Source organism: Lagenorhynchus albirostris, chromosome 1, assembly GCF_949774975.1.
Source record: "Lagenorhynchus albirostris chromosome 1, mLagAlb1.1, whole genome shotgun sequence".
Classification (NCBI taxonomy): domain Eukaryota; kingdom Metazoa; phylum Chordata; class Mammalia; order Artiodactyla; family Delphinidae; genus Lagenorhynchus; species Lagenorhynchus albirostris.
In genome coordinates this window covers 50,409,910-50,623,320 of record NC_083095.1, presented here as the reverse complement: position 1 = coordinate 50,623,320, position 213,411 = coordinate 50,409,910, and the positions used below count along the sequence as shown (strand labels likewise).

The 213,411-nt window shown below is 38.9% G+C and overlaps 4 protein-coding genes, 2 non-coding genes and 1 pseudogene across 8 annotated transcripts; 4 read left to right on the top strand and 3 right to left on the bottom strand.

Moving 5' to 3' along the window:
- Positions 1-6,271: 6,271 nt before the first annotated feature.
- KLHDC1 (kelch domain containing 1) lies at positions 6,272-53,302 on the top strand. Of its 2 annotated transcripts, XM_060142885.1 has the most exons (15): positions 6,272-6,439; positions 17,629-17,699; positions 18,179-18,296; positions 18,734-18,852; positions 20,914-20,964; positions 28,263-28,341; positions 29,980-30,063; positions 33,876-33,959; positions 34,436-34,494; positions 37,662-37,774; positions 39,514-39,586; positions 44,184-44,268; positions 45,963-46,015; positions 50,059-52,507; positions 53,173-53,302. In XM_060142885.1, the coding sequence occupies exons 1-14, from the start codon at positions 6,344-6,346 to the stop codon at positions 50,243-50,245; spliced, it is 1,272 nt and encodes a 423-aa protein (XP_059998868.1). In that variant the 5' UTR covers positions 6,272-6,343; the 3' UTR covers positions 50,246-52,507; positions 53,173-53,302. The 2 variants fall into 2 exon arrangements, with proteins under 2 accessions (XP_059998868.1, XP_059998869.1); XM_060142886.1 differs by lacking the exon at positions 20,914-20,964.
- Positions 53,303-56,888: 3,586 nt separating this feature from the next.
- On the top strand, positions 56,889-70,277 carry KLHDC2 (kelch domain containing 2). Its single transcript, XM_060142884.1, has 13 exons — positions 56,889-57,392; positions 60,666-60,745; positions 62,456-62,573; positions 65,721-65,836; positions 66,136-66,217; positions 66,382-66,465; positions 66,986-67,066; positions 67,143-67,201; positions 67,620-67,729; positions 68,319-68,391; positions 69,496-69,583; positions 69,679-69,731; positions 69,971-70,277. The coding sequence occupies exons 1-13, from the start codon at positions 57,240-57,242 to the stop codon at positions 70,092-70,094; spliced, it is 1,221 nt and encodes a 406-aa protein (XP_059998867.1). The 5' UTR covers positions 56,889-57,239; the 3' UTR covers positions 70,095-70,277.
- Positions 64,322-64,446, bottom strand: LOC132506350 (small nucleolar RNA SNORA11). Its single transcript, XR_009535795.1, has one exon. It is a non-coding gene; the product is annotated as a small nucleolar RNA SNORA11 (small nucleolar RNA).
- A 1,176-nt stretch (positions 70,278-71,453) lies between the features above and the next one.
- Positions 71,454-123,744, bottom strand: NEMF (nuclear export mediator factor). Of its 2 annotated transcripts, XM_060142883.1 has the most exons (33): positions 123,622-123,744; positions 122,707-122,775; positions 122,488-122,590; positions 119,504-119,629; positions 109,686-109,834; positions 108,362-108,429; positions 107,308-107,394; positions 106,013-106,086; positions 104,892-104,962; positions 104,368-104,443; positions 103,918-103,980; positions 102,197-102,274; positions 101,905-102,113; positions 101,465-101,656; positions 101,028-101,091; positions 99,162-99,250; positions 93,963-94,066; positions 92,271-92,333; positions 87,033-87,145; positions 85,659-85,716; positions 85,135-85,193; positions 84,927-85,047; positions 83,508-83,784; positions 82,725-82,767; positions 82,531-82,580; positions 80,249-80,402; positions 75,060-75,137; positions 74,728-74,925; positions 73,110-73,142; positions 72,187-72,287; positions 72,045-72,088; positions 71,885-71,964; positions 71,454-71,631 (listed from the first exon to the last, which is right to left on the bottom strand). In XM_060142883.1, the coding sequence occupies exons 1-33, from the start codon at positions 123,678-123,680 to the stop codon at positions 71,554-71,556; spliced, it is 3,231 nt and encodes a 1,076-aa protein (XP_059998866.1). In that variant the 5' UTR covers positions 123,681-123,744; the 3' UTR covers positions 71,454-71,553. The 2 variants fall into 2 exon arrangements, with proteins under 2 accessions (XP_059998866.1, XP_059998865.1); XM_060142882.1 differs by lacking the exon at positions 71,454-71,631 and having other exon boundaries at positions 71,638-71,964.
- A 32,234-nt stretch (positions 123,745-155,978) lies between these two features.
- On the top strand, positions 155,979-159,980 carry ARF6 (ADP ribosylation factor 6). Its single transcript, XM_060142879.1, has 2 exons — positions 155,979-156,113; positions 156,212-159,980. The coding sequence occupies exon 2, from the start codon at positions 156,695-156,697 to the stop codon at positions 157,220-157,222; it is 528 nt and encodes a 175-aa protein (XP_059998862.1). The 5' UTR covers positions 155,979-156,113; positions 156,212-156,694; the 3' UTR covers positions 157,223-159,980.
- A 38,036-nt stretch (positions 159,981-198,016) lies between these two features.
- Positions 198,017-198,089, bottom strand: TRNAG-CCC (transfer RNA glycine (anticodon CCC)). The gene has a single exon. It is a non-coding gene; the product is annotated as a tRNA-Gly (tRNA).
- Positions 198,090-208,037: 9,948 nt separating this feature from the next.
- Positions 208,038-209,069, top strand: LOC132530308 (cathepsin Z-like; annotated as a pseudogene).
- Positions 209,070-213,411: the final 4,342 nt, after the last annotated feature.

Below are 213,411 nucleotides of genomic sequence, written 5' to 3'. Positions count from 1 at the left end.
CCTCACCCCTGGAAATGGAGGTCAAGGCCAGTGCTCAGGAGGGGTTATTACTACTGCTACTACCATTTATGAGCACCCACGTTACACCAGAGCTGTCCTATGGGCCATCTGCCTTTATGCCTTCAGTCCTGATCGCCTCCACGCCCCCACCGCCAATCCAAAGTAAAAGTTCTAATAATCAAGTTACATTATTTACTCCCCTGCTTAAGACCCTTTGGCCTTACAGTTAAAGTTCAGACTCTTTAACCTGACAAGGCTGCAAGATGGACTATTCCAGCTTTATCCTTGGCTGCTCCCTGCAAGCATTCTACACTCATAGGGAACTATTTATACAACTTGTATGAAAACAAGTTGTGTCTCCTTTTGTGCGCCCCCGCCGCCCAATGATCGTGTATTTCCTTTCTGCTTTTCTGCTGTATTTTGTTCACGTTTCTACTATGCCACTTTTCATCCCACACTGCATGCATTTCTTTACATCTCTTTCCCTCTAACTGGACTTTGAAGTCCCTGTGGTAGAACTACGTCTTATTCATCTTAAAATTCATTTTGTTTATTCATTCAGTCCACAGATATTTATTATCTACATATTTAGTATTTCTTTGGTATCTACTACTACAAGGCTCTGAGGAATCAATCATACTTGATTCCTTCAGCGTTTGTGTTTAACAGGGCCTCAATACCAACTATCTACAGCAAGCAGGCACTTAATAAATATATACCGAATAAATGAACTTGTTCTGAGTGGTGGGCAGCCACGTTCTCTTCAAAGGGTAACTCTGGACAAGTGCATTTTTAGACGTTGGTATAATTATTTTCTTCCTTCCTGGCCCTAGTTTTACTTCAGTACATCATTTTATAGCAAGGGTTAACCAGCTTTTTCTGGAAGGGGCCAGACAGTAAATATTTTTGGCAGTGGGAGATTTCTGGTCTTTGTTGCATCTACTCAGCTCTGTCTACTCAACTCTGTGGCTTACCTCAGCGGCCATAGACAATACTTAAACGAATGAGGGTGGTTGTGTGGCAATAAAACTTTATGTACAGATGCTGAAATTTGGATTTCTATCATGTTCATGAGTAATATCATTCTTCTTTGAATTTTTTTCAACCATTCAAAAATGTTGAACTCTTCTTAGCTTGTGGGTGCTACAAAAGCAGGCAGCAGAAAGATTTGGCCTGCAGGGCCGTAGTTTGCTGGCATACGTTTTAGAAAATTCTTAATTGTATATATATATATATATATATATGTTGTAGTTTCTTATGTCAGGGCTGAAAGTAAGCTCATCACACGAGATGAATTGTGCAGAAACACAACAGTAGAGGGCTGCTGCTCTCTCAGGCAATAACAGCGCCGTCTCGTCCTGCTGTGGTGACTTTTATTTAAGCATTATCTAAGTTTACATCTTAAGACTTGTTTTCTTAACATTCCAGAAACACCAAAGCAGCCAGATATGCTTTTACTGATTATACAATAAACAATGGGCTTTCTTAAGAACATGCCATGCTTCGTCCTTGAACCGCAAAAGCAGCACAAGGACATTTCCTTGTGTTCCCATTATTCTGATTATACTGAGGACATTTCATGGATCAGTGCCCAAAGCACTCAGGACTGCTTGCAGTTCTGGCTTTTTCGCACGCACCCAGCTTGCCGGGGGGACTCATGGGTCACGTCTCCTTCCACGTCCTCAGTTATTTCTCTACATTTCCCCCTTTTTGTTTTGCAGTTTGTGCAGCATCAAGGAGAACACGGCAGCTTGTTGCGATGTTACATGGCGGGTGGCTTGCAATCGTCGTCGGACTACAATTAAACATATGATTATTATTATAATAATCATTAACAATCCTGCGGTAGAACCAAATAAAGCATGTAATTTAGACATAGGATTTAAATTAAGTCCTTGAATAATTCCAGTCGATACTTTTTGCGAATTAAGTCGTTGTAATCTCTTCTGAAGTTTGTTGAATTTCCCCTTGTAAGTTCACAATTTCTTCTGTCAAATTTTTGTGATGTAATAGATGTTTTTTTAATTTTCTCCCAGGGGAATGCAGACTGATTATACGGAACCGAAGTGACACAAAAGGCACTTTGATTCCAGTCACAACGTAGCTTCATTTGTCTTTGTAAATTCACAAGTTGGTCTCCCAACATAACCACAGCTTGTTGTAAGTCTGCTATTTCCGACTGTATTTCCGAATTAATTTGTCGTTGAGAGGACCAAAGCATTTCAGAATTTTTATGCCAATCAGTTATATAATCAGTGGTCTGAATAGATTGTTCTAAAGCAACTCCAGCTACTGCAGCAGTAGCTGTTATGGCTATAATACCTATGACAGCTGCAATCAACATTCCTACGAATCTTTTACTTCTTTTTAATGCATCAGCTAAATATTGCAAAACAGCCATAGGGAGAGATTCTTGCCATTCCCTTCCAAGATTAACAGGAAGCCAAAGACCTGTCCGAGCTCGTAAAATATACAGACTTTCAGTAGATATGTTAAAAGATATACTAGAGTTAATGCAGGTATACAGAGCGCAATTTTTACATATTATAATACCTAGAGTCTTATTCCATTCAGCTGGTCCTTTTAACAATATATAAGGTAATTTCACACAACCACGAGTATACCGAGTAACATTTTTATGAAAAGTCAAACTATAATGTCCAGATTTGTTAGCCATACGTCCTACCCAAGCATTAATCTTTTCCAAAGCTGCCATAAGCTTCCACAAATCCTTTTGGATAGGAAATCCATTTAAATGAGAACCAGGAGGAGAAAACCCTCCAGCATGCCATGCTATGGTATCATTAATAGTATTGCTATTAATAGTGTTATTCTCTCTATGCCAGTGTAAATTCTTCAGACCCCTTTTTCCTCGGGCAGAGCCAAAAGGGTTCCAATCAATGACGCTTCCACCTTTTCTAAAGGCCAATATGAAGGCCATTCAGACTGTTTTATTATACACACATCAGCTCCCGTATCAAAAAGGCCCGTAAATTTCACATTATTATTAAAGGTAATCGTTAATTGGGGACTTTGATCGTTGATAAAGGATTGCCAAAAAACATTTTTTCCCGTGCTGCCGAACCCCCCAGCACGCTTTACCGGGGCGGCTGCTTGTTTTATATATGGTAACAGTAACAATTGAGCAATTCTTTGTCCCTTGTTAAATTCTATAGGTTTTGTAACAGAAATCATAATAGAAATTTCTCCATTATAATCCTCATCAATAACTCCAGTATGAACTGTTATACCCTGCAGAGTCAAACTACTTCGTCCTAATAATAGTCCCACGGTTCCTGCAGGTATAGGCCCATAAACTCCTGTAGCTAATTTATGAACTCCTCCTGCTGGCGTAAGGATACACTCTCGAGGAGCAATTAAGTCAACGGCAGCACTGCCGCTGGTAGCATGCATGAGATCAGTAACTAAGAGCCGATGTTGAGATTGTCCTGTAGTGTCTGATGAAAGCTGCCATTGCTTACTGGATACTGTTGAGAATTTACTGTCGCTTTTCCCGTATTGTTGTTGTGGCCCCGGGTTGGGCCTAACTTCCCGTTTCCCGAGACATTATCTTGTGGAGGCAAAAGATTTCCTAACTTATCCCTTTTGGAACGGCATTCATTAGTCCAGTGTCGTCCTTTACCACACCGGCGACATACCAGGTGGCTGTTCATTCTTAACCTGTTTTGATATTTGGCCTTGCCCTTTTCGACAATCTCACCTCATATGTCCGTACTTTCCACAATTGTAACATTTAGTACAATTATCTTTCAACTCTCCAGTTATGGCAGCTGCAAGTAAATTGGCATGATAAGTAGGAGATCCAATATCATGGCAAGCTTTTATATACGCTTCAAGTGGAGCGTTTACAGCTCGTAAAGGCCGCAATGCCTTCTGGCATTCAGGATTTGCATTCTCAAAGGCCAAGGATCGTAATAATAAATCTTGCACATCTATTTGTGCTGCATCTCTTTGAATGGCTGCACGCAATCTAGACAAGAAATCAGTGTAAGGCTCACCAGGCCCTTGCATTAACTTAGTAAAAGATTGTGCTGTTTTTCCAGGGGGTTCCACTTGTAGCCATGCTCGCAAACAACACATACGTATTTGAATGATTCGTAAATCGTCAAATTGAGCTTGAGCTTGTAGATTACTAAATGCGCCTGCTCCTATTAATTCATCTAAAAGTGGCCCTGGAGGATTACGGGCCGCATTAGTCCTTGCCATGTTTTCAGCTTCTTTTTTCCACCAACTCTTAAACTGCATATATTGTCCAGGTTCAAGAACAGTCTTGGCAAGTGCCTCCCAATCCTGAGGAATTAATATGTTTTCGGAAGCATACCCAGACAAAAGACCTTGAACATGATTAGAATGCATCCCATATGCATTAACGGCTTCTTTTAGCATTTTAAAAAATTTTAAATCATGAGGGTTATACTCAACGTTCATATATCCATTCGGAAATTGATTGTTAGCCGGCATAGCTTGTCTAACAATAGGGAAAGCAAAAAATGGTTCAGAATATTGCTTTTCTTCCTTATTCATCGCTTCTTCCAATAAAAGTTTATTAAATTCAGGTTTTAGAGGAAATCGAAACTGACAAGAGGCTCCAACAGGATAAGCTGCTAATTCTAAAGGAGGAGCTGAAGGAATAGTAGGACATGTCTCCTGATATGAAGAGGTGGTAGCATTGTTTTTATTTTCTTCCAATTTAGTCATCAAATCTTTCAAATTTGAAAGTATATCAGAAATCTCATTCTGTTGAGAAAGTGGCATCTCATTTTGTTTGCTAGCTTGCTCCCGATCTTTATCATCATCAGAAAAAGCCCCTTCATCACTGGAACCCGAAGAATCCTCTCCTGTCTCAGACATAAGAGGAGGAAGCGGAGGAAGGTCCTCTATAGGAGACTCACGGAATAGAGTACGAAAAGCAGCAGAGTGATCGGGAGCAGAATTCAAACGCTGAGGGCGCGCCCCATTTTCACTTTCAGTCTCAGATTGTAATGATTCCAGGGCAAGGGAAATTAGAATACAGAGAGACCAGATACTAACAGATATAGGGTCTCCATACTGATGAGCTCTTCTTAATGCTCGCATAACCTGTTTCCAAACTTTTAAATTCAACTGGTTATGACCAGTAGGTTGAAACCAGGAACAATGTTTACGAATCCCCGCAAACAATTCATCAAAAGATTCTTGTTTCACTTTCACTCCAGAACTCCGTAGTAACTGTTTTAGGAGTCTAATGTATTGACATTCCACTGAGGGAGAATTCCCCATGACTCTACTCTTCCCGGAGGTTTCGCTTTTCTCTTTTAGCGTACAAAAATCCCCTTCGGTCCTGCGTGACCTCGATGCTTACCTTCAGGTCCCTGTTCGGGCGCCAAATGTTGTAGTTTCTTATGTCAGGGCTGAAAGTAAGCTCATCACACGAGATGAATTGTGCAGAAACACAACAGTAGAGGGCTGCTGCTCTCTCAGGCAATAACAGCGCCGTCTCGTCCTGCTGTGGTGACTTTTATTTAAGCATTATCTAAGTTTACATCTTAAGACTTGTTTTCTTAACATTCCAGAAATACCAAAGCAGCCAGATATGCTTTTACTGATTATACAATAAACAATGGGTTTTCTTAAGAACATGCCGTGCTTCGTCTTTGAACCGCAAAAGCAGCACAAGGACATTTCCTTGTGTTCCCATTTTTCTGATTATACTGAGGACATTTCATGGATCAGTGCCCAAAGCACTCAGGACTGCTTGCAGTTCTGGCTTTTTCGCACGCACCCAGCTTGCCGGGGGGACTCATGGGTCACGTCTCCTTCCATGTCCTCAGTTATTTCTCTACATGTATATACATGTATATATACATATATATTTAAAGTCCTCTCTCTCTCTCTCTCTCTCTGGATAACTATCTCTGCTAGAGGTTGAATGGAAAAGGCAAACCCTCACAAAGCATTAATGTATTAACATATTGATTTAAGTCACAGCAGCATCAAGCCCATGGACCAGAAGTCCACTGAGCCACTGCATAAGGTACACAGGTTGTTCCGCCCACACAACACAATTGCAAGTGACACGAAATCAGCGGGTGGCAGGGTTGCGGAGAAGCCAAGGCACCTCCCTGCCCACTCAGACCTCAAGCATCCCTAACTGGCGACGCCGCCCCAGGCTCGGCTTCCCGGGCGGGCTTCGGCACGGCGCAGCCGCACTGGTGCCGCCTTCCCACCAATCTCGACCCTCGACGCGTTCCGTTCGTGCGTGGAGGAGCCCGGCGGGAGGAAAGGCCGCTCCGTGGGCAGGGGGCTGCCTCGCGCAGAGCGGCTGGACCGAGCGACGGCGCGGATGGCGGACTCCCAGCTGTTCTGCGTGGCCGAGGAGCGCAGCGGCCACTGCGCAGTGGTGGACGGAAACTTCCTCTACGTGTGGGGGGGCTACGTGGTAAGGGGAAGAGGCGGGACGGGGCGGACTCGCGCCGGGAGCCCGCCCGGCTTCTCGGCCAGAGTGGCCGCCGAGCACCCGCCCACACCCGGCCCCTACGCGGGGGCCGGTCCGCGGACCAGGCCGGCGCGCCCGGTGCCCCCCGCGCCCCGCCCGGCCCTCCGCCATCGGCCGCTCTCCCGCCGCGCCAGGGCTTGACGCCGCGCCGCCGTTGCTTCCACTAGGAAACTAGCCTTCAAACCCCAGTCCGGGGCTCTTCCCACTCTCCAGTTCCCCCGGTCCTCGCAGCTGGCCGATAACCCGGCTTACCCAGCACTCAGTCGGTTACTGCGCGATTGATGATCATTTTTAACTGCTTGCGCAGACTCAAAAAAGCCCACCAAGGATGCCGTGCTATATTATTTTGTAAATATTTACTTATGCCCGCGGCGCGATCCGAAATATCGAAATCACTGAAGCATTTAACTGTTTCTAAGTAATTTTTAGTGGCATTCCTTTACAAAGGGGTAATTACGAAATTTTTTCGAGTCTCAAAACAGACTTGTATTAGCAACAATATACTTAAGAGTATTATGCTTTAAAATTCTCACTACAGTGGAGGTTTGAATATGTGTATTTGTTTTGACTCTATAATCGTAGGATAATAGAATCAAGGATTCTAGAGATGGAAAACAACCCCTTTAGTTTACAGATTAAAAAAAAAGAAAAGCGAGCCATCTGGAGTTCTACTGGATGTAGAACCTACATTTTTCTGACTGACTCGATGCTATTATGTGACAGATGTAACATGACTGAATCGCTCACTGAAATAAAGAACATACTGTATATGTTAAATGATTCTCAGATCCAAGTTGGTTTTTGTTGTTGTTTTGTTTGTGTGTTTATTTTTAATTTGATTCAGTATCAGGATGAGAAAATCAGAACTCATATTTGAGTGCCTACTATACGTGGCATGTGCTAGGAAATCTCATATCCCTAATCTCGTATAATCCTTACCGTATCTTGTAAGGTAAGTAATGTCCCCATTTTAAAAATAAGGAAGATGAATCAGTAAGAGTAATTTGAATGACCGTTTGACCTCAAGGGCAGCAGATTCCAACATAGGTATATTGGATTTCCAAAGGCTAGTTTTTCTATGATAAACATAAATTAGGTGACTATGCTCTCTTAAGGTCTAATATTTCCACCATTTGTTCTTGATGAAAAAGTAGTCTATACATAATGATGGTTTTTGCAGAAGAAATATTTTGATTGTTTTTGAGCTCTGCCACTTGAAGATGTACAGGTGTCAAACTTCATTTGCTATATTGGTTCTTAATATTGTAAAAGTTAAATGAAAAAAAATCTCACTTAAAATAGTAATCTGTAATATCTTATATCTTGTGACAGTATAGATTTCTGTTAAGCCCATAACTGAAATGTCTGAATTTTTTATATCTCATTTTAATCTTGAAAATTGTGTAATTGATAAGATTTCAGGTCTTCAGGTGGCAGTCAGTGAATACAAATACTTCCTACTACTGATTGATCCAATGAGTAAATGCTGTATGCGCCACCCTGGAAAGTACCACACAGATTTAGATCAAGTCTACTACTTTTTAAATTCCAGGGATTGTCAGCGCTTAAAATATGTCTGAGGCATAAGCGGAAGGAAAGGGAGAGTAGGAGGCAGAAAAGAAGACATGGCATATTGTGAGAAAAAATAGAATCCTTCCCACAATTGTTTTATTCAGATCCTTCTGAACAGCGAAAGGACTCTGGAATCTGGAGGTAATCCAGTCGTCAGCAGTTAAGAATAATGGTCAGATGATTCCAGATTGTATGTTCCAAGCACAATTTTCCTCCTCATTAACACAATGTGTGTTAAAATGGACAAATGTATATCCTAAAACTTGAATGGCCAATATATATCTGTCTAAATTACTTATTACTCTATCGTTGAGCATTTTCTATAGGACTTTGTATCTGAAAACAGCCCTACCTCTAGAGGTAAGAGCAGCAAAGCTGAAAAAAGTAAGTAGTAAATTATAATTGGTGCCAGAATATTCTCTTGCTCCTAGTTCTTCCATATCCTTTCCACATTACTGAAATTCATACAAACTTTAGTATCGCAACTAGGAGCATTTAAAAGTTGTGAGTAGTTTTTTCCAAATTTTGGAGGAGAAGCACAGGGTTTTAGCATCCTTACAGATGATATGCTTTCTTCTTACTGTTTAATCGTATGAACAGTTTTATTTCCCTAACACAATTGATATTAATACATTTTGCCCTAAACTTTTCCTTATAGAAGCTAGCAGCTGAATCTGTTTAACTATATATTTCTGTTTTGAATAGGACTTAAAGGGAAGAAGAATCAATTTAGAAAATGTCTGAAAAGAATGAAGGTTTATACTACCAGATATTAAAACATATTATGATACTTTTAAATCAGTGGTCCTGATGCACGCTGAGAAAGCATGATGGAATGGAGAAGAAATAACATAAACAGCCAAGCATATAAGAGTATTTTGTATATAAAAGGTAGCATTTCAATTCTGGAAAAACAATTGCTTATTCAATAAATGGTCCTGGGACAGCTGGAGGAAAATGATAGTGGAGTTTTAGGATTGACAAATGTAGAGAAGTTAAGCTATATGATACCAAAGAAAATATGTGACCCTTGTAAAATCTTGAGTTGGGAAAAGAAAAACTGAATTGGGAAAAAACTATAAGGGAAAAGGATTGGTAGACCAAAAATTTTTTTAATGTAAGTGAAAACTGTTTAATCATCTTAGAGCAGTCAAGATCAAAGTTTTAAAAAATTAAAATCTGTGCTTTTTAAACACCATAAAGTAAGAAGGCAAATGACAAACTGGGGGAGGTGTTTGCAACATTTATGATAGACAAAGGTCCTGTAAAATTAAAAATGAATATTTCCCTTGAAAAATGAGCAATGGATATGCACAGCAGTTTACAAAAGGAGAAATCAAAATAGAATATGAATCAAAGAAACCCAGCTGAAAATAATGAATTTTTTCTTTTCCAATTTGCAAATATTAAAAAGAATTTTTGAGAACAGCATGGGGAAATGAATTACTCATGCACTGGTAACCTTTTCTAAAGAGAAATTTAGCAATGTGTATGAAAATCCTTAAGTGTGTATTTCTTTAACTTAATGGTTCGTTTTATATACTCATAGATGGTGACACAGACCATCCATATTATGTGGAAGACATTTATTCTTTTTAGATGCCCAGCATTTGAACCCCCTTCCTCTTGTAGTGTCCCCCACTAAGCGAGTCTTGTTGGAGTATTTATTTTAGTTGTCTGAGTACCTCCTACCTACCTTCATAGAATGTATATTCTATAAAGAAGGGGGTTTTGTTCCCTGTTGTGTCTCCAGTGTCCAGAATTGGGCATAGCTCGTGGTAGGTGCCCAATATAAAAGAACCTGAGTGCCAGGTATTTTTCAGCTTCCCTTGCAGCTAGGTTGTGAGCAAGTAACTTGGATGCTGTTTGTTAGATGTATGTGTGCTAGATTTGGGCTCAGGAATAAACCTGTAAAAGTCAGGACCTGAAGAGGATTCTTAGCGAGCAGTAGAAGTTGTAGGAAGATAAGGTCCCTGGCAAAAGGCAGTGCGACAAGCTGCAGTGTGATGCTCACCAGTGGCTGGGGCAGTTCGTGCATCAGATGGTTCTCTGGAAGGGTTTCAGGCCTTGTTCCTCTCTACATAGATCAGAGGCTGGTTCTCCAGCTTCCCTGATGATTCCGTGAGCTACCTAATATTAATTTCTTAAAGTTTTATTCTTTAATTAAAAAATTTGAAACGTATGTACAAAAGAGTATGTAAAATAACTGTCGGGTTTAACTTCCAGATTAAAAAATCAGCTAGAATCAGTACCTTAGAAGCCTCCTGTTTATCCTTCACTGATTATATTTTTCCTCCCACCCTCACAGGGTACCACTCTCTTGAGTTCTTATTAATTACTATTTTCTTTATAGTTTTATCACACATGCATCTGTCTCTAAACAATATATTATTTGGTTTTTGAATCAGAGCATGTGTTTTCTTTCATGACTTAATTCTTTTAGTTAACATTATGTTTTTTAGATTCACACATTACTTGTATTCAGCTGGTGTGCACTTGCATGGCTGTACCTGTGTTTACTTGGTGTTTATTCTGTTTGGTTAGTTTCTGTGCTGCCCAGTTATTAAATATTTTGAAAATCATCCCTGGATGCATTCATCTGATGTGTGTCCTGTATAATATTCTATTGTGTGAATTGACGGCAATTTCCTTATCTATTCCACTATGGATGAATATTTGAATGCTTCAGGGTTTTTTTGGGTTGTAAGCAATGCTACATTGAGCATTCTTGGTAACATATCTCCTGTTATACACGCAGCAGAACATGTACACTCCCTAGGGCATATACCAAGGAATGGAATGCTGGGTTGCCTGGTGCACACATCTCCACATTTACCTGGGAATGTCAGTGTTGCCAAAATATTTGTATCAATCTACACTACCACCAGCCCCCTCCTTGCTCCACATCCTTGACAACATTTGATGCCACCTGGCCTTAAAGTTTTTGCCAATCCAGTGAGTGTGACATGATATTTCATTGTGGTTTTTGTTTACTTTCCATGATTACAGTGGAATGTATTTTCATAGCCTTATGAACTATTTGTGTTTTCTCTTCTGTAAAAATGCTGGTTCCTGTCTTTTGCTCATTTGTCTATTGAGTTGTCTTTTACTGATTTATAGGAATACTTTAATTATATAGTTGTATGAGTTGAATATGCCTTCTTAGTTTGTAGCTTATCTTTGCACTTTCTTGATGATTATCCTTTGTTTAACAGAAGGTTTTAATTTTAATATAATTTCAGTCTTTTCCTTAATGCTTTGTGCTTTCTGCATCTTAAGAAATCTTTCCCATTATGGAGATCATAAAGTCTCCTGTATTGTCTTCTAAATGATTTTTGGTTTGCCTTCCATGTTTAAATCTTTTTTTCTTAAATCTGAATTTTTTATTTGGTTGGTTTAAGGTAGGGATCCAATTTCATTATATTTTCAGTGTGGATAACCAGTTGTTCTTGTGTCATATATTAAATAGTCCCCTCTTTCCCTACTAACATGCAAACTCAGTCTGTTACACATCAAGTTTCCATGTATGTGTGGTCTGTTTCTAAGTTCTTTATTCTGTGCAGTTTGTCTGTTTATTTATTCTTGTGACAGAACCTCAGTATCTAAATTACAATGGCTTTACTAGAAGTCTAAATGTTGGGTGGTAAAAGCCCGATCCCCACCCTATCTTGTTCTTGTTCTTCAGGAATAGTTTGGTTATTTAGGGCCTTTTGTTCTTTTGTATGAATTTTCTTTACTCTTTTTCAATAATAGTAAAATATATAAAACATTTAATTTGCCGTTTTAACCAGGTGACTGTACAGTTCGGTGGCATTAATTACATTCACAATGTTGTGCAGTGTTACCACTATCTAGTTCCAAAACTCTTCACTACTCCAAACAGAAACTCTCCCTCCTTCCTTACCCCAGTCCCTGCTAACTTCTAATCATTCTGTCTTTATGTATTTGCATTTTCCTAGATATTTCATATAAATGGAATCATACAATATTTGTCTTTTTGAGTCTGGCTTATTTTATTTAGCATAATATTTTCAAGGTTCACTGTGTTGCAGTATGTATCAGAACTTCCTTCCTTTTTATGGTGAATACGATTACACTGTATGCATATACCACATTTTGTTTATCCGTTCATCTGTTGTTGGGACACTTGGGTTGTTGCCACCTTTTGTGTATTGTGAATAGTCCTGATATGAATATTGGCATACAAGTATCTGAGCCCCTATTTTTTATTCTTTTGGGTACCTAGGAGTGGAATTCCTGGGTCAAATGGTTATTCTACATTCAACTTTTAAAACTGCTAAATTGTTTTCCACAGTGCTTCCTCATTTGTATAAACTTTAGAATCAGATTGTCAAATAAAGTACCATATTGAGATTTTATGTTACTGTACTCAATCCTAGATCATTTGAGGGTGATAAACATGTTACGAAATTGAGACTTCAAATCCAGGTGTATGTCTCTCTATGCCGGACTTTTTGATGTCTTTCAATAGAGTTTTATAGTATCTTCATAGGGATCTTGTATATCTTTTGTTGGGTTTATTCTTGGCTTCTTTGTATTTTTTATTGTTTTTTAAAAACTAAATTTCTTTAAAAAAATTAAATTTCTTGATTGTTGCTGGTGTTTTGAAATGCAGTTGACTTGAATATTTTTGATTCTCGCAAGCTTTCTTATATTAATTTTCAAAATTCATCTGTTAATTATATTTTTATTTTCTATATAGAGTCATGTAATCTACAGATGATGACAGTTTTGTTTCTTGCATCTCAATCTTTATTCCTTTTTATTTCCTTTTCTTTACTACACTGGTGGACCTGAAGTACAGTGTTAAATAGAAGCCAATTTTTCTTGGTCCTAATCTCAGAGTGATTGTTTTCAACATTAACCATTAAGTTTGATGATTGCTTTAGGGTTTTGCTTGTTTGTTTGTTTGTAGATGGCCTTTTTCAAATTAATGACATGCCCTTTTACCCGATTTTCAATTTATGAATGTTGAGTTTTCAAGAGTGATTTTTTTGCATCATACTGAGATAATTGTTTTTTCTTCTTTGATCTCTTAATATGATGACTTATACAAAAAATAAGTAATATTTGTAATATTAAACCAATGTTCCATTCCTTGGATTAAGTACAAGTTAGTGTAATATATTACCCTTTTTATACATCACTGGATCCTAGTTACTAATTACTTTTTTAGCAATTTTACATCTATGTTCAAAAGTGGATTGGGTAGTGTTCCTTCTTTTATATTCTGGAATAGATTTTTTGGAAGATTGAATTACTTGTTCTTTGAGTGTTTGTAAGAACTCATCTTTAAAGCCATCTGGGTTTGGTACTTTGTGGAGGAGGTTTTAAATCTCTGATTCAATCTATTTAAAGCTGTGGGATTATTCACATTTTCCATTTTTTCTTGAGTCAAGTTTCCTTACTCCCACCTCCAGCCCCAGGAGTCTATCCATTTCATTTAGGTTTTAAAATTTATTGGCATAAACTCAAGTTGTTCATAATACTATTTATTCTTTGTAGTAGCTATAGATATGGCCCGTTTTTCATTCCTAGAATTGTCAAGTGGTGCCTTCCTTTCCTCCCCGCCATCCACCTTGAATAGTCTTGCCACATGTTTATCAGCCTTCAGAAACACCAATTTTTGGTCTACTTGTTCCTCTCTGTTGTGTTTTTAAATTTTTCATTAATATCTGCTCCTTCTTATTTCTTCCTACTTTCTATGGGTTTATTATGCTGTTATTTCTTGAATTTCTGACATTGGATGCTCAACTCATTCTTTTTGAGCCTTTTTAATTCTTTAATGTAAGTATATAAAGCTATACATTTTCTTCTAAGTACCTCTTTAGCTGTATTCCTCAAGTTTTGATAAGCAGTATTTTGTCATTTTAGTTCTAATATTTTATACTTTCCATGATTATTTATTATTTGACCCATAAGTTGTTTAGGAAAATAATTTAAATTTCTAACAATATGCTATTTTTATAGTTACCTTTCTGTTATTAATGTCTAAATTGTGTTAATATTCAGAGAGTGTGGTCTCTACTTATCTAATACCAGTCCTTTGGAATATGTTGAGGCTTGCTTTAAGGACTAGCATGTAATCAGTTTTCATAAATATACTCTTTGTTCTCATTAAGAATATGTATTCTAATTATATATGTGCATATACATGCATGTATATGTATATATATACACAAACACTTCACGGGAGTGTTTTATATGTGTGCATTTTATTAATCTTGCTAGTTGTGTTCAAATCTCCTGTATCCTTTTTTTTATTATTTTACTTCCTGTTCTATCAATTACTGTAACAGGTATTAAAATTAAAAAACTCCCACTCTAACTGTAGATTTGTTAGTTTCCCCTTATGATCCTGTCAGATTTTACTTTATATATATATCTTTAGGCTACCTTTTTGGGTGTATATGAATTCAGAATTGTTATAGCTTTCTGCTTAATAGAACATTTTATAATTTTGTAATGCTCCTCTATCTGTAGTAATGTTATTTCCCTTAAAATCTATTTTGCTGGTGTTAATATGGCTACACTAGTTTTCTTTTGGTTAGTATTTGCATGGCATATCTTCTGATGGAAACTTGGTGTATCTTTATATTTTAGATATGTCTTATAACCTGAAAATAGCTGGATTTTATTTTTATCTAGTCTGACATATCTAGAGAGTTTAGCCTATTTCTACTGAAAGTAATTCTGATACACTTTTTTCATCAGATGTGTTTTATATTTGCCCCCCTTCATTTCTCCTCTTCCTCCTTCTTTAACTTTGTCATTTTGAAAATGTTTTGGGTTTTTTGTTATCTTTCCATTTTTTTCTCTTTGCTTGTATAGAAATTAGGTGATTTATTTCTAGTCATCTAGTAGATACTCTATTTCAGCACGATGCTTCACAAAGTTCCAAGTTAATAATTTTACTTCTTTCCACAGGGTTCAAATACTTCACAAGCTTTCAAATCTGAGCACCCTCTTCTCTAGTTAGTCCTAACCTGTACCCTGCAGCCCCCGCCTTAAATTAGGCATCAGAAAAAGCTTAGCCTTTTTTATGTTTAACTCTACCCACACACTTTACCAGTATCTTGTCACACTATTGCTTGTTGCATTTCAGATGTTTAATTTTGATCATTTGTCTTTTGCCAGAAGTACAACATCTATTAGAATTTCTTAAAGTGAGGGTCTGTTATTGGCCAGCTGTCTCAGTTTTTGTTTGAAAATGTCTTTATTTTACCTCGGTTCTTAAAAGATATTTTTACTGAGTATAGAATTCTAGGTGGACCGTTACTTTCATTAAGCACATTGGCTAATATGATTTATTCTTGAGTTGTTGCTAATGAGAAGTCAGTCATTAGTTGCCATTCATTTGGAGATGATCTTTCTTTTCTCTGGCAGCTTTTAAGAGTGTATCTTTTTCTTTGATATACAGTTTTACTATGATGTATCTAGGTATGGATTTCTGTTTATTTACCCTGCTTGGAATTTGTTAGGACTTCCTAGATCTCAGGATTGATGACTTTCAACAATTTTGCAAAACTCTCAGGCTTTGTCTCTTCAAATATTGCCTCTTCCTCATTCTCCCTATTACATCCTAATGCAATTCTGATTAGACTTAGTTCTTCTCTCTCTTCCTCCATGTCTCTTCTTTTTTATATATTCCATCTCTCTGGGCTATGTTTCTGAATGAATCAGTTCACTAGTTCTCTTTTTTTAGGGTGACCTTGACAAAAGCAGTTTTAGTGGAATGAGTCTGGATTGATTAGTCTGGACTGATGAAATAATGAGAGGTGAAGCAATGGAGACTTCTACTATAGTTAACTCAGTATGGAAATTTTGTTGTGAAGGGAGCAGAGAAATAAGAGAAAGAGTTATGGGAGAGTTGGGTTGTTTTTTTTTTAAAGATGAGTTATACTAAGGCATGTTTAGGTATTGATAGGAGTGATCTGGTAGAGAAGGAAACTTGATGATGTAGAAGAGAAGGGATAATTTAGGAGTGAAATTGCTGAGAAAGTAAGAAGGAAACTGAAAGAAGACTGGAGCACAATGACTAAAGGCAAGAAGAACTTTGGAGGGATAGCAGGTACCATATAGCACAGAATCATAAGGATTTTAGACTATCCTGAGAGCAGCAGGGAAGCATTGAAGGGACTTAAGCAGAATAGTAACAGGATCCATTTTCATACTATTTCTGTTGTAATGGTGTATGCGTGAGACTTCTAGAGCCTGATGCCATTAAACTTTAGAATCAAGCAATTATAATCTCCCTTTCTTAATAGTTATTTACTTAGCCATGTAATATGGTTTCCTCAGTCAGACATGAGTGGAAGTTTCCTTGGAATTAATATGATGGTTTTCTGCTGTGTGTGTGAGAGAGAGAGAGAGAATGTGCGTGTGAGACAGAGAGTGTGTTTGAGAGAGAGAGAGAGAGAGACAGAGGCGTAGACAGACCTGGTAGCCAAGATACTATTTTAAAAATTTAACTAACATAGCAATGAGGAAATTAGCTAACTCTGTTTAGCATGTTAATAATTTATGCATCATATGGTCTTAGAAATTCTTAAACTGACATCTTTTACAACTAGCTATTTTTGAGTTATTTTATAGATTCTAAGTAATCATGATAGATTTATGTAAGGATTTGTTTTAAACCCTAAGTTTTAAAACTTAACATAAAGAAAATTATTATTCTAATTTTTCTTTTCATCATAAATATCAGAATGTACTATTCTGTTTATGTTATCAGCTTCTTTAGAGATTATTCAGATTCTGAGTTGTCATTTTGACTAGCTAAATTTATCTTGATCCTTAGATTCTATATTTAATGAATATCTAACACTATGCTTGCACATAGTAGGCACTCAAAAAATATGTTTAGTGAATCAAGGTATGTGATACAGTGCTCTTAATTATACTTTAAGTTTCCTTTCTTAACTCCTTCCCTTCACCCAAAGTATATTGCCCTTTTTTGATACTCCTTTTCTTCCTGGCTTCACATTCTTCAGTATTCTGCTGTAATGTTATTGTTTTGCTATTTTCTCTTACTTGAAATTCCTTGTAAGGTTTAACTACCCTGAGTCTTTTCTTGAGACTCACGTACTTGCTATTTTGTATTCTAACCCTTATTGTTTGCCCACTTTCTCTTAGAAAATGTCTCTCTTCCCCTTCTCTCTCTTTTTTTTTTTTTTTTGCGGTACGAGGTCCTCTCACTGTTGTGGCCTCTCCCGTTGCGGAGCACAGGCTCTGGACGCGCAGGCTCAGTGGCCATGGCTCACGGGCCCAGCCGCTCCGCGGCATGTGGGACCTTCCCGGACCGGGGAACGAACCCGTGTCCCCTGCATCGGCAGGCGGACTCTCAACCACTGCGCCACCAGGGAAGCCCCTCCCCTTCTCTTTTGATCTATCTTTATTTCTGTTGAAAAAGTCATCTTTGAGGCTGTTTATGGTTTTGTCTTTTGTACTATTTCCATTGCAGTTTTCCCATCCTGAGGAACTCTTTAGCTGTTACTTTGTAATTAATAAACATAATTTTATGTATTCTGTGTTTTTAGTCTATTGAAGACAATGAAGTATATTTGCCTAATGATGAGATTTGGACCTATGAGATTGATAGTGGGTTGTGGTAAGTAACTTTAAATTGCAGAATGTCCAGTCTTAATATCTGTTATAACTGCTGTCGTAGCCCACAGGGAGTCTGAGACCATACTTAAAACGTGCTGCAACATTATATTGTCTCCCTTTCCTTTTCTTTCAATGCTTTATTCTCTCTGGCTGTTTCTTTCCCCAACTTGCTTCCTCTCTCCATTCTTTGTCCTCTACTATTCCTCTCAAGACTAAGGCTGTTTCTGAAGACTTTGCTTTGTTCTACTAACTAATTCCCAATTCTGGTGACATGTGAAGATTTTGTAACTTTTTTTTCCCCAGTAGGTTGAAAAATCTTTACCATGGATCTTCTTACAGGTTTTACAGTATTGGCTACCATTACATCTTAATTGTAATTGTCAGTGACAGTTTTCATTGAAAAAGTACTCATGGAATTCAAAGGGAATTTTAATTTGCTTTTCTGGAAAGTTATGGAATTCCACGTTATTCTTGCTGCAGGACGATGCACCTCATGGAAGGAGAACTCCCTACCTCCATGTCAGGAAGTTGCGGTGCTTGCCTTAATGGAAAGCTATACGTTTTTGGAGGATATGATGACAAAGGATACAGCAATCGAGTAATTTCTTTTTTCAATTCAGGAGCGCAGAAAAATGTAATGTTTAATGTGTCACTTCATCTCACAAGTTTACGAATGTATTTTACAAAGAAAACATGTAGAAAAGCTTGAGCTTATGATGATAAGGTTTTAAACATAGGGTGAAAATGCAGCATCGTGCTCCTCTCTTCTGCCATGTCTTTCTGCTTCAGAATTTACTACGTATTTAGTTGATATTCATAGGGCAAGAGCATGATGGGAAAAGATCCATTTCAGTAGTTTTCATATTATCATTTTTGCTTCTAAAACATAGTCCCATTTTCATTAACTCTACAATTCAAATTTTTACCTTTTAAAAATCAGAAAGTAATATTATTAATTTTGGATCACATATCCCTGTGACATATGTTTAATTTTCCAACGTCTTGTCTGCTAATGGTGTTCTCCTCTTTTAAAAGCTTTATTTTGTTAATTTGCGAACAAGAGATGGAACCTATGTTTGGGAAAAAATCACCAACTTTGAAGGTCAACCACCCACACCACGTGATAAACTTTCCTGCTGGGTATATAAAGACAGGTAATGCAGCAAGGCCATCTCATTAACTGCACTCAAGTAAGGATTACAGCTTGTGACCAAAATAGAGAAAACTTGAAAGTCTGAAATTTTTTTCAAGATAGTTACAAACTTGTTTTGACACTGATGTTAAAGGCAGTTTTGAACCCTGGATAAGAGCCAGGTCATAAGAGTAAACATGGTGGAAGCAGCTATTTGGTTTTTAAAAACTCGTTACTTTTTAAATTTTCTGAATCGTTAATACAGTTACATGGTTCAAAAATCAAAACCATATTAAAAAGGATACAATGAAAAGTCTGGCTCCCACTCCTGTCCCCATCCATCCTGTTCCCACCCTCCACATGCACAATTAGCTACTTTTATTAATATCTTTTGTATTTTTATAGCAGTGGTTCTCAAACTTGTCTGCCATAGAAATAATCTGGGGATCTTTTAAAAGCTCTGAAGCCCAGGTGATACCCCAGAACTAATCAAATTACAATCACTGGGGGTATGATTTTTTTAAGCTCCTCAGGTGATTCCAAGTGCAGGCAAGTTTGGGAACAACTGTGATCCCTGTGACTTTATGCAGATAGAAGCAAATACATAGGTACGTGCTCTTCTCTTCCTCCTCCTTACACAAATATCGGTGTACTCCGTACACTATTCTGCACCCTGCTGCTTCCTTTTTTTTTTTTTGAGGGGGCCATGCCACACGGCATATGGGAATTGTAGTTCCCCGACCAGGGATCTAACCCACACGCCCTGCATTGGAAGTGCGGTGTCTTAACCACTGGACTTCTTTTAGTCAACAGTATACCATGGGGAACTTTCATCTTTCTGTATCTCTAGTTAGAAAGCTTGATTTTGTTTTTGTTTTTACAGCTGCATAGTATTCTCCTGTGTGGATATACCAAGTTTATTTAACCTTTCCCATATAGATGGCACAACACTTAGATTAAATGAATATCTTTGTGTCTATATACATATGATTGCAGATCTATTTGTTGGATAAAATTCCAGAATTTGATTTCTGGTCAAAGGGTAATACATTTGTAATTGTGATAAATGTTTATTTTGCTAGGGTTGCTGTAACAGAGTTCTATAAACTGAATAATTTAAACAACAGAAATGTATTGTCTCATAGTTCTGGAGGCTAGAAGTCTGAGATCAAGGTGTCAGCAGGGTTGGTTCATTCTCTTGGTTTTGAGAAAGAATCTTTTATGCCTGTCCCCAGCTTCTGGTGATTTGTTGGCAACCTCTGGTGTGTTGAAGCAACACTCTGATCTCTGCCTTCATAGTCACATAGCATTCTCTCTGTGTGCTTGTCTGTCTCCAAATTTTCCCTTTTTGTAAGAATACCAGTCATATTGGATTAGGACCTACCCTCATGACTTCATTTTAACTTGATTGCCTCTATAAGGACCCTGTCTCTAAATAAGGTCACATTCTTTTTTTATTATTCTTATGTTTTTATTTCTAGAAAATATAATTGTTTTGCCTTCTTAATTTCAGTAATTCCTACTCTGCTTTATTCAATATTCAGTTTATTTTTAAAAATCTCTTTAAACTGCAGGGGGCACTTATAATAATTAAGATGGAGGGTGTTAAGTTTTAAAAGGCAATCAGTTTAAATAATACACATTTATATTTTGAATACAAAAGGCAGACATTAACATTTGACAAAATATTTTATAATTCTCAAAAAGCATATCAGAATTCCACAGGGTAAGAAATAAGATTATCTTGGTCATGAAAAGGTACATAGATCAAAATACTCTCTAGAATATGAGAATTTGGAAAGGAAAATCTTAAACCTTTGAATTGTGGATTAATCAGATTTAAATAGAAACCAACTATGATTATGCTGTTGTTGATTTCTCTGACCCTACAAATTGATAACCATTAGTACTCTGCTTTGAGTAGCCAATAATGTCACATTCTAAATACAGGGGATTAGGACTTCTATATATGAATTTTGTGGGGGACACAATTCAATCCATAACATTGGATTTTGCCAGCTTTTTCTCCAATAAAGTTGTGCTGTTTTGTGTTGTCAGTAATGGAGTGCCTCTTTGTCCACAGCCTTGCCAAGAATTTGCAGGCAAACTTAGATGTTTTGGGCCAAATTGATAGGTGAGATGTGATGCCTCAGTCTTATTTTAATTTTCATATATTTAAGGGCAATTTTTATTTCTTTTTCTCTGAACTGAAAAATAAATCCTTTGCTAATTATTTTTTATTCGATTGTTGGCATTTATAATCTTGACTTCTAGGAGTTATTTATTTATAAAGAGATTAGTGTTTGACTGTGACATATGAAAATATTTTTTCCAGGTTGTCATTTATCTTTTGACTTTGCATAAAGTGTGTTTTGCATGTATAAAACAGCTTCTTAAAGCTGTTATTTAGGTAAATTTATCAATAATTTCTTTTCTGGCTTCTTGACTTTGAGTCAATGCAAAGGTTTTTTCCACTCCAAGATTATAAACTAATTCTCACATATTTTCCTCTAGTACTTTTGTTATTTTTAAAAACATGGGAGGGATTCCCTGGAGGTCCAGTGGTTAGGACTCCACACTTTCACTGCTGAGGGCATGGGTTTGATCCCTGGTCGGGGAACTAAGATCCTGCAAACCGTGTGGCACAGCCAAAAAAAAAAGAACCAGTAAAAACCTGTGAATGGTATGAGATATGAATCCAAGTTTATCTTTTATTATTTAGTTTTTAAATTTTATAACTGGTGGTTTGTACCTCTTCATCCCTTCACTATTTCACCCATCCCCCACCCTTCCCCTCTAGCAACCACTAGTTCGTTCTCTGTATCTGTTTTTTCATATTTGTTCTTTGTTTTGATTTTTACATTCTACACATAAGTGAAAACATGCAGTATTTGTTTTTCTCTGATTTATTCCACTTAGCATAATATCCTCTGAGTCCATCCATGTTATCACAAATGGCAAAATTTCATTCCTTTTTATGGCTGAGTAATATTTCTTTGTGTGTGTGTGTGTGTGTGTGTGTGTGTGTGTGTGTGTACATACACACCACATCTTCTTTATCCATTCATCTGTTGGTGGACACAGGTTGCTTCCATATCTTGGCTATTGTAAATAATGCTGCAATGAACATTGGGTGTATATATCTTTTTGAATAAGTGTTTTCATTTCATTTGGTTAAATAGGAGTGGCATTGCTGGATAGTCTGGTAGTTCTATTTTTAATTTTTTGAGGAACATCCATACTGTTTTCTATAGTGGTTGTATCAATTTACATTCCCACCAACAATGCATGAAGGTTTCCTTTTCTCCACATCTGTGCCAACACATGTTATTTCTTGTCCTTTTGATAATAGCCATTCTGACAGGTATAAGGTGACATCTCATTGTGGTTTGGGTTTGCATTTCCCTGACAATTAGTGATACTGAGCATCTTTTCATGTGCCTGTTGGACATCTGTATGTGTTCTTTGGAAAAATGGCTATTTAGGTCTTTTCCCCATTTTTTAACTGGGTTGTTTTTTTTTAACTGATGCTGAGTTGTTTGAGTTCTTTATATATTTTATATATTAGCCCCTAGTGGACATATCTTCTCCCATTCAGTAGGTTGCCTTTTTGTTTTATTGATGGTTTCTTTTGCTGTGCAAAAGCTTTTTAGTTTGTTGTGGTCCCATTTGCTTATTTTTGCTTTTGTTGCCCTTGCCAGAGGAGACAGATCCAAAAAAATATTGCTAAGGCTGATTTCAAAGAGTGTACTGCCTAAGTTTTCTTCTAAGGGTTTTATAGTATCAAGTCTTATGCTTAAGTCTTTAATGCATTTTGAGTTTATTTTTGTATATAGTATGAGAAAATGGTCTACTTTCATTCTTTTATAAGTAGCTGTAAGTTTTCCCAACATCACTTATTGAAGAGACTGTCTTTTCTCTGTTGTATATTCTTATGTTGTAGATTAACTGAGCATACGTGCATGGGTTTACTTCTGGGCTCTCTATTCTGTTTCATTGATCTATGTGTCTATTTTTGTACCAGTACCTTACTGTTTTTTATTACTGTAGCTTTGTAGTATAGTTTGAAACCAGGGACCATGATACATTTAGCTTTGTTCTTCTTTCTCAAGATTATTTTGGCTATTTGGAGTCTTTTGTGGTTCCATAAAAATTTTAGGATTATTTGTTCTAGCTCTGTGAAAAAAATGCCATCAGTATTTTGATAAGGATTGCATTGAATCTGTAGATTGCTTTGGGTAGTATGAACATTTTAACAATATTAATTCTTCCAATCCATGAACATGAAATATCTTTCCACTTATTCATGTCATTGTCAATATCTTTCATCAGTGCCTTATAGTTTTCAGAGTACAGGTCTTTCACCTTTTTGGTTAAATTTATCCCTAGGTATTTTATTCGTTTTGATGCAATTGTAAATGGAATTATTTTCTTGATTTCTGTCTCTGATAGTTCATTATTAGTGTATAGAAATGCAACCGATTTATGTCTATTAATTTTGTGTCCTGTAACTTTATTGAATTCATTTATTAGTTTTTATAGTTTTTTGGTGGACTCTTTAGAGTATTCTATATATACAATCATGTCATCTGCAAATAGTGACAGTTTTATTCCTTCCCTTCCAATTTGGATGCTTTTTATTTCTTTTTCTTCTCTGATTGCTGTGGCTAGGATTTCCAGTATTATGTTAAGTAAAAAAGGGGGCATCCTTGTATTGTTCCTGATCTTAGAGGAAATGCTTTCAGCTTTTCACCATTGACTATGATGTTTGCTGTGTGTTTGTCAAAAATGGCCTTTATTGTTGATGTGTGTTCCTTCTCTACCCACTTCGTTGAGAGTTTTTGTCATGAATCGATGTTGGATTTTGTCAAATGCTTTCTGTAGCTATTGAGTTGATTGCGTGATTTTTATCCTTCATTTTGTTAATGTGGTGTGTCATGTTGATTGATTTGTGGATACTGAACCATTCTTGCATTCCTGGGATAAATCCCACTTGATCATTGTGTATGATCCTTTTAACGTATTGTTGAATTCAGTTTGCTAGTGTTTTGTTGAAGATTTGTGTATCTATGTTCACCAGGGATATTAGCCTGTAAGTTTCTTTTTTTGTAGTGTCTTTTTCTGATTTTGATATCAAGGTAATGCTGGCCTTGTAGAATGGGTTTGGAAACTTTCTCTCCTCTTCAATTTTTTTGGAATAGTTTGAGAAGGATAGGTGTTAAATCTTCTTTGAAGGTATGATAGAATTCATTTGTGAAGCCATCTGGTCCTGGACTTTTGTTTTTTGGGAGTATTTTTGATTACTGATCAATTTTATTGCTAGTAGTCAGTCTGTTCAGATTTTCTATTTCTTCCTCATTCAGTCTTGGGAGATTGTATGTTTGTAGGAGTTTATCCAGTTCTAGGTTGTTCATTTTTTTGGCTTATAATTGTTCATAGTAATCGCTTATGATTTGTATTTCTGTGGTATTGGTTGTAACTTCTCTTTTATTTCTGATTTTATTTATTTGGGTCTTCTCTCTTTCTTTATTGATGAGTCTGACTAAAAATTTTTCAATTTTGTGTATCTTTACAAAGAACCAGCTCTTATTTTCATTGATCTTTTCTATTAGTTTTTTAAATCTCTTATTTATTTCTTCTCTGATCTTTGTTATTTCTTTCCTTCTGCTGACTTTGGGCCTTGTTTGTTCTTCTTTTTCTAATTCTTTTAGGTGGATCATATGGTAATTCTATGGTCAACATTTTTTTTAAGTTAATTTAATTTATTATTTATTTATTTATTTTTGACTGTGTTGGGTCTTCATTGCTGCGTGCGGGCTTTCTCTAGTTGTGGCGAGCGGGGGCTACTCTTCGTTGTGGTGCACGGGGTTCTTGTGGTGGCTTCTCTTGTTGTGGAGCACGGGCTCTAGGCGCGTGGGCTTCAGTAGTTGTGGCCCATGGGCTCTAAAGCGCAGGCTCAGTAGTTGTGGCGCATGGGCTTAGTTGCTCTGACGCATGTGGGATCTTCCTGGACCAGGGCTTGAGCCTGTGTCCCCTGCATTGGCAGGTGGATTCTTAACCACTGCGCCACCAGGGAAGCCCCTACGTTTAATATTTTGAGGAGAACCAAACTGTTTTCCACAGTAACAATGCCATGTTATATTCCCACTATAAAGGTTCCAATTTTCTACATTCTCACTAACTCTTGCTATTTTCTTTTGTTTTTTGTTTGTTTGTTTTATAATTGCCATTGTAATGGGTGTGAAGTGATATCCATTGTGGGTTTTTTTTTTTTTTCCCACCATGAGGGAGTCCTTTAATAGAGACGGGTGGACAGGGGACACAGCTCGGCCCTGCACCTGCAGTGTGGCGGCTCCTCCCCCACCGGGCATGGCCCCAGGGTGGACACGGGAGGGGTGTGGTTTTAAAAAACACAGCGAGACCAATTCTTCACTTTCACAGAGAAGGGGAACTTGGGGGAGCCGAGTCCGAGCCCCGCCTCCAGCAGGAGGGAGCTTGCTGCCGCCCCCCCTCCCCTGTCTGCACACGGCCAGGGCAGGAGCCCCCGGCTGCAGAGGCCCAACCACCCTACATCTGTCAGCGTTTCTACGCTACGTACACTGTTGTGCTGTAGAGGGCCCACCCCCAGCGTCAGCCTGAAGCCTCAGGTGGGAGGAGGGACGCCCCCAGCCCCTGCCACCATTGTGGTTTTGATTTGTGTTTCCCCAGTGACTAATGATGCTGACCATCTTTTCCTGGGCTTGTTGGCCATTTGTATATCTTCTTTGGAGAAATAGCTATTCTAGTCCTTTGCCCATTTTTTAAAAATTGGATTGTTTTATCTTTTTGTTATTGAGTTGTAGGAATTCTTTACATATTCTGGATAGTAAACCCTTATCAGATATATGCAGTTTTCTTGTTGTGTTTTTGTCTGGCTTCAGTTTCAGGATAATGCTGGCCTCATTGAATGAGTTAGGAAGTGTTCCCTCCTTCTCAGTATTTTTAAATGTTTGAGAAGGATTGGTATTAATTCTTCTTGAAATATTTGATAGAATTCACCACTGAAGCCATCTGGTCCTGGGCTTTTCTTTGTTGGGAGGTTTTAGGATTACTGATTCAGTCTCTTTACTTATTATATGTTTATTCAGATTTTTTATTTCTTCATGAGCCCCTTTTGGAAGTGTGTGTCTTTCCAGGAATTTTTCTATTTCATCTAGTTTATACAGTCTGTTGGTATGCAGTTTTTTGGTATTCTCTTATGATACTTTTTATTTCTGTGTGTTATTTTTGGCTATGTTGGGTCTTCGTTGCTGCGTGCGGGCTTTCTCTAGTTGAAACTGGTCTCTAGTTTCAATGTCCCCTCTGTCACTCCTAATTTTAGTAATTTGAGTTTTCTCTACTTTTGTTTTAGTCAACCTAGCTAAAGGTTTGTCAATTTTGTTGATATTTTCAAAGACCCAACTTTTGGTTTTGTTGTTTCTCTCTATTGTTTTTCTATTCACCATTTTGCTTATTTCCCCTTTAATTTTTATTATTTCCTTCTGTTATCTCTGGGTTTAGTTTGCTTCTCTTTCTAGTTCCTTGATGTGTATGGTTATATTATTGATATGAGATCTTTCTTTTTAAATTTGTGGGCATTTATAGCTATAAGATTCCCTCTGAGCACCACCTTCACAGTATTCCATAAGTTTTGTTTTATTCTGTTTGCATTTTCAGTCATTTCAAGGTAATTGCTAATTTCCCTTGTGATGTTTTTCACTCATTGGGTTGACAGATTTTTTTCTTTCTTTCAGCACTTTAATGACTTTATTACATTGCCTTTTGGCCTCCATTTTTCTGGTGAGAAATTCACTTATTTGTATTTATCCAGCTTAGAGTGTGCTGAGCTTCTGGGGTTGGTGGATATATATCTTTCATCAGTTTTAGGAAGTTCTTATTAATTAACAAATATTTCTTCTACCCATTTATTTGTCTCTTTTCCTTCTGGGACTCCTATTATATGCACATTAGATCATATGATATTGTTATACAGAGCTTGGGCTCCCTTCCCCGCCCCCGACTCTTTCATTCTCTTTGTTTTAATTTGGATACTTTTTTTTACCAGTTGACTTATCTTCAAGTTCACTGATCTTTTCCATTGCTATGTCCAGTTTCCTGTTATGACTATGTAATGAATTTCTTTATTTCTGACATCTTATTTTCCAACTTTTTGCATTTTCATTTCACTCTTTTTCATGGTTCCATGTCTCTGCCAAAATTACCTAGTTCTTCCTGCACATTGTCCACCTTTTACAGACTGGTCTGTTACTATTTCTACCATAGTTATTTTAAAGGCCGTGTCTAATAATTCTAATATCTGGGCCACCTTGGAGTCAGCTTATATTGACCCTTTCCTCTCTTGATCATGGGTCACTTTTTTTGCCTTTTCTTATACCTTGTAATTTCTTCATCATTTGACAGACATTCTGTATGAAAGAACAGTAAAGTTGGGAATAAACAATATTTCTTTCCAGAAAAGGACATGCCCTTTTTTTCCTTTTTCAGGTTGCTAGAGTGGGATTTAAGTCAGTCTAATCTATAGTTGATCTGTGTCTGGGCTTTGTTGCAGCTTTAGTTTGATTCAGTTTAACCACTGGCTTCAAATGTTCTCATGCAGGACCAAGACTTTCCTTTGCTACAGCCCCATGTTTGAGCACTAGAGATTGTCTAGAGATTTTGAACAGTGCTTCACAGCTGAGTACCTACTTCTCAGAACTGTGGGAGATCTCTCCTTGTTTCATAGCCTACTTGTGTTGCTAGGGAGTTCTCTTTGCTCTCCAATCCCACTTTATACTTTCTGTACCTTGAGAGATCTCTTTCAGCACTGCCCCTCCCCCCCTGGCCTTTTGAGGGCAGCCACCCTGTATGCTATAACGGCTTGGCATGCCTCTGAGGTGTTTCTGTCAGATCTCCTGCCCAGATCCCAAACTTTAGAGTTGATAGCTCAGATTGCCTCAAGGAGAGTTGCTCAGCTCTTCTCTGCTTCCAGCTGTTGGTGACTGACCCTGAGCCCTCCCTGAAGACTATGTGAAAAAGTTGTTCAGTAGATTCAAGCTCCCTCTGTGGCTGAGTTTCTTAAGATTCTAATTTGCTATGCCAGCCTACATGTGACTGTTAAAATTTTGGGTGGCTTCTTTTACAAACCCAATCTGTGCTGGATTCTTTCTCCTCCTGCTGTTACATCAGGTGTGAAAGCAGCCATGGGCCTCTTCTCTCCTCCTGCGAGCTTATCACTTCCTGGAATTAGTTCATTTAGGTCTCTTTGCTCCCATAGCTCTTGGATTTTTTTTTTTAAACTATGGTTTTGTAGTTTATATGGCTTGTTTAGGTTGTGACGGAAATGATGTCTTCCAACTTTCTGTGAACAGACTGAAAGTAGAACTCCTAAAGTGTGTGCTTTGTTTTGTTTTTCAGATTAATATATTTTGGTGGCTATGGGTGTAGGAGACACAATGAACTCCAAGATTGTTTTGATGTTCATGATGCGTCTTGGGTAAGAGAGTAATCCCTGTTTACATTTTCCTCTAAGTTAGTGCCACGTTACAGTCTTCAGAAATAATGAACGCAGTTTTTCTCATTTTAATTGGCTGTAATTGATATTATGAAAAAAATTGTATTTTCTCTCTTTTGAATTTGGATTCAGTTGCAGGAAGTTCTCTCACCTAATTATATCAGCCTTCATGGCTACTGGCAGAGTAATGTCTTTTCTGATGCCATTAATCACTTATAGCTGCTTCTGTTAGAAAACTAGTGGCTTTAGCACAACTTGGAAAAACTTTGTTCTTAGGTAACTGCAGTGGCTGTTGCTGACATACACCTCCTTTTAGGTACATCCACCAGAACTATTCATAGCTCAGTCTGGCTTCTGTATGAGAGTGAGTAAGTTGGTAGTCATATTACTTTTTCTATTTATTCTTACTGGTTAGAGAATAAATTATTATTAAGGAAAGAACTCATGACTTATAAAAATGAAATCTTTTAAACGATAACTTTAAAAACCATTGATCTCACCACCAAGATACACAGTAACTCTTCAGTTTTACCTTCTAGTAGAATGTATTATTATTATACATTATTAATGTAAAGGTATATGTACAGTTCATGTATATCTCTTTGTATATAGGTATTTAAAAATTCTCCATAGTCTTTATTTAGACTATGTGTGAAATTAATACATGCTAATTAATAAAACTGAATGATTTTTAAGTGTTAAAAATGGTTTACATGGTTTTTGAGTTTTTAAAATGAAATATCTTTAAAGTTTTGCTACTTACAGTATTACTGATAATTTTTAGTAATATAACTTCCCATTAATTATGTCTGCTCATCAGTGAAGTCTCTCATTTTTTCTCCTCTAGTACAGTTAGGCTAATGATCATGTCCTAAAGTTTATGGTGTACAGGGAGATTTTTTCATTTAGATTCTAAACTAAATAAATTATGTAGTTTATTTGGCTTGTTTGACAAGTCCTGACAAAAATGAATGACATATTCCTGACATATAACATAAAACTGGTACAGAGGTAAGCTAGAATAGTGGTAGAGGATTTCAGCAATGCAGAAGATGCTAAATACAGTCTAACTGCTAAATCTTTGCCTTGCCAATAGTTTCGTCTTCCTAGAAGACAAGAGAGTGAGCATAAGTTTGATGCATAAGAACAAGGTGCTTGGTTAAGTAGAATTGATTGGAATTTTTTGGAAAAAGGAATCATTGTTCCCTAAAGTTTCTAACAGCAATGATTAGGAATTCTGAACCTGTACTTTAGGAAAAGAGATTTCCAAATGTAAATATCATTCTGTTCTCTGCAATTTTAAAAGAGATATTCCTTTGAGAGAAGTGGAAGATTGTCAACAAGCAAAGTTATGACTCATGCAAGCAATACTACGAGAAGGAAAGTTGCCAGGTGATGCTGCTATGGCTTAGGGACCACACTTTGTGAACCACTGGTATATGCATTAGCTTTACGATTGTGGTTACACTGGTGTATGCGTTAGCTTTATGACTATGGTCACACTTAACTCTATTTCTGTAAAAGTGCCTATTATTTCACCAGTAAATATGCAGTGAAACTATAATACTAATCTAAAAATTATAAAAGCTTTTAAAAATATTTTTAAAATCTCTTTTTTAGGAAGAGCAGATATTCTGGGGATGGCATAATGATGTTCACATATTTGACACAAAGACACAGAGTTGGCTTCAACCAGAAATTAAAGTAAGTATTGTAAAAAGTCACCTTTATGTTTGTATACTCATTAATACTTTTAAAATCTATTTCTTTTACTGAGTTATTGGATTTCAGTAATTGAGTTTGTTATCATATACAAAGGGGTTCTCTCATGAGAACTGTTATTAGTACTTTTTTTAATCACATATTTTTCTCCAGGCTAACTAAGGTTTTCTAGAAAAATCTAAAGAGGCGCCGTTATCATTCTTTACCCACACGTGTAATGCCCTGATTTAATGAAGTCTCTTTTAAAAAGTCCTTGTGTAACAAAGTCCATGATTTTAAAAAGCCCATGTTTCATAAACCCTCGAAATCTTAATACTCTTTCATCTGCTAGTGAGCAAACACAAATTCACATTAGTTTACGCCATTAAAAAATTCTCACATAGCTGGGAAGTATATTTTGAAGTGGCTCACACAGTGGAAGAGCTACAGGGACCAGGACCTTAGGAACTGGAGCCAGTTATCCAACACCATCACAATATTTGCATCTCTCTGTTGGCTTCTTCCTGCTTCTCTGTGTGCTAGCTTTATTCTGTCTACTGCAGACTGTCCAGCTCATTTAGAAGGGAATATGGCCCTGGCAACACCAGCAGATCTTTCTATTGGTGCTGTATTCTGTCAATGTTTATATCTTTGTCCTAGAAAAGGACTCTGGCTCTACTTAGGCATGTTCCTACTCTATATGAGTCCCTGCTGCCAAGGGGATGACTGGCCAGGTCTGAGTCTCAGGTCTGTCCCTAGGGGAGCAAGGTATTGTGATTGGTCAGCTCAACAGAACTGTGCAGAATAGAATGCTGAACAGGCAAAACCAAATTTCTGTCCACTAACATGCACATATGACTAAATTTCCTTGCAGTTCAGCTTCTGTAGATGGTAGTGAGGGAGGTTCTGTGCAAAATAGCAGGTGTTACAAGGTTTGACCCTTCTCAGCATCCTCTTTTTCCAAGCAGTGCTTTTCAGTGCTCTTCTGTTCTCTTCTAATTTTGGAACTGATCAACTATCAGTCGATCATATTTGTTGATTGAATTTTCCTGCAGTCAGCATTTTAATGTTAAGATTTATGTATTAATGAAATAAAAGCATCTTATCTCTGTTAAAATAATTTCGTATCAGCAAGCAGGTGGAGAGAAATATTATTGAGACTGGATCTACTGAAACTCATCCTGGATCTCTTTCAGGCCTCTTAACGCTCTGCTCCCTTAGAGAATAAGCAAGAGTCTGGAGCTACTGCAGGCATATTTTTAGAATGTACTCCTGGGGATAAGTGAACTGAGGTAGCTTATAATTAGTTCTTTGGACTTCAGGTCTTTCTGTTGTGACTCCTTCTCTCTCTCCTTACGTTAATCCGTACCCCTTCCCCCCTTCTGCACCAACAGCCTAATGGGCACTGACACTCTTTCAGTTAGTGTTAACAGTATTTTCACTGTGATTTCTCTGATTATTTCTTCAAATAAGTTCTTACATTGTTTATATTATATCTGAAGGTTTTTCTGATGTGGTTGCAACTAGAATTTGTTCCCTTTATTTTTTAGAGACATTCTTAAATTAATTAATTGTTCCTAAATATCTGCAGCAAAAGGAAAGGTAACATGGTAGAGTGTTAGAGTTATTGCTGTTGAAGTTGAAGAAACTGGTTGAAAAGAACTGTGTACTTTTAGATAAGCCATATAATGTCATCTGTTAAATGGAAAGTTGACAGTGTTTTCCTACATGGGACTTATAACCCTATGAGAACAGTAGAATATAATAGTGGTCTTTGGGTTATTTTCAGTATTTCAAATGACCTAATAAGCACTGTGCATTATTTATGCAGTTAGCCACACAGGCTAATGCAAATGCCATTACTTTGTTTTTGTTTGGACTGGTATGAACTCAGTTTATTCAGAAGCTTTGGTTGGATATTAAATGTATTTCATAAATAAAAAAGGAGGAAGTCAATATTTATTTCATAATGAATGTGTATATAGTAGAAGAATTTTTCCAGAATTTCAGATCAGGGATGGGACAATAAAACTTTTGTTTTGTTGGAAGTATTGGGAACTGCAACACAAATGGTTCTTTCTCATTTATGGTTCTCTCTCATTTATTTAAGTGTTATATAGGTAATATCTGAATTATTTCTTACCATTTTGACCTCATAATTATTCAAGTAAAAAATTCTAGGAGGTTATGATATTGGATGTAGTGCTTAAATTTCCTGTGCCCACATTTGGTAGCCAATGAGCTGAAAATGTTGGGTTCTTTCAGAACTTGGAATTAAATACATACACAGAAGTACCCACCATGAACACATGGAAATTATGCAGAAAATTCTTCCTTCAAATCTTATTCATTAATCTACCCATTATACCCTCTCTTTTCCCACCAACCCCAAACTTCTCTGAAGAAAAGTTCTGCTATATTTATTCAAAGTAAAGTATAAAGAAGTATTATCAGTTAATGTGAAGAGTTTTAGTAAGAGCTAAACACTGGCTTAAGCCAAGAATGAAGTTCCTATTGTGGAATTTGAAGCATCAAGAGTTTTGGGGGGGCAGATTGATTTTTTTTTTAAGTCTCTGAGATCATCACACAGTGTACTGCTCACTCATATTAATATTAACTCTGTGTGTGTGTGTCTCTCTGTGTGTGTATGAGTGAGAGAGAGAGAGGGAGAGAAAAGAGAGAGGAAAAGGGAGGAAAAGAGGGGGTGGGATGGGCAAGGGAGAGAAAGAAAATGTTTTTAAATATTTATATATATACATATATATATTTTTTTTTTTCCGGTACGCGGGCCTCTCACTGCTGTGGCCTCTCCCGTTGCGGAGCACAGGCTCCGGACGCGCAGGCTCAGCGGCCATGGCTCACAGGCCCAGCTGCTCCGCGGCATGTGGGGATCTTCCCAGACCGGGGCACGAACCTGTGTCCCCTGCATCGGCAGGCGGACTCTCAACCACTGCGCCACCAGGGAAGCCCTAAATATTTATATTTTAAGCTAAAATTTATATGAAAAATTTTTTCTTTTTTTTATACATTTATTTATTTATTTTGGCTGCGTTGGGTCTTCCTTGCTGTGTGCGGGTTTTCTCTAGTTGGGGCGAGCGGGGGCTACTCTTCGTTGCAGTGCACGGGCTCCTCACTGTGGTCTTCTCATTGCGGTGGCTTCTCTTGTTGCGGAGCACGGGCTCTAGGCACCCGGGCTCAGTAGTTGTGGCGCATGGGCTTAGTTGCTCCATGGCATGTGGGATTTTCCCGGACCAGGGCTTGAACCCATGTCCCCTGCATGGGAAGTCCCTATGTGAAATCTTATTTTGCCAAATAGTGTCAGGCATTTAAGAAAAACACTTTAAAAAGTAAAGATCAGGGACTTCCCTGGTGGTCCAGTGGTTAAGAATCTGCCTTCTAATGAAGGGCACGTGGGTTCACTCCCTGGTTTGCTGTGGGGCAGCTAAGCCCTCACACCACAACTACTGAGCCCGCATGCCTCAACTAGAGAGCCCGCGTGCCACAATAAAAGATACTACATGCTGCAAATAAGACCCAACACAGCCAAAAAAAAAAAAAAATTAATTAAAAAAAATAAATCAGTCAATATTGTAAAAAAAAAGTAAAAATCAGGGTGAATAAATGTAATTCCTTAAGAGTAGTATTTGTCTATAATTATTACTATTGAGAACGAACTTTTGCATTAAGGTTTTGAATTAAGTTACATAGGTAATGGTAACTTAGCAGTCAAGTATTTCTCATACTGAGCATAGGAATGTGACTTCATTATAGATGTTTCAAGCCTTTGCTCTCCATTTTCTGATCTCTGCTTGCAGGGTGGTGTTCCACCGCAGCCACGAGCCGCGCATACGTGTGCAGTTCTCGGAAATAAGGGCTATATCTTTGGCGGACGAGTTTTGGTTAGTGTTTTTTATGAAAATGGTCTTTAATCTTTGATGCTGCTTACAAAAATTGATCCTTTGATTTTGTGGAATAGCTGAACATTCAAATAGTCTAGAGATTAAAATGTCATTCAATAATAACTTTTTAAAATCTTCTATTCCCTAAACGGACCATACATGAGTAATCACAGGTGATTATAAATCATATTTTAATGGGGGAGAATCCTTCACTTCAGTGATTTATCAGAAAAGTTTAATTTCTTATTATCTAAATCTTGTTAGTTTAAACTCATTTTTTCCCTTCCCCCTTTACACATTAATTTGGTAGCTCTATGCTAATTTTATTAATGCTTAGCATTGTTTCCCAATATATAAACTTCTGATGTTAAGTAAAATAGAGTTAATCCATTTTTAATCTGAATTTATTTTAAAACCAAAATTTTAGCCCATGAAATATGTAAAACACTGACCAATTTCATACACTTTTATTTTAGCAAACTAGGATGAATGATTTGCACTATCTAAACTTAGATACCTGGACCTGGTCTGGAAGGTAAGTTCAAAATTTAAGTATGTTTTAATCTGTAGGCATTTTTGTGTGTGGGGTGTGTGTGTGTGTGTGTGTGTCTGCCTGCACAGACGTGTGCACACATGCATGGTATAACCCAAACTTGGATCTGTAAAACTGAACTGATATTTTCTTCCCCTTCAGATTTTTTGCTTAAGCAAGGAATATATAGATTTCAATATAGAGTTCGTTCTTTAACTAGACTATATAAAACATGAGAACACTAGCAGTTGAAAATTGATTATGTAAAAGTACTGGTTTTATACTACATATTCTTGAGGACTGGTCAGTAGAACAAATGAAGTTTTAATCGGGTCATCACAGGTCAACAGATAACCAAGTGAGTCAAATTCTGATTTTATTGCTCATAATATATATTTAGCAATAGAATAAATATATTTAGCTATCAATTCAGCTGTTCATGTAATGATTTGGAATCAGACCTATATATTATGCCAAAGTATAAATACTATTAGAAATAAAACCTCAAAAGTGCTAGAAGAAAATATAGCAGATTATCTTTAAAATCTTGGCATGGAAAAAGCTTTTATAAAGATGATATAAACCCAAAATTCATAAATTAAAAGACTGATTGATAAGACCATTTAAGAATTAAATATTTCTGTGTAGAAATATATACCACAAAAAGTTAAAAAGCAAATTGGAAAATGCAAACAAAAAACAAACTAGAAGTAATATTTACTGTATTTCTAACCAAAAGGGCTAAGATTCATAAGAACTCAGAAAATCAGTAAGAAAAAGACAAACAGGCCAATAAAAGTGAACAAAGAACATGAAATGAGCAACTCATAGAAGAAATACAAATATGCAGAAATTATTTTTAAAAGATGTCCAACTTCATAAATTATTAAAGAAATTGAAATAAAAATAATAGTTTTCACTTACCGGATAAAAATAATTACAAATGATTGGTTTTTGCTAGGTTGTAACACAATTAGTGGGAGTTAAATTGGTATAATTTTCTGGAAGGTAGTCTGGTAATATGTTTAAAATATAAAATGGAATTTCTACTTTGATCCAGAATTTCTCCTAAGACAAAAATTGGACAAGTGTTTATATGTGTGTGCATATATGTATGTGTGTGTGCACACACAACAAAGATGTTTATTGCAACATTATTTATAAAAGCAAAAACATGACATCAACCCTCATGTCCGTAAGTGGGGGTTGTTTAAATCATGGTGCATTTGCCCAATGAGCTGCCGTACTTCCATTACCAAAGGACAATATGCTTCATGGAAATATTCTGAAATATATTAGTTGAATGAAAAAAATTGAACAGAGTATATGATCTTATTTGTATATTTTTAATAAATGTCTTTATATGTGCATTAAAGTTAGGAAAGATATATACCAAATTATTAATGTTTCTTATTGCTGGAGGACAGGAATATAGGAGAACTGTCCCTTTTAAAAACTATTTTTGTGGTTGTTGAATGTGTTGTAACCCAAATGTTTTTTATAGTTAACAAAAACAGTAAAAATATTTCCATTTTGGGGCTTCCCTGGTGGCGCAGTGGTTGAGAGTCCGCCTGCCGACGCAGGGGACATGGGTTCGTGCCCCGGTCCGGGAGGATCCCACGTGCCGCGGAGCGGCTGGGCCCGTGAGCCATGGCCGCTGAGCCTGCGCCTCCGGAGCCTGTGCTCCGCAACGGGAGAGGCCACAGCGGTGAGAGGCCCGCGTACAGCAAAAAAAAAAAAAAAAAAAAAAAAAAAAAAAAAAAAAAAATATTTCCATTTTGGAAAAAATAAATTACATCTTCTACCAACGGCCCATGTTATTCTGGAGCATTCCGGAATGTTGGAGAATGGTGTGACCTCACCTCCTAAATTAGTTAAAGTTTTGTGCTTATGGTTTTGTTTTGTTTTGTTTGGCTGCACCACGTGGCATGTGGGATCTTAGTTCCCCGACCAGGGATCAAACCCATGCCCACTGCAGTGGAAGCATGGAGTCTTAACCACTAGATGGCCAGAGAAGTCCCTGTGCTTATGTTTTTATTTCTGTTTTTATTTTAAGAATATGACAGTATTTGTTTGAAATCTTTAGAGGTTTATCCCGGATCTGGAGTGGCTTGCATACTTTTATTGTGAAGTTAGAGTAGCATTTTCGGGAAATTCTACAATAAATAGACCAAAGTAAACAGCAACAGCAACAACAAAATCCCATAATATCCTTAAGGAAGTCAGCTGAAAATACAAAATTAAATGTGAAACAACAGTAAAAAATGACAGACATGAAAATATTTCTGTTAAAAACCTGAGGAAGTCTTACTGATTAACTAACAGTGAAGCCAAATCCAGCCTCTGAACACTGACACAAAATTAAATCTCGGAGACAGAGTTTTGGGTGAAGTAATAAAGAATAGCTTTATTGCTTTGCTAGGCAAAGGGAGCCACAGCAAGCTAATGCCCTCAGAACTGTGTGTCCCAACCAGGGGGAGCCTGTGAGGAGTCTTATAGTCCAGGGGCGGGGTTGCTGATAAGGATCAGGGTACGTGCAGGGCCCACATTCCTTCAATCCAGAGGTCATCTGGCGTCAGGTGGTGATGGGCAAACTGTGACCTTCTCTGGAATGAAACATGATTCATCATGCAGTTAACATCTTGCATTTGGTGGAGGTTTCAGTTCAGCAGAAGAGCTCAAAGATATTATGTGTATCCCTTGAGGCAGAACCAGGACCCTGCCCAAAGGCTGCATTACTGTTTCTTGACTGCTCCTCCCTTGTGTCTGCATCCTCTCCCTTCCCTGATTAGCAGCTGTTTGAACCTACCCTTTGGAACTCAGGGAAGGGGACACGGAAAGGCTCTTGTGCCCAGGAGCCCCACCGGGTCCACCTTGGTTTCAATAGGAATGATGCTCAGTATGCGTTGTGAATAACTAGGAATTGACTTTTTAATTTTCAGGCTTCTGTGTTCTGGCCAAGTGGGATAGACATTAAATGGAAAGAAATTGTGTAAATTCTTCAAGAATTTAAGAATGTTTTAAAAATATTCTTGTAGGTAGGATTAGTAGAATCAAAATTTTTTATACTAGGGAGGGCAGTTTTTTCTTTTGAGATCTGAGATGATCAGAAAAATTTTGTTTTGACTAGCACAGTACTTAGATTCTTCTATTTTTTTCCCTCACCACAGGATTCCAATTAATGGAGAAAACCCCAAACATCGGTCATGGCATACTTTAACACCAATAGCTGATGATACGCTTTTCCTATTTGGTGGACTAAGTGCAGACAATATTCCATTAAGTAAGTTGATTAAAGTTTAACCTACAGTTAAAATTTTATTCTTTTTTTTAACCTGATTGTATTTGATACTTAAGGTATTTTTACTTTTCTGATTTTCTGGTTTACCTTTATCCCCAACTATGTGGTTGCATCATGAATGAGAAGTAGAAGGCCCCTTTCCTTCCGTACCCTTGCTTGTCTAAGTTCTCCTGTTTCCTAGTGTAGGGAAAGGAAAAGTGGTTGAACCTAGAGGAATTAAAGACCCTTTCAACTGTAGTATTTCTGATTTTGTGTCTTCCTAATTTTTGATCCAGATGCTTATATTATAGGCTAGAATGGGGATTAGAAGAGGAACGTTTCCCAGGAAGCTCTAGAAATACAAGGTGGGAAGGCCAGTTGCTTCTCTTTTTGTTCCAGAACTATAAAGGAAAGTGCTTAGCTAGAGTTTTTAAACTCCTGTTACTGCTCATCCCAATGGCTGTGATTTTTGTAATACAGTTTTTCTTTCACTAGTATAATTGTGGCACCAAGAAAGACAAGTGACCAACAATATCCACTTAGTTTGACAAGTGTCTTGTAATTTAACACAGAAGTTTTCTATGGCTAGAGACATTTTTCTTAAGAAACTTTATATACCATTAAAACCATTTATATAATTTTATATAGGATCGAAAAACAACTATTTGTTTTTCAACAAAAATTTATTGAGCATCAACTGTGTATCTGGCAGTCTTCTGGCCAAGAAATGCCAGATGCTGGCTGGAGGAACAGCAGTTCCTCTAGGGGATGTTAGTTACTGTAGATTATTATACTTCTCTAATTTGTGGGGTATTTAATTAAAAAGGATTTGGAATCTAATTTAAAAACTAACATCGGGCTTCCATGGTGGCGCAGTGGTTGAGAGTCTGCCTACCAATGCGGGGGACACGGGTTCGTGCCCCGGTCCAGGAAGATCCCACATGCCGCCGAGCAGCTGGGCCCGTGAGCCATGGCCGCTGAGCCTGAGCGTCCGGAGCCTGTGCTCCGCAATGGGAGAGGCCACAGCAGTGAGAGGCCCGCGTGCCGCAAGCAAGAAAAAAACAAACAACTAACATCTATACATCTTAAATATATACAGTATTGTATGTCAATTATATCTCAATAAAACTGGAAGAAAAAAATCCTAAAATCTATCCATTTCACTAAGAGTTGTTTAATATCGTATCTTCATGAGCTCTACTGATTCAAATTCCTATTTGCTTTTTTTCATCATTGAACTATGGAGAATTAAATGTCCTAACTCCTAGTCTAGTCAGTTTCCTCCCTCAAAGATTCAGCTGAAGAAATGGTCATATGGGTATCAGATGATACTGAGAAATTACTTTTAGTTTTGTTGACTGTGACGGTGGCATTGTGGTTAAGTGATAATAACATGGTGGCTGTGTAAAAAATGTCCAATTTTTTTTAGTGTTGCTCACTGAAATATGTTTGGAGAAAATGATAAGAGCTAGGATTTGTTTTAGAAGAATTCAGCAACAAGAATAACAAAAAGAGATAAATGGAGCACATATGGTAAAATCTTAGTAGTTGTTGAATCTGGGTTATGTGAAGGTTCGTTGTCATGTTCACTTGACTTTCGTACATGTTTGAGAATTTTTATGATAAAATATGCACATGCACAAAAAATAGTCATATAAATGTAGCATGATAAATTTGGGGAAAAAATTAAAATTTTATCCCAAACACCTAATCTTAATTTCTGAACTGTCATAATATTGCAGGTGATGGTTGGATTCATAATGTCTTAACAAATTGTTGGAAACAGCTTACACATTTACCTAAAACAAAACCCAGGTAAGTCTAGAAGTTGACAAATAAGTAAAATAGTTAAGAATTTTAAAGTATTAAATGTAGCACTGAATTTATAGTGTTTGCCGTTAAAACCAGAAACCATCAGGAAGGATATCTTTCAAATAAGCGTGATGTTACCCAAATAATTTAACTATAATTCTAATTATATCTGATTGTAGAAAGGAACTATTCAGTTTCTATCCGTATTTGTATATTTGAAAATTTTATTCTTTTAGGTAAATGTATAATCTTGCCTGATAAATGTGAAAAGGCTAAGAAATTGAAAGTATGATATAATGTTAATATTTTTAATAAGTAGACAAGAATGGGGTTGGCTTTAGTAGTAGTTATTTGGGTTTGGAAGAGATTTAGAGCAATTTAATGAGGAAATTTCTTTCATGTTGATCAAGTAGATGACAGATTATTATTTTTCTTTATTAACTGTACGATGTATTCATTAATGTAAATTTCTTAAAAAAGGAAACAGTTGTTTGTGGTATATTATAGAGTAAAAAACTGTAGAAAATATACTATTATTAGACTGCAAAGAAAATCACATTCATACTGTATTTTTTTCTTATTTGATTGAATAGTATGATATATATTCATAGGAGATTCAAATTCAGTACCTTATAATCATTATGGTTAGTAATTTAATTTTTTTTCATGCCATGTATTTCAGAATATTTTTTACTATAGATTATTTATATTAATGTGAAGTTAGTCAATGATATATTAATGCATAAGGCGATATGCATTTCAGACATTTAATAACAAGTAACTTACTTGAGAAAAAGGCCTGAAAATATTTATATGTAAATATATATACATATATCATTGTGTATATCTATATTAATATGCACAATACATTTAGAGTTTATCATAACTATATGTGTATCATAACTACATTCTTATATTTTCATGTATAAAAATTCAGTGGAATGTATTATTTTAGCAATTCTGGATCTTTTGAAATATATTGTTTAAAGAGTTTTATATTAAATTCAGGAGCCCAGTGTTCTAGTCCTTGCTCAGCTACCACTTAGCTGTTTGGCTTTGGGAAAGTCACTTAAAGAAACTGAGCATCAATTTCTTCATTGTGAAATGAGGGAGTTGGACTAGATGAGCTCTTAGTTCTCTTCCAGTTGTTTGATTGTGTGAATGAATTAATTATAGACCAAAGTGGTGGTAAGAATATGTTTAATTTTCAATTGCTCCTATTTTATATTTCAATCCTTAATGCGTAATCAGAGCCATAGAACTATTATCAGTAATATATAGTTAGAACTGAGCTATGTAAAGCGATTTCTTTGAATTCAGCTAATGTGTCATGTAAATCATATGCTTTATTAGAATGTTTAGAGCCATAGAACTATTATCAGTAATATATAGTTAGAACTGAGCTATGTAAAGAGATTTCTTTGAATTCAGCTAATGTGTCATGTAAATCATATGCTTTATTAGAATGTTTAGGTAATAAGTTTAGAGCAGCTGTGAGAGGACATAAGCTGTCTGTAAAAAAGAACATCAGGTTGCAAGCTAGATGTCACCAAAATCAAGGCAGGAAAGGCTTTCCAGTGTTCCTCGATGATGGAAGTCCAGGCCAGAGTTTTCCTAAGGCAGGTAAGACAGAGGCAGATCTATCTTCAGGTATGAGGTGAGGAGGAGAACAGGTGAGATACAGTTTAGTGTAAGGAGAACATATATATGTGTATATATACTAATTTTTTATGAAAGTAAGAATTTACTTAACATTTAAATGTATATTGTGAAAACTTTTCCAAGTTATAATTTGAAATGTAAGCTGCCCAATTCTCCTCTTGTAATTCTGTGGAAAGTTTCTTAACTTTGGTACTATTGACATTTTGGACCAAATTATTCTTTGCTGTTAGGGGTATCCTGTGCATGTGTAGAAGCATCTCTGGCCTTTACCCAGTAGATGCCTGTAGTACTGCGCCCACTCCCCCCACCCTCCCCCAACACACACCTGGAATTGTGACAATCAGAAATATCTCCAGATATTGTCAAATGTCCCCCTGGGGGCAAAATCATCCCAGGTTGAGAACCACCGTCCTACAGTGTAACACCCTCTTCTCCAGGTGTCATCTTAGATAAAACTGTGCTTGGGTGAATAGCCATCTATGTAGCCATATCTGATCGCCTATATAGGTGGCTATCAGCAAGGTCCCTTTTTTGTGTGTCTGTAAAAATGTCCCATAGGTGTTGATATATAGAGCCTTAGGCATTGTTGGATTCATGAGTATTTCCAAGGTTACACATGGCTTTCTGTCCTGGAAATTAAGCTATTCCTTCCTATGAGGGAATTTGTCATACTCGATCTCCTTCCCTCAGTCCCTCCTCCAATCCCCATCCCCAACCCCACAGCATAATCTGAGTGTTGCTAAAGATCTGTGTCAATTTATGTTCTAACATACAAGTTGGAGAATTGGGCAGAGTATTTCACAAACAAAATTTCTAATGACTCAGTCCTATTCTGGGTCCCAAGTGCATTTGTCCTTGAATGTGTCATGATTGTTTGAGAAAACTATTTAAACAAATTGTGCATAAGCCAATTGTTTGCATTTGTGGAAATTAAAAGGATAAATGTACTAAAAATAAGTTATGTGGTAATAAAAGACATGATAATATGTAATTGTTTGGGGCATCCGATGCTTCAGCAATTTGGTCTATTAAGAAAAGTGGGGGCTTCCCTGGTGGCGCAGTGGTTGAGAGTCCGCCTGCCGATGCAGGGGACACGGGTTCGTGCGCCGGTCCGGGAAGATCCCACATGCCACGGAGTGGCTGGGCCCGTGAGCCATGGCCGCTGGGCCTGCGCGTCCGGAGCCTGTGCTCCGCAACGGGAGAGGCCACAACAGTGAGAGGCCCGCGTACCAAAAAAAAAAAGAAAGAAAGAAAGAAAAGTGGGACTTCCCTGGTGGTCCAATGGTTAAGACTCCACACTCCCAATGCAGGGGGCACGGGTTTGGGGAACTAAGATCCCACATGCTGCACAGTGCGGCCAAAAAAAAAAAAAAAGTAGTCAAGTACTCTCAGAGGTAAAGCGATGATTCTGTAAAACTTATCATTTATTTTCTAAAATTGAGAAATTTATGTGTACTTTTTTCTCAGTCAGACCCACAGAAACATTAAATTTTATAAAACTGTAACATTAGTTTTGGTAAATAATGTGAAATTAGAGATGGATATGAGCTATCAGACCATTTCCAAAACAGCATTAGATGCTCTGCTTCTTTATGAAATAATTTGTTTATTTAATCACTGAGTAAATTATGCTAGTATTTTGTGTTTGCTTTTGTTAATTAGAAGTTTTTGAGCACCTGCTGGATGCAGAACACCCTATTAAGCATTTTTAAGAATACAAAATTAGATTACCCAAATTCCAGTGGTGTGCTGGTAAACAGTTAACAACCGCTCTCCAGGAAAAACAAAACCAAAAAAAAGAAAAGCCCTAGTTTGTAGCATTTGCTGATTTGCACCATGACCAATGTGATATCACTGAACATGGAGTCGATAGGCACAGTCAGCTTTACACCACTGGGGCCATTTTTGACCTTAAGGACCTTATATATAGTCTTCGTAGGGAGTTAGGAGACAAATTACATCAAACAATTAAAGTAGTATATAGAGCAATTTGTCTTCAAATGTGAGTTAGGAGATTATAAAATAAGCACATAAATGTTGAAAGGTGCTGAACAGAGAGGGTAACAGAACCAATCTGGGTGGTATTTGGAACACTTCCTGGAGATTTTGAGCCTGTTTTTAAGGCTCTGAGAGAAAGACTTCTCATTTTAAGCCCAAGAAGCAGGGTGAACTAACAAAAGCCTAGAAAGTGGTACAAGCTTTTCTCTTAGGGAATAAATGGACTTGGCTGAAATAGAGGGTTCATTTGGGGAAAGGCAAGAATTAAAATTTATGGGAAAAAAATAGCTATTGATCATAAATTTTTGGCTGAGAAAAGTGGCAGAGATGCTTCCTGATCAGGAAATGTCCATGGTTAAAAACAATAAATATTTGAAAAATATTATTTATCAGCTATAAGTAGCTGGAAGAGATTAGAGACAGAGAAATAAGGAACGTGTGTGGTATTCTGTACCCAGGGTGATAAGTAGTGTGACAATATTAATGTAAAGAGAATGACCAATTGGATTTGTCTGGTGGTGGAGACCAGAGAACAGGGAAGGAAGTCAAAATGATGAGAACAGCACCATGGCAGATAGCAATAAGAAAACCGTTTCTGCAATAGGCTGATCAGTTCTTTTTAAAATTGTTTTATATCATGATAATATCTGTGAGATAAAGAGGTTAGAAAAAGGTCAGAGGATATAATAAGAAAGAGTTATAGGGAAGCCTCTCTTTCATTGAAACAATGTGATTTAATGAACCCTAGAATCTAATTCTCTAATAATTCTAGAGAAATCTTTAAAATCTAACCCCTTTGAGGTTATGACAAAGGCTCAAGTTCAGTCATACCCCTTTTGAAATAGATTAAATTTTAGAGTGTGCAATTTAAAATTGGTTTATATGTAATGTACAGTTTCTTCCTTGATAGTACTTCACTGTTTATAATTTTCAATCATAGGTTATGGCACACAGCCTGTTTGGGAAAAGAAAATGAAATAATGGTATTTGGTGGGAGCAAAGATGATTTACTTTCCTTGGATACAGTAAGAAAATTTCAATTCTAAATATTTCCTCTGAGTAATTGTGTTATTCAAACTAAATGGCTGTTCAAAAAGATTGTTGATACTCCCACATTGAAAAATATGGAAGGGCATGAAATGTTACACTGTTGTACGATTAATCTTCAGAATGAGTGGCTTTTGTGAAGCATTGCAGGATATTTGGGGTTTACAAATCAAAATAGGTCTATTAACTTCATTAGTCAAATTATTAAGAAGAGCTTCTAAAGGATGAATCTTCATTTCTCTTTGACCCTCCCCGTAGTCCCGAGTGTTGATAATTTTATTGAATTAAAGTATTTGTACACAATATTTGGTGCATATAAAGAATATATATAAAGTATATGTAAACTACTAAGTATAATAATAAGTACTTGTGAAATTTGCTACCTAACTTTATAATTAGAACATTATCAAGGCTAGCTTCTCCCTTCAAGAGGAAACTACTATAGAATGTTTAAAGTGTTTTTTTTTTTTATTTTATGTGCCTTTTGCCACTGCTTCACCCCTGTTTTACATTTGAGTTTAAAGCATTCTCATTTTAAAATCTGATAAAACTAAAGTGAAAGGAATAAACGAGTAGCATTTGGGAAGTATTGTTCTTCCACTCCTTGCACCTTGGGAAATTCAGAGAGATGGCCACACTTACATTCTGTACATGATGGGCCAGGAGCTCAGGATTGATCGCTCTGGTTTGCGTAGGACACTTGGGAATGGCAGGCGCTGAGCCGTCAGGGATGGGTTGCAACGAGACAGAGCCCACCAGAGGGCCCCAGTGCCCTTTCACCTCTTCAGGCGTAGTTATCTCCAGAGTTGTTCCTATGGAGTGGTGAACCCTGAGATAAGGTGGCCTTTCTCCAGGGAATTTGGTTTATTTTGAGGTTCTGAGGCCTCCAACTTAAATGTTATGTGTAGTGAAAGTTTTAGAACTTTCTTTGGCCGAGAATTCAGTGCTTCAATAAAAGATTAAAACCACAACTTTACTTAAAAAGCAACTTTTGTGGTTTGTCTTCTTTTTCTTGGCACTAGAAATCTTTATTTAGGATACAAAGTTTATCATTAAAATATGAATTCTGATTAAAATCATGATCATAAATTATGAAATTCTAAAGACCTATTTGAAAGTATTTAGTATACTTTAGTATAAATTCTAAAGACCTATTAGAAAAATTTTCTGCTGACTCCTCCACATTAACTTTTAGATGAGAGAGTCATTATTCCAAAAAATCTTCTGGATCTGTGATTTTCAAATTAGGAATTCCCAGAGAATCTTTCACCTGGAAAAGGGGGACAGAATGAAGAGATTTTAAAATGAGTCATTTGGAAGAAAAAAGTTCTGCTTAAAAACCAAAAAACTTGAAAACCACTACTGTTCTCATTTTGAAACAACTGTCTTAAAGGGAAAACATGTTTCTGATTTTAAAATTTTCATTTATATAGGCTGTGGTTAGGTAGACGTTTGGTCACTGAAAAAATGGTAACCACGTATCTAAAGTTTGTATAGCTAGCAGGTATGTGTACATTTGTGTGTGTGTGTGTGTGTATGTGTGTGTGAATAGTTAGAGATTTATTTGCTGCTTTACATAATTTCTTTTACATTTATACAATAAAAATATCCAATTATTAATGTATTTTATTTTTATCAAAAGTCTTGATAACTCCTTTTTTGTGTTGATTAGGGTCATTGTAATGATTTATTGATCTTTCAAACACAGCCTTATTCACTACTCAGGTAAGAAAATTCATTACTTTAAAACATATATGTTATTAATGTATGATAATTTCTTTCTTCTTCCTTTTTGGGAAACGTTATAATATTTTTCAGGTAGATTATTACTTGAATTTATATTTACATCTTCCTAAGAGTATAATAAAATTTGTAATGATGAACCATATACCAATGTGATTTTTAAAAATTAAAATATAGAGTATAGTCACATTTTTGTTTTGTTTGTAAAACTGAATTTAGTTCATGTAGGAATGTTAAACATACTGTATTTCCTTGATTCTAGGCCTGACTTTTTTCATATTTTAACTTTTCTGAAATCAGAGTGTGTCTAGTAATAGACACACATATATATGAATTTAGTTTAGTAGAATTTCTTTTTTTAACCCCAAAGTTGTTATTAAATTGGTGGTATGACTTACAGTGTATCAGCTGATATGCTTTTAATTTAAAAGGAATATATACAAAGTTTAGTGGGTGGATTGTGGAGCAAGCCCCTATTTCTGCCTGTGAGAGTCAGGAGGAGGGATTTGAGTGAAGAAGTTGTCTAGTGAACACGTGTGGGTATTTTATGCAGCAGGGATAACAGGGGTGAAGGCATGGGACAGAGGGAGGGAGGGGAAGAGAGAGAGAGAGGAGCTCACATGCTCTGTGTCAAGGAGTGTGCTATAACTTCTAGACGTTCCACAGCTTAAACCACTTGAAAACCATAGCTCAAACTGGACATTCCTGAAGTCTTTCTTAGCCACTCCTTCTGTAACTGCTGTGGTTTCCAAACTTGTCTGGACATCAGAATCTCATGGGGAACTTCAAGAAATATTGATGCCTGTGTTCCAGCCCCACAGATTGTGATTTGACTGGTCTGGGGTACGGTCTGTACTTTGGGATTTTTGAAAGTACCGAAGGTAATTCCATTTTGCAAAGTTTAGAAATAACTGGTGGAATGATTTATCCTGCTTTGTATTGTTACTTAACTTTTGTTGTGAACATAACCACTTTCCTTAAGTAGCTTACAAGTTCTTTATATGCAGGGATCAATAAATATAATATTTGGGTGCCTAGTATGGGAAGGCACTGTGCTGTGAAATGAAAAGCCATGACCTTTCCCTGAAATTGCTAAGAATATAGAAGGCAGGCTTTCAAACAACTATCATAGAAAAATAAAATTGCTTTAAGAAGAACATGTACAAAGTTCATAAGAATACTGGAGAAGAAGGCCCTTGGTTAAGATAGCAAAGGTTAGGGAAGTCTTTGCAGAGGAAGAAGAGTCTGAGACAAGAATTTACTGTGAACAAGCAGTGCAAACGTGTTAGTGCAAGATATATATATCTTGCACTAACATGCTTATATATATATATAGATAGATAGATAGATATAGATATATATAGGCATGGTGTGTTCTGGAAACTGAATTCTTGAGTATTCCTGGGACATAAGTATGAGGTGAGGAATTGTAAGAAATGAGGCTGGATAAGAAATCAGGAACTGTATGTCATCTAGCACCTGTGTCTCTCATGCACAAGAGTTTACATTATCTTGTAGGAGGTCAGGAAGCCTTGAAAAATTTGGAGCAGAGGAATAAGATGATCATATTATAAGTTATAAAATTTCTTTGGCAACAGCGTAGATGAGAAATTGGAGGGATAAGTGACTGCGTTAGGAAAGTTAGTAGAGACTGTTGCATTGATCAGGAACAAAGTGAGGGTCTGATTTAGAAAGTGGCAGTGGGGCTGGAGAAGGGAGGGAGGTAGAGATATTTAGCAGGCTGAATGGACTTGGTAGTTGAATGGATGCTAAGTGAAAGAAGAGGGAAGAATTAGTGATAGAGTATGGAGGAGGCATTGGGTTTGCAGGTGGGATGGGGTAGAAATGATGAACTCGGTTTTGGGCATATTGAGCTTGAAGTGCTTATGGGACTTGCAACAGAGCATTCCATTAAATAGTTACTAACTGAATAAATGGAGCAAGGTCCAGGCTAGACATAAAGATTTAAGAATCACTGGAGTGTGAATGGGTATGGGTTAGCTCTACCCAGGAAGAGTTTTGAGAGTAAGGGTGAAGCCAACGGCTGAGCATTAAGAACTCATAACATTTGAAGAGAAGGTAGAGGACAAGGAGGCACAGGAGAGTGACCAGAGTTAGAGGTGAAGCAGGAGATAACGGGAGCACAAAAACTGAGCGAGGAGAGAACTGGAGATGGAGCATCTGCTTACTGTCAGGAGGTCGCGGAACATCTGGATTGACAAGTGCCGTGGAGTTTGGCAACACTAAGAGGTTGGTAAGGTAAAGGGGGAAGCCAGGATGACTTCTGGGGACGAGCACCACGACCCGGGAAGGAGTGAGCATATTTGTTTCTGTGCTCAGGGAAGCAGCCATCGGGGACTAAGTTGTTGGAAACAGATTAAAGAATGGAGTAGGCTCTTGAGGAGGTCGATTTTAGCAAACAGGTAACAGAATTATCCCTTGACTGGAGGAAGGGATAATAATAATGGCGAAAGAAGGAAGTATAGCTATGAAAATAGATGAATTTCTTGGTTGGGGGCAGGGCACTGAGAAGGTTTTGGCTGATGGTGAGGTCGTCTGAGGAGGAGGAGAGGTAAGGATGTGAACTTAAGGAGGGCGATGAAGACGTGACATAGCTGCTGAGGTGACTGGGGGCGGAATGCTGCCAAGGGATGTGTAACATCGTAGTGCCGAGCACTCAGGAGGGCTCAGCGGAGATGGAACAAAATCGATATGCAGTGGGCCACGTCTGCAGAAATGTGGTTTTCTCCAGCCGCACTAAGAAGCCAGGTTGCAAGCGCAGAAAGGAGATGGTTGAGTTTATCCGTGGTTGAAGTTTAGCCAGGATGGCATAACAGAGGGACAGTGGAGAAGGAGATGAAAATTGCTGGCAGGAGATTGAAGTGCATGTGGACGGGAACGTGCACATGGATGCACTATGAAGTGCATGTGGACAGGCCGGATAGGAAAGAAAGTCACAGCCGGAGGGGTCTTATTATTTGGAGAACCGGGAAGAGTCAAAGGAGTAAAGGGGTGTAAGAGTTAAAAAAGATACAGGCTTATGGTCCAAGAGGAGGATATGGAAGTTTAAGATTTCAGAGGTGGAACTGTCCTGAGTAAGGTCATAAGAGTAAAAAGGGTTTTCCACACAGATGCTAAAATCAGTCAAGAGGCAAGACTGTGATGAGTCCAGGGCCAGAATCCTCAGCGATGGGGGGAATGAGCGGGAGGTTAATAGATGGCAACACCCGACAGCAAAATGATCGCAGCCTGGAAGCAGCAGTGAGGGGCGAGGAGAATACATACTAATACTGGCTCCTGGCTGTGAAAACAGAGCTGAGGGGAAATTTGTCCTCTTTCCTCCAGAAGGCTGCGCACAAAGCAATTTTCTTAGATTTCACTTAAAGCAAAGACAGAAAGTCACAGGAAGCAGGGGTGTTTGTAGACACAGCTGGTGTTCCAAAAAGCAGAAAGGAGAGGTTTGGAAGGGGAGATAAGCAGTGATAGGGAAGATGAACCAGTATAGAAATGAGAGGAAGAGCAAAGACAGACTGCATGTGTCTGCCTTTGAGGCTGGGACTCAGGGTGGCTGTCAATCAGACCAGTGTAGTCGTTTCTGGAGGGGGTACGGGGAGGGCCGGGTCACTGGGTATAAAATGGACACCAGGTGCTGCATCTTGGGGTGATGGAAGAAGAAGACAGCTCGCAGAGAGGAGTAAATTGTTATTGGGCTGGAAGGATGTGTGAAAAGGGGTCTGCTTCAGACTAACCTGCTTCAGAATTAAGTCTGAATCTTTTTTATTTAAAGAACATTATGCATGGTAAGTTGTACCTGGATTTTGGTCAGATATGGTCCCCATGCTATAAAAATATACAATTACTGTGGTGCTCTGGAAAGAATATATATCCTGTCATGTTTCAAACAATACCAGGGGAGTACATAATCGTGTAAAATTTTTATAGTTTTATTTTGTATATTACTTACCTATAAATATTTTATAAGTTCAGGTTCAAAAACTAATAATTCTGTTATGTTTTGTTTACAGGTCATGCCTTGACTGCATTGGTAAAAATGCTATAATTTTAGAAAGTCAGATATCTTTATTACCTCCTAAACTTCTCCAACAAGTACTCAAAAAAATAACATTTTGGACTGCAGTTAATCACCGAGAAGAACAAAGAGCTCAAAAAGAAGAAACAGAAAATAAGTATCAGTGGATCAGTAGCAATTAAGTTGTTGTATACTCTATGTATTTAATATGTTTAAACATTTTAATCAGACTGTATATTTACCCCCCAGATTGGAGGCTTGATTTAGAAGATAAAATTTGAAACAAAAATTCTATGTTAAACTGATTGTATGGCATGAGATATATAGGAAGAAGATGTTAATGGCAGATTAATTTGTATTTATATTTGTAAATTAACGTAAATTAATTTCCTTATAAGCTGCAGGAAAAAAATCTACTTTCTGAAAGTAAGTATAATTGTAAGAGACTTTAACTCACTGTGTCTTCTTTACTGGAAAGATTATACAAATTTGAGGAGAATAAGAAATTACCCCAAGGACTTTAGAGATTCCCCAACCTAAAGATAGATAGATATATAAAAACACCTCATATCAACTTTCAGAAAGAATAGATTTTTCTCAAGTCACTTTAAAATTACATAAAGCTTCCCATTAAATGACTCGGTTATTTAAAGAACTTCTCCTTAAATAACTAATACAGCTGGCCAAAATGATAAAATAGGCAAGCACTGCTATGGGATTAAATATTGAACTCCTACCCTTTTAGCACTTATCTAGTAAAGTATTCTTCCTCACCTTTGAGTAGGGGAATAAATGTCTTCAATTGTTTTTCTGTTACCTCTGAGTTGTTAGTTTGTCCCATTTTATATGTATATAAAGACCATGTTTGAAAGTGTCTAAAGTGGAGATTTATTTGTCATACAAGCTTTGAAATATTGAGAGGCAGTATAGTTATTAACTTTAGAGACACCTGAAGATACATTTTGCCTTGGGGGAATACTTCTAAAGTAACTTTCAGTGAATTATGAAATGGGATGATAACCTAGTAATTTGCCTTTCTAGAAACCCCTCGTTTTGGCCCACACCATTCTACAGAGTTGGTGCTCAAGACCCAGGATATTCAAAATATGTTATCTTCCCATTTCTTTTCAGTATTAACTGCCTATAAAGAAATGGAACATGAATATTTATCTTTATGTTCTTTAAATAGTACTTTTGCCATGGTTAAGAAGTTGTTCACATATCACAGTTGTACCCATCCATTGAATTACTAATAACAAGGAATTACTAAGAATTTGGTATATAAAATTACTGTCTACCATACCACCATGCACGTTGAGTCTGAAATTTAAAATGTTGGAGTAAATATATTTCTGTATTGAAGTGCATGTATAATTTATAATGAAAATTACAGTAGTTTATAGATCTCACTACATTGTAGAGATATATTTTATATATATGTACTGTCTTTTAGATGTGTAAAGCTTCTATTTATGTATTGAAATATTTTGTGTTTACATTTTATTTATTATACAAACTATATAGAATTACTATTTTCCTAGTTTTGTTAGTGTGAACCAGTCATTAGAATTGATTGTGCAAACAATATTTCAGTGTAAGTTTTCATTTTTTCTTACTATTTTCAGGCTGAATAACAGATTTATAATCTCATAGGTAATATGGGTCTTAGAAGTAATATTTTATTACTATGAACTTCAGTATTTGGCATTCTATAAGGAAAAAATATCAAAACATATTAGACAGTGATAGATGACACTGAGTGGGATGAATACTTTTTAAAATGGCTTCTGGGTTGTGTGAATGTCTTCTCTAGCCTCTTAGAGAAGCACTTCTGTTTTTAAATGGTTTACCTAAACACTAAAAGTTAGATTAACCCCCCTCAAAACACACACTCTTCATTTAGGCTTCAAGAGAATGAAAATCTACATATTATTTATGGCACACAAAACTGGTACTCTTCTTATTTGACTTAATATATTGTACTGCTTCAAAAAGTTATGTCCTGAGGTAGCCCCATAGTAGGAGTGGCAGGGAATTCTAATCTGATCTTCAATTTCCAAAACTTGGCTTACAGCAGGGCTTCCCTGCTATTAGGAGATGTGGAAACTCTGTGAGCTGGCAAAGCCAGTTTTGAAGATCCCTAGTCAAGCAGTATTCATTCCTCACTTCTTAGCACTTATGGTTTACTATCAACTTATATGTTGTTGACCTGTGCGGTGTATAGGAACCCAAGGCAACATCAGCCTCATAACTTTCTCTCTTAACTCTCCCTTACGGGTTCTCTGCTTGAAAGATGACTCTAGAGGGTTGACTTTTTTTTTTTTTTTTTTCAGGTGGTTCACAAAATAGGTTTCCAGTCTGATTCTCAAGGAAAAAGAATTTCTGGCCATCTTTATTATGTGTATCAGGATATTCTTCCAGTTGTCAGGAAGGATTCTTTTGAGGTATTACCATTTTTAGAATGATATAGTAAATGGCATATCAGAGTTAGTGTACATTTTTTACAGATCGTATCTTTGCATAAGCACATTTAAAAAATTATTAGCCTTTTGATAGAAGCTTAAAAATATTCTTTAGAACTTCATACTGTCAGCCCAGGAACAAAGTGATGTTTCACCAGTACATTATTTATATGTATGTATGTGTGAGAGAGAAATAAAATAAACTCACTAAGATAGAATAATTTTCAGGGTAGTACATAGGGTCTGAAAAATTAAAAGTTTGATTTCAGAACACTTCACAGGAAAAGAAACAGTTTTAAGAAACAAATAGTACCCCATTCCCACTTTTTTTTGGTGCCTGTTTTTTCATTGTATTAATGTGATTCTATTGGAATTTCCAATTTGATGAAGTTATCAAACGGTCCAGCATGTGGGTGCAGCAAGAACATTTTTTAAATCACCCAAGTAATGGACTGAATGTTTGTATCCCCACAAAATTCATATGTTGAAACCCTAATCCCCAATGTGATGGTTTTTGGAGGTGGTGTCTTTGGGAGGTAATTAGGTTTAGGTGAGGTCATGAGGGTGGGGACCCCATGATGGGATTAGTGTACTTATAAGAAGAAGAAGAGACTAGAGCTCTCCTTCTCTGTCCCTATCACATGAAGATGCAATGAGAAGGCAGCCGTCTGCAAGGCAGGAAGAGGGCCCTCATTAAGAACCAAGTCTGTCAGCACCTTGATCTTGGACTTCCCAGCCTCTAGAACTGTGAGAAATAAATGTCTGTTGTTTAAGCCATCCAGTCTATGGTATTTTGTTATAGCTGCCTGAGCTAAGACACATCTGAGGTCCACAGTTTACATTAGAGTTCAGTCTTGGTGGTGTACATTTTATGGGTTTAAACAAATGTGTAGTAACATGTATCTACCTTTATAGCAGCAGTCCCCAACCTTTTTGGCACCAGGGACCAGTTGGTTTCGTGGAAGCCAATTTTTCCACAGATGTGGGGTGGTGGGGGATGGTTCAGGCAGTAATGTGAGTGATGGGGAGTGATGGGGGACAGCAGATGAAGCTTCGCTCGCTCACCAGCCACTCACCTCCTGCTGTGCGGACTGGTACCGGTCTGTGGCTGGGGGGTTGGGGACCCCTCCTTTATGGTATCATACAGACTAGTTGCACTGCCTAAAAATCCTATGTGCTCTGCCCATTCATTCCTCCCTCCCCCCTAAACCTGGCAACCACGGATATTTTATTGTCTTCATAGTTTTGTCTTTTCCATAATGTTATACAGTTAGAATTACACAGAACGTACCCTTTTTGGATTGGCTTATTTCATTAGTAATATGCATTTAAGTTTCCTCCATGTCTTTTCATGGCTTGAAAAGATGGCTTATTTCTTTTCAGCACTCAATAATATTCTATTGTCTCAATGTACCACAGTAATTTTTTACAATTTTCTATATAGACAATTGTGTGTCTATGATTTGTCATGAACAAAAGCGGTTTTATTTCTTCCTTCCCAACCTTTTGTTTCCTCTTCTTGTCTTACTGCATTAGCTAGGTCATCCAGTAGGATGTTGAAAAGTTGTGGTGAGAGGGGATCCTTTCCTTGTTCCTGATCTTAGTAAGAAAGCCTCTAGTTTCTCATCATTAAGGATAATATATATTTTTTAATTTATTTATTTAATTAATTTATTTTTGGCTGTGTTGTGTCTTCATTGCTGCATGCGGGCTTTCTCTAGTTGCGGCGAGTGGGGGCTACTCTTAGTTACGGTGCGTGGGCTTCTCATTGTGTTGGCTTCTCTTGTTGCAGAGTGCAGGCTTCAGTAGTTGTGGCATGTGGGCTCAGTAGTTGTGGCTCGCAGGCTCTAGAGCGCAGGCTCAGTAGTTGTGGCGCACGGGCTTAGTTGCCCCACGGCATGTGGGATCTTCCCGGACCAGGGCTTGAACCTGTGTCCCCTGCATTGGCAGGCAGATTCTTAACCACTGCACCACCAGGGAAGCCCAAGGATAATATTAACTGTAGGTTTTTTTGTAGATGTTCCTTATCAAGTTAAGGAAGTTCCTCTCTATTCCTAGTTTGCTGAGAGCTTTTTTTTTTGTTATCATGAATAGGTGTTGGATATTGTTAAATGCTTTTTCTTCATCTATTAATGTAATCATGTGATTTTTCTTCTTTAGCTTGTTGATACGGTGGATTACATTGGTTGATTTTTTTTAATTAATTAATTGATTTTTGGCTGCGTTGGGTCTTCGCTGCTACGTGCGGGCTTTTCTGTAGTTGCAGTGAGCGGGGGCCACTCCTTGCCACGGTGCACAGGCTTCTCATTGCGGTGGCTTCTCTTGTTGTGGAGCACAGGCTCTAGGCATGCGAGCTTCAGTAGTTGGGGCACGTGAGCTCAGTAGTTGTGGCTCGTGGGCTCTAGAGCGCAGGCTCAGCAGTTGTGGCGCACAGGCTTAGCTGCTCTGTGACATGTGGGCTCCAACCCGTCTCCCCTACATTGGCAGGCAGATTCCCAACCACTGTGCCACAAGGGAAGTCCCACACTGGTTGATTTTTGCATGTTGAATCAGCCTTGTATACCTGGGATAAGTCCCACTTGGTTGTGGTATATAATTCTTTTTTAATTTTTTGGATTTGATTTGCTAATATTTTGTTGAGGGTTTTGGCATATATGTTCATGAGAGATATTGGTCTGTTGTTTTCTTGTGATGTCTTTGTCTGGTTTTGGTATTAGGGTAATGCTGGTTTCAGAATGGGTTAGGAAGTATTCTCTCTGCTTCTGTCTTCTCAAAGAGATTGTAGATAATTTCTTCCTTAAATGTTTGTTAGAATTTATCCATGGACCCATCTGGGCCTGTTGCTTTCTGTTCTGGAAGGCTATTATTGATTCAATTTCTTTAATAGATATAGGCCTGTTCAGATTATTTCTTCTTATATGAGTATTGGCAGATTGTGTCTTTCAAGGAATCGGACCATTTCATCTAGTTTATCAAATATATAGGCATAGAGTTCTTCATAGTATTTCTTTATTATCTTTTTAATGTCCATGGGATCTATAGTGATGTCCCCTGTTTCATTTCTGATATTAGTAATTTGTGTCTTCTTTTTTTCTTAGTTAGCCTGGCTAGAGGTTTATTGATTTCATTATCTATTCAAAGGACCAGCTTTTGGTTTTATTGCTTTTCTCTATTGATTTCCTGTTTTCAGTTTCATTGGTTTCTTTTTTTTCATCAATTTCATTATTTTTCTTCCTCTTATTTTGGATTTAATTCGTTCCTCTTTTTCTAGTTTCCTAAGATGTAAACTTAGGTGATTGATTTTAGATCTTTCTTCTTCTCTAATATATGCACTCACTGCTATAAATTTCTCAGTACTGTTTTTACCCACCCTGCAAATTTTGATAAGTTGTAAACACAGGGGCAGTGGCTAGGGAAGAAATTACATACTCCGAAAATTTTCGTGAGAAAAGCCTTTTGATGTTGTTGTTTGAAGTATTCCTTCTACATAATTGTCCCAGCGTGAAGATGGGGAAGGGAGAGGATAATGAAGCACACTCCTCTCACCAAATACATCCAAGTATAGAGGCTCCATTAGATTAGGGATTTAAGATGCAGTCTAGTCTAACCCCGTTTTACAGGTGAGAAATCAAATTTAGATTACAATGATTCTTAATTTTCTCTTGACCTAATTGAAAAGTATCATATTAAATGTAAGCTAAAACAGTATCTGTGTGAACAGGATTCATTTTCCTCCCTGAAGGCTTGGGTGGTGAAGGTTTCTGAGGCACTTTTTGAGCACAGTTTTCCAAACTGGTTGGAGGATGCAGCAGTAAATTAAGATTTCAGCTGAACCAAAAGACCTTACAGAGAGGAGATGTCGTGAACCGCTCCGCAGGCACAGTCGGGGTGGCACGCAATCCCAGAGACGCCACGCGCACCGAGCGGCACCTCCGCCGGGAAGCCGCCCAGCAATAGGGCTGGGACCACCTGGGAGAGGAGAGGAGCCACTCCCACCCCTTGTCCTCGGGAAGACAGGGCTCTTGACTCTGGAGACCCTGAGACCAGAACCTTACTAGTTAAGCAATTTGCTACCCCTTTCCCGGCTGTGAAACCTTTGAGAACATCCCTCAGTCAAACGAGGCCTTCTTGGAAGAAACATTTTTTGCGAGAATCTGGCTAATTCAGCCTATCCTTGTAGTGAAGGGAGGCGCGGAGTGTGCGTGGAAGTACCTCCAGCTTCTGCGCCTAGACTTCGGCGGCGAAGAAGAGGGCGGGGCGCCCCAGAACCGGGCCGTCCGGGAGAAGGGGTTGGGATGACCCGGCGCTGGGGAAGCTAAGCGTCGGCCGCGCTTCCGGAACTGGGCGAGCGGCGTCAGCGGAACGGGCGGTTCCTGCCGCGGCGTAAACAAAGGCCGTCTGCGGCGAGAAGCGAGCTGGAGGTGGGGCGGAGGGGCTGGAAGCAGGTACCGGCCCGAGGCGGACCCCTGCCCGCCCTGCTCCCGGCTCTGCGTCCTCGCCGCCCCCCGCCCGCGACCCCCGCCAGCTGGCGAGAGGCCGTCCTCGGTGAGGCGGGCCGCGAGGACGCGAGCGCGGGCGGCGGGGAGCGGCCCTAACGCGGTGCCTTTCGCCACCGCCGCCTCGCCTCGCGCCACCGTGCGTCTCCTTCCTTTTCCTTTGTCTTTTCTCCGTCGCGGGTGCGGGAATTGTCGGTGAGCCGAAGTGCAGCCTCAAGATGGCCGATGGCTACGAGGACCTGCGGGAGGACGAGCTCCCGGGGCCGGCCTATGAGGGCTACGAGTCCGCGGAACTCGCCTGCCCCGCTGAACGCAGCGGCCACGTAGCCGTCAGCGACGGGCGCCACATGTTCGTCTGGGGTGGCTACAAGGTCAGTGGGTGGCCGGGCCGCGGCGGGTGTCGCTCGACTGTTACTGGGTCGGGGGCGGTGGGCCGGCGGGAGGACCAGAGCGGCCGCCCCGATCGCCTCCCGCGCCCCAACGTCGCGACTCCGCCCGTTGGTCCCTTGTTCTCCGCGAGTGTGGGAATCTTCCCACGGGTCTCCCTACCGTCCCAAGCCTCCTGGTCAGTTGTCACGCCCGCCTTCTGCTTACAAAGCCCGCTCCCCGTCCCACGCTGCTCGTGGCCGCCCTGCGCGCTGTTTGACATCCGAGCGTTATCTGGGGAGGGCACGGCGGGCGGTGCAGGACCGCGAAATGTGTTTTATTTAAAAGGGTTGGGGGTATATAAGAGGTAACGGTGTGTGAGATCACTCTTATCCTTTATCAGGTCTACCTAGGAGCACATTACCCTGTGGAGCCGGGCTCAGGTGGCCCCCTGATACCGTGGCTCACTTATGGGGAGACGGCAGTGTAGGAAAATGCCTCGGAATTCCCAAAGGCCGCAGAAATCGTCTTACTGAACCTTCCCACCTGTTCAGGCGTCCCAGCTACATCCCATTGTTATTGGAACGCTTCAGGGCTATTTTCCTCTTGGTTTCAGCTGAGAAAGGATGTTTTTCACAAGAAATCCCTATTAAGAAAATTAATGGAAAAGCTCTAGAAATAACCGAAAAAATCAACAGGAACAACTTTAACTACAGAGTGCGGCTCTTTGGCCCCTACTCGTGAACAATCTGATTAGTTACCAGTTTAGAGCATTTACTTGCGTTTCTTTTTTTTTCCTCTGTCTGGAAATCCTACCCAAGTGTCTCCTATTTAAACCTTCTCACTAGTTATGCCCTTTGCTTTTAGAGGTTCCCAGTAGCACTCCACATTCTAGAATCGTCTTATTTTCATTTGCTGGGGTGGTTCTGATCTATTCCTACCGAAAATATTTTTAGTCTCTTTTGGTTTTAAAAATGATCTCCCCCCCGTCCCCATTTGCTTGAAATCTAGTCTGCTACACCTGTACCTTCCATGACTTGGAAGCACTTCTTGATTCTGGTAGTAGATTTTAGCTTATGGTACAGTTGATCATAGTTGACCGTCTTTGAGATGACTCTCAAAAGATAGATGGGGGCTTCCCTGGTGGCGCAGTGGTTGCGAGTCCGCCTGCTGATGCAGGGGACACGGGTTCGTGCCCCGGTCCGGGAAGATCCCACATGCTGCGGAGCGGCTGGGCCCGTGAGCCATGGCCGCTGAGCCTGCGCGTCCGGAGCCTGTGCTCCACAAGCGGAGAGGCCCGCGCACCACAAAAAAAAAAAGATGGGATAAAGCTTTCCTAATTACTTCATTTGGTTCCTTTTTGCCAATCCTAATTAATCTGGAATGTCTTCCCCAGCCTCCAATGAATGTGTTCAGAGGAGAGTATTTGGTAGGAGGAAGGTGGCCAGTATGTGGTGACCTTAATTAAAACGTAAATAATTCCCTTGGAGAAAAGTAAACCTGTTAGTCTTCAGCCTAAACTACTTTATTTGTAATTCTATTTGTAAAACTCAGCAGTGTTGAGGGAATGGGACTTTTCACAAAGAAGGAAGGTGGGCAGAAGGAGGGTTGTCAGGGTGGAAGATTTCTGAAGCTGAGTTGTGGAGGGCCTGGATGCCTAGGGCTGAGGCCAGTGGAGAAGCATGATCAATGAAGTAAGTTGGTGGTTCCAAAACAGGCCATCCTCCCCATTTCGGTTAGAACCCTAAGAGTACCACAAACAGGAAGCCCTTGGAGATTGTTTTGATGGCAATAAACCTTAGCTTCCTACACAGAAGTCAGTTTTCCTCCTCCCACCAGCCTGATGTATTCCCATCACAGAGCACAGGCTCCGGATGCACAGGCTCAGCGGCCATGGCTCACGGGCCCAGCCGCTCTGCGGCATGTAGGATCTTCCCGGGCTGGGGCACGAACCCGTGTCCCCTGCATCGGCAGGCGGACTCTCAACCACTGTGCCACCAGGGAAGCCCTCAGCCTGCTGTTTTGCTTCCAGCCTTTCCTTTCCTAAGTGGTGGAGTGGAAAGAGAAATGTTTACATGGCCAGCTGTTCAATTCTCTGTAATACTCAAACTTGTAAGACTGACACCCATTTCAGTGAACTGCAACAGTTTACTGTATATCGACATTGTTCAGAAAGTGGCTCAGGCAGTGGCTGAAGTTGCAAATGCAGGGAATGGAGGCAGGAATCCTGGTTCCACTGTCCCTTGCTAAGCAGCCTTGGGCAAATCACCTTCCTCTTTGAAAAACCTGTGCCAGCTATTTCTTATGGTGGTTGTGAGGATTAAATAAAGCACTCCATGGACAGCACTTAGCTAGTTCTGGCATATGGTAAGCTCAGTCTGTTACCTGAAGGGAACTGGATCAGAACAAGAAGAGAATTTTGCATGGGGACTTAATATTTTCAGTTCTGCCCTCTCTGCTTCTTGGTGGAGAATGGATGGGTGAAAGGGGAGAATGGCTAGAAAACTCTACATCACCTGTTAGTGATCAGGTACTTTTTTTTTTTCTAATTTCTCTATTTTATTTATTTATTTTTGGCTGCGTTGGGTCTTCGTTGCTGCGCGTGGGCTTTCTCTAGTTGCGGCGAGGGGGCACTACTCTTTGTTACGGTGCGCGGGCTTCTCTTGTTGCGGAGCACGGGCTTTAGGTACGCAGGCTTTAGTTGTGGCTCGCGGGCTCTAGAGCGCAGGCTCAGTAGTTGTGGCGCACGGGCTTAGTTGCTCCACGGCATGTGGGATCTTCCTGGACCAGGGATCGAACCCGTGTCCCCTGCATTGGCAGGAGGACTCTTAAAACCACTGCGCCATGAGGGAAGCCCCAAGGATTAGGTACGTCGAAGGCAGACCTTTCTTTAGCGTGCTGACCATGGCACAGGTAGTCTCTCATGAAGTCATGCAAGTGAGATTTGGTGCATGGACTATTCAGGATAAAGTGGCCTTAGGGATTACCTGGAGATCTTGTAACTTCCTGCACCATTACAACCGCTGTATCAAAAATTTGAATTGAGGGCTGTCTGTATTAAGCATTACCTTGAGTATGTGGCATGGTGCAGGGAGGATTGTGCATTTGATAGAACTGTTATAACCTATTTAACTTTTCATAACTCTCAGTATCTCAAATAAGATATACAATATATATACAATATACAATATATATATAAAATACACAATAGTGCCTCTTTAGAATACAAATTATTTTTTATATTTGCAATTTTTTTTTGTTTCTTTGTTTTTTCTTAGAGTAATCAAGTCAGAGGATTATATGACTTTTATCTGCCTAGAGAAGAACTCTGGATCTACAACATGGAGACTGGAAGATGGTAACTGGATATTATGAGGGGGACTAAAAAAATCCAAATAAGGTTGCAAACAAAAACATACTCTGTAAAACCCACACTAATGTATAAAAATACTTTAATTAAAGATGCTAAGCTATCTATATATTCTGAAAACAGTGTTCTGCTAGTTTAGCTTAGCTAAGCTTAGATGCTTTTGCATCTCTTTAGTATAGTTCAGTAATTACTAGATGCTTTTATGACCTTGAAGAAATTTCTATTCAGAGCTGTGTCAAGTATTATAGTAATATTAAAGAGGTAGAGGCTTCAAATCCTGGAATGGAAATATAATAAAAGTTCCATATATTTTTTTTCAAGATGTTGTCTTTGTTGTGTGCTATCTTGAATGAGAAAAGAATTTCCAGATTGTATCTGCTAGAAATAAAGGTAGTATTCTATTTCAATGAGCTCTAATATTAAAATTTCCATGCAAATCCCTTTGAAATAGTACATTTTGCCTAAAAAACAAAATTAACTTAAATTTGCATACAAACTATGGATATTCTGAAAGGACCTTTTGCCAGTTTCATACCAGTATTAACTGGAGTATGTTCTTAGAATTAATGTGATTCTCAAAATACTGGGTTGGCTGTGTTTAGGGATTTATAAAGTAGTTTTCTCCATGGTTTGCTTTGTGAAAACTTTGTGCATTACATACTTCAGCATATTAGAGATCTCAGAACTAGGAGAATAGTAGTTCCACTTGATTTAAAAGGTCAACTAAAAATAAACCAGGATTATTTTTGCACATAGCCAGTCAGTGTTAATCTAGCTGTTTGATGATCTTTTTCTAGAGAATTGGACATTTATAATAGTATTCCTTTAATATGGAAATTCTAGTATTTTCTTTTAACAATTCAGCCCCATAAGGAATTTTACAAATTAAGCCTATCAAAACAAAGCTTGGGAATTCCTTGACGGTCCAGTGGTTAGGACTCTACACTTCCACTGCAGGGGGCACGGGTTCGATCCCTGGTTGGGGAATTAAAATCCTGTGTGTCACATGGCACAGCCAAAAACAAATAAAAAACTTAAAGCTTAGTTAGCATAGATGAAGTGATACTCTGAGCAAAAGACCTTGAGTGTTGTATTAATATTCTGAATCTTAGAATTATTAGCTTTTTGATTCAGATTCACTTATAGATTCAGAACGAGTTAAAACATGTAAAGAGCACTCAGAGGAGGGCCTGGCCTATAGTAGGCACTGCCTGAGTGTTGGGAGTATTACATAAGGTCTGAAACAGATTCGTTTGAATGGCTAAAAGGTAACTGAATTAAAAACACCTATTAATCTGTCAGGACTGACATACTGAAGTTTTTTTTCTTTTGGGTTCTTGGCCCACTCAAAAACAAAAAACCATCAAAAAACCATTAATGGCCAAGTAAGTAGAAAAGCAAACAATTTAGTTTGAAAATGTAAGGTGGTTTGCTCCTAGAATAAAATGACACGTAGGCTTTTAGAACCTCCCATGCTGCCATGTGTAAGTACCTGCTGGCACAGCCTGTGGAATGGATGAAAGGGATGAGTTCATTCTTTTAACTAACTTTAGAGCTAGAAGAGACCCTCGACATAGCTACTCAGCCCGCTTATTTTATTTTTTCTTTTATTGTAGGAATAGAATTAGAAGAATGAATAGATTTTTGTATTTCTTCCTTTTTGGGAAATCTATTTACATTCAGTTTTTTCCCCCTTAGGAAAAAAATTAACACTGAGGGTGATGTTCCTCCTTCTATGTCAGGAAGCTGTGCTGTGTGTGTAGACAGGGTGCTGTACTTGTTTGGAGGACACCATTCAAGAGGCAATACGAATAAGGTTAGTGTTTCTAAGGATTATGGTTTAAGGCAACTTTGTTCTTTTTCAGACAACTTCAGATTTCTAAGGTTAGCCCATACTTATTCTTGTTCCAGTTAAAAAATACATGTACTTGATTATGGTATGAATGTGCATTTTAGTATTTTTGTCTACCAGCCGGTATTTACCTGGGCCTTCTGTAAAATCAGCTTTGGTTGGTAAGGTGTGTGCAGTAACTTCCTAGGTTGTTTTTCTTTGTGTTCTTTGCAGCTACTTATTCTTTCAGAACCCTGGAGTATTAGATGAATATTAGTAAACTAAATGAAAACAAGATGCAGTTAAGGGGGGGCAGGGTAAAATTTAACATGCCACAACTCAAAAAGCCATAAGGAGAAATTAACACTGACAGATTTTATATACTAACATTCCTATAACCTGGCACCATAAGATACTGTTGTTCAGACTTAGTCTACATCTTTACCAAATAGAAAAAAGGTATCAGTTTTTCTCTCAGGCCAGTAAGAGACAGATGCAGTCAGAAAGGTGCATGTGATATAGACAGACTCTTAAAAATTCATTTATTTGGCAACTTAGTAAGCACCTTAATGCTGAGCACTTGCTTAGACATTGGAGACAGAGATGAATGACACCGTCCCCGCCTCTAGGAGCTCACATTCTAGAAGGGACACATATAAGTAAACGATTTCAGTAGCATATCATAAAGAGAAACACAGAGTCGGCTCGTAGTAATGGCTCAGTAAAAATTGTTGAATCTGAAAAAGAATCCTTACCATTGTGTTTGGTAGGACAGAGGAACAGAAAAATGAAGAGTCTTCACCGAAGAGGTGATGCTTGAATAGAATCATACAATTGGAAGGGGTAGCCAAGATATAGGTACCAAGATGCAGAGGTATAAGCAAATATCTTGTTCATGGACATGCCAAGTGATTTGCTGTAGATGAGCATATGGCTGAAGTGGTTTCAAATTTCACACTGCACTTCTAGGAACTCTAGAGATTTCTTTGAGATGCCTTGGGACGTGTGTGAGAGGAGCATATGGTGTTGGGCAGGCTCCAGACTGCCCCTTCCTCCTCCATTTTAACAAGTGTAGCTCCACTTTAATTTATTTATTAATTCACAATTCACCTTGGGGTTCACTTTAATTGAATAGTGTTGCACGTTCTATGGGTTTGGACAAATATAATGAGATATATCCATCATTATAATGTCATATGAAGTATTTCACTGCTCATAAAAATTTCTGTACTCCGTGTATTCATCTCTCCTCTCCCCCCAAACTCCTGGCAACCATCGATCTTTTTTTTGTCTTTTTTTTGCGGTACACGGGCCTCTCACTGTTGTGGCCTCTCCCGTTGCGGAGCACAGGCTCCGGATGCGCAGGTTTAGCAGCCATGGCTCACGGGCCCAGCTGCTCCGCGGCATGTGGGATCCTCCCGGACCGGGGCACCCGTGCCCCCTGTGGCAGGCGGACTCTCAACCACTGTGCCACCAGGGAAGCCCCATCGATCTTTTTATTGTCTCCATAGTTTTGCCTTTTCCAGATGACATAATTGGAATCTATTTTTCTTTTTCCTTGAAAAGAGAGGTTCAAAGCCTTTATGTCTATAAGACCATTCATGGCCTATGCATGAGTGGACCTGACAGGCTCTTGGTGGCAAACTTCCCCACTAAATACTGTAGCTTTTCTTCCAATATTGAGCCCTGTCCCACTGGTCCTGCCTAGCAGCCACGTGGAGGTGCAGGGGGACATGTGTTGGATATTTGCTCATAGGAAGGCCACAAGTTTTGTGCCTCTTGTCACAATGAACCCAGATTCCTGTTGGGTATGTTGTAAACAGAGGAGCCATTTCTTCAGGCCCTTATTATTATTATTATTTGCGTTACGTGGGCCTTTCACTGTTGTGGCCTCTCCCGCTGCGGAGCACAGGGTCTGGACGCGCAGGCTCAGTGGCCGTGGCTCACGGGCCTAGCCGCTCCGCGGCATGTGGGATCTTTCTGGACCGGGGCACGAACCCGTGTCCCCTGCATTGGCAGGCGGACCCTCAACCACTGCACCACCAGGGAAGCCCTATTTTTTTTTAATAATTTATTTTATTTTTATTTTTGGCTCTGTTGGGCCTTCGTTGCTGCACGCGGGCTCTTTCTAGTTGTGGCGAGTGGGGGCCACCCTTTGTTGCAGTGTGTGGCCGCTGCGGACCACAGGCTCCAGGTGTACAGGCCTCAGCAGTTACGGCTTGCAGGCTCTAGAGCACAGGTTCAGTAGTTGTGGCGCACGGGCCCAGCCGCTCCGCGGCATGTGGGATCTTCCTGGACCAGGGCCCGAACCCGCATCCCCTGCATTGGCAGGCGGATTCCCAACCACTGTGCCACCAGGGAAGCGCCCTTATTTTTATATTTAGGCTTTTGCTTAAGATTTTGTTTGAAGGGTTCCGTGCTTAAAAGGTTTTGTGAGGCCCTACTGTAGGCTGTAGTTGAGCCATGTATTTTTCAGGGCCAAGGGGGAGAATCTAAGTTTGACACAACATGAGGAAGCTTGGGAAAAAGAGAAGCTGTGGCTTTAGGGGAGTGGTCAGAGAAATGATAGTAGTAACTGACTAGAGTTGAGGAAAGGGAGCTTTAGGAGTCTAAGTAAAAAAAAAAAAAAAGTCAGATTTATTTAAATACCTGGATGTGAAAGATAGATGAATACTTAATCTTTTAAGATTTATCCTTAGCTCCTAGAGTTAAGTAGGCACTTAAGACATGTTTGTTAAATTGAATTTGAAGATGAATTACTAAGTCTGATTTTTTGGTAATACCATCCTGATACCCGTAAATTAGATCAGTACAACTCAAAGTGCCTATCTAAGGCCAAGAATGTAAATCAACACACGTTCTATTCCTTCATCAAAAAAGTGTGGTATGGGAAAAAAATAAGCTGAACTAAACAGGGTACACAGTGACTTAGGTAATTTACATTCTGGCAAAAATTTCTTATCTAGACTCAGACCAGTTAACACTTTGCAGACAAGCAGCCAGTCTGCAGTACTACTTTTAGTAGTACTGAATTAGATGACAGTCTTATTAGCATGAACGCAATAAAATTAAATGCCAACGTTGAATTTCTTTTATGTAACCAAATCTAACTGAAATCATTGCTTCTGACAGTTCTACATGCTGGATTCAAGGTCTACAGACCGAGTATTACACTGGGAAAGAATTGACTGCCAAGGAATTCCTCCATCATCAAAGGACAAACTTGGTGTCTGGGTATATAAAAACAAGTGAGTTAGCAGCACTATAGGTTTGGGTTTTTATCTGGAAACTGCTTTGCCATCCAAGTATCATTAACCAATAACCATTGTAACAGTAGAAAACGCCTTCGAGTGCCCATGAGGATTAAGTGAATTGATGGTAAAGCACCTAAGACATAAATGTTAGCCATATTAGCCATTATTATTTGAATAAGCAGTTTTATATACTCAAGTGTGCCTTCTCAACTCATGGATAAGACAAAATTTAAAAAATCTCTTGTATCCTGTGGATGTTTGACTTTTTAATGTCTTGGTTTTTTATCAAACAGGTTAATATTTTTTGGAGGGTATGGATATTTACCTGAAGATAAAGTATTGGGAACTTTTGAATTTGATGAAACATCTTTTTGGGTAAATGAAGTTTCTTATTTGCATATGGCCTGCTTAGTCTGTTGAAATAATACACTTTGTTTGCTATTAGCTTTGTTCATTTTGCTCTGTTAATAAACCAGACCAAGGCTATATGATTTTACGAACATTATTTGTAAAATAACTCAGATTCTTATTTTCTGTAGAATTCAAGTCATCCAAGAGGATGGAATGATCATGTACATATTTTAGACACTGAAACATTTGTCTGGAGCCAGCCTATAACTACTGTGAGTTACTGAAGAATAATGAATTATTAAAGCAAGTCTGCTTAGACGAGAAGGGGAGTTGGCAGGTGGTGTAAAATTGGCAGTTTGTTATTGTCCAAGGAGTTTAAAACTCAAAAAAGTTTAATGAATGTATAGACTAGCCCAGCATCTATTATCTAATAGCTGTTAAAGTGGTATTGTTTGTAATAAATGACCTAGTGCTGGATTGGAATTTAAGTTACTCAAATATTAGATTTCTTTTTCCTCTGACACAGATGTCATATAATATGCTAGCTTTTGTTTTAAAAGATAAAAGTAAAGCAAGCAAGCATTCTATTGTATTAACTAGCCCCTTCAGTAATGTATTTCAGAAACTCCCAGTTTGCTAGTCAGCCTGCAGTACTGCTGTCTACTATAAGTTTGCACTTCAGCTTAAAAGCTCAAGTGTCTTGCACATTCTTATCCCACATCCAGAGTAGACTCTTTCTGGTATTTATAAAACGTTCATTTATTTATTAAATTGCTTTTATGACGTTACTAGGGTAAAGCACCTTCACCTCGTGCTGCCCATGCCTGTGCAACTGTTGGAAACAAAGGCTTTGTGTTTGGAGGCAGATATCGAGTGAGTATATAAAACAGTTTCAATGATTTGCTTTTGAATTACTCAAAATGATAACTAGTTAATTATCCTTTTCTAGGATGCTAGAATGAATGATCTTCACTGTCTTAATCTGGATACATGGGAGTGGAATGAATTGTAGGTATCATTTTAGATAATTATTTAGAAAAGTTTTTCAAAGAAATTTCAATGGATTTTTCCGTTACTCTATTATTAGTATATAATGTACTTGCTTACATTTTCTGTAACTATGAATTTAAGTAAACATAATCACTAAATCCTTAAAGAAGGAATTTTAAAATTTTCAGTTCCCATAAACTATGCCTGGCACATAGCATGTGCTCAGTGTTTATTGAAAAGAAAAGATCTAAAGTTGACTCTTCCTTCAAAGAAAGTAGTTCATTCTAAAGCATGTAGTTAATACCAAGAAGACTTTTTAAAGTCTCTTTTCAAAATTCCATATAAATTTTTAAAGAAAACTTCTTTAGTATTTCTCTGCATTAAATACAGTAGCGGCTTTTAAATGTAGATATTGTAACTTAGCTGTTATTTTCAGAATTCCACAAGGCATATGCCCAGTTGGCCGATCTTGGCACTCACTAACACCAGTTTCTTCAGATCATCTCTTTCTCTTTGGAGGATTTACCACTGATAAACAGCCACTAAGTAAGTACTTTAAAAACATTAAAAAGTTATTAAATATAATTCATAAGTAATATATGAATAGCTGAAAAAAATCAGTATTTTAAATTTAACAGAGGGCTATAGGGTTGGTTAGAAGGTTTGCTACTAATTTTGATCCTATAACATACCTATAGTTGTTTTCATGACACATCCATTGGTCCAGTAAAAAAATGACCTGGAACACTTTGCCCTGCTAAAGGGCTGTAACATGCAAAGGGCTTACTTGGTTAACTGCAGGGAAAAAAAGGAAATATACTTCCTGTATCTACTCAAAATCTGATTTATTACTGTTCTTACTAAAGCTATGCTCTTTATTTATTTATTTATTTTTTTTGCTGTATGCGGGCCTCTCACTGTTGTGGCCTCTCCCGTTGCGGAGCACAGGCTCCAGATGCGCAGGCTCAGCGGCCATGGCTCACGGGCCCAGGGCACGAACCCATGTCCCCTGCATCGGCAGGCGGACTCTCAACCACTGCGCCACCAGGGAAGCCCTAAAGCTATGCTCTTTAAATATCAATGTCACGTTAACAGAATAACATACTTCATAGCTCTTTTTCTTTGCTTCAATCAGGTGATGCCTGGACTTACTGCATCAGTAAAAACGAATGGATACAGTTTAATCATCCCTATACTGAAAAACCAAGGTATGAACTATTTAAAAGCTAATTCTTACGCTGAATGAATGAGGTCCATAGAGATGTACAAGACTGGTAATGATTGAGGAAATCTGACTGGGCTGCATTCAGTTCATCATTCTTATTATAAGAACCCTAGCAGTCACTAAGGTTTAACATTGTAGCTTTTGGAAGAAGAGAAAACCAATGTTATCCTAGTATCAGTGCTTTCTATTTTATCATCTGTGTATGAAAAATAGGGCTGGATTTTGACTTTTGCTTCATCATAAAATTACTGACATTGTTAAAATTTATACTCAAGCTCTTTAGTCAGGTTGAGTTGAACTGTTTCTAGATTTTTCATTAAAAAACAAAAAGGAACTGGAAAGGAGAGAATTTCAAAACCCTAAAGAATGTTTATGGCAGTGGGGGGGAGGGGCTGGGAAGGGAGAATCAAGAACTTTCAATCAGATTTGCGGTTGTGCTGTATAACAAAGATCAAGAAGTCAGATCATCCAAAAAGAGCCTATTAAAACACTGATAGTTACTTTTCTTGTTAATCTCGAAAAGAATTGTTACAAAGACTGCTAAAGGAAATGATGCAAAGTTGGTGTTCAAAGCACATTTGGATAATGTCAGCCTGCATTTTTCCCCACACCTCTGACCTAAGTACAGTCATGCCGCTAAGACGTCATTTGGCACAAATATTCTTTCCACAGAATTATCAGGCCTGAAGATACTTTGTTCACTCAGGCAGAGTCAGCATCCCTCAGATGTTTTGTGTAAGGCCAACTGGTCCTGCCTATGAAAAGAGGAGAAGAAGCAGAGGGCATATACCACTAATCCCCCGTAAGACTTTTATTGCTAACAAAAACCTAGAGAACAGTTCAGTTCACATTCCTCATTGCATAAATTAGGAATGGACCAGAAAGATAAAACGGTAACATCCAGATAAAACAGACATTGATTTTTCCAGCTTCTGCTACGTTTCCTTGAGATAACTGCATCTCACCATTATGTTTTGAGCTGCACTAAAGATCTTTAGTCTTTATTTCATCATCTCTATTCTGTAGTATAAATGATCAGTTTGGTGTTCAGGGTGACTTCAAACTCAAGTTTTTGTTTTAAATGTAGATTATGGCATACAGCTTGTGCCAGTGATGAAGGAGAAGTCATTGTGTTTGGTGGGTGTGCCAATAACCTTCTTGTCCATCACAGGGCTGTAAGTACACTACCTTTTATTAAAGGACACTTCATAATATTGCTGAAGCTTTCTTGTGAAGTACTTTTAATATATTGTTCATGTCTGTTTTTTAGGCACACAGTAATGAAATACTTATATTTTCAGTTCAACCAAAATCTCTTGTAAGGTAAGTAACTTTTTACTTGGTACTTACTTTAAATTGTGTTTCTTAAACACTTTAAATTACTGCTTTTGAAAAAACAGGTTTATGGCTAATTTAAGGGCAATAGCAAGCCTTCACTGTTAAAACTATCCAGTTCCTATGAAAATCTTTAAAGTGCTTTTTCTTTTTTGGTAGTTCTTCAAGTGAATGTACTTCTAAACCATAAAGTGAAATTATTTTTCTCTTTCTTTGTCCACTTTCAGGCTAAGCTTAGAAGCAGTCATTTGCTTTAAAGAAATGTTAGCCAGCTCGTGGAACTGCCTTCCAAAACACTTACTTCACAGTGTTAATCAGAGGTTTGGTAGTAACAACACTTCTGGATCTTAAGGCTTCATAGACAGTGCCTCTGATCACTTGCATGGACAGCAATTCTGTAAACATCAGAGTGACATTGTTTATATAATTATGTGCATTGTTGTAGTTTGCAGCTTTTTAGTTTTAGTGTGCATGTGAATGGCCTAGAGAACCTATTTTTGTGTCTAAAGTTTACAATAAATGTATTTAACATCAGTAACTGTCTTCTATTAAAACAAAAGTAAATTAATACTTGGGCTTTTTACCCCAAGGAATGGTTATTATATTTCCTATTTGGTAACATCAGGATATATACCTATAGAAACATTATAGTAATTATCCTTACCACTATCAAAATGGTGAAGTTATTTTTTAAAGAAAGACATGAATATTTCAGATGTTTTTTTAATGGCACGAGTAGTCTATTATGTTGTATTTACAACACTAGGCTACATAAAGGTTTTTGTTTTTAACAAACAGTAACTTCAAAAGGAAAAATATTCTCGATAAGGTTAAGCAGGTAAAAGAAACCTTGGAAGGACCAACAGCTGTTTAGTACCCTTTGACCTTAATGCTTTGGAATAGGGGCTGGGGCAAGTGCTCATGTTGACTCTAGGCAGCTATTATCTAATTATTTTAAAAGTAACAGTTTTGTAGCTCATAAGGAATGGAAGTAATGTATGACTTTATTCTCCATTCTGTTAGGAGACAGAAGAAAAAAGCTGGGTCAGGAGTCTTTAGTGGTAAGCCTAAAAGTGCACTTATGATATTATAGGTTAAGATACTCTGTAACATGCTACTGATAATTACTAGAGATGGAAAATAAAATGGTACAGAGCTGAATGAGATTACAAGGAGGAAATTAAGATGAAAAGTAAAGTAAAGGTGTATAAATGCATGGAAGTTATCAACACCAATTTCTTCTAGGTGTTATCTCTTAAGCTGAGTCACAGAAATGATTGATTAGTATTTAAAATCTGGTCTAATATGGGTAAAGGCAGAAGAAAGTCTACTCTTTCACTGCTTAGGGTTTTCAAGACTTAATCCTAAATGTTTAACCACCCCCAATCCCCACCACCACCAGGAAAAAAACTTGTGATTGGCCTGTAATAGATAGACATTATATACAGTAAACTACCAAGTCAACAGTCTAAGCAGTTGAGCCACTTCACTATTCCATTTCTTTACAGCATGAAATGAATACTTAATATTAACCTCCCAAATTTCAAGAAAATGTAGGAGGATAACTACAATTAGCATTTAGCTGTCCACAGGTATTTTAGGAAATCCTATCATAGACACTGTTTCCTCTCTATAAAACTGGAAAAAAAATGTCCTTTTGGCGAATACAAGGCAACGTTTCCTACGTTTAAAACGTTTAAAAACGTTTATTTTTAAATGCGGAAGTCTTGTTACATGATGTTTTCATCTCTGAACTTCCAAAAAGGCTATAAAATTGACTCTTCTCAAATATTTTAGGATTTCATTTCAGCTATTTTCTTTTTACATTCAGAAGATTGGGTGCAGACACTTTCACTTTGCCAGGAATGTTTCTTGATAAATCCGTGTCCTAAAAAAAAGAATTGCTGAGTATCTTCAAAACCATATTTTCTTTTATGACAATTATATGTCCTCTGCTGTCAAAAGAATGGCATTTCTAAAATTTTCACCCAATATGATTTTACTTATTTTATATTGCTTCTAGTAAGACCGCATTTTCTACCAAAATAATAGCTGCAGGTTCCATCTACTAACAAAGCAATAACTGCTAACATTTTTAATTGCAACACCAGTCTCCAGAAGTTTCTAGAGGAATACTTTACCTTTACACTGCGGAATAAGTCTTTTTCTCTTGCTGTTGCTTCCTTGGAATGCATGAAACTATTCAAGGCTGTTTTTGCAGCTGTAAATAGAAAATAGAAAAATCTACTTCTGTTCAGTCAAGAAATGTTTAAACATAATTCAAAAAAAGATTTTAAATACCTTTTCCCTTTTTCTGAACTCCAGGAGTAAGTTTCACTTTGTATCTTTAAAAAGGAATTGCATGTGTTACTAAATAGAGATTACAAAATGATTCATGAGTCAGTGCTGTGGCAGCAGTTTGAGTAAACGCATGATGACTTACTTATAGTTTGTCATGGTGTTGTATGGGGCACATATTGGAATGGCAAACAGGAGTACATCTTCAGGATGTGGCTGCCCCGTCAAAGAGTCAAACAGATTTTCCTAAAAAGGGAAAACGAAAACGATTATGAAAATAATTTATACCAGTCCTAAAAGAGGAAAACTCTAATAAAACACTGTCAGAATCAATATATTTTATCATTTTCTGATAAACAGTCTTACACCCTTCGGAGCAATAAAGCAGAGCTTAATGATGACTTTTTAAATGGCGCCTATTGAAACATTTAAGAGAAAGGGAGAAAAAACTTGTTGGAGACATTTTTGGTTGTCACAACTGAAGCGATGTTGGGGGAGGAAATAGAGTACGACTGACATCTGCTAGTGGTTAGATGCCAGGGATGGGACAACTCCCTGCAACAAAGAATTACCTCCTCCAAAATGTTAATAGTGCCAAAGCTGGGAAACCCTGGGCTAGAACAGTCTTCTCTCATGCCTGTCCTTAAGGAGAAATTCTATGGCTTCTTAGAGTTCCCATTTTGTGGACTGCGTTCAAGATTACCCATATTTATTTAACAACATGAGTAAATTTAGATTTAGGACAAAACACTTGGTACAGTTAGTGCTTACTATATGCCATGAACTTTTCTAAACATTTTATGTATATTATCTTAATTCTCAAAACAACTCTCTCAGTAGGGGCAATTATCCCCATTTTTCAGATGAGGAAACTGAGGCATAAAGAATGTTTCCAAGGTTGTAGTCATATGTAGTAAAGTTGGGATTCAAACCCAGAATGTGTGACTCCAGAGCTTGTAGTCTTTTCTTAGTGTTTTAAGTTTTAATTAGTTAGAAGTTGTGTGTCAGGTATTCTGGGAACTGGATTGCAGTTAGTGTTGTAGTAGGAACCCCAATACAAAATCATACCTCATTTCCCTGTTGGTCCAGATCTTGCTCTTCCTGTTCCAAATATATAAAATTTTAAAAGTCAGTTATAACTTAAATTGAAATCCCAAACCATTAAAAACTATGAGGAGAAAGAAAAAGTGATAAATAAGACTGTGAGTAAATTAATATGTGTATCCAGTATAGCAGAAAGCAATGCCATTCAAAGAGAAAAAAGACTGTTTCCCTAAAGTTTCAAAAAAAAGACTTCCACAGAATATATGCTAAAGTAGTGAATGCTATTAGGACAACTTAAAGTGACAAATAAGCTTGATAGGTTTGTCAGGGGGAAAGAAAATGGAGAATTCTGGTGAACAGAACTTTTATTTGCTAGTCTCTGTTCAACAGTTTTAGGATGAATTTTTCACATGTTACGATAAGCTTAATTTTATTTGCTTATTCACATTTAAAAAATCTATCTGAAGATAATCTATTGATGAAAGAACATTCATAATTAACACCTCTGAATATCTGAGTCTAGGATTTACAGAATAAATAGTATAAAAATTTGAGGACAAAAATGAGTTTTAATATTACTAAACAACACTGTTCAGGGAAAAAAAAAAACAGTATCACTTAGGATCCCTGTAAGCATTACCTGCACTGAATAGAGCACACAATTACAACCAAGCTTTAACTGCCATAAATAAAAATACAAAGTGAAACAATTTTTTTTTACAAATTGATAAAACAATAAATCCTTTGTTCAGAATTTCAATAAGATGTATCTATTCATGCAAGAAGATATACGTAAGGGGGGCTTCCCTGGTGGCACAGTGGTTAAGAATCCGCCTGCCGATGCAGGGGACACGGGTTCGAGCCCTGGTCCGGGAAGATCCCGCATGCCGCGGAGTAGCTGGGCCCGTCTGCCACAACTGCTGAGCCTGCACTCTGGAGCCTGCGCGCCACAACTACTGATCCTGTGTGCCACAACTACTGAGGCCTGCGCACCTAGAGCCTGTGCTCTGCAACGGGAGAGGCCACCTCACTGAGGGGCCCGCACACCGCGGCGAAGAGTGGCCCCTGCTCGCCGCAGCTGGAGGGGGCCCGCATGCAGCAGCAAAGACCCAACGCAGCCAAAAATAAATAAATAAATAAGAAAAAAATAGCTAATCAGGATTAAAAAAAAAAGATACACATAAGGCTGGGCTTTTGTATTCAATTGATAGACACAAGGCAACTATATTAACTGGAAAAATTGTTAACATCTCACACTGTGTAGCTAGGTTCAACATCATGTAAGATACTATAACATATTCTTATAGAAAAACCTAGAAAAGTGCATATTCCTTTCCCACTCGTCATCAAGATAATCCTAATTGTCTGTTTTATTTTAACCAAGTTCCCACCAGAATCTAGCCTCTCCATAAAATTTTCTAATGGCTTATGATAAACTTTTTATGAGCTATCAACACTACCAATTTTATGCTTATATACTGCAATTTTAGTCTTTTAGGTTGTATTTCCAAGATGACTTTCCATTAAGAATAGCGTTACCACTCATCCTGGTTTTAGCACTGTAAATCCCATGTCCTGGGAACCATGGGATGGTTGGTCACCCTAATTAAGAAGCAAAAGCCCACATGTGTGGTAGCCTTACCTTGTCATCATGTGGATCATCTACAGCCAAGTCTTGTAACTCATGAGTTGTAACTTCAAGGGATGGAGTTTCTTTCTTTATGCTGTCTGAAACTCTTGGTCCGCCTTTAGGTTTCTGGGGCTGTTTCTTCACTGGTTCATCCTTTATTTTACCTTTCTTCCCCTTCTTCCCTTTTTCTTCTTTGTTTGAACCTGCAGACTTCAATTCATAGAGGGAAAAAAAGTTAATGTTGTCAGTATTTTAACAAAGTATTGAATGTAAAGCATATGATAGGCAGTGGTCTGGATGCCCTTGAAAAACAAAAGAAGAAAATGTTTTTAGATGTTATTTACCCCTAGCAATTTCATGATGAGCTCACGTTCTTCTTCATCTTGGTCCTTGTACTTTTCCTTCATTTTTTTCATTTTACTCTACAAAATAAACAAAATTCAGCAGTAAAAAAATGTCAGCACATGTTTTGAAAGAGAAGGTGCTACTTTATTTGTGTCAAAATTGTTTATTGAGTAAGGCACCATTATAACAAACAATATGAAGTCTATAACGATGGATAAACCAGAGTCCTCACCCTCAAACAATTTACCATCTGGTGGAAAAAGAAGATACACAGAAGAGTAAGGACAAATTAATGCAAAATATTCTAAATACAAACAAGTTTACTTTTAAGATAATTTAGAGAAAGGAGACATTTTTTTCACCTTGAGCAAGAATTTCAGGGAAGATATAAAGCAAAACTAAAAGATTCATAGTACCTGGGAACACATGAACAGCAAGATTATAAGGTAAAGACAGCAGAGTAGTAACAGCAAGTCATCGCACTTGGTTGGCATCAGGATACACATATAGAGGAAGAATAGGAAATAAGGCAGCAAAGCTTAGCTGGGTATTTAGAGGCTACCAATACTTCGAATTTTATCAGTTAAACTACTGATTCTTTACTCTGGGTACACATCCAACTCACCCGAGCAGTTTTTAAAACTACAGACATACAGGCTTCACCTTCAAAGACTTTTTATCTTGACTAGTCTTAGCTAGGGCCCAAATAACAAATTTTTAAAATTTTAAAGATTGCTTTAAACAAGACACACAAAACCCCACTAACTATAGAAGACTGATAAATCAGACTTCATTAAAATTAACAAATGATGCTCATCAAAAAACACTACTACAGGGACTTCCCTGGCCGTGCAGTGGTTGGGACTTCGCCTTCCAATGCAGGGAGTGTGGGTTCGATCCCTGGCAGGGAACTGAGATCCCACATGCCTCTGGGCCAAAAAAAAGACCAAAACATAAAACAGGAGCAATACTGTAACAAATTCAATAAAGACAAAAAAAAAAAAAGTCCACATCAAAAAAAAAACCCCACTACTACAGAAGTGAAAAAGCAAGTCTTGAAACATGAAAAGTAGTTGTAATACATATAACCAAGAAAAGACTTGTATTCAGGGTTTCAAAGAACTCCTATAAATCAATAAAAAAGCTGGACAACCCAACTTTTTAAAGCCAAATTAAGTTTCAGTATACACACACTTGAATGACTTAAAAAACGCTAACAATACCAACTGTTAGTGATGACGTGAAGCAACTGGAACTCTGATACACTGCTTGATGTGAAATTGGTACAAGTACTCTGGAAAACTGTTTGGTAATATCTACTAAAGCCAAACACAATAATGTGCACTATAACCCAGCACTTCCACTCCTAGCTATACACAACAGAAATGCACACTTGAGAACCTAAAAGATACATGTCTTCGATTATCAACAATACAGCAGACAGAAATTGTGGCAGATCCATCAGTGGAATGCTATTTAGCAATGCAAATGAACTACTGTTACAACAACATGGATGAGTCATAAGGTTGAGTGAAAGATGCCAGACCAAAGAATATATACAGTATGATTGCTTTTTTACATAAAGTTCAAAAACAGGCAAAATAATCTACAGTGATTAAAGAATAATGTTTTTCTCTGGTGGGGATACTATTTATAGAAAGGGACAAGAGTGAGCCCTCTGGAGTAATACAAACATTCAAGTGTCTTATTCTGAGTGATGGTTTCACAGATATACGTGCATATAAAAACTGAGCTAAAAACAAGATTTGTGCATTTTACTATGTGTACATTACACCTCAAAAAACAAAAAACCCCAAGAATAAAATAAACACTATTACCAATAAATTGAACCAAGAAATGGAAAACCCAATAAAAAGAACAGTTTCTTGGAAAATATAACTTAGGAAAGCCAACTTTGAAAAAACCAGAAAACCTGAATGATAATCACTAAAAAAATTTAGTTAGAACTTAAAACTCTACCCATATATCCCCAAGTATCAGGCCCGGGTTTATAAGCAATTGCTAAAAATATTTCAAGGAACAATCTCCATTTTACACAAAGTACTAAAGAGCAGAAAAAGGGAAAAGTATCAAACTTGCTTTATGAAGCTGGTATCACCTAGATACCAAAAACAGGCAAGGACAGTATTAGGGGCCAGTTTAAGAGATTTTCTTAGGTAATTTACCACACTAACTCATGAAGGGAGAAAAATAATACATGCAGAAAAACCATTCAATAAAATTTAACTCATCATTATTAAAACTAGCCCTTTGTAAAGGGTATTTATCAACAACCCACAAGAAACATCCTACAATGTTAAAGATCACAGAAATAGTCCCTTTAATGTATAACAAAGAAGCACACTATTGTTACTTTTATGTAACACTGTAGTGATGTTTGAGCCAGTACAAGGTGAGAAAAATAACAATAGATGTTAGGATTAGAAGAGAAGAGCCATTATTTGTAGACAGTGACTGCCTGAATTTCATCTGTAGATGAAATATTAAATATTCAGTGAGACTGCCTAATACTAGATCTACACATGAAAACTGTCTTTCCATATACCAGTAACTAATAACCATGAAGTGGAAGTTTTAAAAATACACCATTTACTGAACTTCCTGGTGGCACAGTGGTTAAGAATCCACCTGCCAGTGCAGGGGACGCGGGTTCGAGCCCTGGTCCGGGAAGATACCATGTGCCATGGAGCAACTAAGCCCATGTGCCACAAGTACTGAAGCCCGCGTGCCTAGAGCCCGTGCTCTGCAACAAGAGAAGCCACCACAATGAGAAGCCTGTGCACCACAATGAAGAGCAACCCCCGTTTGCCGCAACTAGAGAAAGCCCGTGCACAGCAACGAAGACCCAACGCAGCCAAAAATAAATAAATAAAAAATGAAAATATACCACTTACAAAAAGTAAGACCATATAAGTAGGAGTAGATAGGATGTACAAGACTCTAAAAGGAAATATATCTTTATTGAAGAATATAAAATATTCTTATGTACTTTTATGGTCCACATTCACGAACAGTTAGACTCAATATGGTAAAGATGATAGTTCTCCACAAAATAATCTAAAAATTTAATGTATTTTAGTAAATATTCCATCAGGATTTGCCTTGGAACTTATCTGCAGAATATTTCGTTGTATAAATGCACCACGTTATTTTTTGTTATTTTATATTATTAGGCATTTAAGATTTTCAGATTTTTTGCAATTATAAACTTTGACTTATGAAAATTCCCTGGTGGTCCAATGGTTAGGACTGTGCGCTTTCACTGCCAAGGGCCCAGGTTTGACCCCTGGTGGGGAACAAAGATCCCACCAGCCGTGCGGTGTGGCCAAAAAAAAAAAAAAAAAATCGATGAATATCCTTAGTGCAGACATATGATTTTTTTAGGATAAATTTCTAAAAATAAGAATTGCTGAGTGAGTCAGAGGGCAAATGCATTGTTAAGAACTCTTTTTTAAAAAAACATTTATTTATTTACTTATGTGGCTGCTTTGGGTCTTAGTTGTGGCACGCAGGATCTTCACTGTGGTGTGCAGGGTCTTTCATTGCGGCACGCGGGCTCAGTAGTTGCAGTGCGCAGGCTTAGTTGCCCCATGGCATGTGGGATTGTAGTTCCCCAACCAGGAATCAAACCCACGTACCCTGCACTGGAAGGCAGATTCTTAACCACTGGACCACCAGGGAAGTACTGAATTGTTAGAGGACTCTTGCTGGAAATTCCCATGGTATATATTCAAACTTTTATTGAATGACTGAACACACATTATTAATTTGATGGGTGAAAAAATTCCCCTTGTTGACATAAGCATTTCTCTGATCCCTGCTTCCCCACTCCCCAATGTGTCATTTGTCTTTCAATTTTATTGATGGTTCTTTTCTCCACCTGATACTTACTTCAATATTTTTAAAAACATGACTAGCCACTAATTTTTAATGTTTCATACCCTCCCAATCTGTAATAATACTTTATCAAATACTAAATTTTAAAATACACAGTTTACGGTTCTATGTGTAGATTTTATTCTGCCTCACTTTTCTATCTGGCTGTTCCTGTTAACACATACTGTTTTAATAATTCTAACAGTAAATGTTTTACTACCTAGTAGGGAAATCGTTCCTTGATCTTCTTTTTCAAGATGTTCTGGGACTTCCCTGGTGGTGCAGTGGTTAGGAGTCCACCTGCCAACGCAGGGGATTCAGGTTCGAGCCCTGGTCCAGGAAGATCCCACATGCCGTGGAGCAGCTGAGCCAGTGAGCCACAACTACTGAAGCCCACACGCCTAGAGCCGGTGCTCCGCAACAAAGACAAGCCACTGCAATAAGAAGCCCCCGGACCGCAACAGAGAGTAGCCCCCGCTCACCACAACTAGAGAAAGCCTGCGCATAGCAATGAAGACCCAACAGAGCCGAAAATAAATGAATAAATAATTGTATTTTAAAAAAAAAAAAGATTTTCTTAGCTATTCTCTGGTATTTACTCTTTCAAATGAACTTCAGAATTACTTTATCAAGTTAATTAAAATCTCGATTCTTTTTTGAATGACTTCATGTTGAATTTACATATTAATATGAATTGATTTCTTCCCTTCCATATGTATAGTATATCCTTTCACTTACATGAAGCCCACTGGAAAAAAACATAGGAAATTCTGACTACTATGGATGGAGGAAAGATAAAACATGATCTTTACTAAGATTTCAAAGGAATTTAATTTTCCTAAAGATATACCTATACATCAGCTCACAATCTCTTTACACTGCTACAACATTTTTTAAAGTACAGTCTATACCCACTACCTCTTCCTTCATTCCTTACCTTTATAAAATATGTAAAAACTGTAACCAAAATTGCATTAATAACTGAAAAAGAAACCACTGAGTTAAATTATCAATGGAGACCAGCATTGCCAGTTATTAGCTGAGTGTCTCTGGCAAATAAATCACAATCTCCTATTACTCTTCTACATAACATGAAAGCTTCTGTATAGATGATCTTAAAAGAACAGAACAGTGATCTCTATGCTCCCTAAACACTATCTTTTCAACTAATTTTCAAAAGAAGTCACACAGCATTATTCTTTTGTCTACATCTTGTTTCATTTAAACCTCACAACTTCATTTGTGAATCATGTAGTACTAACTTTAACAGCTCACCCCAAAGTTGTATTACCTTTTGTCCTCGTTTCATTGGCTGCACAGCCGGGACATTTTTGCTGGTGTTCTGAGGAGTTTCAATGTGTAGAGCATTTTCTTTTTCTTTGTCCTTTCCTTCTATCATTTCTAAATCCCCTGAGTCACTTGGAAGCTTTTTTTTCTTCATTTCCCTAAATATAAATGAAACGGAAACATCTAAGAATTTCATATTCTTAGTACCCTAAAAAAATTACATGGGGAGGGGAACATGTGCAATATATAAGAGATCAAGGCTTCTGCTTAACTTGTTATCACCAGGCTACAGTATACAAGAAGTGCAAGTCATCATACAAGAAAAAGCTGAAAATTTTTCTCTCATGCATTTATCATTCTTTCTGTCATCCAGGCTCAAAATACTGTCATCCTTGACTTATCCTGATTCAGTAGCCACGTTAGTCCCTCAACACTTTGATGGCCAGGCACTGGGATTTTGTAGTCTTTGTATCAACATGGCCTTGGCAGACGTTAGGTATTCGATAAAACATTTGTGGATTGGTTAGCAGAATAAATGGATTTTAAAAATAAGCAGATTAAAGAGAAAAGGAAAATTCTATTACTGTGATATTTTTCATGTGCGATCTCTTCTATTCCCAATGCCACTGCCGTAAGGCCAGGTCCTTATCACTTGCCACCCAGACTTCCTCCATATTTCCCCCATAATCAGTTCTCCATGAACTTCTAGATTATTTTTCCATAACTGTTTACCTACGTCACACTCCCATTCAAAATCTTCCAAAAGTCCTCCTCACATCACTTTCAGGAGAAGTCCAAAACACTTAGCTTGTCATTCTTTTGGTCCAATCTCACTTTGCCAATCTTATCTACCAGTTCACAAACATGAATATTCTGTTCCTTTCACCTCAATCTATCATTTCCCCAAAGCACTTTGAATATTACATCCAAATACCCACCACCTCCTTCCCTTTGATCATACTAATTCTCCTTGCAGTCTCCAACCTTCTTAACTTAATTTACCTAAGATCCTACTATATCTTCAAGGTATAAACTTCTGATGGTATTTCCCAAAACAACTGAACTCAAAGTAAATTCTTACTCCTGAATTACTGTATCACTTTCAGATAACACTATTTATAGATTTATGGCTATTTCCTGAATCCAGGACTCAAAAGCTTCTTGATGGCATGAACTTTATATTTTACCTCTTTGTGTACTCAGTATCTAGCATAATACCATGTATTCAGAGAGTTTTCTGTAATTGTTTATAATGATAATCTTTCTCAAAAGAGTTGATTATCCACTTCAATCTAGGGCCTCTTTCTGGAGTGCTTTACTAGTTGTAGTCTTTTTCACCCTACGTAGTTGTCTCAGTTGTCCCTTTCATTCTGCCTCTATCTTTTTCTTTTTCTGTTCGCCTTCTGAGCCCTACTATATTAGAGAAAAAGAAAAGACAAGGAAGAAACCCCAAGTCTTCTTCTTACATAAAAATTTCCTAATTTCAGTACAGGAATGCCTCAGAGATATTGCAGATTCTGTTCCAGACCACTGCAATAAAGTGAATATCGCAGTAAAGCGAGTCATGAATTTTTTGGTTTCCCAGTGCATATAAAGTTATGCCTACACTCTACTGCAGTCTATTAAGTGTGCAAAGCAATATGTCTTAAAAAAAGCAATGTATATACCTTAATTTAAAAACACTTTATTGCTAAAAAATGCTTACCACCCTCCAAGTCTTCAGTGAGTCGTACTCTTTTTATAATAGTAATATCAAAGATCACTGATCACAGATCACCATAACAAATATAATAATAATGAAAAAGTTTGAAATATTGCAAGAATTCCAAAATATGACCCAGAGACATGAAGTGAACAAATGCTGTTGGAAAAATGGTGCCAACAGATTTTGCTCCATGTGGGGTTGCCATAAACTTTCAATCTGTAAAAAACACAGTATCTGCAAAGCACAATAAAATGAGGTATGCCTGTATTCCTGTTTATTTCTGTCAATATTATCCTAGAATCAGCCTGTCTAATACACTGCAATTATTATTGTACATATTTATGTAATAAAAGGTCTGTCTTCTGTTACTTGACCTATCTCACTGATTACAGTAGCAGACTGGGGCCCTAAAACAGAAAAACCCGTTAGAGCAGAATATGAAACACTAAACAAAATTTATGCTAAGTCTTGATAATTTTAGTAAGGGAGATCTTTGTAACAGCCAAGTGATCTGTCATGACTGAATTGTTAATTAAAAAAAAAAAAGATGCTTTTCAGTTAAATAACACAAGTATATTTACCTTCTTTCCTTGGCTGACAAATGCCTCCGGCTCTGCAATTTACTGTCGCTCTATTAAAATTAAAACAAAAAACAAGCAAATACAAACAATAACATCGCCACTGTTAATTTTTCATAAAGCTAAAATTAAAAAGTAGAAAATTATTTATTGAGAAGGACATGATGTTCCTCATAAAACTGAAAAAAAACCTTTACCATATTAGAAGATTCCTCTTTTGAAGCCAATTTCTGGAGAGACCTATGGAAACAAACAGAAAGAGAAGTCCAGTACCCTATAAAAGGCATTCATTTACAAAGTCCCAAAACATTCCCATACCATACTCTTAGTTAATTATCGGCAATCCTACAAATTTTCAAATGTGGCAAAATTAGAAAAAATATAATCAAACTGCTCATCTCCTCACTTTAAAATATATTCTTAAATAGCTGACATGTATTGGACACTTACTATGTACCAGGCACTGCTAGATGCTTTACATTCATGTAACCTTCAAAACCCTATGAAGGGGGTACCATTCTCTTTTCACCAAGAAGAAAACTGAAGCTTAGACATAGAGTCACTTGCCCAAGGGCATACTCTAAGATTCAATACTGGTCTGACTCCTAAGCCTTTCCTAACTACTCCAATAATAAAGCTTTTATAGCTATGGTATTGTTTACCTGGTGATCAGTAAGACATTAAAGACTAACACATTTTTTTTAATGTAACTGCTTTTATTATTAGCATTTATAACCATTTACTTGTTTCTATTTTGACTTGTTTGGCCACTTTTATATATATTGTGTTTTTCTACCCTGGGTCCTGGGAATTTCTTAAGAGAGATCTACCCCCCTATCAAATGGTGAAAAGATAGTAAGCTCGTAGGACAATGGAGGGTAAAAGCACTGAAGTCAATCTTGGTATTATTTGTGTAAGGATTAACTCTTCATCACTCCCAACTTACAAAATAAAACTTAAAATTACAGTTTTTAAATTACCTTTGGGATTGAAGGTGGGACAAGTCAATGGAAGTATCAGGATAATGTAATGTCTCTTCCCCTTCATCCTTCATTTCACCAACAGGTTCCTGATGCTTTACCACCTCCTCAGATTCTCCTTCATCTTCAGAGCTTTCTTCCTGAATTAGTTCATTTAGCTCATCACCACCACTCTGAATAGTAATATCCCCTTGGTCAACCTGAGTCACAAGTTCCACTTCCACAGGAGTTTCATGTAATTCCTCTTTATCTTCTTCACTGCTACTGTCACCTCCATCTATTGAATTACCATAAGGAAAGTCAGAGTGCTATCACCACAATAAGGTTAGATGATTTCCTTGAAAACTTCATAAAAATATTCAATTCACTCCCTCTTTCTCCAAAAGATCACCAGAAAAATGCCTGATCCTCCCCAAAGGTTACTCTGACTTAGACAAAGGGATACTCTGTATCAGGAATTGTTTGGAATAAGTTATCTCCAAGATCCTTTACTACAATAAATTTCTTAGACTTTGCGACCATTTCTATAATGAAAACTATCGCTTGTCTTTGTTAAGTATTTCCAAAAAGGAGGAAAACAGAAGTAGTTATATAAATTCTGCCACTTTTATTGTAATTTGCACATGAGAACTGAAATGAGATAAAACAAGTTACATAACTGGCACACAACAAGTGTTCACACTTTTGCAAAAGGAACACCATCTAGTAGTAATAATATGGTCTAGTTACCTCACGTATAGAATAAGATGCCACCAACCATCTGACAAGGATGGTTGTGAGAATTCAATAAAAAATAATGTAAATAAAGTATACATGTCATGAACATGGTGAAAATTCAAAAAAAATAGAATTATGTACAATAGCAGTTGTAAGTGAAACAATGAACTATTACTCCTAAAAAGGAATGACTCTAGGAGATGTAAAAATAACTTAGAGGGCATACATTCCCTAGTTCCTTTAGGTAGGTAGGTAAATTTATTTCAGCAACCACAGCTGCTCTCTACTTGAAGCAAACACATTATTAAATCAAGCTAAATTCTCGTAAGAAATTGTACTTGTTATAAACTCATCTTTGTATTGCTTCTAATTCCTAAACCCAAAAGTAAATGCTCACTTATATATACCCGAGTCTGTCTCTGTTAAACACATTTATGTACTACTCATTAAATACTAGGGAAGTTTTATAATATAAACATATATTCAAGTATTAGTTATGGATCCAATTAAACACTTTATAATTCACTAGAATAAGTATATTTAACATTTCCAAAACCAAAATTCAATAAAGTTGACAGCAAGTTGGGGTTTTTTGGGAAATTTTAATTACCCCAAAAGAGACGATCTTCTAGGTAAGAATTTAGAAGCAAAACTAGACAACAGAAAACATTATAAGCTACTTTATTAAAATCTGTAAACTACCTAGTTGTTCCATTTCCTCTGATATGAGTTCACTTGTGCAAATCGCCAATGTCTCCATGTCTTCATCCTGCACTCTGACTTTTCGTTCACCCCGATGTCTCCAAATACAAGACTCATCTACCTATGGAAACAGTTCTTTTCACTGGTGGAACTTTAGGTTAAGACTAATGAAAATCAGAAAAAAAATAATGAAGAAGCTGAAGAGTACCTTAAAGAGGAAGCTAAACCCCATCATTAGATGTGAGGGAGGAAGGAAATTCTTTTTTCCTATGAAAGATAATGTACATAAATGTTTTAAAAATACTGTTTTCTCCATTTTATGCTTGTAAGGTATCTGCCACAATGGTCACGTTTGTTCTGTCTTTTCTCTGTCATGAAGGAACATTTCCCATTTACAGAATCTGGCATTATATATAGGAATTAAGAAAGAAAAAATATGAATGCTTGCTCTCATCATCTGGGTTAGTCAGATCCTAAATAATCTATTTTTAGAAAAAAGGTCATGCTATACTTTCTTACCCTTATAAATGTAAACTATATGAAAGTACACTGTCATCAATAAAAATATATATGGAGATGACATGTCAAATGCTAAATTTGCCACACCACAGCAAAATTTTCCTTATTTAATAACAGACTTCATATATGAAGTTAGAATAATTAGTTTCTGTTCTGAGAATATTAGTAGATGGTCCTCAAACCTGTCTCCATAATCCACTGGCAAGTCATTACCTCTTATCATGAAGCTTCCTGTTGTCAAATATTCTCCAGTTGGTGCTGTTTTAGACACCTGAGGAACACAATAATACATTATACTCTTGTCTTAAGAAATATGTTTTTTAAATTTTCACCTGAGAAAGTAAAGCCATATTGAAGTAAAGAGTACTACGTCCTGAAAAGTTTATAATTTAGCAAAAATTCTTAACACTGAAGGGCTATCTCTTCAAAGATAGATATATCTTTGTCCGTAACAAAGAAAAGAAATAATGAAGGATACACTACATCAATCATTTTCAAATGCCATGGACTAGAGCCACAACTGTCCACATTTCCTCTAATGTGAGACATAATAAGAAGAACAAGGATAGTTTAATAAGCTCATCATAAAGGTATAAAACTATATTTACTATATTTATTACATTAAATCCTTTCCTGAGATACTTTTTTTTTTGGTAATGAAATAACCTTTCATCTTAGTAAATAAAGATAATAGCATATTTTTAAAAATATCTTCTAATTTGGCAAAATAGGAAGTGAGCAATATACTCCACAATTTAAAAAAATTTTACTCATCTGTGAAACACCCAAATCTGAGAGTATCTTTACTAGTAATAGTTATGTAAGGGATTAAAAGCACACTAAAAAAACCTATTCATAAAAGAATTAAAGCCACTTTTATAATAGTACCAAGGCAGAAAATATAATCCCAGAAGTGATATTAATTTCCTAAGGACACAATATCACAATGTAGCAGAAAATAATAAATATAAACAGATATAAAATGAAACTAAATCTAAGGGAGGATAATAGTATTGAACTCTTTTTACCTTGTTGTATAGCTTTAAGACTTTGTAAAAGTTTATCATTATCAATTATAATTCTTGAGAACGTGAAATGAATAGCAGTGTGAAGTCATATATGGAATGAAGTATCATCAAAAAATAGCATTAACCACAAAGAAGGACAATTACTAAAACCAAGTGTATAGAAAAAACCACTGGATATACCTACTTTACAGGAAGGGCCAAAGAGAATTCAGAAAATTTCAACAAAGGCGAACAGGAGAAAGACTTTTTAGGTCAGTAGGCCAGTCATAACTGGAACAGTCTTTATCCCATATAATTACATGGATCACTCTCAAATCTTACCTTTCCAGAAAGGCCTTCCCTGACACTACATTCAAAATGGTAGCCTCTATCACTCTCTATCCCCTTACCCTGCTTTAAAAATAAACTTTGTTACCTGCCACTACACATCTATTTTTCAACACCAAAATGTCAACTCCATCACAAGGTACTCTGTCTGCCTCAGTCAATTCTATATCCTCACAATTTGGAACACAGTTGCTCTTACTAAATTAAGAAAAAGGACCACAGCCCTTATTACCTGATGATGGTACACCCACCAAGCACTAGTGATAACTCGTGCATCCCAAGCAGCACTGTAGCAAAGTGCCATCGTGCCAGCTTCAGTCAAGGTCCGAGGGGGAATTGGTTCTCCTGTAATAACAATACTAGAACGCTTCAGTACCGAAGTACAGACTTTCTAGAGCAAGACATGGAAACCACATGCAGCATAACAGGTTCACTCCTCTTATATTTTAAACAATAATACCACACTTTCATTTCAGTATTACAAGAAGTTACTATTTTTATTAAAAATGTATTTAGGGCTTCCCTGGTGGCGCAGTGGTTGAGAGTCCGCCTGCCGATGCAGGGGACACGGGTTCGTGCCCCGGTCCGGGAGGATCCCACGTGCCGCGGAGCGGCTGGGCCTGTGAGCCATGGCCGCTGAGCCTGCGCGTCCGGAGCCTGTGCTCCGCGGTGGGAGAAGCCCACGTACCGCCAAAAAAAAAAAAAAAAAAAATGTATTTAACAGGGCTTCCCTGGTGGTGCAGTGGTTAAGAATCTGCCTGCCAATGCAGGGAACACGGGTTTGATCCCTGGTCTGGGAAGATCCCACATGCCACGGAGCAACTAAGCCCATGCGCCACAACTAATGAGCCTGCGCTCTAGAGCCTGCGAGCCACAACTACTGAGCCCGTGTGCCAGAACTACTGAATCCCACACGCCTAGAGCCCGTGCTCCACAACAAGAGAAGCCACCGCAATGAGAAGCCCGCACACTGCAATGAAGAGTAGCCCCCGCTCGCTGCAACTAGAGAAAGCCCGCGCACAGCAACAAAGACCCAACGCAGCCAAAAATAAATAAATTAAAAAAAGTTTTTAAAAAATGTATTTACACAGCAGGTTTTTAAATGGTCTAAGTAAATAAAACAAGTCAGAGAAGAAATATCCTCACTTTTATCAGTAATTCTAACTTCATTCCAGAAAGGATAATTTAGAAAAATCTATTCAAAGGTTGAAGACTTCCAGAATTACTATATATTGCCTAATTTCTCAAAATGAAGAGCATATTAATACACCCCTACAGTAAGAATTCAAATATTTTAAAATTGGGATATAATTCACATACCATAAAATTCATTCTTTTAAAGTGTACAATTCAGTGGGTTTTAGTATAGTCATAAAGCTATGCAATCATTACCATTAATTTCAGAACATTTTCATCATCCCCAAAAGAAATCCTGTATCTATTAATAGTCACTTCATCTTCCCAGCCGCTGGCAATCACTAATCTACTTTCTGTCTCTACAGATTTGCCTATTTTGGAATTTCATATACATGGAATCATACATACCTGGCTTCTTTCACTTAGCATGTTTTCAAGGTTCATTCATGTGAGAGCATATGTCAGTACCTCATTTCTTCTTAAGTCTGAATAATATTCTATTATATGGATACACCACATTTTGTTTATTAATCAATGGATCGACATACAGGTTGTTTCCATTTCTTGGCTATTATAATGCTATTATGAATATCTGCAAATAAGTTTGGACATATGTTTTCAATTATCTTGGAATACCTAGGAGTGGAATTGCTGGGTCACATGGTAAAATCTATGTTTACCTTTTTCAGAAACTATGAAACTATTTCCTATAGCAGCTAGATCATTGTCCATTCCCACCTGCAGTGTATAAGGGTTCCAATCTCTCCACAACCTCAGTAACATGTTACTGTTTTTTTGTTTCTTTTGGCCACCCTGTGTGGCTTGTGGGATTTTAGTTCCCCGACCAGGGATTGAACCCAAGCCCTTGGCAGTGACAGTGTGGAGTCCTAACCACTGGACCGCCAGGGAATTCCCACTGTCTGTTTCTTTATTTCAACTATTCTTGTGGGTGTTAAGTGGTATTTCTCTGTGGTTTTGATTTGCATTTCCCTAACAGGCAAATGATGCTGAGCATCTTATCATGTGCTTGTTGGCCTTTTGTATCTTTGGAGAAATGTCTATTTCACATTTTAAAAATTTTGTTCATTTTAAAATTGCCTTTCTATTTTAGAGTCAGAAGAGTTCTAGAGTTCTTTGGATATTGGTCCTTTATCACATAAACGACTTGCAAATATTTCCTCCCATTCTGTGGACTGTCTTTTCACTTTCTTGATAGAGTCCTCTGAATTAAAGTTTTAATTTTGCTTAAGTCTGATTTGTTTTTTCTTCGGTTGCTTATGCTTATGGTGTCATACCTAAAAAATGACTTCCTGATCCAAGATTATGAAGTTTTTTTTACACCTTATTTTCTTCTAACAGTCTTATAGTTTTAGCTCTTAAATTTAGGTCTGATGCAATCTTTTTTTTTCTCGGTACGTGGGCCTCTCACTGTTGTGGCCTCTCCCGTTGCGGAGCAGTCTCCAGACGCGCAGGCTCAGCGGCCATGGCTCACGGGCCCAGCCACTCCGCGGCACGTGGGATCTTCCCAGACCGGGGCACGAACCTGCGTCCCCTGCATTGGCAGGCGGACTGTCAACCACTGCACCACCAGGGAAGTCCCTGCTTTTAATTTTTATAAATGGTATGAAGCAGGGGTCTAACTTCATTCTTTGGCACATGGATATTAGTTGCATCAGCCCTATTTGTTGAAAAAATTATTCTATCCCCATTGAATGGCCTTGGCACCCTTGCTGAAAATCAACTGACCATAAACAAGGAGTCTCAATTCTCTTCATTAATCTATCAGTCCATCCTCACACCAATATCACACTGTCCTGATACCACACTGACTGTTGTTTTGTAGGAGGTTTTGAAATCAGGTAGTGTGAGTCCTCCAATTTTGTTCTCCGTTTTCAAGAATGATTTGGCTAATCTGGGTACTCTGCATTTCCACATGAATTTCAGTATGAGCTTTGTCCATCTCTGCAAAAACAGGCAGCTGGAATTTTGAGAGGAACTGCACATATCTGTAGATTAATGTGGGAAGTACTGCCATCAGGACAATATAAGACTTCTAATTCATAAACACTGGAAGTGTTCCCCTTTATTTAGGTCTTCTTTAATTTCTTTCAATGATGTTTTGTAGTTCAGTGTGTATGTCTTGCATTTCTTTTTGGTAAATTTATTACTAAATATTTTATTCTTTTGTAATGCTGTTATAAGTGGATGTTTTATTAATTTCCTTTTAATACTGCTTATTGCTAGTATATAAAAATATAACTGACTTTTATATATTGACCTTATATCCTAGACGTTGCTGAACTTATTAACTAATAATTTTTAGTAGATTGCTTAAGGTTTAAATATATAAGATTATGTCATTTGCAAACAGAGATAGTTTTATCTGTCCCTTACCAATTTGGATATTTTAAACTTTTTATTGCCTAATGGCCTACTTAGAACCTCCATACAATGCTGAGTAAAAGTGTGGCAAGAACAGATGTGCTTATCTTGTTCCTGATCTTGGGGGAAAAGCTGTCTTTCACCATTAAGCATGATTTTTAGCTGTGGATTTTTTCATAGATGTTCTTTACCAACTTGAGGAAGTTTCCATCTATTCTTAGTTTGTTGAGTGTTTTTATCACAAATGAGTACTGGATTATTACCAAAGGCTTTTTCTGCATCAATTGAGATCATCATGTGGTTTTTGTCCTTTATTTTATTAATACACTGTATTACATTAATTTTCATATGTTAAACCAACTTTGCATTCCTGGGAATAAATCCCACTTTATCATGTGTATAATCCTTGTAATATGCTGCTGGATTCAGTTTCCTAATATTTTGTTGAGGACTTTTGTGTCTATATTCATAAATAATATTGGTCTGTAGTTTTCTTTCCTGTGATATCTTCATCTGGTTTTGTTATTAGGGTAATACCAGCCCTATAGAATGAGTTAGAAAGTTCCTCTCTCTTCTACCTTTTGGAAGTTTATGAAGGATTGATGTTCAGTCTTCTTTAAAAGTTCTGTAGACTTTAGGAATTTGAATCTTATTGTTTTGGTTAGTCTAGCTAAAGGTTTATCAGTTTTATCGATCTTTTCAAAGAACTATCTTTGGTTTTGTTGATTTTTCTCCACTGTCTTTCTATTCTGTTTTATTTCCACCCTAATCTTTACCATTTCCCTTCCTTTCCTTACTATGGGTTATCTGCTTTTCTTTTTCTACATCTTAATGTGTACAGTTTTGTTATTGATTTCAAATCATTCCTCTTTTTTATTATAGGTAGTACAGCTATAAATTTTTCTCTGAGCACTGCCTTAGGTGCATCTCGTAAGTCTCAATAAATTTGTTTGCATTTCGTTCACCTCAAAGTATTTTCTAATACCCCCTGTGATTTCCTCTTTGATCCACTGGTTATTTTATGAGTGTGTTGTTTATTTCCACACATTTGTGAATTTTCTCAATTTTCTTCTATTAGTGGTTTCTAATTTCACTCCATTATGGTCGGAAAATTTACTTTATATTATTCATTAGTTTTAAATTAACTGAGACTTATTTTATAGACTATCAAATGGTCCACCCTGGAGAATGTTCCATGTGCACTTGAGAAGAATGAGTAATCTAGTGTTGTGAGGTAGAGTGTACTACAGATATGTGTAGAATCTAGGTAACTTGAGTGTTGTTCAACTCTTCTATTTCTTTGTTGATCTTATAGCTAGTTATTCTAGCCATGATTGAAAGTTAGGTATTGATATCTTGAACTACTATTATTAAATTGTTTATTTCTCCCTTCATGTATTCTATGGCTCTTTTGTTGGATGCATATATGTTTGTTTATTTATTATTTTATAAATTCATTTACTTATTTTTGGCTGTGTTGGGTCTTCGTTGCTGCACGCAGGCCTTCTCTAGTTGTGCAAGCAGGGGCTACTCTTCATCGTGGTGCGTGGGCTTCTCATTCCAGTGGCTTCTCTTGTTGCAGAGCACAGGCTCTAGGCATGCGGGCTTCAGTAGTTGTGGCACATGGACTCAGTAGTTGTGGCTCGCAGGCTCTAGAGCACAGGCTCAGAAGTTGTGGTGCACGGGCTTAGCTGCTCTGCGGCATGTGGGATCTTCCTGGACCAGGGCTTGAACCTGTGTTCCCTGTACTGGCAGGCGGATTCTTAACCACTGCACCACCAGGGAAGTTACAGATGCATATGTGCTTATAACTGTTACACCTTATTGATGGATTGACACTTTTATCATTATAAAGTGTCCTTCTTTATCTGTATTAGTGATTTTTCTCTTATACTAAAAATATTTTAAACAAAAGAATTAAAGTTATGAATCATAGAAAGAAATATATTACCTGTTGGATTCTTAATTACACAGCTAGTTGCTCCATGAAGGTCAGCATGTACATAAATGTCCCCTTTAAAACAAATAAGAAATAATACTTTAAGTCCTGTTTCTTTGTTTTTAAGTTGAAATTGTTTATTTACTTATTTTTTAATGGGTTCAAAATCCAAAAGGTATAAAAAGACATATAAAGAAAAGTCTATCTCCCACCCCTGGGAGATTTCTCATAGGCCTCCTCAGAGGAAAACAATGCTAATAAGGCAGATTACAAAAATAGTCACAGTTCTTCTCCCTCCCTCTATCCACACCTCTTTGCTCTATGACCTTGAAGCTTCTCCCATCAAGAGGTGGAGTCCACTTCCCCATCCCTCAAATGTGGGCCGACCCCTTGACCTGCCTTGGCCAGCAGAACGTGGTAGATGTGACCAAATGCCAGTTCCCAGCCTAGGCCTTGAGAGGTGCTGTATGCTTCCTCTTTTTCTCTCAGAAATTTGCTGAGTTACCACATAAGCAAGCCCAGGCTAGCCAGACGATGGGTGAGAGACACATAGAGATGAGTCATCCTAGCAAGTGCAAAGGTCCTGAGGACCATAGATGGTTGACAAATGTGACAAACAGCCAGGAAGCCAGACTGAAGGAAAGTAAGAAATGAGGCTAGAGAAGAAGTCAGGAGCCTTGTAAGCCACAATGAGGACTTCTAGTTTTATTCTGAAGTGTGTGATAGCAACAAATGAATAAATGAGCAAACAGATGAATGCAGGAATGAATGGTCAACTAGGGAAAAGTAAAGTGCATGGTTTCTAACAGAAAAAATGAGCAGCCATTGTTTGCCATGGATAGTTCATCTGAGATTTGAAACTCAAAGAAGAGCAAAGCCCATACAGTTCCATGAAAGGCTCAGCTCACAATGCACGAAGTTAGAGAAGACAGAGACCAAGTCCTGGGTACCATGTAACCTAACCCTGTTGCTTTCTTTCCTGACTCTGGATCCTCAAAGGACATCAGATTAGCTCTGATACTGATTATTGATTTCTGATACTCACACTGAGGGTTCAGCCACAGTGAAGTGGTGGTTATCAGCAAACAAAAAAAAATGAGAGGGGCTTCCCTGCTGGCGCAGTGGTTGAGAGTCCGCCTGCCGATGCAGGGGACGCGGGTTCATGCCCCGGTCCGCGAAGACCCCACATGCCGCAGAGCGGCTGGGCCCGTGAGCCATGGTCGCTGAGACTGCGCGTCCGTCCGGAGCCTTTGCTCCGCAACGGGAGAGGCCACAACAGTGAGAGGCCCACGTACCGCAAAAACAAAACAAAACAACAAAAAAAAAACGAGAGGCCTTACAACACAGCACTTAAGTCCTGCTTCTAAAAGTGAAAAACGGTTACAAACTTCAGCACTGAAAAATAAAGCTTTTAAAAATCTGATCTACAATGACTTTGGAGGATTGAAAGCTATTTTCTTAATGCAGTAGAAAATCAAAAATCTAATACTACAGATTAGCTCGGCATTACTACTTTAGGGATATTCACTTAAAAATGTGAATCAAGTGTCAAAGCACATATTCAACAAACCATAAACCATGAAATTCTTTCTACCAATTAAATCTGTCAAACAAAGGAGTACAAGATAAAAATCTACACCTAATATTGAGATAACCAATCCAGTTACTTAAAAGAAAATTCTTCAGAATTTTAATCTTACCTACCTGGTGTCAAGTATCTTTTCACAATTATTTCATTCTGTTGCTGATCTCGTCCACCAATAATTAGATAGTTCTCTGAGCTAATGAACCAGAGGAATTTCTCAAACCTATCAAATTTTAAAGAAAAAAGTTAACATTTCTTTCCCTTCATAGTTGCCTGAATTCACACCCTTTTAACAAACAAAATAAAACAGAAAGCTCTCCTATCTGTGAAGGTTAAGACAACTTGATGGCTTAATTTCTTAAGACATCAAGCTGAATTTTACTGAAAACTTGCAATGCAAATTGCCCTAGGATATTCTTAAGACAGTCTCAGTAGAAAACAATTCAATTTTATGCTTAAAAAATACGTTCTCTCTTTATTTCCCTCCCATATAGACAGCCTTCTTAAACTGACGTTATAACAATGAATTACAAAAAGCAAAAGCATAAAATATCACATGGTCCCTAGGTTTAGTTTTCTTTCAGTGGGGCACTGGATAGGCTTTGGGACCACCGATGAGAAAGAAAAGCTGTTTTCCCATTCTGTCTTCAATTAATCAACTGAATGTTACATGTATGATATTCTTTACAGTTTAAAACCAAAAATTGCTGTCAGAAGTGTAAAATTATAACTTTTCTCAAGAAACAAATTAACTTGGGTTTTCATGATTAATACATACCACCACAATAAAAAGTAAAGAGTGTATATTTGTATGACATCTAGAAAATGAGATGCACATAAATATTTCCTATTTTACATATGACTCACAAGATAATTTTTTTATGATTTAACCTAGAATTTTAAAATTTCTGGTTAAAGATGATAGATTGAGCACAGGCATTAAATGAAACTTCCTCATAGCTCCCAAAATATAATAGCAAAAGGACTCTATTCCTATTTTCTAATCTGATTTTTTATTGAGTAATACATATACATGGTTCAAAAAATGTTTTAATTACATAAAAAAGTATAGTGAGAGATCCTACATCTCTTCAGTTCCCACAGCTACTACTAACCAATTGGCCATTAGCTTCCTGTACCCTCTCCAGAGTTTCTTTATACATACAAAAGCTAAAATAAAATGCTTATTCTAAACCTTTTCTCTTTTTCAGACACAACACACTGTTCTGCATATTTTTTTCTTTTTTCACTTAAAAATATATTTTCCTCATTGCTGAATGGATGTACTATACTGATTTAACCACTTCCCTACTGATGGTAAAGAGGTTTGCAAAAAGACATAAACCCAAAAGGACAAAAAGAATGTGAAAGATAAATCAAGGATGTATTTTGTAATCATCCTAGCAGAGGAATACATAACTAACTAACAGGCCAAAAAAAAAAAAGCCAACTAATCAAAATAAAGCAACAAGGAAGACAAAAAAGAACACAGAACAAATAAGACACACTGAAAGCTAGCAGTAAGATGGTTAGATTTAAACCCAAATATATCAGAAATTATATTAAATATAAATGTAGTCAATTCTCCAGGTAAAATGCAAAGACTGTCAGACTGGGAAAAAAACAATGATATATACTCCTTTAAAATATAAGGATATAAAAAGGTTCAAATATAATGATGGAAAAAGATAATACCATGCAAATACTAACCAAAAAACAGTTTTAACATCTCACACAGATGGAAAAAATAGATATAAAAGGACATTTCATTAAAATTAATAAAAGGCTCAATTCACTGAGATGATATAACAGTTCCATATTTGTATCACCTAATTACATAGCCTCACATATATAAAGCAAAAGTTCAGAAGTAAAAGGAGAAACAGATAATCCAAACCGTATGATATTTAACACACTTCTCTCAGTAACTGGGAAAACAAGCATTAAAAAGAGAATTATAAAGGTGCCAAAGATTCGAATAACATGATTGATAAACATGACCTGATATTTAGAGAAATGCACTCAGTAACTGTAGAAAAGCCACTATTTTCAACTATATATGAAACATTTATAAATAAAGTTGCCCATAAATAGACTGGGCCATAAAGCAAGTTTCAACAACAAACACCAAATGACTGAGATAATTCAGAATGTCGCCTCTTTTACGCAAATAAAGCTAAAAATCAGTAACAAAAAGTAACCAAAAACCCCCATGTGTTTGGACAGTAATACATATACTTCTAAATAATGGATGGGTGAAGAAATCACCATGGAAATTAGAATATATCTTGACATGAAAGATAATGAAAATCCTAAACAACAGAACTTTTTAGATACAGTTAAAGCCATGCTGAGGGAAATTCACTGCCTTACATATATTAGAAAAGAGGCCGGGGGAAAGGGGAAATCAATGAACTAAGCTTCTGTCTCAAGAAATCAGAAAGGAAAATGCAAATAAATCCCAAAGAAAAGTAGAAGGATGAAAATAATTATTAAAATAGAAGGCACATATATAATACTGGAGATCAATAGTCAAAAACTGGTTCTTTAATGATATTACTACTACTGAAAATCCTCTGGTCAGATTAATCAAGAAAGAGAGAAGGCACAAATAATTCTTGAATGAAAAGGCAGAAGTAATTAATGATTCTAGGGATGTTAAAAACTTAAGTGGAGGGACCTCCCTGGTGGTCTAGTGGTTAAGACTCCATGCTTCCACTGCAGAGGGAACGGGTTTGATCCCTGGTCAGGGAACTAAGATCCCACATGCCACGCGGCGTGGCCAAAAAAAAAAAAAGTTAAGTGGAATATTATAAACTTTTTGCCAATAAATTTCAAACTTTGGACAAAATAGACAAAGTCTTAGAAAAACATTGCTAACCAAAACTAGAAAATCTGAGTAGTCCTTTTATCTACTAAAGAATTTGAATCTGTAATGAAAAACTTTCCCATAAAGAAAACTCCAGGTGACTTCCATCAACATTTAAGGACAATTGATAAAGGAACACTTTCCAGTTTGTTTTATGAGATAATATAACCTTGTACCAACAGTTAACAAAAACATTATGAGAAATGAAAATTACAGGTCAATCATATTCATCAATAGAGATGTTAGAGAAAGAAAAAAGCAACAAAATTTTGAAAGCTGGAAAATAAATGAACAAGTGAGCAGACTCAAGAAGCTGAATCCTGAGCTGACGGTGCAAAAAACCAAGAGACTAATCGACTTACACTGTATGACCCATAAAGAGCACAGATACTGCTAGAAATAGGGTTTAAGATGAGGTTTAAAAACAGAAGAACTGGCTGAAAATCTTATCAAGAAGTAAGCACTTCCCTAGATCTTTCCAGCTCGGAACATGGTGGTAACTGCCCCTTCAACACTCTAACAGAAAGTCAGAAATTAATTCTTTAAAAGGGTACAAAGAGGATCTCTGGACTAGGGGAAACGTATCACAGTTGTAAGTAGGGGTAATATATGTAAAATAGGGCAATTAAGTAAATGTATGAAATACTGGATACTAAGACTCTCCAGCTTATTATTTCCACCGAGCTCCCAAAATGGTGATAGCCAGGTCTTCACTTTACAAATAGAAGGGAAAGAAGCTTTTGTGGGAAATGAGACCAGCCGAAAAGGCAAAAAGCTAAAGACTTCAAGAGTTCCACAGATGGCCCACACAGATCATTTTACAAGTCCAACAACCCACAAAGAACTTCCAATCACCATTTTAATGTTCTGCTATAAAAAGTGAGTAGACAGTCAAGGATCACCAGACGTACACAAGTGAACGCTGGAGACAAAACCAACAAATAGAAAAAAGAAACTTGGAGAAGACAGACCTGCAAGAAAAGGATACTAAATAAAATGTAATACATCAAAACTATTCTCAGTTATAAAGAAACTAGAGCAGTAAGTTTTTTTAAAGTAACATTCAAAAAACCAAAAACAGCTTAAAATTAAAACGTGATAGGAAGAAATAAAAGATTAAAAAATTCAATGGAAGGATTGAAAGATAAAGTTGAGAAAATCTCAGAATATAGAACAAAAAGTTGAAAAACAGAAAATGCAATGCAATAGGACTGCTAAGGGGGGGAGGGGTCCCATAAGTAAAACATGAGACTTCTAGAAAGAAAGAAAAAGAAAACAAAACAAAAAAAGACAGAAGGTAGGCAATTTTCTAAGAAATAGTTCAAGAAAATTTCTCCAAACCACGTTTCCAATTTAAAAGGCCCACAAAGTATCCAGCGTAATGGATAAAAACATCATCACCAACCTATATTCCTGTGAAATTCTGGAAAACTGAGAGGAAGAAAAAAAGATCTAGAAGCTTACAGAAAGGCAAAAACAAGTTTCCTATTAAAACAGCAACTATCAAAATGACAGAAAACTCAAGATCAAACCTGGAAGTTAATACAATGGACAATGCCTTTTTAAAAGTCTGAGGGAAACATATTTTCAAATTAGAATTCTATACCTATCCAAACTCTTATGAGTAAAATAATTTTTTTATACATTGGACACCTCAAAAACTTTAACTTCTACATACCCCTTTTCATGAAGCTTCTAGAGCACATAGTCCATAACCAAAGAAAAAGGAAGTCTGAGATTCAGGACAGAAGATACAACACAGAGAGAGGTTACAGAGAAGTTCCAGGATAATAAAAAAAAGATCTTAAAATGCTTACAGTAACCAATCTAGAACAAAGTAGGTCAAAAAGCTCCAGGAAAGACTTCTGCAAGAAGATGATACTGATAAAATTCCAATATGTTTGAACACACTTGGAAGCAAATTTGGACATGGCTAATAACAAGAACAAAAATAAAAAGAAAGCAAATGAAACAATTATTAACTTCAGGGAAGATAAAATACTGAGCAGGAAAGGAAAACAGAATACTATATGATCCAGCTCTGATTACAACTTAAATATTCATAATAATGTTAACACAGAACATCACTCTTGACAAAATTATGCTGTAAGTATACTGAGAAGCCAGGTGATGTGTGTGTATGTAACGGAGCACAAATGGAAAGAAAAAAATCTTCACTTTCCAAGGTGGGAAGTTATTAATAGAGTGTAAAACAGAAAAATTAAGAAGCAGCAATATATTACTAAGAGAAATGGAGGTATGTATCAAAAGATTCAGCTAAAAGAGCTAAAAGTTTCCTTGGGAGAGGAGGCAATAGGAGTAGGGATAAAAGTTTGCGGGGTTACTGGTTTTTTAACAAGCTTTGTAGAACTGCTTGATTTTCTAAATAATGTGCATGTATAATTTTGATAGAAAGAAAAAATGTATTTTAAAAAGGTAGAATACTTACCAATATATTTTTCTTGCTTTTTGAATAGAGGTAACTGTCTGGACTTCTTTTAAGGTTTGCTTTGTTTTCTTTTCTGCTGATTTGAACGCCTATTCATAAGAAAAGAGTTTTTAAGTAATCTGTTGAAAATTTACTTAAATAACACCAAGTAAATGACAGGGGAAGAAATGGGTTTTTAAATGTCACAAATGGCACTATCTATACACACACACCATACACACATGAAAGTAATAAAATGGGGACTTTCCTGGTGGTGCAGTGGTTAAGAATCCGCCTGCCAATGCAGGGGACACGGGTTCGATCCCTGGTCCAGGAAGATCCCACATGCTGTGGAACCACTAAGCCTGTGCACCACAACTACTGAGCCTGTGCTCTAGAGTCCGCAAGCCACAACTACTGAGCCCACACAACAACTACTGAGGCCCGTGCGCCTAGAGCCCATGCTCCACAACAAGAGAAGCCACCACGATGAGAAGCCCACGCACCGCAACGAAGAGTAGCCCCCACTCGCCACAACTAGAGAAAGCACATCAATGACAACCCAACACAGCCATAAATAAATAAATTTATTTTTTAAAAAGTAATAAAATGAAGAAATTTTGGCCTTAAATATTAAAATGATTTGTATACAAGTATCTGCTCAAGACCTACAATGAAAAAGAGTTCATCTGTTTACCATATACTCAGTGCAACCATATAATAGGCTTTGGGCTAGATGTCAGAGACACACAATGAACAAGACAAAGTTTCTACTTCCTACCCCACTGGGGTCTAGGAGAAGAGACATATATAAAACACATAATTATTCAAATAAACATGGTAAATGTTTCAAAGGATGCTATGAGAGTATAACAAGGGAACCTAATTTATAACTGATTATGGTCAAAGAAGGTATTTCTGAGGAAATGGCATTTAGGCTGAAGCCTGAAGGATTAATGGAATTATCAAGGCAAAGAATACAAAGAGCACTGTAAGCAGAAGGAAAAGGCCAGCTTGACCAGCAAGTATGATCATAGGGTAAATGAGGTTGGAGAGGCAGATAGAGAGCTAAGTCATGAAGACCACTCATTTAACAGACATTAATGTGACTATGTTTCAGGCAATATTCTAGGGACTGGGACACAGCAATGAATAAAACAGATAAAGATCCTACTTTCATGCAATCTACATTCTAGAGGGAAGACAGATAAACATATGTTGGGTTGGGTGTTTTTAAAAAAGAAAAACAAGACTGAAAAGGAAGTGATTGAGGTAGTTTTATTTTCACTACGAGTGGTCAAGAAAGGCCGCTCTGATAGTCTTAAGTAGACACATGAATGATGAGGGGGATCAAACCATGAAAAATCTGAGGGGAGAACATTCTTGGCAGAAAGAGCAAGTGCAAAGGCCCTGAGAAGGCAGTATGGGCCACTGATGTAGGAATAGCTTAAGATCCCACTGTGGCTGGAAACAGTGTGTAACAAGGGGAGTGTGGGTGATGTGATCAGAGGGAAGCAGATAGGCCTCCCTACCTGATCCAGGCTTTAAGGTGTCTTGAGTAAGATGGGAAGAAACTGGAAGATGTTGAACAGAGAGAAATGACTTCATTTTTTATTTAAAATGATTGACTGGATATGAGAAGAGTCCAGGATGACTCCAACATTTTTAACTTGAGCAAAAAAGGGATAATTACTGAGATAGAGACCTGGGGAAGAGAGGGTTAGGGGAGAAAATAAATACTGGAAATGCACACATTTACAGCAAAATTAAGTTTGAAAGGTATTTCTGAATTTGAAAACCTCATTTAAAGAGAAGAAATAATTAAGTCCATTAAATTGATAAAGCAGAGAAAAACAATTAACATTCATTCTAAGAAATATTAAGTACCTTCTCAGCAGCTTCAACAGTCTTCTGTGTTTTCTTAGCAGCATATCTCTTGTGATCATAATACCTAGAAAAATATATCTTTTAATTTTAGATAAAATCTTTATTCTTTAGTTTCCTATTTATGTTATTTCTAATTTTACAGACTCACAAATCATCAAGAACAACTTTAAATACTTTTAAAAAAGTATTTCACCTCAAAGAATATACAGTCAAAATAATGATAGTTCTTATCCTTAATACCCTAACAGATTTATTGCAGATAATATTATACCTAAAATTTATACTTATGGGAATTCCCTGGTGGTCCAGTGGTTAGGAGTCTGTGCTTCCAATGCAGGGGGCACGGGTTCAAACGCTGCTCAGGGAACTAAGACCCCACATGCCATGCAACGTGGCAAATAAATAAAATAAAATAAATACTTAAATTTATGACTTACTTTTTGGCATTGGCATATGCTGACAAGCTGAGATCAACATCGACAAGCAATGGCCTATTTTTCTGAGGCTTCTGCAGTTGTTTATTCTTTTGCTTTTTCTTTTTTCCTTTTGGTGGTTCGGTTTCATTTTTCTCAGTACTGACGTCACCATCAACATCATCATCTTCCTCCTCTGATAACAAGTATGGATTTCTATTAAAAATATTCAATAGTATTTCACTAATGTCAATGACATCCCTTTTTTATTTTCAATTTTTTTCTCAAGGAAATTATAAATGGTTTACGGTACTTAAATAGCTGCATTATTTTAATGTAAATTAATATTTTTCTGTATTTTCAAAGATAAATTTCCAAATAAAAAAAACTTCAATGAATACAGTAAAAAATTAAATAGCAAAGTAAAGACAAACACTAACTGCTTAACTAAGAATCAAACTTACCTTAGCAGCATTGTAACATGATTTGTTTGTAGTTTTAATTCTTTGATTGCATTTGCAACAGGGTCTCCTTGAGCTTGGGCTTCTTTCACAATTAACCCAATTTCTGTCCAGTCTATCTGGTTGGCTAAAGCACTTCGAACAACCTGAATGGCTCTGTCAACTATTTGTAGGTTCATTTCTATAAGCTCTCCTTTAAGTTTGTCTATTTCCTTATGAAATAAACCAAAAACATGTGTTACAATGCCAAAGTTACCATTTTTGAAAAAGTATCTGAAAAAGCTAAACATAATACCTGAGCCTGCTGAAGAGCTTCTAATCTGTTTTCATGATCCTTTCGGACATTATCTAATTTCTTCAATGCTTGTTTTTCCTTTTGTTAACAAAACAGAGTTTTTAAAAATTAGATTTCTTCTACCTTCTGTACCTTCTCTCTTTTACCTCCTGAAACTCACTATCCCACCCCTACTTCTGCCCCCTCAATGTTGTTACCTAACTAGCTAAAGTTCCCCATAGTCCATCTCCCCAGGTCTATCCTACCCCAAAGTGTTTCATGCTCCAAAATTACCTCTCCTGACCATCTACATCCCATTCCCTATACAGGAAGGTATTTTGATTACAGGTTACATTGTATGTAAGATATGCCCTACTGCCCTTGCATTATTCAAGCAGGCAGAATTCAAGACATTTTTCCCTATGACATTAAAGTTTGGGGGAGTGCATTTTTAGCATTAATTCCTAAAATAGCTTCCTTTTATTTTATTGCTGCTTTTAATTTTCTCAGCCTTATTTCTAGTATTTTACAGAGTATTCTTCTTCCTAAATTAACAACACAAAGGCTCATGGTAGTTATGTGAACTTTTATACAGTCAGCCCTCCGTACCTGCAGATACAAAACCTGCAGATATGGGAGGCTAACTATATTCCCTGTACTACACCATTTTATATAAGGGACTTGAATATCCTTGGATTTTGGTACCCACAGGGGCTCCTGGAACAATCCACTGCAGACACCGAGGGATGGCTGTATAGCATTCTATCACACGGAACTTACATATTAAGGTTACTGATGTGGGGCTAATTTTGTAACACTAGTAATAGCATCACCAATTAGTGAATGTTTGCATGCTGGATGTAATATTAAAAATATTTAAGTTATAAGAATGGTGACTATTAAAAGAACACACAGTGATTACTAAAATAATTCACGGGTATTTTGATGTACATGGGGTTCAATGTTACTCTTAAATATCTGTTTACTTACTAAAGTGCTGCCACCATGTGGCAATCACACTATGTAACTCATGTGACCCACTTGCTTTGAAATTCCGCTCTTGTTAATTTTTTTACAACCAAGGTGGGGAGGATACAGAGATTCACATAATTTCAAGTTTTTGCACACATATTTTAAGATTCGATGAATATTTTTGAAAAATCGAATCAAGCGTGACTTTGGCCATTTTCTAAAACTGTTCTGCAGTAAAAGCTCCCCAAACATGGTCAAATGAGCTGGGAAAACAAAACACAGCATATTAAACCCTCCTTGTGGAGTCATGATACATGCAAAGCATATTAAAGACCTAGTTCAAAAGCCCACTTTAAAAAAGAAAACAGTTTAATGATAAACAAATATATACTTATTTGTATAGAGAAAACTATTCCCTCTCCTTTGGCCTATTTAAAAATCTCCTCTTTGAAACACTATTCCCTTTACAGCAAAGTTTGAGAAGCTCTGGGTTGTTGTAATAAAGCAAATTATACCAGGGAATAAATAACAGGCCTCCTTCCCACTGTATTTTCTGGTTTAGAGAATATTTGATATTCTAATGGAGCAAATGAACGTATTTTTTTTTAAACACTGATAGTTCCCCTGGACCTTTATTAATATACCAAGAGATCAGGGCATTCCCAAACTACTTCTAAAAGGCTGCCCATTCCTGTATGAGAGCATCACCTACCCAGCAAACCACACTCAAGGCTAGCTGGTTTATATAAATGTTTTTAATAACACCATACCTGTTGTAAAGCTTTTAAATCTATTTTCTGACCTTCTATCTTGGAATAAAATTCATCTACGGCCTTATCAAAAGAAGAAAAAGACAATCAACTAGCTGGAAAAAAACCACACAAACACGGTCTCTGCTTCAACTTGCATACACAGAATTTTAGGGTCCATTTTGTTTCATAACACCACTCAAAGAACTTGAGTAGATTTCCAGTAAATGTATTATATAGCTAAGCAGTCAGGAATCAAATTAAGTTCAAATCTTTGGTCCTTCATCTTGAAATAAAGAAACAACAAACATTTCCACTAGTTTGTATCTGTGACTGCACTGGTTTTTAATGTCCAGATTCATAATGATTGTAAAGCAGAAATATTTTCAATTTCTCAATCAAAGCAAGTTGATATTAATTTAACAACTCACATCATGCTAACTGGTCAAAAAATAGAATCAGAAAACCCACCTTGTCAAATGATTCAAATTCTATATATGGACATTGTGAATGTTGAGAAAACAAGAAAGGATGAAATTCCTCATACCTGTAAAACATATTTACCAAGAACATCAATAGGGACTTCCCTGGTGGTGCAGTGGTTAAGAATCCGCCTGCCAATGCAGGGGACACAGGTTCGATCCCTGGTCCGGGAAGATCCCACATGCCACATAACAACTAAGGCTGTGCACCACAACTACTGAGCCTGCGCTCTGGAGCCTGCGAGACACAACTAATGAGCCCGTGTGCCACAACTACTGAAGCCCGCACGCCTAGAGCCCGTGCTCCGCAACAAGAGAAGCCACCGGAATGAGTAGCCCACACACCGCCACAAAGAGTAGCCCCCACTTGCCGCAACTAGAGAAAGCCCACGCACAGCAACAAAGACCCAATGCAGCCAAAAATAAATAAATCTATTTAAAAAAAAAGAAAAAGAAAAAGAAAGGAACATTAATAAACACCCAAAGCAAATCGATCCATGCCTACATACTTACGTGAGTATGTCTTCGGTTGGTTTATCTACTTCTAGGCTTGGTTTTATTTCTCTTTTCTGAATGATATACCCCTATAAAAATCCAACATTAAAACTAATTTCCATTCATAATTAGCAGATTTACTTTCCTTGAATGATATTAATTTTATTAACTTACAAAATTATTCTAGTTATAAACAATCAGCATTTGTCTACTGATTGTATTTCTCAAAGTGATGTTTTTAAGACTCAGTAACTTACAAAATTATTAACTTACAAAATTATTAAATTAACTTACAAAATTATTAACTTACAAAATTATTCTAGTTATAAACTTACAAAATTATTAACTTACAAAATTATTCTAGTTATAAACAATCAGCATTTGTCTACTGATTGTATTTCTCAAAGTGATGTTTTTAAGACTCAGTAAGTACCATCAGAAAATACTGACTTATTCATATGAACAAGAAAAAAACAGGGAATAAAGAAAATGAAAACTAATGATTTGATAAAGTGGTGAGATTATACATGTGCATTTTGCTTTTTTCTTTCCATTTTTCAGATGTTCTGCAACTTAAAAAAGCCAAAAGCACTTTACTTCCAGCAGAAAAATCTTTGGTTCACTTTGCCGGTAGGAAATGTTAATTCATTTTAGTAACTGGATGCAGGGTATATTTGGAGTGAATTTAGCTGTAATTAATCAGAACTTTTCCTGAACGTTTTTTGTAAGTAAAGTTATATACTTTGAATAGGGAAGAAAAACAAGATATGAGGTAACCCAGAGAATATTTAATAATTAAAAAGATGTTAATCAGTAAATTTTTGGAAAGTGCTGGCAAATTAAGATGTGCTTCTCTATCTTAAATCAACCTAAGAGGAAATATTTTCAAATTCCTCAACTTTTCAGGAGTGCCAATATTGTCTTGACCCAGTACTTTATAGAAGATTTAAGGAACAGAACAAAAATCAGAAACCAACAGCAATTAAAAAAAACTACCCTAGAATAAGCATATTACAGGTGTTAAATTTCCAAATTACAACAAAAAATTTACATATACTGATCCTTCAATGAACATTTAAATTCTAAAAATCTAAATAAGTAAAACATCAACAATAAACAATAAGTATTTGTGGTGCTACCTTTCCACTGAAGTTGGATGTTGTTTTCATATACTCTTCTGCTTTCTGAAGACAAACAAGTACTTTTTCAATATCTAATAGGGGAATAAAAAAGGAAAAAAGGAGTGCCAATCAACTGTCCATAACTATTATTAAACATCTATGTAGAAAACAGAAAGTGCTTATGAAATAATACAAGTTGTTCAAGAAAATTAAATATAGTTATTTCATGTTTATAATCAGTTTATTAAATAAGAATATATTTTGGCCAGCTTGTTGTCCCAATAGCTTTTATTGAATCCATCTTTCCCCTCATGATATGAAAGCCACTTTGTTCATATGCTAAATTGCCACATATATTTGGGCTTGTTTCTGAATTCTTTATTCTGTGTATTCCTTCTCCCAAAACTTAACTTTTAATTACTATAGCTTCATAATACATTTTAATTTATGAAAAGATTATACTCCATCATTACTATTATTTTCCAGAGTTTTCCTGAACATTTTTGTATGCTTTTTACTGCACATATCAGATTCATTTAAAAAAGGAAGTGCAATAGCAAAAATAACAATACCACCTGTCGGCATTTCGAACAGGATTGCACTAAATTCATGTATTTCAGAAACTAAATCATTCACTTAAAACATTCAATTTGTATTTTTAAATGCACAAAAAAATTTTACATTTGTGCATTTGTGTATCATAAAAATGATCCCTAAACCTTAAGAAGTGATATAAATCCCAAAATATAAATATCAAGAATGATTTTTTTTCATTTTACATGAGAATCTGCAGATAAAAATTTGTCAAAGACCAAAGCTTCCATTTTCCTTATATTTCCTCCAATTTTTTATTATCCTAATCTAGAAGTTAATTTAGGTTCCCTTAAGTAGTTACAAAAGCCTAATTCATTATAAAGTCACACCACAGCACTTACAGAATTAAAATATATAAATAATGCTACTTCTAGAAGCCCCTCAGGTTCTGAGTCTGAAGGTGAATAATTCAACTCCTTCAAGCCTTGTACCAGAGACTGTCTCAAGTGCAGTAACCCCTTCCAAAATTTAGGGGGAGGGAGGGAGAATATTCTAAAATCAGAAGGTAATAACGTAGAGAGATTAAACTGCATGTTACTACAGATAAAGCCATCACATTAGAGTAGGAAGTCAGGAATACCATATGGATAGAACACTAACAGGTCAAATGTTTTTAAGTCTAGAACTACCCACTCACTTACTACTTTTTCCAGAAATAATTTTCATAGGTTTAAAAAAATGAAATAAAAATGGGCAAAACTTGTAGCATGCACACATACCCTTACTTTCAAATTTTTCATCCAGTTTGACATTGCCAGAGAATCCATTTTCTATAAGACAGTGTTCAATGAGAGCTGGTCCACAGGCTATAAAAGCAGATGATATTATTTGTAGTATTTTCCTATAAAATTTCACGTTCAAAATACTAATGTATATCCCAATATAAATGATCTACTCAATAACAGTAGCCAGTGAAAATAACAATTAGTTTACCTATTTTGAAATGTTATTAGAAATGACAGTTCAAGTATTTATAAAAATTTGAGACTACAATAAAATTGTAGAAGTCAATGCAAGTTATAGGAATTTAATGGAATATAGCCACGTATAAAAAGGATTATAAACCAGGAACGAAAGGCTGGTTTAGCATCCAAAAACTGGTTGATGTAATACACCATATTAACAGAATAAAGAAATAGAAAAATCCAAACTTACAAATTTTACACATGCTATACTAACAGATGGAAAGTTTTAAAGATAACTTTTTTAATGCATTCTAAACAGTAACTCCTGTAGTAATCAATGGTACCTGCCTTCTCATATGTCCTCCCCAGATTCCTTAGTATAGGGATAAGTGATGATTTTCTCAAGTGTAAAAGTTGATTAGATTATCTTTACCCTGGTTATCAGCGGCACCTGGCAGACCTTGGAATGCCCTGAGACTCACCGATAAAAAACAAAAAGCGAAACAAAGAAAGCCCAACCAAGCTAAGTGACTATTAAATCAAAAAGACGGACACTGAAAAAAACAAAAAAAAAGATTTCTTAGAAAACTATACCTGGCACTCAAGTGCTAGATAACATAGTTTGTTTACATAACTGTATTGCTTTTAAATAAGATGTAACATAAAGGTCAAAGTTCATATGGTATAACAAATTTCTCTTTCCTTGAAAATAAACACTTATTTACTCAAAAGATCATTTTAAACTCCTTTCTACATTTATCAAGTTGTTCTAATTTTCTACTAGAACTAGATTTCAATGTGTTACATATATTTCTAAGAAACCATATTATCTTACAAACACTTCATTGCTCTATATAGGATTACTCACGAAGTAATGGGTTAAGAACTCTCTTCAGTAGTTCACCCTTAGGTGCACTGGCTATTATTTCAGTCAATCTGTGAAACAAAATTGACACACCCCTTACTATCTTATATTTAATAAACCCTACAGCCATATTCATGTTCACAGTACTTTCATATGCATCAATTTGCCTGATCTTCAAAATATCCTAAAATATAAGAGGAGCTAGTTCACTTTATAGGTTAAAAAAAAAAGGATCATAAAAGTAATTTATCTAAGTTTAGTAGGTTCCTGAACAGCAGACTGGGACTTGAAACCAAGTTTTCCAAGGAACATCAATACTTTTTCAACGAAGTCATACTGCTTATCGTCAGCATGCCCATATATGACATGAAAGACACATTTTTATGCAACAGTTAAATGTAGTTTGTGGAGACTGGTGATATATGGGTTTTTAAAAAATATTTTATTGTAGTTGATTCACAATGTTGTGTTAGTTTCAGGTGTACAGCAAAGTGAATCCGTTATACATATATCAATACATATATCCACTCTTCTTTTTTTTTAGATTCTTTTCCCATATAGGCCATTACAGAGTATTGAGTAGAGTTCCCTGTGCTATATAGCATGTTCTTACTAGTTATCTATTTTATATACAGTAGTGTGTATATGTCAATCCCAATCTCCCAAGTTATCCCCCCCGGTGATATATCTTAACACCTGAAATGGCTTTACCTAATTAAACATCTAGAAAGAACTCAAGGATGCTGTGGGCCACAGTATTCTCCCCCAAGTCAGCAACAACCTCACCTGCAAACTTGTTAGAAATGTAAATTCCTGGGATCTACACCAGATCTACTTAAAACCTGGTGGGGGCAGGGGGATCTATATTTTACCAAGCCCTCTAGGTGATTCTGATGCATTCTAAACTTTGAAAACCACTGCTGTAGCCTATTAGCAAAGCCTTCCAGCCAGAAGAGTACTGTTATAGTCAGCACCTTATCGCATCATACTCCTATTTTTTAGCTAAACCAGAATTCCTATCTCCTTTTGCGCTCTGCCAAGATATCCATTTGTCTTCTCACAGAACAGCTAATAAATTCCCCCACTTTACCAAGAAATCATAAACATCTGAAGTAACACCAAACTTAGATTAAAAAAACGTACATTTGCCACTCCCAAATAAGGCTTAATTGCTTACGTTTAAGCGCACTTATGTAGTTCAAGCAGCCCAAATTTATTTTATGCAAGTAAAATATTTTCTTATGTGACAGTTCTTTCATATTCTGATATATGATCTATTTTACTATGTAATACAATATGAAATGAGTTAATAAAACAAACATGTTACCTTTCCAAGGTAAGCAAAGGTTCGGCAGCTCTAGCATGATCAACTGGATAGTGTTCACGAACAGCAAATTTAACATCATCTGACTCATCAGTTCGAAATCTTAGGATATTTAAAATTAGGTACTCATAATCTGTAAGAACAATGTTCCCCTGTAATAGAATAAAATATAATTTAATGCTTTTCCTAAATCATTCTTAAATCTTAAAAATTGAGAAAGAAAATGTAGTCTCTTAAAAACCCAATCAAGGCTATAGAAATGAGTTACAAACACAAAGCATTTGAGTTGCATCTAAACAGTGCCCCTTGCACTTGCCCAGCACAGACTATGAAATAAAATAAATCTAAACACCCCAAGTTTGAAACATAATGAAGGAATCAAGAGCAACTTTAAACTCACTGTCTGGTGGTTCTGCAGAGGTCACTATTAGAAGCAGAATAATCAATTAACACCTTGATGACCACCAACTGAACTTAATGTTGCACTTGGTTGAGGCAGATCTACAAACACTGTGGCTTATTAAGAAAAACAACATATATTTCAGAAGCCAAACACAGAGCTATTTATACTTTCACCTGCAATTTGTCTTTGAATAACAATTAGTTATATGGAAAAATCAATAAAGGCCGTTATACCCTTTGACCAAGGAATTCCACACTTGGTTATGTGGCCTAGTGTAATACCTCAATAAAACCAGAAGCTACATGCTTAAACTGCATCTTACTTACAATAGAAAAAAACTGCAAACAGCCTAAATGTAAAAATTGGAGATATTGATAAATAAATTATACCAATATGACAAAATATTTAAAAGCTGTTAACTTAAGAAGATTATGTAGGACTTACCTGGTGGTGCAGTGGTTAAGAATCTGCCTGCCAATGCAGGGGACACAGGTTCGAGCCCTGGTCCGGGAATATCCCACATGCCGCGAAGCAACTAAGCCCATGTGCCACAACTACACAACTAGAGCCCGCGCGCCTAGAGCCTGTGCTCCGCAACAAGAGAAGCCACCAGAATTGAGAAGCCCGCATACCGCAATGAAGAGTAGCCCCCGCTCGATGCAACTAGAGAAAGCCTGTGCACAGCAACGAAGACCCAACACAACCAAAAATAAATAAATAAATAAAATTGATTCTTTGAAAAAAGACTATGTAAAAAAAGTAGGAAAATGTTTATAATGTTAACTAAAAAACAGGAAGACCAAAAAATCCTGTATTCTGGGAAGTATAAGGCAAATGTATCCTGGGAAGTGGAAGGCAAACACAGGAAAAATTAAAATACTTATTAAAGAGTGAGGATTAAAAAGTCTTTTTAAAACTTAATATTGTTACATAATCTTTTCAATAAAAACCAGGGGAGAAACCTAATGAAAATAAAACTGCCCAAAAATCACAAACTTCCAAATTTATTATAGACAGTGAAGGTTGCTGTATAATTAAAATACAAAGAAGCATCCATGAAAATAAATGGTCACACATGCCTTAGCAAGTACTTAGAAGGTGGTCCCAGAAGACGGTGGGAACAGCCCCAATCTCATGAGGAATAACAGGTTGCAAGATAATGTTCACTAGATGGGGCCACCATTCACCTTGATCACAAATATACAGGCATACCTTGACGTTATTGCAGGTTTGGTTCCAGACCACCGAAATAAAGCAAATATTTCAATAAAGCAAGTCACACGAATTTTTTGGTTTCCCAGTGCATATAAAAGTTATGCTTACACTATATTGTAATGTTTAATAATATAATGTAAAATATAATGTATCATAACACAATGTATAATATAGTATATAAAGATAATATACTTTAAAAAACAAGGTACGTAATTAATTTAAAAATACTTTATTGTTAAGAACTGCTAACCATCATTTGAGCTTTCAGTGAGTTGTTCGTAGTAACATTAAAGATCACTGATCACAGATAACCATAAAAATATAATAGTAATGAAAAAGTTTCAAATATTGTGAGAATTTTAAAAATGTGACAGAGACATAAAGTGAGCAAATGCTGTTGGAAAAATGGCACTGACAGCAAAAAATTACTTGATGCAGGACTGCCACAAACCTTCAATTTGTAAAAAACGCAGTATATGAGAAGCATAAAGCAAAGCTCAGTAAAATGAGGAATGCCTGTAGATAACCTGAAGTTACTAGGTGTTGAAAGAGCAGGACCTACTGCTAAATGTTCTAACTTCAAAGAAATCATGCATTTAGAAATTTAAACATTTAACTTAAAGAACAGAAATGTTAACTGGAGAAGGAAAGTAGGAGACTTGGATAGAAGTCCATATAGTGTCTGATTGGTTCATAAAGGTGTGACTTGAAAAACAGACCTGGCCATAGGACCTGGCACATATAAAGTGCTCAATAAATGTTTGTTGAATCAAACTGTTCAGTTATCAAGAACATCTGGAAGATTCCAGTAGGGCAGTTACTTCCCTCAGAGGGCTTTCTTTAAACCAAGGTTTCCCAAAAGTATTCTGTTAAGATGGTTTCCACTACTCCCATTAAAAAGAAAAAAATTCTGTGATCTAATAAGTTTTGGAAATTCTATGTAACATATCCTTCCCTAGGGGATGTACACATCACATGATCATATTAAAGGCACTGGTAAGTCCTAGAGTTAAAAAAAAAATATTTACCTTATTTATTCTCAAGGTTCTTCAAATTTTTATGACTAGGGGAACCATTTTTCTAGGCTATTCTCATATGGAAGTGGTGTCGAGGAATTTACTTGGGGAAATACTGCACTTGTCTCTGATGTACTCAATAATCCATTTTCTAATCTTACTTTCTCCAGAGTCTTTCTTACTGGAAACTTCTTTTCACAAATTAATAAACTGACTTTCTTAAGTGAGTCTGAATAGTAACAGCCTCTTTACCCAAGGTCTGATTGACTCTAGATAAACCATACATCAAAATTCCAGACATGAAGGCTAGAAGCTCAGACCCTGGTATAGAGAGAGGAGAGAGCAATCTTCAAGATCTACTGTAAGAATCAGCTAACATACTTCTCTTAAATACCACAGTGAGTACTGAAAATTCCTAAGCACATACTCTCATATATAAATCCTGAATATCTATTCCAAACTCATCACTAAGTGGACCTCTGGAACCTAGACAGTACACATGCCAATTGAGCAGAGCCTTCAAAACAGAAATACACTAAATGCAAGGGGGTATCCTGGATTGAATCCTGGAACAGAAAAAAGAACATGAGTAGAAAAACTGGTGAAACCCAAATAAAGTCTGTAGTTTGATTAGCAGTAATGTACCAATGTGAATTTCTCAGTTTTGACAAATGTACCATGGTTATATAAGATGTTAACATTAAGAGAAACTAAGTGAAGGGTATACCAGAATTTTCTTTATTATCTTTGCAACTTTTCTACAAATCTAGTATTACTATAAAATAAAAAAATTATTTAAATTTTTAAATGATAATAAAGACTTTTTTATTCTGTGGAAAGAAATTTTACATCATTAAGTGCTAAGTTTAAATTGAAAAAGGAAAAAAAGAAAAAAAAGGAAAGGCCTATGTCTGATATATAACTTAAACTTCACATTGAGTTAAACCTAAGGCAGCCTGCAATTAGTTACATTCTAGAGATTTCTCCCCCCACCAATGAAAAAAACCTTCTCTTGTTTTTTAATTGGGGTGGGTGGGAGTGGGGGAAAGGGATCATAAATAGGACACCAAACATAACAGTGGTTACTTTGGGATGAGGAACTGGTTAGGCCAGGGGTGATAAGACCTTCAATTTTAATTCTACAAACTTTTCTATATACTGAGAATGTATTTGTGTACTACTTGTATAAACATTTTTAATTTAAATGGTAGTCTAGATAATTCTAACTATTGTCCTACTGAGAAAAAGAAAAACTGGACAAGATACAAAGCAAGTCTCTTACGAAACAAAAAATGCAAACAGGCAGTAAACATTTATAGGATCAAAATCTAGGAGAGGAAAACTCAGAAAGGTGAGCTCCACACTTAGAGCTCCTTCTTCCCTAGGATCATTTATCTAACAGTTAAGAATCAGCTGACAGGCTGAGAAGCTGAGCGTGAATTTTGATAGGCTCACAGGACAACTAAAGAGAATAAAAATTTGAGTTCAGGGTCCAAGTGAAAGGGGTAGGGGCTAAGGGGATTTATCCCTGATAAGTTCAGCTATGAATACTGACCCCAAAAGGCTGCATCCCAGGAGGAGTGAACCGGAAATTTTCCAGCTTTCCCACACCCAGCTCCTAATCAATTCAATTCTTGATTGGAGTAACGTTAATATGGGATTACTTGTGTCCTTAGCAACCTGTCTAAAGCAAATATCCTCTCTAAAGGAAGATAACATCATTCCAGGTCTCACGATTTATCTATTACTTTTCCTACTCAATGCCTGGCACACAATAAAGTAACCAGGCATGGGAGGAGACAAGACAATGTAATTATAGTTAAAAGAATAACAGACTATAAAACAGACATCAGAGGAATCAGATAATAGAGCAATTACAAATGATTCCAAATGATTCTTGTCTGATAGCAATAAAATTAGTGGAAGATAGATCAAAAGAAAATATGACTGAATTTTCCCATACTGATGAAAAACACCAACTCACAGATTCTAGAAGCACTGTGAACCCCAGAAGGTAATTACAAAGGAAAATCAACTAGACATATCATAGCAAACTACTGAAAATCAAAGACAAAGAGAAAAAAATTTAAAGCACCCAGATAAAAAGGAGAGATTACCTTCAAAGGAGCAACAGTATGACTGACACTGGTTTCAACAGAAACAGTGGTCACCAAAAAACAATATACTATTTTTATAACTGCCAAAAAGTTATTCAACTAATTAACGAGAGAACTAGATGACAAAACTGGTTCTAAGAGAAATGAAGTAAGTGGACTACTTAGAGTGGGTGAGAAAAGAATGATTGTGTAAGATTGCCAATTTAGGGCAATAAAACTGCAACCTCTGGGGCTATCTTTTCTCTGGACAGAGATAATTTGAATCTCTACTAGATGAAATTAATTTTCATTGCTATCAGGCAAGAATTATTTGCATTGCTATCAGTTTTCTGTAAGTTAAAGTCCACCCTTAACGAGTTGTAAAAGAGCCTAATCAAGAGTAAATAGCAGGGTCTTCCCGGGTGGCACAGTGGTTAAGAATCCGCCTGCCAATTCAGGGGACATGGATTCGATCCCTGGTCCGGGAAGATTCAACATGCCGTGGAGCAACTAAGCCTGTGAGCCACAACTACTGAGCCCGCGTGCTGCAACTACTGAAGCTCTCACGCCTAGAGCCCGCGCTCCGCAACAAGAGAAGCCATCACAATGAGAAGCCCGCCCACTGCAAGGAACAACAGTCCCCACTTGCCGCAACTAGAGAAAAAAAAAACAAAAAACCACATCCCTAGAATCCCCAGGAGTGTCGGCTAGACAACGCTAGACAACACCTGGCAGGATACTAAACTGACATTTTGTCCTTTTTGTCTCTTTTCAAATTTTGGATAATTTTTAACAGTCTCCTCTCATGACTACAACATCTCAAATTATTTTTGATTACACATATACACAGAAAAAGCTACTTTGTTTCTTGGACTGATTTATTTACACAAGTGCTGCAAGAAATGTTAACTAACATATGTATAAATTATAGACAGCAAATCTAGAGCCACATGGTATCAAGCAGTTACTGAAGCCTTCATAATCACTGCTGCCTGAAGAATTCATAAGATATTTGGAATTATATCTTCAATAGCCTCTATTATTCCAGAGACTTAAAAATTATTATTTGCTTCTAACTCAAAGCTATGGAAACCAAAAAAAGAAAAGAAAAAATCACTACTGGTTTTGTCTGTGGTGCACCTATAAATGTGAGTAAATTCTTCTCTACGAGAAGTCACGCAAATCTACAAGAAGTGACCTTCCTTACTTCCTGCAGGCTAGGATCCTATATGCCACAGATAAGGTATAAGACTAGGTTCTCAGGAGGGCTTTGTGGACACTGGCTTTACATATGAAGTATAACCTTTTTTCCTTAATGGTGAGCTTTTCACACCTAACTGAATGAGATTTATTCTCAAATGTGACACTCTAGGTTTGACCTTGGCTACACAATCAATTTGCCTAATTGTAACCTGGTAAAAAGGACAAATTCTTATTGAACCTATGTAAATAGACACATTGTCTTGAGCAGTAAAACAATCTCAGTAAAAGGCAAGTGTTCCTAAATTCTAAGAGACCAAAGAGAGCAAACTACCATTTAAAGAATGTATCACTCCAACTAGCACTAGTATAGTTACTAAGTTACACGTCAGAAGGGCTTTATCATATAACTATCATAAAAATAATATCAACAACATTCTGAAAAAAATAACCACAATCAGATTCTCCCCAGTTTATTCAGTCCTGTGTAATCAATTCTGATTGTCCTAGATCATAGGTTAACACTCTATTTTCATGAAGGCATCTGCTTCTAGACTAAAAAGAATCTTAAAAATCCTAACTTGGCATCCCTGATACAGTCTGGCATCTGTCCAAGCAATATTAACTCAGACAATATGAGTCTATTATTTAAGAGCAGGGATCAGCAAACTTTTCCCATAAAAGGCAAGATAATAAATATTTTAGGGTTTGTGGGCCACATATGGTTTCTGTTGCATATTCTTCTTTCTTTTTAAAGAGCTCTTAAAATGTATTGCAAAAACCATTCTTAAACTCACAGGCTTTACAAAAAGGGGCCACAGGCTGTAGTTTATCAACTCCTATTTAAGACTATCTGGTATGTCCTTTTCACCAAGGTTCTGAGACTGCCTTCTTTGTTAAAGACCCGATTTATAATGACAAAATTATGAAGATGGAACAAGTTAGTAGTTGCCAGCGTGCAGGGATGGGAGGAAGAGGGGTGGGTGTTACTACAAAGGGGTACCACAAGCAAGGAAGATCTCTGTGGTAATGGAAGAATTCTGTATCTTGATTGCAGTGGTGGTTACTTGAATCTACAAACATGGTGAAATGCATTGAATTATATGCATACATTGTACCAATACTGATTTCTTGATTTTGTTATTGTAATATAATTATGTAACATGTAACAACTGAGGGGAACTGGGTGAAGGGTACACCAGACCTCTCTGTTCTATCTTTGCAACTTCCTGTGAATCTATAATCATTTCAAAACAAAAAAGGTTTTAAAAAGGTTATCATACAAATTTTTTTTTTAATTGACCACTACCTGAGACCACATACAAAAATCAATTCCAGGAGAGCAGCCACTGCAGCTGTAGCTGCTGCTGCCTGCAGGAGAGGGGGGGCAGAAAGATGGGTAAAGGAATTAGAGGCAAAGAGAAGTGCATAGACAATTAAAGACAAGTGCAAGGATCAGCAGGTGGTCTCGCTGTCCTGGTCCCACATCCAGGTAAATAACTAATACAAGTATGTCCACTTCTGATAGTTCACTAAAGTGCACACTTATAATGTATGTGCCATATATCTCACAAAAACCTTAAAATGATTAAAAGCATGTGGTAAAAAACATTGATAAGAAAGAAGAAAAAACAAACAGCTCATTATTTTTAAAAATTACACATTCTATTATTCGGGTCTCCCTTAATTATTTAACCAATCTCTTATTCATAGAAATTTAGCTTTGAATAATGGAGTCGCTTGGAGTCTAGCTAGAATTGAAAAATTCCATACATGAGGAACAACTAGGGACCGATTTCCACTTAAAAGCTGTGATAAGTCCAGCCCAAGTGACTCATGCAAGAAATAAATGGGAACATTTAAGAGATGACAGTCACAGAGAAATGGAGAAAAAGCAAAAAACAACAAACAACAAAAAAACAAAGACATTTAGCTTCTTTCCAAGTTTTAACTATTATAAACACTATAAAGACTATCCTTGGTATGGTCCTTCCTGAGCACTTGCCTCAAACGTTTCTTATGATAAATTGCTAGAAGTGGAATTCCTGCGTCAAAGGTTATGCACATAAACTTTAAAAATCATGTTATATACTGTCAAACAATCTTCCAAAAATAATGTTCTAATCTACCCTTGCGGGCTTCCCTGGTGGCGCAGTGGTTGAGAGTCCGCCTGCCGATGCAGGGGACACGGGTTTGTGCCCCGGTCCGGGAAGATCTTATATGCCGCGGAGCGGCTGGCCCCGTGAGCCATGGCCGCTGAGCCTGCGCGTCCGCAGTGTGTGCTCCGCAACGGGAGAGGCCACAACAGTGAGAGGTCCGCGTACCGCAAAAAAGAAAAAGTAATAATCTACCCTTGCTCCCGTACATCCTTTTTCAAATTCTCTCCCTTATTTTTTTTTTTTTTTGGCCACGCTGCACAGCTTGCAGTATCTCGGTTCCCTGACCGAGGACTGAACCCAGGTCACGGCAGTGAAAGCCCAGAATCCTAACCACTAGGTCACCAGGGAACTCCCTGTACATTCTTTTTTTTCTTTTCTTTTCTTTTTTTTTGTGGTACGCGGGCCTCTCACTGCTGTGGCCTCTCCCTTTGCGGAACACAGGCTCCAGACGCGCAGGCTCAGTGGCCATGGCTCACGGGCCCAGCCGCTCTGCGGCATGTGGGATCTTCCCGGACCGGGGCATGAACCTGTGTCCCCTGCATTGGCAGGCGGACTATTAACCACTGCGCCCCCAGGGAAGCCCTCCCTGTACATTCTTGATAATACTGGTTATTGTCAAACTTTCCAATCATTTATATATTGACAGAGAAAGAAAAAAAGGGGAGGAAAAAAACTATCATTTTTATCTTTCAGTAATCTGTTAATTTATACAGTATTCATGCTTTCATAAGCCATTTGTATTATTTTTTGAATTGTGTAATCAAGCACTTTACCCATTTTTCCACTTGAATGGTTTGTGAAAACTACGTATTAGGATTATGAGCATTTTATTTACCACACAAGTTAAAATATTTTTCCCCAGTTTTTCACTTTTGATATATGTATCAACAGTTCATGGTGTTTTCTGCCTTACACAGTTAAATTGCCTTACACAGCTTTAAAATTAAGCAGTCATATCTATCAATATTTGTTTTCACTGTTAGGCTTAAAAGTCTTTTTCATCCCAAATTCATATATCTTAATCCATATTTTCACCTAGTACTTCTATGGTTTCACTCTTTATATTTAAATTTTTGATGCAAATGGAATTTATTTTGCTGTAGGTAGCTCATGAAACATTTCCAAGATAGAACAGGTAACTAAATGGAAGGATTAAGAGGCAAGAAGCAAGAATGGTGAGGCCATCAGTAGTCTTCCTCTTACGACTGATGACACTGAAAACATGGCAATGTCCCTGAGTCTCAACTGCGGTCTTATTTATGACAAAACTATTTGACAATTTGCTGGTTGTACCACTCTAGTCCTGAAATATAAAGTAGTAATTTCTTCAGTTCTCGGATCTTCGTCTCCTACATTCAAATGCTATTTTATTATAGTTTTTGTTTTTGTTTTTTTTCTGGCCATGCCACATGGCATACAGGATCTTAGTTCCCAGACCAGGGATTAAACCTGCACCCCCTGCAGTGGAAGCACAGAGTCTTAACCACTGGACCACCAGGGAAGTCTCTCAAATGCTATTTTAAATGGCTACAGTCTGCCTAAATTCTGGCCTCCAGATAAAAAGGAAGATTAATGGAAAATTACATTTTACTCGTGTTGCACTTTATTATCCTAGTGTATCAATGGCCTTTGAGAAGAAAAAAATGTTCCCTGCCCATGTCTGACAGCACTATTACATGAATAATTAACAATATAATAATTCTCCTCACCCCATCCCCCAAATTTAACTTACCCTGTCATACAGCTCAATGATTAAGTGATAAGCAGCTTCATCACTTCCAAATTGAAAATCCACAATTCTATCCACACCAAGCTGTTTTGCACTGACTAATCTCCGACTCTTCAAATGTTTTCGGCACTAGCAAGAAAGAGAAGAAAAAAGGCATTTATATAGTAAAAGTGAATTCCTAATCATTCAGTATTGGTTTATAATTAAGTTTCTTCTTTTCATTTCCATCAAGAATAACATCTTAAGACTAACAGATAAAACAGTATAGTCAAAATTAAAACTTACAGAGTCATAATCAGAGGAAACACATTTTATTTCAGACAACTCTGACTGCTAACTCTGAAACAGTATTTTATATCCAATTTTTAAGTAGACAATAAGAGACCTATAGCGAAGTTTACGTTGTTGCTTTATACCACTGCTAAATAAATCCGTTCTTATTCTGAGGACCTCACACAAAGCTGTAACTTTTTTTTAAGCCTCTTTCTACTGAAATTTTTTAAGTATCCCAAATTTCCTTTTGTGTGTTTGTGTTCAAGATTAACTAGTGGTTTCCACTAATCTTTCACTTCAAATACAAATTCTGAACCAGGTACTATCTCCAGGCTTTTGAACAACCTAGCTCAAATCCAAATGTAGTAACTCCTATCCTTTATCAAATCCCATTCTTCTTATCCCTAGTCATAATGTTCTTGTTCTTATAAACAATTAAAATAAAATTAACATGTTAAACCCAAAGACAATTTACTTGGTAAATACCTACTGTTTTATATTACATGTACAAATATTTAAGTATGACATGGACCAAAAACAAGACTACTCTGTAGCTCCTAAAAAAAATTTTTACAATTGTTTCTAAATTTGAATTTGAAAGATCCCTTAGTCAAGACCAGAAAGAAAGAATGCTTTCTTTTCTTCAAGCCTCAAATCCAAAACAAATTTTACAGAGAATTTAAACTAAAACCATCTTAAAAAAAAGGAGAAGAAGAATATACAGGGTCATTCTTCAAGTTAATGCCAATTTTTTCATAACTAAGAAGAGTTCTTCTCCAGATCTACAGTTCAAATTGACTAAAATTCTCATTTTATATATTCAGGCAGAATTATATACTCACATATATTCAGGCAGATGTAAGACTTTTCAACCTTCATAGAATAATCTCTCCCTCCTAAATTCAATAGTTCTCATTTAAAAGTGGCCTATATTAATTTTGATTTAAACAGTGACCTACATTCAGGGCTGTCTTTAAATCTCCAGGTGAAAATCATAATCAATTCCCCCAGTAATAGTTTGAGAAAAAGTTAAAATGAAGATAAAAGGCATCCTTGAATGGAACAGAAGTCCACACCACAGAATGGTGAAAAAGGGAAAATTATCATGAGTATAGATGGACATATAATACATATGTAAAACTTGTTTTTTCTTTATTTCCCTACTAGCAGCTTGGTGAAAACAAGCTTCTGTCAGTGCCACAAAGCTACAGCTGGCATCCCCAAATGTGAGAATTAGGAACAATCACTGTGATTTACCACATACTAAACATGACCCTGCCTGTGACATACAACAGTAGCAGCTCTTTTAGTTATTTATAAAGTACTTAACATTGTCTGCTCCACTGAAGAGAATTTTTATACACATTTAGATTTACATGCACACATAACTCATTAAATTCTAAGTTTTTTTTTTTTTTGAGTGTCTGACCTCCTATTGATGTAGCCTCGTTTGGGGATGTTTATACAGTCCCAGTATCATATATCTTATTATCTGTTATATCATATGTAAAACTGAAACAATATTAGTTCTTCATATCCAAGTTATTAAACAACTTAAATGAAGTATGCATTATTCTTTGAAAAGTACTATACAAATATAAAGTGTCATTATTACTAAGGACAATCCCCAAAATAGAACCATTTGGGGTTACTATTAAGTAAATTAAACTTTTAAGAATTTGATAATTTTGTGACAGGCCTTGTGATTTGGGAAACACTTACCTAACGTGTAATCCAAAACAGATTCTAAGTTGCTGGGGATAAGGATCTTCTCTGTAAAGCCTCTAATGAAATAACACAATGCCAAAACAAATAAATTTCTGAAGGAAAGTGAGGAGGAGAGGAAGAAGGAAATTAATACATATGGAGCCCTATTATGTGTCAGGCATTGTGTTAGGTGCTTTACATGTAACTTCAATTAATCCTCACCAATAACCCCATGAGGGAGGCATTATCTACATTTCACATTTAAAGAAACAAGTTCCAAGAGATTAAGTAAAATTTCCAGGTTATAAAATTATTCAGCAGCAATACCATTAATTCAAAGTTAGGTATATCTGACTCTAATGTCTTTCCTCTGCATCATGAGCTTTTCAGTATATCTCTTGTGTCAATAAGTGAAAGGGTAATACATCCACAAATGTGGGATCTCAGTTTTAATAGTAAAAACAAAAAGAAAAGTGAAAAGTAAAAAGATATGGTTGGTAGCATACTAATGTCACTGAGTATTCCAACAAAATACAGATTGGTAGCTGAAAAGTGAGCTGTGGAAGACAAGGCTAGGGAAGGAGGGAGGAGGGCAGATTACAGAAAGCCAAGAATGCTGGGGTATAGGATATGGATTCAGCAATTAGAGAATCATAAAAGGTGGGAAAACTAATGAAAATGATGCTTTAGAAAAACCAATGTCGGTCTAACACAGAATTGTTTTGATAGTGAGAAGAGTATTAGAGTTAAATGGCTATAATGTCCAGCATTATAAAAGCTTGAGTAAGAACGGTAACTGTGGGAACATAAAGATGTGGCACACAAAGTGGCATGAAGGGTACAAGGGAGAAGTTAAACATCTCCTTTATTCAATCAGTATCTATCAACTACTCTATTTTATCTCTATTTTATTTATAACAGTGAAGAAAAACCCATTTATAATTTCAATTGTTAGTGACCAATCTCAGGGCCGTAAAATTTAGCTTCAAGTATAACTTAAAACTTACCTTCATGGCAAAACTAGACGGCATCATATTCTTAGGCCATTCAAATTCTGTCGTGTGAATTCGTATGCCAGATTCAAGTAAAAGTGTAGCTTTAAAGTCTGGTCTGTAAAAGAAAAAAGTCAAAAAATTTTTAGGGGAGCATTAACTCAGATTAAAAAAAACAAACAAGCTCATATTTAATTATACAAAAGATAAAACAAGCCTATAAAATGCTCTTACTTTTGAAGACGAATAAGATACGTCTTATTATCCACATCGTAAACATTGTTTACTCTCATTCCTAGCAAGCTGCAAAGAGAAAGGAAACATGTAACAAATCATACTACCATTTGAAACATAAAACTTCACACAATTTAAAGCTGTAGGCGAAAGCAGAGATGGCGAAAGGGGGGATCTTTGACTCTAAAGATACGGAGTCAACCAGTGTGCAGTCTGAAGGCCATCAGACATTGAGCCCAAACCTTGAGTGTAACTGTTTAAGAACGAAAGTGGTCTATCAGCTCTAGAACACTATACTATGCCTTGAGTCTTTTAAGTGATCCAATATATATTTTAGGAAATACGATAAAATCTAACCCACTTAATTATAAAAGAAAATATGTAAACGAGGCCCTGAGAAATATGACAAAGCTCACACAGCTGAATGACAGAAAGCAGATTAGAATGCAGACCTCAGGCCAAATCTGTTACCTCCGGCTAAAAAGGCGATGCTGCCTTTCTCTGCGGTGAGGAGGAGCGTCTAACAAATCAAGCCTCTGGTCTGGAAACCTCTGAAGCAAATGACTACACGCGTCCTCCACCTGGCGTCTCGTCTTTTACTAAACGTTTGCTGCCAGACCCGGGCGACTCAGGCCGACAGGCCGAGAGCCCCGCCAAAGCCGGACGCAAGACCTGGCGAGACTAGCAGCCCACGAGAGCGGGGAGTGGGGCACGCGACCGCCGGGGTCCCCCCGGTATCCTGAGAGCCACGGAAAGATGTCACGCTCTCGCCCACTCAGGCCTAGCCAGGTCCACAGAAGAACAGGACCGAGGGGACCCAGGGGAAACATTAAGGCCGTTCTTGTTTCCACGGTGGAGCCATGGCCTCTGCCTCCTGCACCACCCGCACGAGCCTGGTCACCCGTCATACAGTACCGGGCATTCAGCTCCGCGAGTACCGCGCGGAGGTCAACGGTGCTAAAACGGGTTTTCATGGCGAGGCTTGAGGGTCTCTACCGCAGTTTCCTCCGCCGCCGGCCTGACTCAACGCTGCTACTCTTATGCGCAGGCGCACTTGGCGGATCTACGGCCGCGCAGAAGACCCAATATTCCTTGAAGCGAACTGCTTTTCGTCACTTTTGTGCAGCGTTCGGCTGTCAAGTCCGTCGTCAGCTCCCTTTTCGTTGTACCAAAACAATTCGAAATAGATCCAAACTATTTTCTTGAAACTTCATTCCTTCCTGGAAAGCTTATGGACTAGGCCGGTTACTTTGCTCCCTTGCGTTTCGGGACTCAAGCCAGCCTCCACAGTGACCCCTGCGGGTCAAGACAATTTACAAGAAGCGCACTGGGAGGATTTCCCCAGGTGGGACTCAGCGTACAGGAGCAACGACCCCTTTCCCTGACGTGCACAGTGTTGAAATTTAACGAAGTGGACTATTTCATACACCCTACAGTTAGCCTCAATGATCAAAGCAAATGAACCCTCAAAAAGGAGTTCCTATTCTGATGTCTTGCTCTCCGAAGAGCATTTTGTGGTGTATTGTGGGATTCTCATCCAATCTAGGTACTGGGATCCCCTGGGCTCAGCATAGTACCTGGCATACAATAGGGGCTCCATTAATGCTTGGCAACCTGAATATTCAATTGTTTCGCTAGGTAATGGTGAAGTAAGATTAAAAATAAAAATAAGACAATATTGCCCCGCCAAAGGAATTCACGATGCAGTGGGAAATCAGTCGTGCAAGAATGTAAACATGGTACTTTTTGTTGTGATATATACGTGGGAAGAAAGCCTATTTTAAGATAAGAACTCAAAAGAGACGGGGTCTCGCTATGTTGCCCAGGCTGGAGTGCAGTGGCTATTCACAGGCGCGATCCCACTACTGATCAGCACGGGAGTTTTGACCTGCTCCGTTTCCGACCTGGGCCGGTTCACCCCTCCTTAGGCAACCTGGTGGTCCCCCACTCCCGGGAGGTCACCATATTGATGCCGAACTTAGTGCGGACACCCGATCGGCATAGCGCACTACAGCCCAGAACTCCTGGACTCAAGCGATCCTCCTGCCTCAGCCTCCCGAGTAGCTGGGACTACAGGCACGCGCCACCGCGCCCGGCAAGGAATGTGGACGTAGGAGGATTCTAGAGCCTATGGGCTACAAGTAGTGGCAAGCAGAATTCCCACCAGCAGATGGCGACTCTAAGTAAAAAGAGCTCGGTTGACATTTCAGAAGAAACAGAATTGTAGACGCTAAGGGGACTACTGTAGCAGGTACAGCGCAGAATTAATGCGACATATGGCACAGAAAATCATGCAGAATAGCTCAAAATATGGAATAAACCATTTGGAGGGTTTAGGGAAGACTGATAACCAAGTCGATTGTAGTGCAAACAGTAAAACCGAGAGGTTTAACTGTACATAAACAATGCTAAGGTTCTTATGTTGGCTCTGAAGGCATTACCCAAATAATGCCTAAATATTTTGCATAAAAGCAACCCATGTATAAACTCCACATTGAAAGGGACAACACTCAGATGCTTCTTTATAAACAAAAACTGAAATACTTCATATCAAAACTCCCACTTTAGGGCCCTAAACCCATGAGATAGGAGCAGGATACTAATTTAAGGTATACTTGAGACAGTCAGCCACTTGACTAACCCATTCATTGCTTCTGCTCTGTCAAGGAAAATGAGCATCATAAGTAAAATGCAAGAAAATACATAAAGGGGAGAAGGAGATGAAGATAAGTGTAAAAATGATAAAGAAACTGTATCATTTACTATTGAATTCTATCATTTCTGGGTTTTGGAATAATTTCTCTACTTTGAAAAAATTCTGAACCAGGGATACTTAAGGACTTGTGGGAAAAATAAGAGGCAACAGGAAATGGGAAAATCATCTTCCAATTTTCAAAGAGAGGATAAAAGTGAATATCTGAAATCCAAACAGGTGCTATTGGCATTTGTCCCAACCAAAAAGTTAGAGGTAATTATTAATGGATGCCTTATGGGCATCTAGGGCTGTGATTCCAAGTCTTAGTGTGATTCACTGATTACTATGGAGATAATCAAAGCAAATTCCTGGACACCACACCAGGAGATTTTGAATCATTCCTTAACTTTGGCTCAAGGCATCTGCATTTGTAAGTGCCAAGATGAAAGGCACCTGGAGCGCATACTTGGAAGTTTACTGATCTCTAGAAGATGAAGAGGTCAATGATGAAGGGTCAATCATTAGGAACCAATATAGTTTCATTCAGAATAAGATATAATTTATTAATTTTACTTTCCACTCGTAGAAATATTCGATACGTAGCGTCGGGGGAGGAAATCTCCCCTTCTATCCATTTTGAGTTCTTGTGGCTGGACTAATAATAAAATTGACGCTAGACAAATTAACAGGGGAAAAAAAACCCAAAATTTTAATTAATGCACATGGAGGTCTCTTAGAAATGGGACCTAAGAAGTGGCCAAAGCAGGCAGCTTTTATACTTTTTAGACAAATAAATTTGTAAGGAATTGACAGGACAAGGAAACTTAGGTTTTGGGCGCTAATTAGTGAAGAATCTAAACAGAATATGGGAAGTAACAAGGTTCATTTATACAGACTTCTCAGCCTGAATTACCTATCTCTGGTGATAAAGGTATCCTTCTACTTTCAGATGCAGGGAATGTACCTTTCACATGAGAGATTATTTCCTGCTTTCAGGGAAAAGGAGGGTGAGAGTATCTCTCTTGTGTTGGCCATTTCTTAAGTAACTGTAATTCAAAATAATCAATATGCCTTTGGGGCACATTTTGGGGCGGCCTACCCTGGCCCAGAGGACACTCCTTTCCCCACAACGGTGAGAAATAAATCTGTGAGGGGACCCTCAGCACCCTTGAAGAGCTCTGTGACCACGTTTCTCTGCAGGCCAGAACTTACAGTGGGAACTGCTGCCACTGAATTGGGAAGCCTGAATGCAAGGAGAGTAATTGGAGCCTGAGGGGGAGAGTCCAATGGCAGCACCCCATGTCCAGAGGCAAGCTGGGTGTGATTATCATAGTGGACAGCAGAGTCAAAGCAGCAATCAGGGTAGTCTGACTCATGGAGACCGAGTGCTGTCTATTTGATCACGGTGTTCCTAGAAATGAAATGTACGGGCAGCTTACTAAATTCTTACTTGGTCTGTATAAGCAAAAGAGTAGTAGCTCAAGTGAACAAAAATGATAAAAACAGAGTCATAGTCTTTCCCTCAGTTCCCAGACTTGAGCCAGTTTACAGAACCAGGACCCCTCGTATGAAAGGAAATCTGGCTCCCCTTGAGGAAGGACACTGCCAAAAATGCATACTGTTAATCTTTCTCCCAGACTTCCCCAAAGGGATCTATGGCCTTTTACCAGGATAACTGTGCACTGGGGAAAAGGAAATGATCAGGCTTTGGGGGGATTACTGGACACTGGCTCTGAACTGACACTAATTCCAGGAGACTCAAAACATCGCTGTGGTCCAGTCAAGAGTAGGGGCTTATGGAGGTCAGGAGGTGGTCAATGGAGTTTCAGCTCTGATATGTCTCACAGTGGGCCCAGTGGGTCCTCAAATGCATCATGTGGGTATTTCCCCAGTGCTGGAACTCATAAGTGGAATCCCCATACTCAGCAACTAGCAGAATCCCCACGCAGGTTTCCTGACCTGTAGAATGAGGGCAATTATGGGCGAAAGGCCAAGTGGAAGCCACTAAAACTGTCTCTATGTAGGGAAATAGTAAACCAAAAGCAATACTGCATTCCTGGAAGGATTGAAGAGATTACTGCCACCAATCAAGGACTTGAAAGATGCAGGGGTGGTGATCCCCACCACATACCATTCAACTCACCTATTTGGCCTGTGTAGAAGACAGATCTTGGAGAATAACAGTGCATTGTTGTAAGGTTAACCTGGTGGTGACTCCAATAGGAGTTGCTATACCAGATGTGGTTTCATTGCTTGAGCAAATTAACACATTCCCTGGTCCCTGCTATGCAGCTGTTGACCTGGCAATGTCTTTTTCTCCATCTCTATTAGAAAGACCACCAGAAGCAGTTTACTTTCAGCTGGCAAGGCCAGAAACACACCTTCACTGTCCTACTTCAGGAGTATCAGCTCTCCATCCCTATATCATAATTCAGTTCACAGGGACCTTGATCATCTTTCCCTTCTACAAGATATCACACTGGTCCATTACACTGATGACACCATGCTGATTGGACCTAAGGAAAAGAAGTAGCAACTACTCTATACTTATTGGTAAGGTATTTGTGTGTCAGAAGGAGGAAATAAATCTGACAAAAATTCAGAGAACTGCCTCAGAGAAATTTCTAGGGATCCAGTGGTGTGGTATATGTCAAGATATCCCTTTTAATGTGAAGTTTAAGTTGTTGCATCTGGCCCCTTTACAACCAAAAAAGTGGTACAACACCTAGTGGGCCTCTTTGGATTTTGGAGACAACATATTCCTCATTTGGGTGTATTACTTTGGCCCATTTACTGAGGGACACAAAGAGCTGCTAATTTTGAGTAGGGTCCATACCAGGAGAAGGCTCTGTAGCAGGTCCAGGCTGCCATGCCAGCTGCTCTGCCACTTGGACCATATGATCCAGCAGATCCAATGGAGCTTGCAGTGGCAGTGGCAGTCTGTAGCGTTTGGCCGGGTCCTACAGGTGAAGCACAGTGTAGGCCCTTAGAATTTTGGAACAAAGCCCTGCCATCCTCTGTGGATAACTGCTCTCCTTTTAAGAAACAGCGTTTGGCCTGCTACAGGGCCTTAGGAGAGACTGAATGCTTAACCACAGGCCACCAAAGTTATCATGCAACCTGAGCTGCCCACCATGAACTAAGTGTTACCTGACCACCACCCCATAAAGTTGAGGATGTACAATAGCCCTCCATCATCAAATGGAAGAGGTAGATATGAGATCAGACCCAAGCAGGTCCTGAAGGTACAAATAAGTTATATGAAGAAGTGGTCCAAATGCCCATGTTCCCCGCTCCTTCTATACCACCTTCTCTCTCCCAGCCTGCACCTATGGCCTCATGCGGAGTTCCCTACAATCAGTTGACAGAGGAAGAGAAGACTTGCGCCCGGTGTATGATATGCAGGCACCATCCTAAAGTGGACAGCTGCAGCACTATTGCCCCTTTCTGGGACATCCTTGAAGGGATGTGGTGAAGGAAATCCTCCCAGTGGGGAGAACTTTGGGCAGTGTACCTGGTTGTTCATTTTGCTTGGAAGGAGAAATGACCAGCTATGCAATTATATACCAATTCATGGGCTGTGGCCAATTGTTTGGCTAGATGGTCAGGGACCTGGAAGGAACATAATTTGAAAATTGGTGATGATGAAGTCTGGGAGACTTATCAGAATGGGTGAAGAATGTGAAGGTATTTGTGTCCCATATGAATGCTCACCAAAGAGTGGTCTAAGCAGAGGAGGATTTTAATAATCAAGTGGATCAGATGACCAACTTATTCTGTGGATACTAACCAGCCTCCTTCCCCAGCCACCTCTGTCATCATCCAAAGGGCTCATGAACAAAGTGGCCACGGTGGCAGATGGAGCTTATGCATGGGCTCAGCAACATGGACGTCCACTCACCAAGGCAGACCTGGCTGCAGCCAACAGCAGAGACCAACACTGAGTCCTGGACGTGGCACCCTTCCCCAGGGTGGCAGGTTGATGACATGGGACCTCTTCCATCATGGAAGGGGCAAAGTTTTCCTGTTATTGGATTAGACATATATTTTGGGTGCAGATCTGCCTACCCTACATGCAATGCTTCTGCCAAAACTACCATCCATGGGCTTACAGAATGCCTTTTCCACCATCATGGTATTTCACACAGCATTGCTTCTAATCAAGGAAATCACTTCACAGCAAATGAAGTGTAGCAATGGGCCCGTGCTCATGGATTTCACTGGTTTTACCATTTTCTCCACCATCCTGAAGCAGCTGACTTGATAGAACGATAGCATGACCTTTCAAAGATTCAGTTACAACACAGCTGGGTGCCAATACTTTGCAGGGCTGAGGCAAGGTTCTCCAGGAGGTTGTATATGCTCTGACTCAGTGTCCAATATACGGTGCTGTTTCGGCCATAGCCAATATTCATGAATCCAGGAAGAAAGGGCTGGAAATGGGAGTGGCACCACTCACTATCACCCCTAGTAACTCTATAGCCAAAAATTTGCTTCCTGTTCCTCATGGTCTTGAAATCTGCTGGCCTAGAGGTCTCAGTTCTAAGGGGAGAAATGCTTCCTCCAGGAGACACAATGATCATTCCATTGAACTAAAAGTTTAGACTACCGCCTAGTCACTTTGGGCTCTTCATGCCTCTGAATCAAAGGCAAAGAAGGGAGTTACTACATGGGCTGCAGTGATTTGTCCTGACTACTAAGGAGAAATCTGATTGCTCCTCCACAATGAAGGAAGGAAGAGTGAACCAAGAATATGAAATCCCTTAGGGCATATCTTACTGCTGAACTGAGGAGTGGGGAACGGTAACAGAAAATGAAAATGCCACAGAGCTCTGGTACTGAAATTCTGCCGTTTTTGGTCTTCATTAAACATTTCCCTGCTTGCTATAGGTTTTTAAACCTAGATTCTAAAGTTCTGAAAAAGATGATTCTGACAGTTTTTGCCAGCTTATTCATTGCTTCTGAGAGGGACAGACAGAGCCTGGGAGTTCCCTACCGCACAATATTCCAGTCTGGCAAATTTTTACAAGTTTTTTTTATTCACCCATTTATTTATTCACTAGCCATAAATTAAGCTCCTGGCATTGTTTTATATTACGTATTTTAGTCTCATAAACTCAGCATTAGGTATCAGTGTTATTTGGCTTTCTCAATAGAAGTTTGAGATCTAGAATAAGAGATGAGATATTCCAGTCCTATGCTTAGATGATAAACCAGAGATAGAATATTATGCTCTGTATTGGGGATCATACGTTCCAAGAAAGATACACAAACTGGACAAGCAGAAAGGTGAAATGAGATTGAAACCATGCAGTGTAAGAAATGGTTGAGGTGTTGATGGATAGAAATGTTTGATTTGTTATCTGTAACCCCTAGGGTTATAGTTACTACTAATGAGAGAAGATTTCAGGGAAGTAAATTGTCTTACTACAATGAAGAACTTCCTAGAAGTCAACACTGTTCAAAGAAGGAATAGCTATTTAGAGATGCATACACAGGTGGTAAAACCATAAAGTATAACAAGATAATGTCACAAAGTTAGAATAGTGGTTATTCCAAGAGGGAAGGGTATTTGGGTATGGGCTTCTAGGATGCTAGCAAGTTCTATTTCGGAATACCAGTTATATAGTTGGTCACTTTATAAACACTTTAAACTTTACATTACATTTGTGTCCTTATGTATGACATATCTCACAAAAGTTAAGGGAAAAAAAAAGGTAATGGATACATGTGACGGGGTTTTAAAATGGTCACAAATTCTTTTTTTTCTTTGGCCACGCAGCACTGCATCTTAGTTCCCCAACCAGGAATTGAACCCATGTCCCCTGCAATGGAAGCACAGAGTCTTAACCACTGGACCACCAGGGAAGTCCTGGCCACAAATTCTTTCACACCCATAGAGTAGGTTCTGTTTTTTCCACACCTTTGAATCTAGGCTGGCCTGTGACTGCTTTAAGTAATAAAGCACAGCAGACAGAAGTGATACTATGCTATTTCTGTCTCTAGCCTTTAAGAGGACTGGTAGCTTCCAACTTGGTCTCTTGAAGCCCGAATCGCTATGTAAGAAATCTCACAACCTGCCAGAGAGAGGCCTTCCGACTACTTGGAGAGGCAGATGGGCCTGACTGAATGCAGTTTTACAGACAAGGCTGCCAACGTACCAGGCATGTGAATTAAGGCATCTTGGACCCTCCAGATTAAATCAGCCATCAGCTGAATACCACCAAGTGACCACAATCAATATCACCTGGAGCAGAAGAATAGTCCAGCAGAGCTTTGCCCAAATTCCTGACACTCAAAATAATGAGATATAAAATAGTTGTTATTTCAAGCAAGTAAGCTTTGGAGTAGTTTGTTGTTCACTGTCTTAGTTCCTTCAGCCTGCTATAACAAAAATACCATAGTCTGGGTGGCTTAAACGAGGAACACTTTATTCTTACAATCCTGGAGACTGGGAAGTCCACGATCAGGATGCCCACAGATGTGTGTCTGGTGAAGACCTGCTTCCTGGTTCATAGACAGCTGTCTTCTTGCTGTGACCTCATGTGGTGGAAGGGGCAAAGGTGCTCTCTAGGGTTTCTTTTATAAGGGCACTTAATCCCACTCATGAGGACTCCACCTTCATGACCTAATCACCTCCCAAAGACACCACATCCAAATACTATCACATTGAGGATTGGTTTCAACATATGGAATTTTGAGGGGGCACAAATATTTGATCTACAGTATACCCTATAGATAACACAAACAATAGGCAAATTTAAGGAAAAAAATGTTTTAAAAGAAAGTGTTCTAATATTAATAGTAAAGCAAAGTAAAGGACAAAAATGCATTGTTTTGGAGAGACCAAGCATTATTTTTTAATCAGGGATGTGTGTATGCCAAAGATAAAAGAGTCCTAAACAGTAATGTCATTATTTCTATGTCTTTGGAATGGGTGAGATCCTTCAAAGCAAAACACCAAAAGCAGAAACCATAAAGGATAAGGTTTAGTAAGTTTGAAAACATAAAACTTTAAAGTTGCTGTATGTCTAAAATATTCCACCATTAACAAAATTAAAGGCTTAAAAAAAAAGTATGGTCAGTGCATGATATATTGAACTTCTTTCATGGATGTTGTAGGAAATTGTAAAGTATAACCAAGTATTGGGTGGATGGTTAAATTATGTATTCAGTAATGGTGTCGAGTGAATGCCAAACAAAGTGCATTTGTAACAGTGGCCTTCTGAAAACCATGCTTTAACCCAGGAGAGAGTTTTTGGTGTTGGCTCTTTCAGGCATTCAGGCAGGCTAATGAATTAGATATACTCTTCAGGGATCATGAGAACTTAAGTCACCTTAGGTGGTCCATTTTAAAATGACTGTTACCCCTCCCTCCCACTAGACCTGAAGCTCTACAAAGGCAATGGCTTGGACTATATTATTTCTGATTATCTAGTATCAACATAGGATCTCGTAAATATTTGGCACATAACTTTTTAAAAATGGATAGATGAATAAATGAATGGATGGATGGATAGATGATAGATGATGAATTGCTAAAATATTATGCTTTAAAGAAAGACACACACACACACACGAAAAAGATTGAGCCTGAAAACTTGCTGAACATGAAAAGTTCAAAAAAAAAAAGTACAAGCATTTTAAAGAAGACAGTTACTGGAATGATTCCTTTCTGATCTCACAAGTTTTTTCAGGTACAGACTAACCTTGTAGATGTTTTCTATTGCTGCTGTAACAAATTACCACAAATTGAGTGGCTTAAGCGACACAAATGTATTATCTTACAACTCTGAAGGTCAGAAGTCCCAAATAGGTCAGCATGGATGCAGTGGTTCTGGAAGCTCTAGGGGAGAATCTGTTTCCTTGCCTTTTCCAGCTTCCAGAGGCTGTTCACATTCCTTGATTGGCAACCCTGCATGGCTCCAATCTCTGCTTCCAGGCCACATCTCCTTCTCTGACCCTCTTGCCTCCCTCCTATAAGGATCCTTGTAATTACATTGGGCCCAATGGGATAATCCAGGATAATCTCCCCATCTCAAGATTCTTAATTTACTCACATTTGTAAAATCCCTCTCACCTCCTAAGGTAACCTATCAACAGGCGCTAGGTATTAGGAAGTTCACTTCTTTGTAGGGGAGGGGCATTATCCTGCCTACCACACCTCAGTTCCGCAAAGCTGAGAAGTTCTCCCAGAGGGTGGAATACACCAAAGGTGGGTAGGAACCCCAGGGCTAACAAAGGTGGCTACTCAAATGCAGTCCTTACATCCACAGCTAAGTCATTCTGGGTCAAATTCAGGGATCTATTTAGTGAAAAACAAATGAGACATGTCAGAAGTATTTTGCTTCCCATTTTTGGGGTGAAGTTGGGTAAAGATTAAAAAAGTTAAAAAGCATCTCTATATATTAATATTTGGTGAAAATGCACTCATTTGGAGGTGACTTTTACATTCTTGAAAAATTTTCCTGAATAATTGGAAAAAGATTTATTCCACATAGATGTAGAGGGCAGACCCAGAAGCAACCGGGGGGAAGAAGTCTGTGCAACTCAAGAAGGGCCTTTTCTAACGGTTATGTTTGTTCAAATGGAATGAGGCACCTAAAAAAAATTGAATACAATTAGTTTTTCTGAAAAGCTTACTACATTGTCCCCTTTCCTCTTCATTTTAGAAGTTGTGAAAGTCTGTGTTCAGAGCCTTTAAATGCCCAATAGATTATCAGATTAATTTTAAGACTGATGTGAATGCTTGATCAATTTCCACTGCCCCTAAAATGCCTAAATTTAAAAAGGAATCCTCTAAGACAGCGGTCCCCAACCTTTCTGGCACCAGGGACAGGTTTCGAGGAAGATAATTTTTCCACGGACCGGGGTGAGGGGGCGAGTGTGTGGCGGGATGGCTCAGGCGGTAATGCGAGTGATGGGGGGCGATGGGGGGCGGCAGATGAAGCTTCGCTCGCTCACCCGCCGCTCACCTCCTGCTGTGCGGCCGGGTTCCTAACAGGCTGCGGACCGCGGTCCGGGGGTTGGGGACCCCTGCTGTAAGACAGTTCTTTCATAAAGATGAAATTACTACCGCAGACCACCAAAAACTTCAGGCAATTTTAAAGATTCTCTTAGTTCATACCTTATTTACTTATTTCTTTTAAAAGCGAGATAAAGATAACACTTGCCTTACATAGCTCAGTGGAGGGCTCTCAGGCGTTGCTCTCATCAACTGAGTTCCAGACCCAAGGCCACCCAATGCTCGCATTGCCTGCACTTCAATTCCACCTCTAACGTTAGCTGTTGGCAATCCGAGAACCAAGGGGAGCAACAGGCAGACGGCATTCTGCCACGCTGCCCCGTCACCTCGGCTTTCATAGGGCCGCCTGGGCTCCTCTTGGATTGCTTTTTCCCCTACAAGGAGGGAGTATCCGGGTTCCCCGTCGGAAGGTCAGCCCTATCTGTAAATGGGCAGAATGTAAGGATTCGGATAAAAGCCAGATCTTCCGCCAGCAACAGTTAAAAGCAAAAACCTTGACAGGAGAGTGGTGAATGAAGGTGACCCTGTCAGGGAAGGTCCGGGTTAGGCAAGGGAAATGGCGATAACAAAGTAGAAAACTGGACCGCCGTGGGAAGAACTTAGGAAATCTGGCCTCGGAGGTGAACTTTTCCCACTGATGCCGGGCAGCCATTTTCTCCAATAGGTTGTGAGAAAACGAGCATCCCCTGCTGGCTTCGAGGGTGATAACAGCTTTTCGCAGAGACGTTTTGACGATTCTCCAGTAGGGGTCAGCGATGAGGTGGCTACAACTACCCGAGCATCCAACTTACCCGGTGAGCCTTAACTGTAAAGGAACGTAAAATAGGAGACAAGCGTAAAACAGTGGGAAGAGAGAGTCAGTAATAAAGACCAGTTATATCTCGTCAACTTTTAATGCACACATTAGTGAACTACTGAACTCGTAAAAAGTATGAATCTGGTAAAAGGCAAACACTTGTTATTTGTTTAGGGGAAATACACGGATTTAGAAGATATAGGTTTTCCTTAAATGAGGGAGGGGCAAACAAAAGAGACGGGGTCTCGCTATGTTGCCCAGGCTGGAGTGCAGTGGCTATTCACAGGCGCGATCCCACTACTGATCAGCACGGGAGTTTTGACCTGCTCCGTTTCCGACCTGGGCCGGTTCACCCCTCCTTAGGCAACCTGGTGGTCCCCCGCTCCCGGGAGGTCACCATATTGATGCCGAACTTAGTGCGGACACCCGATCGGCATAGCGCACTACAGCCCAGAACTCCTGGGCTCAAGCGATCCTCCTGCCTCAGCCTCCCGAGTAGCTGGGACTACAGGCACGCGCCACCGCGCCCGGCGATGAGAATTGCTGCAACGAGTTACTAGAGGTTGTGGCGCGGTGACGTCACCTGGGGCGGAGCGAGGCTGAGGCCGTAGCGGGATAAGACACGCCCAACGCAAGGTGGCCTCGAGGCTGATGAACATGTGATGTCATCGGGGCGGGATTGTCGTCCTGCCTTGGTGGTTTGCGAGCAAGGAACTAGCTACTTTCCCTGTTCCGGCCTCGGCTCCTGCTGTTTTGCTTGGAACATTGGTCGGTTTGCGCTTAATGCTCGTAGGCGTTGCGTCCGGACACGCAGCGAGCACAAAAGTAAAGGCAATACCTTGGTCCCTCAGCATTGCCTTTCTTCAGCAGGTCTTAAATACGTGCTGCATGTTGGGGGGACGTTATTCACGAGGGAACCGAACCATCTGTCCCTAAATCTCCCATTGTCCACAGCAAGCATTTAGGAGGTGCCTTCGCTGTACGAAGGAGTGTAACCCACAGTAGCGGAGGTTGGGGTCCGCAAAAGTGCTGGAGGCCAGCTCAGTTTTCACTGTTGGAACGAAGGGAACGTGCGGGAGCCGTCTGTTTTCGCTGTCCCCACGTGTTCGTTGCCCATGACTGTTGGGGTGGAAAAAATCTAGTATCTGAATAGACTGTGCAAAAATTACGATTTGGCAGCCTGAAGTCTTTTTGAAACAAGACTAGGTTAGGAAGGCATAAAGGGGAAGAAGGAAAAATAATTTCCAGCCATGATAGATTTGCAATCAGCTGACATTTTCTGTCTCCTACCGGCAATGTTTTTCCATCCCCCTTCTCTCTTAGAAACCGGTCCAAACTTCCCCCTCAACCTCCTCTCTTGCAGCAGGTAACTCTGCTCCCTCCTTTATCTTGATAAATAAATTAAAGGTCATCAGAAAAAACTCAACTCCTTGTTACTCTGCCCTTCTCTAAAATTCATCTTTACATCTTCAAGGGAGGGCAACTCTTTGTTGTCTCTTCCTATCTTAGACCCAGTAGGTCGAAATTCCTCCACAATCATTTCCACACTCATCTTCTCTTTCTCTCCCTCTCTCTCTCTTATATAGATTCTGAGCTTTCTTTCAACTCTTCTTTGACCTTGTCTCTCTTTCCAAATAAAATGTTGTTTTCATAGCGGCACTTCCTGAAAGCATGTTCTACAATTACTACATTCACTTCCTAACATTCTATCTTCAGACCACAGCCTACCAACCCAATGAAATTGTTCTAAAGCTACCATATCTAAGTCTCCTAATTGGCAGTTCTAAGGGACTCTTTCAGACTTATGTGACATAATTTACCTCCCCCCACCCCCCCGCCCCAACTGAACCACTTGTGACCACTACCTCCTCCCCGAAGGTTTCTTCTCCCTGGTTCTTGTTAACAGCCTCTGCTGGGTCCTCGAAAGCTCTGCTGATCTTTCTGCCCACTGTTTAAATATTGTTCTTTGTAGTTCCTTCGTAAACCTTCTGTGTAGTCTTGCCATGCTCTTCATGAGTGACCTCATCAATTCTCAAGGCTATCAAAACTATAGCTCCAATGTGATGCTCTTTCCAGAGCTCCAGATCTTGTTTCAAGCTGCCTATTAGGTGTCACGCTGAAATTATTCAAAACTTCAAATTCAACATGTGCAAACAAAACTGATCATCTTCTGATCCCTTCCTCCAAATGGTGTCTAACCGTTCCTATATTCTCACTCTCCACCAATACATTTAGTTGGTCACTTCAGAACTCTCTGAGTCATTCTTCACCACTGTTTGATTCATTTAACACCAGATATTTATTTCTTGTCTATCCAATGATGGGCAGTGTGCTAGGCGATGGAGATGTAGTGGTGAAGAAAAGGGACACAGTGGGGCGACAGAGAACAACATAGAAAAAAAAAGTAATTACAAGTTGTGTTAAGTGCCGAAGTGCTGAGATAAAAACAATAATGGCAGGAAAAGGGAAAGGGGCCTACTTTAGAGAAAGCAGTCATGTAAGCAGATAGGGTAGGGGGTCCCTGGAGGAAGAGAGCCAGGCATGGCTTTCTTGACATAAGAGAAGCCATTTTTGATCTAAGCCATTTTGTGATCCAAGCCTGGCCACGATGCTTATCCTTGAACAGGTCTCTAATGAATGATCTTAAGGGAAAAAAAGAATGCAGGAACAAGTGACTGTTATCAGGCAAGAGAAGTAACAATAGCAAAGATAATATATGATTTATAAAGACTCCCAGTTCTCTTTCAGTGGTAAAGATTAGCCTGAAGTGCTCAACTACCAGATCAACTGGAACCTAAGGGATGATGATGCTGACCTTTTCAGACCCTCATTACTTCAATCAACTAAAGCTTAGACTCTGTATACCTTTGCCCCAATTCTGTGCTGAATCTCCTCTGCCCAAGCCCCTTCATAATTATGCATTTATCCTTAGCTTAAAATTTCCCCAATTTTGCAGTTCCAGGGGTGGGACACACTGCTTTGGGAAAGATCCCTGGTGTTCTCCTTACTTTCTGCAGGTAATTAATTCTTCCTTCTCCCAATCTTTGGCTTGGTTGTGTGTTTTGGCTCAACACCCACCAAGAGGCCAACTGAGTTTTTGGGTAACGGCCAGATAAGCCTCCTTGAGGAGGCATCATTTAAACTGGGAGCTGAAGAATGGGGCATCAGTTAAGCTACTTCAATTGCAAGCAATAACGACTGTCTGGAAACTGAAGTAAGCAAACTCCTCTTAAGAAGGAATTAATTGGAAAGAAATGGGAGTGTGAAATAAAATTCATATTTTATGGCAAGACAAGAAAATTTTAAACATAAAAATTTCTTCTCTGCCCTTTGGCCTCTTCTCTCTCCCACCACTGTGCATAGTGTATCTGCATCATGCATTGACCAAACCTTCCCCATTAGCAGGAATACCTGCCCAACCATAAACAGCAACATTCTCCTAGCATCAACAAGATGACTCCTTAAAAGATAACATTCCTTCTTGCTCTTGTAAGGGGTCACCTGACCTAACACGATGACATTTAGATCTGGATTATGTAAACTGTCAATAATACGTCATTTGATGTACAGCCTCTGTCTCAAAAAAAAAACTTATATAACTGTGCATTTACTTCTAATGGACAGAACAGTTCTCAGAGCTTTCTGACATGCTCTTCCTGGGTTATAATCCTCAAATTTGGCTTGATAAAACTTTCCAATTCTTTCTTAGCTCGACTGGTTAATTTTTTGTTGACAAGAGAAATGTGGCAGACTGATAGTTGTCCCCCCAAATCTGTTTTTTCCTTTTACTAATAAATTTTTAGTCGGGCACATGAAGCCCAGGTTAAAGACCACATTTCCCAGTTTCTCTCTTTTTTTTTTTTTTTTTGCGGTACGCGGGCCTCACTGTTGTGGCCTCTCCCGTCGCGGAGCACAGGCTCCGGAGGCGCAGGCCCAGCGGCCATGGCTCACGGGCCCAGCTGCTCCGCGGTATGTGGGATCTTCCCACACCGGGGCACGAACCCGTGTCCCCTGCATCGGCAGGCGGACTCTCAACCAGTGAGCCACCAGGGAAGCCCCCCAATTTCTCTTACAACCAAGTGTGGTCAAGTTCTCACCAACAGAATATGAGTGAAAGTAATATGTGCCCCTTCTGCCTCACTTGCTTAAAAGATAAATCAGTTGTCCTCCAGTTCTGCTCTTTTGCCCTTTCCCAGAGCTAGATGGTGCCAGTGCAAACCCCTGTCAGTGCCCAAGCTTTAACCATGCAAATGAGGAAACTATCCTAGGGTATGGTAGAGCATTAAGAGGAAAGAAACCAGGGTCCATGGATAACTTAATGGAGCTGAACCACCCTGCCAGCCTGGGCCACTTCCACCTCCAGACTGTTACATGAGAAAGAAGCTCCTGTAACCAAGCAAGACCCTATCGGGCCTTCCTAGGACAGACCCTCCCCCCACCCCCCCACCATGTCCTCTGCCTGCCTCTTGTTTGTAGAAAAACTTTAGCCTCCTAGGCAATCCCCAAGGACCAAATAATAAATTTAATCAGAGAAGCGAGAAAATGCAAAAACAAAGGAAAACAGTCAAGCAGACAAAATAATAATAGTTTAGCTATTAAATAAAGTCAAGGACCTTTAGCTCCTCCTCAAGGGCTAGAGATAATATTCTGAGCCCTATCCTTTGAGCTGTTTCAGATACTGAAATCCCCACCAGGTGGAAGAAGTTAACTGTATGCTGCCCACAAGAACATAGACCCCAGATGGCTGGGATCAGAAGGTTAATGATGGTTGACTCCTGATTACCTCACCACCAACCAATCAGAAGAATGTCCAGGAGCTGATCACACACCCTGCAACACTCTTGCTCACCCTGTCTTTAAAAACCTTTCCTGAAAGCCACTGGAGAGTTTGGGTCTTTTGAGCATTAGCTACCTAGACTCTTTGCTTGGTGCCTGCAACAAACACCACACTTTCTTTCACCACAACCCAATGTCAATACATTGGCTTTGCTGCACTCGGTTGAGTGGACCCAAGTTTGGTTTGGTAATGCTGCTATTTCATTTAAATCACTATATTTGGCGGTCTCTATTATTGCAGCATACTCTGTACTCTGATTTAGGGAAGCTCACAGAGGAAAACCCTGGCTAACCAAAACTCAGAAAGGGCAGGAACTGAAAGAGATGTCCAGGCATCTCCAGGACACCCCAATGGGATGAATCAGCCTCATCCTCCTGTAAGGAGTCTGATTTTCTATTTTGAGTCCTGTATCCTCCTACAATCTCTTTTTTTATTCATATCCATTTTTTCATTATAATTATGTTGTAAATAAAACTTTTATGTTCGGCTTTTCAAATCTGTCACTATACTTTTAGTGGCAGTATAAGTTTCTCAATTTGATGTAAAATTTATGATTTAAATTAAACCACTGTCAGTTACGCTAACCACCACTTCATCATTCTATATTTTTCACCTGTATTGTTTTATGAATTAGTGATGTGCATAATATCCAGTGCTAAGTTAATTATGCACAAGCTTGAATCAGTGCTTGCTTCTTTTATGTTCTGTCAGTTTTCTTCCAGCTTTATTGAGGTATGATTTTCAAATAAAATTGTAGATATTTAAAGTGTACAATGTAATGAATTGTGTATATTCTGAAAGGATTCCAGCCATCAAGTTAATTAACACATCCATCACCTCACATGTTTACTTTTTTTTTCTTTTGGTGAGAACATTTAAGTTGTACTCTCTTAGCAAATTTCAATTATACAACACAATGTTATCAACTATAATCACCATTTTATACTTTAGATCCTCCGACCTTATTCATCGCATAACTGAATGTTTGCACTTTTACCAACCTCTCCCTATTTCTGCCACTCACCTGCCCCTGGCAACCATTTTCTATTCTCTGTTTCTATGAGTTCAACTTTTTTTTTTTAATTCCACATATAAATGCGACCACACAGTATTTTTCTTTCTCTGGCTTATTTCCCTTAGCATAATGCTCGCCAGGTTCATCCATGTCACAAATGACAGGATTTCCTTCTTTTTAAAGGCTGAATAATATTCCTGTGTGTGTGTGTGTGTGTGTGTGTGTGTGTGTGTGTTTTCTTGATCCATTCATCTGTTAGTGGACACTTCGGTTGTTTCCCTACCTTGTTTATTGTGAATAATGCTGTAATGAACATGGGAGAACAGATGTCTCTTCCAGGTGATGATTTGTTTCCTTTGGCTATCCACCCTGAAGTGGAATTGCTGGATCATGTGGTAATTCTACTCTGAATTTCTTGAGACACCTCCATACTGTTTTCCAGAGTAGCCGAACCAGTTTACATCCCCACCAACGGTGCACAAGGTTTCCCTTTTCTCCACATCCCCGCCAGCTTTTATCTAGGTTTTTAATTTTTTGACAGTGCAGAAAGCAAGGTTATGGTCTGGCTGTCTGGGGTTTTGCTTTTTCAAAACATAACCCTAGTGACAGTTAATTTTGAGGCACTAAATGTTGGAATAGATTCTGCATTCATTCCAAATGGTATGTCTCAATCTGTCTACGGAACTCGACTCATGGAGCTCAAGCCATTTATAAATTAGTCCTTCGGGGGAACGTTAAACGAGAAAGAGCATGGGGTCTGACGCAGAGGCTTTCTGCCCTGGCGTGGGGAGAAGGCTTGTGGGCCTCAGCAACTATCAGGCAGGGCCGCACAGCCCGCAGAGAACACCTGAGGAAGAGATCCGACGCGGCCGAAGAAAAGAAGGCGGAAAGACCGCCAACCAACGAGGGAAAGAACGCGCCCAGGGGACTGCCGCCGGCGCGGACCCCCAGGCAAGCCCCTCCCACTACTGAGGAATGGGAGAGGAGCCTGGGCGGGAGAGCTCCTCGGAAGCGGGGAAGGCGGGGCCCCCGGGAGAGGGAGAGGCGGGACCACCAGGGGAGGAGAGGAGAGGCGACGGGGGCCTGGGGAAGGTGGGGACACCGGGGCGGCGGGTGGAGGAGAAGGGGGCGAGAGGCGGGGCCCCCAGGGGAAGGAGAGGCGGGGCTTTTCGAGGACCGAGAGGCCGGACCGGCAGGGGAAGAGAGGGGAACCGCCAGGGGGCGAGGCGGACAAGGTACCAACTGAGACGTCGGTCCCTTGGATCTCAGTCCAGTCCTGGGCTGCGTTCTCCCAAAGAAGGCTCCCGGGCCCCGCCCTGTGGCAGATTTGTTCGCGGCTCCTTACGGCCGCAGGATCCTTTGCTGCAGCGGGCAGGATTTTCATTACGATAGGTTATTTGCATATCACAGACATGCCTCTGTGGGCTGACCCTGATTCTATTACATTTAATAAACGAACCATGGATTAACGAGAATTAACGCTTTGACGTAATAAACATTTACGTCTTGGCCACACTCTGCTTGGAGGAAAAGCCTTTAATACAGTTAATACACAATATCTCACAATATCTATCGTCGACCCAGAAACTCATTTCTTGTGGCAGGTTTTCAAATATCAGAATAAATCCTGACAGTGGACACAGTTACTTATACGGTGTCACGCTGCTAGACCTATAAATATAAGTTAAACTTGTGGGGTCATTTTCCTCAATTTGAATATGTTTTCACTTTCATCCGACAGTTCTGCTGAAGTGTTTTAATGTTTAAGAACTTAGTAGAACTCCATTACAGCATGGCTATTTGTTACATTGATTCTGATCTGACGTGGAATAGATCACGTCCCCAAACCAAAACTTAATACATAAAACTCCCTATATTTAACAAACTTTATCGAGTCTATCTCTTTACACCAGTGTGACAAAAGCTTTCTGCTGTATTTAATTTATTCGTTTTTAAAGTATTAGAATAAATTAGAATGTTTCATTTTCATCAGATAAAGTTTGAAAGAGTGCTTCCTTTGTTTGAGGACCCTGTAGACTTAGCCTAATGTCACACCCTGCCAGAATAATTGGCAAATTGATTTGCTTTTTCTTAAATTTCAAGTCTCAAGGTTAATTATTTATCGAGGTTAATATATTTGAACAGCCTGGCTTTTGGTAGAAAAACAAATACTTTAAACTGCATACAGCTTATACTGACTAAGGTGAGAGAGGATCAAGATAACATTCTTTGTTTGAATCATTCATTCAGGCATCCAACAATTAACCATTGAGCACCTGCTATGTGTTAGGTGTACTGAAGTGTCAACTATTATTTTAATATCAGGGATAAAGGTTAGCTTTGAGAATAAAAGTGTAAACAGAGAATCAAGGAAGTTGCTTGACATGATACAAATAGTCTAAGATATAGGTTCTTGTCTATGCACCTTGGACCCTGAGGAAAGGTCATCATTTCTAAGAGAAGAATGACTGGAAAGGTTCTGATCTTGCATGACTGCTGGTCTCTGGGTATGACTAATATAAAAATCCTAGGGCTTTCCCTATGTAGAGGTGGTGAGGAGGGTAAGATCTTCCCCTTGAATCAGTGGAAGATCACTGAGGCCTTCTGAGGTTCAAATTGGCAATGAACATTCACTTTTATCTTGGAGGGGGAAATTTTCAACTTTTTGAGTGTGGTTTAGACGACTTCCTATTACTTGTTGAGATTTTATGATGTGATGGTTGAATATATAGCACCATGGTGCTTGCTAGGGGATGCTTTATAAATACCTTATGTTATCACAAGTCACACTGTTAATAATTAAACCATATTGTGTTAATACCAAGTTTTTTGTGTATGGCAATTTATGATCAAAGTGATTCGTAGTTTCCGCAGGGGTTGCTTTTAGGACTAATGCGCCCTGAAAGTAACCCTATTTATACAGAATGTACTGAAGGCACAGGCTGCTTGTGCCTGTTCAAATGGACCCCCTTGTTGTACAATGGCAGAACTCTAATTCATTTTGTGGCCCAGCTCATTTCCCAAGGGGCCATGGCCTGGCATGTGGCAAGAAACGAAGAAAGACAAAACCACTACATATTAGTTGCAATATTCTGTAAAAGGAGACAACCTATAGTCACCATGTTGTATGGATAAACAGTATTACATATTACAAAAAGGGTATTTATATAATCAAAACAAATGTATACAAATGATGAGTTATTATTTATCATTATTAAAATGAATATTAGTGCTCTTGTACAGTAATATATAATATAAACTAGAAGAGTGATTTATCCTTTGTGATAAAAAATCTATTAAACTTGTAAGCCCCTTTATGCTTTCATTCATTCATTCTTTCCTCTGTCATTAATCATTAAGGAAATGCAATCAAAACCACAATGAGATACCACTTCACACCTACTAGGATCGTATAATTTTTAAAAAACTGGATAATAACAAGTGTTGGCAAGAATGTGGGGAGCTCTTGTACATTGTTGGTGGGAATGATGCTGTGAAAAATGGTTTGGCGGTTCTTCAAAAAGTTAAACATACAATTACTATATGGTCCAGTGATTCCACCCGTAGGTATATACCCAAAAGAATTGAAAACAAAAAGTCAGTTATGTGTATATGGATGTTTGTTGCAGCATTATTCACAACAGCCAAAAGGTGGAAACAACCCAAGTGTCCCAATAGAAAACTGGGTGGACAAAATATGGTATTATGGAATATTACTCACCCATAAAGAGAAATAAAGTTCTGATACATGCTACACCATAAATGAACCTTGAAAATATTATGCTAAATAAAATATGCCAGGCACAAAAGGATGTATATTGTACTAGTCCACTTATATGAAATATCTAGAAAAGGCAAATACATAGAGACAGAAAGTAGAGAGAGGCTGAGGGGAGCAGAGAATGAAGGGTTATTGCTTAATGGATATAGAGTTTCTGTATTGGGGTGATGAAAAAGTTTGGGAAATAGTGCTATAAATTTCCCTTTCAGCACTGCTGTAGCTGTGTCCTCCACATTTTTATACATTGTATTTTCATTTTCATTCATTTCAATGTATTTTTTTTCCCCTAAAGCCTTACTCTTTGACCCATGGATTATTCAAAAGTGTGCTGTTAAGTCTCCAAGGATTTTGAGATTTTCCTGTTATCTTTCTATTATTAATTTCCAGTTTGATTTCATTGTGGATAGAGAATATACTCTGTATGATATACAGTTCTTTAAAATTTGTTTTATGACCCAGGATATGGCACTTGATAAGAGTGTGTATTCTGGGACTTCCCTCGTGGTCCAGTAGTTAAGAATCCGCCTGCCAGTGCAGGAGACACAGGTTTGATTCCTGGTCCGGGAAGATCCCGCATGCCGTGGAGCAACTAAGCCCGTGAGCCACAACTACTGAGCCTGCGCTCTAGAGCCCACAAGCCACAACTACTGAGCCCGTGTGCCACAACTACTGAAGCCCGTGCACCTAGAGCCTGTGTTCCACAACAAGAGAAGCCACCACATTGAGAAGCTCATGCACCGCAACAAAGAGTAGCCCCTGCTCTCCACAACTAGAGAAAGCCCACGCACAGCAACAAAGACCCAACACAGCCAAAAATAAAAATATATAAATAATAAAAATAAATTAATTATAAAAAAAATTTAAAAAAGAGTGTGTATTCTGTAGTGTTAGGTGAAATGTTCTATAAATGTTATCTTGTTGGTTGATGCCATTGTTGAGTTTTTCTATAAACTTGTCGTTTTTCTGTCTAGTTTGTTCTATCAATTATTGCAAGAGAGGTATTGAAGTCTCCAACTATAATTGTGGATTCATCTATTTCTTCTTTCAGTTTTATCAATTTTGCTTCACACATTTATGTTCACTTATTATTGTTTATAATTGTTCCTAATGCTTCCTCAGCAGACATTTAGAACCAAATCAGACAGTGTGATAAATTTTTGCTGCAATCATCAAACATAATTTAGAAAACTCAAAGAAGAGAAGGAAAAACTATTGTATTTACCTATATTTTTACTTACAATGTTCTTTCTTTCTTCCTGATATTCCAAGATTCTTTTTTAAAAAATTCTTTCCTGGGCTTCCCTGGTGGCGCAGTGGTTGAGAGTCCGCCTGCCGAGGCAGGGGACACGGGTTCGTGACCCGGTCCGCGAAGATCCCACATGCTGTGGAGCGGCTGGGCCCGTGAGCCATGGCCGCTGAGCCTGCGCGTCCGGAGCCTGTGCTCCGCAGCGGGAGAGGCCACAACAGTGAGAGGCCCGCGTACCGCAAAAAAAAAAAAAAAAAAATTATTTCCTTTCTGTTCGAGAACTTCCAACTTCTTTTGGCCATATTTTAGGAAAGTTCTGTTGGTGAAATTCTCTTAATTTTCCTTTATCTGAGAATGTCTTGATTTTCCCTTCATTCTCAAAAGATATTTTCACTGGACATAGGATTCTGGGTTGACAGTTCTTCTCTTTCAACACTTAAAACATGTCATGCCACTTCCTCCTGGCTTCTATGGTTTTGGATAAGAAATCCACTGTCATTTAAATTGTTTTTTCCCCTTGTAGGTAAGGTGCTGTTTTTCTCTGGTTTTGTTCAATATGTTTTCTTTGTCTTTAGTTTTCAGAAGCTTGACTATAATGCATCTTGATGTGGGTCTCCTCAGATATATCCTATTTGGAGGTTTGTTCAGCTTCTTAAATCTGTAGGTTTATGTCTTTTGCCAAATTTGGGAAATTTTTAGCCATTATTTGTTTGAGAACTTTTTCAGCCTATGCTCTTTCTCCTCTCCTTCTGTGAGTCCAATGATATGAACATTAGAAGTTTTGTTATAGTTGCACAGGTTTCTGAGTCTCTTCTCATTTTTTTTTTTAATTCTATTCGCTCTCTGCTGTTCAGATCAGGTAATTTCTATTGTTATATCTTCCAGTCGACTGATTCTTTTCTCTGTCCCTTCTATTCCATTTGAGTCCATCCATTGAGTTTTTAAATTTCAGTTATTACACTTTTTCAGTTCTAAAATTTCCATTTGGTTCTTCCTTATATCTTCTATATCTTTGTTGAGATCTCCTATTTCTTTTTTTTAATTTTATTTTTTATTATTTTATTTATTTATTTGGCTGCATTTGGGTCTTTGTTTCTGTGCGCAGGATTTCTCTACTTGTGGCGAGCAGGGGCTACTCTTTGTTGTGGTGCACGGGCTTCTCATCGCCATGGCTTCTCGTTGCAGAGCATGGGCTCTAGGTGTGTGGGCTTCAGTAGTTGTAGCACACGGGCTCAGTAGTTGTGGCTTGCAGGCTTTAGAGTGCAGGCTCAGTAGTTGTGGTGCACGGGCTTAGTTGCTCTGCGGCATGTGGGATCTTCCTGCACCAGCGCTCGAACCCGTGTCCCCTGCATTGGCCGGCGGATTCTTAACCACTGAGCCACCAGGGAAGCCTGAGATTTCCTATTTCTTTGGTGAGACTCTGTATTTTTTCAATTGTTTCAAGTGTGTCCACAACTGTTCATCGAAGTATTTTTATGATGGCTGCTGTAAAATCTTTGTCAGATAATTCTAATATCTTTGTCATAGTGGTGTTGGCATTTATTGATTCCCTTTTTTCATTCAGTCTGAGATCTTCGTTTGAGAATTTGATGATTTTTTGGAGAATAATCTGTAATTTTTGGTTGAGATCTGAATATTTTGAGCATTATAAGACTTTGGATCTTATTTACCCTTCTGTTTTAGCTGGCTTCCTCTAGCACCTCTCCAACAGGAAGGTGGAGCACCACTTCATTACTGCCAGGTGGGAACAGAAGCCAGGTTCCTCATTAGGCTGTTGACAGCCTAGGGGGATGGCTCCCTGTTACTGCTGGGTGTGTGATGGGGATTACTGGCTTCCCACTAAGCCTCCAGTGATACCTCCCTGCTGGAAGGGGTAGAAGTGCCTCATTACTGCTTCCCACATGGTTTTCACTGATACCACACCACGAGGGGCAAGCAGCGTTGGGGATGAAGCGGGTAATGGTGGAAGAGGGTGCTGGCCTCCATATGGTGAAGATCCTGACTCTCCAGCAGGCCCCCTATGATACCACCCTAGCAGAAAGGAGAAGGCATACCTGCTTACTGCCTAGTGGAGGGGGAAGTCCAGGCTCCCCATGTGGTCTCCAATGACAACAAGGGCTTGGGTGGGTGGGGCTCATCACCTCCTGATGGGGATGAAAGGTCCCATTCCCTGCTCTGCCTAGTGAGGAGGCAGGAGATTGGGACACCTCGTTAAGAGCCTGGCAAGGGTGAAAGTCTAGGCTGCTAACCTGGCCCTGGCTACCATGGGTGAAGGTGGGGCTACAGTTTTTTTCTTTGGGTTTTAGCAGGAGTAAAGTGGCTATTTTCTAAAGGTTTTCTGTCTTGCTAGGTTGCCCCTTTCCTAATCCTTTTTTTAAAGAAAGCAAGCTCTCGTTGAGGCTTTTTGGCATTTCCAGGTTTCCAGCTTCTTAAGCTCTAAGCCTGGGATAGATATGGCAAAAAGAAAACCCAGGGAACTCACCACCATGTCATTCCTTGGGTCTATAGGTCTCTAGTCAGTCTGCCTTCTTCTCTCCATTTTCAGAGTCTTCTTATGCTTGTTTTATATGTAATGTCCAGGATTTTTAGTAGTAGTTAGAAGAAGGAATTGGGAAAAGTATGTCTACTCCATCTTCCTGGAAGCAGACTGTATTAACTTATTTTGGTTTTTTTTTTTTTTTTGGCCATACCACATGGCTTGTGGGATCTTAGTTCCCCGACCAGGGATTGAACCTGGGCCACAGCAGTGAAAGCACCGAGTCCTAACCACTGGACCGCCACGGAACTCCCCCAGATTTTTTTTTTTTTTTTCGGTATGCGGGCCTCTAACTATTGTGGCCTCTCCCGTTGCGGAGCACAGGCTCCAGACGTGCAGGCTCAGCAGCCATGGCTCATGGGCCCAGCCGCTCCACGGCATGTGGGATCTTCCTGGACTGGGGCACGAACCCGTGTCCCCTGCATCGGCAGGCGGACTCTCAACCACTGCGCCACCAGGGAAGCCCTCCCCCAGATTTTATTAATTTTTATGATTACCTTCTATTCAGGGCAAATGATATTGATTGAAAAAGTTCTCCAGCAATTCTGTGATGTCTTTTTTCCTCCCACATTAAGAGAACTAATGCTATAGCATAAGGGAATGCATTAAATTATTCTAAGATCTCTATAAAGCAATTCAGGAATAGGTCAAAAGACCAGGTCACAGAACAGTTTAGAGCTTTCTATAAATTAATTAGATTTAGCAATAGTCCACTCCTACCTACTCTAATTCTAATGTTGGTTTTATTACGTAATAGTGATGGTAGTATATAATTATTTTATATTAGGTATTATTATATCAGATATAATTCTCCACGAAGCATTAAAGTCTGTGACTTTGATATATTTATGTTATTTGATTGTTAAAATTTTGTTTTGCTTACACACTACATTGATATGTTTTGTAAAGCTATAACTTGTAAGTAACAGAAGCCTACTGGAGCTTGCTTTAGCAAAAAGAAAGGTAATTTTATATAAAGATACAGGTACTTCATGAAACTCAAGGGTTGGTATGGAGACAGACTCCAGGAAGGGCCTGGAACTGTGCAATGGAGCCCGAGGAATAATCTGTTTTGTCTCTACTTCTCTCTGAACATCTGCTTTTTCTTTCTCCCCAAAGACTAACTCTGTCTGCCACGCAGTACTCAAAAGCAGAATATGGGGTTTCCCTGGTGGCGCAGTGGTTGAGAGTCCGCCTGCCGATGCAGGGAACACGGGTTCGTGACCCCGTCTGGGAAGATCCCACATGCCGCGGAGCGGCTGGGCCCGTGAGCCATGATCGCTGAGCCTGCGCATCCGGAGCCTGTGCTCCGCAACGGGAGAGGCCACAACAGTGAGAGGCCCGCGTACCGCAAAAAAAACAAAAAACAAAAATAGAATATGGCTGTGACACAGTCCCTAGTTAGGAGGATATGGACCCACTGGGAAGAGACATACTGATATGGTCTTCCTTCAGATCTGATTTTAAATCCTTAGGAATAAGAATCTGATTAGCAAATTAGGATAATGAGTCTATCTGTGGTCCAGCTGGTATGGCCAGAGATGTATGTGTGGAAGGGTCACACGGAAAAACCAGTAGGACAGGAGTGTTCTTGTGGATGGGGATGGCCATTTCCAAAGACAGCCTAAAAGTGACCAATAAACTGGGTATCTTGTTCTATTCCTAGAATCTTTGATATACCATTAACAATGTATCTATATTGAAATTGTTATAAAGTCCCAGGTTAACCTTCTTATATAACCAACATTACTACTGTGAAAGCAAGTTGAATTCATGACTTATGTTTCTTATAACGTTTAAAAGATATACTAAGCAGCAGAAAGACCCATTTTTACATTTGGAAATAAAGCCGAACATCAGAAACTGCTTCAAAGGCTCTAGAACTTTCCTTTTCCAGCATCAATCTAGTCAGTTTGGGAAGTCAGCACACAGGGTAGCAGGTTTTCCCATGGTGAAGAGAGCACAGGAACTGTCACCCTAGTTCACCTGAGAGAGTCACAGCACCATTGACCCTAGTTTATTAAATTGTCATGTTACCCTTGAAGCCAGTCTTTAGCTCAGCAGACTTATGTTATTTAACTATTATTTGTGGACACATAATCCAGGAGGTGTCTTTCTAAGCCTTTTGGAATATAAATCTTTCTTGCTTAAAATGGAAACAAACTCATAAATTTTGCCCAGCTAAGCCATTGTTAAACTGGTTATAGTGTAACATTTACCTAGGATTTTACAACCATTTCCACACTCATAAATCTTGGTCATTGTGTTCAGAACTGTATATTAGAGTAGGAGCAACTACAGACAATAATATACTGATGGTCCAAAGGTACTGAATGGCAAAAACTGTTCCACTGTTTATTCTTGGTGCACATAAAAAAAACAAAAGGTTATGGAGGAGGAAATCTCATATAAATCTACCTGGTTATGCTTTTCTAAGGAATTCTTCCTTTCAACCCAAACCTGGGTTTTGGATTAGGTTACAGTATCAGTTTACAACATTGCCAAGTTCTGCTTTTCAATACAATCCTCTTCTTTTTTCCTTCCTTCCTCCCTTCCTTTTTTCTTTCTATCTTCCTTCCTTTCTTCTTCTTTCCTACTCACTTTTTCATTCATTCATTTATTCTCTCTTTGAAACAGCACTATGTGGCATTTAAAACCATTTAATTATTTGGTTTCTAATCTATAAACAGTTTTAAATTTACTGACTTACCAACTGTTTCTTGAGATTTGAAATACTGATTCTTTTCTCTGGATTCTGTAACATGGAAAGTTCTTCCACTTTTCTTTTACCACCAACCTAGCCATATGGAGCATCTCCTTGGGAAGCTGAATCTCTAACCAGCAAGTCAGAAACTAAGGCAGATCAAATGCAAAATCCCATGCTAGAGGCAAGGAGTATACACAGAGCTAAAACTGCATGATGCCTTAAAATTAGTAAATCTACTTGTTTAGTACCATTGTGATGCATTCACCAATTAGGGGTCACTGTTTTGCTTATATGCTGTTTTCTTCCTGTATCTCTAAGAATGAGGGAAAACAAAAACAGAAGTGAAACAAGACAAAGCAAAAGACAAAACCTATAAATTAGGAAATTTAAAGCTGGAATGACTATAAAGACAGGACAAGGATTTTTAGCCCTCAGATCTTTGGTGTCCCTTGAATGTCTTCCTCAAGGGCACACTGTGCACCAACACACTGCTATACAGTATGTTATTGTACAATAACAACATAGCTGCATAACTGATAGCACAGGGCCCAACAAATGTTACTGCACACACCGCACGCACTGTTGTGTTATTACTTAATTACAAGGTTTGGAGTATTCAGTCAATTAAGCAGTCTAAACGATTTAGCCTCTCTGTTCTAAACAAGTGTCTTTTTCAGAGAATCAATATTGTAAACTAACTATCTGTCAGTTTAGACCAAAGTAATAATCCTGCTTTAGCTTAAAAACACTATTCTGATATTGAAAATTAAATTTCTGAGATTATATGCTTCTTCATAACAGGGGATGTTATGAATAGTTCCAGGATATGAAATGTTTCTCACTCCAACAATTTTACTGATTCAAATGGTTAATTTGAAAACAACACATTCATAAACTTCCATGAGAAGGAACATAATTTTAACAGATTAGAAATAATGATGATTCTATAATTTTACATGTATGACTCTATTTTCAAATGACCATCTAATGGGAAAATTACTAACACAATCAGATGTTCAATTCGTACAATGTTGGTAAAAGATTTCATTTTGAATTCTTTAAATTAAAATGTGTATTATTCAGGGTTCTTATTCACAGTCAAGAAAAACTGACCCTGATTAACTTGAGCAGAAAATAATTTTATTGGAAATGTATCAAGAGGGGCCACAGAATTGTCAGGAAGGCTGTAGAGACAGGGTAGAAAAGGCACTGCTAGGACTATGTCATAGAATTGATGGCTTTAGACATGTCCTGCTAGTGTTTTCACTGTGACACTTGTTGTCATTGGCATTTCTGCCATTGGATATCTGCCACCATGCTGCTGGACTCAGTCACTCTGAACACTTGTCCCAGCAACTGTGGAATTTTGAATCTCTCAAAATTCAAAGCCTGGACTAGGACATTGATTACTTAATTGGTTGAACCCAGTTCACTTACCCAAACCCTAGCTGCCAGGGAAATAGGAAAACGAATATCTATTTGCCCCCCTTCATCTTTCCTTCTACCTAAATTGTGATTCAGTCAAATAGAAGTGTTTGCATACTGGGCAGCCAAATGGGAAGTATCCACAGACAAGTTTTAGTCTAGAGCTTATGACTTTGATCATCCTATGGTTGCCAAGTGTCTTGTCTTACTTTCTCTTCACTTAATGTCTTACTTTCTCTTCATTTAATGGTGTTGACTAGTTGATGGGGCTCTATTAATAAATCAATAAATTTAGCTATAATTATAGTATATTTTCAAAACACTTTTCTTTGCAAGAATTTAGAAATATTTATGCCTTTGTCTGACAGGTCTAATGCCTTGGTAACTTATAATGGATTATTGTGATTAAAGTTTTTGCACTATACTATGCAAAACTGTGTGTGTGTGGGTATACATCTTGGGGATGAGGAATAAGAAAATAAGTAAAGCTCAGAATTCATAGAAATTTTTGATGTGAAGGGAAGTTAGCAATTAGTTCAGTGCTTCTCAATCTTAGCTATATATTAGAATCACTCAGGGAGCCTTAAAAAAATACTGGGGGTAGAACCTTGATCACAGATATTTTGACTTAATTAACCTGGGGTGGGCTCAATAATTTATACAGTCTAAAAATGCCCCAGCTGATTTTAATGTGCAGCCAGAGCTGAAAACCATTGATCTAGTCCAGCTTCCAGAGTTCACACAACAGAGAAAAGAACACCAGACTTGGATCAAAGAAGTGTTAATTCAAATCTCCTCTGTACCGTTTATAGACCTTAAGAAAGTTGCTTACCCTCTCAGTGCCTCGGCTCCTTCAACTGAAAAGGAGAATAACATATACTGCCCTAATCAATTAAGAGAGATTTCTCTATTGCAGGAACAGAGAAATTGATGATCAATGAGGATGAACAAATTACCCAAGTTAAACCTAAGTCAAGAAGTATTGGGAGTGGGCTTCCCTGGTGGCGCAGTGGTTGAGAATCTGCCTGTCAATGCAGGGGACACGGGTTCGAGCCCTGGTCTGGGAAGATCCCACATGCCACGGAGCAACTGGGCCCGTGAGCCACAACTACTGAGCCTGCGCGTCTGGAGCCTGTGCTCCGCAACAAGAGAGGCCGCGACAGTGAGAGGCCTGCACACCGCAATGAAGAGTGGCCCCTGCTTGCCACAACTAGAGAAAGCCCTCGCACAGAAACGAAGACCCAACACAGCCAAAAATAAATAAATAAATAAATTTTAAAAAAAGAAGTATTGGGAGTAAGTTAAGGATGTAATTTAGCTTTTTCTATTCACTTGTGCCACCAGACTATGTTGCCCCAGTGTTTATTTTTATGGTCTGAAGCCATAACTATTAAACAATTTGCTAAAATATCAACTGTAATTAAAACTTTTGTTTTTAGTTCTATCTTTTCCATTTTTAATATTGCTGAAAATGAGATGAAGTCTTCTGAGCTTCCGAACAACTGTGTGAAGTACTCAGGGAGAGAGCATAATTTGGGGGTTAAGAGGATCAGCTGTAGATTCACCATTTAATCTCAACTCTGTGACTTTCAAAAAATTACTCAACCTCTTTGACCCTCAGTTTCCACTAACACTCAAAGCTACCTCACATGGTTGCTGCGCAGGTTAAAGTAAAATATTTAAAGTAATTTAGTACAGTGTTTATGACAACAATCAATAAATAGTGACTATTTTCATTAGAGATGATATTCTTCATCTCGTTCAACAGATAAAAAAATGAAGTTTACAAAGACTGAAAGGAAAGGATTCACAGCTATAAAACGGAGGGGTAACACTCTGAACCCCAATCTTCTGACTCCAAATCCTTCTGTCAGTTTTAAGATAGGGCATACGTATTAAGGCAGATGGTAAGTAAATTAAATCATTGCCAGAATATTAATAACTTAAGTAAATTTACTTCAGGCTGAAGTAAATTTAAGTAAATTTACTTCAGGCTGAAGCTTGTAAGGTTATCATTTAACCAATCTACCATTATCAAACTGTCTTACATTGTGACATAAAAAGTATGTTACCTTAAGTTATTACAGCATCTTCTTAAAAACACACACACACACTGTTTTCCTGTTTTTCCTCCCTTTGGTTTATTTACATTTCAAGCTTTCACTTTTTGAACTTTACGTCTAACTTTACGTCTAACTTTTTTGAACTTGACGTCTACCTTTACCACTAACCATTCGATACAAAAAGGTTGAAGTTTTCTACAAACATTATTTAACCATCAAATGGGGTTTGCGGACAGAAAGGTCAGTGTTACACTCAGTTTACACAGGAGGTAACTCAGTAAGGTTAAATGTCCAAATCCAGGCGACAGAAGTAGTCAGTCTTTCTGATTCTAAATCCTACGCTAAGATTATATCGTCGAGGCTTCTTAAAGTTAAGAATGAGTGGCTGGGTGAGAAGCTACTACTAATCACACTAAAAGGAGATGATATTTAAATATTAAAAATGACCACCTTCTAAAAAGTTGAAAAAGCGGCAAGGCACGGGAACTTTTGATAATACTGTAATTTTTAAGAAACGTGGACTGGTCCTGACGAGATGTGTAAGATAGGGCTCCAATGTCCAAAAGACGGGCTTCAGAGCAAACCCAAACCCAGTAAAAGCGCCGCACTGACTGGCAGATTCCACGCGAACCACTAGCCTCCCACGTGTCTTTCAGGAAACGCACAGAGCACGAGGGATAAAGGGAAGCCAAAGAAGGCTGGGGGAAAGGTAAAAACAGCGGCTAGGGCTTCCCTGTGAGACTGAGGGCACACGAAGCCTGGGGCGGGCTGGAGGGAACTCGCGGAGCATCTGGCAGGCACCAGGGTCCGAGAACAGGCCTGGAAGCAGCACAGGGGAGGCGTTCGTCAGGGGAGCAGGCGGTCCGCGGGCCCCACACCGTGGAGCTCCGCAGTGGATCGGCTCTTCTGGTTTGAATGGGGGCGGAGGCGGAGACAGCGCGGAAGAGGAATGCAGAGAGTGGACAAGACGCTAGAACAGCGACAGGTGGCCGCGGGTGAGAGTCCGAGATTCGCGGGGGTGGGGGCTGGCCGCACCTGCGAGCCCTCTGAGCCGCCGTAGCCCCGCCCCTCCGCGCGTGGCGCCCCGACGCTTAGCGCGCGGGCTGCTTTCTTTACAGAGGTCGCTCTTGTCCGAACGGGCGGCCTCTGCTGCGCCTGCGTGGAGGGGAAGTGAGGCGGTTTCCTCGGCGCCTTTTCCGGCGGCGGCGGCGGCGGCGGCGGCAGAGCTGGGAGGAGGCGGTGGAGGCCGGAGGGAGCCCGCGCTCGGGGCGGCGGCTGGAGGTAACCTCCTGGGCTGAGCTGGCAAGGCGGGCCCCCTCGGTCTCCACTCTCCTCTGGGGCTCTAGCAGTAACTTCCTTCTCCCTGTCTCTGTCTGCAGGCAGCGCACCGAGTTCCCGCGAGGATCAATGACCTGACGGGGCGCCGGAGCCGCGCTGCCTCTCGGGTGGCCTGGGTCGCTGGTGAGCGTGGTGCTCGCGGACCGGGAGCCGGGCCGAAGGGCCGCAGTCTCCCGCGGCGGAGCGAGTAGAAGGCGGAGGAGCGGGAACCGCGGCGGCGCTCGCGCGGCGCCTGCGGGGGGAAGGGCAGTTCCGGGCCGGGCCGCGCCTCAGCAGGGCGGCGGCTCTCCCGGCGCAGACTCAGCGTCCCGGCGGCCGCGGCGACTGGAGGAATCAAGTTGTGCGGTGGGTGATGCCCGAGTGAGCGACGGGTCCGGGCCTCTCCCCCGAGGAGGCGACTCCCACGCAGGCCGCACGGGCGCCCTCGCGATTGGGAGGCTCCGTTTCGGTTTCGCGGCGGCGGCGTTGTTGGCGGAGGGGACCCGGGACACCTGAATGCCCCCGGCCCCGGCTCCTCCGACGCGATGGGGAAGGTGCTATCTAAGATCTTCGGAAACAAGGAAATGCGGATCCTCATGTTGGGCCTGGACGCAGCCGGCAAGACAACCATCCTGTACAAGTTGAAGCTGGGCCAGTCGGTGACCACCATCCCTACCGTGGGTTTCAACGTGGAGACCGTGACTTACAAAAACGTCAAGTTCAACGTGTGGGATGTGGGCGGCCAGGACAAGATCCGGCCGCTCTGGCGGCATTACTACACCGGGACCCAGGGTCTGATCTTCGTAGTGGACTGCGCCGACCGCGACCGCATCGACGAGGCCCGCCAGGAGCTGCACCGCATTATCAATGACCGGGAGATGAGGGACGCCATAATCCTCATCTTCGCCAACAAGCAGGACCTGCCCGATGCCATGAAACCCCACGAGATCCAGGAGAAACTGGGCCTGACCCGGATTCGGGACAGGAACTGGTATGTGCAGCCCTCCTGTGCCACCTCGGGGGACGGACTCTATGAGGGGCTCACATGGTTAACCTCTAACTACAAATCCTAATGAGCCTCTTCTCCGCCCATCCCCCGGAAGGAGAGAAATCAAAAACCCATTCATAGGATTATCGCCACCATCACCTCTTTCAGTTGCCACTTTCTCTTCTTTGAATTTGAACTCTGGAGTTACCGTTCTGCGGTTTGGGGGAGGGGGTTAGGGGTTTTCTTTTTTGTTTTGTTTTCTTTTTTTTTTTCTTTGCTTTGCGTTAGGATGCTCTGATCTGACTTTTTTGACATGAACACAAAGTGCTAGATGCTCTTGTTGACTTCCAGCAAATGGGATGGGGGAAATATAGCAGTTCTTGGTAAATTCCTTTATAATAATGGTTTGATTTTTTTATTTCGAGAGAATCTTCTTTTCCAATGTATGCTTTTTTCCTTTTTGCCCAGTTTCCTTATCACTTGCTGTAGATGGCTTATTTTGCATTCATGCAGACTGTGTTGCAAGTCTGTTTCATCTAGTAAACTGAAAATTATTGCTTAATCAAACTGCCGTTTGTCTTTTATATTTAAGGCCTTTTTCCCCTCCCTTATGAGTTCTGACTTTAACTTAGTAAATTCAAATGTGACCTTTTATATCTAAGACCAGTATAGTAAACAGCCCACGGTGGCAAATAATGAGTAATATCATTGTAATATGTTCCAGTTGCACATCACTGTGTTAAACAGGTAATGTAAGAAGTTCTTTGAAATTTCAGCTCTTAAGTTCTGAAACATACATCATGCATGAGTAAGGATAAAACTCAAGTTCCCCGTTACATAGCTAACTTACACTGCATAAAACTATGAAAATGTAACCTGTCAAGGACACAGATTTTTTTTTTTCACTGCAAAGTTAGCAACTTTGCTGTGTTTTCCCTTTTTTAACTTTAAAAATAGACTTTTCCAGAAAATGGAGCAATAATGGTGTATGCCACACACAGATGAAATATTTGTAGATATTTTAAGTGACTTTTGGGCAAAACTGGAATATATACTTTTACCATGTTTCAAATGTCTAAGACCAATAGTTTTTAAATTACTAGAATGTTTATTCATGAATAAAGCATTTAACAGTTCAAATTACATGCACCTTTTACCTAGCTGGAAAAAAAAATTCGTGTTTCCACATTACAGCAATTGATTAAGCTGAAGATATAAGTCTTTTTTTTTTAATAGATGAGTGATCCATATCTCCATTAATTAGAACACTGGAAAAGATGTTTTATGGAAAAGGTATTCTGTTTGATTAACTCATGCTAATAGTCAGATACCCTGTTGGTTCAATAATACACTATCTCCTTTGAGGAAGGAAATGTGATGAATGAATGATGTGTAGACTTGAGGAATGACAAAAGGGGAAGTAGGATGCAGAGGAAGAACCTACAGATGACAATGAATGTAAACTTACTTTTCTTCAAGGGTAAGCAGTGTGCTCACTGGTGATATCTAGATCCTAACAAGATTACTTGCTTAGCTGGTTAGGACCAGTAACTAGATTATTGAGACCACTATGATAATACTTTGAACCAAATGTTAATGCTTGATACAGAATTGTGTAGCAGCATCTGGTTCTTACATAGCCTTAAGGATTCATTTTAGAGATCCTCAAGGAATTAAACTTAGGGAATTCAGAAATGTAGACTGCAAAGGCAGTATACAGGAAAAGATGGAGTGGGTTTTGTTTATGAGGGTGTCTGAAAACTAAAATTGAACGGGATATCATGGTATATGATTGGACAGTATTGGTCCTTCATGCTTTGGCCATATTGTATAATGGAGCTTTTACCAAAGATGTATGAGAAGTATAAGGCTATAGAAAGTTAACTCTTCAAACTCCTGACAAACATTTTACTTAAGGCAGATGAGAAGAGGTGCTATGTTGTAGGCTCCTAATGGTGCAGAGGGATTTTTGAATTCAAATGCAACTAAAGTATAAAGTTCTCAGTTTCACTTTAGTAGAAGTATCTCTAGAAATGAAGCTGACACACATCTAAGAACATTTTAGTTGCTTTTAAAATTCCCATAGCTCCATCATAAATTTAATTACTAGTGTTTTAAACGATTACATATTAAGGTACATAAACATGGGTTATATAAATATCAATGTTATAGTAACATCCTGAAGCGACAAGCACAAAGGCATAAATGCCTAAACTGGAGGAAACTTGAAACCCTCATGTTAATTCTTAAATGTAGTATTTCTAACTTGTGACAGACAGATTGGTAGGCAGCCATTTTTTGTTTGTCTTAAAATAACTGGGGGCATAGTTAAAATTTTATACATCAAGTGATTGCTATGGAATGTTGCAGGTGAGATGTGGTTATTTTTAGTTTATATGAAATGTCTTAACTGAAGGTGGGGGGAGGAGGGAAAGCAAATATTTGAAATTTGGAAAACCTTAAACCTTTTGCTAAGAAATTGTAATTTTCACTTACATTTTCTTTAAGGATATAAAAGGTTGATAATTGATGTAGTTAAATTGAATCATAACCACTGATGATCATGGGGCAGGTAATTATAGCCTGCAAAAAAAGTTACAATCTAAGAAGTTAAGAAATAAGATCCTGAAGTTTTTGTTTAATTGCCTCAATTTCTGTATTTTATGTGAATTTATAAACTGAAGTAAGTTTTCAATGAGGTTAATCTTGTCTAATATAAGTAAATGAGTCTGTAGACTGTGATCTCCCCAAACTAAAAAGTACAGTACTTGGAATTGTGTTCTTTATGGTTGTAGTGTTGGTAAAGCACTAATATGCAGAAAATAAAGGAATTACACAGTGCAGTTTCTCACGTTACGTTACTCGTTTGAACTAGATTAAGTGGGACGTGTGGTGTGTTGGGCCATGTTATTCTCCAGGGATATATGGTATAAAGTAACTTAGTTTGGGAGTCACCTAGCTTTTATATGAAGAAAAAAGAGAATGTTTGGTTCTTATAATCCTGGCTATATAGGAGGTTTTGCCCTGATTTAGTTACACCAAATTTAATCTGATTTTATGATAACTTAGGACACAAAAGCAGTTGGAAATTTTTTAAAAATGAAAGTTCTATAGCAGTTTTTATTATGCTACTGCTTTTTCAGAAATCACAACCTTCGAGTTTTTAGGACAGAACTGTGTCTCTGAAGAATTGGCCTACGGAGTAGTCTTAACCCTTGACAATTGACTTCTGGATTTTAGAAAGTTTGTCTTTCAGAAACCAAGGTTGCTTGTCTGATAAGAATGGCAGAATTGTAGCCATTTAGAAAATAAAATAGTAGATGAAGAATAACTTGTTGGATAAAGGGGTTTTTAAACACAGTTCCTTTCCTTGTAGGCCTCCCTTCTTGTATTAGCAATTTTTGTAGTTTGATTTTAGAATATCTTAGTGTGATCTCTAGTGTGATTTAACTCCCACATTAATGTTGTTAATGGCTATCAAGTATCAATTTACCAGAGATAGCAGTAGAAGATATTTTACACTTTAGTGAGTTTTTATGTTTTAATATAATTTAGAAATATAGTAGCCATAATCTGAATGGTGGTGGAGCTTACTAAATTCCCAAAGTTATTTCCTCTATATCTTGCCAAATATATATGTGGATTATGATACGGCAGATCTTTCCTTATAGGTAAAAATTGTAAAACCACATATAGCAATTAAAAATAACTTGTGTAATCACTGAACCTAATGTATTTGGAGTATAATATTCAATAGAATCTAGCCTTTTGCTTTGCTTATATTGAATGGTAAAAGACAAAGTAGGAAAGATTTGCAATTACAATATTATGAAATTTATAAAACGGGAATGTTGGGAGATGGAGTGATAGAAGAGGCAAAGTAACTTTTCCCTCCTCACTTTGCTAAACTTGAAAGTTGCCAGACTAGATTAGTGAGTTGAATGGTCAGGGAATAAATACATACAGGTGAGGTCAAAGAGGCAGAACGGGTCTGTAGAGGGGTTTAGGACTAACAGTTGAAATTTGTTATTAAATAAGTCAAAGTAATGGTAAACTTCCAGGGAATTAGTCTAGAAATAACTTACTTTGTGGGACAGTAAGAAAATGGGTTTGAACTTTTTCCCCCTTTATTTAAAATGTTTTATGACTACTTGAAACAAAAAAGTATTTGTCAATCTTCTTGAATACCTTTCCACTTATCTTCATTTAGATATACAGTTGACCCTTGAATAACATGGGTTTGAACTATGTGGATATAAGTGGGTCCACTTATTCATGGATTTTCATTTTCCAATAGTAAACACTACAGTATTACACAGCCTGGGGTTGGCTGAATTAGTGGATACTGTACAACTACAAAGTTACACGAGGATTTGGATTTTCGATTTTGCAGAGGGTCAGCGCTCCTAACCTCGGAGTCGTTCAAGGATCAACTGTATTTCCTCTATGGTATTTGTTTCATAAGTGTGAGGGTAGGTTTATTTATTGAGAGCCTACTGATGTGCCTGGCACTGTTCTAGGGACAGGAGATATATCAGTGGAAAAAAAAAATCTGCCTTCATGGAACTTATATTGGTGTTGGGGGGTGGGAGTGAGAAATAAAAACAGGTGCTATACTATGTATTACATAGTATGTTATATATATAGGGAGACTGGTAGACATGTATTCAGAGAAGTCCTCATTGAGAAGGTAACATTTGAGCACATTTGAGGGAAGAAAAGTTAATATCAGTGGAATTGATATAGTAACAAAAAGATAATATGTATAGTGTGAAGCTGGGGTGGAGAAACTGGCCAAAGGCAAATCTGGCTACCATTTTTTTTTTAAAGTCTTTATTGAATTTGTTACAATATTGCTTCTGTTTTATGTTTTGGTTTTTTGGCCCTGAAGCATGTGGGATGTGGGATCTTAGCTCCCCAACCAGGGATCGAACCTGCACCCCCTGCATTGGAAGGTGAAGTCTTAATCACTGGACCGCCAGGGAAGTCCCTACACTTGTTTTTATAGGGACTAAACTAAGAATGGTTTTTTATATTTTAAAGGATTTTAAAAGACTGCTCAAAAAAACAACTGTGATTATGTGACAGAGACAGTATTTATCCTGAAAAGCCTGAAATATTGACTTATCTGGCCGTTGATTGAAAATGTTTCTTGACTCCAGATCTAAAGCCCAATTTTTATTTTGGCCACACCAGGCAGCTTGCGGGATCTTAGTCCTCCAACCAGGGATTGAACCCATGCCCTTGGCAGCGAAAGCGCGGAGACCTAACCACTGGACCTCCAGGGAATGCCTGCCACAGTCTTACCACGTTTGAACAGTTAGTGAGCTTTGAGACTTACATTTAAGTAGTCTAACCTGGATTTTTTTTTTTCCCCTAGATAAGTTTAAATATGTGAAATCAGTAGTTTTTCAGTTATCAGTTTTAACATTCTTAAAATTTTTGTGAATAATTTCATTAAAAGTGTTTATTTTTATGGTGGTTTTACTGGTCTTTGGAAATAAGTTAAAACATGCTTTTCTGTTCAAAGTGCCCTTTCCTCCAGAGAACCTAGATTAGTTTGGAATAGTTTCAGGTAACATCATTGAATTGTGGCTTTTATTCAGTTGGTACTACTGTAATCAAGGCCTGAATCCAGTACTTTTTATTATGAAACTTTGTAAGATGAAGTGTTTATTGAATTGGAAATTTGGTTTATTGAACTGGATATTTGGTTTCTTCTTGTATTATTCCTCTAACCAGTATAAACTAGGAAAAATAATTTACTTCACACATGAATTACTTCTTGCGTAGAGAGTTGTCCTATACTACTTACATAGTAGGATTTGGGAATCCATAACTATCTTAAAAGAGAACCTAAAACAAATTAGGAGTTATGGAAGTAAGTTTTATGGAGGACATTTGCAAGTGAGCTTTAAAAAATAAAAATAATTCTTGTTCATAGAAAGATTTATGTGAAACTGATTATTCTGTTTCCAATTACATCTGAATAGACTGGCCTGAGAAGGTGATAGCATGAGAGGGCAAAAACCAAATTTGTTAAAGGAGTTATAGAAGCAAGGATCTGGACCTCTGAAGTTTATTCTAATATGGCAAACCAAAGTGCTTTCTTTCCATATCTTTTTATTTCTAGAAGTTAGTTTTGTGAACAAGTCCTAGGTTGGAGCTAGGTGAGCCTGAAGAGACCAAATTGGGAACATTCTAAGAATAATAAGAATTAGCATTTTTTGAATGTTTGCCATGTGCCAGGCATTGTTCTAAGTATTTCATGCATATTTTCTTAATCCTCACAACACCTTGGAAGAAAGGGCTCCCGTTTTATAGTTGAGAAAACTGAGACTTAGAGAGGTGTATGTTAATAAGTAGCAGAGCCAGACTTTGGACTCAGGTAGTCTGTACTATACTGGGACTGGGACCAAGGTGAACCATTGGTTAATAATGTACTTAAAATTTTGTGGTTTGTTTACAAAAGGCTTACTCTGAGTAATACCCCAAATTTTCTTATTCGATCATCAACAGCTTTTGAGTCCCTGTATAATTTGAGTCTTTCTGTATAGTGGAGAACATGATATTGTATTAGACTTCACTTGAGAAAATTTTTTTTTTCTATAAAAATGACATGTGACTACCTGATAGATTGTGAATTTTACAGATCATCATGAAAAATAGGAAAAGTTTTCACTGAGCTGATTATTTGTATGGTTATATAGAGACTCCTTTTAAGAAAGTTTTAGAAAATTCAGAGTGCACAATTTATATTGTCTCAACCTGATAAATTCATAACTACAGACATTTCAGTTATTGTTTAATAAGTGAATTTTTTACTTTTTAGATCTCATTACAGCTCACTGTTTTGTAAGTGACAGCAAGAGCCTAGAGTCCAGGGTTAGCGAGGGTGTTTTAATCATGTATTTCGTAATTTAAGCTGGGACTTAAGGATAAAAGTTGATAATTTTGGTAAAATGCAAAATGACTTATTTAACAGTCCTATTTTATTTCTCAGTAATTTCTATATGAGGTGAAATTTAAGACTAGGTAAGACATACATATGAAATGTTCAAAGTAAGTAATCAAGTCTATCAAATACTAGACTTAGAATAGAGATATATTGTAGACTGGAGTGGGCTGGAGAAGGCCAGTGGGAATTGAATTGGATGAACCTACAAAGTCAGAGGAATAACAGTATTACTACTTAACTGCATGCTCATTGAGTGCTAGGCACTGTTTTAAGTGCATGCATGCATTATCTCATTTAAAATGTGTGAGCAAGGGTAGTAATCTACATATAGTATTTGGGAGATAGAGAATAGACTTGTCTGACTAGGGTTGCCAGATTTAGCAAATAAAAATACAGAGCACCCAGTTAAATTTCAATTTCATGTAAACATTAACTTTTCAGGACAGGTATATCCCAAACAGTAGACTAAAATTGTTGTTTATCTGAAATTCCAATTCAACTGGGTGGCCTATATTTTATTTGCCATCCTATGTCTGACTGGAGTGGTAGGAGAGGAGGTAAGTTTCAAAATGGAAATTAAAAATGGAATTTTTAGAACGCCTCAAGAACTAGACCAAGTAGTTTGGATATTATTATCTGTATCATGGAAGCCACTGAATTTTAAAAATATTTGTATAGCGGGAGGTAGTCATAGTGTTTAGGAATATTAATCTAGTAGTTTTGTACAGAATCATGTATCAGGGTCATGGATAGAGGTTGGAAGAAAGAAGACCTTTCAAGAGACTGTTAATTCAGTTGAGAGAACAAAGATCAAGTATAGCATTAAAGAAAATGAGAAACAAAAAAATAAAAACAATTTTTTTTTTTTGCTGCTTTGGGTCTTCATTGCTACACTTTCTCTAGTTGCGGCGAGCGGGGGCTACTTTTTGTTGTGGTGCACGGGCTTCATATCGTGGTGGTTTCTCTTGTTGCGGAGCACAGGCTCTAGGAGTGGGGGCTTTAGTAGTTACAGCACATGGGCTCAGTAGTTGTGGCACACAGGCTTAGTTGCTCCACGGCATGTGGGATCTTCCCGGACCAGGAATAGAACCCATGTCCCCTGCATTGGCAGGCGGATTCTTAACCACTGCGCCACCAGGGAAGTCCCAGAAAAAAATATTTTAAAAGAAAAAATGAGAAACAGTGAGATAAAATAAAAGTGGTGGACATACATTAATGTGGAGGGAGAAAGAATTCAGGATTGTGATCCTTAATTTTTATGTAAAAGATAATGGTAGCACCACTGATAGAAAGAAACCAGGATATATAGCAGCTTTGAATAGAAACACTTGGATAATTGGGTAAGGTATCTCATTTGCAATCTTGAAAAGAGATTGAATCTGTTAATACTCTCTTTTGTAACTATTCTCTCTTAGAGCAGTGCTGTCCTATATATATATATATATATATATATATATTGCAAGGCACATATGTAATTTAAAATATTTAATATGTAATTTAAAACATAGTCATGGGCTTCCCTGGTGGCGCAGTGGTTGAGAATCTGCCTGCCAATGCAGGGGACACGGGTTCAAGCCCTGATCTGGGAAGATCCCACATGTCGCAGAGCAACTAGGCCCGTGAGCCACAACTACTGAGGCTGCGCTCCGCAACAAGAGAGGCCGCGATAGTGAGAGGCCCGCGCACCGCGATGAAGAGTGGCCCCCGCTTGCCACAACTGGAGAAAGCCCTCACACAGAAACGAAGACGCGACACAGCAAAAATAAATAAATAAAGTCTTTAAAAAAAAAAGTCACATTTTAAAAAGAAAAATAAACAGGTGAAATCAGTTTTAATAATATTTTTTAACCCAATGTATCAGATATATTATTTCAATGTCACCGGTATAAAATAATTATTAATGAGATATTTCACATTCTTTGTTTCACACAAAATCTTCAAAATCCAAGTGTATACAAAATTATATACCTGAAGCACATCTCAGTTAGGACTAGGCACATTCCAGTGCTCAATAACTTCATGTGGTTAGTGACTATCATATTGGACAGTTCGTTTTTAGAGGATGGTCATTTCTTCCTGATAACCATGCCTACAATTTCAGTAACTGCATTAGAGGATATCAGTTAAGATCATTGAGATACGATGAACTTCTTAGGCCAGGGATTGGCAAACTATGATCTGTGAGCCAAATCTGGCCCACTGCCTGTTTTTGTAAATGAAGTTTTATTGGAACGTAATCATGGTCATTTATTTGTGTGCAGTCTATGGCTGCTTTTGCACAGTGACAGCAGGGTTGAGTAGTTAGGACAGAGACCATATGGCCCACAAAGCCTAAAACGTTTACTATCTGGTCCTTTACAGAAGTTTGCCACATCTTTCTAGGTCCCATACTAAAATTCCAAGAAAAACCCATACTTTATACATTTAAATGAGTTTTCAGAAAGAAAGAATATTGAAACAGTTAAAAGATAATGTATATGTTGATTCATTTATTCACCAAGCATTCATCTACTAGGTTCCAGACACGGCACTAGGCCCCATAGCAGGAATAAATAAATGTCCTTAATCTTCAAGAAGGTCACAGTCTAGTTGAAAAATAGAAACATGTACACAGATAATTACAAAGATGTGCTATAACAAACAGTGCATTGACTGCACACCAGTGAGGCACCTTCCTCTGACTGGGGAATGGAAGGCTTCAGAAGAAGACCATCTGAGGTCAGTTTTAAAGGATGAGTAGGAATTATTCAGATAAACAAGAGGTGGTTGACATTTGAGGCAGAACATTATGTGCAAAAGCCAGAAAGTGTTAACATAGCACCACCAGGAATTTACAGTTTATTATGCCTGGAGTTTAGGGTGGACTGGTGTGAGATGAAGATAGAAAGATGATGAGGGGCTGGATCATGAAGTGCCTTTGGTTTTTTAAGGACTTTGCATCCTATGATTTGGGTACTAGGAAACCTTGTGGGATTTTTAAGCATGAAATTGCATGAAGTTTACACTTTAGGGAGCTCACCAAATACTGTGTAAAGGATGAGTATAAAGATCCTAGGCAGGAAACCTACTGTATAGACAAGATGAGATAGAATTCCCTAGTTGAGGGCTTCCCTGGTGGCGCAGTGGTTGAGAGTCCACCTGCCGTTGCAGGGGACGCGGGTTCGTGCCCCGGTCCGGGAGGATCCCACATACCGCGGAGCGGCTGGGCCCGTGAGCCATGGCTGCTGGGCCTGCACGTCCGGAGCCTGTGCTCCGCAACGGGAGAGGCCACAACTGTGAGAGGTCCGCGTACAGCAAAAAAAAAAAAAAAATCTTAAACATTACTAGTCTATCAACTGAAGATAGTGGGAAAAGAAAGGCTTTTGGTTCATTAATCAAAAACTTTGGGGACTTCCCTGGTGGCACAGTGGTTAAGAATCTGCCTGCTGGGACTTCCCTGGTGGCGCAGTGGTTGAGAGTCCGCCTACCGATGCAGGGAACACGGGTTCGTGCCCCAGTCCGGGAAGATCCCACATGCCGCGGAGCGGCTAGGCCCGTGAGCCATGGCCGCTGAGCCTGCACGTCTGGAGCCTGTGCTCCGCAACGGGAGAGGCCACAACAGTGAGAGGCCCGCGTACCGCTAAAAAAAAAAAAAAAAAAAAGAATTCCCTAGTTGAAGCAATGGGTATGGTGGTGGAGAGGAGAGGATACATCTGAGAAATACTTGAATGATATTTTGCGAAGTATGTTCTGTGGCACACCGATCACAGAAGATAATCCTTGGAAAAAAGGCTGCCAAGCTATTTGGGAAACGCTTCATATTGTTAACTGCATTTGGGAGTCACAAGGCACTTTAGCAGTATATTGAAGATTCTTAGAAGTCCTGCCTTAACCCAGCATTTCCCAAACTCATTTGATCACCAAACCCTAATATTTAAACAAACAAACCAATAAGGGTTCCAAGGACTATGGTTAGGAAAACACTATTTTAGAGACAGAATAAACAAGTTTGGGCCAATGGAATGAGAGGGAACAGGGGGGAAGTCTGCATGAATGACTGCTAATGAAGGTTATAATTATAGAAATATAGAGGGAAAAGAGCAAGTTTAAGGGGAGGAAGGAGATGACATACCCAGTTTTGACAGCAAGTTTTAGACACCTATGGCATGAACATTTACATGGAGATATCCAGTCTATATCCAGTTAGGACATCTAGTCTACAGGTAGAGGTTTAGAAGTTAGCTTGTAAATGGCTTTTGAAACCATAGATGCTAGTGAGATTTCCTGGGAGTGAGAAGAATAAAGGGCAGAGGATGGAACACCTCCCTGGGGAGCACCAATGCTTAAGGGGTGGGTAGAAGAAGAGGGTGTTAACAGAGAAGACTGAGAAGACAAGGAACAGAATATCAGTGATGTCATATCCTCCAGGGAGATCAAGAAAGCTGAAGTACAAAATAAGTTCTTTGGAATTGACATTAGAAAGTCATTGAGATCTTCCTTAGGTAAGTTTGAGAGAAGTGGTCAGAAACTAGTTTGTAACAAAAAGGATAGGAGGTAGTAGAGAAGCTGTTGATAGAAGTGGTCTGAAAAACTGGAGATGAAGGGATGATAACACTGTAATAGAAGAGGGTCATTTAATTTTCAAAACATTATTCAGATAAGTAGGTATTGATTATTGAGGGTGGAGTGGGGAATGAAGAACATGTGCTCCCTACCACCCATTTCCTAGAGGGAAAGGAAAATTGAAAAAAAAGAATCCATTTGAAAAATGTTAATCTTAATTTCTTTACGCTACTTTTTTTGTTGTTGTTTTTGCTTAGTTAGACCTCTCTTCTTGGAAATGCCTACAGTGACCATGCCCAAGTAATTCTAGTCCCACTATAATTAAAGATGTGATGGTGGTACCCCTATCTCACAAATGTGGAAAATAAGCCATGGTGGCTATGACCTGTCCAGTAAATCACAGCAATTAGTGATATGGCTGAGACTAGACACAAAATTTATTTGTACTTATCAATCATATAGCCATGGACTGAAATTTAAAAGAATTTCTAAAATTCAGGCATCATGATTAACCTAATCCCAGAGTTACCAATATACTATGAAATTTCTCTTAAGATTTGCAAACTGACACAATACTTTCTGTCAGCAACAGTTCAGGATATTTCTTCCGCAGTGATTTAGGAGTTAGAGGGGGAAATTCTACAAGATGACAAAACGGTGTATAGTATTAAATAACAGCATATGTTACTGAATAATTATTGTGTGTCTGCCAGTGTGCTGCAGGCTTTAAATGTTACCCTCACAACAGACTAGCAAAATAGGTGGTATTATCTCTCATTTCACAGGTAAGAAACTTAATGGACAAAATTTAAGTAATTTGTCCATGATACCGCAGCTATTAAATGGGAGAGCCGATAATTCGTACCCAAGTCTTACTGACCTCAAAGCAACAGCCTTTAGGAAGGGAAGGTTCTAACAAACTGCAATAAAATTTTTTTTTTTTTAAACATGGAACCCAGTAAGACATGGTGGCAGTGATCCAGGAGATCTGTCTGTCATTAAGCCAATTTATCAGGTGATTGTGGGTGCTTCTGGGGACAAAGCAATATTTTGGAGGGACAGGGACTTGTTTGAAGTGTATGAGGAAGGTGATTCCCTCCAATGAATGAAAGAGTTGGCAATTTTAAATAACTCCCAAACTCCCAAACATTCTTCTTTATGTATCCACTAGCGCCTGAGGGCCTGGTTGACAAGGAAGGCTTTGGGGTAGGGGGTGGGGCACAGATGGTGAGAAGGAAGAGGCATTCTTTTCTATCTTGCGTTAGATAAGGTGACATCAACTTAGTTTGAACTATATCTCTACATGCCCTCGATTAGGGGATGGTTTGCAAGCTGTTCTTTTTCAACAGCAGCATCAGTACACATGGTTTCTGAGCTCTGTTGTAGCTGGCTAGATACCATCTTGCCCTTACTTGGAGAGGATGAGCCGGATGTGTTCTGTTTTGGGCGTGTGTAGACATGCCTTTGGTGCATTCATGTTTAGTTCTCTTCATTTGTCTTTGTGGGTCTTGACTTTGCATTAGGTAAGCTCATGAACATATTCATAAGGAACTCAACATTTGAGGTATATAAATATTTAAAGAATACTTGGAAAAACAAAATGAAGCACAAGCTTATTTTCAAAGGGTTGTGCGGGGTAGCAGAAAGATACGCATTTTAATGAAATCATTTTTGTGCCAGTGACATTTCTAAGAGGTGGAAAAAACACCTCTGAATTTTTTCAAAAACTTTTGGAAAAATCCACATAGCGTGTTTGAGTTTGAGTCACTGTTAACTGAATTATATAATAGGAGTTCAATATCAAACATGTATAAAAGCTTGTAGAAAGACTTAGTTTCTTTCAAAGATTATGATGTGGTAGCACAGGAAAGCTAGCTCTATAGTGTCAGAGGTTTATTTCCACCCTGTACTGCGTTAAAATTGAAAAGGGGAGGGGAAGGCAAGGCAGTGTTAAAGCCAGGAGGTTGAATCATCTAAGGAAATGAGTCAGTGGCTATGAACCACAACTTTCCTTTTTCTGAGGCTTTGACTTTGAGAATTTAATGTGGAATTATTTAAAAAAATCTTCTTCCTTGCTATAAGTAAATTTAAAATACAAGCTTTTTTAAAAACAAGAATCCTTTTAATATTAGTGCTTGGGACTCATTCATTTTTTTCAACACATATTTAGGGATATTAAAAGTAGTAGTTATATACTTCAAACTAAGAAAATATGTAGTGATCTGGTAGTAGGGCATTACGTCAGTATCTTTGTATTTATATCTAGCTCTAGGTAACCAATAGTGATTCTTAATCAACTTTTAAAACAAGATTTTTTTTTTTAAACAAGATTTTTGAGGTTAATAACTGATGACTCATTTATAGACTTAACAGGACAAACCTGGGAAGCTGGTAGCTATTGACACATAGTATTTCTATTTGATACACTTGAGTTTTTTCATAAGTCATGAATTATTTCCTAGGAACCTTGAGCCTACAGCTGAAATGAACACATTGCACTGTGGCTTATTTTTGAAATTTAAAAAATCTGAGCTGTAATTATCAAGTTTGGGGGTAAAGATAGGTAGGTATCGCAGAGTAAACACTAGTACTGGTATGTGAACATTTCTCACCCTTTTGTGTTTGATTGCTTATCTTTATGATTTGAATTCTTTTTATAAGATTGAATTGCATTTTTTATTCTCTCCAATTCATAGATAATATTGATTTAAGGTAATGAATGAAGGCATCTCATACAGGAACCTAGTATTTAGGAACCTAGTTGAGGAATCTTAAGTCTTATTTTTTGTCATTGAGACAAACTTGAGTTATAGAACAAAAATTAAATTTTTATTCTTTTTTTTTTACTTAAATAGAGACATCTTGGAGAAAATATTTTAAATAAATGCTAACAGGTACTCTTTTATTATTTGTTAGAAATTTCATTGAATGGAGTATAGTTTTTATTTTATTTTTTTAAATTAAAAAAATTTTATTTACTTCTTTTTGGAGTATAGATTTTAGACTAGCACGGCAAATTTTCTAAGTTACATCCTGGGTAACTAATCTTTCTGTATGGTATGTATGGTTATTAGTATAGTTATTGTTTCCATATGCTTAGACATGTTAATATTTCTTTTTCCACACCTATGGCAATTTCTAGGCTGTGGTGGTTTTCTTTTTGTTTGTTTGTTTTTGTTTGTTTGTTTGTTTCTTGATGCACATCCCATCCTAATAAAACCTAAAGTATGTTGCCTACTGGTAGACTTCAGAGTGCATGTTGCTTTCCAGATCATCAAAATACTGACTTAGGAAACTGTGTGACTTTTAGATTCTGGATTACAGTGTTACAAATACTACTGGAATTAGGCTCTGGAAACATCCTGTGTATATGTTGTGAATACCATTCATAGCATGGAGGGAGGACTGAAGGTGGAAGAGATGCTCCTCTCCTCAAATAGGTTATATAAGACAATTCCTACCTTTTCACAGGCGTTTTTAGGACAGGGTAGATTTGGGGAAAGAGCATAAGGTTTTGAGTCAGACAGACCCAGGTTTGCATCCTAGCCCTGCTACTCAGTAGCTAAGTAATGCTGGAAAATTTCTCTCTTTGTCTGTTTCCTTTTCTAAACATGGGACTGGCAATGTTCACCCAGCAGGATTTTATCATTAAAAGTGGTAATTTAGGAGAAAGTCTCTAGCATAACATCTGGCATGGTAAGCACTCAATAGATGTTAGCTCTATTTTCCCTTTTCCTTCTAATTTAATAATTAAAAAATTAAAACACAAATAAAATTCAAAATTTATGCTAGCATCATCGAAATACTTAAAGACGAAATTATGTGACTAGGATTTGTATTAAAGTAACTTGGGGGGCTTCCCTGGTGGCGCAGTGGTTGAGAGTCTGCCTGCCGATGCAGGGGACACGGGTTCGTGCCGCGGTCCAGGAGGATCCTGCATGCCGCGGAGCGGCTGGGCCCTTGAGCCATGGCCGCTGATCCTTCGTGTCTGGAGCCTGTGCTCCGCAACGGGAGAGGCCACAACAGTGAGAGGCCCGCGTACCGCAAAAAAATAAATAAATAAATTAAATAAAAATAACTTGGGGGACTTCCTGGTGGTGCAGTGGTTAAGAATCCGCCTGCCAATGCAGGGGATACGGGTTTGAGCCCTGGTCCGAGAAGATCCCACATGCCGCGGAGCCACAACTACTGAAGCCCACGTACCTAGAGGCTGTGCTCCGCAACAAGAGAAGCCACCAGAATGAGAAGCCCGAGCACCGCAACAAAGATTAGCCCCTGCTCGCCACAACTAGAGAAAGCCCGCGCGCAGCAACGAAGACCCAACGCAGCCAAAAATAAATAAATAAATAAATTTTAAAAATAAAATAAAATAACCTGGGAGTGGGGAGTGGGTTTATAGGTGAAACCATATTGACCATCAGTTGGTAATTGTTGAAGCTGAGTGAATGGGTACATGGGTGTTCATCATTGGTATGTTTGAAATTATCCATAATAAAATGTTTAAAAAATTATGCTGTATGTAAAAAAATAGTCAGTGAGCAAAAACTTTCTCAAGGTGCTGAGGAACCAACTGTTTGTTGTACCTTTTTAAAGATGATGATTGAGAATAGGCATTATTGATTTATGAATGGTGGTAGTTTTTTTCCTTCAACTACACAAAATGTGTAGCCCCCAATTCTTTGCCTAAGAGGAAGCAATGTCAAGAGGGAAGTCTGAAAATATCCTGAAGAGGTTTAAATGCTTTTGTCTAATTATCTGAGTCACTCTTCAGGGTGGAGGTTCTGTGGCATGGCTCTCAGCCAACATAATTTTCAGCTGGAAAAAAAGAGTAGTTGGCCCAGGAAACACAGTGTCAAAAATGACTGCTATGACATTAAAACCAGCTTTATATGCAGACATTTTCTCTGTTATCTCAGGATAATAATGGATATGTAACAGTGTTTCCTCTTCTGCACCATATTAAATATTCTAAGAATGAATATATACCGAGTTACAAACATAATAGAAAAAATTCCAGAGAGCGAACAAGTGTGGACCACTTAGTTATATGGATGTGGCCGTTCCGTACAGCATTGAGATGTAGAAGAAAAAAAAAGTATGGCTTTTTTCTGTTTAATGATTGATTCAAGGCACATTCATTACTGCAGAAAGCTAAAGATCTACTTGTTAAAAATCTCTTCAAATCTTTTGGGGGTGAATCCTAAAGACTAATGTATTTGAGAAATACAGAATTGCTGTTAATATACTTAAACAATTGGCATTCATAATATAGGAATATAATTAGATTAATGTTCTTAGTATTCCAATCAAGTTTGATGTTCTTGATTATTAATTAAAGACTTACTTTTAAAGAACAAAATTAGAAGTCAAGTGCCAATTTAGAGAGAACAGGGACTTTCACTTTTCTGTTATGCATTTATAAAGTAATTGTTTATTTCTTAAAGCTTTCCCTGAGGATGTTGGTATTCTTACCATAACCTGGTATAGTAAATTGATATTTAAATAACTTTCCGTGAAGTCTCAATTCAGGAATTATGACCATTCAACAATGACAACCTCTCTGTAGAATATTACTATGAAAGAGGTATAAGCCAAGTACTATGGGCACCCAAAGTGTTGGGGGTAGTGAGGGAAGGAGGCCAGGGAAGGAAGAAACCTGGAAGGGAACTAACATCTATTGGAAATTTACTATTGTGGGTACCATGTTTTTAAATGTACTTAATTTGCCTTGCAAGAACTGCTTGAAGTTACTGGAAATTAACAGCAGTCCTTCCAGAGTCAGACTGCCTGGATTCCCACCCTGGCAAGTAAAGCGCATACTACTATGTGACCTTGGGCAGAATTGCATAGGACATAATCATACTAAAAAAAATTTATCTGAAATTTAAATTTCCTGGAGTGTCCTTTATTTTATCTGACAATCATACCACAGGGGATTAAATTAGTAAAATCTTAGAAATTACCTAGAACCATACAGGTGCATGTAAGTACTTAATAAATGTTAGTCTTTACCTTTGGAATTATCCCATTTTATAAATGATGGGAAACTCAGGTTAAATAATTTGCATTTTGCTCTATAGATAAGAAGTAGTTTATCTGGAATGTAAAATGCTGCAGCCACTTTGGTGAGACAGTTTGGTAGTTCCTCAAAATGGTAAACATAGAGTTACCATATGACCTGGCTACTAAATCCAGCCCACACTGTAGGGGAGCAGATTAAACAGGAGTGTAACTACCAGGAGGTGGGGAACATTGAGGGCCTCTTTAGAGGATGCCTACCACAGCATGGAATGCTCATCTGTGCAAATCAGGATAGAGAATACTTCAGTACTCTACTGTGAGGGGTCGCTCATCTCTTTTTAGAGGGAAAGCAAAATGTTAATATATAAAAATTCGATAACTTAGAACTCTGTTTTTAGTTGCAGTAAAGGAGAACTAAATACTTACAGAATAACTTAAACACATTGCTATTGAAGAACTGAAACTCTCCCTTTAACTAATGTGTCTTAATTTTTGGTTCTCCTAGACTCCGTGAACTTCAGAGAGAATAGCTTCTGCAAAAAGCTGTAATTGGTGGAAGATATGTGTGTCTACATATCTTAGCTGACTGTTTATTAGATTCATGTTGGAACTATCAAGTAAATGTTAATTTTTGTGCATAAAAAGACTCACATGAATTTATTAGCTATTCAGGGTACCTTACTGTTTGAAAATAAAGAATGGGAGCATGCCATGTATATCAATTTGGAATTCTTTTCTTCAGCAAAAAACAACAAACAAAGACAGGCAACTGTAGCCTAAACAATTAAGGGCTTATTTTCTCATATAGTTTAAGTCTAGAGGTAGGCAATCCTGGCCTGGTATGGCCTAGGGATGGAATCAAGGACCTCACAATCTGTGTTTTACCAGGCTGTGATACTAAACGGACTGACTTGTTTGTTTATGATCCCGTGATGGTTGCTGCAGTTCTGGGTACCTGTGCCCATTTTTAAGGCAAGAAGGAGAAGGGAGCAGTACTGTTGGCCAGAACCGTGTCACGTGGTCTCTCCTAGTTCCAAAGGAGGCTCAGAAAACAAACACTGAACTTTTCCAGCCTCTCTAGTGGAAGGAGACAAGGAGGAAACAGGTTGAGAATGGGTTTTGAGTTAGCTTTATCAAAGGGAAATGGTCAGAAAGTTGAGAAATACTGCTTGAAATGTTCAATGGGATTTGGATAAGCTGAGAAGAGGAAATTACAGATTAGGGGTACAGCATGAACCAAGGATGGAATGAGCCCTGGGGGTTGGTTCCAAGGACACCGAGGGGCCCTGTAAGGTGGAGAATAATGTTGAGAAGTGATGGAAATTGAGTGTGGGGCTTAGCTTGGCTGTAGTGATGAATGGGGCACCTCTAAAGGGTTTTGAGCAGAGGAATAATATATGAAGAAAAGGGATGAGAAATATTTGGCAATATGAATTATAAGGAAGTGAGCTGGAAGGTAAGGAAGCCAGGAAACTGCTGTGATAACACAGTTGTGAAATGCCAATTACTAAGGTTGAAACATATCTAATTCCAATATTTAACCGTTTTTGACAGACAATACCATTAGATTCATGTATGTTGGTGGCCATGGTTGTGATGTCCAAATGGAAAAGTCTGGTAATAAATGACGATAGAGAACATAGATTTTCTAAGAATAGAGTGTCGGAGAAAAAATGTGAATATCTACATAAAAGTAGATACTTTCCATCCTATATTTCCTGGATGATTTCATTTCTTTTCATTGCTGAAGCTGTCACTTGCTGATGGCTTTAACCCCCATATTTATTTCTAAGCTCCACATTCTTATATTCAACTGTTCACAGGGTATCTGCCCTCAGATATCCCAGTGGACTCTTCCAACTCACCATGTCAAAATAGATACGGCTTTTCTTCGTTTCCTTTGCCTCATCTCTCTCATACTTGCCTTATATTCTTTGTCTCATTTAGTGATATCACATCCAACCAGCTGATTATGCTAAAAACTTGCCTTTGGTGGATTCCTCTCTTTACCCCCTACATTCTTTCTTATAGAGCTGATCAGTGCTCTTGAATCCACCGTTCCTGTCCATCTCCCACTGCCGTTCTGTTAGTTTAGGCTTCCATCATTCCTCACCTGGATTATTGAAATGCTTTTTACCTGCTTGGGTCTTAGCAAAGGAACAGCAAGATTGCTACCAAAGGGATTGTTTTAAAATACAAATATGACCTTGTCTCTTTCTTGCTTAACCCCTTTTAATGGCTTTCAATACATAATGAATAAAATTGAAACTTATTACCAGGGCTTAGAAGAACTCTCCACAGCACTCGCTTTATCTCCAGCCTCACTTCCTTCTACCTCCTTGAGCTCCCCTAAGTTCTTCACACCAAACTTCTTGTCCTTTTCCAAACATGCTATGCTGTCTTTGCACTCATTGTCTCCTTCGCCTGAAATTCTCATATCCACCTTTGAACATTTTGGTCATTCTTTAACAATATCTCCTTCTGTGAAAACTTCTCAGAGGTCAGTCACGCCCTTCTTTCTGCTCCCATGATTCGCATTAACCTTTAGTGGAGCACTTACAACATTATATCGTTGTTATTCAAGTGTTTTTCTCTGGGTCATGGACAATGTGTTCTTGGTGTGTCCCGGTGTATAGTATAGTTGGTGCTCAATACGCGTTCGGTGCATTGCCATGGATGTGGATAAGTTGTCCCCAGGAGAAAGTGTAGGATGGGGCACCAAGGACCAATCCGAAGAGAATGCCCATACTTAGAGGATGGGGAAGAAAACAACAAACGGAGGATCCGTCGGTGAGATTAGGCAAGAACCGTGCATTTACCATGTTATAGAGCACTGCACTGGGGTAAGGAAGTATGCTGGCATGTTAAGCTAACGATATGTTTGTTTTGGCTTAGCTTTGTCTCCAGGTTACATCCAGTCCAGACAGCTAAAGCTAAAGCTAAAGCAGAACTTTTCTCTGTTGCTTTGATTTGTAGTTTCAAAACAACTCTTATAAGTACTGTCCTCTTTTCTTACAGATACTCAACCTATAGGTTTCTGTACTGAAGTATGAATGAATTTCAATTTGGTGAGGAGACATACAGAGGGAAAACGTCTGAATCTAAAAATCCCAAAGAGAAGTTCCTTCCTAGGCCTTCACCAAGTTGACACAGCCCCTCCCTCATGTTTTGAAATCATACACACTTTCTGGGGATGTTATTGTCCATGCTCACTGTTGGTCTCCTAGCTAATCTCAGCTCCCAGAAAATGAAAGCGAGTACCAAACGTGGTGTTCAATCTCTTCTTATGCTCACCAACCACAGAAGTGACATTATTATATAGCAATCTAGAGGCAAAACTAACAACAGCTATGCTCCAAATAATGCCCAATCGTTTGTAAACTAGTGCTTACACGCCACTACATGTAAAAAAAAAAAATCCTTGCTTTTTTGTGTGTGATTTTGTGGTCTCTTGGTTCACTTAAATATGCATATTACAGCAACACCTACACTGAATGTTTACTTAGTCGTCCTATTCCACCTGTTATTTAGGTGATCACTATGTCCATATATTCTGTTCTGTGTTTCACTTTTCACTTCCTATGGCCTTGACTCCTGAGATTTGCCATGTTCCTAATCCTCTATTCCTCTTGGGTTTGTGCCATATGTGTTCGATTATTTCCTAATCCAATTTTCCAAGTCATAGCCCCATCAAACTGCTTCTTCTTTCACTAGCCTGTCTTACTGCCAACATCTGCTCTTGATCAACTGCCAACCTACTCACAGTAGATCCTGGCTTATTTAATGTACCTAAAGTCACCCTCTTGCCTTTTTTTCTTAATTTTTTTTCATTCTTTCTAATTTTCCTCTTTGAATTGTACCTTCTCTAGTCTCTCATTAAGGCTTTAAAATTATGAAAGTGAGCCATGGATGAAAAACTTGGAAAATACAAAAACAATGGGAGGCAGAGAGGAAAATAATCTCTAGTTTCACCACCCAAAGAAAACTACTAAAATAGATATTTCTAGTGGTTTTCAATTTTTTCTTAGTATGAAAATATATTTCCCCATGTTATAAACTCTTAAACATAATTTGTAAGGATACTATGTGTTCTACTTTTAAGATTACAGTGTCATTTTTTTCTGTTAGAATACTGACTTAAAAAAAAAAAGACCACTGACATAATACCAAATTGCTTTCTAAGAGGATTAAACCAATTTATTTTCCCCAAAATAGTATGTTAGTGCCAATAACCTTGCATTTTCCCCAGAATTGATTATTATTACACTAACTTGATAGGCAAAATTTTCTCTTTAAAGGTTATCAAGAGCCCTGAAAAACAGCACCAATGAACTCTTATAGCTCAGAGTCAGAATTTAGGAGTTAAAGGGAGCTATGGAAATCATCTAGTCCAGTTTCCTCATCCTTCAAATGAAGAAGAGCATCTCCAATTGATTTGCCCAATGTCATAGGCAAATGATAGAGTTGGGGCTAGGGTTTAGGTTTCTTGAGATGAGGATCATTTTTTCCCATTCTGTTCCGTAAAGTGGTACTGCTTTGAATACAGTTTATAGGATGTTTGATATTGCTTTGAATATGGTTTATAGGATGGATTAGCATACAAGAAACTTTTATAGTTGTTTCCCCACGTCCCAAATTTCCAAGAGTAGTTTATCACTTAGAATTGTTCAGCTATAAATAAAAAGTTACCCAAGTAACATTGGCTTAAACTCATCTTACATAACAAGAATTGTGATATATTTGTTACTTAATGCTGCATAACAAATCATCCCTAAAACTTCATGGATTAAACAATAATATATATATATATTTAACATTTGTATTGGAGTATAACTGTCGTTACATTGTTGTGTTAGTTGCTGCTGTATAACAAAGTGAATCAGCTATACATATACATATATCCCCATATCCCCTCCCCCTTGCGTCTCCCTCCCACCCTCCCTATCCCACCCCTCTAGGTGGTCACAAAGCACCAAGCTGATCTCCCTGTGCTATGTGGCTGCTTCCCACTAGCTATCTATTTTACATTTGGTAGTGTATATATGTCAATGACACTCTCTCACTTCGTCTCAGCTTACCCTTCCCCCTCCCTGTTTCCTCAATTCCATTCTCTACGTCTGCATCTTTATTCCTGTCCTGCCCCTAGGTTCTTCAGAACCATTTTTTTCTTAGATTCCATATATATGTGTTAGCATATGGTATTTGTTTTTCTCTGTCTGACTTACTTCACTCTGTATGACAGACTCTAGGTCCATCCTCCTCACTACAAATAACTCAATTTCGTTTCTTTTTATGGCTGAGTAATATTCCATTGTATATATGTGCCACATCTCCTTTATCCATTCATCTTTCGATGGACACTTAGGTTGCTTCCATGTCCTGGCTATTGTAAGGTCTTTTTTGACCCACCTCTTAGAGAAATGGAAATAAAAACAAAAATAAACAAATGGGACCTAATGAAATTTAAAAGCTTTTACACAGCAAAGGAAACCATAAACAAGATGAAAAGACAACCCTCAGAATGGGAGAAAGTATTTGCAAACAAAGCAATGGACAAAGGATTAATCTCCAAAATATACAAGCAGTTCATACAGCTCAATATCAAAAAAAAAACAACCCAATCCAAAAATGGGCAGAAGGGCTTCCCTGGTGGTGCAGTGGTTAAGAATCCACCTGCCAATGCAGGGGACACAGGTTCGATCCCTGGTCTGGGAAGATCCCACGTGCCGCGGAACAACTAAGTCCATGTGCCACAACTACTGAGCCTGTGTTCTAGAGACCACATGCTACAACTACTGAAGCCCGCGTAGCTAGAGCCCATGTTCCACAACAAGAGAAGCCACCACAATGAGAAGCCCACGCACCTCAACAAAGAGTAGCCCTGCTCTCCACAACTAGAGAAAGTCTGTGCGCAGCAACGAAGACCCAACACAACCAAAAATAAATAGAAAATATGAAAGAAAAAAAAAGAATCTGCCTGCCAATGCAGGGGACACGGGTTTGAACCCTAGTCTGGGAAGATCCCACATGCCGCAGAACAACTAAGTCTGTGTGCCACCACTACTGAGCCTGCATTCTAGAACAAGTGCACCTAGAGCCCGTGCTTCTCTACAAGAGAAGCCCCTGCAAGGAGAAGCCAGTGCACCGCAGCTCACCTCAACTAGAGAAAAGCCCAGGTGCAGCAACAAAGACCCAGTGCAGACAAAATAAATAAAGAAAGAAAATAAATTTAAAGAAAAAAATGGGCAGAAAACCTAAATAGACATTTCTCCAAAGAAGATATACAGATTGCCAACAAACACATGAAAGGATGCTCAACATCACTAATCATTAGAGAAAGGCAAATCAGAACTACAATGAGGTATCACCTCACATCATCAAAAAATCTACAAACAATAAATGCTGGAGAGGGTGTGGAGAAAAGGGAGCCCTCTTGCACTGTTAGTGGGAGTGTAAATTGATACAGCCACTGTGGAGAACAGTATGGAGGTCCCTTAAAAAACTAAAAATAGAACTACCATATGACCCAACAATCTCACTACTGGGCATATACCCTGAGAAAACCACAATTTAACAATAATAATTTATTCTTGCTCATGATTTCTATAGTTCAAGAATTCAGGACTAGCTTGGCTAGGTAATTCTGTCTTAAGGTCTTTGATGAGATAACTGTCAGCTCTCATGGTTGTAGTCATCTGATGGCTTGACTGGTGCTGGAGGATATACTTCCAAGGTGGCTCACTTTCATGATTGGTAAATTGGTGCTGGCTGTTGGCAGGAATCCTCGTTTTCTCTCCACATGGGCCTCTCCACAAAGCTCCTTAAATGTTTTCAAAGGATGGCTGCTAGCTTTTCCCAGAGTGAGCAATCCAAGAGAGCAAAGCGGAAGCTGCGAGGCCTTTTATGATCCAGCATCAGAAGTCAAACAGTATCACTTCTGCTCTATTCTACTGATCACACAGGCCAGCCCTGATTCATTGTGGGAAGGTACTACTCAAAGGTATGAATACCAGGAGCTGAGGGTCACTGGGGATCAACCTGGCCACCACAGTAGGAAATCCATAGGTAATATGGAGATTCAGGTATGTTATCAGGGATCCAAGCTCTTTTTCATCTTGCCAGTCTCCCATCTAGTTATGAACCTTTGTCCTACAGTTAAAATGTGGCTCTGGTACTGCCAAGTGTTACTTTTAGGTACTAGAATGGAAAGTGGGGGAGGAAAAATAGGAAGTTCAGCACACTGCATTCCCTCACCATACATGAAAATAAACTCAAAATGGTTTATAGACCTAAATGTAAGACCTGAAACCATAAAACTCCTAGAAGAGAACATAGATGGAACACTCTGACATAAATCATAGCAATATTTTCTTGGGTCAGTCTCCTAAGACAAAAGAAATAAGAGCAAAAATAAAGAAATGGGACCTAATTAAACTTAAAACTTTTGCACAGAAAAGGAAACCATCAACAAAATGAAAAGACAACCCAAGGAATGGGTTCATATATTTGCAAATGATGTGACCAACAAGGGGTTAACATTCAAAATATACAAAGAGCACATACAACTCAATATCAAAAAAAACAAATAATGCAATCAAAAAAGGGGCAGAAGACTTGAATAGACATTTTTCCGAAGATGACATACAGATGGCAAACAGGCACATGAAAAGGTGCTCAACATCACTAATTATTAGAGAAATGCAAATCGAAACCACAATGAGGGACTTCCCTGGTGGCGCAGTAGTTAAGAATCCGCCTGCCAATGCAGGGTACGCGGGTTCGAGTCCTGGTCCAGGAAGATCCCACATGCCGTGGAGTAACTAATCCCGTGTGCCACAGCTACTGAGCCTGTGCTCTAGAGCCCGCGAGCCACAGCTACTGAGCCCACGTGCCACAACTACTGAAGCCCACATGCCTGGAGTCCATGCTCCACAGCAAGAGAAGCCACTGCAACAAGAAGCCCGCGCACCACAACAAAGAGTAGCCCTCTCTAGCTGCAACTGGAGAAAGCCTGCGTGCAGCAACGAAGACCCAACACAGCCAAAAGAGAGAGAGAGAGAGAGGGAGAGAGAGGGAGAGAGGAAGAGAGAGAGAGGAAGGAAGGGAGGGAGGGAGGAAGAAAGGAAGGAAGGAAGAAAGAAAGAAACCGCAATGAGATATCACCTCACAGCTGTCGGGATGTCTACCATCAAAAAGTCTACAAATGACAAATGTCAAAGAGGGTGAGGAGAAAAGGGCACATTTTTGATGGGAATGTAAACTGGCACAGCCATTATGGAAAACAGTATAGAGGTTCCTTAAAAAACTAAAAATAGAGCCACCATATGGTCCAGCAATTCTACTCCTGGGCATATATCCAGAAAAAACAAAAACACTAATTTGAAAAGATACATGAATCCCAATGATCAAAGCAGCACTATTTACAATAGCCAAGACATAGAAGCAACCCAAGTGCTCACCAACAGATGACCGGATTAAGAAAATGTGATATATATATATATATATATGTATATATATATATATATATATATATATATATAATGGAATATTACTCAGCCATGAAAAAGAATGAAATAATGCCATTTGCAGCAATGTGGATGGACCTAGAGTATACCATGCTTAGTGAAATAAGTCAGAGAAAGACAAATACTATTCACTTATATGTGGAATCTAAAAAATGATGTAAATGAATGTATATACAAAACAGACACAGAGTCACAGACATAGAAAACAAACTTGTGATTACCAAAGGGGAGAGGAAATGGGGGAGGGACAAATTAGGGGTATGGGATTAATAGATACAAACAATTATGTATAAAATAGAGAAGCAAAAAGGATATACTGCATAGCACAGGGAATTATACCTTGTATAATTGTATCTATTACAATTGCATAATTGTATACAATTACAATTGTATCTTGTAATAACGTATAATGGAATATGATCTGCAAAAATTACTGAATCACTATTTTGTACACCTGAAACTAACACGATATTGTAAATCAACTATACTTCAATTTAAAAAAAGATACAGCACACTTTCACCTGTGTCCTATTGGTCAAACTGTGTCATGTGAGCACACCATGCTGCCAAGACAACTAGGAAATTGAGTTTTTAACTTTTATGCCTTCTTCAGTAGAGGCAGGCCAGGGAGAAGGGTGTTGGAAATGTTGGCTGGTCAGCCAGCATGCAGTGTTTGCCACCAGTAGCTTTTGTCATCATAGTAAGGTGGTGATAATATTTAATACTGAAGGAGTGCCTTAAGTATTATGCATACTTATAATCAATTAAGAAAAATTTTTTCAAATAAAAACACTTCCCTCTCAGAATTTTTGAGAGCAAAGTGATTAAAGGCCTAACTTGGAAAGAACTAAAAAGATAATTGGATATACAAAATAATGCTGACTTCTAAACAGTTTTATGTTTAGGTTTCTACTATACCAGATTTATGGTATTCTACATGTGTTTTAGTATTATCCTAGCATCATAAAAAACATTTTCTATTTTAATGTAAATGTTACGCTGCACATGAATGACTGCATAATGCTTATATTTCTGTCGTATTTTCTTCTCTACCAGTAATATCTTAGTCAACATTTACTGTTGACTGCAACATAAAAATGGCCATTGCCCTTGGGAATTTATAATCTACTTGGGGAGGTCGTAGGATCATCTGTGAAAACACATAAGCAAAGGAAATATTACACATAATTTTTTGGGAAAAGATAAGAGTATAATGTTTCAATAAATAAATATGAATAATTTGAAATTAATTTAATATGCATCAATTCTTTGAATTAAAGGGATGAATTCAGATAAGACAGAGACTATGAGGCAGAGGAAAAAAAATAGAAAAGGTGATTTGCATGATCTCAGTTCTAGTATGAGAGGTAATGCTCACAGTCTCTGCTGCACTTCATTTCTTGGGGTTGTTCTGGAGTCATAACCTCTTATATGCCTTTGGATTGCATTGAAGGATGTTATATTTAAAAGGGTAATTTGATACACAATGTATATTTATCATAGAACACACAGTTGAGAGTATGTACTACAGAATCACTCAGGGTCTTCTATGTGAGAAACTGCAGGAGAGATTCCTTATGCCCAGTATCAGGAAAAACTCTTGTCCCGAACAGCTAATAAGTGTTTACCATAAGGACAGCATAAATCCTGTAACTGGTCATGTTTTCCTCTTTGTTTTGGCCACTAAGATGCTCAGAGTCTGATGAAGTGAACCACCTTCAATAATTACAAAGCACTTACTTCATGCATTTATTTCTTTGTACTAATACTTCCTGGATTCATCATACCTATGGATGCTTGTTCTTTCTTCACTCTGATTTTTGTGTTTGCTTTTTCATCTTAAATGGATTTTAGTCACCTGCAAATACTTTTTGGAATAGGAAGAATATTTTAATTAAAAAATAAAATTGCTTACACACCCACCAAAAGGCTATAACTAAAATAATTGACAATACCAAATGGTGGTGGTGATGTGGAGCAACTGCAATGCTCAAATATTGTGGGTGGGAATGTACAGCCTTTTTGGAAAAGGTCTGGCAGTTTCTTATAAAACTAAACATAGCTACTTGGGTCCCAGAAAAATGAAAACATATTAATAAAATGTTCAGAGCAGCTTTATCTATAATGGAAATAGCCTATATATCCATTAATATGAGAATGGAATAATACACTGTGGTATTAGCAGAATGCAACTCAGCAATATAAAATAAATCACTGATATATAAAACAACATGGATGAATCTCAAAAACATTATGCTGAGCAAAAGAAACCGTACACAAAAGAGTACATACTTTATGATTCCATTTATGTGAAATTCTAGAACAAGCAAAACTAATCTATGGTGAAAAAAGTCAGAATATTTATAGCTTCTAAGGGCATGGAAGTGTGGATTAACTGGGATGGGGCATGAGGGAACTTTTGGGGGTAATATTAATGTTCTATATATATATATATATATATATATATATTTTTTTTTTTTTTTTTTTCCGGTACTCGGGCCTCTCACTGTTGTGGCCTCTCCCGTTGCGGAGCACAGGCTCCGGACGTGCAGGCTCAGCGGCCATGGCTCACGGGCCCAGCCGCTCCGTAGCATGTGGGATCTTCCCGGACCGGAGCACGAACCCGTGTCCCCGGCATCGGCAGGCGGACTCTCAACCACTGGGCCACCAGGGAAGCCCAATATTCTATATTTTGGTAGAGGTTGGGTTACACAGGTGTATGCACTTGTTAAAACTCAGTAAATATATGCGTTTGTTGAAACTCAGCAAACGTTAAAGTGTGTATTCGTTGTATATAAATTTTACATAAAAACTATAAACAAATACTGAATTCTAGTTAATAATAAGGAGGAAGTATTTAGGGGGAAGTGTACTGTTTTCTATAATTTTAAAAAATGCAGGGGCTTCCACTGAATGCTTCCACTGAATTTTCATGGGAGGCCTTCAGAGGAGGTACCATTTGAACTAAGACCCAAACATGGAGGAGGAATCAACCTTGGGGAGATGGGAGCAAAGAGTTTAAGGAGGACTCAGCTAGTGTAAAGACCCTGAGTGGGAAGAAGAGCCAGCATGTTCCCACTATGCAGCTTTGAGATTGGGAGAGAGATCATTTTTTTTTAATTTATTTATTTTATTTATCTATCTTTGGCTGTGTTGGGTCTCCGCTGCTGTGTGCGGGCTTTCTCTAGTTGTGGCGAGCGGGGCTACTCTTTGTTTCGGTGCTCGGGCTTCTCATTGCAGTGGCCTCTCCGGTTGCGGAGCGTGGGCTCTAGGTGCGCGGGCTTCAGTAGTTGTGGCTCGCGGGCTCCAGAGCGCAGGCTCAGTAGTTGTGGCGCACGGGCTTAGCTGCCCCGTGGCATGTGGGATCCCCCCGGACCAGGGATTGAACCCGTGTCCCCTGCATTGACAGGTGGACTCTCAACCACTGCGCCACCAGGGAAGTCCCAGGAGAGAAATCATTTTTGTCACACTAAGGAAGTATTCATCTATTCCTATTCTAGGGAGGGTTTTTAATCAAGAGGTGATACTGAATTTTTTAATTCACTAATCTCTACTTTTATCTTTATTGCTTAATTCTGTTTTCCTCAGAAAAGAAACAAACAAAAATAAATAAACCTAACATATTGAGTTGTCAGAGTTTAAAGTTTTTGTTTTTTCTTTCCTTTTTATTTAGGCATAACTGTTATCAAAGACTATGAGATTCCCTGGGACCACTGTTTTAGTTGTACCTCTAAGATCTGATTAGTAGTGTTTTTATTATTGCTATATTTCAGGTATTCTGAAATGTCAATTTTTATTTCCTTTTTGATTCAAGAGTTTTCTATTAAGGATGATTAATACTATCCTTAATCTTCTATTTCTTTAGTCAATATCTGTTAATTCTCTACTGTGAACACTGATAAGATTATTATACTGTACATCCTCTTTATCTCCCTTCCCTTTCCACCTAATTTTAGTTAAATTATCTATTATCTATATTATATCATTATAAAAAGATTATATCATTTTTTGGGGTAACAATTATTCCTATATTCTCATTAATTGATTTCTCAGTTTAAAGAAATTTTGTGGCCCTCAGCTAGAAAAAATGGAGAAATTAATATTCTTTACCTCCTACCTTTTTCCATTTCCCTCTCGACTTTTTTATTCACATTGTTTCCCCTTTGGCAGAGTTTTTAGCATTTACATTCGGTTCTATAATCATAATTCCCACTTTTGTTTTAGTTCTAGTTCCACAACTAAATAGATTTAGGGCTCACAGGCGGTTCTTTCCTGCAGTTTTTCCGTTTATGTCTTGGTTGACTGAAATTTGTCCTCTGATAGTTTCTTCAGAAAGAGCTCTTGGAAACAGTATTTCCTGAGTGTCTGCATATTCAAAACTGCTTACTGCCTTTAGAAGTGAATGACAGTTTGGAATATATACTTTCCTTCTGGGAGAAATTTCCAGGTATCGCTACACTCTCTAATATTAAACGTTGTCACAGAGAAATCTGGGGCTAATTTGATTTTTCTCCCTTATAAATGTCTTGATTCCTCCCTTTAACCCCCAACCCCCTTGGCTGATCAAATAATATTTATTTTAAAATCTTTAAATTTCAAAGTTTGGTAAACATTCTGAGTCAAGATTTTTGTGGGATATGCTATGCAATTTCAATTTGTAAATTCGTCTTCTTTTCTTACAGGAAAGTTTTCTTGAAATATATCTTTAACTGTCTGTTCTCTTCCACTATTCATGTTGTTGTCCTCAGGTCCTTTTATTTTGTGAATATTGAATGCCTACTCCTGCTCTGATATTTATAAAGTTCTCTCTGAACATTTTGATCTTTGTTTACATTTCAATTTGTACCTTTTTCACATTTCTGACCGCTATGTTCCATACTGTATCTTTTTACCCTTACCCTGTTTCCGGTTTTGATTACATTTCTATCATGGTTTTATTTTTCCTTTTTCATTCACTTCTTTCCTGAGCTCTGTCAGCTTATGTTTCAGCTCCTTCAGTCATCTCACCTCCCACTTCTCTGAGTGTTGTTTCTTTATTTCATGCTTGCTTTCTGAAAACAACTGCTCCATTACATTTTTTAAAAATTTAAGGCAAAATATGTATTCAGAATTTTCATCTGCTCTGAGGTACCATTTTCATGGTGACTATTCATCAGCATTTTTTTTTCTGTTCATTTTTTCCCTTATAAATTTGTTGGTTCCTTTTTCATTCCTTGTCTTTGAGTGAGGAGAATTTTTCCTACATTAAATATTTATTTATAGGAAATAAATAAATTTATTTATTCACAAATAAATAAATATATAAATATTTATTTATTTGTGAAGAGGCCAAGGACACCTTCTATATCATGGAGAATTTTTCTTTTGACCCAGGGTTTTGCATGTGAGATATTTTAGCCTTTTCTCCTCCCCAGCCAGTGAAGATAGGCAGTGCAGAGCTGTTCACAGTGTAGTCTCTTTTCTCTCCTTATGAACATATGACTTCCTGCGAATATGGCTTGTCTGTGGGATTCTAGTTTAGTTCTACCTTCTCTGCTACTCAAAACCAAACTAGGTTGGGACTTCCCTGAGGGTCCAGTGGTTGGGACTCTGTGCTTCCACTGCAGGGGACATGGGTTCAATCCCTGGTCAGGGAACTAAGATCCCACAAGCCACAGGGTGCAGCCAATAAATAAATAAATAAATAAAAATAATAGTTTAAAAAACACAACTAGGTCCAGGGAAACTCACTCTACCAGCCTACCCATCTGTATTAGACAGCTAGAGTTCCCGTAACAAAGTACTACAGATCAGGTGGCTTAAAACAACATAAATGTATTGTGTCACAGTTCTGGAGGCTAGAAGTTCGAAATCAAGGTGTTGGCAGGGTTGGCTCCTTCTAGAGGCTCTGAGGGAGAATCCATCCCATGCCTCCATACTAGCTCCTGGTGGCTGCCAGCAACCCTGGTGTTTCTTGGCTTGTAAATGCATCACTCCAGTCTCTGTCTTCACCTTCACGTGGCTTTTTCCTCTCTGTGTCTCTGTGTCCGAACTTCTGTCTTATAAAGACACCAGTCATTGCATTAGGGCGCACTCTAATCTAGTATGACCTCATTTTACCTTGATTATGTCTTCAAACTCTATGTCCAAATAAGGTCACATTCATAGGTACCCGAGGTTAGGAATTCAACGCATCTTTTGGAGAGACACAATTCAACCCATAACACCACCTTACTTCCATTGCTGTACAAACGGAGCTATTGATTTTTCACCTCAGTACGTGCATCTCATTGGTTGCACTATTAAGCTCTTTCTGAGATATGTAGCCTTGGGTGCCCTCTCTCAGCTTCCTTTCATGTCTTTGTTCAAACTCCACTGCTTTTGTACCCCTTCCACCTATTTTGTGGTTAAATTGAAAACAGGTGTTTTTTTTTTTTAAGATGAGATTTTTATTTCAGTTTCTCCTTTCCCTTGTTTTTTGTTGGGTGGTTTTTGAGAGATGATGGAAATGCCAATTTTTTTTTTTAAATTTATTTTTGGCTGTGTTGGGTCTTCATTTCTGTGCGAGGGCTTTCTCTAGTTGTGGCAAGCGAGGGCCACTCTTCATCGCAGTGTGCAGGCCTCTCACTGTCGTGGCCTCTCTTGCTGCAGAGCACAGGCTCCAGACGCGCAGGCTCAGTAGTTGTGGTTCACGGGCCTAGTTGCTCCGCGGCATGTGGGATCTTCCCAGACCAGGGATCGAACCCGTGTCTCCTGCATTAGCAGACGGATTCTCAACCACTGCACCACCAGGGAAGCCCGGAAATGCCAATTTTATGTGACATCTTCCAACTGGAAATGACTTGGGTCTCCCTCATTTTTTAGGGGTCACTGACATACTGAATTGAACAAGAAAGGAATGTACATTATTTTTAGTACTTCTTTCAGTAAAATAGTCTTCTAGTATCCTAGTCTCAGCCTAGCATGCCAGTTCTACCAACACTGACTCACAGGTAGGAACTAATAGAATTTACTTACATCAAGACTTAAAAATCTTTCATAAGGATTATATTGAGCTGATATGCAATTGTCATAATTTTTTACTTTTATATAACAGTGTCACATGTCTTTATATGATAATTAGAAAGTTAATTTTTATTTTTCTCATTATTTAACAAGTCTGTGTTGTATCTTTAGAACAATGTAGTGTTGAACAATTTTTTAAGGTTTAAATTATTTTTGCTCTAGTTGAACCGTTCTAAAAATAAACATTTTAAGAAACCTAAAACTATTCTGTCAAAAAAAAAAAAAACCCAAAAAACAAAACACCTATTTTGTCAACTTAAGGGATTCATTTCCAGGAATAACCACCACTTATATATAAAATACTTTAAAAATTCTTAGCCCCCAAATATTCCTGGAATCTGCTGATTTATTGAGATTCATTCTTGTAATACTTTCTACTATGGTCTATTAAATACTTGATGCCATTAAATGCTAATAACATGCCTGGCTTTTCAAGTCTCTCCAAGCTTGTCAATTTTGAATTATTACCACTTCAGGTTCAGTGTGATTCTTCTGAATGGCAGAGTCAGCAGTCACATTCTGCTAAGTAATGGATGCACTCAACATACACAACTGCTCAGAATTACAGAACACATGAAGCAGCTCATTTTAACCATTTCTTTGCTCATGACTATGAGAGGTAAAATATAGTTTCATAAATGATTTTTGCTGGGGTTGGCATTTGGGGAAAACATTTGTCTGCTTTTTAAATAACAACATTCCTGGGCTACCATTAACCTAATCATATGAGAATCAATGTAGCACAGTGTTTAAGAATGTGGACTTGGAACCTAGCTGCCTGGGTTCAGATCTTGGTTTACAAGCTGTGTGAGCTCAGGCAAGTATCTTAACCTCTCTGTGCCTCAGTTCCTTTAACTGTAAATTGAGGGTTGGTGTTGAATCAAATGGTTTAACGTACATAAAGCCCTTGGAACTGTGCCTGGTCCTTCTTAAGCCCTGTATGAGTGTTAGCTATCATGATGAGCATTAGTTATTTTATTCACGTACTCCTGGCCCTGCAGCCAAACTAGCAGAGTAGCAGTTACTGACTAACTAATTATTTTGAGAATTACTAGCCTGGTGCTTAGTAGGTGCTCAGAAACCACTGTTGAAACAAGTCAATGACTAGAGAAGTTGTGTTTGAAGGAGGGACACCAAACTTGAACCCTTACCTCAATATCTGCCAGACAGGAAGTTGCATTCAAGAGAGGAAGCACCTCAAATTTCCAAGAACAGCGTCTGGCACATGGGTGCTCTATAGCTGTCAGGAATCTGAAGAGTTAACGACACTATTTCAGAGTAGGAATGTTTAAACCCCTTATTCCAACTACAGAGAAGGAAGGGTAAGTTACTGAAAACCAAGGAATGGAGAGTTTCTAAAACTCTAGGACTCTAGGACTCTAGTTTCTAAAACTCTAGGAATGAGTCAACTGGTGACTCTGTAAGCAAAAAACAATACGTTGGCCCAGGAAATAAGCACCGGAAAAAATGAAAGAGATTAAGTAATAAGATTAAGCTACTGTACCTGATCTGTTCTATGACTATTTTAACTCTTGTGAGTAAACCTTCTCCCTTCTTTTTTAGGAAGAACTTATGAGTTTTTAATAATTAAACATTCTAGGCAAGGTGTTTGGCTTCCACTTCTGTCTGTGTGGAAAAGGCTGAGTGAGGTGTGCTGGCTGTGTCTTTGCGTCCCCTCTAAGGCCCGCACCCTGCCCACAGACCTCAATTCACTACTGCTCGTGAGATGTTTCAGTTTTCTTGTGGGAGGACAAAGACCTGTAAAGCTATTTTGCTGCAGGTAACAGGAGGCCTTGAGATCAGATGGAAAATAAAAGCCCTGTTTAATAGGCCAGGTGTTGCTATGAAAAGAACAAAGGCTTTGGAGGTAAAGAGAGATCTTCCAATCCAGGCTCCAGGACTTACAAGCTGGGTGATTTTAGGCAAGTTACTTAACCCCTCTGAACCACATTTTTCCTATCTGTAAAATGGGGTTAATATTACCTTCTAAGTCTGTTGTAAGGATTAAAGATAATCTATGTAAAGTGCTAGGTACAAAGCAGGCCCTAAACTATTAGGGTTTTTCTCACTATTAACTGAAGACAGAAGCATCTGACCTGATTCTGTTTAAGCCAGCTTGATATTTCCTGTCTCCAGCAGTGAGGTGAAAACTAGAAATAAGACAAAATTTTATATACATAGAGATTCTATTCAAGGTCTCTATGCATTATAGAATAATGGAGGATCTAAATTTTTAGAAAATCACCTATTTTATCAAACGATCAAAACAATATGGCCACTTGCTCCCAATGAAACAAATGAGTTTTGATGTTAGCTGAGTAGCAGTATAAAGTCAGATTTAGACGCTAAGCGTGGAAACTATCTTCTTTAGGGTTCCCGGAAACAGCTGCTCTGGTGTGGTGTACACAGGAAGTGCTGAAAGTGCTTGTAAAGTATTTTACTAAAGTGCCCTTTATACATATTTATACACACATTTTTATAACTCATTTCTGAACCTTTGAGAATGAATCTTAAGAGAAAGAAATGTAGTCAAGCAAATCCTTTGCTAGGATTGTCAAGGCTAGGCTTGAACATTGATTCATCCTTTGTCATTGTCAAGAACTCCTGGTGCTGTACAAACAAGCAGGCCTGGGTAGGCAAAAAGAGGCAAGGGAAGTAAACAACAATGTGAATTCCTGTTCTATGAGGGCCTGGACTTCAAGTAATTTTCTTCTACCTATGTTTTAATTTTCTTTCATGAATATGCTTTTAAACTTTTAAACCCTGATCTTTCCCCTCCAATCATGGATATACAAGCACATATGCATCGCCCACCCACCTCCTCAATACACACACACGCACACACACATGCACACACACACTACACAAGAGTGTGAATACCACCAGGCAAGAGTCACTGATGTCACCTTGGAGGTTGGCTACCAGAGTTCTACAAAGTTTGATACAAAAATATCATGTTTTTTAAAATATCTGTAGAGTAGAGATGGAAGTAAGGGGTGTGTGGGGAGAGATTTCCTTCTTTCCTGAGATAACCATTTATGCTTACATTTGATACAGATTTTCTCTCTCCTCTACTTTTTCTCACTACCTGTCCCAGTTTCTAAAATACTTTCCCTACTCTTCTTATTCTTGTTCTAGTCTTCTTGGATCTGTGGGCAAATAAAAATATATGCGTGCTGATGAAGAGACTGAGGTGCCCTTCTTTCTTTTTTGAGGTGCCCTTCTTTTTTAAGTTAAACATTTAAGTTTCAGGGAGTGATTTCTCTGGAATGATATCTAAAATAAAACATTTATAAATTGGACAGTGTTTATAATAAGGATGTACAATTGGCTCATCACAGAAAGAAACAGAACTCATTACCTATGTAATAAAGGCATTTGGGCATTAAGCACTATATGACACATTATGAAGGTAGAGACATTAGATGTGATTCCTGGCTTCAAAACCACCACCTAGGGAAGAGCCAAGATGAACTGAGATATTTTTAAGGACAGTTTGATGATTGCATATTCATAAAAAAGAATATCTACTTAATCCCCACATAAGCTTTTTAGTAGATTCACATGTTTGCCAACGCTGCAGGGCTGTATGCTGCCCCCAGTGCACTGGAGGACCCACTTCATGTGATGATGGTGCCCTTCAGGGTCCATAGAAGGTGGGCTCCTTGCTCTGAGGGCTGGCTGTGAATCAGGCAATGAAGAGCCATGGGAAGGGTGGCGCTGGGCACATCTAGAGTTCCCGTGGCTCTGTTAATAGCTTTTCAGGCTCCTTCTAACTCCCCTAGTCAGCTCTCACTGTTTTCTGGGCTCGGCCTTCACCTCACAGTTACTTCTAGGTTTTCATTCCTTTAGAATTGCTGTGGGGCTTCCCAGGTGGTGCAGTGGTTGAGAGTCCACCTGCCAATGCAGGGGACACAGGTTCATGCCCCGGTCCAGGAAGATCCCACATGCCGCGGAGCGGCTGGGCCCGTGGGCCATGGCTGCTGAGCCTGCGCGTCCGGAACCTGTGCTCCACAACGGGAGAGGCCACAACAGTGAGAGGCCCGCGTACCGTAAAAAAAAAAAAAAAAAAAAAAAGAATTGCTGTGGACCAGGAAGCAAAATAACCAAGCATATTTCATTTAAGTCTAAAAATGGATATTAATACTATTGATAAAATGAATAATTTAATGCTACTCGGGCAATATTAAATGATCCTAGCCACTGGGATCCCCTGGGATCTGGCTGTGGGTTGGAGGAGGTCCAGTGGTGGGTAGGTCACAGTAGAAGAGCTTTACGTTAACTCAGTTAAAACGCTGACCTGCTAGCACTGAGTTACTTGTGCAGAGCAACTCCAACGGAAGCCTCATTGGGGTGTTCCAAGAAGGCAAATGACTGCTCCCTGGTGTGTGGGTTAGGGGATTAGGGATGGTAAGAAGGGTCTGTGGATTCACTCAGTGCAAAGACTTCAGCCTACCAGCTGGGTGACCTTGAGCAGATTATTTAACCTCCTGAAGCCTTAATACCCCTTCTTTAAAATAGGAGAGAAAAAGTACCCAGCACGTAAGGTTTTTGTAAGGATTAATGAAAAGTTCATGTAAGGTGCTCAGCACACTGCCTGGCATACAATAAGCTTTCAAATGCTAGCGCTTATTAAAAACACACATGCACACAGCTTGGATCCTCAGCGTATTTCACCATGGGGGTTCATTTTCAAAAGCTAGGACACTTTAAAATGAGAATCTTCTCTTTTTTCCCACCAATTAAAACCTCTTGGTTAAAGAACAATGATAGAGCAAGAATGGATCTTATGGAATAGCACTTAGGATATGATGATGGGATGGAATATTTTCATGTAGGCATACATCAAAGGCTGGAAGGCTTTGGCGGGTATGCGTTAATATAGGAAGTATCCCTTTAATAGTTAGATTCTGACCTGAGTTTAAAGGGCTGGAGGGGAAGATATGGAGAATTTTAGGCAAAGACCACAAAAGGAAGGAAGACAGTCATCTAAATAAGTTAGGCAGAAACTGGGGAGGGGATGAGATTAGGTGTTTACTAGTAGGGAGGCTTTCAGGGAAAGAACCACATCCTATGTAGCTTAAGCAAACACGGGACTTGATTAGCTCATGGAAGTGAAATCCAGGCTCCAGGCAGGGCTGGACGCAAGGCTCAAATGGTGTGGTATGGGAAGGCCCCCCGCCTCCACCTGGTAGATAGATTCTCTCCAGTGGTAAGCAAGACTTACATTCTTTTAGCTCAGTGCAGGGAGAAAGCCTATCTGAGAACCCAAATTTCAAGAGGTTTGGCTTGACCTGGGTCACAGGTCCAACTTTATCGCAGTCACTGTGGCCTTGGAGAAATTGGGTGCTCTGGGTGGAGGTGGGGGGCTGGTCAGCTGACTGAACCACATGGATGGGTTCACCACCACCAAGAGGAGATTTGCTCGCAGGAAACAGGGCAAAGGTGCTGGGCAGGCAAGAGGAACATGGCCCCAGCTGGTAGTGCTCGGCCTAACCTCCCCTCACCGTCTGCCAGTACCCCATGGGCATCTATACCTTCTGCTTCAGCTTGACACCAGCCCCCTGAGCCAATGAGACCCCCTGAGGTGACTGTGAAGTCACATGTGTTCCTGGAAACCCCATCATATAGCAGATAGTTGCCAAGAGGACTAAGTGTAGACAATGTCTTTGTTCCAAGAGATTTGGAGCTATGACAGAATTCGCTGAATACAAGATCGACAGAGTGAAGAGTGGGGTGAGGTTATTGCTCAAGCAATATTAAATAAGCGCAGCCACTGGGACCCTGTGGGATACAACCGCAGGTTGGAGGGAGTCCAGAGCTGGGTAGGTTATAGTAGACAAGTTGTGAGTTAACCCAGGTGAAGTGCTGATGTGCTAGCACTGAGTTACATGTGCAGCCTCATTTCTACTGTCCTTCCTACGTACCATATGTGGTCTTCAGTTCAATGGAATATTATTCTCTCTAGTAGGACAATCTCAAGGACATTTTTGAGAGTTGTTTATTTACATTAAGAAGTAGCACACATCCTGTTCTTGCTATGCATGGTTCAAAGGCTTCTGGGTGAGGAGGCACAGGGGGCTGGGGTAGGGACCAGAGGAAAGAAGGAGCACAGGTTACTAGAATGCTTTAGAAATCCTTTTCTGCTTCAGATAAGTGGCTAATTAAATTTGGGGTTGGCTACTGGAAAAGTGCCAATTATGGAAACGAGCATCTGTTGATCACACTTTGCTTCAGATGCTTGGCTCCTGACTAGAGCCGTGTTAGGGAGAAAGCGGGGAGCCGCGCTAGCACCACACACAGGCGTGGTAGGAGGAGTGATTCATCATATTTACTTTCAGGCTTTCATCTTGTAACAAGATTAATTCAGTAGAATTCAACTTCCAGAGAAAAATGGACCATTTATTGTTTCAGATTCAGGCTTATGCACAGCAGGTGGATTTTCCAAATTGCCTCATCTGACATTTCCTAGAAGTGTAAGCTAACAGGATTCCATTTTTTGGCGACTGGAAAGTTATATTTGAACATTCTACAAGTCAGTTGGCAGGACTGTGAATTTCAAACACTTAACTCTCTTGCTGGAGCTGGAGCTTGATTTCGTCGAGTGATTTGCAACTGTGTGACAGTCCTTTTTTAGGTCTGGAAATCATCTCAGAAAATTTAAATCATTTGCCAAAGGTCACTGAATAATGTACACGTTAGAGCTGGGGACTGGTGAATATTGATGAGAATCCAGTTCTCTTATATCTCGGAGGCACTTGTAGAAAGTGACTGTCATTTGTGACGTGTGTAACTTTGTTTGCACATGGAGTAAGTGAAGATTTTTGACACCCATCTTCTCCTGCTGGCTTTTTCCCCTGGTACTTCTAGGGCTTGCTTACTGTGGTGTCTGCTCTTACCATAAGTGAGCATGGAAAGCTACAAATCACATTTACTTTTCTTCTAGAAGCACATGTTCCTGCTGTGTTGGGCAGATTCAGCAGGCAAATCCACTTTGCCAACAGTAATACCATATTCCAGGTAATGATGTCCTTTGATCTTTTCAATTGGAAATGGTAGGCCTAAGCAAATTAAATCCAAGCAAGTACCATCAGTTAATGACTTCTTAATTATTAGATGTCTCATCTACACCAGTTGTCTGTAAGATACCATATTAATTCACTATTCTAATATATTTGTCCATATTCCTTTGGGGGTTTCTTTTTTTTTTGTAATTCATGTATTTTTTTTGGGGGGGGGAGCTTAAAATTACTTCATTTTATTCCAGATTGCATCCAAGCATAAACACACAAAGTATTGCCTTTATAGCATAAAGGAAATCTATCAATAAAATTTAAACTATCAAGTTAACCTTTAAACTCCTCCAGAAAGAATCAGATACAGAAATGCAAGTAATACCACAATAATGTGCATATGAATTGCTATTAAATTTTTTTTTACTATGGTAGTATATATATATTTTATTTTTTTATACAGTAGGTTATTATTAGTTATCTATTTTATACAAATTAGTGTATATATGTCAATCTGGGGGGTTCTTTATTCAATAATCCTTTAGGTTATTCTTTAGTGTTTTGCTTGTTTGTTTTTATGGGTGTCACAGATTTCCCCCGTATTCCTCTATATCTTTGGGATTATTTAACATATGTAGTCTTTTCCTGTTTATAGAATTTCTTTCTTTTTTAAAAAAAATATTTATTTATTTATTTGGCAGCGCCGGGTCTTAACTGTGGAACGTGGGATCTTTGTTACCTCGTGCGGGATCTTCCTTGCGGCATGTGGGATCTAGTTCCCTGACCAGGGATCAAACCTGGGCCCCCTGCATTGGGAGTGCAGCATCTTAGCCACTGGACCATCAGGGAAGTACTAGAATTTCTGATGTTTGGTAATAACTCAGGTAGATAAAATTCAGGCATTTTCTGGGGGTGTGGGTTTGAGAAGAGATGAGACAGTGGATGAGTTTGGATTTAGACTTATTTATTTAGGTGCCTCTGGTACACCCAGGTGGGTATGACCAGTATGCACTTAGAAATGGTTTGGAACTCAGACAAGAGTTCAAGGCTAGGTAGATCTTTGGAATTATCCGTTTTTAAGTAATATGTGACTCCATGAGAATAGATGTAAACATCCAAAGGAGAAAGTGTAAGTGGGAAAAAAGCTAGTATTAAGGGCAATCAGTGTGGTATGAGTGGCAGGTGAAGAGACAGGAAGACAGTGGATTCAAGGAGATTGGCAGAGAGAAGGTGAGAAGTAGTACTGAGAGGTTTTTTAGGATGGAGAGCGTTGACCATGTTTCTCAGGGAGAAGAGGGAGAGGGGGAATTACTAACAAGAGAGAAAATGAAGAAGAAAGAGGATGGGGGCTGTTGATGGTTTGAGGCGTCCAGGTGGTGGGGATACTATCAGAAGCACCATGTGGGTCTTGGAGGGGGGTACACATTCCTTCAGCTAGAAAGAAGGAGGTGAGTGAAAATGCAAGTTAGGAAGTAGAAAGGAGAGAAATGGAGGGAGATATCAGTCCTGATGCCCTTTCCCTTCTTTATGAAGCAGGAGGCTGGGTGATCTGCTGAGCAGGAAGGGAACGCTGGTAAAGTTTGGGAGCATCTTTATAAATTAAAATATGTAGTGTACCTAGATCTTGTTGAACTCATATATTACATTTCCATTTTGAAATCGAAGTCATTTTTCACTTCCTTCTGAACCTCATAACATCATGATCAAGAGACAACAACTGGGCTTCCCTGGTGGCGCAGTGGTTGAGAGTCCGCCTGCCGATGCAGGGGACGCGGGTTCGTGCCCCGATCTGGGAAGATCCCACATGCCGCGGAGCGGCTGGGCCCGTGAGCCATGGCCGCTGAGCCTGCACGTCCGGAGCCTGTGCTCCGCAGCGGGAGAGGCCACAACAGTGACCTTTGCATACCGCAAAAAAAAAAAAAAAAAAGAGAGACAACAACTTACAACAAAAGCCATGGAGGCATGAGGGTTCCAGCGCTGCTTGTAAAACTCACCCTGGGAATTTCTGACCAGCTGAAGGCTTGCCCTCAGATGTGCACCTTGGTCTAATATAGCAAATCTATGCAGATCTGATTGATGGCCGAGTAATTTATGTCTTAACTAAGCCCATAAATTGACACACTGTTTGAGATAGTTCTATCGTCTTTGGAGATAGAGTAAAAACTCCTTGGGGTAGGGAGGTCCCCTGAGAAACGTTAGTGTTCCTGAAGTAATAATAGGCTAGAAAGCCTTTTATTGTGGGATGCGTGTGACAGCTAAGAAAGGGAAAGAAATAAATGTGAGTCACACAAAAACCTCATTCCATGACCTTCAGCCCATATTTAAGAAAATGCTGTGAGGAACTTTAATATTAGATATTTTATTTATATTTTATATAATATTTATAATTGCTATATACTTTGGCTTCACCTGGGATGAAAAATCAGCCGCACATCGTTTCACTTTCCTCCTGTTTTAACATACTTGCTGTTGCATGAGGCAGAATCTCCTTTAGCAGAGTGATCAGCTATGAGGAAAGGGAGCGGGGAGGACATACAGGCTTCTGTGTCTCAGTGGAGCCCTTAGAATTTTCAGACTTGCTCTATTTTCCTTCAGGACTCTAACTTTGCCCTGGATTTCCCACTTGGGAGCCTAACGTGGAGTAAGCCCAGAGCAGGCTCCCTGCCCCCATGCATCCACAGAACTCAGCAAAAGCTTGCCTCGTCTTGTCCGGACTTCCCACCCCACCTCAGGGCTAGGTACAAAGCAGCTGTCCAAACCTGAGGGAGGGCTGGCTAGAACCTGTTCACTGTTGGCCAGTGGGCAACTTTGGGGCCACTGGTGCTGTGGCTCTCAAGGCCCTGCTAATAGGCACACTCAGTTACACACAGGTTGGGGAAGGCTGAGGGAAGCACAGTCTGGGGTGACTTAGCCCTCCCTTCAGCCCAACCGACAACACAAGACCCTCACATACAGAGTGAACCGAGTGAAAAAGTTAAGGAAAATTAGAACAGGAAGCATTGGAAAGATTTTGCCTTCACTTAAAATTTCCCAGCTTTTCTTTTTAAAAGAAAATCAATGAATTAGCATCCGTTAAGCATTGGTATTCACGGCTTATAAATACTTTCTAAGACTTTGTAGTGCTCACTGTAGGTGTGTAGCGTAGCTGTAGTTTTGAACAGTGCCCTTAGACCTCACTTAATTTTTCCCTTTCCGGAGGGTGTGTTCCCCTCTCACATCATAATGAACCTCTTGAAAACAGGTTGAAAAAAGGAGATTCTTTGGTCAGACACAGATCCTGAGGCTTTTGCCCTCCAGCGCTGACAGATGTGAGAGAGGTCTTGACCTCTAACAGAGGCTTTGTCTGCTCACTATGTCCGCCTGGCCCAAAGCTGGCGAAGCAGCCAGGAGCAATCATAGATGTGGGGACGCTATGTCCCCGGCCATTGTCGTGACCCCTTGGACAGACTCTTCCTCCTGTGTGTGTGCATCTTCCTTCCTGTTTTTTTGTTTTGTTTTTTAAATTGAAGTAGAGTTGCTTTACAATATCGTGTTAGTTTCAGGTGTACAGCACAGCAATTCAGTTATAAATATATATTCTTCTTCAGACTCTCTTCCCTTATAGATTTGTTACAAAATATTGAGTATAGTTCCTTGTACTATACAGTGGGTCCTTGTTGGTTATCTATTTTATATATAGTAGTGTGTATATGTTAATCCCAACCTCCTAATTTATCCCTCCCCTCCCTTCCTTCCCGTTTTTATCAAGTGTTTTCTGTTTTCTCCTGAATCTTCAAACACAGTTTGTGTCTTATTTACTGTTGGATGTATCGAGGACACTGTTTTCCTGCCTCTGAAGAGCTTAAAAAACAGGCCATATTCCTATTTTTCTGAGAATTTAGTTCTGCTTCTAAGTAGGGAGATGAAAATACTTTCTAATTCTATAGTCCTTAAGCTTATCCTCCCTCTTAACTTTACCAGGTAGCCAACAGGACTCATGGGCATCAGGGGAGAGGTAAGAGGGGAGAGATAAAGTGAAAATGTTGTTCTGAATGTGGGTGCTTGGCAGGTCTCTCTGTCCCTGAGCCGGGGAATTGCTATAGTAATCTAAAATCAACAGGAGAAGCGATCCAGGGCCAAGTACCGGGCAGCAATCAGGGTCATGGGTTGCAAGTTGATCTGGGAGTGAAATTACGAGCCTGTGTAAAGCTTTTACAGGGCTAGATTCCAGGAAATAAGGCAAATATATTTCCAAGGTAGCTCATTTAAAGCTGGAGCTTACAAAACTTTAACACCCTTTTGTTCTCCCTAAGTGGCTGGGAATGTAGTGGACCGTGGGCTAGTTTGTTTTCTGCTCAGCATCTCCCTTTCCATCTGGAGGCAATGCCACATTGTGTGTCAAGGTGCAGTGCTCCACCCTGTATCAAGGGCGATCCCTCCTCCCTACGCCAGACATTCAGGGTAGGAACCAGTCTCAGCCAGTCAGACCCTCCTCTCTGGGACTTTGAATATCAAGGGAGTGAAGCAAAGATTCAGAGATGGTTCAGAAACCACTTGCGGCGATGATGTCGTGCTGTGGGCAGCAGTGGAGTACTAGCAGGGGCAGACAGTCCTGTGGCATGACCTTGGCTGTGGTCCCTACTGCCCATCCTCTCTGGGTGTCCAGCCCGTTTCCTGAGCCTTGGCCTCCAGCCCTCCCATTCATCCTATGAACTCTTCAATATCCTCCCAATACACACCAGCTGAGAAACAGTGAGCATGGCTGTCTTCTGTTGCTTGCAGTCAAGCATTAGATTGGGCCGTCTGATGTTCCGGTCCTCAAATGCAAAGAGGTGTTTCTGGTGCTGCTAGTTGGTCTCTATCTAGAATGGTCTGGCACCACGTGAGCTGTGCCCCTCCACGTGAGAGCCTCTGTACTTAGAGATTTTAAGACAAGTCTAGAGTCAAGGGTTTCTGGCATGTTACCAAAGTGGACACAACTAACTTAATGTAGAGAGGAATTTCACTGAGTAAGGGCCCTAAATAGTCAATGTTTGCAGGTGTGACTCCCAGGCCGCAGACCTAGGTGGCAAGGGATACTGAGTTTTTTCATGTATTGAAATCAACTTAACTTCAACCTCACCTTTTCCTACACAGCAAGAAGGAAATGTACCCACAGGCATACCTGACTGCCCCCCAGAGCCTCCTCGCCCCAAGGGTTGTTTGGAAGCCCCGGGTCTCATAGTGCCAAGATACAGGGGAAGGCCCTCTGGTCTTCAGTCCCTGGACTGTATTGGTGTCCTCTGAGACACCCACTGCCCTGGCAAGTACAGTCCCTTCAAACCTACTGGCTCTGTTTTTTTCCCCTGTGGCACTTAGAGCCTGGGGACCTTTGGCAAGGCTACTGCCTAGAGTTCTATCTCTTTAGGTGTATTATAAAGCTGGGCCTTTGAACATTTGGTCACCTCCTTAGGGCACTATTATGGAGATGGCTCTGGGCCCTGATGCATGAGGGGCCCATAGACCTCTGTCCTTGCCTCCTGTCTCCTGGAATCTTTTAGTTTGACGAACATTCCACTTTCTTCATGTTTCCCTTACAGGTCCCCCCAACCCGCCTACCATACACGCACCTCACAAATTAATCAATGGCTTAAGCTTTTGAAAACATAAGAAGGAAAATATATTGCAGGCAACTTGTGCCTTATGCTCTTCCGCAAGCATCCTTTGCTCAAATGGTAGAAGGGAGAGAGGAGTCATTGCATGGGGTGGGAGGGGAATAAAAACAAATTAATAGGTTAAAGAAAAGTCTTGTCAATAGCATTTAAAATTAATGAGGGGAAAAAGAAAACGGAAGTGCTGAAATGCTATCAGCTGCCAGATAGAAGGGTTAATTGGCTTTGTATTTGGTGTCACTGTCTTCTTTGATTCCTTAAAGTTTCATAAGTGATGCAACCTCATCTCTAAGCTATTCTGGTATGAATAATGTCACTCCCTCCTTTACCCCTCTAACTTTTTAGAGTAAGGAATGAGGAGTGTTTCTTGTCTACATTCTGTAAATCAAGTCAGCAATTCTAGCTCTAATTAATATGGGACTTCTACTCCAGCTGGAAACAAATATTTGTGTAACAAATGAAAGAGCATGTAATCCACAATCAAGCTTCTTACTGAGCCCCTTATTCCAGCTGCTTCTCTGAATAGAGTCCACTTATTATTAGAGTCTCCAATCTTGTGTGGCAAGGCAGCTTAGGTGAGGTATCTCTGTTGGTGTGTGAGCCTAGTAATTTACTGATACATTTAAAACAAGCATATGCTAAAATCTTTTATTCATTATAGATGCTGATTCCAAGAAGCAAAGGATCCACATTTTGGGAATTTACAGGTCTAATTCATCCCACACATATGAAAGCTGGATTCTGGTAAAATTGATGAATCACTAGATGAGGGAAGGTCAGGTCTTCTTAAACGCATAACCATGATTGACTTTGAGTCACAGAAACTCTGATGCAAATGGGTTTAAACAATAGGGGGATTTATTGTTCCATTTAAAAGGCCAGAGATGGGTTGGTTCTAGAATTGGTTAATCCAGTGGCTCGGTGACATCATGGTAGACCTAGGTTCTATCCAACTTTCCTCTCTGCCACCCTCTAGGCATCGGCTCCTCCTTTATGGTCCCAAGACAGCTGAAGCACTTCTAAGCACCGAATCCCAGCAGGATTTCCAGAGTCAGAGGGAAGGAATGGTTACTTCTTGCCTATCACTCCTTATTAGCAAGAGAATTTCTCCCAGAACTATGCCCCCACCCAGCAGATTTTTTCTCATGTCTCACTGGCTAGAATTGAATCGAGAACACCGCCTCAGGGCTTGACCATGGTGCCCTTTCCATGGCACCTGGCCATGGGGACCAAATTTGGGTTTTCTCAAGAGAGCAAGGGATAGGTTAAGTCGGGTGACCAGCAGTGTATATCATGCCAGCTTATCCCCCATGAGCTAATAAATGGCTTGTAAATATGTTTTCTGGAATGTAGTTAGAAGTAAATATATGATGTTAATAATACTCTATTAACTGCTTTTTTTTTAGTCTCAATTTTAGTTCCCCAACCAGGGATTGAACCTGGGCCCCCAGCAGTGAGAGCACGGAGTCCTAACCAGTGGACTGCCAGGGAATTCCCTACGCTATTAACTGCTAAATGTTTCATTTGAACTTTCATCAGCTTTTGGAAGACACAAAATAATTTTTAGCGAGCACCTTTAAGGATCTAATCCAGATCATTTTCACTTATTTCAGAGATGTGTTAGGAGTCAGGGAGATGTCATACGATGTGGCGGCTCTTACTTCTTGAGAGTCATCCTGAATTCTAAGATGTCTTCCCCAGCTCCTCGTCAGACTCATCCAGTCATTGTCTCCACATCTTGGTCCTTTGCTCTTTGCTATGCCCTGTACACACCTGCTCCTCTAGAGAGGGCATCTACTTATGTGATGCTCCTATTACAACCATGTGAATCATGCCCAACTTTACACTTTTGTTCTTTCTTCCAGGTGCTAACCTCACATTTCCGTATGACTGGTGGATGTTTCCAGTTGCATATATTGCTAGTAACTCAAACTCAGCACACTTAATATCATCATACCTTCCCTCATCATCTGCAATTTTATTCCTATCATTTAATGAAGGCCAACCAACTCAAATTCCATCTTCTTTGTGAAGAACTTTCTGATTGTCATCTGTCCGATGAAACAGTATGTATCAAGTGCCTATCGTAGGCTTGACCTATTGTAGACCCAAGTATAAGGTGGTGAGCAAGCCCCCATGGAGCATATGTTCCTGTGCAGTGATATAGCAGATAATGAGTGACCAATCATCCCAGCTAGAGCTGATCACTTATCTCTGATCTTCTAAAACTTTCATTGTCTATATAATAAAGATACAGTGATAACAAAGGTGTACCTTGTAGAGAATTTGGACAGGGTGCTGTTCTAAGCGCTTAAAACGTAATAACTCTTTTAACCTTCACAACAACCCTGTGAGGTGGCACTGTTTGCCCTACCATTTTTACAGAGGACGAAACTAAGACAGAGAGGTTAAGAAACTCACTCAGGTTTACAAAGCTAGTAAGTGATGAGTTTGCTTCCTTGAAAGCCAGGAAAGTAAAATTAGAATAAATTCTATTTTGAGTAAAAATAAAATATTGAAACTGAATGTGATTTTTAATACACCTACTTTTTCATTTTCAATATTTCCTCAACCCCATCAATGTCCCAGAAAAAAAATAACAGTAAAAAAATACAATGAGGGCTTCCCTGGTGGCGCAGTGGTTGAGAGTCCACCTGCCAATGCAGGGGACGCGGGTTCGTGCCCCGGTCCGGGAGGATCCCACATGCCGTGGAGTGGCTGGACCCGTAAGCCATGGCCGCTGGGCCTGCGCTTTCGCAGCCTGTGCTCCGCAATGGGAGAGGCCACAGCAGTGAGAGGCCCGCGTACCCCAAAAAAAAAAAAAAATACAATCAAACATCTATGTAGGGACACATATTTTTTTCTTTTGCTTTGGGCTCCACTATGACTTGACACAGGATTGTTGGAGCCTGTCTGTATTTAAACTTTTGCTATTTTGTGCATCATGAGTTTTTTGTATTAATTTTGATTTTTAAAAATATTGCATTAAAATATTATTTATCTTGATCACCAAGTTTTTGGCACCCTTGTAAATTTTGTGCCCAAGGGGAGTGTCTCACTCTAATCCTGGCCTTGAGTGGTAGAGCTGGGATTCAAACTGAGGCGACCTGGTTCCAGGTCTGTACTTTTAACCACTGCACAGCTCATGTCCTAGAATTGTTGATTTTTGTATCTATATCTACATACCACTGTTCATTCCAATTAAACTAAAAATGCCTTGAGGGCATAGACCATTTGTCATGCTGCCTTCCTGTATTCCTAAAGCATCTGGCGTGGTGTTTGTTTGGCACATAGGGTACCTGATAAAGGTTGGCTGAAAGGGGGTCAAAAGACCCCCTTTTCTAGTGGGCTAAAATTTACCATCACCACCAGCTACTTTTACCACAATTTGCGGTTTTGCTTTCTTTACTGCACTTTCCCTCTTACATATGGTATTTTAATTTTATAAAAATAATTAACTGAATAACCCATTTCATATAAAGATAATGAACACATGTTAACAAAAACATTATGAAAATAAAATGCTTTCTTCAAACTAGTATTCTCTTTTTAGTGAAACTTTCTGCATTTTTCAGAAATATATGGCCTTTGGGAAGAACATCTATAGGTTTTAGTTTTGTAAGCAAACAGATGAGTATAGTAAAGAGAAGGCAGAATGTTCATTGACATAATTATCAGCTCTTTGGTTACAATGTAGCAGTTTCTGAAGTACAACGGTTCTGTGATTTATGCTTCCCTAGAAACTAGAGCTCTGCTCATTACCTCTTACACCCGGCTGGGGATCCGCTTCACCTGTGGGTGTACCCTTCTCAGTGTAGTAATACCCTTCTCAGTGTAGTAATGACACGCCTGGGTGGTTATATTTTCTCCAGCACTACTTCTGGGAATGACAGGAGGAGATGAGTATTTTCTCTCCTGCCACTGAACTTAGAAATGTGGCTTTTTTTTTTGGAAGAGGGAATCAATAATGAACGCAGCGATTTCTTCATTATATAAAAGCCGTTGACTTGTTTTTCTGTACTTTAACATCCTCTGAGCAGGTTTGAGCAGCTTTTGAATTTTATCTTTGCGTATTCTATAGTTACCAAAATTCTATAGTATACTATAATAAGGTGTAGTCTATTCTATACTTTACTATAGTAAATATAGAATTCTATACTTTCTAGTTTATTTACTGATTTTACAAAAGAGCCTTTCCAGAGCAGAGCCAGGCAAATTGTCACTTGCTTGACACTTGGGAATCATACGGATGCTCCCTTATGCTCTGGGGTTCTGCAGGGAACATAATAGTGTACTCAGGCTAACTTGGAAATCATACTGTTATACGATGCAGTATGAAACACTGTGTAATTACCAAAATTCTGCAGCTATTAATATTTGCCTAATTTTATGAGGAAACAAGGTATGAGGAGAACTGGATAGAATTGTGAGTTTGTGCTAAAGGCAGTTTTACTGAATGTCATCCTCCCCATTAGATCTGTGCCCTGAAAACCTTGCTCTATCTTTGGTGCAGACACAACCTCATGCATTTTAGGGGAAGAAGACATGCTCCTGGAGAGCATATTATTTTCTCGGCATAGCCTTTAGCTACTCCAGGGGCACATCTGTGTTCATCACTTAGACCAGCGTAGACTGTTAACGGATGGCAGCAAACTTAAAGCTTAACCAAGACTCAAGTCCATTGTAACTTCTATTTTAATAAGCTGAGCAGAGAAAACAGTTTAGTAGGTCATCTGAGTGAAACTGGCGAGAGACAGTTTCCAAATACATGAAGGAGAGTAGCAAGAAGAGTTGGTACAAAATGAGAAAAACAGTTACAAAGGGTGGTGGGGCCCAGTGCCTAAGTCCTGGTGTGGATGTTACCTCTCTGAGTTCTCAGGAAAGGCAGGAACCTTTTGAAAATAAGGCAGCCAGAACTCTATCTGAGGTAAGCCAAGCTTAGACCAGGCACAGCAGAAGTCGACGAGCATCCTTTCTACTCCTGCATCGAGGCTGGTTCTATGTACCACGGCAGGGCGCTTGAAATTTAGAGACATGAGGGTTTAGAGTTCACTTCTAGTCTTAGATTTAGATGTCAAATGGCTAAGAAAGTAACAAATGGGGAGTTCTGGAAGGATGTGATTCAAGAAACAAGAACTGGGGGTCCGATCGCACCGGCGCGGGGTCCATGGCGTCGTTCAGGCCGCCGCCGCTGCTCTGCCTGCTCTTGCTGCTGGTGGAGCGGCGCAGGCCGGCTTCCACTTCCGCCCGGGCTGTCAGCCCCTGGCGCGAAACAGCTCACCCAGTTGGGGCGCAAGACATACCCCCGGCCTCGTGAGTACCTGTCCCCATCGGATCTGCCCAAGAGCTGGGACTGGCGCAACGCGGATAGGGTCAACTACGCCAGGGTCACCAGGAGCCAGCACATCCCCCAGGACGGCGGCACCAGCGCCACGGCCGACCGGAGCCCCAACAGGCGCAAGGGGGCGTGGCCTTCAGTGCAGCACATCATCGACGGCGGCAACGCCGGCTCCTGGGAGGCGGGCGACCACCTGGAGGGGTGGGAGCACGCCCGCCCGCGCCGCATCCCCGACGAGACCCGCAACAACGACCAGGCCAAGGACCAAGAGTGTGACAAGTTTAACCAGTGCGGAACCTGCACCGAATTCAAAGAGCGCCGTGTCATCCAGAACTACACCCTTTGGAAAGTTGGCGACTATGGCTTGGTCTCCAGGAGGGAAAAGGTGATGGAAATCTACACAAACGGTCCCATCAGAGGCGGTACGATGGCAATAGAAAAGAGGTCTAACTACACTGGAGGCATCTATGCTGAATACCATGACAAGGCCTACATAAACCACATCGTTTCCGTGGCCGGGTGGGGCGTCAGCGATGGGATGGAGTACTGACTTGTCCGGAATTCATGGGGCGAGCAAGGCTGGATGAGGATAGTGACCAGCACCTACAAAGATGGGAAGGGTGGGCTTCCCTGGTGGCGGAGTGGTTGAGAGTCCGCCTGCCGATGCAGGGGACGCGGGTTCGTGCCCCGGTCCGGGAAGATCCCACATGCCGCGGAGCGGCTGGGCCCGTGAGCCATGGCCGCTGGGCCTGCGCGTCCGGAGCCTGTGCTCCGCAACGGGAGAGGCCAAAAGATGGGAAGGGTGCCGATTACAACCTTGCTATTGAGGAGAACTGCACATTTGGGAACCCCACCGTTTAAGGCAGACGTCTCCAACGACCAGTTCTTAAAGAAATGATCTCATGAGCCGTAACCAGAGGGGATCCCATCATCATGGGCACTGGGTTGGTACTGCCATGGTTCGAGAGAACTGGGGGTTGATGTTCAAGTATCTGACGCCTGGTAACGGCACTGAGCACGGAGGAGAGACACCCGTCAAAACGCCTCATGGGCTGAAAGAGTGATCCCAGGGGAGAGTCTGAGGGGGGCGACTTAGCACCTGCACAGGACTGCTTCCTGTCATGATGATGGCAGCGAACCATCTACCTGGAGAAGAGTAATCAAAATGCCTCATGGGCTGAAAGAGCGATCCCAGGGGAGAGTCTGAGGGCGGCGACTTAGCACCTGCACAGGACTGCTTCCTGTCATGATGATGGCAGCGAACCATCTACCTGGAGAAGAGTGATCACCAGACAGTGAATGATGTGACCTGTGTTTTCTTCAATAGATGATTTGGCAGCTATGGTTTGTGATGTATTTAAGAGGTAAAAACAGTTCAGACTTATCACCAGTTCCTTTGTCACCTTGAAATCAATGGTGGGGTAATGGGGGGAGATGGCAATTTCAAGATGCCAAGGGATGAATAAAATACACACTTCAAGAAGGAAAGGAAGGAAGGAAGGAAGGAACAGGGAGGGAGGAGGGGAAGGAGACAGAGAGGGAGGGAGGAAAGAAGGAAGGAAGGGAGGAAGGAAAGAAGCTAAGGAAAGAAAAGAAAAAGAAAAAAAAAAAAAAGAAACAGGAACTGAGAGCCCATCATGGGGCAAGGTGTTGGCCCCAGGACTGGAGACATGGGCTTGATTAGACACAATGCTGCCCACATGGAGCTGTGGTCTGTCCAGGATTATGTGTCTTACATTCCAGCCCACTGTAGGTTTCCAAGATTGGATGGGGTTGGATAAAGCACAAGTACACTTTCAGAACCACGTGCTAATATGTGTGGAAATAATAACTAGAAAAGTCTGCAGTGATAGGACTCTGTTTTCTTCCCCTACTTTAGTGGTATTGCCCACACTTCAAATAACCTTTGTATTACGCATCTTCCGCGCCGTGTTCCTTCAATACCTGCCTTGATTTCTCTCCTGCTAAGCTCTGCTCTACCACACACTTTTGCCTCCCTAGAGAGCTAATTATAAGCCTGTATTTTAGTGTCTACTTACAAGGAAAGCTTGTGTCAAAAGCAGCACATATCTATATAGAAATTGCAAAGAGTGTAAGTCCAGAACAGTGATGAAGCAATGCCCATGGATATGTTCACCAAGTAATGATTCAGGGAAGTTGAAACTGGTCTGGTCAGGATAGTGCTGGCAACTGGATGCCTAATAAGTGTTTATTGACAATAATCATCATGATAATGATAAAATGACCTGGTGTAAGTTTATTTGGGACGTTTTCTACCAATAATAAGGGGGCAGAGGAACTTCTATGCTCATCAAGATCAGAGCTTAGAAAAAAAAAAAGATCAGAGCTTAGGCTACTTCAGCCTTGTGGGTAAGTTTACACCTTTGCAGGCCCATCAGGTTTTTCACTAGTCCTTCCATCTTGAGAAATAATGCTTCTGATGTAATAGTAGCTTAGAATATTTGAGCATTAGGTCTTAAGTGACTTTTAATCACAGGCTTTCTTGCTAACGTTACAATCTCTTTTAGGCCTTTGGTCTCCTGAGCCAGTTCTGCATAGCTGGGGTGCTATTATCACTTTCTCTTCTCTATTTCAAGGGTATAAGGTGTAAGGGGGAAAAAAGTAGAAGTAGGAATAGTTTAAGTGTGCATTTACATCTTGGATTTTGAAGAGGAAACTCAGATATTCCAAACTGTCTTTTATCATCTATTCAAGGTCTAGAGCACTATAGAAGTTCCCCTCCCCTTAAAACAAAACAAAAACTTTTTTCAGAGCTTCCATGCACTTTTGTATTTATAGATGGAAATATCTGTGAGATTACACATTTTCAAGCCTTACTGCAGATCCCTAGTTCTAGTGGGATTATATAAAACCTGGTATTGTTGAAAACCCTCCTTCTGTCTTCCATTCTTGAAGCAGGATTGAACATTTTATCAAATTGACAACAAGGGAGTGTTTTACCTGCTTGACTTAGTCTTACTATTTTATTTCAGTGCAGTGTGTCTACACCCTGCTGGGTGTGGAGGCCATGACTCACCTGGAGAGAGGATGTTGTTCACTGGGGGCATCCAGGGTGTTGCAGGATGACTGAGGCACTTCTCATTTGGACTTGGTGCCATTTTGTTCCTTCCGTTGTTCTCGCTTGGGTATTTACTTGGCTACTTGCTGCCAAGGAGAACCAGTCCGTTGAGTATTCAAATATTAACTCCTCTTTCTACACAAGTGGCCAAGCAAGTTTTTACTGGAAATGTAGCCTGGTGCCTGAGGAAAGATGGGGTAGGGAGAAGAGAGATTGAGGTTAAAAGGCAAAGGGACCTGCAGAAAATAGCTTTTCTGTCTGATTACAAGTTTTATGACACTTTTCCATTGTCCATAATCTTTGTGCACAAGCTTAAGAAAACATTTAGTGAGAATAACCTCACGTTAATCAATTTGTACCAAGAAGCTTCCTCTTCCTGCTGCACCACCATCCGCTTGGCCCATTAGAGCTCAGAGAAGGACCTGACCCCTGGCGGTCTGACTCCTCTGAGTCACCTTTTGTACATAACACCTCCTCCCTTCACCACCTCTCAGACTAAGCAGGTGCCCAGAGCTCTAGTGGTTACAGGCCAGGTAAAGCTGTGGGGAGAAGCTATCTGGATGGAAACAGCTGCACTCAGGTGAAGGCTGGAAGCTGTACACCAGGCACCCGGTTCCTCCTGAGGTTGTCAACACTCTCCTTGTTCTCAGAGGCTCACTCACCCCTGTATCCTTCTCTTTCCCTCCTGTGGGCACTTCCGGAGCTGGGTAGCTTGAGTACAACTCTTACCCAAAGCTTTTCCTCTCTTTAAAAAATTATGTGACTAATTTATCAAGAGTTATATCCAAGAGTGTTCAAATTGGGTATTTGGGGTAGTTAGTCCCAAACCCAACTGTATATCAGAAACATGGGAGCAGGGAAGAGGGAGAAGTTGGTTTAGAAATACACATTCCGAAACAACAAAGTCCTACTGTATAGCACACGGAACTATATTCAATGTCCTGTGATAAACCACAATGGAAAAGAATATGAAAAAGAATGTATATGTGTATAACTGAATCACTTTTCTGTACAGCAGAAATTAACACAACATTGTAAATCAACTATACTTCAACAAAATAAATTTTAAAAAAAAGAAACACATATTCCAGGACTAGACAGCTTTATTGGAGAATTCTACCAAAAATTTAAAGAAGCATTAATATTACTCTTTCTCAAAATCTTCCCAAAAATTGAACAGAAGGGAACACTTCTTAACTCATTCTATGAGGCCAGCATTACCCTGATACCAAAGCCAGTAAAAGACACAACAAGGAAAGAAAACTACAGACCAGGACCCATTAAGAATATAGATTAAAAAAAAATACTAGCAAATCAAATTCAGTGACATATTAAAGGGATTATATACCATGACCAAATAGAATTTATTCATGGAATGCAAGAATAGTTCAGCATTTAAAAATCAATCACTATAAGAACAAACGTATAGACACCAAGAGGGGAAGTGGCCGGTTGGCAGGGGTGGGGGGGTTGATGGTGGTGGGGTGAACTGGGAGATTGGGATTGACATATATACACTAATATGTATAAAACATAACTAATAAGAACCTGCTGTATAAAAAATAAATAGATTTCAAAAATTCAAAATAAATAATTAATTTTAAAAAATCAATCACTATAATATACCACATTAATACAATAAAGAAAAAACCCCACAGAATCATTTCAGTTGATGCAGAAAACCATTTGACAAATTCAACACTCAATGACAAAACTAGAAACAGAAGGAAACTTCCTCAACTTATAAAGGCCATATATGAAAAATCCTCAGCTAATATCCTACTCAATGGTGAAAGACTGAGAGGTTTTCACTTAAGATTAGGAAAAAAAGAAGGGTGTCTGCTTCCTTCAAGTTCCTTGGAAGTTGAAGCCAGAGAAATTGGGCAATAAGAAAAAAGGCATCCAAATTGGAAAGAAAAGAGTAAAATTATCTCTGTTCACAGACAACAGAATCTTTTATGTAAAAAATCCTAAGGATTACACACACACACACACACACACACACACAAAACAGCTAGAGTTAATTTTAAAAATGTAGCAGTTGCAGGATACAAAATAACACACAAAAAATCAGTTACATTTCTATACACTAGCAATGAAAAATCTGAAATGGATATTTAAAAA

What these genes read in the sequence shown, in the direction of transcription:
- KLHDC1 (XM_060142885.1), top strand. Translation starts at nt 6,344, where the DNA reads ATGGCGGACTCCCAGCTGTTCTGCGTGGCCGAGGAGCGCAGCGGCCAC. An exon ending in ACGTGTGGGGGGGCTACGTG is followed by an intron (nt 6,440 to 17,628) that starts GTAAGGGGAAGA and finishes CTGTGTTTTTAG; the next exon opens with TCTATTGAAGACAATGAAGT. An exon ending in GTTTTGGGCCAAATTGATAG is followed by an intron (nt 20,965 to 28,262) that starts GTGAGATGTGAT and finishes TTTGTTTTTCAG; the next exon opens with ATTAATATATTTTGGTGGCT.
- KLHDC2 (XM_060142884.1), top strand. Translation starts at nt 57,240, where the DNA reads ATGGCCGATGGCTACGAGGACCTGCGGGAGGACGAGCTCCCGGGGCCG. An exon ending in CAAGAGGCAATACGAATAAG is followed by an intron (nt 62,574 to 65,720) that starts GTTAGTGTTTCT and finishes TGCTTCTGACAG; the next exon opens with TTCTACATGCTGGATTCAAG. An exon ending in CACTGATAAACAGCCACTAA is followed by an intron (nt 67,730 to 68,318) that starts GTAAGTACTTTA and finishes TGCTTCAATCAG; the next exon opens with GTGATGCCTGGACTTACTGC.
- NEMF (XM_060142882.1), bottom strand. Translation starts at nt 123,680, where the DNA reads ATGAAAACCCGTTTTAGCACCGTTGACCTCCGCGCGGTACTCGCGGAG. An exon ending in GCATATGCCAATGCCAAAAA is followed by an intron (nt 101,092 to 101,464) that starts GTAAGTCATAAA and finishes ATATTTTTCTAG; the next exon opens with GTATTATGATCACAAGAGAT. An exon ending in ATGATCCACATGATGACAAG is followed by an intron (nt 73,143 to 74,727) that starts GTAAGGCTACCA and finishes TATTTGGAACAG; the next exon opens with GAAGAGCAAGATCTGGACCA.
- ARF6 (XM_060142879.1), top strand. Translation starts at nt 156,695, where the DNA reads ATGGGGAAGGTGCTATCTAAGATCTTCGGAAACAAGGAAATGCGGATC.